Below are 243,793 nucleotides of genomic sequence, written 5' to 3' on the forward strand. Positions count from 1 at the left end.
GCATAGGGTGATCCCTAATTTTGTGGTCCTATTATTTCGATTCATTTCATTCACATTCATACATGAAACGTAGTATCCTCTTGAAGTTTAAGCCAGGACTACGTGTCGTATGAGTTATATTACTGGCGTGCATCATTTTCGATACATTCTGAGCCACCCTGCCAAGCCCACTATTTAGTTTTCGGTGCATCCGAGTTCAGTTGAGTTGAGTCGAGTTGAGTTAGTTTGTGCAGAACATGCAAGCCGTGTCATAGTTGAGCTGGGCTTTACGGATGGTTTCCGGTGGCTGTGTCCGTGTTTTTGCCGCTTTTCCAGCGACTTACTTCGGTGCTTTAGTGCCCGCAACGGAAGTTCAATTTCCCTCCTTTCGCGAGGCTTGCTCCTGGGCCTTTAAGATTATTTATTCGAGTGCTCCGCCATCTTAGTGGCTCAGGACCGTCCGTCTGAGTAGCTCGATGGATACTCTATGCATATGTGGGTACACACTCGCATTGTTTCATTTGCATTCCCAACGCATGCAGGCAGCAGTTGATAGCCCTAATTATGCCACTTCCACATGGCAGTTCGGGCCTCATCAGTATGTCTAAAATATGCAAAATAGATCCGGTCTCGAATTTTGCAAATTTATGTTAAGCCTCTTGTACTTGTGCTGGAAGGCGGCCGAGTTCCTTTGGAATCTGTTATACTGCTCCAGGACTCTGGATTCCGCCGGCGGAACGGGCGGCAATGGAACAGTGTGTGCCAGGTGGCACCTGTCTTGCAGTTTACGCAAATAAAACAAAATACTCTTAATATTTAATCTTTCAATTAACAAGTGGGAGCGGACTGAGAGTGCCACTGCCCCATTGTCCCTGCACTTATTTTGCGCTTCTTCTGCCCGCCACTTCCGCTGCTCAACTCGCTGTTTATTCTCATGCAAATACTTCACACTTAAAGCGCCTTGCTGTGGCATCCGTGACACTCGCCGCCCACTTCCGCCGCCCACTTCGTCCTGTGCATAATGCGCCCCGCAGTGATAAAAGGCAAAAAGTAGGAAAGAAAGCGAGAATCCGAGAAGAAAAGGGCGCTGGGAAACCTTTGTTTAAGTCTACGAGGAGAAAGCCCGCTCCTCTTGGCCCTTTCAGGTCCCCTAACAATTTGTACGCCTCAGTGCGTGCGCATTTCTGGGCACTTAAGTTTCTACATAGAAGCATTCCCATGCCCTCATCCTGTCCCATTGCCATTCCAAGTCCCATTCCCATCGCGAGGTCCCTGGGATCCAACCTGCCCTTCTTTTCCCGGGCCAATGCTTAATTTTCGACTTAACGAACTCGCCGCTCATCTTTTCCAGCTTTGCGATTCTCCTTTTTCCGCGCTTGGCCATTGAACATTTTATAAATTGAGACTATTTTGCATTTCTCATTAGAGGAGGAGGTTGATGAGTGCAATTAGCAATTTGCATAGTAAAAACTAAAGAAATTTCATTTTTATTTAAATTCCTTTCCCTGCACTTTCTTTCTTTTTCCGCTGGCCAAGGAAGTTGGCCAGTAGCAGGCCAAACAATTTCCATAAATAATAAGTGGCGTGCTCTTGATAATACTGGCTAGCTAAAGTTGAAGTCCCACCGATGTTGTTAGCTCTTATCCACGACTATGATGATGGGCCCAGGTGGGCCCCAGAAAGTATGCTATGATTTTGTTAACCTGAAAGGGACCGCCATTTAGATAGTTTTGCCTACCAAACCGGATGTGAGGATATTGCTTTGCCATTTCGGTCACGTTGGCGGCACTTTTGAATAATTTCACGCACAGATTTCCTTCCGGAAATGGATCCAGTTTCAGTTTCAGTTTCAGTTCCATTCACGCCTCCCACATAATGGCATAAATAATGTATTGCTGCGACGGGCTCAGAAGAGCCAGGAGATGCTCGTTAAGCAGCATAATATTCCGTAATTATGGCAACCATTTCGGCCCACCGCCGCTGGATCCTGGATGTGCTGGATGTCCTGGATCTCTTTTTCCGTTTTCTGGATGCTGCGGCCGCAGGAGTCACGTGTTGCTTTCGTTCGCTTTGCCGGCTACGGCCGTAATTAAAGCCCGAGTTCATTTTACAATGCAACAATGAGATGTACGCTAACCACGGTCTGGATCTGCGCCCCCATCCCGCACTCCTTTCTAATTATAATAATTAATTTGTTTTCTGTGTCTTCGTTTTTGCTGTTGTTTTTGCCGGCGCTGGAGACTAAATAGTACGAGTATCTGACCTGCCTTTTCACCTGGCTTCTTTGTAGCGCTTTTCTCTTAGTTGGCATTAAATTAAATCCGGAAAGAAAGTTTTTAATGCGGCTTATTCTCATGCTTTTAGCTTGATCTCTTAATATTACTAAATAATCCAGCAAAATGTTAATGTCCCTCGCTGTTGTTAGCCAGGTCGGGTTTGCAGCGAATTCAAGTGTTCAGAATGTTTGCAATTGGGCTTTAATGGAACCGTTGCGGCCAACCAGCGCCCAATCTTAAGCACACTTTGAAGCATTCATCTGAAAACTTGTTACAATTAATAATATCATTATTGCAATCAAAGTAGCCGCATGACTCGCAATTAGGGGCGTGGCAGCAGGAGCAGCGGACCGACTCCTTCTTTTCTCAGTCACGTCCTCGCCACTGACAAAGTAAACCAACTTGCTCGACTTGGCCAAGGGAACGGGACGAGTCGAGGGGTAGACGATGGACAGACAGGGAGACAGGATGTTGCCGCTGCATAAAAACTTGTTAAAATTTAATAATTTATGGCCCTGGCCCAGACAGCGAGTAGCCCCGGTCTTGGCCAAATACACACAGCCAGCCGAGCTGAGATGGCAAGTAATAGACGTCAGTTTTTGCTCCTCGTGGGCTGCGACTGCAGCAGCTCGAAATTGGCTCAAGTTTGTCCAGCTAGTCAGCTATCCAGGAAACCGAAGTGACAGCCAGTGGGCGGGATGGCCTGCAATTTGGACGCCTGCTGAAATTGCAAAACACTTCACCGACCACGCCCTGTTTATGCAACTTCTAACTAATATGTAGCTGTAATTAAATTTGGTAGTTGCCTGTGGCCAAGAGTCCCGAGTTATGAGACCGTGGGCTTCACTCACCTGTCAGCCCTCGAAGTTCCGAGGACCGGCTGTTCCCCTTTCTCGCACTTGGCTTAAATTGACTTGGCCCAAAGTCGCGCCGTCGCCTCCTTACGTGAGCGAAATCCCAAGTTCCGGCTGGGAAGATTCGCCGACGGGCGGGACTTCGCCGAGTTCCAGTGACACCGGTGAGGTGTTAATGGTTTGTAAACTAATTAACTGGAGGACAGAGCCTTGAATCAACAACTGCTCGAAAGTGAGAGAAAGGAGCATGGGACACAGTCTGCGCAACTGATAACTTTAATAATGTTTGAAAAATACACATAAATAGTAGATAAGTGCAAAGTGCAAAGTTTTCAAGGGGCTTGTGAAAGTATGCAGTTTTCTGAAAGTATCACAGTTTCAAGGAACAATGCTTTAAAGCCGCTTTTGAAACGTTCCTATCTCAATTGCTGAAATAAAGTTGATTTGTCGGGACACTTTGGTCCCTGCCCCCACGGGCTACATGATTTATTATATTGTCCGAGTGCGGATGCTGATGCGGATGCGATGGTAATCCGGCGGGTTAAGACCGAGCAGGCCACCGCGTCCACCTGCTCCTCCGCCGGAGGAGGACAATGCACTGGGTATCGAGGTGCAAACGAAACGAGAATGAATTATACGGTTTTGTATGGAATCAATTTATGTGAGCCGAGCTGCAGGACCTCCGGCGAGCGATATGCTCGACCGGGTCCTCGTTCGCTCCACGCAGTGTCCCCGTTTTCGTTGAGATATGCAAGGCACACAGGACGACGAGAAATGGCGGCAGAGCGAGGAGTCCTTAAAGAACTTAATTAACTTTTTCCCTCCCCGTTATTGGCGCACGGGGGGAGTGGCACGTGCATGGGAGCCGTAAAAACATATATTCCTCGACTCGACTCGATATTTAACTGTCACATTGTGCGACTTTTTACGCTTCGGCAACCGCATAAACAAACCGCATTGCGTGCAAAAATATTCACAATATTGTGACTGGAATACTGCCGAAGAATTACTTATACGTACATATGCATGTGTATATGTATGTATATGCACCGCTCTGCGGCTTTTGTGCATTTAAATTGCAATTATTGGCCAGCCTGGGAGAAGGATATTCGCCAGCAGGACAAAAATCTGCAGTTTAGCATTGTTTTGGCAAATTATTCACCACCATCCCACCGAGCTGTCGAATATCCGGTCGCTCGCCTGCTTACATTTTATGTATTTGCCCAGATGCCTATCATGCGAAGCCACTTCCAAATATTTGCAGCTTGATTAAAAATGTTTATTTAATTAAGACGCTGCCGAGTCCCAGAGTCCCAGGGCAGATCAAGGCAAATCAAGCGAATCTGTGGTCAGCCACAAAGTGACTCAATATTGAGAGGTGATTGGCATGCAAATGATGTGGTGCGCCGCAAACGATGCGTTTGATAAATACTTTTAATCGCCCTGTAATTGGAATGCCACGTCTGCCACTCACTTGGCGATTAAGCCACCTAATAAGGGCCCAACTCCACGAAAGGCATATGTGCACTATGGCGAAGAGCTCCTCCGGAAATGCTTTTCGATATTTGCGCAGGCCACTCATAAATTTTTATGAGAAGCATACTTTTAATTTGTGTTCTTTATTTGCATGTATTTTTTGCGCGTTTTACCGTGCAAATAGTGGCTTGTAATTAATGCCAAGCCAGCGCCATAAATAAATGCATATTGGACATGTTCGGCACTCAAATGCTCAATTATTGTTTCCCAGGGGACTGGCAAAAAGTATTTGCACTTTAGTTTTTGATTACTCTTTGCCGGCCATAAATAATCGACTGTTGGCGGGTTGAGCCCAGTTATAGCCGGGTTATAGATCCCGGGTATCAGGTGCGTGTCGAAATTCCGGCTTTGCCCACTTTTCCGTGCAACGGAGTCCAATTGCTGGCCGAAACAGGTGCTGCGATTCACACGCTCTTACCTCTTCCATTTTCCCTGGGCAACCGCACTTCTATCAGATGCAGAAGAAACAAAGGGCAACAATAGAAATGCAAATTCTGATTTCAGCCGGATGCCGATGGGGTCAGGGGCTTCTCGAGGGTCACGGGAGTCGATGGCTTGACTCTGGGCGGGATTGAGACGGGGGTGAGGCCAGAACAAACGAAGCGTAAGCCACCTCAGAAGGCAAGGAGCAGGCAGGCGAAACTGACGAGTCCGAATATGTAAATATTGAACGAGACAATCAAACATGCAACAGTATTTGTCCGATTTTTCCTCCTTTTTGCCGTCTTAAATTTCCAACTTTCATTGACAAAAGGGTTGCACGTCCCTCGACTACGCAAGCAACCAAATCTGTCCGTCCATCCGGGCTTCGGGTGTGAAAGCACCAAACCCCCCCTCCTCTTTTTTTTTCTTCATTTTTGGCAAGGGTTTTTGGCCAGGGGCGAGCCCTTAAATCAACATGTAGCCCATAGAAATGATAAACTCGGCCTGCATAATTCATGAGCGCCGGCAGGACTAATGAAAGCCAGCGGATCATAACTGCTCACTCCAGCACTTGGCCCGATAACCTTGATAAGTAGCTGGCTGCAGATTGCCTTATCACCAGGCTGCACTCCATGCACACTGAATGGTACGAAGAGGCTTCCCTTTCCTTTCCTTTTCCGCAAAAGCGAGAGTAATCCTTGCTTTCACGGGTAAACCCAGATCAGCTTGCATGTGTGAGTGGGCCAGTGGGGACCTCAATGAGCTCGCAATCGCAGAAAGTAATTCACTTACTTACTAAATCGTCCTTGCAGCTGTACACGCGGTGCATGTGTGCTACAAAGTGGATCGAATTATGTATGCACTCGGGAGAGCACACATCTTGTAAATAAGTCGTGCATTTATATTGTTTTCCTTCCAGCCAACTGACTCGCATTATTCCTGTACTAGTTGTTACGTCCTTAAACGCTTTCAAGTGCAGCCACTTTGATGAGCTCCCGGGAGCCATTGAAGGTCCGTATTGGAAGTCATTTGCATACGAGAGTTCTGTATTCTCCAATATAGCTTACAGCGAATTAATAAATAACCAGGACCATACTCCGATGATTAGGCTGTATCACAGACAGAGATCCTAGGACTTGCAAGTCACGATAAGTTCGAAGCAGGGGCACCGACATCCAGACAGCTCCCTGAATTGAATGTGCCAATCAGGAGGGAGTCACCTTTCAAGGCCTTTCCCGAGGAACCCCTGACATCACCAGGCTCAACTTTCAATTTGCTGAACAGGAAACACCGAGCAGTGAACAATAGACTAGGGTTAATAATAGTTCGGCTCACACATTGTAAGTTTGCTTTTGGCCAATGTTTACAGAAACTTTCCAAGTTCTGGCCATTCATCGCACCGACTTTGTTGGCGAAGTGCACTCAGTTGGTTTTTATGGCCAGGAAGTTGTCAATGGAGAGGCCATACGCGATAAAATATGATAGTAAAGCTCCGCAGGACAAACACATCCAAGGGAGCTCCCACTTTTTGTTCGATATCTGTTCAAGGATTACTGTCCTGCCTCGTAAATGAGAATTGAAGGTGTCGTAAATCCGTGACGCGTTCTTTTCGCTGATTGCCAGTCCGCTGAAATCGCGACGCAAACAGGTCGTTTGTAATTCTTAAATTGTAATCAAGCGCGGGCGAAATAATTACTGAATATTTATAACTCGGTTCCCCGTGGTCTGCTCTTAATGGTCGTCGATTTTAATGGCTTGCTTTTCCACGCCCCGTTGAAAAATCACTGCCGCTCGCCTCATAATTGCCACGCCCCTTTTGGGCGGAACGGGGCAGGGGGCGGACATTTGTCTGTCGCCAGCAGTCGCCATTTGGTTTTGGGCCCACAGCCGTTGACAAGCCATTTGTCACATTTACACAGCCGCAGGCGGCCCCTCCTTGGATTTCACCTGGACTTCAGGTGTCCCCGGGACTCACATTAAAGCGAGTCATCCGGCTTGGAAGCCCGCGATGACCTAGTTGGACGCACTGCCAAGACATATTTCGCGGAATTTATGAGCAGCCAGTTGAAATCCTGCCAAATCAATTTGCGGCCAAGTCCGTTCGGGGTTGGGCAAACAAGTAGGCCCAGCAAACAAGTCCGCTCCACTTACAACTCACATTTCGGGCCTCAAATTCTCCAAAATGAACACCCTTCGGAAACTGAACAGCCTGCCGCCCTTGAGATCGGTGGGCGGTGCTTATCGTCTGTTTGCCGGCAAGGATCAGAAGAAGGATTCCGTGGGGCAGAAGTCCAGACAGCCGGAAAAGCCACAGGATAAGCAGAAAAGTAAGGCTAGTGGCAAAGCCAGGAGCGCTGGGTCGACTGACTCCGCCAAGAAGACCACCAAGGTGACCTTGATCAATGGCGAGGGCGTGGGACGTGAGCTGATGGACGCGGTGCAGGAGGTCATCTGTGCCGTGAAGGCCCCAATAGAGTGGGATGTCCACGATGAGTTCAAGGCCAAGGACAGCGATGATGTGTCCCCGGAGGTCCTTCAGTCCCTGCGAGCCAATAAGGTGGGCATCAAGGGACCCGTGGATAGTCGCCACTGGCAGCGCCAGATCCGCAAGCAGTTCGCCCAGTTCGCCTACGTGTCCTTGTGCTCCCACATCGAGGGTCTGGACTCGCCCTACGGCGACTTTGACGTGGTGATCATCCGGGACCAGATGGAGGGCGACTACTCCGGCATCGAGCACCTGGTGGTCCCGGGTGTCATGCAGACCATTAAGGTAAGCACCACGGCCGGAGCGGCCAGGATCGCCGAGTTCGTTTTCAACTACGCCGTGAAGAACAAGCGCAAAAGGATCACGGTGGCCCACAAGGCCAACATCATGCGGATGACGGACGGCAACTTCCTGGAGGCCATGCGGGCGGAGGCCGACAAGCACGTGGACGACGTCTTGTTCGAGGAGCGCTACCTGGACACCTGCATCCTGAAGATCCTGCTGAAGCCCCACAAGTGCGACGTGATGGTCTCGTCCAGCATGTACGGCGACGTGCTGCGGGTGATAGCCGGCGGCATGATGGGCGTGCCCGGCATCTGTCCCGGCTACTCCGTCAGCTCCCTGGGCACCGTGTTCGACTGCCGGATGAAGGCGTGCCACGACCTCGCGGGCAAGGACCTGGCCAATCCCACGGGACCCCTGCTCAGCGCCGCCCTGATGCTGCGCCACGTGAAGATGGACAAGCAGGCGGACCAGGTCGACTGCGCCATTCGCAAGGTCTACAAGGACACCGATATCCGCACCCCGGATGTGGGCGGCAAGGCCAAGTGCTCCGAGTTCGTTAAGGCCGTGTGCGATTGCCTCTAGGTTCTGCTCTTACAGCAACAAAATTAGCAATCATATAAAATAATGTATGGTTTATCATTTATCATAACGATTACGAATCACTTTGAAAAATAAAATATGTGTAGATTATCCACATACTTGGATATTTATTTGGCTTAAAGAGAATGCAGCCACAAATAGTATTATATAGTTTGCCATCTTAGAGACCAATAACTCTTTCGCCATATAAACTAAGTGAAATTGGTAGGACATTGTTGTCCGTTCTGACTATGCGACTTTATGTGCCTAGCTTTCTTTGGCCAAACTAAACTATCGCCAAACTAAACACATTTATAATATGTAATTACCTTGCATTTAATTCACTCGCTTCGCTGGGGGTCATAAAAGTCGCAATTCGCTTGGCTATCGCTTGCCAGTCGTGGTCGTATATTTATATAGCCCCGTGCTCTCTGGTCGCAGTTCGGAGCTCCCAGCTCAGAGTTCCAAGCTCCCAGCTCCCAGCTCCCAGCTCCCTGTTCCCAGCTACCAGTTTCCAGATCTCTGGTGCTTGCAGTGCATTTCGGCAGATTTATGGCCGTCCGGCATTAACCGCCGCAGATGCCAGCTGCAGTTTCCTTTGCCGCTTTTTCGGCTCTTAATTAAGTTGCATTTCGAGTCCTGCCACGTGGCCGCTGCCTTCGCTGGTAGCTGGGAGCGGGGAGTGGGGAGCAGGATGCGAGGGTGGCAGGGCGGTGGCGGTGCACTCTGCGATAATAAAAGCGCATGTTGACATCTGCCCACAGTGTCAGGCGGCCATTATGCACCTATTCGCCATTTTGGGAGGTCGCCGGGATGGGGATTCTTTTAGTGCCGCTTAAGCTTTTTACACATTTTCGTTTATGGCTGCTGCCATTTCGGTCCGCATGCAGGACGTGCTGTCAAGGCTGTGCCTATTAGTCCTTGGCCGAAAGGACGCACCATTGTTGTTGTTGTTGTTTCTGGAGCTGTGGAGCTCTCTGTTTCGCTCAAATTGGAATGCCATAAAAATACGGAGGTACCTACTCCGCATGCTTGCTTATTTAAAAATCATCTGGGAAAACCGAGAAGAAAGAAAGGGCAGCTTATTTCTGCTGTCACTGTCTCTGCTCCTGACTCGAGTTCCATTTGAGCCTTGGCCCGTCTCTTATCCTTTCCTTTTTCCCATTCTCATCCCCTCCCCCCTCCCTTTCCCCTTCGCCGTGGCGCCCTTTCGTATCTGGTGTTTGTCTGCGTCGACTTCCGTTTCCGGTTGCACGCTCGCCATTGTTTCACCCCTTTTTATGACTTCTGGCGCACATGATTCTGCCTCTGCCCATTGCCACTGCCACTACCACTGCCTCCGCCTGTGAATCTGGCGTTTTGTTGGCTTTTGATGAATTTTTATTAAAAGCAAATGGCCAATGCACCAAAATGGAAATCCAAATCAAAGCGAAATGGCCAGAATGCTGCTGAATGAAAATGTCCATTCAATTTCTGGCCCATGCATCCGTTACGAGTGTGATGAATTCAAGAACTGATGTACAGCACCCCGTAAAAATTGTGATTTAATCAGAGAGCTTAAACTCGTTGGACCCCAATAACTGTCCGCAGTGACTGCTATTTACTCCTCTGTTTTTCGATGGCGCAACCTTTGACCTTCTCGGACCTTTTCGAACTTCGGCTCCAGTCAGCTGGAAGTTTGTTTGTTTCCTACCAAGCCAACGAGCTGCGAATAGGAAGTGGGAGTGCCTTTCCCCAGACGTGGACACCCACCAAACAGAAATTTCGTGGCATTAAGCGGGATGCGCCACAATTAACCCCTTGAATCGCCGACAGTTGCCATGCTGCGGAATGCTTTGGTAATTTGGCCCGTGGGCATCGTTTGCACAATGCTACTGATAAGGATGACCGGCGAGTGGCGATGATGGGCGGTGGGTGGGTGGGCGGCGACCTTGGGCGTGGTTTTGGCTATTTTTGGGGCATTGGCAACGGGTTGAAGTGATTTGATTTAATCATCGACGCGTGGGCCAGGACAACGACTGGCAATGAATAATTCATTGAGGCCTAACAACTTAAATTGCCTTGGCTGTAGTAGGTCTTCGTTGCAAAGTGTCCGAGAAGTCCTTTCAAGTTTCCAAGTGAATTTAAGTCTCCGCATTTTAATTGACTTATCCAATCTGTTATCCGCAATAAATTAAGATTAACTGAAGGTGTATAGATGGTCTTGTAACAATGGATTAGGTACATTGGATATCGTATCTGTCAGTCATTCCAGACATTTCTATTATAAGTATTACTTGTTCAAACCCTAAATTCCCTTTTGGGGAGCTTCAAATAACGAGTGTAAATTCAAAAGCACAAAGGCAGCAATTGCATTAACGTTCTCTTTACGACCACCTCCGATTCCTTGGCAATTTGGCTCTGTTTCGTGTTTTGGCCAAGAGCGGAGTCACAAGCCAACGGCAAACATTTGCGACATTAGCGATGAACATTTTTACCAGCTCCTGCAGCTGAAAGTGCTCTGCGATGATGCATTGCTGGCAGCAATGCAATTAAGAATGCCACCGACACGAAACCGGTCCACTCGCAGCCCGAATTCCCCGAATCACCTGGATCGCCCGCTGGATTCCATCCACGCAGGTTCCCCACCACCGAATGGAGTCGAGAGCTTCGTGTAATAAACAATGGCAAATAGCATTCGAGTTGACAGCGGAACACTGAGACGGTAATTGCATGTAAACATGGTTGTTTGGAGGAGCAGTCTGCATAACCTCCAGCTAGGAGGTTCCCCGTGGCGCTGCCGTAATCAGGGAGTGGGTGGCGAATAAAGCAGGCCATGATCGGGTGTCCTCCGCAGATAAAGACGCTGCCTGCCACGTCACTCAGCCGAGCGGGCAATCGGAGCCCTTCAGCTGCGTCCATCAATCAAACACTTGCCTCCGGCCGCGGAGTCAAGACCCTTGAGTCCTTTCAGCCGGCATCAATGCCAGGATCTGTTAAGTCCTTCGCTACAATGGGAGGTTCGGTATGGACGGCATGCCTGTCAGCAATCCAGCGAACCAAATCCGAAATCACCTCGTGCGTTAGTCAAACGTCAATCACGTTTACAGGTGCCAATACTGATTTTAGAGCCATGTTAACTAAACTGAATAACCAAGCTATTCTGATATGAACATAAAATTTAGAAATGCCTTCAATGAATCCTAAAACTTTGATTTTTTGTCGTTAAGTCTATCTTATAATACCATTAATGATTATGCATTTGATCAGCCTATTAACCTATCACTATTACAGAAAAATCTTTGCAGCTCATGGAATTTTCGGGACCCTAAAGAAGAGCCAAAACATTTTCAACGCAGCATTTTCTGCGGCAAATTATTACCGACAATTACCACAAACTTGCAGCTGAAAACTCAAATGGAGAGCAGGCGATTTCAGAAATTTGCCACTGGATTCTCGAGGGCTTGTGGCATCCGGAGACGGACGCGGTGAGGGACGAGTCCTGGAATCTCGGAGCTTCTGAGATGTCCAGTGGGCGTGGTCTGTGGCAAGAGCAGGCCGACGAACAGCGATTGTGCTTATGTTTATGCGCGCTTATTTACGACTTAGATTTGAATAATTTACGATGGCGACGACGGCGAGTCAAGAATGCAATGCGGGTGCAGTGGGATGCAGCAGAAGGGATGCGTCTTTGGGAGCCACGAGGACACTCCAGCCAGCCAGCATCGAAATGCAAACAGGATATGCTACATTGCACTTGCTGGGTTGGCCAGTCTGGTCATTTGAGTTTTTGCATAACCATAACCTCCGAAAGAGCAGCGAAATCGAGCAGATTGTGCCGCATGCGGCGGAAACAGCGGTTGCGATAGCTTTGAACGCAACCGGAAACACAAAGTGCCACCATCGACCGGAAGGTAAATTATTGCAATCGGACGGCCAGGCATTTTCATTTCCATTTCCATAACCGTAAATTGCCGCATTTCGCCGTCACAAAAGGTGTTCATATACCAACAAGGATCAAACCATGGATTTGCCTCTTCCGCGCGCAATTCGCCATTATTCGGGCTTTGGAGTCCGGAAAGCCACGTCGAGAGCCATTCGAACGTGGTTAAAAGCTATTCAAAACAGGGAACTGAATTAAATGCACTTTGCGGTGGCTGTTTTAATTTACTGTACTTTAACTGAGATCCTCGTTTTGCATAATTAATAGTTTGTCGCTATTATCTCTATCTGTGGGTAGATAAGTCGCGAAGTGCATGACAAGCAGTTCCTTCATTGAAGCTATATCTTATCTCTCGCTGAGCACCAAGCATTTTAATTAAATTCAGAATATAGATATTAAGGCAATGCGGATATGATATTCCTGATAGCAAACGACTTTCAGGTGCTAGAAATTCCAATAGTTACCCACTTAATTACCAAGAACAGACAACAATAAGCCAACAGCTCGAAACGTAATCTATGAAATGTAAGTTTTAATTATCACGAATTAACAACAAGCAACAAGAACTTAATTTTGTCCTCACATTAAACCAGGTAGCTCAATTTTAAAAGTACATAGTGATCGTAGGTGTTAGAAGGTAATGGGCTTGGTCTTCTCGAACACCTCGCGCGCCAAACTCCTCATGACCTTGCCGTTGGCGTTCTTGGGGAACTTGTCCACGAAGATTACTCCGGCATTCAGCTGCTTATAGTCCACCACCACACGCTGGGCCACGTGGTCGATGACCTTCTGGTCGGCGATCTCGGCGCCATCCTTCTTGATGATCAGGGCTCCGGCGGCGTCGCCGTACCTTGCATCCCGCACGCCCACCACGCACACGTGCTCCACCTCCGGGAGCTCGGCGATGATCTGCTCGATCTCGTTGGGCCAGTAGTGCTTGGACTTGTACTTCAGCAGGTCCTTCTTGCGGTCCACCAGGTACAGGTTGTTGTCCTCGTCAAAGTAGCCCAGGTCGCCCAGGTTGATCCAGCCATCCTGCAGCGTGCTGGCCGTGTCCTCCGGGCTCGAGAGGTAGCCCTCCCACTTCAGACCGATGTCGATGAGCACCTCGCCCGTCTGATTCACGCACAGCTGCTGGCCATCCTCGCCATGGATCTTGATCCTCATGCCGGGCGCCAGTCTGCCCACCGAGCACTCCAGACTGTGGTCGATGTTGATGGTCACCACTCCCGTCTCCGTGGTTCCGTACGAGAACATCACGTAGGTCTTGGGCAGCAGCTCCTGGGCCCGCCGCAGCAGTGCTAGGGATATCCATCCTCCGATCACGAAGGCTATCTTCAGGGACTCCAGTTGCTCGGTGGTGGCCAGTGGACTGGTGAAGAGCTCGTAGGCCTGCCATGGCGCCATTGCCAGGCAGGTGACCTTGTATTTGCTGACCAAGGAGAGAGCCGTCTCGGCGCTAAATGTCTTCCTGGATATGATGCGAGTGAAGCCACAGGTGAGATTCATTACGGTAATCGAGAATCCGGTCATCCAGTCGATGGTGGCACTGGTGTACAGCACATCGGTACTGATGCACAGCCTGTGGGAAGAGATGGGTTAGACTGGCCAGTCTGGGAGTTTTGAAGTTCAGAACTCACGAGTTGGTGGATGCAATGTGGCGGTGGGAGAGGGCCACTGCCTTGGGCAAGCCGGCAGTGCCGGAGGAGCACAGAACCACGGCGATCTGATCTCCACCAGTGGCCAGGGAAGCAGGTCTGAAGTGTATTTAAAATAATTTAATGAATTTAATGAAATTTAAATTGATGAAGATCTCTAACTACTCACACATAGATCTTCTCGGCGGGATGGGGCTTCACCAGGTCCTCGATGCTAGTAACGCCCTCCACTTTACCTGTGAGCGTGATCAGCTTGGGGGACCACTCCTTGGTGATCTCCTTGATGCGGTCGTAGTCCGGACCGTCGATGAACATGATCTTGGGCTTGGTCACCGAGTAGAGACCCTGTACGATGGCCGGCTCTCTCGAGTAGTTGACGGCGTGGAAGGGCGTGGCCTGGAAGAAGCAGGCGGTGGCCACGGAAATGACGAAGGTGCTCGAGTTGGCAATGATCCCGACGCAGTCCTCCTGGGTTAGGCCCTCGCTCTTGAAGAAGAGGGCGATCCGGGTGGCATAGGCCAGCATGTCGGCGTTGGTCAGCACGGTGCCGTCGTCGTCGGTGATCTACTTTTATATAATCGAGCTCATCAGACTCCCGTCTCCGCCGGCTCCCAGTCACGCAATCGTTTACCTGAATCACATTGGTGGGCCAGCACCTGAGGGAGTTGAACACGATCTGACCGACCGACGTGTTGTGGTCGTAGATCGTGGGCCGTGGCGGGCCACTCCAGACCTTGGTCTCCTTGTTGAAGAAGGTGGGGAAAACCGCCTTTGTCGGCATTTTGCTAGTCCAATTCTAAATCGCTACTGAGTGCCCAAAGCCGTTACATTGTCTTTTTATATCGCCCTGGAGGGGCGCTTATCATATCAATTAAGCAATTAATCGCCACACTCGCCGAGTCCAAAGTTTGGCCAAAATAAGTCGAAGATATACGGTACAATCAGCTGATTCCCGAGGTGGGCTCGTCTAATCTAGCCGGAGTCACTTTTTAATTTCCGCACCAGGAGGCAGTGACTTCCGTACCATTTGTCCATTTGGGAACGCCTTTCAACGGCAGGTGAGTAAGCAACCTTCGCGGGGGTCAGACGTATTAATTCCCGAAATTTTGTCAGATAAAAAGCTGTACTATATTCTTAGAAAAATATCAAGCAGATAGATTCTGACGAGCGATATCTCAAAAACTATTGAGGGATTACCTTGCAAGTATTTTTCGTTCCAATTTGATTGCACCTGGTACCACTTGGACATGACATAAAAAGTGTATTTTGTGATTGATTAACTGAGAACTGCGATTTTTAATGTGAATATATTAAATATCCTTTGAAGTATCCCTTTGGCCCGCCTAGAACATTTACTTTAAGTTCTATGAAACTATTTCGCCAGCTCAACCTGAACTTAAATGTGGCTCTGCGCCGCTTTCAAAGGACTCTCCGAAATAGTTCCTTTAAAATGAACTCAACGCCGGCATTTTATTATGGCTGTAATAATTTCGGGGAGGGCCACGCCCTGTTGCGCTATTTGCATTGTGTGTCGGCGCCCCAAAAGGGGGGCTGTACCTCGAAGAGCTCCGGGAGTTCGGCTGCATGCATATATTAACATGAAATTACAGACAGAGCGGCCAAAAGCGAGCAAAATAGTTTAAAGTGTTTCTGAATTTGTTTGGCAAAATGAGCAGGACCCGGCGAAATGCATAAGCAAGGACCCGGACAAGATGCTCCCGACGGTTGGCATGCAAATGGGGGGTGCCACCGCAGGAAACTGCATCTTAAAGCTTTAAGTCCTCCGGACTTTCGGGCAGGACGAGCCGCCGTTCCGAGTCAGCGAGTGCGATTGCGATGCCGATTTGATTGGCGGTTTTGGGCGCCTGTCCTGGCGGGTTACCCCAACGTGGTCTCTTTGCCCACTCGGGCGTGACACGAGGCGTCAGTTAATAATGCGCATTATAATGAGATGCCCCCACCTCCCAGGTGATCCCACCGCAAGTATGTCGGGTTGACGAGATGCTATGGCCGTACATGTGGATGGATGACTAATCCGGCGGACAGACAGTCAGTTTGTGCTTCAAGTGCCGGCTTAATTAATTAACATCACTCGAGTGCGAACTGTTACATAATTGAATCGGCCAGCAGTCGATTGCTTATAAGGAAATACTATTATTCCACGGCTTTTCGCCCTCCGCGTCACTAATTCTTTCTGAATGAAACTGCACCTGTGCTTGAAGGTTTCACCTGTGTAATAAGACTAAAACGTTGTTGCCAGGATGGCGAGGTAACTGCGTCTCAAGTGCAAATCGTTGCATAATACGGCGGGCTGTCAATGCCTGATAAGAATACTATTCCACCGGAGATCCCTATTGTTTTCTGAATGAATACCATATACGCCTCCTTGATGGGGCTCCAAGTTTTTGATAAGTCAGCGGAGAAACTAATTGGGCCCACTGATTTTAGTTTGTAAGCAGGAGGCTTATCAGCACAACACTGCCCACCATGAGACAACGTTTGCGTTTGTTTTCAATGGTTCCCACAACTGGAATGCTAGCTCTAGCTCTAGTTAATAAGTCGTTTTAAGTTCGAAAATAATTATTATTCACTGAAATATAGAGATATATACTAAGATACGATGGTCACTTTCATAAACTATAGTTACTTTATTTGCACCTGCTTCCAACTCTCTGGTATCAGCAGTTTGCGGTCAGTGTCCCTGACCTTAGACACCACTCCCCCGGTGGCAAACAGTTGGATTTGCGTTCGGGGCCTTATCACGCTTATCACACTTGTTGGTGGTCCGCCACGTGCTCGATGGATGCCGCCGAAGCGCAACTGTCATAAATCTTGCATACGCCCCGTGGGCATGCGCAGATCGGGTTCCGATTCCGCAGCGTTCCCGAAACATCGCCCCATTCATAAAGCGCGGCGATGTTTCTTGGCCGAGGACTCGGGCTGCGACTCGGATGCAGCACACCCGATGCTGGGAAGGAACGGACCAACAGTCTACTGTCTGGGGACTTGGACACGCTCAGACAGTTTGCGGTGATTCCTTCGACGAGGCGGTTGCAACTCGGCTCTCGAATTGGTCGGAAAATCACTCACGGGATCCGTTTGAGTTGGGGAGCTCAAGGGGTAAGGACTCAGGCCACGAATTAGCCACAGATAAGGGCCTAAAATATTGCCAAACTAGTCAGTGCGGTTAGCAAAAAGTTTGCTCAAGTGTTGTTAAGTGCTGCGAAGTTAGCCGTGGTAGTTAAGTGCGCTCGAAACTGAAACTCGGCCCATTCGCAGTTGGCCCTCACACGTCGAAAGTTTTTTGGACCCAACCCTTCACTCTCCGTTCCTTCCGGGCCTGTCAAAATGTTTTGCCCCGAACTTTTCGTCCTGGCCCCCAACAATTGAAGTTTTGACAACGAAATTTAGTTAAGCAAAGCTGCCGCGGTTTCGTTTCTTTTCCGGCCCAACTGCAGAGCGGAGTTTGTGGAAAAGTGCGCTTTTCAGTCCTTCGATCCTGTTTGGTTAACTACGTGAACCGCCAGCAAAGTGAACAGATTGGGCGTGTGATGTGAATGTGAATGGTGAGTGCAGCGTACGTCCTGTGGAAACTGTACACTCGATTCCATCGATGAACTTTACTTCAAGCATTTTCCAAGGAGGTTTTTGAAGTATCTGAGATAAAAAAAACTATATCACGATATCCACAGATCAATCAAAGTTTAAAGTTTTCATAACCATCTAGATTGAAAAATAATATCCGCATGCATACCATATATTGCGAGGATGAAAGCGCAAGCTTCAGCTTTTTGTGGAAAAAATCTTAAATTGGTTTTAGTTTTTTCTCGGGAATATGTCAATTATTACAGCTCCATTGAATTATTTCCCTAGAAACCAGCTATCCGCTCGTGGTCAAGTTGGGAAGCATCCGAAAGCATCCTCTTAGAGGCCTTTTGTTGGGCATTTCAATGTGTTACTACTTCTGTACTTGCTACTTTATCGTAGCTTCGTGTCCCATTATGAAATGGACACAAGGAGCCCACGAATCCCAGAGGGTCAGCCCCAGGCGCATAAATATGCCTCGGCTTGTTGGAGGGACCCACTCGCATTAAAATACCCACTGAGAAGGACCAGAAATTGTGCGTGTCGCATCTATAATTAAGTGAATATATAGCATGCTGGGCCCACCAGGAGGAATTTCCTGCCCCTATGCATTTCCCAGAGCATTAGCATCAGAAATGGAACCGAACCGAACAGGCTGTCTTGGCCACTGGAGAATGGATTTGGATGTGCGGGGTATTTGAGTGGCATTTGCCAGAATGCCTGGCAATTGCATATGTGTTTGAGTGAATATTCATCATAGAGAATGGGAATATTCATCATAGAGAATGGGGAAGTTCAAAGGACCCATATCGGCCAGTCGTCATGATTCTTAGTAATTTTTCAAGATTCTGTTCCAACGGTTCCATCGACTTCATAAAGTTCACAATGTTACCTCAGCTCACCTCTTTAGCCCAACTGATTGCGCTTGATATTGTGGCGTTTGGTATTTCGGGACCCTTGTATTGTCAATAAGGACATTCTTCAACAACTCTGGCCAACATCAAAGGGAACCACATCCACATCCAAACACGAGGCGGGGATTCCCCTCGCCATTCGCCACACAGCAACTACAGGCGCCCAATCACAACACAACACAACACTTGCAGAAGGAAGCTGGGGAAGTCAATTAAATTAGCCATAATATACGGCAAATGTTTGCCTAGCTACTGTACAGTGGGCCCCCCGTGCACGGACTTAACGCCCTGTGTGTGCCAGTGTCCCTGTTTGCATTTGGCTGCTCATGAGTAATGTGCACACATAATTATGAAAAATACACAAGCCACTCGACCGAACGAACTACAGTGTAGCCTCGCTACGCTCGACACCCCAGGTGCTCCACTGTTTGTTTGCTTGTCTTGGCTGCACGTCTGTGCGAGATCTGTGCTTCAGACAACAAAACATCCAATTCCGCAGGGCAAATAATTTAATTACCGACTGGACGTTAACACAAATTTTACTGGTAATAAATTTAGAAGCCTCTTGGAAGAATATAATTTACGACTTATGACCCATTAAGCACTGGAGCACTGCATCATGGGGGTAAATTAACTGATGATTGACCTGTTCACTTGCAAGCTCGCCTTCGGCCAAATGGGCAGCTAAAATGCGGGCAAATCATAAAATCTGACGAGTATCTAGCTCCTTAAATTTGATATAAAGCTGCAATTTCTGCCTTTAATCGAATGTCAAACATTTTCATCCAACACTTTCCCTGTCTAAAACTGGTAGCAATCAGGACTGTAACTTTGTTAGATATTGGTACAAGCCCATACCCTTTCTGTCGAGTCCTGGCTGTCTGGTTACTTGAACCCGGGGTCAGCAGGACTATTTGTAGGGGTCCGTAAGCCATCGAAACATTTGCGGACCGCCCATGATAACTCCGTTCAAGTGGCTCAACTCTCCGGAATTCCTAAGCAAGAAGCAAGGGGGGTGGTAGACAAAACACTTACATAAAGAACAAAATCTGCGATAAATCCACAAAACCGAAAAACCGAATAACGAAAAAATGCAGAAAATATACGAATGAGAGCATGAAAATTATGGGCAGCAATATTTTTGCCAGCTTTGTTGCTCTGCCATTTGGCATTTCTGTGGCCTAGACGACGACACACCCACAGAGACAGAAGGCATGGCTTAAATAAATAAAATAAATCAAAAATGTAAATCAACACTCAAACGTGTATCTGTGTGTGGCTAGGATAATAATTCGCACACATGTGTGTGGTGGGGCAAGAGTAGGGATCTGGATAGGATAGTTGGGGGATACTATAGGGCGGTTTTCAGATGGCGAACTCTCATTAAACCTGCCTCAGATTGCGTCTGCAGTCGTTCGTTGACTTTGGCTGTGTTTCTCGTGCGGTTTGTCATTTGGTGTCGGTCTGTAATGAAAGAAATCATGACAAAGCATTCATTTGTGGCCCCGGGAATTGTTTGGATTTCGAGTGTCAAAGAAAATATTAAATTATCCCAGGGCGCACAAACGCCTCTAACGAAGCATTTATTTTGTTTTATGGATATGGATTTCGGCTGACTGCGTATTGAGCAATAAAACCATTTACGTGTGCTCCATGAAAAATTCATGACTGCCCCAAATCTTCAAATGGCTCTCACAACTTTTAAGTGTAATTGGAGTCTAAACAATGCATGCTGCCAATTATTTGGGAATATTTGCTTTCACAAGTGTGTAGCAACTACGAGCATGCTTGTGATCTGTTTTCCCAGGACTGCCGTCCGTCGTCCTGCAACTTCAATTAAAATGCAGCATCCTCGACGTTTCTCCTTCGATTCTGTCTCCGGGCGGACATTGAGAAACCTTTGACGAGTCTTAAACGGATTGCCAGTCAGGCGTTTCTCGGGCGTCTTCATTATGGAACACACAGTTGCCAGGCACTCCGTATAATTCCGTTCATCACTCCGTCTGTCCTGGCCCGCGGCCATGCCCATGCCCAAGCCCCTTTCCATTTGACTAACTGAAACGTGACAGCGAGTCGCCCTTCTGGAAGATGGCGGCACCCACCTCCACCGCCACCCACCTGTCTGTGTCCAGAACCTTGTTACGGATCCCGAGTGGACAGGCGGCTGGCTGGCAGGCTGGCTTCTTCCCGCTCCTTCTTACAGCTGTTTATAATTCCGGGAGGAATCCACTTCATTTTTATCAGCTTCATCACGGCATCTTGCATTTTTGAAATGAAATTGTCGTTCCATTTCTCTGGGCCCCGTCATCAGCGCCCTCTTCATCGCCATCAGCATCTTTAATTCCATTTCGCGTTCTTTTTCACCTTTTCTGGCAGCGGCTCGTCATTCAATTTGACGCCACATTAATTCACTACGCTTTGCTCCTTTTGGTCAGCCGGATATTTGCATTCTCTCTCCCTTTAATTGCTTCGTTATGCGACGCGCCGTGTATCCGCGCGGCCAACACGGCGTATGCGCCATTTAAGGACTTTGCGGAGCAGCATCAGAGTTTAACATCCGACGGGTTAGCGGTAATAAATCTCGTTGAAGGTGTCTCAAAGTATGCGATAGATTGAGACCATACTTAGATGGTTTTTGATTTCAAATGTACCAAACTTTTAGGCACTATTAAATGTTATCTATAAACTTATCCTAACTAATTGCTTATTTGAGCATTAGTTCGCAGGCATTTAAGGACTTTCTGTGTAGCTGGCCACAAATAGTTAATGTGCACTTTCGTTGACCTTTTATAGCGTATTTTTCGCCGCCCAGTTTCCGGATCCCTGCTCTTTGCCCGCTCCGCTCACTTCATCGGTCATTTCGCGCAGATTCGCTCGGCCTCCATTGTTTTGATTTCCGCCGCGCTGCTTGTCGAGTGGTCGATGTTCGGGTTCCGATGTTTTGGGTTCCGCACTGCGAGGTCCGGGTGATACTTGAATGGCAAACAATAATAAGCGCCTTCTGCATCTTGTTGTCCCGTCCCCCGCCCGGAGCGTACTCCTCCCGGACAACCCCCCTTCCGGGCCGAGTCCTCGCTTCGATATGTATGTATGCCGCCCTACAGATTTAGAGCTCCATTACCATGGGGACAGATGGGACGCCGCAAAACGGAGCCGGGCAGGTTTGTTTGCCGTTGGGCGTTAGTTAAATTGGGCAGACAAATGCTTTCGCTCGCCAGTTTCCCCGCTTTTCCCGGCTTTCCCTCGTCATTTCCCGTGTGCAGTCCATGTATCAGTCAATGGCTGCAGTTAAAATCCTGCAAGTTTACCACTTTCGGGGCCTCTGGGAGCCTTTCGACTGACATGTGCTGAGGTCCAGGGCCAAGGATTTGTTTGGCCAGCGCATTTCTAGTTCAGTGTGTATAAAATTGGTCTGGCCCGGTTAAGTTTGGCAAATAGATCCATTGGGATTTGGCGCTTCGTATAATATTTAGTCAAATTCCATGACTAACCCAGTTTATTTCTTGCTCCAGCCAGGCGAGTGGGCTGCTCGAACCAATTTTTTCGTTTGTTGCCATAATTTATTTCGACTTGGCCGGAGTTTCCAGTTTTTCCACTTACAATGTATGCCTCTGACACATTTCAAGGCATTTTCCGGCTGGGCTTGCGCTTTGTTTTCCTCCAGTTTTCAGTTTTCACTACTCGCCTGTGTGGATATATATGTATATTCATAAGCAAATACACAAATGGAGAAGTAAAGGAGATGGAGGGGAAAACAACTATTTGGCACGCTATTCAGCTGGAGTTTTCTATTATTTTTCTAAATTTTCTTGGCAAGCACAATTGTCGACAGCCGTCTAAGTGATTTTGTTTGTCGGCCCAGCAGAGAGGGACAGCGCGATGGCCTTAGAAAGAGACCGCTGCTGACCATGCACTTGGCAGCGAATCATCCGGAGCATCTCCCTCGGACTTTCATTTGCCCAATAGTCAGCGGGGACCTGGGCTCCGCATTGATTGCTGCTCCATGGCCTATTATACTTAAGTGCTTATCATAATTTGTGTAGTCTGAGTCTGCGTCTGGGTCTGAGGCACAAAGTGGAGTCAGGCAGCCCGTATAATTCCGAATAGTCCTCTCAGCCGATGCGCATTAGTCGCCTCGGCGTTGACGGGAATCCCCCAGAGAATCCGGGGGAAATGGATTTTCCAGTGCCGGAATAGAAGCCGAGAAAAACAAAGGGCCCGGCGAAGAATGAGAAATGTAATACACTCGGAGGCACTTGGGACACTTGATTCTCTACTTTCTTGAAGGCACTTTAACTTTTATGCTGCCATATTTCAAGCAGTTCCTGTTGTTCCGAGTCGCTTTTTCGCGTTTCGACGCCCTCGGCGATTTACCAGTTAAATGGGATTTATTTTCGAGTTTTTTCTCCGCTAATTCAAGCTACTGTGAACGGATGGGGGAGCGGGAATCGGATTTAATTGGAGGCAGCGGAAATGATTTATTGATTGGCAGCAGCAGAGGGCAATAGCGGTCACTACGGAATCCACAACCGATTTTATGTTAAATGTACATATATGCAGCAGTTAGTTTGCTTAAAACAGCAGATGGTAGTGTCTCTTTTTGAATTATTAAATTATTGCGGAAAAAATGAAACGGTTTCAATTTGGTTTATGAAGCAAAACATAAACACACACGCATGTATTTGCTCAATTTTCGGTTTGGTCAATATTATTCAACGGATTAAAGGTTTAGTGCTGAAAGCCTTGCCGACTTATGCATTCGATGGCTGCAATAAAAGTAAATCCATTTTAGAGCTCAATCAATTTTCAATATACTTTTCTGCTAGAGCATATTTAATTTGTCAATACAAAAAACTCGAGCTGAGTGACTTTAGATTTGTATTTAGTCTGTAGTCTGTAGCCTCTTCTAAAAATTAAATAAATGATGCCTGAAATCCACTTAAAGTGACGTTAAATCCGTTTCCAAGCCCCATGAGCGTTTTGTAGAATTTCCGATATCCCGAAGAGCTCAGCAAACCCCAAAAATGAACTTTAAGTCGCAAATTTGGCTTGCAACCTTCCGCAACAAGCTCTGTGATGGCTATTTTGGATTACAGCCCCCACTTTTTTCCATCACTTTTCCGTCCTCGATTTTCCTTTTAGCATTGTGTATTTCTTTGTTTATCTGCTGTTCCACAGCTTTAGACCCCTTACTTCAACTTTGGGGATATTATCTTTTCGAACTCTTTGTTCAGTTTTACTTCCTGTGGCATGAATTTGATGTGAAAAGTGTTTGGCCATATCGATTTATTGAATTAAATCACATTTATAGGTTTTTATGGCTTTTTATTTCTGCGCCAAGTGAAGTTGTGCAGTGATTTATATAACATTTTATTTTGCAGCCTCTTATGCTTGGGGAATTCTTTTTTGTTACCCGCAAATTCCATTAGACTGCGTATACTTGATAAAGTTCGCTTTTTGCTTTCCTCCAATAAATTCGTACAGGCACTTTGGAATTATGAATGGTCTTAAATATTTGCCTGTGCATCGGAATTTTCCCTCGGATTTTTCGCTCTCTCTAATTTATTTCCGATCCTAATCTCTGCACATAATAAATAAGTCTGATTGATTCGCAAATAGCAGCGCACAAGTTTTGCGTTTTTGCGCTCTCGCACAACTTAACTTGGCACTTACGTGCCGCAGGATTTAATATCGAAATCGGATTTAAAGGCCATAAACCGGGGCGGGCTTGTCACCACAAATGCCAGGGCCAAACATCAGGACCGCCACCCGCAGCGCGATTTCGATGCCATCCCGGCGGATACGCAATATTTTCGCATTCATCTTCATTTTTTCGCATTGTAGTGTTATTTACTTGGCGTTTGTATGCCCTACCCTTTTCGGCCTCCCTACTCTGTTTTTTTTTTAAATATAAATAATGTAAATGTTGGTTCCTGTATGTGTGTGTGTAAGTGCTTTGGGCCACCAGCCGCGGGGATTCCATCGTGTTTGTCTACGTTTATCTTTGTCACCATCCGCCCCGTTGTCCCGATCAGATTTCTGCCTGACTTCAGCCGCAGAATATTGGCGGCATATCAAGCCCATAATGTCGTCATTTGTTTCCTGAACGCCACACGTGCCAGTGGCCCTTTTTTGTCATTTAATTATATAAGTCGAGTTACAACCCTTCGTTGGATCCCATCGAATTGGGCCTAATACATTTAGATGTCACTGCGTTGCATACTTATCTGTTGGCCCAGACTTTCCGGTGGCTCAGTGGCTTTTGGACTGGAAAGTTTCTGCTAAAGTTTTCGCTGCCAATTTGAATGGATAATTCGACACAAGTTCTCTGCGGCTGTCAAGCCAGTTTCCAGCGAAACTTTACTTAACTGTCTATGTACTTTCAGCCCTGCTGTTGTCGTTCCTACCCGCTATCAATAAATAAATAATTCATAAATAGACAGGCGCATGTGTGTGCCAATAACACGGCGGGCTGAGGGATGAAAAATGAAAGCACATTAAATAAAATTCCAAAACGCCGCGCCTCAAGTGTCGCAAACACACATACATATAAAAAGTCAAGCACCACATTTCAAATTAGGACACCCGCCCACATTCATGGGCGTGCCGTAGGGATGCCCTTAAAAAAAAGGAAGGAGCTTTGCCACAAGAAGCACGCGCATAAATACCAATAGAAATGTTCGCATAATGCAATATAATAAACGTCAGGAGCAGAAGTCGAAGCTGGGGGCGGGAGACCTCCGCAGAACGAGGTCCCGGAGGCCGGAGTCCTCCGTTCGGGATCGGGATCGGGGTGCGGTCTGATTGCGTGCTGATAACCCTTTTTTCCAACTTTCCCATAAGCTCCGGCGAAAACTGTGGCAGCGCTGCATAAAACCGTTCACAAAGTACGCATATATGCTTTAAGTTAGCCAAGCGAAATCCAATTTGACTAACAAGACATTGTCACTCAAAGCCAGGGGTAACCGCAGGGGCAGTAGGGGTAGCCATGGGAGGGGAAAATTCCGGGGAATCTGCTCATGAGCATGATCGAAGCCAGTGACATTTCACCCTCATAACCTCTTGTCTTGCGGTTTGAACTGCAAATGGCGATTAGGCCACTTATAAATGCATGCATTTAATCACAGAAAGTTGTTACACAGGGATTAGGGCCAGACTTGAAGCTTTAAAGTGTGCCATTAACATTTATAATTATATTACATTATTAAAATATATTTCCTATAAATTCGGTATATTTCTTTAGCACAAATCGCTTAAATTCATTTAAGCCAGACGGCGACAACAAATTCCTGGCTTAAACCGCCGGGCGACGGGCGCATCCGCTCATTAGGCTGAGAGACGCCAAGGAGCATCCTGCCCCATCCTCGATGCGTACGTGAATGTCCTTTATGGCGGCGGGATCAGTCACTTGGTAGTCGGGCTGTCGGGCTGTCAGCGTCAATGCGGCAACCGCCAGCCGCAAAATCTTTACAAAGAAATGCCATAAAACGCCAGCCGCAGTCACGACACCCAAAAACCAAAAACGGTGATATGAACGAAAAATGCGGTTATGGCAGTTCGGTTCCGAAATTTGCCGCCAACGGATGGCTGTTAACATAATTCATTTTATGAGCCAACTTGAACGCCATGAGCCCCCGAATTCCGGCCGAAAGGCTAACGTCCTTTAATTAAAATATCTCAGGGGATTTGAAAGATTGTGGACTTGGGAATTCGCCGATATGGAAATGGCCCTTAAAGCTGAATCTCATTTCTGCTCATAAGCGCGGTAGCTGTATTAGTCCGCAAAAGGAAGGGATTACACTTTTTCACTAACCACATTTGCTGAGTGCTCGACAGCAGCTCATCTTCGGCTAAAAGCCAAAGCGGCGAAGCCAGCTAATGGTGTCACTTAACAGGGAATGGCAAATTAGCGCGGATTGCGCACTTTTTGCCAAGAATCAGGAGCTTTACGGAGGCAAGCACGGAGAGCACTCCATTCATTCAGGTGGGCAGCACATGGACGACAGGTGTGGGCTGAGCAGCTGTTGACACACTCTGCAGATACAGATACAGATACAGATACATTTGCAGATACAGATATGTTCGCGTGCATGTACGACATGTCGTATAAGTATTTTAATTAAGCATCAAGAGGCGGCACAAAAACACATGAAGAGCAAGTTTCGCGTTTTAATTAGGGCCTCCAAACTAAGAAAGGCGGGCGCTTCTTAGTCGGAGGGTTCAGACCCAACCCTTCCATCCTTCAACTTCAGTGGCCCCGGGGGATCGGAAACTTTCCATTTAAGCTAAACTCACAGTTAAAATTTAATTTACACAGCACAAACTTGCGGCGGCAGCTGCGCTTGCAGAATGCGAAAAAAGTGCAAAATGTGGGACGAACGCGCACGCCGTTCGTCATGCGGATTACTCATACGCCGGGTTGGGCGCCCGAGATGCGGAGGCTGGATAAAGCCGGGCTGAAATATCAGCTCCCGACTCCTCGGGCGACAGGTGGCGGGGACAACAACGAGAACAACATGAACGGCAACAGCAGTGGCTGAAACAACATCCTGGGAGCATGTCCACCAGCCCACCAACTTCCGTTTGGGCCAAAACACGCCTTAAATGGCTTGCATTTAAACGCCCGCGTATATGTATGAATAAATATTGCATACATAGGTGCCAGCTGGCTGCTTTTATTCCGCCTGCGACTGAATATTACAGCATTTTATTTATCTGCAGCGAATAAAAACATTTTTAAGCTGCGAAGGGCAAACAAGTGCCGAAAAATAAGAGTATTTCAGCTTAGGATCTCAATTCCATTCGCCAAAGTGCGGGCAAAATGTTTGGAAAAACAATGGATACACTGGGAAAATGGAGAAATTGAGCTCTACAAAGTTGTAAACATATTAGATCCGAGTAAAGACCATAAAAACCCACCTTTATATCTTACAACTGCATTGTTTTTCCACTGGTTAAATGGTTTATGAATGCATATTAGATGTGCATGTGGTATGCCATTGCAGTGCAGACACTCGAGTTTCAGCAATGGCAATGCACTGAAAGTAAACCTTTAACAATCAAGTCGGGTTTACGTGCTACCCACTTGGCGTTTTGTGGTCGTCCTTGCCAATCGAGCACTCCCCTTTACCCCTTTACGGCAATCCGTTCGCAGTTATTTTAGTTCGCTCCTGCTGAAGCTCCATTGTACTGGGTCCTCAATCCTGCCGGAGCTACTGGAGTCAATCAGAGCCAGATGGATGCGGTAAGCATCTCCAATTGCCGGGGAATGCCCTCTTCATTAGGTTTGTGGGCGGCGCCCCTCCGTCTCCTGGCTATTTGCTGAAATTGTGTTTTTCCTCTGAAATTTGATTTAAACCAAGTGCTCGGTTCGAGTGCAGTGGGAAAAGCAATAATCCGGTGGATCATCTGTGGGTCACAACTGCCAGAAGTGACATCCATTTGCATAGACAATAACGGAATGCTCGGTAATTGGTTGGATCGGGAGCCGAATAATAGGCCGACTTGGGTTTCACTCTGGGCCATTATCACAGGGAATATTTCATGTTTTCCCACCGAAAATGCCAGTCCCTTTGTTCAAGGCCAAGGCTACAAAAGTCGAGTGTAGAAGTTTAACTCGTAAGTATTTCTACGTGATTTTATTGCTTATATGCCAGCAGAATGGGTAACAAGTGGGGCCAGGAGTACGTGCACCGCAGATGAAAAATACTTCCAAGAGTAAGCTAACATTTCAGCTTGCCAGTGCTTTCTGCTCCCAAACCCATGGATTGCTCTCGGTCTTTGTGCCCAAATCATTTTGTGGTTCATTGGAGGCTACGAAGCCGAAGGCAACCACACAGAAAATCCTGCGTGATACTGTGGATGAGTTAGAGTTAAGCGATAATTCATTTAGCCGCGTTCGGAGCAAGGCACCGTGTCAACAGGTGCCTTCGCAGCTATTTCCAATCTATATGCAGCAATCGGGCTGAGCAAACGTGTATGCATTGTCAGCGGAGCACCAGGACACCTGGATTCCCTCTGCTGACGAGGTGCGAAGTGGGCGATGGGCTGTGCAATTCACTTGACGACTCCTGCAGTGGCAACAGTTTCCCCTTGTCAAGTTTACTACTGCACAGGCACTTCCACGGATGGCAGTAGATGTCGAATCCCTGCCATGCTCACATTGTCACGAGGTGCGACATCGTTAACAAGGATTTATGCAGATTCTCCATCCGGCAACAAGTCTTTCAAACAACTCTGCTGAGCTGTCTACATAGTGGAGCTGAGCATGAAAAATCCTCTGAGTTACGCAGCGTAAGGACTCCGTTTATATATTTAAATCGGACGGGCCTCGGAGCTCCTTGGAGATCTGACATCAATAGGTATACAGGCGAATGAAAGTATCGAAACGAAGTACAACTCTTTTGTTACACCTATCTCATAGTTTACACAGTAGACTCTCAGAACACGAACGGGGTATTGAATTTATATAGAATTACAAGTTTATAGCTAATGCTGGTGTCAAGTGCCAACGGAGCATGTGAGACAAACTGCAAAAAGGGTTCTTAAGACCACGTTTATTATAATTTAACCCACTTTGCACACCTTGCGGACCACTTGGATGCACTCAAATGGCCACATCATTAGTTTTGCGTATGTAACTTCGTGCACGGCACGTCTGGAAATGTACTTTCTAATTGTCCGGACGGCATAGCTGCCAGGAAATTCAGATTTGTTGCGCTTGGCCAGGTGCCCAAATCCCAATCCCACCTACCTTAAACTCAGAGCAGAAAGTGGAAATCCCAAAGTAGACGGCAAGGACGAGACTCAAAATAGTTGTCCTGTCTAAAAGGACATTCCTCTGAAAGGGGCGTTTCGAGTGCAAAGTGTGTGTAAATAAATCAAAGTTTATTTAGTGACAGACACTTTGAGATGGGACCAAACGGGCTGGCTGTGTGGGGGGTGGGCGTGCACTTTGATTCACCGAGGTTCAAATTTCCGCAAGCCAAATGCTAGAAATGAGCTTCAATTCAAAGGGCCTGTGCAATATGCCATACAAAGCTGGGGGCTGATGGGAAATGTTATGAATGTGCAATCACACAGCTGGCAGCTACCAGGGCAGGTGACAAACCGGGGGAAGCTGGGAAAACAGAGGAAAACCAGGGGAAACCCGGGGAAACCAAGGAAACCGAGCGAGGCCCCCCACTGGGAAAGCTTAAGAAATGAGCGCAGGGGAAGGGACCGAGGCAACCAGCAACAACACAATGAAACTTGCCAGCGGATATTAAAACTATTTTACAGCTGCTTTGTGGCAGCCAGCTTCCACTTTCCCAGGCTTTTCATCCCATCCGCCCCTGCATGCACTTGACTTTTCGCCATGTGCATGTGTTGGTGGGATCTTCTTGCCCGGTACTCGTTGGCTCTATGGGAGTATTACTTCCGCCGGAAGTATGCAACAGGCTAGGGAAACCACTCGTCGAACGTTACGCGGATGCTCCAGAAATTCCCGGTATAATTGTGAATTTTGGACTTACTTTCGCCCATATGCTCCTTGTTTTGGGAGGGAAAAAGGCTGTAGCAAGAAAAAAACTAAACCAAATATGGAAAGTCACATATTTGTAAGCTCGTAATTACATCTCGATCGACTGACAAATAAATATGAAAATTTTAATTTTTGAAAAATTTTCGAATATAACAGTGATGTATCCCCTTATGAAAAAAGCGAAAAATTGTCAAAATTTTTTTTGTCGAAATGAAGCAAAAAACGTTGAAAATAGTTTATGATGGCAATTAGCTGCACAAAAATGTTTTCCTTGCCACTTTCGGTTTCATTTTGGCCAAGATAGGGGGATAATTAGCAAGAAAAAGCGTTCTAAGCATCCGTATTTTCTGTTTTTACATTTAAGAACAATTTGTAACATATTTGTTGTTTCTAATCCGTATTATCAGGATAGCTTTCCAAATAGCCATTACTCGGAAATGGAAGTGGTCCTTTGAGTGCGCTGTACCACCGCGATTGCTTAGCTAACTTTTCTCATTCTTCGTGGACTGTTTGCCTTTGATTCTAATTTATGATCCGTGCAATTTGCGAACTTCATTCGGGGTCCTGCCCACGGCACCTCTTTACTTACTCAGAGTTATTATGTTTGTTGGCTGCGTTCCGGTATAAATTATGAAGGCGGTGGAGTGGTGTTTGACTTAGGAGCGCCGCAAGAGCACTCACTTTGCACTTTCCATCTTGGAGGGCAGCGATTTGGCTTTTTCTGCTCCACTAAATCCATCTTGGATTCAGTGTTATATTTAGTTGGAATCCGCTCCTGCTGCTCGCCTTTGGCAGAATCGCTGCTTGCTTTTATGTGTTGTTAACACGTGTTCGAATCATAAAGCTTAACTCGCTTTGAATATCCTTTATGGCAGCGCGCCATTGTTATGCAATGTCCTGATAAATGGCTTTTCAGAGCCAACTCTGTGGCCGTTATCCTGCATTCTAAGGCACCGAGAACGCATGTAAGCCCGGCTCTGTGAGCGTGCCAAGCCCTTTGTGAGTGTCTCAGGAACACTCGTGGTGGTCCCTCCCGCCGGCAGGAGTCCTTCCAGAAACAGAAAGCTGCAGGAGCCAGAGGCAGGAGTCCTGTCCGTACTCTCACGTTTCCGTTCCACAGATGTCCACATTTAAATGGTTTTGCAGTTACAGTTTGTTCGTTGCTGGTCGTTTTATGATTTTAATTAAGAATTACTAGCAAATCCCAACAGAAATAAATATGGCACAGGCTTACATACGGGTAAAATGTCCTTACATTTCGGCTTCTGTCTAACTTTAGCGGCATTTAATTATGGCTGTCTTCTATATTTGGAATTTATTTTGCGACTTCTTTCGACACATTAACCTAATTGGCCTCCCCACTCGGCTGCTTGCTTTCCTGGCTAATAAATTGTTTTGGGATTACACGGATACTTAAAAGTGTATCTCAGCATTTTCATCTTCGGCACAACAACTTTTCGAATTTACCATTTGGCTCTCGCAAAAGGTAAGCAACTGTGAGTCGATTGGGAGGGGGGTGGATTTGGGAATGGGAATCTAAACCTAATCCTTTGAAATGGTTTTTTAATGTGTGGGTCCTGGCGATGGTTCAGTGCCTCCACCTTGTCTCCGAATGGGATTAAATGTTTTTCGGGCGGGAAGCGAACCTTTGGGTTCGGGCCGTCGTCGGGCTATTAACACCTTGGCTTATTGTTAATTAGGCCCGCTTGCTAACTGATATAATCCCCGGAGGCTCGTCCTGTGGGCCAAACTTGATTTGTCAACTCGGTTAATTACTGGTTTCGAAAGCGACTGCTAAGACATTAATGGCATTAATTAACTGATGGCTCCGGGCTCAGCCCATTCAGACACTCAACGACCGTCGGATGGGGACTCAGACTCGCGGGCCAGGAATTGATGGCGTTTGAGCCAAGGCAATGGCTAATTGGAGCTGATTAAATGGCCTGGATGGAAAGTCTCGGCTTAGTGTGCGGGAGTATTAAATGCCTTCTGCGGATGGTATTTTAATATCCGTTCGCTTCAGAGCCAGCTTAAATACCTGCACATTCCGTTTACAAGATTTTTGCTGTCTTACCAAAATCCCCCACCACTTTTCGGCGGTAAGCAGATATGACAATCACAAAGTGCTCCAGACCATGAGCAGAGCGAAAACAGAATGTCATAAAAATACACACTAGTGCCACTTGGGCCACACTCGCATACTCGTATGCACAAAGGAACACACTATGTGTGTAATCCAGGAGCCGGGCAGCAATAAGACAGGTCCTCCTCGGTTCCATAAGCCAGATTCCCGATGCTGGGATAATGGAGGCGAAAGACGCGTCGGAGCAGACAAAATAAAATCACATTTTCGGAGCCAGAGCATTTATGATCCATTATGCTATCAACTAGGGGCTCCGGCTTTGTTTTCGCCCATAAAAAATGGCTGGGAATGAATGGGGGCTTGGGGCATTGGCCACAAGGTCAGAACGTGGCCGAGTGATGTATACATTCAAGAGCACTTTATCGCCTGGTGGCTATGACTTGACCATAATTTTAGTTGTCTCTGAAGAGCTCATGGAAACAGGTGCAGCTCCTTTCAAATCGGAATATGCAAATAGGTTTTAAAGAACTCTTGGCCGGAACGTGGGCTTTAAAATATTTACCCCTGACTGGTCGGAGAATTTCATATATGACCAGGCCCAGACCGACATTGCGGTGCAAATATGCAGAATGTTGTCACAGGGCATTGTGGGTAAAATAAGTTAAATAAAATAAAATGGAGTACCCATGTGTGTTTGATCAAATTGCAGTCACTTGTTGGCGCGGGTGTGTGGTGTGTTTATTGTTGACACATTTTGAGACGTACCCTGCAATATGGATATCAAGTGCGAATGCCATGGCTCGGCACTAGAGAAAGTACAAAACATGTCGTGGAGGTGAAAGTTGGGCCAACTGCGATGATAATACGCCCTCTGATGCACCGGTGGGGCGTGGCACTCGAGAACAAAAACGCTTAAGTGGTTCAATGTCTATGGAGGCGAGGCACCCATCAACCATCCAGCCCGCCCAACCACCCACTTTGACGTTGATTGTTGAGCGATAAGAGCGTTGCCCTAATGACACTTGGCTCGGCACTCTTGGCCCGGTCGGGTTGTCCTTCAGCTGACGTCCTCGTAGGCGGCTGAGTGGCGGCCATTAAAGCATCGGACTAACCCGACCATATGCATCTACGGGTGTATCCTCCGGCGAAGCTCGTCTATCCTTCAATCGTGCTGTGCCGCAGACAATCGCATTAATCATTTAATTGTGACCGCAAAAGCCTTACCATATTAACAATCAATTAATGCTATGCGAATAGGTTTTTTATCCGAATTGTTTTTATCTGCACTCGAATATGCGCACCATATGCTATTGATATTGCTTAATCCGATTTAAAAGGGACTGAATCGGCCAGCGCCATGCCTTTGATTTAATACACGGCCTCGGATGAATAAAAAACACAGCAAATATTATAAATTAAAAGGCCGTGCAAATCAGTGGTTTCTATTGTTATTATTTTTCATTGCTGCTCCATTTATCCACACTTTGTCGCACAATTATTCAAGTGCCATGGCCACTAATTGTCCATCCTGCCAACGGTTGAGCGGACTTAAAAACACCGATTGCATTGACAAAAAGTGTCAAAACCATTTCATGGCCCATTTAACCGGCGATTACAACAAGCTCCTAAATATGTGGACATGGGACACAATAGTATCCAATGGTATTCAGTTGATGGAGCTAACTGACCGAAAAACAATGGGAATTAGAAGTGCAGTGAAGTTGGAAGGGCAGAGATGTGAAGTTCGCTTTTAATGATGGGCATATTTGCTGATTTTAATTTAATCACTAATTACGCGAATGCAAGTTTGCATTTATGAGGCCACCGCAGTGTTAATTCCGTTCAAAATAGTTGGAAATAATTAAATTGAGCTTTGTATTTCAGTACTTTACATATGTACGCATACGTATGTGCTCCTCATTATACATCGAATTAATAATTGATGCCGAAATGTGCAATTTCACGTTGTTTTCCACATCAAAGAATATTCAGGCGCGCCGCGGCACTTGGCAGATAATTATGTGGGCTCACGCTCTAATCCAGATGGCTCTCGCAGCTATAGTTTTCAATCCAGGTGACCCGTGCCAGTTAGTTCGACCCATTCCCATTCCCTCCAAATCCCATCAGTCAAACTTTTCTTACCCCCACACGTACAACCCGAACCCGCTTAGTCATTTCAAATTCAAGTATATAGAGTACATTGATTTTGGACGAGTTAGCCACAATGTTCATCCGCGGAGATGCGCCACAGGCTTCCCGGGGCAAGATTCCCCAGATCCCCAGCTCCATGACGCCCTACGTGGCGGCAGTAACTCGCGGACCCTACACAATGACCAATCCGGTGTACAACACCCACAATCCCAACCTGGTGGGCTTGGATGGCCAGGTAGAGGAGTCCCGGCCCAAGCACACCTTCAATGTGAAGAGGCAGGAGCTGGAGAGCAACTACAGGCACCACCAGCGCCTGATCCCCGTGCCCACTTCCCGGAGGACGATGCCCAAGACCCGATCCCACATAGTGATGAACGAGCAGCGGGAGCTGTACCGTCAGCACCGCGATCGAATGTCCAACATCAAGGGCAAGGTCAACACCTATCTGCCGCCCCCGAAGGTCCAGATCGAGGGCAATGGCATGGAGCTGTCCTACATGGAGATGCTGACCGCACTCTACAAGAAGAGCAACAACACTCTGCGGACCTTCACCAAGTCGCCGGAGCGACTGGCGGCTGGCAGGTGGCGGAATGCCAACTTGGCCCGGGAGAAGGAGCGCCGCCAGCTGGAGAAGAACAAGGAGTTCCACAAGGGAGGCGGGCTGTTTGACCCGGAGGCGGGCAAGTCAAAGCGCTACAAGCCCAAGTCATCTGGCTCCTTCAGCTGCGAGATTCCCCTGCACGTGCTCCATCGCTACGAGAACTTGATGGACCAGTGCGACGTGGGCGTTCTGTGCAAGCTGCTGCGTCCGCAAATCTACCTGGACATCGAGGTGCGGGAAGCCCGCATCCAGGGCAGGCTGATCATCCAGCTCTTCACCGAGGCCTGTCCGCAGGTGGTGCTGGAATTCATGAGGATCTGCACCCAGAACAACAGCAGCGCCATCGTATTCAACCGCGCCCTGGCGCCCATTTGGATGGAGGGACGACTGGCCATGGACCCGCAGAGAAGCACCGAGCTGACCAATATCGAGCACGACTTCGAGGTGCTGAACCACGGAGTGGACGCCGGAATCCTCTCCTTTCCCAGTCGCTATGTGAGGGGAAACGCCCGGACTGCCGTCAACTTCACCATCAGCTTTAAGCCCCTGTCCATTCTCAACGGCAGGAGGATCGCCTTCGGGAAGGTTCGCAAGGGCATGCAGCTCCTGGAGAGGATTCAGGTGGCCGTCGGACACCTGCCCATGAGCCACAACTTGATCTCGCTGACGGACTGTGGAGTGATCTGAAAGATGTAAAATTCCCAGTAGATAGTTGGGATCTACTCATAAATTTTCGAAGAAAATTAATTAGGAACATATTGCTAGATTCTATCTCATAAGTCATAACATTCCACTTAAAGCTACTGTAAACCACAAATAAATGGTTAATGTCCATAAATACATATATTCCAAGTATCTTAAATGTGGAATTGATGGAACACAATCCCTTTGAAAATGCTGTCAGCTCATCATATGTTTGCTCCTTCACAGCAGTATACTTATATATTTTAGTTTTCCGTTTGAATCAGGCGAAGCAAGTCACAAAGCTTTATATAATTTTTCTAAAATTCAGTAAGTTTGCTCAATTCAACTTCTTTACGGAATCGATTCATTCGGTAGTAGGAAATCCACGACATGTATATGGCTTGTGATGGATTGAACAGCCCCAGGCTGCAGGGCGGAAGGGACGAAACGGAAGCGGAGGGAAGTCAGTGGCCGTTTCCGGACAAGTACCACATGAGGAACACGCGGATCCTTAGGGTGTCAAAGGCTCAGATCAGCGAGGTGCCCATGGAGGTACTCGAGGCAGCCCAACAGGAGCTGGTGAACATCGTCAGCTTGGATGGCAACAGGCTGCGCGAGATGCCCAAGGACCTGCCCTTGCTCTCCGAGCACCTCACCCAGTTGGTCCTGAACAAGAACCAGATCTCCTTCGTTCCCACCAACATCTCGCAGTACTCGAAGTTGACTGACCTGAGCCTCTCCAACAATCTCCTGTGCGACTTGCCCATGGAGTTGGGCGGACTGCAGCTGCTCCGCAATCTGGACATCTCACACAATCGCTTCCGCCAGTTGCCACGCTGCATCTACGAGCTGGAGAGGCTGGAGTCCTTGTCGGCCCACGACAACCAGATCCGTGCCATTGATGCTAGTGAATCGGGCCTGGGCGGAATGCGGGAACTGAAGATATTGAACTTGGGGAACAATGACATCGAAATAGTGCCGCCGATCTTGGGCAAAATGCAGAATCTCAGGGAATTGGAGCTGTGGGGAAATCCCTTCCGCCAGCCTCGCCACCAGATTCTATCGATGGGGACTTCGGCGCTGCTCAGCTACTTGCGCACCCGCATTCCCATATAAATCAGATATTGTTTATAACTTTCAAATCAGCTTGCAAAGTATTGCTAAATAAATTGACAACAGTGCGGTTTAGACCCTAAGTCCGTAGTTTTGCTGAAATTGTGCTCAGGGAAGATTCCTCCTTTATCTGCTGCTGACAACCTGAGTTTGCTGAACTCATAATGATAGTAGGCTCTGATTCCTGCATCATCAAATCAAATAGGTCAAAACCTAGTTGGCTGGGTAGAGGACACTACTACTTCTACTCACTACTAGTTACATTTGTGAAGCCCGAAAATGTCCAGAAGTTCGAGGCTGTCGGTAACTGAAAATCAGCGCAAATCCACTCAAGTGGTAAAGAAGGCAGTTACGTAAGTTGGAACCCGTAATCGTTCACAGCTTCAGACCTCTTGACCAGCTCCGCATTTGCCCATCCCCTAGTCGCAGTCGATCCTACGATGGAGATGCGTTCGTCAATCTCTTCGCCCATCGCGGAGCCCGAGACATCATGATCTTGGATAGCCACGGAGTACCGCTCCGATCCACCTGCAGCCAGAGACGCACCTTCCTGTTCGTCTCCAACCTGAAGCCGCTGCTCTTCATGGCCCGCAACGTGGTCAGGGATCTGGACCCCTCGAACGACATAACCTTCATGCGGATTCGCTCCAATATGGGCGAAATCCACATGACCCTGGGCACGGACTTCATTTTGATCGTTGTGCAGAAGCTGAGGAGGCTCAGGAGCAGCTCGGCACCATAAAACATTTCCGGTCGTTGTGCGTGTGTGTGCGAATATTAATTCCAGTTTACCCATATTCCACCTAAATTAAATTGCATGCAATTGCGGCAAATGAGCAGAGGTCGCAGTGGATTGGGCGGAAAATTGGGAAATTTAGGAAAAGCCCAGCGAGCGCAGAGCCAACTCGAGTGCAGCCTCGGATGCGTCAGTTGTATCGAGGTTGGAATCCAACGACCTCTCAATTGGGTCCGCCACATTCATTAATCTTCGCTGGTCTTTGGTCGTTGGCCTTTTGCTTTCCGCCAGCCACGATGCAGCTTCATTAAAACCCAATCACGCTGGCTGTCAGTACGCCAAAAGCCCCACTGCGCATCGCTCAATGGCCACAGATTACCGGAAAAATTAAAGGATAATGGCAATTACACTTGGGCGGGCTCACAACGTGACTTCCGGGAAATCGTTACATGAGTATCCACAGTGTTTCAGTTCGCAGGAGATGCCACAACTTTGAGCACTCGAATTTCCATATCACCTGTAGAGCGAGTAAAATATTCTGGCTTCCTTCGCAGATCCATTGGAAGTCAGGATATGATGAGTAACATAAAAACTATACAAATTCCCGTGGATCAGTTTACCCAATTAAACAGGCGATGAATATATTCAATATTTGCATGCCTCATTTTGGTTTGCCGCGTAATTTATAGAACAAAAAGTCACAATTTCCCAGGGGACGAGATGCTAAACTCCTACAATGAAATCTGGCTGCTTTGTGTCCATTGTTCGGCAAATAATTCGGCATTGTTTTAGTTTCCAATTGCCCGTGTTTATTCAACCTGTTGTTGGAGCAGGGATACGAGTACGCCATTTGGCCGGGGGCTTACGAATGTATTTTGGCGGTGTTTGAGCTGCCAGGATACATGTGCTGCCCGTTGGTTCCGGGCTCTTTCATTATTCAATGTGGTGCAAATATTTATGGCTCGGCCAGACAGAGCAGCAAATCCGCTAAACGCAAGTGTTCCCTGGTTCGGGAGTAGGTGTGACCGTTATGAATGGGTTTCGAAGCGGGATAATCCCCCTATCGTATTACTGGCCATGCTGAAAGGCCGCAATCGCCGGCTCCATCAAAGGAGTTGAAGAGTCGATTGGCACATCGCTCGACGTGATTAAGTGACCAAACAGCGGACCGTTCGACACATGTTGACATTTAATTTATTCGATGCGATTCGAGTCGATTCGATTCGATTCGATTCGATTGGATTCGATCGGAGTCGAATGCGGAATGCGAATGCGTTGACTTTCAATGAATATTCGAGAGTTATTAATAATGTAAAAGCCAGAATTTACATGGCAGCCACTCCAGTGAAGTGTGAGCCACTGCGTCTGCCGTTTTAATTGCCAGCCTTATTTAAAGGCGCCTCGGCTTGAGCCACGCAAATGTCCCTTCCTCGGTTCAGCTGCCCGACTTGGCCCGAGGATCCGAAACCGGATCCCAAACCAAATCAGAATCCAAGTGCTCCGACGTCTGGAACGCGCTGGATCGTGAAATTGCGTGCAAGCGAATATAACTCGAAAGGGTTAAGGGCCATTTGGCCAGACGACTACCAAATGGGCCTTCGGCGATTGTGTATACCGATTTCCACTCCCATCAGGGGGAGTTCAAGCCACATGCCACATGTGTCGCCGTTTATCTGTGGCCCACCAAAGCCGATTACCAACTGTATTTGTTATAGTGCACCATGCAAATAGTAAATAGTAAAACCAATTATTAAACAATAATAAATCCAGCCTAACAGTTCCGTAGTTCCATAGAAATATGGGCCACACACGATCTGCCAAGTGAACTCCATCAGTGGTTGCCCGAGTTCCGTGTCCAGAACATGACTGATGGTCCTCCCTCTTGCGGACATCCATCCAGCAATCCAACAATCCAACAATCCAACATGTGCTGCCCTTAATTAGTGCCATTTGAGTCCTTTGGATTAAAAATGATGCCGAATGCTGCAAATGAGTGGCTCATCGGCCGCATTTGGGCATTTAATGAATTAAGTTCGCATATGACACTGATTGCCCTACTGCTGCCATTTGTCAGGCGGAATCAAATCAATCTGAAAGTGCTCCTTTCATATGGCTCAAATTAAAGAGTCATAATTCTGGACGCAGCCAAGCCGATGGCAATTTAAAAATTATTTATATTGACAGCACGAAAATACTGTCCGCCGCAATAAAACTATTTGCATTGTTTGTGGCGAGAGTGCGGGTGCCCGAGTGGCATTGTTCAACCGAATAAAGGACCGGTGGCTCGAAGGAATTTCCCATTTTAATTACTTTCCAATTAAGCCTCAATTAAATGTGGTTTTTGAGACCTTGGCAGCCAGCCGTGTGCGAGCTGCAGCAAGAGGATACCACGAATCGAAACCAGCGCCATCGTCATTAGGATCTCTGCGAAAGGGATCTGAAGTGCAGCCTGCAATCTGCCGACTTAATTAATGAAATCATATGTCGGGCATTAAGAACGGCGGCTCTGCAGCCGCGGAATCGGCGAGGGGAAAAAGGACTTTCGATTCAGGCATTAATTAACCTTAACTTTCGGCTCTCTCCGCAATGATCTGCGGACACAAAGTCTGGCAAAGACAGTTCAACATCGGAAAAGAGCCGAGGGGAATGCTTTAATTGCGTGTCCTGGCTTAAAGAGCAGCCTCCTCTCCGGAGTGGGCTTTTGCCCATTCCCAACGCCATTTTCCACCTGCCGCCAAGGGCTCGGAAAAGTGTGCTTACTATATTTCGTACCTGAAAACTAACATGGCCCGATCCCCGGAGCCAAAGATAACTTTGCACAATGTGTTTTCGTTGCGGTGGACGAATTTCCTAGCCAACCTGACAGTGCACTGAAAAATGTTGAATAATTACATCAGGAAAATAATTTAAGCCGCTTGTTAGTCGGGGAAAATGCTTGTTCAACTTTGAGCTAAATGCTCAGAACACGAGTTTGTGACCTGTGCGTAAGTACATGTTAACCAGAAGCTTCCTAAACGATTTTGTTGAGCTAGACTCAAAAATCATTAGCCCATAAATGCCTCAATGGGAACGTGTTTGTATCTGTATCTGCAGACTTAACCCGTTTGCCATCTTGCCACCTTCCCGTTGCCACAACAAGTGGAAAGGCAGCAAATGTAGCTGCTAATTTCTTTGGACGTTGCAATTTCTTGGCAAATGTTTGGAGACTTTGGGGAGTGGCTGGTGGCTCCTTTCATTTTTGGGGCCAAATACTTCATAACAAGTTTGATGCAACTTTTAAAACATTTACGCCATTTTCACGTGTACGTGACCACGCATGGCAAACGCAAAGTTTAGCCGGAGAAAACCCGAGAACGAACCCGAAAACCCCAACACCCAAAACATACAGAATGTATGTGTTCCTGGGGGATTCACTTTATGGCTGCGGGGGCTCTTTAATTGCAGCCAAGCGGGTGATTATTCGGGGAAGTTTTTTATCAGCGAGTGCGAATGAAATTACAAATGCCTCGCACGTACTTATTAAATTCCGTTTGCACCGTTTTGGCTGCACAACTTTTGTATCCGCCCCAAATACGTGGATGTGCCCCGAGTTTTATGCTTTTTGAACGAATGAACGGGAGTAGGAAGCATTTTGCATGCCAATCAAAGCCGCTCCACTTCCACTCATTTCGCTGCTTATTTTCGGAGTCAGAGACTCAATATGCTGCTGATTTCGCACACATCAGCCGTCGGTTCTGGGAACGAACCCGATTATGAAGAGGTAATATAATAAAATTTGGTTGCATGGAGACGCGCCACAAAGAAGTGCTTGAAACAAGTTTCGATTGGCGAAAGGACGCAGGGAAGTGAAACATTCGCATTGAGAGGAATATGATTGTGTAGCGTATTTAAATTTAATTTGGCCATTAAACAGCTTTATGAGCCAGCCAATTATTCATGCCCTACAATCTCAACATCTTGACTTGACTGCTGGAAATCACTTATTATTTAAAAGTAAACACAGCTTGACACAACGAGTGACACACGCACAATGTTTGCCTTCATGAAACGCACTTCATAATTAATTTGCCTTTTCTTGCGTTGATTACGCATACGACACGTTGGCGGCAGCTGGAGCTCAAGCTGGCAGCCACATCTGCAGGATATTAATTAACGCATCTCCAGGTGCTCGACGCAATCAATGGCGAATTAGTTAAGCGAAACGATTTGACAATGTACAGCAACTCGGAAGATCTGGGCTACCAACCAGTCAGTTTTGGCCCGCAAATTCCCAGCCAGAGTCCACACATTGCGAGCCGCAATCTCTCCTGAGCACTTGCCATGCCCCCAACCGGTGGGTGGGTTGTCGGGCTGTGGGCGTGGCAATCAGTCAGCGGGTGGCTGCTGGGGCAACTTGTCAAACGAATCAGCTCGGAGTGGCCTCAAAGAAAGTCTTATAAATAAGCCAGCGAGCCGGCAAGGACCTGAAAAAAGTGGATACTTGGCCAGCAAATTTGCATGTGAAATGCTGCCATGCACACCCACTTTCTGGCATGTCAGCATTGGCTCAAGACCAGGACCCAGCCGGAGCAACTTTTCCAGTTCCGCAGTGTAAATGCGCATGAAATGCATCGTCAGGATGGCTTCAACTATTTCGTTTTTCCCTCTCCGCCCGCCGTTGCGCTTTCGTGCATTAACACGCACGCACAGAGGGCCAAAACACAGACCCCAACTCGCACACACACACACACGCACATGCATCCTTTGGGAGGACAAAACGCACTGTGAATGTGGAATTGGTGTCCCTTCCCTTTGCCGGCACCACTTCCGGTCCCCGCATCCTGCGTCCGTTCTGCTACTCGGCGCCCTGCCGTTCTGCTCCTGTGGCATTGTTTTTTATGCCCAGCCATTTCGGGTGTCCTTTTTCGGGGTGGCCCCAAAACACTGACCAAAACATTTTGTGGAAAGACTTGAAGCACATCTAGATTCTCCGAGAACTAGTTAGTATTCATTTCTCGCAGTGCATAGAATAACCTGGTCTCCAGATCACCGTGAAGCGGTTGCATATTCTTCGCCATTTGGCTGCCGGAGGAGAGTGCGTGGCGAGTTGTTAGCTTCATCCTCGCCAAATCCAGTGGCGAGTAGCTGCAGTAACTCCGGCAGCGGCTTAAGGCGGATGCACAATGGCCGCTGATTGGGGCACTGCGGGACGGGGCAGAGGCAAAGGCAGATTGCAGCAGAGCTGCATTCGAGTTGCGAGTTGCATTTGCGGTGTCTTCCTAATGATATGCAATAGAGCGCCACTAATGGCAGTTACTTGAGTGTAAATTCAAAAGCGGATTGCGGCTCTCTAATCCGGCAGCCAAATTATTTATTCAGCATTTGTCTCTGGCGATGTCATCGAATTGAGTTCACGAATCCGAGCTCCCACCATCCTGATGACTCTGTCGGGACTTCGCCCGCCACAGGACTTCGACTTCATTCCTGAAATTTGGCATGGAAATTTCGTTTATTTTAATGGCGTTCGCCCATGAAGCGGGTTGTTTCCAGTTTCCAGTTTCCAGTTACCAGTTACCAGGCGGATCTGCCGTTTATTGCCATTTTCGTTGTGCATTTTAAAACAATTACACGGTTTTGCATTTGCGTCTGGCTTTGGTATCCTTTTTTCATCAGTACCTTTCAGCTTTGTTTCGGTCCTGCACTTGCAACTCTTCGATTACGCTAGACGTAACAATGGGAGGAATTAAGCGAATTTCCCCTTTCATTACTTGGGAATGGAAATTGGTTTTTTAACTGGGACGCACACATGGAGTCGCAATGCCACTCACTAACCACATCCCAATTGATTCAGCCAAAGTTGAGGATTTATTGCCGCCCGCACAACGATTTGTTAATGAAAAACCTGTACTCCCACCAACGGGGCACTGGTAACTAGGATTGCGATCTCGGACCTGCAACCTGGGACACATTGGCGTACTTAGTCTAGACCACTGGGTGAGCTTAATGTTTTGCCGTTCGGTTATATATCATGCGGTGATTTGTGGACTTAGCATAAAACCGAACTGAACGGCCCGGCGACATCCCGACTCTCTGGCGACTTTGGACGGGCCACGATAAATCAAGGCGCAGATCCGGGAGCCCGGCATATAGTGGGTATAGTATGCGTGGCGAAACTTAATAAGAGATGCGACAACAAACAAATGATACAGATAGACAGACGGCAGGCGACAGTCGTGTGGGCGGGAGAGGTGGAGGAGCAGGGAAATGGGATTGTGGAAAGCGGAAAAATCTTTAAAGCAATGCCGCTGCACAGGACATTTTTCACCGTGCCATCCGTTCGCCGACGGATCACCAAAGAGAGACATCAACGTTACTCGCGGGGAGAACAAGTGTTTTGATTTATCGCCAGCAATGGCAATGGCAGGGCGGACGGGGATTGCCATCCAATTATACTGCTAACTTTCATTATGTCACTGTGCTATTTTGGGACCGGATGTGCCGCCATATTGGCCCATTGTTGCGCCATTGTCTATGCAGAGCACTCTGTTTAGTAGTGACACCCTGCGGTTTCGGTAGCAGGACTCATCCCCATCCTGCCTCCTGCCTTAGTCGTCCCCTGCCGCTCCCTCGGAGGACTCCGACTGATAAATCGTCAGCGCGGCTTCCCTTTCACATGCTTTGACTTCATTATGGCGTAACAAATCGTCGGCATTTTGCATTCCTCGCCGCGGAAACGGAAGCGGAAGACATCCCCGAAAGAAACTGCGAACTGGGCCTTTGTGGCCACACGACGGATTGGTCACACGCCATATAGACAATTCCATCTCAGTTTTCCACATGTCTTGATTGCTCAACGTTGTCAAGGGGCTTTGTGCTGCTGTACTTTTTTCGCTTACGCTTTAATAGCTTCTGAAGAGACTTATATTCTTCATATCTATTCTTGCAGCTCTGCCATGGATCTAAAGACTGGCTCTCTCCTGGTAGCACCCGCCGTGAAGAACTCGAGCTGCTCGCATCCGCGCTACTCCGGCCACAACTTCATCGCCCACATAGGGATTGCGGAGACCATCGAGGCGGTGCTCATCCTGGTCCTCACACTGGGCGTCATCGGGGCCAACTGCCTGGTCATCTTCGTCATCAACAACCGCCGCTATGCGGCCTACATACACCAACAGGTGGGAGGCTGAGTCACTGGCTTGACACCTTGTACATCTTGTATCTCTCCTTGTAGCCCCGTTATCTGCTCACCTCGTTGGCCCTGAATGACCTGACAATTGGTCTGCTAATTACACCATTCGGTCTAATGCCGGCTTTGTTCCACTGCTGGCCGTACGGAGAGATCTTCTGTCAGATACAGGTGAGCGGGTCAAGAGTGGGTCACCACCAGGTTAACAAGTGGGGCGGAAGTGCGATAATTTGTTGTGGAACACCGGTCTCCCGTCTGCGGCTGTTGCCACCGCGGTCAATTAACTCTCTTCACAATGCACGGTAATTACTGGACATAAATGGCGGTGATGGAAACGGACAATCCCGATTAACGGGCGGAACAATGTGTAATGCTAGTATTAACGTGGTCGAGAGTGTGTAGGATTCTGCGGTAAGAGTCAGGGTTCCGATGCAGGAGTTGTGACAAGCGGAAAGTTAACCGGGCAATATGGTTAGCAAGCTAGTGCACATGGAAAAGCCATTGTTTTGTGGGAAGTGGCATTAATTATCCTCCTCCTCATGAGGAGGACGAGGTGTGCAACAGAAACTCTTAGTTTATCACTTATCAAGTGTCAAAAAGCATGCAACTAAATCACATAGAATCCATCACAAAAATGGTTGCGTAAAAAGGTTGAGTTTTTATGAAAGTTAGAGTTTTAAACATTGTAATAAAATTCAGATATCACTCATACAACTATTTTCATGGGAACCAGACTCTTATTATATATATATTTCTAACACGAAATTTGTCATTTTCCAACTGCCATTTAAGGGTTATTTGTAAAACATGCACGCATTCCCCGCATTACTCACTGATATTCAACACATACTGACGATTAATAATTTCATTACAAGTTTTTCGTTTTGCCTCGACAAGCGGAAAAGTTTGCCGAAAGCCATAATACAAATAATAAACTTCTCAACGAGCAGTAACGCATTTTCCGGCTTTTCCGCGTTTTCCAGGCCCTGCTCCGAGGAGCGCTTTCGCAGCAGAGCGCCGTCATCCTGGTTTGCATGGCAGTCGATAGATACATGTGTGCCCTGCATCCGCGCCGCTACTACCAGCACTCCAGCAAGAAGGTAAGATTCCACGTCCTATCGCCTCGCATCGATGGGGAACTTCTATTTTGGGTTGCCCGGATAAGGCACGCTCCTCGGCGATCCTTATCCTGTTGTTCTTGCGCTCGCGCTCGGAAGGACAATAAACAAAGCTGCGGCGTAATGACGAGAAATCACGCGCCAATAAAATCGACTATAACAATGGGAAGAGCACCGCACAGCAACTACACAATATGGTCGGCGAGCCAATTACGCAAGCATAAATAAGGATAATGGGCTTTAAGCAGCTTGACAGTCATTAAACAGGCAAAAAATGGGTGGGCAGCGCCAAAGAGCAAGTGCAAAACAAAGCATCGTGGCGAATGAAAAAGCAAAGTTGGCAAAAACCAACAAAACCGAAAAAAACCGGGCGGGCCAAGTCGAATAGACATTCGAAAAGTGTATAAAATGGGGATAAAAAAGGGAGCAAAGTTGGCCTAGAGATTTTTTACGCGCAATGACTTCGGCAGAGGGCGACGACCACAGCAAAGTCCTTTTCCAGGACGCAGGCAGGCAAATGAAGCGGCACCTCCCACGGAAACCGCAGCCAGGACCAAAGAGCAGCAAACGAGCTCTCAGCCAACCCTATTTCCCATTCCCCCCCTGCGTAATTTATGGCTCCCGGACTGTAAACAAACGAAACTAGGAGGCCAACAGTCGGCTAAGGACACCGAAGCCCGAATGTCCTTGTCCCAAATGAACGGCACTGTTTCAGCTCAAATTGGCTTAGAATCCATTCCCCCAAATAATCAAGCTTTGATTTAAAGTCTCCATTTCTCGCTGTTTGCTTGGTGATTTTGAAAACAGTTGTAATTTAACTAATAAAAGAAAATACAATCAGGCCAAATAAAACAAAAAAAAAAAACAATGCGAAAACAGGGAAGTACCAATAGTGGAAAATAAATTTACATAACAATTTTGTAAGCACCGAAAATTTCGGTTTTTTCATGCCATCTGGCCACCAAAATTGGACGAGTGGGCGGAATTGGCGCACTGCCACGCCCCGTTTGTAAAAATGATGGGCGCAGTGTCGAAAATTAATAAATGGATGCTGAATGCGAAATACTGGGGATGCAGAAAAACCAATGCTCGGCGGAACTTGGTAATGGTAATGGGGAACTTTTGACTTTCGTTTTTGCTTACTTTCAAAAGTGCCATAAATTCAAAGCCAGTCTTGAATATATGTATTTATTTTTAGTGAATTTAACAGCTTGACTCAAAACTCGCCTTTCTGTTCACCACTCACAATTTGTATTAAATGCACTTGGAAATTCAATTATTTTGTAATCTAGGATATTTGCTGACTATCCTTACAACTTCAGCATTCGCCGGTTGTGCGCTACGAAAAACTCCTGGAATCCTGCAAAAAAATAATATTTACATTTCAAAAATTGTACCCCTGCGTTGTTTGTTTTGTTCGGGAAAAGTTTTAAATGTGATAGCGTAAATTAAATTAATCACAGCCAAGGTCCGTTTCAAAGAGACACGGACAAAAGTTGAGCTTCCCTTTTTTCCAGGACTTTTTGTCACTTGGGATGGGGCCATTTTCATTTTTTCAGGTGGACAGGTGGACAACATTTTCCCATTCAGGATGTCAGAATGCTGCATTTAGTAACTCAGCCAGTCAGTGCGATTATATTATAGTATCGCTTTCCCTCTGTGGTCTGCACCCTTCACCAAGTGATTTTGGCATAATCAAAAGTTTGTAATTCCATTTTTGGCCTCTTGGACTCCCTTGTTGAATGTCAGATGAAATGTGCAGTGAAGCTAGTGGAATTTTAGCAACTTAGAAAGTTGAAGAGGGAGTTTCAGATTTATCAGCTTGCCTTAGTTTGATATAAGCCACTTCTGGCTAAATAAACACCTAAAATGGATTACCCAACGTACATTCGGTTCCAATTCAGTATCGGCCATAATTGATATCGCCTGAAATGCAGGGAATACGTGCCTGAAGCCCTTCGCCAGTCATAAATCAGACCGCACCTGGCGGAAATGTGCTCCACTAATTGTGAATTCATTTTGCAGGGCTGCGTGGCCATACTGAGCTTAACCTGGATTATCAGCCTGACGGTGTTTGGCTTTCTGGTGCTGCCCAAAGGTGAGCTGCCCGAGATTGGCCCGCCATCAATGTGCTCTCGAACACGTCAAACCATAAACTATATGCGCAGGTTACTACTTCAACAATACGGGTCTAATGGCCTGCGAGCCCTTCTACAGCAAGCCATCCTACAGGATACTGTCCACGTGCGCCCTCTACTTTCCCACGACGATGGTGCTGATGTACTGCTACGGCTCCAGCTTCCACATGAGCCGCTTCCGGCTAAACGATCCCACCATGCCCCTCACGGCGGCCGCTCACCACCCCCATCCGCACCCACACCCCACCGCCGCCCAGCAGCTGCAGATGCACCAGCACCAGCAGCACCACCAGCAGGCGGGACTGCACTCGTACCTCTATCACGGCCACTCGCACCACCCCAGCCACCCCAACCACCCCAACCACCCAAACCACCCAAACCACCCCAACCACCATGGCCACCCCCACCATCATGGACCTCCCGTTATGGGCCATCTCAGCATGGCCATGAGCATGGGACTGGCCGGCATGCCGAACATGACAAACAAGATTACCAAAAAGGTGAGCCAGCTGAACCGGGTGAACTGAGGAAGCCAGGTGGCCTGCTGGCCAAAAGGATGAAGGAGGCGGCCTCCACAACAGTTTGCTCAGGCGAGAGAGTTGGGGATTAAGTTAGCAGTAAATAGAATTTTCTCGGCATCGCCAAACAAACCGTTAGGTCTATCAGTATGCACTCGCAGAACTTAAAGAACTGTTAACAGCTTTTAGTATTTGTGAACGGGCTATTCAATAATGGTACCAGCTAATTCAATTACATTGCAGAACTCAGGTAAACTAAAATAAAACTCACTTAAAAAAGAATTCGAGCTGTGAAAGTTACTTTACTCACTTTCCGTGTATAAAAATATTTCGAGAAGCCAATATTACATTTTAGCAAAAGAGAAAGCAGCAGAAGTTGTATCTGAAACTATAAAGAATACTCAACTATATGGCTAATAAACAGGAATAGGAATTTCGTTTGGCCAGTATCTACACAAAATTGAATCAACAAATTGTAGCACCATATTCGCTTTAATTGAATTGCCGCAACATTCCCACAGATTGTTCCCATCCAAGAAAAGAACTCCAGCGGATCCACCTCGCGCTCGATGGCCGCCATTTCACTGGGCTTCATAGTGATGGTCACTCCGTGGACGATTCAGGAAATAGTCACCGCCTGCACGGGATCCAAGGCAAGTGTCCTGTACAAAGGATTATTGTGTGGCCGCTTTGTGCTGCGTACCACGCGGCGCATACGGAATGAGGCCACGCGTGGCTCATCAGTTCTGATTTTGTTACATTTTGTGCTATGTCCGTCCACAGCTGCCGCCGTTCCTCGATTTCCTGGTCACCTGGACGGCGCTGAGCAACAGTCTGTGGAACCCGTTCATGTACTGGCTGCTGAACTCCGATTTCCGCCGCCTGAGTCGCCAGCTGATGCCGAACAAAGTGAGTATCGGGTCGGGTATCCCACAGTGGGAAGATGAATCTCCTCTTCTGGGGCTAATTTACTGCATCTCTGATCTGGAGCGATGTTCACTGTCTGTTTCAGCAGCAAATCTGCCATAAGCCCTGATTGATTGATTCGCTTATCCCTATTCCAAACACCACGTGCACACTTTCATTGACCTCCCCCAATGCCAATCCCCAAGCCCAAATATGGGTGCTTCGCCCAAGTGCATCCTGCAGCTCCCAAATTTTTCGGCTGCACAGCGCAAAGTTTGCAAAAACAGGAGCACATCCTCCCGAAAACCCCCATAAATCCGTAACCGAAGGTGTAAACTCCAGAAAGCTGGCAGACTGGCGCGGGCAAAGTAAACAATCAACAGACGCAGCAACAACAATAGCAGGTCCTGCAAAGTGATTTTGAATTATGAAAGAGCAAATCTAAAACGGCATTTACATCCTCGTAGCCCCGCAAACCCCATCCCATAGGTCCTTATTCCATTTTGGTAAACGCAGTCAAGTTGCATGATTTACTTCCGGAGAGCCGGGGTCAGTCTGTGGAATATTTATGGCCCAACCTTGTGCTCTGCCGGAATAAATGCGCATTTAAAATCCTTATTAATTTTTGTGCGAGTCGGAATTTATGATGCCTCCCTGCCGTTTCAGTGCTTCCCCCACGAGGATACGCCCGAGCACAAATCAGGCTGTTGTCACATCAATGCTAACGATTTCGAAATCACAACGCTTCCGATTCCCCCGGAGCCGCCTTCATCCCGTCCTCCGGGCGGAGCAGGAGGAGGAGGAGGAGGTCCATCCAGTGGAGGTCCCAGCTCTGGCGGCGGAGTGGCCAGTTCCATTGGCGGCTCCGTCCTTGGGATCTGCGGCCGCTCGCGCACAAACAGCCTCAGCCGCAGCTCCTCCCAGTACATCCGAGGGACCATGGGCGGAGGAGTCCACAACCACCAGGCCACGGAGGCCTTCTCCACCACGCGGCCTGACATCGAGGGCCTCTCCGAGAAGTACTGGGGCGAGATCCTGGAGAGAACCGTCAGCTCGGGCAACCTGAACGCCATGCAGAAGCACCTGCCGCCCCACCTGCCCTACACCCACCACCTGGTCCACCAGCTCCACCAGCCGCAGCAGCACCACCAGCAGCAGACCACCTCCTTCAGCAAGGCCAGCGATCTGCAGCTGAACCTGAACCTCAGCCAGGCGGCCACTGCTGCAGAGCTGGGCAAGTTCTCCAACTCGGAGCCGAAGCTGTGCGAGCACCTCTTCCACGACGTGAACTGCGCCAAGAGCAAGGCCGCCAACGGGGATGGGGAGTCCTCCGGTAAGCTGGCCTGCGGCCGAAGCATTCCGGACATCTAGTACGCCGAGGACGTGATCCTGGCCAAGAACCAACTGCTGGCCAGGCAGGCCAAGTGCTCGCACCATCCGCTGCACCAGCAGACCAAGACGCGTCTCCATTCCCACACGGGCAGCTTGCGCTTCAGCCGGATTCGCGCCGCCTGCCACAGTCCGCCGCCGGAGAAGTCCGGCTTTCCAATGGCCGAGTATCGCAAGTAGGATCACAGAGGGCACTGGGATCATGGATGCCCAGTATGTGGTATAACCATGCACAGAATAGGGAGTGAGAGCGAACGAGTATCTATAAGATTCCATAGGTGTATGTGCGTGTGAGTGTCTATATAATATCGCATGATCCAACCATAATATGTGTGTTTTCTATTAGGCTTAAGATCTAGGAGGCCCTTTGGTCGGGTTTTCAATTTCAATTCAAAGTCCCTGAGACTCGCAAAGTACCCATGGCTTGTAGAAAGCGCCCTTTTGAATTGAAGCCTAAACAAAGGATTATGATAGATAGCACCTATCCTCAGATATTCCACTGTCTATAAAGTAATCTGTGAATGATTGCTGTCCATAACTTTCAAGACCCACTAGCTAGACTTTCTTTACCACACCTGATCTGGGGGATCGCAATTAGCCGAGTTAAGCAGAAGTTAACCATAGTAAGTGTTCATTCAATGTTTGTGATACCCTAAGTTTCCCAGCCCAACATACCCACGAGTAGCATATAATATAATCCTAGTTGTTGTGCGCGCGTCGGCTAAATTAAACGTAGGATTTATGGAAAACAGAGATATCAGACTTTCCTCTCAGAACCCGCTCGACATTCGGAACCCCTTCGCCAAACTCTCCACCACTTAAGGACTAAGGATCTACGTAGACTCTGATATCGGCGGACCCTAAAGCGTTGTGGTTAGTCATAGTTGTAGTTCCATAGCTCGAGTCGTATATTAAATTACTCACTGTTCGACGAATCAAAATCAAATCCTAACTTTGTGATTGTCAAGAATTTAAGTCGGCTGATGTGGACATTGCTGTTAAATCATTTTTAATTTGTAGCTAAGTAATTGACTAGTTAAAGCCAAATAAATTTACCGTTTAAGTAAGTCTAACTTTAGTTAAATGAACGCGAGGTGTGTAACAAATGTATTTCATAGGCAGAGGATTCAAATCGAAATAAATAAATATCACTAAAGCGATTTGCATAAAGTCTCGTTTCCCTTGGCTCTGGCCCACTCAAAAGGTAATTTCGAGGCAATTACGCCGAAAGCGTCGAAAAGAAGCCAACAAATGGATCCCAGAACGAAACAGCCGCAGAATCCCATCCCAATTACACAAAAACACCGACAACTTTCGACCGAAGCGCTGCTAAATAAATTAAAAATTATTTAAGTTTGATTTTTATTGTGCCACGGAGCCCCCGCACCACAGACCAGATGACAACAAGGCCCAAATGCAAATTAATATCGCACACTGCTCTTAGATTTCCATTTGGCCCGCAGGACGAAGGAAAAAAAGGACGAGCCCGTCAGAAATGCAAGATAAACGGACGAGAAAGTTTGAAAACTAATTTTCGCAAAACAATTTTCAGAGGCCGCGTTCGCTGCCCTTTTCCCGTCTTGTCCAATCGTTTCTTTGGGCAATTTGAATCTCAAACTAAATCTGGATGTGGATGCGGATTCTTTGCGTTTCTTCCGTGCCCAAAAAATTACACGCTCCGCTGCATTTCGGAACAATAATCGCCGGTGTTTGGCGTCTGACCACGCCCACAGCGCCCCCCGCGAAATCCAATCCCCGAAAACCATGAACATTTTGGGTGCAGGAATTCACGCCCAGCTCCGGAAAACTTTTCGCATGAAAGTCAACTTGCCTTTTCCCTCTTGATTCCATTTGTGTGCCATCTGAGTTTTCTGTATAATTTGACGCCTGCCGGAATTGGACGGAGCCCCATTTGCTTTACCCGGGTTTTGCCTAATTTGATTAACGCTAATTGGGGTTCATCTAATTGCGGATGGCCAGCATATCATGTGCCGCAGTGGAACAGATCCCATCTTCAAATGCGATTTATGCGCCACTTAATTGCGGAGTTATATGAAAATTGCGCAAATAGACGCTTTCTCTCTGTAAATTTTTAGCGGGTTACAAAATGTTCAGTGAGATACAAAAGTACGCGAGCTAAATTGACCAATTAACAATATTTTAGCGATCTTTCGAAAATATCATTATCGGCGTGCTAATGCTTGCATAAAGATTTGCGATTTGTATTATCCTATGCGATGAACCGGAACCCGAACAAGACCTCCTGAATGCCATTCGCTCAGCTTTTCTATGGGCTGATGGAAAACTATGGAAAACTAATGAGGGGCTCTCGCTGGATATAGTCTCATTTGCAATGAAAGCATGTTACTGGCTACCACATCCCCGATTGATGGAGTAAGTATCTCGCTTAAGGAGGTGGTACTGGAACAAAGAGCATTATAATCTCGAGCATTACTTAACCATATAGTAACAGGGCGAAACATAGTTTATTAAGGTTCGGATGATATTTACCACGGGGTGAAGTCCACTTCGGGCCGTCTAAACATTTTCGCATATATCAGATTGAAACTTTTCACTTTTCCTCCACGAAGGTGAAATACACATTCGTAGCGAACTGTGGCTTGAAGTCGAAGATCCAATCAAGCAGAAGTAAGTACTCTCCAGACGGAAGTGGAATGGGAACTTCAATGTGATGGAAATCGCTTAACATCTGCAAGCCCTGAAATATCCAGAAGCATCCCGACGAAATAGGGCTAAAATATGTCAAACTACGATCTCACCTCATAGGGACAGGTGTGGTTGACCGTGGACACGTTCCTAATCATGTTCCAAACGATTTTGGCGAACGGCTGGTTGCGCCTTCGCATGAACTCGCAGGCGTCGAAGGTGTAGTCGAACAGGAAGGGCTTATACCCACTGGCCTTCTTCATCATCTTCATGTGGAGGTATATGTTCTTGGCTGGCTCTATGAACGTGGCGTTTATGTTCAGGCTGGTCTTGGTTCGGGAATAGGCCTTCAGGCGACAGTAGTGAACAACCACCCATGATTTGTTGTAGGACTTGCACACTGCATTCGTCATTTTAACGAAGGGTGCCTCCTGGGGGAAGCTTCCAAGTATTTATACCATATATTATATGTTATTGGATCTCTTACACCGCAGACCAGAAAGCCAAGTATTACCGAAACAGCCAATGCGGCCACCCTACGATCCATGCCTGTTCACCAATCCGTTGAAAACTGACGGTGTACAGGTAAATGAGCTTCATTAAATACAAATTTTAGTTGTGCATGGAGCATGGAGCCATTCAGCTGGAAAATTACGTATGTGAATATAGTATGTATGCACATCGAAGATCATTCTACCAGTTGTATAAGTACTTGTGTTGGACGCGTGTGAACTTGGCAGTCCTAGTAAAGCCATCTATACTTTCCTCTTTACAGGATCTACTTCCTTTCAAAACGTTCAAAACTGAGTTGAAAAGTCAGTTAGTATCTGAGTAAAGGGGTCTCGATGGAATTTTTGTTTGTTATTCGAATTCCAGTGTCGTTACAATTTTCGTATTTTTGTGATTAGCATCCTAAGATCAGTTCCGAACGTGGGGGAACTCCTTACTGCCCCTCCTGTGCTTCGAGCTCGTCGGCAGTAAGTCTTCCATGTATGTGAAATATACATTCGTGGCGAACTGCGTTTTGCTATCGAACAACCAATCGACCATAAGTACATAGTCCCCAGATGGCAGTGGCACAGGGATATCGACTTTGTGGAAGTCGCTCAGCATCTGCAAGCCCTGAAAGATGGAATGGGTTACGCACTTAAATGACAGTTTGGGGAGACTTCACCTCATAGGGACAGGTGTGGTTGATGGTGGACACGTTCCTGATCATGTTCCAGATGATCTTGGCCACTGGCTGGTGGCGCCTTCGCATGAACTCGCAGGCGTCGAAGGTGAAGTCGTACAAAAAGGGCTTATACCCACTGGCCCTCTTCATCGTCTTAAAGTGAACTGATATATTTCTGGCTGGCTTGATGAACGTGGCGTTTATATTCAAGCTGGTCTTGGTTCGGGAATAAGCCTTCAGGCGGCAGTAGTGAATGGCTACCCACGATTTGTTATACGATTTGCACACAGCATTTGTCATTTTGAGATAGGGCGCCTCCTGATGGAATATGTAGCTTTAATTGACATGTAATTAAGTCCTGCAGCCCGATTTCTTACTCCGCAGCCTAGATAGGCCACCAATAACGAAACTGCGAAAATGAAAACCTTGTGATCCATGGCTCTTGGTCGACCACCCGTGGATGACTGACGTAACCCGGCTCTTTAGCTTCAAAATGTGTTCTATTTTTGATCAAATTGAATTGATGGTTAAGGGGAGAATGCGTTTATTACATTATCATTAAATATCAATTTAAAACAGTTAATAAATGTTTCAATGACACCGAATTCAACCAGCCCATACACTTTTGGAGGCTGGTACTGGTACTGACCGAAAACTCGAACCCACTTGACACTCTCGTAAATTAAAATTCCTCCGAATAGGTGAAATACACATTCGTAGCAAACTGCGGCCTTAAGTCGAATAACCAATCGAATAGGATTAGGTACTCTCCAGACGGAAGTGGAACAGGAACTTCGATGTTATGGAAGTCGCTTACCACCTGCAAGCCCTAAAATATCAAAAAATATTCCGACAAACTGGATTAAGTGACCTTCAATTCTCAGTCTCACCTCATAGGGACAGGTGTGGTTAACCGTGGATGCGTTCCTGATGATGTTCCACACGATTTTGGTGACGGGATGGTTGTGCCTTTTCATGAACTCGCAGGCGTCGAAGGTGTAGTCAATCAAAAAGTGCTTATACCCATTGGCCTTCTTCATCAACTTTAAATGAAGCGATATCTTTTTGGCTGGCTTTACAAAAGTGGCATTTACGTTCAGGCTGGTTTTGGTTCGGGAATAGGCCTTCAGGCGGCAGTAGTGAACCCACCCACGATTGGTTATAGGACTTGCACACAGCATTCGTCATCTTGGCAAATGTAGCTTACTGGGGAAATTATGGCTTGTATTATAATCAAATTCGAACATTTGATACTGCTCCTCTTACACTGCAGACTAGGAAGGCAACTATTATAAGAATAGCAATCCTTTGTTCCATGATTTCCTTTCGAGCACACGTAGAGGACTGACGATGCTTAGGTGCACTTGCATCATACATTCCCATTTGAACTTGGCCATTAGGCATTAATTGAGATCGAAGATCATTAATCTTCTTAGAGCGTAACCCATGCAGAAAATAACAAAAGTATCTAGGTAAATCATAGCCATAGATATATTGGATGCACAGTAGTCCAGGAGTTTAGATATATTTCGTTTATAGAGAAGCTTTCCTGTTTTCTGAGGAGATCATACATACAACACCCTTGCCGAACCAATAACATTGCGAACTGATCCTATATTCATGCTGCCATAGCCAAAATGAATGTGTGCAAACCCAAGGAAGTGGGTCCCGATGGACTTTTTGTCCGAAAACGCTTTACGCGGCATCCGGTGGTGATCTCGGCCAAGCGGTTTGCAGCCATAAAGGGACGTTCTCGCCAGGATGAGAAGCATGCCCAATTGGAGGCCGTCGAGGAGGAACGCAGGTACCGGCAGTACCTGAAGGACGGCAACGAGCTCCTGTGCAGCCTGTTCACAGATCCCAATGCTCCGAAGGTCAAGAAATCAGCTAGGGCGCAGAGCAAGGAGGCCATGGCAGTGGTAAAGGATGTGGACACAAAGCTAGCAGACGAGCGGCTGCGCAAGCAGAGGATCCTGCGAGCCAACCGCCTACTGGATCAACTGAAGCCTGGACCCCGCGCTCTGCACCAGGCGCTCATTTACAGCGAAATGATTCACCAGAGGAAGTACAATGAGGACCTTAACGAGGAGATAGCGGAGGCAGCCCGTACCCAGGAAAGGGCCGATGAGGACCTGTGTCCTGCGGCCCTGGTGCCCTTCGGCCACGCCACCGAGGAGGAGGAGGTGGCCAAGCAGACCGCTAAGAATATGGAACATGCCCAGCTCATGCGGGAGGACATCGCGCAGCGGGCCAAGATCAGGGAGGCAGAGCGGGAGCAAAGGGTCTTCGAGGAGCAGGTGGATCGGGCGCAGTACAAGTGTCTGCAGGACAAGGAGGAGAAGGCGCTCAAAGAGAAGAAGGCCCGGAAAATCGCCTTCAATCGAAAGGCTTACAAGGAGGCCCTCCAAGAGAAGGCGGATATTGCAGAACGTAAGTACTGTGGAGCAGAACTAGATATATAGGAGTGTAGTACATATATATTATTTCTTTCTCGCAGATGAGCGGATTTGCGACGCCATTGACGACCGGCGCAACTGCGTTTACATCGTGGCTAGTCGCAATCTGGACAGTCGCTATGGAAGCCACGTGAAGCAGCTGCGGCAGAAGCGTCAGGAGGAGAGGGAGCTACAGGCACTCCGTGTCTCCCATGCGCAGCAAGTGCTTCAAAAGAAGCTGGAAGAGCGCCAGATTCACGCGGAGGACCGCCATGCCTTTGAGACGCAGGTGGACGAGAACCGGCGCCAGTGCGAAAGGGAGATGCTGGCCAAGGAGCGCCGTGCGTATCAGAAATTGGAGCGGGAGCAGGACGCCGAGAAGCTCCGCCGCCAGCAGGAGCTGCAGCGCTTCCATGTGGCGCGCCGCCTAAAGAACGCCGAGGCGAATCGCTTCTTCGATGCCTCTCAGAAGCGAAAGAGGGACAAGGTGAAGGAGGAGCTGCGCAACGTTCTCTTTGGCCAGCGGGATGAGTTCCTCGAGAAGCGGCGCGCCGAGCTAATGAACCTGGCCGCCTGCAATGAGGATCCATACCTGGAGGATGACAAGAAGTTTTTTGAGCAGGCGGTCGAGATCATGGAGGAGTCGAGGAAGGTGGGGCGACCTCTGTATCCCATTGCCACCGCCGTGGATCGCTACGAGCGGCAGAACCAGCTGGACATGCGACCGGAGGGCAGGATGGTGAAGAGGAGCAGTCTAAGGGACTACTGCTGGCCAGGATTCTTTTCCAAGGCGGAGCTGGCCTACCGCAAGTACGAGCAGCGGGAGAAGTGCCGCGAGGAGCAGGTGGCCGATCGCCACCAGATCTACTGCAACTCGGTGAAGATCAAGAAGCTGGCCGAGGTGGAGAAGCCATACACTCCCTGTGTCGCCTCCTGTCCCATCAATTGCTTCCACCGCAGGGGAATGCCCGCCACGGACAGCAAGGAGTCCTTTGACTATGGCCGTCATGTTTGCTATACGGATACTCCAACGGTCGCCGCTTGTACCGGTTCCATGCAGGTGATCCACAACGACCCGCTGGATAACCAGAGGAAAATCAGCCAGCTATCCATGAAGCTGCCACCCATGCCGGACTTGACCAAGAGTGCACAGCCCCCTTTCCGAAGTCTTGTGGGCAAGGCTTTGAGTACCCTCAACAAACCTGACTTGGCTCCCAATGCCAGGGAATCAGGTTCCAGCCTGAAAGGTCCTCCTCCGCCTACTAGTCTACCCATCAGCACATCCAAGCCCACTGCACCGGAGCCAAAACTTCCCGAGGCCCAGGATGTGCCCCTTCCCAAATCCCAGCCTCCAGTGAGACGTAAGATGAAGAGCGTCTCCAAGAGAGCTGGTTCCTCGGTGGCTCCTCCTCCAACTGGTAACGATAGGCCAGCACCCGTGCCCAATCCAACTGGAACCTGGGGATCCGGATCCCTGCAGCCAGACTCGAAGAAGAAGGCCAAGTAAACAGGAATCAGCGCATCCACTTTAACAAAATTTACGTTTCTCGGTCTTATTGTATTGATGTTGTCCGTTGGCAAAGATAAATATAGAAAAAAGGATGCTCGGCCATCATCGAATGGAGCCAGACAGCTGAGGAAATGACGTTAATGGTTTTTTAAAAGCACTTAAACTTGGCGCAAAGGGACTTCTCTTCCCCTTTGCCAGTTTTCCATTTCCTCAGCCATTTTCTCGGCGGAGTCGGAGGATTGGTGAGTAACCCTTTCCAGCGACACTTACGCGCTTTGTTTAGCGCAGAATCTCCGGCGTAGAGTGGCCGGCTTCATAAATTCCAATTAATGCGTGGCCAAAGTTATTGGGTTACGTCCTCCGCCCCAGGACCTCAAAGACCTCCTGCTTCATCTTCATCAACTTGCGGCACTGAGTGACATCCATTTTTGTTTTCATTTAGCTTATTACCGGGCAGACATGTCCGGCGTTCCGCCCGTAACTTAATTTGAGCTGCTAACCAGGCTGATGAACCCGGCGTTCTCCGGCGGAGTGAAGTGGACTGAGTGTTCCGGCCGGCCAATCTCGCCGGGATAATTACGGAGCAGGCCATCCGTCCCAATGGGTTAATCAGCCGGCTCCTAGGTCTTTGCAGCTGTCTTTCGGGGCTTGGTCAACCGCTTGGCTCCAAATTAACGGAACCGGCCGTCTTCCTCTCCTTTGGCAAGTTTGCAAAAGTTGCCGCCTTCCAAAGTTAACCAATTTAGTGCCATTAACCATAAATTGCTGAACTGCTTAGTCGGAACGGGGTTAATCGAGGAGAGTCTAAAAATTACGTCAACTGTGTGAAGTGTGGACCGACTGCGAGAGATAATGAAACATTTTAAGTCCCAGTTTGGTTGCATGCAACAATGGATAGAGATCTTAAACTATGTATATACATATCTACAGCAAAACAGACCAGTAATGCAGTTTTCGATTGCTCCTATTTATTTTCTATCTGCATCGGATTAAAGTCGTAAGTCCTTCTTGTGCATTCCACAGCCCAGGAATCATTCGTAAAATTGAAATTCTAAAGACCTCGTTCGAATTGTATTTATTGTGTGTCCAGCGAAGGGAGTCAAAATATTTTGAAAAGCCTGCACACAATAATATTTCAGTGGGGCTTTTGCGGCACTCGGAAAACAACTTTCTGAAAACGGGAGCTGGGAGCCGGGTGGTTGGGCAGGGTATTCCCACTGGGCTCCACTGGTGGATAGAAGTGGCGGAGCCTGCGGCGATACAATCAAATACCCGACCATTCTTGAAAACACACTGGCGGAAGAATGGAAACACAGCTGCAGCAGGAGCAGAGTTTCCAATCGGGTGCAGACACTTTGTTTACAAGAACAGCAATCGGATTTGTTTACCCACGCGGACCGACGTGTTCCGTCTGAAATTGGATAAATACGTGGAAAATGAGACGGCGGGCTGTCTTTCCGTATTTCGATGGGGTCCTAGAAATTACTATGAATAAGTAATGACGGATGCGAACAACAGGTGGCCACGAAGCCACAAGGTCCCGCCAGAGAAAGGGAATCCGAGTCCAGCCACATTGCCAGCTCCATTGTAATGTAAAACAAAACGCTCGCATCCTGCGCTTTTCCATTTCCCGCATTTTCCTCCCACCAGCCATTCTCATCATATGGTCCGCCAGTTTAAAACTCAATAAAAGCTGCAGTATGAAAGATTACTTAATGAAATTAAGTGTGAAAAGTGCGAGAAACGGGGGTGGTGGCGCCACGGAGAAAAGCGGAAAAGGCGCACTTCTCCACTCGAAGGAAAGTGGAAGGCGTCGAGTGGCGTGGAAAACTTAAAATGAAAGCGCCAGGGCGGCAGTAAAAAATAATAAAGGCATGACTTATTGGAGATGCCAGTGGCAAGGGATCAGGAACAGGAACAGTAACAGGACGCGGCTGCTCCTGCAAATTCACGAATCCCTGCCCACGCCTCGGCTCAACGTAATTCCCATTATCGGCTCAGCAGGTTGTGCCGCCAAGTGGATTTTTATTGCGTAGTCCAGCGAACTCAAGGAGCACACAGCGATGAAATATAATCTAACTCAACGTTTGGAGTGTAAATCCCTAATCCTTGTGCACTTGATGCCAATTCCAGAGGATACATCTCGAAAACTAGTAGCGGACAGGACTCCCATTTTCTCGCAGTGTCTGACACTAAGCGGATGAATAGGCCGCTTAAAGCTGCTTCACTTCCGAGCTCCCAGGTGATTACCACTATTAACGCAAGTACGCTTTGTTGTTCGAATGAGTGCTTGATATGGCCAGCTTGAACCGAATAGTGTGAAGTGTTTAGGGCAGAGAGAGCACACCCATGTGTAAGTGGTCACTGGCCATATCAACGCATCTGTTTAATTGCAACAACAAGATATACAACCAATATTAGTGTGCTTTGTTCGTGTGTTAAAATTTCGTGTTCGTGTTAAAAATTTAGATCATTCCTTGAAAATCTTGGAGCTATTGACTTGGGACTTGTTAACCGTGGATTCGATATAGTTTGGCGGGGACTCGTCCGATTCGGGCGGCAACAGGGCCTTCGGGTGCAACTTGAATCCATAGAGACTGCAAGTGCAAGCGCTTTATGTAGAAAAGAACCAGGATTATATTCGGAGAATTACTCACCGGGGGACGTACTTCTCCACGGGCGGATGGGGCCTCAAGCTCGGCATCTGCATGAAAAACATGTGCGGGAAGCTGGTCCCGAACATGGCTCCGTCCAGCATACCACTGATGGATCGCGGCTCGAAGACGTCGTAGCAGCTAGGGCAGTACAGCTTCACTTGATTCTGGTTCCACACGTCGGTGAGGCCCACTGGCAGGCATTTCTGCCCCTTACAAAAGACCCTCGGACACAAACCGAAGTCCTTCCTCTCGTACTTTAAGCGCATAGCTTCCAAACCACGCGGCGACACGATGTATCTGGCGTGGATCATGCCATAAAGCTTCTCCTCGTCGTCGCAGTCGCAGTCCTCGCTGTCGAACTCCGGATCCAAGACCACGTCCAGTGTCTGGCTGCAGTACTCCAGACCCGTCAGATTGAACTTGTCCGCGATAAAATCAGTAGGCACGCGGCAGAGGAACTCGTTTCCCATGATTCCAAGGAACCAACTGATCCAACTGCCATCTGATATCTCGTTGGTATTGCTTAAAGTTTTTTGCTGTGATTTGCTATGTTTTTTATAGGGAAAACCTAGTTACTTACGGAGACGACATGTTGCTAGTTCACTTGAATTAAATATAATGAAAAAGTACAATGCGAAATGACAAGGCCTACTATTTCACAATGACAGTTCAACAACAATCGATATGTCAGGGCTTCGACAGGGCAGCAGGGTTCCAACCCTTAATCGCCCGAGGACTCGATGCCCTTCACAGCTAGAAGCCTGGCCTTCTTGGAAGACTAGGCCGCAAAACTCGTCTGCAATGACCAGAACGTAGTCCTGATGCGCCAGATGCTCCAGCTGCTCAAGGGGAACCGGAGGGTGCGGTGCTCCACTACTGACAGTAATGATGCAGCCCTGATTAAACCTTCAGCCAGGGAAAACCCTAATAACAGCATACACCTTAACCTCTGCAACCCTTTTTTTGGTTGAAGCACTTGATTTCAGGAGATGAGCGGGACTCAACTTTGAACGGCCAATATGACAGCCCGGGGAACCCAGTGCCCAGTGTAGGTGGAGCAGGAAATCGCAAATGGAAAAAATCGACAGTACTTCTGCAATGGGAACTTACCTGCTTTAATGTAAAGATGCCTTCAGAAAACAATGTTCTTCGCATCAGGATCAAGGGCATTCCTTGGCACCTAGGAATTTATTAACCCAATCAAGGGGAACCATTTCGATTTACAAACATTTTCTGCATGTGTGCGCGCACTTTCTTATTTTTCCTCTACAAATTGAATTCGCATTTTCACTTAAAACTTTTTAACATGGTTGGCCTGAAAGGAGCTTACGCATCTCCGCCGGAGAGGGATATAAAGTAAACAAATACGCCCTGGAGACAAATTAAGTGATTTGCCCGCTTTACACATTTTTCTGCTGATTACTTTTCCCCATCTCCCCGGCCGAAATTGAATTGCCCAGAAAAAGAGAGCACGACCGGTTATCAACTTTTGATTGGTCATGAAAATGGCCAGGGGCCACGGCAGCCAGGGTGGACCAGGGTGGCTAACCAGAACTAGGGAGCACGGGGTCGACGACCGGCCTCCGCCTCGGCTTCGATTTCCCTGCGAACGGTGCGCTCCAGATCGGCCAGGACCTGGTGATCAATCATACGCAGTGGCTGGCGGTACTTGAGCACCGCCAACTCCATTTGGGTGTGGTTCAGCGAGGACACGCTGACCAGGGTGCGGACTATGTGCTTGACAGCCGCGGCCTCGTCGGCGATGGTCAGAATCTCGTCCGCGTGCTTCTCCATGTAATCGCGGACCGGCTGGCTTGAGCGGCCGGTGGTGTTGGCCCTCCACTCGTAGAAGATGCCCGAGGGATCCGTTTGGAACAGGTGCGGAGTGCCATCCTCGTCGAAGCCGCCAACCAGGCAGGACAATCCAAATGGACGCCTCCCATTGCTCTGCGTGTAGTTCTGCTTCAGCTGGGCTATGTATCTGCATGGGAAGCGGAAAGGACATAAAAGGTAACTCCAAATTAGCCTAAGGGGCTTCACTGAGAGAACAGTTGCTAACTTTTTCGAAAGGGAAGCAAAAAGTATGCAAGAGTATTTTGTGGTTCGCAACTCTGCTCTCTCATTGCATACTTTTCCCTGTGTAGACAGTGCTCTTCCTCACCGGGTTATGTACTCCACGGTCGTGGGCTTCTCGAAATTCAGGCGATGGCTCTGAGCCTCCATTTGGGCGCGGCTTACCAGGATCCGCGCGTCCGCGGTGAGACCCGAAAAAGTCATCACCACGTGGTCGTCGAGCATGCAAATCTTGCGCACCATGCGCTCCTCCTGCAGGTCGCCCACGGAACGCTTCTCCACGCCGAGCACAATGGCGTTGTTGGTGCGCAGACCCACCTTTAGTGGGTATGTGGAGGATTAACTAATAGGCAAGGCCGGGTGGCCTCCAGGACCATGGCAGGACTTACCACAGTGGATCCCCTTCGGACGGCCTCCTGGGCGTACTCCACCTGCAGCAGGTGGCCATCGGGTGAGTAAATGGTCACCGCGCGATCGTATCGCTGAGCCATTGAAGTGGGGCTAATTATTTAAAATACTATGGAGTGTACTTTGTGTGTAAGATCGAAATTGTAGGATCTGTTTAGGATCTAGACGCCTGCTAGGTGCGTACTGGAAATCCACTTTCCTCTTTTAACCAATTTTGTGAAAACATAATTACCCTTTTGCTGACATATTGTTTTAATAGCTTTTTTCCACAATTCGCTTATAATAAAATGTAATTTTTACTAGGTTTTAATATATTTTCTATTAGTGTCCTCTCAAACAGTTATGCAATTAAATCATTTTCCAATAATGAGGTAATCTGCTACAAAGGCATATCTACATAATCGAATCCAAAGGCGAATTAACAATTATCGTGTTAATCGTATTATCGTTGTCACAACGAAATGGGGCAATTACATTAAAACTCTTTCAGCCGCATTTTGCGAATATTTCAATTTGTCCGCCAGTTCGATTTTCCAGCAGGACCCTGCTTGAGGAGGTCCTGTGTCCTTGGCATCTGCTCCCCGCCTGAAATGCTGACAACAAAATCGCAAAGTGCAACAAAAGCGCAAATCTCTGGCAAATGTAATCGTAATCGAAACAGCTTCATTTTGCTAATGTGCCTGGCCAACCAGCGAAGAAGGACTCCGCCGGAGAGTCGTCCTTTTGCGACTCTCCGGAGCGCGGACCAAGGAGTCCTGCGTCCTGATGCGGTGCTTAGTATGCCGGCAGCGCGCAAGTTGGCATAAATTTATATTTAACATTTTATGACAGCCGTGCGCCGGCGGTGGAGGAGGAGGAGGTCCTTTAGGTGTGGCGCATACTCACCAGGATTAGGCACGTGCCAGCCGAATATGGCAATTCCCAAAAACAAACGTTGCCAAAAGTGCCGCTGCCGAATAAATAAATTAGGCAGAACTGCAAACAAACGACCAGCAAATAGAATCACAAAAATGCAATTATTTTACCAATTTACACACGTTGTCGGCCATGCAAAGGTTCGCGTTCGGAAATATGTTTTATGCATTGATGGCCACGCGTTTTGTTTAAAATTTTATTACCCTCGCCGCGGGCCAAGCGCTAAATGAATTAATAAAGCCATTTATCAAAATTGACAATCAAAATGCATTAGCGGCGCCGAGCGCGAAAACATTCACAATCCGTGTTTTCCAAAGTTACGAGTTAGCTTGAATAGTTAAATATTTTTGAGAATTATGGTGATTGAGGATTATTCCTTAACTTCTTAAATATATCGCTTGAGCTTAACCTCTCTTTCAACAATAAAAACAGGAAGATCTCTTTGTTTTTACGATAGAGCGACATAAATTCAGTTTTTTCAATAACTAAATACACACTTTTAATGTGCAAAGTCCCCCATTAGTGGTTAAGCCCTTGTTCAACTTGTTAATTAAATAAGAATTTTCGATGCTTAGACCATGGCTTCATTAGCACTCAGGAATGTTTTGGCCCCGGGCAATGTGCGTAAATTAAGTATACGCCGTGTTTTCGGTGCGTGCCCCTGCCGCTTAGCACTTGATTAAGCACTTTTGCCCCATAAATAGTGAGCATCGCCAATCGAAGGGGAATTGCCCCTGAGACAATCGAGCAGTGGAGTGGGTTTCCTTTTCGGCTGGGATGGGGATTGAGCCGAGCCATGAGCGGAAAGGCGGAAAAGCGGGAAAGCAGGCGGGACAGCCACATAAAAGCGGGCAACAACATGTGCTAAAAACAGCAAGAAGTTTGGCGGGCAAAGCCGAGGGAACTTGCCACGATTTGTTTGCTCCCAGCTTAATTTGTAGCGTCAAATGGTGTTGATTGTTGTTTTTCTTCCCTCTAACCCAGAGGCAGCCGGCACTCAGCACTCAGCACCCAAACCCCAAAACCCACTTAAACCCCCGTCGCCGTCCAAACTAAAGACCCAATAAAAGTTAAGGACGCTGTTGCGGATAAACAAGGTTTGGAGCACAGTTTCAAGTGCTTCCATTGTTCTCGAGCGCTCCCACCACCACTCCGATGTGTGGAAATTAATGACGAGCGATTTGAACACGACGGGATTGGCATTGGGATAGGGATTGGGATTGGGAGTGGAACTGGCAATGGAAATGGGAATGGGAATGCGATCGAGATGGAATGGGTCGGTGGAAATGTGTTTACATGGTGAAAATGTTGGCAGTCCTCGAACGCCTGTGGCATGTGGCATGCGAAAAAAGCATATTTCAGCAAGTTGACAATTAATCATTGTACAAATAAATATACAAAATATATGATTTTCATTGCTGTTCCTGGGTTTGCAACAAGGCGAATTCCTTCTACAGTCCATTGCTGTGTTTATTATTTTCCTATCTTATCCAATGGTGACATATTGATATTTAATTGGGATTTACATGCATGCCTCTATTAAAGAGCATTCTTATTAGAAAAGGTACTTCAATAGCTTTAAAGTGGCTTTAGGAGCTGCCAAGTTCTTTGTATATGTTTCTGCCGCCCCTCCAATCTCGGCCATTTAATCAGCTTGTATTTGTATCCATCGCCCCTTCCCAACTGTCGACGAACGTGTGTATTTGTTTGGTTGGCCAGGACAAGCTGACGATGGCAAAATGCAAATGACCTTTGACCATTGCCGGCAGACTGCTTCCGAGTCGGGAAACTAGAGGTTCCTGGTGGCCACGGCTGGGTCTGTATCTCAATATTACGTATACGTAGCGTTGCGAGTGTCTCAGCTAAGTAAACACAGCGCGGGGTGTTTTGAGCGGGGTGCTCAGACATTCACCTGAGCCCTTTTTAATAAACCTAGCAATGCACACGCCATTGTTGACATAGTCCTTCCTGGGAATCCTGCGCGACCTGCTGCTGCTGCTGCTCATCCCCTGCTGCTTTTGCTTATGGAAATGTAGATGTTGTGAGTGCCTGGCCCCAAAGTGCCATTTTGCGTCAACGAACTTTGGCCTGGTGCACGGCATCCGCCACTCAGGTCTCGGCTATCAGGTCGTTTGCTCCAGCCTGCGATAATATCCTCATCTTCTCTTTGACTAGATTCTGTCGAAATTTTAAAGATTCGCCTGATTATCAGGCAACCAAATCTTAATTGAGCCGTATTAACCGATTAGTGTGGTAGTCTTCGGTAAGTTGTATCCTATAGTTTCCGGATATCCCCCAAATGGAGCTCAAGGTGCAAAGCATTCCGAAAAGCACTTTCTACTTGAGGGGCAATCGCTTATCCACAGCGCTCCGTTTAATTAGAAACAAGATGTTGCCGTGCTGCGAAGGACGTGGGCTGGTTTAGGACGGGCAATAATGCAATTTAGAAGTTTAAACCCGCCCGCCGCCAATTGCAATTCCATTTCCAAGTTGCGAGTTTCGAGTTCCGATTTCCGAGTTCCGAGTTCCTCCCACGCAACCGCGAATAAAGTGCAACCAATTGCAGCAAAGTGCAACTGCAGCTCCATCAGTCAGCGGAGCGGCCCCCGATTTCCCGCTTTCCCGCCTTTCCGCATTTGCCGACTTACTGAAAGCCAAATGGCGACAAATGCCGCGCGAATTAAGGAGACGGGGGCGGGTGGGAAGGTATTGATGGGAAATCGAGAAAAATGCAGCACGCGAAGGAAAATGGAAATGGAAGAGAGTCGAGTGGAGTGGAGTGGGCTTCCACTAATGGTCAGCGGGCTGGAGGAGAGAGCGAGTGCTTCAGCTGTCGCGCACTTTCGTCTTATTAAAGTAGCAAGTCGTTCAATTTTTCAGTTCCGAGGGGATTGTACTGACACCACGCCCATCTATCATATCGCACTGGGCGGAATCAATCTGCGATACTGTATCAAACGTCACATAGAACTCGCAATCGCAGCGAAAGTATCGAGCTTCGGTGATATATTGCGATGCCCACAGATAGCACAGACCGGAAACAAAACCCAGCGTGCAGCTAATTTATGCAGTCTTCCTGCCTTCCTGGATTCCTGGAGGCAAGTTCAGGTGGCAAGGAGGTGCACAAACAAAGCCAAGTCCCGAAAAACTACCCAGACACCTTTAACGAACCCGTCGAATGAGCAGGAGGGGGAGGGACTCGGAAATAAACAAGCCAATTGGAACGGCACCAAATCAATGCTCCACCACATATATCCTGGCAGTCGCCGGAGGAAAGGAAGGACCTGTCGATTTCTTCGGGTTATGGAGTTTCCTGCTGCAACTGCACCACGACACGCGACCCCGTGGATATAAACATTTCACAGTGTGGCGACATATCTGAGATATTTTTATGGCCACCGTGTGGGCCACGCTTCCTTTTGGCCGGGCTAAAAATACACGGAAGCGCGCGGGAGATGTGTCTGTGGAGCGCTCTTATCTGTGTATAATCCACTTTATATGTTCACACCACCACCCAAATTGAAAATAAACACAAATTCGGGTTACGAGGGAACCGAAAATCCAGTTGCGGATTACCATTTATTGGGAATTAAAGCTGGCATTTATAGAACGTGCTTCAGCAAAAACTCACGCTGGCCATTCGGAATTATTAGTTACATTTGATACGCTGCTTTTTTCTGCGATTCAGCGGATAAAATAAACTTAAAACCCGCCATGAAAACATTTAAGAGGTTCCCTTCGGACCATAAAAGTACGCTTCCCTGGTGCTCACTTGGCCGAAAGTTGTTGCCCCATCAGCAGGTCTCTCCCTTTTCCATCAAAGTCAAAAAATGTGTCTTTGGTATACAACACAAGCTTATGTCCCACAATAAACACAATAAACAATTAGCGTCCAAATTTTAAAGTAAAGTTATGCAGCGACTAGCTTCAGTTAAGTCAAGAAACATACGGCCATCTATTTCCGCGTTGCACGCAGAGAAGCCCCACAATGTGGCCAAGACTACTCCAGCTTTTTCTAATCTATCAAATCATAAGGTTCCCGAGAAGACAGCGGAGAAATCGGAATCAAAGCTGAAAGCGAAGTCAACTCCAAATCAAAGTGCAGGACTAGCGAGTGCTAGGTCACAACTGGTGAGAAAGTCCAGTGTGGGTGCCACTCCCAAGACAGGATCTCCGCCAGGCTCCGGAGCCACTAGGAACACTGCCTCCAGTAGGACCCAGCACTTCTGCATTCCCGTGCGGAGCTGTTATACTGTGACCAGCCGCACTCGCCGCTCCTCCGAGCACGCGGCCTTCCTGTACCATCTGTCCCAGTTGGAGCAGACCGGATTCGGCAAGAGTGCGGTGGATCCCATGAAGTCCGTGCCGGCGGCGGAGCTGCAACTGCTGCAGAGTGGCCAGAGGACCACCTACCTGGAGCGGCGATACGAACGCAGCCCGGACGACAAGTACAACTATCCGGAGGCCACCAGCTGGCGATATGGGTGGTTCCACCGCGAGTCTGATCTCCTTCAGAAGCGCGTGCCCAGGCGAGACTAGAACAGCGTTTCGTCCTGTCCTGTCCAATTTCAATGTAATGCTTCTCTCCATAGAGGCCTCTAAAATATTCGGATTAGAATGCACACCTCTTGCTTTTCAATAAAATGTATATTAATAAAAAAATGTACAAAGTGTTTAGATATATCCCAACTGGATATTCGGCGTTCCTGCAAAAACTAATAAAAGGTAAAAGGGAGGGGCCAGTTTAGGTCGGAATAATCCAGTTGGGCTTGATTTGGCCCAAGGGCGATATTAAAACTTTATTAAATGAAAAGATGTCCAAACGTGGCAGGGCGAAATAACTCTATCAAATATGGTTGCATGCTATCCATCCGGCATCTGCATCTGGTGTGCACCAGCGCCTCGACGAGCTCATCCCGGGCAATAGCCCGCCACCCGATGTGTGGAGCAGATGCCAAGAGCCAAGAGCTCCACTGACAGCGCCGCTTTCCGACAGGCCGACCTCTGTTGTTTTGGCGCTTTCGAAAGTGCAGCAGTTTTCAAGTTGGGCGGAAAATGAAATCCAGCAAGGACAATTGCATTAGTCTGCTGCTCGCATGGCGTACAACGGGGCGTATGCTTGTTGTCTGGCATTCAAAGTGGGCCAAAGTTGGGCAACTTCTCGCAGCGGAACTCGTTGCGGCTGCCTCCCTTTTGATTGACTCATGAAAGTCGGCAACTTTTTAATTGTTTTGTAACATTTCTTCAAATAATTTTGCCATTTTTCCGCCGACCCGCCACTGGAATGAGCATTCTCCGGGCGTTGGCTCTGAAACTTATTAACTTCGTTCCATGGCGCAATGCTTTAAGTTCACCCGGTCCGCTTGTCCCGTGTCCTGTGTCCTCTGTCCTCTGTCGCTGATTGTCTGCACTTCAGACCATTCATGGCAGATTTCGAGTTTCATTGTTGCATCCGAAGCACTTTGAGCTGCGCAAACTTTCGCCAAGACCAAGACGCTCTGCCAACTTTCCCGTCCTGCCCATCCAGCATATTCCGACCAGCGACCGACCCCTCCGGATCACCGGCTCCCCGGATCCTCTGGTCTGTCTGCGGTTCCTGGTTGTTGGGTTGTTCGGTGGTTGGCTGGCTGGATGGTCGGGCTTGCCTGATTGCAAACAACAGTTCCCTCCCAGCGGAACTGAAGTTTATTATTATTTGGCTTGTTTCGCGTTTTGGCGGTTTTATTTACCTTTAAATAAATTTCCGCTGTATTCTTTTCCAGCGCTCTGCGTCTATTTGTTTTCGATTTCGCTGCTGGTCGGAAGTTTCACATGTTTACGCACAAGCTGGGATTGAATAATGCTGGGGCATACACAAGTTGCTAATCCTACACAGGGCCATATTTAATTTATTTGGCCGAAAAGAGGCCAACATAGCTGGCAGCCGAATGCTTTACGAGTACCACACTTTCTTGGCCCTCGCTGAATATGATGGGAATTTATGGGTCAGCGGGCAGGCAAAGATAGAAATTTTGGAACATTTTGTGGCAATTTTTATTACTTCAATAGCCCAGGATATGATGCTGAACATGCACTGCTCACCTCGCCCGCTCCCCGTCGACCAAAACTAACTTGGCCGTAAAAGTTTGGGTTCTGCGGTTGTCGATTCCGAATCACTGCCGGCCAGTTGGCAAGTCCGGGTTTTTGGGAGCGTTTGTGGAGCACCAACCCGCCCCCGAGGCAATAAACAATGCAAAAATATAATTCTGAGCAATCAATGCGGTTCGTAAAAGCAATTGTTCGGTCGGAGTCAGTTATTTAAAGTCCCGAATGGCCATTCAGCAGTAGTTTCTAGGAAATTGGTGATAGAGCCGTTTAGAACTTGTACATCGGCATTCAAGGCGATTTCACAGATAATAGGGCACTTGCCGACTCGCTTTCCCGTAATTACAGTTCGTCTTTTGTTTTTATACTAACTTTTATTGCGAAACACTTTTACAAATTCTGTTGGCTAAGTCAAGCACACACATTATTGTTTAGCTCTATCACGTGGTTTCAATTATTCTCCAATGTCTCGCCACCATTCGGTGTTACCTGAAAACCGGTCGGGCTTGATGGACATACGTACATATTAATAGATGGATGATATAAGTCGTAAATTAACATTTCGCCTAATGATCACAATCGCTTCGCAAATTTGGGCCAAATAAAAAGGAGCTACAAACGAATTGCTTCGAAATGGGCTTTATGTAAAACTAGGTCGTTGGAAATCAAGATATATGTGTAAAGTGTACATTCTTATGTATTTCTAGTAGTTTCTGATTTGTGCCTTACTTAGAGAAGATACCGTACTACAGCCATGCGTTAAGTATAGCGAACTCTGCTCATCCTGCTACGTTTATGTTAAATGGTAACAGTTAATTCATTGCATAGTCGGAACAATATGGGACACACGAGCAGCACCGCCACCCCCCGCCCTACTCCAACACATCACTTCGGCTTAGGTTCACGCTTAGGAGTTGTCTCAGCCGCTCCCTTCTTCGACTCCTCGGCCGGTCAGAGCAGCTTCTTGGCCGTAATCGTCGTGGACAGGGTTGATGCCGTGGCCGTTGCTTTTTTGGACGTCGGTGGTTGCGATGGTGTTTGTATCGTGGGGGGCAGACCAATGTCTGTGGAGGGCAGGATCTTTTCCATTTGACGCTCGGCCGCCTCTCGGAGCGCTGATTCCGTCGTTGATCCGCTGGCAATACCGCTACTGCCACTGCTGGGGCCACCAGCTGAGAGTCCGGCTGGACCGGACCCTGTAGAAGCCTTGGTGGGGGATTTGGGGTCTGATTTGGAGTCCTTCGCTAAATCGTCCAGGTCCTTTGCGTTATCCTTCAATGTTTTGGCCGTATCCTTGAATGCGGGCTAAAGAAACTGAATTGTTAGAGCCCTGACCACTGTATGTCAAAACCAAAGACTTACCTCTGCTTTCAGCTCCTTTGCTTTGTCGGGCACAGTCTCCTCCTTGTCACGCATCTCGTTGGCAATATCCTGAATCTCCTTGGCGGAATCGTGAATATCATTAACAAGCTTGGACAAGTCCTTATCCGCTTTGTCCACCTCAGACTTCAGTTTCTCAGCCTCTTTCATGCTCTTAGCAATGGCCTTCTCAATCTTCTGCTCTGCCTGCAGTACTTGCTCCTTGTCAAGCAGACTGATGAGTTCCTCAATGGCCTTGTCGCTCAGCTTGATGTTATCGCGGCCAATGGATTCCAGCACCTGTAGGGAACACCAAACCAGTTGAGTGAATGCTCAGCCTAATGAACATGCCATTATTACCTTGCGAATATCGTTGACGGTCACCACGCCATCCTTGTCGGCATCAAACTTCTCCAGTACAGCTTCGATGTGCTTAAGTCGTGCCTCATCGCTGGTTTCCTTCAGCACCTTGATGTTATTCATTAGATCATCGATGTGCACGATCTCCTCGTGTCGTCGCCGGGACGCCAGCTTGGAAAGCAGTTCGGTGAACTCCTCCAGCTGCTTCTTGTCGATATTCGTGGCCTCGCGGTCGATGCTCTGCACCGCCTTGGTGATCTCGTTCACCGAAATCACACCGTCTTTGTCCGCGTCGAGTTTGACCAGCAGATCCCCGACAACCTTGAATCGCTCTTCATCGGATGCCTCCTTCATTCGCCGGATGGTGGCGACCAGCTCGTCAATGTGCACCATTTGCTCTGGTTCCACCGTGGGACTGGACGCCACGTAATCAGTGGATTCCGCCTGCTTGATTTGATGCTGTCTGACCTCTAGGTCGTTAAGCACATTATCGAGTTGGGAGATCATCTTGTTGACCCGATTGTAGAGTAACTTGGCCGCGCGGCTTTCGCGCACAGGCTCCTTGACTACCTGTCGCACCTCGCGTAGCTCCTCCACATCCTCCTTATAGTCGGCCAATTCTTCCTTGAGTTCCTTGATTGTTTCCTTTTCCACCACGAGCTGTTTATCAGATGAGAGTGTCTTCAGAGCCTCAGACAGTAGCTGCACATCGGTAGAGGAAATGCCCTTGTCCGTCTCGGACACCGAGGGCTGTTCCTTGTGATCCAGAAGATCCTGGGAACCCGACAACTTCTCAGCAAACACATAAGGAGCGGGAATCTCCTCCTTAATCGCCGATCGTTTTGCGATGGTCTCTTCCCGCTCCTCCTCGCGCTCTTCGCGAATCTTGCGCTCCTCTTCCTTGATGATTTCGATCTTCGTCTTGTTGTCCACCTTGCCCTCACTCTCCCCGATAGCGTGACGTGTATGGGCACCCACTGCATCTGGTAGCACACGTATCGTCTCCTTGAGTTTATCGGTGGTGATGCTGTCGTCGGAAATAAGCATGGTTCTTGACAGGAGCAACAGCGTTGGCGGTACCTGTTCGTTGAGCGAGAGATCTATCCACTCCTTAAGCTGAAAACGAAGACGCTCCTCCGTTAGGCCATATGCCCGCATTCCACGTGCCTTGCACGCCTGCTGCAGCTCTAGAAGGTCCAGCGAGTCGACTCCTTCGCGGGCAATAACCCGGTCATCGGTGGCCAAAGATCTCAGCTTCAGACGCAGCTGGAACCGCAGCAGCGTGGTGGTGCCAATTGTGTTCAGTTCAAGGACGCGACAAAGAGCCGCCAATTGCTCCCGAGACAGTGAATCTAAGGTGATCTCATCGTCGAATCGCTTGGCGAATTTGATGATTTCATCGTTGCTCACTGCTTCAGTGGGATTCCGGATTTTAGTGAAAAAGGCCTCGAACTGCTTGGCCTCTTCGCTGCTGTGTTCCTTGTGCTGGACGGGCATCTGATCTAGGGTCTGCTGCAAGAACTTGGCCACCTCCAGGCGGACGCCAAGTGACTGCCGGAGCTTCTCCTGCCGATCGGTCGAAGTCTGGAACGTGGAGGGCAGCATGCCGGGGAAGAATTTTATGAACAACGGCAGCAGCAGCTCCATGAAGGGCACTATGATGAACACCGAAAAGGGGATCAGACGGAACAGGTCCGAGGTGGTCCGCTGAAGCTGTTTGTTCTCGCGCCGCGTGAGCGTCTTGCCGTTGAGCACTCGCCAAAGGAGCTTCGAGCAAATGGCCACATCGATGAAGAGCAGTCGAAAGCCGTGGTAATAGTGCACCAGCTCATCCCAAATCCGTGTGCGGAGCGGCTTCTTTGGCTTCGCCACCGACTTGTCTGCGGTCTTGGCCAAAGACGTCGTTGAGGCAGTCGCCGACGTGGAGCCCGCGGTCGCACTATCGTTTTGACCCTTCTCCGAGGAGGCCGTGGCGGTAGCGGCATTGCTGGCAACTGCCGCGGCCTGGCCATTGGCCACCTCCTTCATGATCTCCTCCACCTTCTCTTTCTGCTGGTTTTTCAGCTTCTTGACTGTTGCGTCGATCTTTGAGCTGGACGTCTCGAGCAAAGTCCGGCTCGTATGCAGATGCCTGAATCCATAGCCGGAGTAGTGGTATCCGTAGCTGGCATGTGGCTGAAACCTTCGGTAAGTGCCAAGCGATCTGCTTAGCTCCAGCACCGAGGTCGACGCAGATCTTCGCGGCCGTTCATCTTCTTTGGCGGGTTCATCTGTGACGTTCACCGAACTGCATGCGCAACAGTTCGATTTAAGAACTGCAAAAAATATTGAAAATGATGTTAAGTAAGATAAATAGTACGAAGTTAGTAAGTAAGTATATCTATATTTAAAAACTGGAAAGTTCAAGTGATGTCTGTTTATCCGATTAAATTACAACAAAGAAATAAAACAATGTAATATTCTCACAAAAGATTCTTTCAGGTCAATAACCGTATTCCATACGATTTCCCGAACCGCCTTTCTTGTTTCAATGAAAATAAGAGCAGATGAAGAACCAGAGGAAAGTAAGGAAACAAAGAACGAACGAAATAACACTTAATGAGTTATTAATCAAAGCTACAAAAAATGAGAAAAGTTTGTGGTTGATAAGCGCTTTGTCGCTTGATTATGTATTTTGTTGGGATTTTCAGTGGGCTTGATAGTTGATAATAGAAAGGCAAAGATTGCCGGCGACAGACCAGATAAATTAGCACCTGGAGTGGAGCTTACATAAATCCCAGAGCGGGAAACCGAAAATTCGCACCACCGGTGAGAATTCTCTACCTCTATAAATACATGCTTAGCAAACATTGAGACGGCCGCGTCGACTGCATTTGTTTACAGCGCACTTTTCCTTTTGTCTTCTCTTATTTGATTTTCCGATTCTTGGCAAACGCTCAAGGTAAATGATTTTGCAATTGAGTCGAAAGGGAGGGAACAAGAAGAGGAACTGCTGTGGAAAAGGTGAGGGTGATTCCGACCTATTTCGAGTGTCTATAATTATTTCAGTTATGGGTACACAATACTATCTGCTCTGGACTTTGAGTGTGCTTTCCCACAGGTGCCTCTTTGTCTGGTCTTGCTGGTACCTGTACCTCCTCTTCCTGGCAGGTAATTTCCTACGAAATCTAAATCTGTCGCATTGTGAGTCACCAGACTCAGATCTATATGAATAATCCCTTTTATAACCTAAACGAACCATTCGGCTTGTGGTGAAAGATGTTGAAGATAATAAAATTATATTATCAAAATTAAGCCATATGTATAGGCTGAAAGATAAGATTGCCAGTGGTCGCGATCCAAAGTCAACAAATCGTTGAAAACAATACGAGTAATTAAATTAGCAGCTAAGTTTCCGAAGCACTGATACGTCAGTAGAGCTCCGAAACCGGTAAGAACTCTAGGAATGTATGATAAATTTGTTGTTTGCTCGGAAACAAATAAATTCGAAGCCCCCACTACAGAACTTCCAGCGCACGTCGCAGTTTCCAGCCAGTCAGCTGTTCCTTCCAGCGAAAGTGCAGTCATAACAAAATGCCCGCTAACGCGCACGCGAGTGGAAAGTTTTCACGCGATTTCGCCTTCGCTTTCCTGTTTTGGCCAACTTACAGCGCTTGTAGACATTCTGGGCCAAGTGACTCGTCCGCAGGTTGCGTCCCTTGTGTCGCAGCAGGGCGTTCATGGCGGTGGCGGGTGGTGGCGCAGGGGGGCGTGGCTAGGCTCGGCCTCCAAACCGAATTCAAAGTATTTTCAAATGGAATTTTGAATTTCCGACAAACTGTCTGTGGATTGTGTATCTTTGGGTTCTCTGTCGCTCGACTTCTGATTGCTTTTGCCTTATTTCGCCTTTGTTTTTCTCAGATCTCGCATGTATCCGCCCTCGCGGTCCTTCTCTGTTCCTCTTTCGCTGGCGCAAGTAACGGGCTCCTTCCCACGATTCTCGTCTAATGGAAAGTAAATAGAAGGTGGGAATTCTGGTTAAGCCTACTGCCGATTTGGTTAAAAGTCAATACATTGATTAGATCCCAAATTCCTTTTCGGCTGCAAAACACACACACAGGCACACACTCACACACGCACGCACGCACCGAGCTACGTCATCGACGCAATATCGCGCGATCTTGATTTGTTTTTGTTTTTGCCTCGCACACTCTATCACACCAAATTACACAACACAGCAACAAATTTCGAAGTATACTCGCATTTCGTGCGAGTGACAACCGGTTAAATCAGGCCTATAATTTAGCCGCCGCTTACAGCGTGCCCTCAGTGGAGTTTATATATAACCCATTTGTCATTCCTACCGTGCTAGTAAATAATAAGATCTAAACTAAACCGTCTGTTTTTCACTTTTTTCACGTTTGACATCAGAGAGACCGTTCTGCGAGTGCCAAAAAATACCAAATGTTAATTGCCGTAGTTAGGGTGACTCGTGTGCACCCATACACATGTAATGTAACTTACGATGTAAAATAGTTGTGTAAAATACATTGACATCCTACTTGGAATGGCCATGTATTTGAAGAATTGCATGAAATGAAGAATCAAATCAAAGCATCATTACTAGCTTTTATTGCAAGGTTAAACTTATTTTTTATAGCTCAGCATTTCATAGCTTGTTCTAAACAAAAATAGACCATTAATGCACTTTCGATTAGCACCCAGCTCCAATTAAATCCTATGACATTCGATTAACCATTGTTCCAATAAACAATGCGTACTTTTCCGGCAGTCATACGACTTTTTCTTAATTACCCAAACCCCAAGAACTCGTTCAGGTTAAGTTGCAGTCTACTGGATTCCGCACTCCAGAGCAGACAACTCGAAAATGAGGCTGAGTTTGTATCTGATTGTAGCCATCGGCCTGGTAGACGCGCACTGCGTATCCCTAAGATACATTCTGAATGCTCTCGAGGAAGAGCTGCAGTACAGAGCGATTCTCCTAGTGGAAAGTTCGAGTGAAAGTGAATCGTGCTGGGAGCACAGGTACATTCAAGGAGCGGTGCCAATTCTGAACTTTAATTCGAATCAAAGTTTGTATCTGAAAGATGCGTTTAATACGAATATACTGGCACTAGTTTGCCTAAACGAAAACGTAGAGAGCACCATGCAGGCTCTCGACGAAAATCTCGAGGACATGCGCGACACGCCCACCATACTATTCGTTCTTTCGGATTCCGAAGTCCAGGATGTCTTTCTGAAGTGTCTGAGGAGCAAAATGCTGAATGTCTTGGCTTTCAAAGGATTGGACAGGGGGTTCGTCTACAGCTTTCGTGCTTTCCCCACATTTCGAGTCATAGAGCGCGACGTTATGGACATCCTCCAGTACTTCGAGCACCAACTCGAAGATCTCGGTGGCCATACCCTGACTACTCTGCCCGACAACATTGCCCCGCGAACTGTCGTCTACAGGAGCCCGGATGGAAGCCGCAAGCTGGCTGGATATCTGTACCCCTTCATGCTGAACTATGTGAGCACCATCAACGCAACCCTCAAGATCTGCTGGCATCTGGTTCCCGAGGACGGCATGATCCAGTTGGGTGAGGTAGTCAGGCTCTCGGAGATCCATGATGTGGATTTCCCACTGGGCATCCATGGCATTGAGCACGGGTCGACGAGCCAAAACGTTCCTTTGGAGGTCTCCAGCTGGTTCCTCATGCTGCCCATGGAGCCCTCCCTTCCTCGGGCTCAATTTTTCATCATGTTGGGTTTTGAGAAGATAACGCCAGTGCTGCTGCTGTTCACAATCCTCCTGAGCACTGCCCATCGCATTGAGCTGGGCTTGCGTCCCAGCTGGCGCTGCTACGTCCTGGGTGACAGAGTCCTGCGAGGAGCACTGGCCCAGGCATTCTTCCTACCCAGAAGGCTCTCCGTCAAGCTCATGCTGGTTTACTCGCTGATCCTGCTGAATGGATTCACCTTTAGCAACTATGCCATCACCAGTCTGGAGACCTGGCTCGTACATCCCCCCTCGGGACATCCAATCCACAGCTGGGAGCAAATGCGCACCTTGAACCTGAAAGTCCTTATCGTCCCCTCCGAGCTGGATTCCATGACCATAGCCCTGGGCGAGGAGTTCACGGACAGCAACAGCGATCTCTTCGAACACTCCAAATCGGGCAATTTCCAAGACAAGCGTTTGGCTATGGACCAATCCTACGCCTATCCTGTGACGTGCACCTTGTGGCCACTGCTGGAGCACGCTCAGATCCGCCTGCCGAAGCCAGAGTTCCGACGATCCCGGGAGATGGTGCTCATACCGCTGCTTATCATGGCCATGCCCTTGCCGAAGAACTCCATGTTCCACAAGTCACTGAGTCGGTACAGGGCACGCACCCACCAGAGCGGCTTGTACGAGTTTTGGTTCAAGCGGAGCTTCGACGAGTTGGTTGCCCTCCGGAAGATCCACTACAAGGTGAATGATGATCATCAGACGTATCGAGACTTCGAGTGGCAGGACTTTAGCTACGTGTGGCTGGGCTTCGTGGGCGGAACCATCGCTAGTTCCCTGGTCCTCCTCGCCGAGATTGGATACCACAGGTGGCAACTAAATTAGAATTAGCATTGAACTTGAGTAAATAAACACTATGGCATTCTATTAAGCATTGCTCTGGGAATCCTAATTGGATAAGTCCACTCATAAGTGCAGGCACTGGCCTGCCATTAAAATAAGTCACAACTCATTGTTATTGCTTTCCGCTGTAACTGAGGATATGAGATCTAATCGCAGTAACCATTACCCTGTGGACAAAGCAGCGGAGTGGCAGTATGTATTAGCAGCTCGTTTCGGATAGTCGCCATAGAAATGCGAATCGCACTATTCTTTACTTTCGCCTGCCTGGCAGGTGCACATGATGGTTCCTTGGGAACATGCTGAAATCTCTAGAGGATGAGCTGTGCTACAGGACTATTCTACTTTTAGAAGGTGATCCCAATGTCGAGTGCTGGCAGCAAAGCTACTTCCACGACAGGGTTCCTGTGCTAAGCTTCAAGGCAAATGAAAACGTCTACCTAAAAGATGGTTTCAATTCAAAGATACTGGCGCTGGTCTGCCTGAACAAAGGCGAGGAAGATACAATGAGGTCGCTGTACAGCTATCTGGAGAACATGCGAGATACGCCCACCATACTATTCGCATCCTCGGATAGCCACATACGTGATATCTTCCTGGAGTGCGTCACCGAGAGCATGCTGAATGTGCTGGCGTTCAATGACTCCAGTAGGCAGTTCGTTTACAGCTTCCAGGCATTCCCAACTCTTCGAGTTGTTAGGCGCAGGGTGAAGGAGGTGCGTCGGTTCTTTGAGCCGCAGCTTGAGGATCTGGGGGGCTGTGTCCTGAAGGTTGTGCCCAGAACTCTGGTGTACCAAGGCGAGGATGGCGAGCTGCAGATGGGCGGATACCTCAGCCAATTCATCCGCAACTATGTGAGCACCATTAACGCAAGTCTGCAGATCCGCTGGGACCTCTTCCCGGAGGACGGTGATTTCGATATAGACACCTTAACGGGAAGCAATCACGTCGACTTCCCATTGGGGCTGAACGTTCTGAGTTTCGAGACATTGCAAAAGGACGTCGCCATGGAGATATCCAGCTGGTTCCTCATGCTACCCATGGAGCCCAGCCTTCCTCGAGCTCGGTTCTTCATTAAGTTCGGCCTATCGCTATACCTGATACCGCTGATAATACTCCTGGCCATCGTGCTACGTAACGCTCATCGCTTCGAAGCTGGCCTAACTCCTAGCTGGCGGTGCTGTTCAATGGGCAATACGGTGCTCCGGGGAGTCCTGGCACAGGTGTTCGTCCTTCCGAAGGGGCTATCCCCCAAACTAATGTTTGTCTACTGGCTGCTCTTGGTGAGTGGCTTCTTTGTCACCAACTACGTGATTGTCTATCTCACAGCTTGGCTCATACAACCCCCGACAAGTGATCCAGTTACAGACTTCGAGAAAATGCGCTGCGCCAAGCTGAAGATCCTTATGCTCCCGACGGAAGTGGACTACCTGAAGTCCATGAGGGGAGCGGAGTATGTGGATGCGCACAGCGATGTGTTTCAGGCAGCCGACTCCATGGATTTCCAGACCCAGCGGATGTCCATGGAGCTGCGCTTCGCCTTCCCCGTGACGGGCACCTTGTGGCCCCTCTTAAGGCAGGCCCAAGTCAAACTGCACCGACCCATCTTCCGGCGCTCCAAGGAGTTGGTCTTTCTGCCCTTCATAATCATGGTTATGACCATGCAGAACAACTCAATTTTCCTCAGTTCCCTCAAGCGATATAGTTCGCGGACCAGTGAGGCCGGACTATATCTGTTTTGGTTCAAGAAAAGCTTTTCCGAGCTGGTGGCGACCCATAAAATCTCCTACAAGGAGGACTGGCTTCATGAATCCTATTCCGATCTGAAGTGGGAGGATTTTCTCTTTGCCTGGCTTGGCTTTCTTGGCGGAACTACCGTGAGTTGCCTGGCATTGCTGGCCGAGATTGGATACCACAAGTGGCTCTGGAAACGCACTCACCAATAAACTAATTGTGTAACTATATTCTGACAATCTTTGACTTACCAATAAATGGCAATTGCTATCTGGAACCCTGGTTTCCTGGTTCTCATTCCTGCCTCAATGTTTTAAATGGGTTTTCCCTCTTTGCAGTTTGCCAATTAAAGGCAGTGACTTTGGAACTCATAAGATTGATGGTCTCTAATTGCTTGACTCATTTAGCTTCGGACTTCAGATCCTATCGCACCAAACCTCCGTGTGAAAATTCTGTCAAGTTGCAGTTTATCCTACCCCAGCAGTGTGAGCAGTCGCCTCAAAAATGCGGCTTGCCATATACGTTGCACTTCTTAGTTCGATTGGCACTCAGAGTGCCTTCTTGAGCAGCTTGCTGGTGTCCCTTGGGAAGGAGCTACACTACACAACCATTCTGCTCGTAGGAGGTTCCTCTTCGTGCTGGAACCTGGAGCCCTTTGAAACGGGTGTTCCCATCATAAACTTGAGGGGGGAGAAGAACGCGTATCCACAAGATACTTTCAACTCGCAGATACTTGCACTTGCCTGCTTGCAGAACCAAAGCGAAGATGCAGTAAAATCGATTATAGAAGTCTTGAGGATATGCGAGATACACCCACCTCACTATTCGCATCCTCGGATGAGCAAATACGCAATCTATTCCTGGAGTGTTTCAGGGAGAGCATGCTGAATGTCCTGGCAGTAAAGGGTTCTACTACATAATACATCTACAGCTACCAGGCATTCCCAACATTCCGCGTTATAAAGCGAAAGCTGGTGGAAGTCCATACATACTTCGCACCACAACTCAGGGATCTTGGCGGGCTTCTTGACTTCACTGCCCGGCAACATAATGCCGCGCACAATGTGCTATAGGAATGCCGGGGGAGAGCGCCAATTGGCTGGCTACCTGCATACCTTCATACGCAACTATGTGGAGAGCATTAATGGAACTCTGAGGATTTCCTGGGACCTCGTGCCCGAGGACGGTGTAAGGCACTTCACCATATCAAGGCTCTCGAAGATACAGCACGTGGACTTCCCGCTGGGAATCATTGCCCTTTACAACAAGACGGGCAGGCAGCATGTGCCCATGGAGATTTCCAGCTGGTTCCTGATGTTGCCCATGGAGCCGCCCGTTCCGCGAGCTCATCTCTTCGTCAAGCTGGGCCTGGAAAGGCTGCTACCCATCATAGTTGTTGTGGGTGATGTGCTCGGCAATGCCCATCGGATGGAAGTGGGCCTGGGACCCAGCTGGCGTTGCTACTACCTGGCGGATCGGGTGCTGCGAGGAGCCTTGGCACAGCCAATTGTCCTTCCGAGAAGGCTCTCCCCAAGCTGATGCTTATTTATTGGCTGCTCCTGCTGAGTGGGTTCTTTCTGAGCAACTACTACATGGCCAGCCTCACGACGTGGCTCGTACATCCGCCGGCGAGTGATCCAATCCTGGAGTGGGATCAGTTGCGCTTCCTGGAGCTAAAAATACTTACCATTCCCGAAGAGATCAAGTACATTTCATTGATAATGGGCACGGAGTTTATGAAGGCCTACGGCAATGTATTTCTGCTCTCCAACTCGACGGATTTCCAGAGGAGGCGCATCTCAATGGATCCCTCCTACACCTACCCAGTGACCACTAGCCTGTGGCCCTTTCTAGAGCACTCCCAAGTGAGACTACGGCGACCCCTATTTCGACGATCCTACCACATGGTGTTCCAGCCGTTTCAAGTTATGACTCTGCCGCTGCCACGGAACTCCATTTTCCACAAGTCGCTTCCTCGCTATACTGCTTTAACTCGGGAGGCCGGACTCTATTATTTCTGGTTCCGGCGCAGCTACTACGAACTGGTGGCTCTCGGGAAGATCTCGTACAAGGAGGAGGAGGGTGACCTGTACTGCGATCTCAAGTGGAACGACTATCGCATCGTGTGGCTGGCCTTCCTGGGCGGAACAATCGTTAGTTTCCTGGCGCTCCTCTTGGAGCTAGCTCACTACAGGTGGCACTTGGGGAACTCCTCACTCTAAAGGGATTATTCGTATCTCCCCAACCAGACTACCAATAAAGCCACATTACCACGAATGAATGCTAAACGTTCCCTCATTTGCACGGGTTAATGGTTACTGATTTAGTCTTGCCCGTCATGGAAATTTATTACCAACCACCAACTAACTAGTTTCGGCCTATAAATGCAGCCCAGCCAGAACTGGAAAGTCGTTGCTTCTAAGATGCGGTTCCATTTAATTATATTAACAGTGGTTTGCTTGGGCCACACTTGTGCCCAACCAGAAGTGCTGAACCTGAACAGTATCCTTGTTTCTCTAAGGCTGGAGCTGTCCTTTGAAACCTTACTCATCCTTAGAGGCTCTGGAGGAAACGATTTCTGCTGGGAGCACTTCGATCTTGACCGCTACCCACACCTGAACTTCAATGCGAATCAAAGTATCTACCTTAAAGGAGGAGTCAGCAGGAAAATCCTGGCTCTGGTTTGTCTGGATTCTGCTGAGGAGACCGAGGTCGTTATGAAAGCCTTGGGTGAAAACCTAATGGATATGCGGGGAACTCCGATTTTACTTCTAGTTGGACTGGAAGCCAATATCAGCAGTCTGTTTGAAGGATGTTTCTCCCATCAGATGCTCAATGTCCTGGCTTTGAGTACATTGAATCCGAAGTTTGTATACAGCTACCGCGCCTTTCCCTTCTTCAAAGTGGTACGGAGAAGAATAAGCCAAGTCGATAGGTTCTTTGGGGCCCAAGTCAAGGATCTTCAGGGTTATCCCATCGCCACAGTTCCCTACAATCTTCTGCCGCGATCTGTGATCTACAAGGATGGGGAGGGTCGCCGCCAGATGACGGGCTACCTCACCCATTTCTACAGGAATTTCGCCAGGAGCCTGAACGCCTCCTTGCTGGTCCGCTGGGATCTGGTTCCGGAGGACGAGACCCCCAGCATCGAAGCCACTGCCGCGCTGCTTCGCGATGGCCTGGTGGACTTTCCCCTGGTGCTGACCACACTCGCTCCGGAGCCCTTCTATCCCAGCCACGTGGGCGAGATAACCAGCTGGTTCTTGATGCTGCCCGTGGAACCAGACGTGTCTCCCTCCAGCCTGTATTTCAACCTCAAGGGCTGGCAATACTTCTTGGGCCTGATGATCATTTTGGCGCTGCTGCTGGTCAACGCCCATCGCCTGCAGTCGGGGCAAGGACTCCTCACCCTGCGATGCGGGAACATCCTCGGGGATCACGTGCTGCGAGCCATCCTGGCACAGTCCTTCGTCATGCCCAGCAGGCTCTCCTTCAGCAGAACTCTTCTTTACAGCCTGCTGATGATGGCGGGACTCATAGTGAGCACTTTCTACAGTGCCAATCTAGCAACGCTACTCGTCCATCCCCCAGCTGCTTTCAGGATACTCAGCTACGACGACCTCAGAAGGGCCCGTGGCAAAATCCTTATCTCCCAGCAGGAGCTGCCCACCCTGAATGATTCGGTGGGGAGGGAAGTTTTGGAGCGAAACCTGGACACCTTCGAGGTGACCCCGTCCGTGGTGGACTTTCTGGCCCATCGCAATGAGCTGAACACCTCCTTCGCCTACCCGGTCACCAACACATTGTGGCCCTTTCTCCAGCTCAAACAGATCCGCATGCACCGACCCCTTTTCCGGCGGTCCAATGAAATAACCTTCACGCGATTCATGCCGGTCACCATGCCGATGGCCAGGAACTCCATATACCGCGACGTCTTCAACACGTACCTCAGCCGCACCCTGGCCAGCGGGCTGTACGACCTGTGGTTCCGGAGATCCTACCAGGAGGCAGTGGCCGTGGGCAAACTGAACTACACCGTGGATCCCGCGCCGTCACTCTATCACGATCTGGTTTGGGAGGACCTGTACTACGTGTGGATTGCCTACTTGGGAGGCACCATGGTCGGCATAGGGATGCTAGCTGCGGAGATCGCTTGCTCCAAGTGGGGTCCATTGAGACGAGCACCCATTGAAATGCACTAGGGATAAATCAAATCAAGTTTGTAATTAAAAACTCGACGGGTCGCAATTTCAAACACTTTTTGCAAAAGCATTTTTTTATTCAAGTTTCACATGTCTCTGCTCACTGCATCTTGATTTTCATCGTTAAATGTTTTCCGTTTCTTGTTCTTTTTCATTTTTCATTATTCATTTTCGATTGTTTTTAGGTTTGTTAATAAGTAGGTATTCGTAATATGTTATAATTAGGATTTCGCTTCAATGGAATTACATATATAATGCATATATTATACGCCATCCGTGTCGCTATTATCTGTGCTCCTTGTGGGTTCGCTAGTCATTAAAATGGGACTTCGGGGGCACACACGCCCCAGTCCAAGCAAAGGTTCAAATAAACTAGGATCTCGTGAGTAGATTCGAATGCAGGTGTTGTGTGTGATGTGGGTGGCATGGTGGTGTCTCATTAGCAAACGTGCACAATTGAGTAAACTTGGCGTGGAGTGTGGGGTTCAAAATGGAGCTCGAAATGGGGCTATAAATTAATTTTGTGAGACTGAACAAACATTATTTCTTGTACTCTAAAAATTTAGCACTATAAAAGGGTCATCCTTGGGGGTTTCTTTCCTTAGTTTCTCGTTTATTTTGTTTTTAGGTAAATTCTGCAAAAGCAATTACCAAAGATGAAGTTCGATTACAATTATAGTTTGTAATAATAATAATAAGAAGTATGTCGCATTTGCTTGGCAAAGGAAAATAAATTTCATTTCTTTTTCTTTTGTTTTGTACATTCGTGTAAATATTATTCAATTGCGTAATTTCTCCTGGTTGTCTTGTAAATTCATATTGCATATGTTCTGTGTGGAGGCCTAATCCTACTTTGTCCTGGAAACTAGAGTCGTAACATCGCCGGCTCCCCGGGGAGCGGGCAACCTAAGCTCGAAATGAAGTGTAATGGAAATAAATACGGTCAAATGAGGGTTAGTTAATTATGCCATCCTAAATATTGCCATCGTTATAACTATTTTATGTCGTTTAATTTTCCTCTTTTGTGTGTGGTACTGTTTAACTATACATTGTGTATATGTCTAGACGCAAAACTTGAATCTTACAAATTTCGAGTGAGTTTAGCGTTGTAGGGTATCTTAATAATTTCCTTTTACTTTTTACTTTTTACTTTTCACTTTGCTCTCGTTTTCTGTTCTCGGAAACACTTTAAAAATTAAGCTCAATAATCTTAAATTATGCATGTATTTGCTTTCATTTCAAACTTGTACACACGCCGGCCTACAGCGTGCTGTGAATTACTTCGATTTCGCGATTTAGTTCGTGCCTTGTATCCATAATAATATTCTAAAAGATTTAAACATTGCACTGTGTACACTTCTTGGATTGGTTACATTCAATTAGGTTTTCACTTTCATCTTGTTCACGTTACATTACGGTCGTTACTGTCTTGCGGTCCTGTTTTGTGGGTTTCACTTTAGTTTCTGCTACTTGAAACAATGTACAATTAATTACAAAAATGTCTTGTAATCGCTAAAATTTTAATACTCATGTACTGTCCGCAGGAGTGGCGCTGGGCCCCTGCTAATTCCATGTCGGATCTCTCCTCTCCAGCTCTGACCTATTCCTCGTCCGCATCGGCGTCTACTCTATAAATTACGTGTAGGGTTCGCTTTCGCAATGGTTGCACTTGATTTCCTCGTCAAAAGTTTAGTTATAGCGTAGGGTGTGTGAGTATTATAAACGCTTTCTAACTACAGCGTGTGGAGTTACATTAGATATATGTATATGTTATGTATATACGTGGAGTGGGTGCTTCACTTGTTAATAGGGGTTACATCAATTGTATTTTTTTCCGTTTTTCCATTTTGTTTTTGTTCTTTTTTTGTTTGTTTTCGTTTGTTTCTTGGTTTAGTTTGGTTTTAATATATATATTAGGTAAGTGTAAATATTCATATGTTGCCCAGGACTGTGCTGGGCGTAGCTCTAGTTGCGATCGCACGATCTAGACTTAATGCCAAGGGGCCAGTGTGAAAGTTGGCCTGGTGTGGGTAAATACATTTCGAAATACGGGTGTGTACGCAATGTGTTCTTTAGGCGAGAAGCTGACAGCAAAGCCCCTGCTCACTAAATTCAACAGTAAAGACAAACATCTAATTTCAAAAAAACGCTAGTGAGTGCTAAGAAATTGTTGTCCTAATGCCTAGAAAATCCTTTCGGTTGAGAGCTCGTGTTCTGCCTCTCCCTTTGTTTCTGCCCTGTGTTCTTTCTATAAATTTCAACTGTGTTGCAAGACTTTTGCCTACATCTAAGTGTATTTGCGCAGGAGCTGCCTCCCGTCCGTCTGCTGCCTGAATGTCCGCCTAGCTGCTCGATACAATTTCTCGTAAATATCTATATAGGTTTATATATGGGTGTGTATTGTATGTGTGTGGGTTCCGAGTCAACTCCTAGCGATGTCCTTGGATCAGCTGCCGCCGCCGAAGACTTAGTAGTAGAATATCTGACCGGCCTTCTGGCGCTTGCGCTCCTCCAGCTTGCGATTGATCTCCTGCTGCCGCTCGGCCTTGCTGAGGGCTCTTGCCACGTACAAGAACTTGTTGTCGCCCAGCTGCTTGCCGTGCAGGCCAATTACGGCGGCCAGCGCCGACTGTGGGTTCTCGTAGGCCACGAAACCGAAGCGCCGGGAGCGCCCCTCCTCGTCTAGCATGAGCTGCAAGGATCGGAGAAAGCAAATCGATGATATAAACAAATCAGCACAGATGGGCCAGGTGGATGGGTCCTCCTCTTCCCCGCCGCCACAACTCCTCGTGGCTACATGGGCATGCGCAGCAATGTCGCAAGAGAGGACTTAAGAGAGTGCGAAAGTGTGCCACATGGTTGTCGTCCAACCACCCGGCCCCACTAACACCCCCGTAGGATAGATGAGGTGACCAAACAACGTACCTTGTGACTGGTGATGCGGCCGTAGGGCTCGAACATCTCGCGCAAATGCTGCTCGGTGAACTCCTCGCTGAGGTTCTTCACATACAGATTCTTGAAGTGTGTGGCCTTCTCCTGCTCCCGGTCCCGCCGTGGTATGAACTTGACCACATGCACCTTCTGATTATTGCACAGCATCCCATTCACCTTCTCGATGGCCGCCCGGGCGGCCTCCTCCGAATCGAAATGCACAAACCCATAGCCGCGTGAATTGCCATCCTCGTCTTTGGCCACATTGCAGTTCAGGATGTTTCCGAACACCGAGAACGTGTCGTACACCGCCTTGTTGTCGATGGACCGCTCCAGGTTCTTGATATAGATCTTGCCACTGTCCGGAGAGCTGTTGCCACCGCTGCCCCCGGTGGAGCCGCTAGCCAGAGCTCCCCCGCCGACTCCCACGCCCACATTGGCCGAGTGCGAGGACGTGGACGTGTGCCCGCTGCCCAGGGAGTTGTGGCCATGCCGTCCGAGAACAGCGGCGGCCGCCAGGTGGTTACTGGCTGCGTGGCCACCGCCGACGTGGCTCAGGTGACCAGCTGCAGCGGCGTGGTGGTGCAGCTGCTGCTGGTGGTGCGCCGCTGCCAGCGTGTGGTGGTTCAGGGCCGGCTGCTGCTGGTGGTAGTTCGCCGGATTGCCGCGGAACGTCATGGAGTTGACGAACATGATGGCTGCTGGCTGTTTGTGGAGCGTGGTGGCGGCTAGTGGAGTGCTGTAGGTGCTGTAGGTGGATTCTGCGTCCTGGTGGCCGTGGCTCTGGATCTGGATACCGCTGTAGGTAGGCCCGAGAATCTTGTCGGTGTTTTGCTCCTGGTCCTACTATTTCACTTCACTTCCCGCTTTACCTGGGTTGACCGGAATTTGCGTTATGGTCAATATAGTCGGAATTCAGCGGAATGCCCACTTACCAGGATTTGCACACGGAATATGACCAAGGATTCGCGGAGTTGAAAAAATCGTTTTTCTCTCGCACAGACTCTTTTAAACGCTCTTCGCTCTCTCTTTCTTTACCTCTCTGGCTCTTCCTTTCTCTCTTTTGTACTTTACTTTTTCTGGGGGCTTTCACTTTTGGGTTGATTTTTTGGGGCTCTGCTGGGCTTTCGCGTAACACTTTCCGGTATTGTTTTCGAGTGGCACCTAAACTAGACTCTTCAGCAATTGCAGCAGTGTAAAACCTGGTTTTTGCAGCTTTGGCGATGGCCCTTTATTATTTAATTGTATTTTATGCAAAAACTGTCGCTACTAGTGATTAGTGATGTTAAAAAACATCGATGCATCTGCCATCGATATGTGGGGCCTTCATGTTCTTGGCCATACCATCGATGACTTTCTCGCTGTCGATTGCTTAGCAATTCCACCCTCCTCAGTTAGCGGATAATGGCCACCAAAGCAACGCTTACCAACACTGCACTCCTTGTTTTGGAAATGCAACCACAAAAACATTGGACACTTGTTTACTTCAAATAAAACACATTTAAACAATTAGATGACGTGATGGACCAGAAAGGCGCATCGGGAAGTCGTCCGAACCGGCTATCCCAAGGGAAAGAAGCCTATGCGTGCGAACGCAGCGCAACAGTTTCCGTGGCGGCAAATCGGAATAACATTATCAACGAAATGGCCAAGATATGCGAAGCCGATCGCCAGACTAGCGCCATCGCTCGACGGACTCAGGTTCACGAGCGGCTTGCGGTGGCCAACAGCGACTTCGTCGCCGTGGAGGACCTTATTTTGGCCTACGCAGAGCCCACGCCCGAGGACCAGGTCGAGATGATCATGCGGGACTTCTGCTCGTCTCCAACATACGAAGAAGATGAGGATGAGCCCAGCTTTGAGTCGGAGCCGTGGTTTCGATTTCGCAACAAAAGGATCAGAACCTACAGTCGGAAGAGGGATCCCAGAAGCTACATGGCCGTGCGAACCGAGAAGCCTCGTGGTACCTCAGGCCTCTCCGTGCAGAGGGATCTCAATACTTCGTTCACATCTATGGCTTGTGACTTCGATGCTGCTTCATCGCAGAAGATACACGAGGTCCTGTTGAACCTCAGTCAATACTTTTCTGCGACCGCGAAAACTTCTAGTCCGACTCCTGTCCCATCGCAAATAGATCTGCCAACCGAAGCAAGGCAGGATTCTGGTAAGGAGTGTTTCAACGCTGAAGTGGAGAACTTGAGGGATGACCTGTTGCAGAACGGATTTACCTTCGAGGCCTCTATCTATGACAATGAGCATGAACAGGAAGGTAGGGAGTGGGATGATATGGCAAGAAACACATTTGTAACTCCTCTTATATGTACGTAGTTCCAGGATCTATGGCAGGCACTCTTTTTGGCGATAGCAGGCAAGCGATTCCCACTACGCGCCAATTGGGTAATCCATATGCAATTCATATTGTTGCGGAGATCATTAATATAAACCTTTATTTATAGGAAGTGAAAAATTTAATGTTTGTTCTGATGCAGAAATTGCCGAACATAAGAAACTTTTGAAGGGACCAACGCAGGCAGAACATGTTGGCAAAGAGGAGAACCCGAACTTCATATTAGAAGGCATACCACTAAGCGAATGGCTAACTCCAATGGAACCGCCGATGATCTCCAAAGATGTAATCAAAAATATACCCGACAAAAAGGTAAAGTTGGAGCCAAGTTTCCAGAAAGAACAAAAAAGTAGCAAAGATTCAAATGAATCAAAGATTAGAGCACCCTCAAAACCATCCTGTGATATTACCGAGAAAAACGAAGGAACAACGGTTCTGGATCAGCCTTATGCTGCACAGCAAGAAAACCTATCAAACGACGGCGATCTTCTTGAGGAGTTTCTTTTTAATGAATGGCATCCAATGCAGTGTTCTAATGGCCCATCAACCTCCAATGACGCAATTCAAGTGCCTAAAGAAGAGATCAATTCAATAAAGCGGACCGACGAGGAGCAGCCAGAAAAGGAGACTCCTAATAAAAGCCGGTCCACAAGCAGTCATCAACTTTCCTTTCGAAAGACATCCCTCAAATTTATCGAGATTTCGGAAGAAATGAAAATTAAAGGCGAAAAGTTTGTAGACAAAGTTATATCCGGTTTATATCACCCTAGTCACAAGTGCAACTTACGTACTGAGGAATACTCCGACAATCATAGTCAAGTGATGGAATCAACACAGTGTGTGGAATTCAAATCAGCCTTAAATAAGCCCATCGAATTATTGGATAAAAAGGAAACCTACGATATGTTAGCTAAGGTTGAAGTTGGGGAAATAAATGGAAAATGCAGTCCTCTCAATAACGAGGCAATAGCAGAGCCCGAGTTTTGTGGCTTTCGCACAGCCTCAAATAAGGCGATTCCTATTTCTGAGAAGATGAAAATCAAAACTGCAGAGTTTATGGCTGAGTTTCAATACAAAGAAACAAATCATCAAAATGATTATTTAGTCAATCAGCCAAATGACAACTCGACGTCTGTTGGACTTGATACAGTCTTAAAAAAATCCATAGAGATTTCAGAAGAAATGCCAACGAAAGCTTCAAAGTTGGTGGTCGTTGATACTAGATTGGGGGAACCACATCAACCCACACTTGACCCAGTTTGCAGTGACTTAAATGAACCACAGTTTTTCGGCTTTAGAACAGCGTCAAAGAAAGCCATTGAGATTACCGAGGCGATGGAGAAGAGAGGAGCCATGTTTCTGGCCCAGTCTAGAGCTACAGACCAACAAGGCCAACTAAACGACAATGAGCGTATTGGCAGAGCTGAATGGCAGCCAAGCGATTTTCCTGATATTCCACATACCTCTCCAAAAAATGAGATTCATTCAATAAATGTTGAAAATAACAAGGCTGTGCATACTAAAACCGCATCTGAGACCGAGTTCTTCGGCTTTCGTACCGCTTCAAATAAGGGAATTGTGATTTCGGAAAATACGAAAATGAAAGTTGCACAGTTCATGAGTGAATTTCAAGCCGCCGATGCAAGCACTGACTCGAACAAACCAATTGTGATCTCTGAGGAACCGAGCAATATTGCTGCCAAGTTCGTAGATGAAGCGGCGGCAGAGGACAGTCCAAGCAAATCAACTTTTTGCAATGTGCAAAGTCAGGAAAATCCCTTAAATATTGAGCATTTCAAGCACGACCTCTTCGTGAAGCGTTCTGCAAAGGAGGAGCATCCGCTGTGTAGCCAGCCATTGGTGAGGACGCCCAGAAGATCGTTGGAGATCCACTCCTCACTATCGCAACTTGCCGGCCAATCACCACTGGATCAGGCCACCAAGAAGTCCGTAATTGCTCGCCGAAACCTCCTGTCCCTAAAAAGAAAGCGAAAGATCGTTTCGTCAACTGAAACTTCTACTTCCTGCGCCTCACCGGATATGGAGCGATTCGCACCCAAGCCTTCCTCGACAAGTACTCCGCTGGCTGACAGGGACTTAAATCGCTCCAAGGACTGTGCAAAGAATAGACAGGATGCGGAGGACATGTCCCCTATTTGCATGCAACCCAAAAAGAGTCGAAGACTTGGTCTGAGTCGAAGTCGCTATTAGTACACATTAAGTAAGCGTTGCTTTATACCCAACAGATTTAAACCGCTGGCCGATTTGAAATGGGTAGAGATTTAGTTGAATTTAATTAGGGTATGCCATTAGGGGTCTTATCATGACATATTGAATGATTGTATAGGTTATCATAATAAGCGTTTTTCGTTAAGTGCACCTTATGAGGAAATAAATGAGTTGCTAACTTCCTTAAAGGTGCCCACTTACGAACTCCACGAAAAAAACGAGAAGAGACGAACTCAGTCCCACAGCCCACAAAACAAAGGCGAAAAAGTAATAGTCGAGATCGAATGCCGTAGCCGGCGGTTCATCATCGCGCATCAAGGTGTAGATTCCCTGCTGGATGAGCTCCCGGAAAGTGTCCGCCTTCATTTTGATGCTGATCCCGTGCTCCTGCAGGCGCCTCATGAACTCACTGGTCATCGCCAAGTACGGCAGACTGTTGGACACGCAGTAGGATTCGAGGGTGAAACCCACGGCCTGGCGAATCATGTTGAAGCGCGGCGTCTTCAGCAGGTACTGCTGCATCAGGATCAGCTCCAGGCGGTCCTCGTACAACATGTAGATGTAGCTCTGGTTGAGGCCATCCCGGTACGCCTTCAGCAGGGTGGCGTTCAAGGTCAAGCTGTTCCTGCGGAACCGTTCGGGCAGGAAGGTTTTCGCCTTCATCTGACTCCTGTAGTACTCGTCGTGCAGACTGGGGTAGGGAGCCCTGGCCAGATCCTCCAGCGTGTTGTACTCCTCGTCGTACAGCCCGGAAGTGAGGATGCTGGAGAGCGTGGCCAAGTAGACGTTGGTCAGTATGAAGCCTCCGATCGTTAGAATGCCATGTATGGCCACGTCCCTCCAGCCTGCAACTCGGATTTTCTGGTGGCAGTTGTAGAGGATGTGGCTGAGGCTGTACAGCAAGCACTTTCCCATCTGGACTCGAGCTCCTCGCGCAGCCAGATGCAGCATCAGGGTGCCGTACAAGACAGTCGAAATCACGACCGCCCAAAGGGTCCAGCCGAAGGGCTTGGAGTAGTACAGATAACTGGATAGTGGACGGGCGTGCGGAGTCATGAAGTATTCGCGGATAATCGAAAGTGGTGCTGTGTAGGCCACTTCCAAGCTGAAATCTTTGAAGTAGCAAACAATGTCCAGCTTTTTTGAGTGTAGCATTTCAGAAACTGCCCAGTATACATCGTATTCCGGCAGATCGGGTATGGGTACACTCTCGATGGTGGCGTTGTAGCGACAGGTGAGCTCCTTGACCGCCGTGAATAAATATCCTGCTCGCACCAAATCACCCTGCTCGTTGGAGTACTCAAAGTCCCGAGGAGCTAATGTGCTCCGAAGTATGCGCACGGGAAAGCCTTGAAAGTTCCGAATGATCCTTGCCCGATTGAAATAGTCGGACACATTTGATAGGCTGATCGTTTGAATGCGAGGATACGGTAGGTAGCTGTAGAGGCGCGTTCCGCTCAACAAAATTACATTTACGAACCCCTCCTTGAAGCAGTAGGTGTATAGGTCATGTTTCGGAAATCCTGGTTCCTCATTGCTAAAGAACACTATGTGCAGCGCATGGAGCTCGTCCAACAAGCGTGGCAGGAGACTGGCAGCCAGTGGATCCAGACCTGATTCCATCACACTTACAATGATTAGAGCACTCTCTGTGAAGTTTCCTCGAATTCTAAGATCTCTAGCTTCGCTCGAGTTGGAAGATAGTAGAATTCTCGGCGTGTCCAATTTGTGGAGTATTTCTGAGGCGGCGCAGCACTCAAAATCGATGAACACATTGAGCTCCGTTTGGAGAGCCAAATTGAGATCCTGGAGGACTTCGACTTGGATGTATTCCAAGTCAGGAGCACCGACCAAGCTCAAAAGAACTGACCCCAGCAGAAAAGAAAGCATTTTAATTACCATAAGGCGGCGGGAAAATGCTTTTATAGGCTACGTAGGATGTCCACATGACAAGGCAAAAATATTTTCAGGGTGCATTTAAAAGGATAATGGATTAATTGCCATCCACCCTAACAAAACAAAGCTCATATTATTCTTCCATTAACCTTAGTGTATAACTTATTAGCGAATAACTCAAGTCATTTTAGCTGTTTGAGTTGCAGGAGTTGAAGTAGATTCCAAATCGAATAATTTTGAATTTCCCGCCTTCTAAAGGCACACTTTCGAGCACTGGCAGCTCCACCGATATGTGCCTCCAGTTCTGGTCGCTGTTCAGCACTACCATATGTGCACTTTTTATTCCCATTCCAATTCCAGTTGGTAAGAAAAGTGTAATTGTTACGTTGTGGCAGTGAAAAAGTACCAAAACTCTTTTACCATTCCAAATCGGTGCACATTTAAGTGTTAAGTCTCGCAAGGTAACGCCACTTAATAGCCAAACGTCCGCAGACGCGTTTGTTTACGCCCCCTTTGGGGCAACAAAAACAAAAGGGGAAAGTTGTGTTTACGTTTTCGAATGCCAGATACCGTTTTCGGGGTGGTTTTGGTTCAAACGGGAAGCTTCCAACGAAAAGACCTTGTAATTAGGTGTGATAAGCGCCCTCGCTCTAGCTGGCAATTAAAACTAGACGTCTTGTTCCTTCTGATAATCGTGTTTTTGTGTGAAATAGCTACACACACACCAAGCAATCGGGCTTACGTCTGTGTATATACTAAGTGGAGCGGCATTGGGGTGGACCCCTTCCACAGTTGAATCCCTCTGCTCAATTGGCGTTAGCTGTCAAGTGTGTAAGTTATTTGCTCCCAGCTGCCCCAAAATTGAAGCTGTGCTCTGTGGGAACCAAGTGGCAGAACAACATAGTCCAGACATTTAGGTACCGTACGTACGCCCGACTCGCTCCGCACTCGCGATTTGCAAGCCCCTTTATCGGAACCATATGGGTATGCATGTATAAAACTCGATTGCGGCCGCAAATAAATTAGTCTCAGCTCGGTTCGTTTAGTTTGGAAACAGTTCTCTCGATCTCTCGATCTCAGACACGTCAGTGGCAGCAGGCAAAATGTAGTATTCGCAATTCCACACGCACTGTTCCCTATAGTATAACCTACTCCGATCTCCGCAGCGCAACTCCGACTAAGGCTAATCCGAAACCATGTCCGACGACTTCGATGGCTGCGAGTGCGTCTGGTCGCAGGAGTATGTGATGCAGCGTCTCATCAACTTCGTAAGTTCCTGTCCGCGCAGCTCCAAGCTCCTGATCAATTGTCCTTTTTTATAGATACGACAGAACCAGGATGCCTGCGGGGACAACGAGTGTTTAGATGGTTAGTATCAATGTCTCACGTCTTTCCTTTTAAGTATGACAGGAATTTAGATTTAGTCATTTAGATTTATAGTAAATTTTGCACAGCATGAAATCAGTAATGAAGAATGTAACATTCATTTTTCGCATTTACATTTGTATAACAATTCAGTATTGAAAAGGGTCGGTCATACGCGCTTAGTGATAAGTTGCCAAAAAGTATGCAGTCTAAACAATAACTAATTCATCCGTTCTCAGTCACCGGACGCACTCCGCACCAGGCGCAGATCGCCGGACGCGGGGATAACAGCGGCTTCTTCGTCGCCATGATCTTCCTGATCGTGGCCTTGTTTATGAACATAGTGACCCCGAGTACCCTGGGCAACTTCACCAGCAACAAGCGAGCTGGCGGCCGACGCGACAATAACCAGGACGGCTCTCCGCCGCAGCCTCCTCCGCCGGCCATCAACTAGGCGACTCCGAGGACCCCTGCTTCTACGAAACCTGAGCATCCACAATACAATTTGCAGACCGCAATTCCTTGTTTTGTTAATTCTCCCACTATTGGGACAGAGACCACGGATAGAACCAATTCAATCGACTTGGTGCCATCCATTCGCACGTTTACACAGAACACAGATTAGGCAAATTATACATCTCTTACATTGTACAAAACACGAAACCGCGCACTCTGAAACACACCGGCTTATCAACTAACATATTTGGACACTTTTTAAAAGACTTTGGAAAACTAACAGCTTTCCTTGTGTATTTCCTTTGTACAAGAGGCTTTAAAATGTTTAAAATGTACATATGGTGGGCGGGATTTGATGTGGTTTGTATTGCCGTCTCCTTGCTCTCGTCAGTTCTCGTTCTGCAGTTTCACCATCTTTTCGCGTACGTTCTTTAGCAGACCCTTCATTTGTTCGTACTTTCCCGTGGAGTCGGGCAGGTTTTCAAAGTTGATCACATCGCTGACGCCCACCCTAAAGTTGCTGCCCACAGGCAGTTTGTCGTAAACGGAGAATTTCAGCAACGGCGTGCCCTCATAAGACGCCTTAAAGGGAGTCGAGGGTGCTGACCGGGACTGCTCAATATTTCCGGACTCGGCAGCAGATGGAGCAACCTCCGTCTCAGACGTGTCATCCAGGTCGGTTGGTGATTTCGATTCATTCGCCGTCGTGTTATGCGACGCATTGGCATCCAGCTCTTGGAGGAGCTTCTCCTGCTGGGCCTTCAAAGCTTCCAGGCTTGGAGATGGCGAGCGCGCTGTCAGTTCGCCATCCTCGCACTCTTCCGGCGGAGGCGGTTGCGGCGGGGGCACTGATGGTGGCAGTGGAGGGTCCTCTGTTTCGTCTTCCAGTTCCATGTCGTAGTCATCGAAGCTGGTCAGCTCCTCGTCGGGTGCGGAAACAGGGTCGTGTGGTGCAGGCAAATCCACTAGCTTTTTGCGCTTGTAACCGTTGATCACGTTTTCGCCGAGCGATTTGATGAAGTTCTCCTTGGACTGGCTCTCTTGGAATGGCGGTACATTGTGGTGCTTAAAGTCCTGTGGGTTTGTGGGATAATGGAAGGATGGGGGGATTTATAATATCAATACTTACGTCGAAACAATTGGCCTTAGGCTGGACGTTGAAGCCGGGATACTCCACTATTTTGTTGATGTCGTATTTGAAGGTGTCGGACGCTCCGTCTTCGTCGTCGGATTTTGTAACCTCCAAGCCCTGCAAGGAGTATAGATAGAGTTCCGCTGATCACACGAGCAGGTAACTTACATCTGCATTAAACAGAGCTATACCCGAGCTCTGCACCTTTGCCTCCTCCAGCCAAGCAGGCGGATAGCCCAGCACTCGCATGCGGTAGAAAATGAAGGGCAACTGGCCGCGACTGTAGCCCATGGCATGGCGCGTCTTGGTGCTGATCTTGCCGGGGCGTATGTGACCAAACCGCTGCTCTGTGTCGACGTGATAGCGCTCTGTGCGACTGGTCATCTTTTTGCGAGCGCGCATTATCCTTGAATTGTTTCTGGGCTTGGTACAGTCGCGCAGGGAGTGTTCTGTGTCGCCGCAATTGAAGCACGACGACTGCGCCTTGAATCGGATGCACTTGTTGAGCGCCTCGGCCTTCAGTTTCTTACGTTCCGCCGTCTGCTCGTCCAGGATGTCGGCACTGCAGCGCTTGTAGGAGGGAATATGTGCGGCATTCAGCTTGGCCGCTGGCTGAGTGTCGATCAGGAAGAGGTCTTGGGGCTCCTCCTCTGGCAAGGTCCTACTGTTTTCGAAGGCTGATATCACCAGTTCCTGTGGGTTGTCCCGGAACACAATTTGCTTGTCCGCAAAGGCGTCTTCCAAGGCGACGAGCACTTGCTGTTGCAGACTTGTAAAGTGCTCTTCCTTGCTGAATCTAACTTCGAAAACCAGACTATCCCCATCTCCCTCGGTGGTGTCCTAAATTGGAGTTGCTCACATTGCCCCAGTATTGAATATGTCCAGAATTACCCACCTTAATCGTTGTATTTGATTGTTTTTCCTCAATTTTGGCGGTTGGACGTTCAACCTCTTTGCTGGTCACTTCTTCGGGACAGACGAACACCACATCGTCGTCCAGCTCCCCTTCTTCGACGTCGTCATCCAGAACCACCACGCTGTTCTGTGAATCGTCTACCAGTATAACGCTGTCGTCCATTTCTGTTTAAAACGGGTTTTTCTCTGATAATTCAGATTTGTTTGCAAATATTTGTTATTTTTCTCCCTTGTTGCAGGTTTGTCATGCCAGCGCAAAGCAGTTGATAACTTATCGAACGCTATCGATTTCTATATGCGATAGCTGCAACCGATAGTTGGCGCCCAAATTTAAAAGTCCTTGCATATTTATTGGTGTTTCCTTTTTTCATTTTTTGTTCTATATTCTATCGAACGGCTAAAAAACTAAAATAAAATTAACATTAAAATGTAGTGCACTTATATAAACCGATATATTGGATTTTTTTATTTATTTATAAACTTTTCAGCTCGCATCATCCTAAGAAATATATACAACTTAACTTTCGTATAGTTAAATCAAATGAGTAAAATATTTCCATCCTTTACATCATTAAACTAGCAATTTAATTATGCAAACGTGAGTTAACCATATAAATTCTGGAGATATCTTCAGATTTGTCAATGTCTAATCATACTTCCGCCTTTGGATTCAGAAATTATGCCAACTTTTCTCAGCACATCAGACATCAGACCTTGATTCTCGGGAGCAGAAGACGTCATGTCGCGGCTGATTTGAATCTCGCGAGTCACCTGCTGAATGTCAATCGCATCGATCTCGAATTAATGTGGCTCGCACTCATGGGGAGGAAAACCCTGCTTCAGGGGTAATTGTGAATTCAACTTACACTCGGGGAATTCTTCCGACAGAACGCGTGGAATGCCGCCGCCTGCCGTAGAAGATTTCGTCCAATTTGAATAAAAGCTCGACGAGATTGGGCCACCAGTTGCATGCCAATGAGCCTCAGTCAGCGCCATTCAGCATAAATAGATGACATCTTTGATGGGGAGGCACACTCACCATGGATCTTCTCAAGAGGCACCTGCTGCTCGTGGTCATCGGAGCTTACCTGTGTGTCTGCGCCCAGGCCACGATCACCATTCAGAAAGCTAAGCCGGCGCTGCCGGATCCCAGCCAGTTGCTAGCCAAGCTACCACCAAAGCCGGACTTTCTCAAGGATCCCTCCAAATTACTAGCCAAAATAGCGCAATCGAAGCCAGCTCTCCCAGATCCCAGCCAGCTGCTCGCCAAGCTGCCGCCCAAGCCCGCCTTCCTGAAGGACCCCAGCCAACTGCTCTCCAAGTTCGTGAAACCAAAGCCTGTGATCATAAAGCCAGTGATTGTGAAGCCGGTGGTGGTGGTCAAGCCCGTGGCGGTCGGTGGAGGTGGCGGTGGTGGGGGTCACGGTCACGGACATCATGGACATCACGAACACCATGGCAAGGGCAAGCTACAACTATAGATTTCTTTATAGAACAGTAAGAAACAGGAAAGTGATTTATAATTTACAAAAATGTATACATCTGTGACAAGTTCATAACTCGGCTTTAAAAACAACCTAAAAACCACTAAAACAAAAAAAGTTTATTCTTAATAAAAGCGTGTAAGTAAAGAGTATCATTATCAGTTAAAACTTGTCTTCCATATGGTGGCCATCGAACAACGAGTGAAGAAGAAAGTGAAAGGGGTTTGCCCGCCCCCAGAAAATGTGACCCAGAACCTTGAGCGCATATCGATGTGCATAATGAATCCATCACTCGCTAGGCTAACGATGTCCCTTTGTGAGCAAATTGAAAGGCGGGACTACTTTTCCAGTTGTCCTGTCGCCAACGCGGCGTATGAGCAATTGCAATTGGAGGGGCGCACGGGGCGGATGCGCGATGCTGGGATGCTGGGATGCTCGGCGTGGGACGGCACATTAGCACGCAGCAGCGGACCAAGTGGCGATAAGAGCGCGTTTTAATCAACGTAATCATAATCATATGACCAGAACAGACATTCTGCGGCGGCACAATCGTATAATTTATACGGTTTTCTTGGCTTGAGTTCAGTTTGAGTTGTATTCGAGCTTGTGTTGTCTTGCGTTTGTGTCTCGGGGCTCTTTGTAATCAGCCAATACTAACCGCGCATTATGCAAAACCATCAACCATCGGCACCACCACCAGCTCCGCCACCCCAAGCCCTTGCATATGGATGCTGGATGCGAGCGGCGTATAAAAGCGACTTGGCCAGAAGTTTCGCAAACATTTTGGCATCGCCTGAGTTTTGTGCTAGACTCGCCGGGAAAGTGCTCACCAAGTTCACTCCGCTCATCCGTCAAGCCAGCGAAAGGTTCTCAGAATGGTGAGTGCAGGAAACACGGTCCCGTCTGTCAGGAAGTGTGGTATCAGAAATTAAACGAAAGACAGTGACTCAAAAGATCAAGATCAAGGATCTTTGCGGTGTTTTAATGGCACTGAAAGCTTCAGAGAAAAAAGTTCTTACTAGTTCATTTTTCAAAAGTATTTTTTTAATGCTGACATTAACTGTAGTTCCGGTAAATAAGAGATAAATCTTTGTGATCCCGCTAGCACCCAGCGGTACCAGAACCATGTCCCAACCAAAACGACACTATCATTTTGCGTGGGATTTTATGGCCACATAAGCCCATCCACGATCCACGGATCGATCGATTGATCGTTTGCGGTCGATTGGGGCTAAGTGTGAGTGAGTCGGGGCTTTGCAATACTTTCTGGGCTAGCGTCTGTCGTCCGGACTGGGTCTAAAAATAGATCTAGTTTCAATTACAGTGGAAACTCGTTTGGCGACGACGGCTGCGGGGAGAGAAAAGCCGCCGACTCGGGCGTTTGGCAATTGAAAATTGTTTGGAATTGCTATTTATGTTGCGGCGCGTCTCTCTAAATGGCATCGGTTATATCTGGATTTCCTAAGTGCCCATCACGAGTCAGAGTCACGAACCGAGATACATCTGCAGATCGTTTTCGCTTCGCTCTGCTCTGACCTTTGCGAGGCTCTGAGGAAGTGCCCGAGTCGCGGGGCAAATCCGAGATCCGAGATCCAAGATCCGAATCTCGATCCCAGCTTGTGCCTGGCATTTCCTTACAATGTGTGCCCGACTGCCGACCCGTGTTTCCATTTCTATCATTTGCGTGTGCGCCGCTCATTTAGATCTGAAAGCGGCAATTAGCCCGCTCGACTGCTTAACTGCAGCTAAATTGACCGACCGGTCAAAGTCAAGTCAAGTCGAGTCGAGTCGGAACCGAGTGCAGCGGTTCTTGTTTCCATTTCTTACGTTGGTGGGGTGGAACCGCGCCAGCATTATATAACCATCATAACCGTAGGTTGTCCATACATTTGCAACTCCAGCGGCTATTCCATTCTGATCGCACCTGGGGGCCGGCGATTGAATCGGACTGTGCCACATTACAAGTTTGTTGACACCTCGCTGACGTATACGTAATATTTTTATTGCAAGCACAACCTGAAATGCATGATATATGAGCCGGGGCGGTCGTGAGCGCAGAATGCTCGTAAATCTAACGTGAGCAAGCCTACAATGTCCACAATGCTTTTCATTCGCAACCAAGTGTAGATTCCACCTTCAGAGAAAGCGATTTTGTGTTAAAACTTATAGGTGAATTATGGTTATGCTAAAATATTTAATATTATTGTATCTGTTTTGCGATAATAATGTTTGACTAATGCAAGTTCTTCTGTGAAATGATCACACTTACTAGCTTCTTTTGCCTTACGGGAACAAACGGACGGACAAAACGCCGAAGAGAGAGAGAGAGAGGGCGAGAGAGATAGAGACAGAACGGAAATGGATAATAAAGTGCGCCGCTAACTTTACACACCCGTCATTCCTGAAGTTCCACGCCACTCGGAATAAACTTCCAGCTCGAACTTCTCGCGGATTCTTCTGCACTTTCCAAGCTGCACTCGTGTGCGTTCGCGAGCGCCAGACTTACAGTTACATGCTTCATTTTCAATTAGCAGACATGTGTGCGCGCTGGTGTGCGTGTGTGACACGGTGAGCCAAAGTCAGTGGACAGGGGCGTCGATCGACGGATAATCGCAGTCGAACGGGGGCCAATTACCCGATAACCCGATCCCGATACACAGCGACCATGACTCGCTGCGAGAGTGGATATGGATGTGGACTTATCACCCTCGAGCCACTTCCTTTGTTCGTCTAAAGACCCCTTAGAGGCGCTTGTCTCCACGCTCGTGGGGCGCAAGGGGGGTAGTCGATCGAGCGGGTGGCACAGTGTGGGCAAGATTTGGGGCCGCATTGTCTCACAGACACACAAACACGACGCGACAGGGAAACGAAACGAAAAGCGAATCAAACCACTGGCACATGCGTGCTCTTTCGAGCGACAATCGTTCCACATATCCAACGAGGGGCACTTTTAAAGTTCGTCATAGAGTTGGCAATAAGTACGTATACGTCATGAACTGAAGCATGATATATGGGCGAACGTTAAGGTAGGCGCACTATATTGCCCAGCAAATGTATCACCACACTGCAAAGTTGACAAAAGAGCAATGTTTAGGTTCGGACGAACTTTGCGATCAACCCTCGCACGATGTTCGTGTGCGTGTGTGTGCGAGAAAGGCAGAACGGTCCCCAGCATTTTGACATTTAATGCTTGCAGTTAGTCTTCTTTTGCTTCTCATGCGGTCTGGGTTTTTCCTCCCTTCCTTTGGTCTCGCCGGAAAATCCTTGTGTCGCGATCGCTTCCGTTGCCTTGTCTCGAAATCTGCATAAATACAAAGATGTATGTAGCTGTGACTATAGCTTCGCCGCCGTTGTGCAAATATTAATATTTTGAGCTAAAACACATACTTTTGTGAGCTGCATAAATAAGCAAGTGCACATATGTACATACATATGTATAGCCGTATCGCCAAAGTGTCTGAATAATCGGTGCGAACGTGGGAATCGCGCTGGCGTTGCAAGTTCGCGGTGCAGTTGTTGCTGCTGTAACGTCAATGTGGAGTGTCAATTATGTGGAAATATATTTACAAAGATGCCCCCTGTTTGTGTGTGTGAGTGATTCTCCTGGCACTGAATGTCACTAAAATAGGGTGGGAGTGGAAGTGGAAGTGGGGCTGCCCTCTTTCCAGTGCGTGTAGATCAGTTACCGCCAGCAACAACAACCCCAACAACAACAAGAACAAGAACAGCAGCAATAACAAACAAACAAACAAACAAGCCAGCGACAATTCACATTCATTCCCATTCATTGCTGCGATTATCGCCAGTTTTGCTTTGCTCTTTCACCACGCACGAATACGATTACGAATACGAATACGAATACGAACGTAGGAGAATGTGCGGGGGCTGCGGAGGCCGAAGCGAATGAAGAGGAAGCGGCAACAGTCGATAAGTTCGCTCTGGGCACGCCCCCTTATGACGCCCCCTGTGACGCGTTATCAGCGGACACCCAAGAAACACAACAAACACAAAGACCTGACCAAAATCCACACAAAATGGCGATAAACTCGAGTGCCAGAGAACCGCCGCGGGCCTAAAAAGTTCGTTCCCCAAAATAAAAAGGAGGTAAACAAACTCGTTTCTGCCCCACAACAACACAACCCATGCCCGCCGAAAACCGAGAGATCCCGCACCACAGAGCCCACCACAACCGGCGATAAGCATCCGAAGACGAAGATTTGGGTGGCCAGTCCACAGAAAACCCCGCACCAACCCCGAAACAAGCGCCTAAGGTAAGCTCCACTCCGATTCTTTGCTGCAAAATACCACACATCGCATTCCAGCACTGGGAGAAAAGGGGGTTATGTTCGACAAAAGTGGGAAACATCTTCAATATGCAACGAATGTCAAAGTAATCTCGTGGTTACGAAATAAGTTTCATGGAACACTGAAAACTTTCTTCGATTCGCTATCCAATCCAAATATCTGATAGTCTTCACGGGGATTTTCATCGAGTATATGTATGTATGTATGCGATGAGCGAGATTTGCGAGTATATCCGTTTGTTTGGTTGTTTGCATTCACATTTAGCGGTGTCACACCCTTTTTACAAGTTCAGCTTTTGTTCGGATCGCGGGTCTGGCCCACTTGGAGGTTAATAACATTCGGGGCGGTCAAGTACAGTGGATCCGAGTGGCCGCCAATCCGAAAGTCCGCAAATAGTCCGCGGCCCTGTCCCTGTCCCTGGCCCTGCATTATGGCTCCGACTAAGCTCGGATCTTAATTCGTGTAAGAAGAAATGGTTACAAGGTCAGTAGTTCGACTGGGTGACGAATTATAGTTACTTATCTCAATTTCGGGTGTGCTTAGTTCAATTTAAGTCATGGATTATGTGCGTATATCAGTCAAGATTCTCTTGGGTCAGTTTCCGGTTCCGGTATTTAAGTCTGTAATGGGTGCTCCATTACGGTCACTTGTGTGTGTGAGTGTGTGTGTGTGTGTGTGTGTGTGTGTGTGTGTGTGTGTGTGTGTGCCTGTGCCACGGCCACAATGCATAATTCAAATCTCAATTGATCAGCTCTTGCGTGTGGGAAACCCTATGGTCTGATCATCAAACTTGTCTTGGATGTTGAAAGTGGTACATGTGACTATTATGACTGTTTGTTCTACAGTCTTCCAGCAGATTTCAATTCAGTTGTATTGCATACTATTCGGAGTACGCTCATGATAAATTATCTATACTTGCAATGCTCTGGCTACGTTCCACTGAGGCCCTAGTCCAAAACCCGCTAGACGGCTTATATTATAGCCTCGCCTTATCGGGAAACACCATCATAATATAAACGAGAACATCCACTTCTGTTATATAAGACCATAAACTGTCGCGGAACCCTAAGCCATTGAGCATTATTACGTCCATCGATCGGTTTTTTCCGTCTGTTCACTTCCAGTTGTCTGGCAGAACTGAGTCATCCAGAACCAATACGTGTAAGGTGCCCCGGGATCCCCTGACCCCAGCACCTCGTAATATCGATTGGAATTATGCTAATTGCGCGACGATATCCCACCCGGTACGGCAATGACCAAAATTGGCCATTAATTGTGTTCGCTTCTGTTAAATAACAACAATTGTGCGACTGGGAATGGGAATGTCCGGGCGGCGGGCGAAAGGGAACACTTGCATGCTGAATTACGCCTAATTACGTTTATCAACAACAAGTGCAGTCGCAGTTGCCAGACAGTTGACGTAGCGTCGATCTACGCAATTCAGCAAGGTGTCTTATTATCACCAACTTGATTAACACCCCTCGCGGGGGTTTCTGTTCTCTTGCTGCGAAAGTGAGAAATTTTCAATATCGAGTGGAGATCAGGGGAAGATTGTAGGTACTATAAAGTAAATAACTTCATTATTGCTAATCTATTTGCTTTTAATAACATTTAACGCCCACTTTTAACAGACTAAATATTTGTTAAATTATTTGGATCGAATCGGTGTATCTATAGATTTGACACCTGCGTCATTAAATTGGGTCTTTATTTGTTTAGAGTAAATCAAAGTGTCTGATATTTTAAATAAATATTTTTTGAATATTTATAAGATAAATCTCTGGCCTATTTATTTGGTTTTTAATGTTTATTTTTATTTTATTTATATATTAAATTTATCTTCTTATTGATACAGATCACAAGGCCAGTTTTAAATGAAAAAATTAATGAAATATTAAAGAGTGTTCACTTTTGCTGGATATCATGCAATTATACAATCCAAACAATTTTCCATCTCGTGAAATCACGCAAGTTGCCTCAACTAACCCAGTGCCCTTAGAAACAAGTTAAAAATCAAAGGACCAAGCGATGTTCGCTTAGTTACGGCTCCGGCTTATCCGTAAAAACGCCTCGTCATCGTGTTACTTAGACTTTTGGTCGACGTTTTCCCATTCCCGCGAAAAACAATGGAAATTGCTCTGCAATTACCGCTACTGATAATTACATTGATTAGCAATTAGATATGACATATATGTACATATGTATATGCAAAGGGAATGCCCCACAGACCAAGAACAGTTATTCTATTCCGCTGGCAAATTTGGATAATTTTAAATGATGTGGCACAATTACAATAATTATATAGCCATTTATATATGCGATCGCATTATTATTATTATGATGTAAATGTAAATCAGCTGTTCAAATCATCACAACAAATCTTTAAGAGAAGAGCGCCATTTTCGAGAAAAAACAGGCTACTTAAAATGTTCTCTTTTCACATTTTATGCTTTAAAGCGTAAGAAGAGAAAATTCTTCTTCTTTTTCTCTTTTTTTTCAAAATCGAAAAAAAAACCGTTTCGCTCAGAGAATTTTCACCCGATTCGCTCGCTCGGATCGCTAATTCACAGATACATCCACAGATACAGATACAGCCGCAGCACACAGACGCAGATACAAGTACGGCGCTGCCAGCAATCACTTAAAATACAATGTTACCGCCGAGTTGAATATTAGTCCTTAAACGCGAAGCAACAAGTAAGCATCGCATCGCATCGCACTGCAGCAAGTTGAGATACAGATACTCCGGTTTCGCGTTCAGTTTTCTGTTGGTTTACATCGAGTACGAAAACGAAAGGCGAAAAGTGTGTGCTCTAAAAACGAAGCCGACAAGTGCTCAAACAGCCTTACCCAGTGAAAGAGCCGGGCACAAACGCAACCTGCAACCTGCAACCTGTGACCTGTGACCTGTAACCTGTAACCTGTAACCTGTAGCCCGTGACCCCTGCAACCCAAACCCAACCAATCCGTGCCGGTCGGTGCCCAGCACTGAAAATCGAACGCAACGCAAAGTTCACCGCCGAAAAACAACAAACGGAATTACGAAAATGTAATAAACGTTAACCGTTTAATTATAAACAAAAAATACGGCTCGAACTTGGAGCAGCTTTCAAGATTGGCAGCAATTAACATTAAAGCGAAAACAAAATAAAAATCACAAATGGCACAAATTCGAATCCGAATCCGAATCCGAGTCCCGATCCCATGTGGAAAAGTACTGGGAGACATTAAATAACAATTATGAGATGGCTCTGCATTTGCCCAATGTCCTACTAGCCCTGGCCAAACCAAATACCAATTGCTTTGCTTATCTGTAATCCCAGTCCGCTTGGCCAGTTGACCGAATTGCCAGAAGGCTGAGGTGTTCTGTACCAACTACCTGCTGCTTGTGGCCAACATCTCGTGGCCCTTTTCGCACGATGTTGCCACCTTGCAGCAGCCATCTCCACTCCACCTCCACCTCCACCTCCACCTCCACCTCCATTTCCATTGGTCAGCGCTTCTCCTTCTCGATCTCCCCTCGTTCTGTGTTTCTCGTCTTCGCATTCCCATGCTTCCCTTTTTCCCATGTTGTCAAGCCACCAAAACAACTTTCGTTGATTCCCAGCCGATATTGATCCGGCGATGATGTCATAGGTCCCTAGGGACTGCGACTCGCGTTCGGAATCGGAGTCGGCACTCGAAGCCAAAACACCAAATACCAAATACCAAACGGCAAAACCCTGGGCGTATTTCTCCGAAATCTCGCGTTTAATCGCCGGCGTCTATCGCTGCCCCTTCACTTTAGCAGTTTAAAAGTGCGTGTGCAGGAAATACAGCACCTTTTATGCTGAGGACCGAGCGGCACACACATTTTCCATTGCATTTCCAGCGTGCGCTGTGTTTTTTTCGTATCTGCTGTATTTTTTTTTGCGTGCAAACACTTCCGACATTTTAAATGCAGCCCAGCCAGCGAACCGGCTAAATAAATCAACATCAGCAGATCAGCAGTAGCAGTAGCAACTGCAACTGCCCTGCTGCTTTTGCCGCTGCTGCTGCTGCCGCTGCTGCTGCTGCTGCTGCTGCTGCTGCTGCTGCTGCTGCTGCAGCGATGCATATGTATATGTAAATGATTTTAATCAGCGACAGCAGCAGCATTAATAACAATAAATGACAATCAGCGATCATGCCAGTTGGCATATGGACTTGTAAGGAACGCGAACAACAAATTTAGACGTCAGTCCGCGACTTCGACTTCGACTTTGATCGTTGATTGCTGTCAATCTGTTGCTTAAGCCGGTCGGTTATCCGAATTGCATAAGAAGCGGTGATTAAGATCGCATCGGACGCCGTCAGCGCTGGAAAATCAGATATAAACGTATTCCTCTCGATATTTTAGATCCAATCAGATCCCAATCAATCGCAACATCTGCGGCCAAGCAACTTACAAACTAGGAACCCAAGCTGTGTAAACCCAAGTACTTAGGCGCCAGCAACAGTACTTAAGCAAACATTCGTTTCGACATTATACAATAATTAGAAACCCAAACAACAACCGACTTCTTTCTCCTCGGGAAAAGCAGAAGCAGAAACAGATCAACCAACTCCCAGCAGAATGGCTCCAGCTTCAGATCCAGCTCCAGCTATGAAGAAGCTGTCACTAAATGTGAGTATCAATCTGGTCGCGCCTCAAGAATTGACATCACCACTCGCATATATGTACATACATATGTATAGTACTTGATGCAAACAACATGTTGTCCCAACCCAACAAAGGGCCTCCTGCCCGGGGGCGTGGCTGGGGCGGGGGAAGTGCACTTTTCAAGTTCAGCAACGGAACAGAATTCCGAGGGGAACGCTGGCGGTGGGACCGTGTCATGTTAATGAACTTGAAAAGACCAAGATCATGAGCCAGCCGGCGGAGGATGAGCGGCATGACGGAGTTGCTTTCCTCACTTCCAGGCGATGACGATCGGTGTTGAAATGAAGTGCGCAATCGGAGGCAGACGCATTGAGGAGGAGCAGCGGCTCCCAAGTTGCCAATTGATGGGAGGGAGAATCGAATGCAGACATTCGGGTCAATTGACATGTCAGAGAATCCAAAGTACGAACTCAGAGGATCATACAAGACTTACCTGTGTTTTTAGCCAGCCTTGTTGCTTGCCACAAATGTAATCATAATCCGAAGTCCGAAAATTAGCTCATTTGAAAACTATATTTGCTTCCGTCTCATGACTTAGAAACTTGTATGTGCAACTGGACAGATTACACACAGATGATAGATCTCAACGTTAATCCCTCACTCTTTCAAATTGGTCTCTATTTGAAATGCCATTTACCTGCCCCACCAGTCACTGGTCATCGGTCAATGGATTGACCTTCGCCTTTGCGGATTGGCAGAGACTGAAGTGGGTCTAATTGAATTCTGCAATAAATCACTGCCACGCGCCACCTCAGTCGCATCCCGTACACACCACTCTGCCATATTCCATTCTCCATATTCCATATAGCACGTACCAGATCGGAATCGGAGGAGATCCTCCTCCGCAACTCTGGCTAATTGAAAAGCAATTGTGGCGCACTCAACTAGCCGAGTGTGGGTCTCCCCGGGGTTAATGTGTGGCAGAAGATGCGGACGCCACGAGCAGGGTCCAGATCCAGATACAAATGTATTTCGCAGATACGCGACTTTGATGTTGGCAACTCAAGAGCTTCCCAGTCACTGGCCATATATCATACAGAGTACAATATGCATTTGCCCCCAGCTTGCTTGCGAGTATGAATAATTGTACGTTTGTGCGCCGTAACATCTGCCAACTGCCAACTGTTCCCGACTTGTCGTTTGGCTTATTTTCCGCAGTTCAATGCCCCAAAAAACCCTGGTGCTGCCCTTTGATTGCTTATTTATGTGGGCTGTGGTGGGGGAGTATAGTCAATCGTGGCGAGTGTGGCAGCATCATGTCAAATCCTTAACTAAGACAGAAATAGCTACAGATTAGCTGGCCAGAGAAATGGGAATCCCATTGATAGAGGACGCGATAAATTTATTTAGGTGACGAGGTGATAACAAAAGGCACCTACTCTATATACACAACACCTGCGCATCCATCTCGCATTGTCTTATCTCGCAGATATTTATCACAATGACTCAACAATTTCTAAGGAATTCGGAGTACGAAAGCCCCTATAAATGCAAACTGTGGCCGGGAATTACTCTTAATCATGGCCAGCAATTCACATTGAAATTGGCTGATGCAACCGCAAGTTTTATGGCTTGTCTGCAAATAAAACTAACTTTGCCTTTTAGGGCCGTGCCCCGCTAACTCCCAATTGGTCGTAAAATGCACATGACTCTACATATAATTATCAATTTATGCTGAACGAGTCAATTGGATTGTTATTAATAATCGATCGTTAAATTATTAATGGGTTCCTATGCCAGCGGGCAGGCAGACAACGAAGTGCTGTAATAAGCCATGAAACTAACAACAAATTGACAAAACGCCATTAAAACTTGGCGATCAACAATAATAAATAATAAAAACAAAAGCATCGCTGCGAAATAATAAAAAACAATGAAAACGGGGGCCCGTCGAAGCTGAAAAGTTGGAGACCCACGACGGGTTACCAAATACGAGTACGAATACGAGTATGAGTATGAGTACGAATACGAGTTCGAGTATATGTCTGCGATACAAATGTTAATGATTGATTTTGTGTCAGGTAATCGAGTCGGGGACCTGGGCCGCAAACTCGTTTCAGCCATTTAGCCAATTTAATTGACGTCAACTGGCCCGATCCGATCTCCTCGCGCACATTTCTTCCGTCCTTGGCCGTACGACAATTGCAGTTGCAATCGCAATAGTTGCTGCAGTGGCTCGGAGTTGTAGGTGACCTTATTAGACCACGAGAATTGGCCAATGGAAAACCCAAGCCGCACGGCACCAGCACCCAAGTGGAATGTGAAAAACCTTCCAAAACACAAATCACGCGATTTGGACACGGCGAGAAATAAAAGTAGCCTGTTGCGCAAGCAGATGTTATATCACACGATCATCTCAGACCAGTGGGCTCTTTGGGGTTAATATTTTGGTATCTGTAATGTGGCTTAAATCTTATTAGCCATTCAGTCGCTACATATGAGCTGATGCACTTCTTTTCTTGCTGTGCATCAATCCGTTTGGGGCATTTCTCGAATTCTTGGTTACTATATCTGTATCTGTATATGTAAGTGTATCTGTATCTGCACTTATTGGTTATGGCCAGCTTGGGCTGCTATCTGCTGCTCCTTCCACGGCTTTATTCACACCCGATCGATCCGTCGTTCAATGGCCGCTCATTGTAATTGGTTCTTTGATCGCGATAGCCTCGCACTTTGCCAATGACTCATTTCCGTTTTGCCAGCCGCAGTTTGACATTCGCGGCATGGCAATGTGCACACTCGTATTTGCCAAATTCTTTAAACAAAATCTCAAATATAGGTCGTCACTTTGGAATAGTTCGAATACTTTGGGTGTGTTTTTGTTCCAGTAATTGCTGCCACGTTTCGGAAATATCCAAATGCTGATATCCTCGAAATGTGCAGTTCACGGGGGATTATAAAATTAGGAGGCGCTATTTCCTATGAATAAATAAACTTTTATAATTGAGCGATGTTAATCAAATAAATTAATGAAAACCTGAAAGGATAATACTGCCGATTCCTTTTAAGATTCCCCCAAGCATTCAACTTAGTTAACATTATTCAGACCTGCAAACACTTTCACTTCTATATTCTATTTGGCACTCAAGCACCTTGATCGTGACTGCATGAGGCGTTTACTTTTAATCAGCTTAAGTGTCATTCATGAGTGAGGATTCCGCGAAATTCGCGACCGAAATAAACCACACGTCGCCATCATCGCCGGTCGGAGAGGAGATGCGATCCCCTCGGGCGACTCCCTCCCCTTGGGATCGGGATACCTGAGACTCGCAGGCGGAGGAGGAGCTGCGTCCGGCTGCGGGGCGTAATGGCCCTATCGAGAGCTCAACACCCGCTGGGTTACGCTTCATTAATCCGATTCACGCAGCCATAACACTCAGATCGAGTCCGATTTGGAGGGGCAAAACTTAATTATGTGATTTATAAGCCTCTCGATTTTCGATTTTCGCATTTCGATTTTATTTAAAACAAAGAGCAGCAAAAAGTAAAAAAAAAACCACCGAAAATTGGCACAATCAGCGAAAAGGCGATCGGGTTCTTTTCTCTCTCACTCTTCGAATATTTTGCAAATAATTTCCTCAATGGACTTGTTTATTTATACACAAATGCAAAGCGTATAAGTAAGCACTTGCCAGAGAGAAGCGTGTGACACGCTTCTGTGCGCCGCTGCCCCAGCATCTGGCTCGCATTCGGCTTCAAGATACAAAATGCAAGATACAAGATGCAAGATACACGACTCAAATTCCGACTCAAACTTTGGCTCAAAGCTGCAAAACAACCACACATACATATATGAGTCGAGTATGATAATTTGGCATGCATTTGGAAAACGAGCTGAAACCAGTTCGCCATGCTAAATTGTTTTGCTTTCAATTAAACTAATAAAAAGCCAATTGTCGTGTGTGAGTGCTGCGCCTCGCGTATCTGAGTACATGAGTATCTGTCGGACTGTCGGAGTATCTGTATCTGTGCGAGTTTGTCAGTCTGTTGGTGCCAAATGGTCGCCCAACTGGCTGGCAAAACCGCGCGACAGCGTCAGCAGCACATACAGCACACAGCACATGCGATGTACTCACAATGAGATACAATGCACACGATGCACTTCTCGATCGCATGTGCTGGGTATTGCTGCTGCTGTTACGTTGGATCGGCAGAATGGAAATGGTTTCAAAGCTTCAGAGCTGCCCGATTAATTGGCGGAGCAGTGCAACGCGGCCAAACATTCCATTGTTTGGCTTAGGGGTATTTCAGAAAATAGAAATATTTCTGAAATTCCCATTCCCTGTATAACAACTTATTAAGTAATGCATGAGTCTGACACAAGAACAAGGAATTCTAATCTTTTAAATGGGAAAGTTTGCGATATAATTACACCATGTTCAAGAATTAGTCATATACATGGAAGCTATGAACAATTGTGAATTTACATTTATGAGAGAAAATCCATATCCCTTGCAATTTTAAAAATAGAAGAAACTAACGCCTAACTAACTAATATATAAATCTATATATTTTTATAGGGTTATTCTCTATTTTATAGCACTGCAATTAGCTTAATAGCTTGTTGATACACATCGCTCCCGTAAACAAAAGTGCAGCTGCGGCTGTCACTCGGAATATAAACAGGTGTAAGTTTGTGATTTTACAGAAATTGCAATTAAAAAAATACCAGTAGTTATAGCGTATGTGTCAATACTAGCTAGCTAAACTGGCTAATTAGGCAATAGCAATTACAACTCCCAGGAAACCCCCAAATGTATGCAACGAATTCCTCAAGACGCCTTTACAATCGAGATTATAAAACAAAACGACTCGGTGCAATTTATTCAAAGAACTTGCGGAAATTACTTCACTTATGACAATTAACTCGGCCGCTTAGTCACTTGTGGCCGAACTCTTTTTAGCCAGATAGAATCGGCTGAGAAAATTCCACTGCAAGGTGGAAAATTTAGTTGCAGCCACTCGTTTTTATGGCTGATTAATTCAGGGGGGCGGGGAAAGGGGCTGGCCGGGTGAGGCGGGGCCAAACTAGTTTAGTAATGGCGATTAGATATTCCATCGGCGTGCCAGGACAAGTGCCGCTCTCCACTGATTTTTTCTTAACGGCTTTTGCTGGCTTGGCCGCGTGATAAGCATGCACATCACGTATACGCCTGGGTGTTCCACTCGCGCTCTCAGCGCGGCGATCTCTCGGATACAGATACTCGAGCGCTAGCCAGATACAGATACCTTTTCGCCAGACTCGCTGTCGTCGTCTGCGCCCGGCTGTGTGCGTGCGTATCTGTGTGGGCCGCCTGATAAGCCAAGCGGTAGCCGAAGCAGTCAGCCCCAACAGCCAACAGATCGCGCGCGGTCTTCAGTTTTGTTTTGGAGCTGCCAACAAAAGTTGATTGCTCGCGCGTCGCTCCCGTTCCGTTTTCGCCCTTTATTTGGCTTTGGCTCCTCGCTTGGAGTATCTCGTGCTGTTTGCCGACTCGCTTGTGTCATCGCTGTCCAAACACCGCGACTGTTTGCCCCAGTCTTAAGAAAACCGCGCGGCAAGCGGGCCAAGTGCGCCAAGTGCGGCCAATTGCCTTTTGGCAGACGCCGAGATCTGTTGCGAAACGGAGCGGCCATTCGCCATTAATCTCAATAATATCAATTGGATATCCACACACTCCGCATCCCTTGCCGGTCGGCCCTCGGACGGAAGCCATAGAATCGCTGCAATGGCAGCATTCACTGTGAGTGGGGAGAACGAAAAGTTGCGCGAAGAGTGTGCCTAGATAGGAAATCGTTTTGGCAAGGCAGGGGTCTAACTTATTTCCTCAAAATTAGAGAGTTGAACAAATCAACAAACTAATAATCATATTTCTGGTAAATGCATACTCATGGAAATGCAAGATACGCGTATTGTTTTTCTTTTTCTAAGCAAAGTGAAATACCAGTCATGTGATGCAGTGAAGATTTATTTGGATGACGTGCGACTTGTGTCTGCGGAAGATTCGGGAAGCGTTTTCTCCAGTGCACACTGGCTTCGACCGGCCACCAAGACGCGGTCTCGGTTTTCCACTGGCCTTTCCTGTTTCGCAGATTCGCCGCAGATTTCATGAATACATGAATATTAATCGAAGACAAGCATCATGCAAATTGGGCTCGGGACTGGGGCTCCTGCATGTCCATCGAATTAGCAGCAGAGCGCTTGGAGATCTGCGCAGGCGCAGCACCTCTGCGCCAGCCAGTTCAGCATGCGTACATATACGAGTGCCCAGATGTAGTGGCTGGTACCAAGCAGTCTCGCCATGAGTGTTTATGCACGCTCCTCGACGTTCTTCTGCCGCCAGTGGTGTTGTTTTTGCGTGTCCAAGCACTTTTTAGTTGCGCCGTAAAAAATAGCGAAGGGCCTGTGTTTCATGTTTGGGCTCTCGGCTCCGCCATGCTTGCGTAGCCAAGCGTTAAGACTCGCAGTGGAGGCACCAGTGGCACCAGTGGCACCAGTGGCACCAGTGGCATGGTGGTGGTCGTGGTGCCACACATCGCAGTCGGGCATATCTGGCGGGGAATGCACAGCTTGGCAGGCAACTTTATAATCCACATAATGCACGGGGATTTCGACGATAACACTTCCCACATACCGCGACGATTTCACGGGTAACTGATAAGAGCGCCTGGTCTATAAATAGCTCGTTTCCCATGGTGGGTGAAAATCCGCCCAAAGGGGTCGACCTTGAAATGCGGCGTACCTCAAAATACCACATAATAAACTAAAGAATCGTAGTGTGCCCTTTCGGTACAAACCATATCGACCATATGCCGCCCCATCCGAATTCCGCAGCGACCACAATAATTATAAACTATTGGGCAAAAAGAAGGCACCGTCCGTCTGTCCGTCATAATTGGCATAATTATTTTTGGCTCATGACTTCATTCAATGTCGCCTGGCAGCAGCGACAGTAAAACATCGGCGAAAACAGCAATCAAATCTCAGTTGAATGGTGTACCATCAGGCGGCAATCAACAACAGCATTAGCGAGATGCCAATTGGGAATCGAGGGGCGTGCGTGCGGCCCGCTCCAATGAATCAGGGGTATACATGGCGCATATAGCATATAGCTCATAGCATATGGAGCACACGGACACACAGATAGTCGTCGAATAATGGGATGGCTTGTACGAGTATGTGCCACGCGCTTGCGACTCGAATTGAAATTGATGCAAAGCGCCGGCCGACAAATAAAATCAATTGGCAGCTAATCAAAGTGAAATGCAAACAATTGCCATCCGCCGGATCGGAGGAGCAGCTACACATATAAGATGGCAGCTATGCAGATCTGAGATCGATCAAGATGACGCCGTTCATTGGCTCCTTCCTGCGCCGATGACGCCATTCGATCGATCGGCCCAGTCGCGCCGGATCATCCATTCAAGCGCTCCTCCAACTTTCCCTCGCCTTCTTCTTCGGTACTGAAGCCCCTTTCCGTGGTCCATGTTACATTATCTTCGACGCGGTTCGCATATCAATTATGGCACTCACGCCGGCAAAGAGCGTTAAAAATAGCCGCCTGCAGCGAAGATGATGCCATAAATCGTGCAATTCGAAGCCAATTATCACCAGATGCTCAGCCCACAGCCCACAGCCAGCAGCCAAATCCGAATCGGAATCCGAATCCATCGGGGAAATCGAGCTGAGCTGAGTCGCCGTACGCAAGCTGTTGCACTTTGCACTGGGACGTCGTCGGGAACTCTGACTAAACGAGTGCTACATGTGCATTGGGTGCAAAGGGTTCGCCACCCGACCACAACTTGCACTTTTCGAGTCCACCTTTTGCTGGTTGGGTGGTAGGGTTCATGGCTCTGGAGCTGATGCAAACTTCCAGCAAGTTCAAGTCATGATGTTAAAATAGTTGGCGATAGTACAACGAGCAATTGACTATGACGACAGATGGATGTATTACTCTTACTCTTGATTTATATTTAAACTTTCGACAGACGGATAAAAGTTATGGCAAATTACTTATTTTTAGCCTTAGATTCACTAAGTTCTAAACAATGACGGCTGATGGCTTGGGTTGAGTTATTTATATTCACTACAAAAATATGTGCTTGCTTAAAAATATTTATTTTCTCATAAAGAAAACACAAAGTAATTAAGTATGACGACACATGAGCCCTTGATATCTTCAACGGAAGTTATATCAAATAAAGACCCCCGGTGGAGCATACATTTAAGCGAGAAGTCTCACTTATCGCGAAAATATGTATAGTATTCATAGATATATATGTATATATACATTTCGGCGGCCGACTGATGAACTTTCTAAGAAGTCCGATTCCAATTGGCAGTCCCCAATGCCCCATTCCCATTCCCATACCCATACCCATTTTCATTTCGGTGTTTTCCCATCCCGCGGCCATAAATCTGCGAAAAAATGTGCTCAACTTAATTGAAGACATCAGCAAGGCAATAAAAAATCAATTTGCCAAAGATCTTAGAGCGCTAAAACAATACGAGTATGCTCGTTAGCGATTATATGTGTTTAAATCATTATCGGAACAAATTCGCTTTCATGTTGCGGATACTCTCGGAACTGCTCTCGAAATAGCCGACGTCGTCGTGTCTGCCTGGTTTTCATTCAGCATTTCCATTTTTCAGCCGGGGTCGAAGGAATTTCACACATGTCGTGTGCAAACGGCAATTGGCACAGCGCGCAGTGGAAAAATTTGCGAAAAGCGGGCCGTTAATCAAATTATTCAATAGTTCGGAATGCCACGAATGCACATATGTATGTACATAGTATATATGTCATCGCTGTAATTCCCGCCGGGCGCGCAAATTGATAAAATATGCAAAGTAAACAAATGCGCCCGATTTGGGGGCCCGTCCGCGTCCGCGTCCGTTCACAAATTGGCTCTCCTTTGAGCCGCCAAAGAGGCGGGTGGGGCGGGGCGGACTTACATCATAAATTAAGCCCGCCGACAGATGGCAAATAATGCAATAAACATTGAAATCGCCGGTGCTATTTATAGAGCGCTCCTGCGATAAGATCGTCTGCGGCACCGACGGCAACTGTTGCCACTATTGCAATTGCACCTTTGGGTGGAGAATGGCATGGGCATGGGCATGGGCATGGGCATGGGGATGGGGGCCCTATTTTTAGCCAGTCGGCAGACGGCTGTCGGACGACGTCTATTTATAGGGTCTCCGCCGTCCCCCTGCCCATCCGCGATGCGGATCGAGCAGCAGCTCGATGCCACCTGGGCGAGCTGCCCTTGCCCCTGTCCCTGTCCTTTGGCGGCGGCGAGGAGCTGGGCCGGCATCGAGCTGGCTTGGCCCACATCTGCTTGGCCAGAGAGGTGGTCCGGCCAGTTAATTGATCTGATCGCACCTATAAATAGGCATCTATTCTTAACCGTGTTTCCGGTTTCCCACACTTTTGCAGATGTGTTCCCGCAACATAAAGATCTCGGTGGTGCTGTTTCTCGTCCTGATACCAATCTTCGCCGCCTTGCCACACAACCACAATCTGTCGAAGCGCAGCAACTTCTTCGACCTGGAGTGCAAGGGCATCTTCAACAAGACCATGTTCTTCCGACTGGACCGCATCTGCGAGGACTGCTACCAGTTGTTCCGCGAGACGAGTATACACCGATTATGCATGTAAGTTTCCCTAGGGTCCCACAGCCCCATCCATACGCACATATGTATATATGTATGTATATCTAACAAAACCCCAAAGCAGCATCAGTGTTCCTTACAGCGTTCAAGGCAAGGCCGTCCAAGAAACACTAATTATGATCTTAAGTGCTGGCAGACCCTAACACAAATACAAATGCCGGGGTATCGGAAAATGCTCGCGGGACCTTCGGTTGTTTGTGAACTTTATGGGCGCTTTCCCCGCTACTTTCTCCTCGACTTTCTCGCACAGAGACCGCTGCCTATTCGGTTTCTTCCATTTGGTCTACATCTCTCTCTTCCTTTTATGTTCCACCCTATATAGTCACCTAAATAGTAATAAGATTATCACTTTTTCCTTTGACTTCCCTCTGTGCGACTCCTACATCTGTCTTCTTGTCTATTCGATGCAGGGCCAATTGTTTCGTCCACGAGACCTTCGGGGATTGCCTGAAGGTGCTGCTGATCGATGATGAAGAGATATCGCAGCTGCAGCACTATCTGAAAGTGATCAACGGATCGCCCTATCCGTTTCACAAGCCCGTCTACCACTAGACTCCTAAATTCGGCCACTTCCGTTTCCGCTTTCGTTTCCGCAACGACTTCATTTTCCTGATTTCTTACTGCCTTCAGTTACCTTTACCGTTGTGTTTCATTTTGATTTTCGTTTTCAATTCTAGGAAAGACTGCTTTGATTCAAACTGGTTTGGCGAATGCCTGAAAGTGCTGTTAATACCCGAAGAGGAAATATCCAACCTACAGCACTTTCTGAGAGTAGTGAACGGCTCGCCCATATCCTTCAACATGGGGCCGCAAACATAACTCTAAGTCCCCGCCCCACACACCCACACACCCACAGCCCCAACACACCATACACCACACACCATACAGCACACAACACACACCACACACCACAGACAGCTGAGAATCGCTGCGAATATCGTGGGTTGGAACGGTCATCCGCATCCAGATACAGATCCAGATCCAGAAACAGTCCCACTACGACCACAAATGCAGAGCCAGAACACAGAAATCTAAAATATTACAACGCCCAAATTTAATTCGTACTTATTTATTACTGTATGCCTTACAGTTTTTACTATATGTGTTTTTTAAAAACGAATTATTTTTATTAATTTATTGAGAACGTTATGCGTTTGTTGTAAGTAACGTAATCGGGGAGTGGGAGATGATGATCAGATGATCAGGTGATGATGATGCGGAGGAGGAGGATCGCAGATCTCGCACTCCCCACATATACATAGAAGCCGAAGTATTTATTTTTAAGTATTCTTAGCCTGTTTTATTATTATTGCGTTATGCGGTTTGTATATAAAATAAACAAAACGAAATACATTGTTTTTAATCTATGTAATGTAAAATTATAACTTTTATTTTTGTATCTGTATTCTACTGTAAAATCAGCATTTAGAGTTTACATTTTACACGATTTTCCGCAAGGGCAAAACTACAATGATAAAGATAAACCCATACAAGCACACATACACACACTACACACACGCATATATATATACACCGCAATCGAGACCGAAAGTATTTTGCAAATGTATTACACTTACAATTTTGTGCTATTTTTTAAAGATGAAACCCTGAATTAGTGTAAGTCTGTTGGCGCAAAACGTAGATATGTATTTGCCTATATAGTATATAGTATATGCATACCTATCTAAAGCTAAAGCCTTACATGTATCCGAATACGAGTACCCTACACACATGCTAAATATTAGAGAGAAACGCAAGATCGCAATTTGTGCAAGACACAAACAAAAACCTGGTAAAAACACGCGAAGAACGGAACGACTGCATTACAAATGTGGCAATAAATAATACATAATTAAAAACCCCTGTAAATTAATAAAGGATAATCAATCATTCGCTGGCTATTTGAGAGCATCAAAATTGTGATAAATGAGAATTAGAATGCGAATGCGCGACGCAGGACACCGCCAGAGAAAGAGACCGCCATAGAGGAGGCGAGAGAGACAGACAGACTGCAGCTGGCGATTTGCGCGCGTTTCTGGCGCGACTAAAAACGCCCGCTTACCGTTTTTGTTTTGGTACGTTATAATTTCCTTATGTTTTTAATTAATTATTTGATTTTTGACCTTGTGCAATCTTGGCTTTTAACTAGTACACAAGCTTTTACTTTTTTAACTTTTTACCTTAACCTTTTTTAAAATTTAATAATCCTCCAACTGGTGAGCTCGTATTTTTTGAGCAAACAGTTTGAACAATAATTTTTGTGATATATTCAACCATACGTGAATATGGCTTTTGAACTTTGGCTCTTTTTTCCTGAGCAAGCTATATACCAAATCGAAAAAAATCAGGTTTCCTAATCCCTCCTTCTCTTGTTTCTGAACACAGGCAAGAATGCTTCGGATCGCCCTTCTTCAACGCCTGCATAGAGGCTCTTCAGCTGCACGAGGAGATGGACAAGTATAACGAATGGCGCGATACCCTGGGTCGCAAGTAAAGTGCGATTCTCTGGGATTTTCTGGCACCGTCACTGGCACGAGCAGCTACTTAATTCTATAAACTATTAACTAAAACTATTATTATTGATAACTGTGGCAGAACACGGCACGAAACTATGGCAACCAGGAAACGATCGACCCGAGGAATGTGTACCACTTAAAGAAACAACTAAGCTAACATCTAGCTACAAGAGAAAGCAGATCAAAAATGTTGAAAAAAAATTATGAAAACAATTACTAAACTATTACACGCTACTTATCCGCACTTATATCGGAAAGTTTAAATTGGTCTATATATTATTTCTATCATCTGTCATGAAACAGTCTCGTGGAGCTTTAGTTGTAGTGAATTACGTGAATTATGCTTATTTCTTTTAGTTCTTCGCGCAGAAGGAAAGCAAAAGGTTATGCCAAGAAACAAATATGAGAACAAACAAACAAGCAAACAAACAAACGAACAAGAATCAAAATGTCTGATGTATATAACTATTTTTGTCTTCTTTTAAAGATTTCTATACATATTTATAACGCCTAACTGATTTGTACATTTCTTTTATTTCGTAAGCTTAAGTTAATTTGTTACGGCAATAAATTTTACGTTCCACACCTTCCCACATATGCACTCCTGCAATAGAACGGAAATCACATCTGAGCAACCCCACACGGCATAATTCGATTCGATTCTATGTAGTATTGCAATGCCCTACGATTACATAACTATTAATTAATTTAAACTTGTTTGGATCTAGTCGTAAAATATAAATAAAGATTGTATATTTCAAGAGGAGTCGGCAGCGAATTTGATTGCGGTGCAAAACTTTATTCAACGTACGATATATTTCAGTATTAATAATTCACAAGTGCAAGCATTTTCGATTCGATTGGACTACAGAAAGATCGTGGATCTTGTGATGGAATCAGCCCAGGGAAACATCTCACTTGAGATGAATGAAATGCCAAGTGTCGACTGCAATTACAAAGGACGTAAGAGGGTATAAAAAGGGTTTATTTCAAGATAACATTCAGTATAAAGTATATGTACAACGATTAACGAACGCAAGCGAGCCAATTACATGAATTGGGTTTTAGCAGTATTTACAGCATGGAGTAATCTCAATTTAGTTTGCTAACTGGACAATAAAAGTAGCTATTAGTAAGCGTGCAGGTTGGGTTTGTGTAACCAATTTGTTTGCAAGTTACTGGTGGTTAAAGCGTGTGTTGGAGTAGCGTGTTTTTGGTTGGGATCGGATGAAGCGGCTATAAGTTCGATCTAACATAGTGAACCTTACCTGTATCAGACACCTCCTCGACCTGGCCGCCATCGGGGGCCTCGGCCAGTATCTTCTCGGCCTCCTCCTTGGGAATGACGTGCTCCGAGTTGCGGTTGGTGATGTTGGTGCTGCAAAACGGACGTACTTAGGATTATTTGTTAATGTATAAAATGGCATTTAACCCACGTGGAGATGGAGCCGGATGCGGGGCTCTGGTGCACCAAGTTCTGCCAGAACTTGTGGGTCTCGGCAATGATGGTGTTGGCAAAGTCCGCATTCTTGGCATCGCCGTTGAAAGCAAACTGATTCTCAGGCTTGCCATCGGGGATCTTGTATATCTGCGAAATGCAAAGGGTAAGAGAAGGAATCGTAAGAAAATCACATTCCACCCACCTTGAACCACTCAACGGTGGCACGAAGCAGACCCGGGAAGTACTGGTCCACATCGGCGATGTCATTGACCTTTGAGGCCAACGGATCGTTCACATCGATGGCGATGATCTTCCAGTCGGTTTCGCCCTCGTCAATCAAGGCAATGGTGCCCAGCACCTTGACCTTCAGCACGTCGCCGCGCTTAGCCACACGGTAGCCAATCTCGATGACATCGATGGGATCGTTGTCGCCCTTGCAGCCGGTGGAGGGCTCGATGTGGTCGGGGTTCTCCCACGTCTGGGGCAGGGCTCCGTAGTTCCAAATGTAGCCCTTGTGCGGGAAGCAGTTGGCCACGAAGCGCAGCTTACCCTTCTTGATGTCCTGCTTGATGGGATTCATAGGGGTCTTCAAGCTAATCTAAGGGTCAGACATGCAATTATCGTATTACTCAGGGGCATGTATCGTAGGGACAGGCGGACCAACCTCCATTTTGGCGTTGGTCCAACGTGGCACCTCCACCACCATGTTGTAGATGGTTTTCTCCTCGTTGGCGTACAGTGGAATGTCGTGCATCGGCGAGATGACATTGCCGCACTTGTTTTCTGTGGAGAATGGCCAGAAATTATTATGTCTGATATATGGGCGACACCTGGACACGCGATTTGATTGATAGTGACCGGGGACCTGTCGGCTAGACAAAGGTCACTAATTCGCGTGCCAGTAAACCGAAATTCAGCCACCAGTTTCGATATCTGCTATATTATGGGCTAATAAAGGCTAGAGATAAGCCGAAAGGGGCCGAAACTCTTGGTGTTTCCGCCATTTCCGACGCAAGACAAATCGGATCGGCTGATAGTGCTGATAATGCGACGAGTTAAATAAGAAGAGTCCGGTTTGAGCTGTTGCGTAATCAGTCCGGTACCGATCAACTAATTCAAGGTGCAGCAACTGCACCTTGTTTGGGTTACTTGCAAATGCGGAAGCAAAAGGTTAAGCCGGGTCACATTCACATTCGGCCCCCAATGCGCTGCTCTACTCACTGAAATACAGGCTGTAGCTCGGCGAATTCTTGGCGCCCTTCTCAACGGTTTCGTACAGAGCCATCTCGTGTGGTTTCGTGCACTTCCGCTCTATCTGAATATGTCTGCAATTGCTGGCAAGGACCGCTGGTGACGTTGGAATCGAACCGGACAAGCGAGCGACCGCACGTGAAGCGTAAAATGAACTCCTTGTAATTTTCGCCAACATTTTCTTCAGCCCTGAGTTGAGTCTATCGATAGGCCGATAGGACCCGATTTTACAGTTACAGTGCTGCTCAGAAAATTAATATTAATTTCCCATGGAGAATGAACTTCAATTTTTTCATACAATCAGAACTATTATTATAATTATTATTATATAAAACTATAACTTTATAATTATTAAGCACAAGTTATATAAAACACAATATTATAAATATAATTATTATACAAAGCTTCCACTATATAGATGATAACTATAAAAATTTTTAAGATTATTTAGTTTTCGTCAAATCGTAAAAACTTATAGAAAATATTCTATGAATATATTCATGCAGAACCAGCAGATAGAAAAAGCGATTGAATTTTTCATAAATTCGAAATCAAAAAGCTTTACTTGTAGTGGTTACTGATCGTTGCGAAATTATTCAAATTCTGGCTATGTTAATTTAACATTAACAAAGCTTCCAACAGGGAACTATCGGTGCTTCGGGGGATCCGAGCAGTGTCATCGATAACGTAGGTAATCGAGTTTTCTAAATTCTAAGTTTTCTTTTCGTCTGTCGTGTGCGCGTGTTGCATTGCTTTCGAGTTGGCGTTGCGAAAATTCCCCTTTATTTTGCTGACGAGAATCCAAAAGAGTAAACCAACCGGGGGATCCAAGAAACCCCAGCTGATTTATCCGAAAGCAATCGTTACACGTACATTTCCAAGTGCCCGTGGCAACAAGTAACTTCCCCTCCTCCATTCGCTGCAAAATCTCTAGTGAAATGCACAACGGAAAGCCAAGATCCGCGGCCAGGCCGTCGTTCCACCGCCGTCCCAAAGCCGGAGTGGCCAACACCACCAATGATAACGCTGCTGTCAAACCGGAGGCCTTGGACAGCTATACTGGCAACGACGACAACGCCTGCGTGGTGTGCTTCAAGAACGTGGAAATTTTCTCCATCGGGGACTGTGATCATCCCGTGTGCTACGAGTGCTCCACTCGAATGAGGGTCCTCTGCCAGCAGAACGAGTGCCCCATCTGCCGCCACGTCCTGTCCAAGGTAAGTCCTGTGCTCGTCTAAAAAAATCTCTAGCTAATTCTAAAACATTTGCAGGTTTTGTTCACTCTGGACAAACTGCCCTATCGCGAACTGGAGGCCAACAACCGCTCTGATTTATACAGCAAGAAGTACCGCATAGGCTTCTGCACCGCAGAGATAAGACAGCAGTTCTTCAAACTGCTCGACCATCCCTGCCCGAAGTGAGTATCCTGCCTGGCACTTGAGTTGCACGATTGAGGCTCACCCTTCTCCGTTAAATTGCAGATGCGATGCACCACCATACCGCACGTTCGAGGGCCTTCGCAACCATGTGCGCAGCGAGCACCACCTTCTGTACTGTGACCTGTGCGTCGAGACCCTCAATATCTTCACCTTCGAACGGAGGTGCTACACTCAGGCGGAGCTGCAGCTACACAACACCAAGGGCGATCCGGACAATCGGTCGCATCGCGGTCATCCATTGTGCGAATACTGCAATAAACGCTATGTGGACCGTGATGAGTTGTTCCGTCATTTGCGCCGTGAGCACTACTTCTGCCACTTTTGCGACGCCGATGGCTGCAATGAGTTCTACAATGACTATGCGGATCTGGCGGAACATTTCCGGGAGGAACACTTTCTCTGCGAGGAGGGTAAGTGCGCCACCGAGCAGTTCGTCGGCGCATTCCGCAACGAAATCGAGTACAAGGCGCACGTGGCCAACGTGCACGGCAAGTCGCTCAACAAGCAGCAGGCCAAGCAGACACGCACCTTGCAGGTGGAGATCACTTTGGGGCCTCGTGGACGTAGTGGGCAGACGGAGCAGGGCATAGCCAGCGTGAGAACCAGGTGAGTGGACGGCCATCCGACTTGTAGAAGGCAAGCTTAGAATGTTAAACCTTACAGGAATGACGATCACAACGACTACCAGAACGATTTGCCTTCGATTACCCAGCGCCATGTGAGCATTGATGCTGGTAACGAGGAGCAGTTTCCCACATTGAGAGGCGCTTCCACAGCTCCCAGCGTATCCTTGGTAAGACCGCCGCCGCCCTCGATGCGCAATCTTAGTGGAACTTCTGGTCTTGCTCGGACCAAAGAAAACTTCCCGGCCCTGGGAGGAGGAAATGGAGGTGGCGTTACTGGGCCCAACAGCAGCAGCATTGCCGCCAGGGCTGCTCAATCGCAGCAACCCGTGGCCGCTGTCTTTAAGAAACCCACAAGCGCGGCAGGTTCTGGCAGTCGAAGTGGGCCTCCCGCTAACGGAATGCTACTGCATGTGTCAAATCGACCAGCAGCTGTGCCCAAAAAGGCTGCTACGCCGCAAGTAGACTTTCCTGCATTACCGGGTAAGGGAAACAAGAAGAACCTTCGCAACCTGGAGGAGGATATGCTGCCCAGCGGATCGGCACTGCCGATGGCGAACATCTCAGCTAAGCATCGGTCTCTGGCCGATGACTACGTGTCAGTGGCTAGCCCGAGCACTTTCCAAAAGCTTCAAATGGTACAAAAGGAGGAGGACGAGGCCAAAGCGCGCCAGGAGGCTTTGAAGAAGAGTGCTCCCAAACTTACTGCGGCGGAATTCCCTAGCCTCGGACCGAGTGCCAGCGCCAGCTCGAACAGGGCGACTGCTCCAAAGCCCAGCAGTGGATCTCCCTCATTGAACTGGTCGAAGCCAGTTAACGAGAAAAAACAGCGTGAGCTGGAGAATCGCAAGGCCAAAGTGGCGCCGGCCCCGGTTCTGCCGAGTCCAACATCGAAACCTGCTCCCAAGGCAAGCAATAACAATGTCCAAGAGCAGCAGGCAAATAAAAAGGATAAAAAGCAGAAGGATAAGAAGAGCAACCAGGAGAATCAGCCTAAGACGGCCAAACCGAAGGAGAAAAATAATAACAACGAACAAAAAGCCAATGGGGCTCCGCATACGCCAATACGTGCGCCACCCGGCTTAAAACCTGGTGGACCGCTAAAACCACCACCAGGATTCGTGTCTAACGTGACTGTTAACTCGGTGGCCAAGCTGCCCAACAATCTCACGTTCACCAGTTCACTGGGCGAGTCGTATGACATTGTACCCAGTCCGTATACGTACACCGATCCACCAAATACCGAGATCAGGAATCAGGTAAGCGATCGTCGTTTGCGACTTAGTTAGAAAACATTAACTTAAAAAGCATTTGTTTTGCGTCCAGAAATTGGTTGATGAGGTTATGTCCCTACTGAAGACCCCAGAGGCATTGAACGAATTCCGCTTGCTTTCGTCCAAGTTCCGCGACGGATCCTGTTCTGGCCAAGTCTATTACGAGCACTGCCAGTGCGCCATGCTGAGCTCATTTTACAACCTGTTCCCGGAGCTGCTGGCCATGCTGCCGGACATAAGCAAGCAACAGGTAAGACCCATTTGCAAAACCACATAAACAGAGTAACTCATTCTTTGCACCATTTCCAGGAACTTTACTTAGTGCACAAACAACACCTGAACAGCTTGCCGCCCGCCGAGCGCAAATCCTTGCCCGCGCTTGAAGTTTGCAAGGTGTGCAAACAGATCCTCATCTCCGCCGACTTAAAGGGCCACCAGCAGGCGCATGAGCTGACCAAACACTTTCCCGTACTCGGGAGCTCAGCTTCCAACACGCATCGCAATTGAGGCGGTCGGATTATAGGACAACAAAAGCTTTATTCCTGTATATTTTCTATGTACATATATACCCTGTCAACCATCTAGGAACCATGTCCCCAGCTCATGTTGTGAGTGGAAACCCGAAAAAGAACTAGCCGAACTATATCACCCATCAGTCCATGTAGCGCGACCCACGAAGCCATCTGTTCAATGTGACTTAGTCCGGACAGAAGCTAATCTGGGATGTGTTTCTAATATTTACGAGTGAGCTTGTGTCTAGCAAATGCCCGCAACCTAATAAAGTTCAAATCAATCACAATTATTAGTCGTAATCACCTGGTATGTTTGCCTAACCTGTCCCCCTATCTAATGTCCACATTTGGTGGTCGCAAGTTGGTTATCACCAAATGGAAATTGGTTGTAGTTGGGTCGTATGGAGCAGATTTATTATCGGACGGACATATGGAGCTCTTCTGCTCTTATCTACGTTGTTTGCTAGCTGGGGAGCGATGTTTGGTAGTTGAGTTTTCTAATTTGAGGAAAAGTATAGCTTTTGTCGAATATGAAATTCGAGAAAGGCTCATTTCCTATTTTTCTACAGAAAATGATGAAGGTCAAGACCTAAAAAATAATTCAAAAGTCCAAGCTTTTGAATGTCAAAAGGCGCGCAGACTCGCGTTAGTACATTTTTAAATAAATCAAATTTAACTAACACATTGTTTCGCATTACGTTTTTATTACGTAACACATAAATAGAATAAAATTAAAAAACATTAAGAAACACATCGAACTATTTATATGAAAATGCATTAGAGTTTATTTTTTTGGACAGACCTACGGTCACACTAAAGTCGCAAACAACAATAACAATGGACCGGCGAGAGGATGCTCTGCTACAGGTAATGTTATTAATTACCATATATGAATGGAGAAACTGGGGTAAATACTTTATGGAACTACTTTACGACAGGCCCTCCAAACGAACGCCAGCGAGACAGAGCGCTGGGAAGCCTTCAAGCGCGATAATGAGAGCACCATCCGGAACTTGGACAAGTTCGCCCAGAATCTCAGCGTGGAGGTTATGGTGCCCATTGGACGGAAGGCGCTGATGCCCGGCGAGCTGATCCACACCAACGAGCTTCTGGTGGGTCACTACGAGGGCTACTTCTCCGCCTGCTCCGCCCACAAGGCCAAGGAGATCTGCCAGTACCGCCTGAAGCTTGCCGAAGAGCAGCTGAAGAAGCTGGCCGTGGAGAACGATCTGTGGCAGTAAGTGAATCAGTACACAGAAGTAGGGAAGAGTAATGTTTACGCTCGTCCAACAGGAAAAAACTCTACACTCCATTTGCGGAGGGGGCGGTTCCCAGTGGCGACCAAGTAGAAATTATGGAGGATTTCAACGAGGAGTCTCACAACAAGTGGTTGGCGGAGCACAGAAAGCGAATGCGTCAGCAAAAGCAGAAGGAGCGCCTCGAACGGGAGGTGGAACCTGCGGAGAAAGATAATGAAGTGCTGCGGAAGCTAGAAGAGCGAGAAATGATGGAGGAACTGGGTCTAGATCCAGATAGTATCGACGAGGGTCAGTTGCACGATATGCTGAGTCAAGAACCTCAGAAATCCAACAACGAAAGTAGTCCTAAATCCTTAACCCAGGAAGAGGAGGATGAGCTGTGGAAGAAGCTGGAAGCCGAGGAGCAGAACGAAGTCGCGGAGCTCAGCTCAGAAGCAGAAAAAAGCCTTAAAACAACAGATAAACTAGTGCGCCAGCTAATGTCCGGAGAAACAGAAACTCCATCTTCCAAAAAACGCACTGCAGGCACCAAAAGAAACGTGGAAATACAGGAAGCCATATCAGAAGATGACGATGATGATGATGACGGTGACCAGGAGGAAGAGGTGCGAACCATACGGGAGCAAATGGCGCTGCTGCCCAACGAAGATCGTGAGCCGTTCCTCAGAGCTCAACTGCATGTACTCAAAGCAAAAATGAGGAAGATACAAAAGGTCAACTTTATAAGCGATGAGCTGATTCACTTGATGAATGTGGTGGTCATGCTAGAGGACGACCTACAGGATTTGATATTTGAGCAGGAGCTGGAGGCCAGCGAGGAAGAGGAGGAAGTAGCCAAAAACAGTCATCTTCCAGAGGAGCCAAGCGAAGAGATTTTGACTACATCTGAAGCCAGCACAAATAAACGTCGCATTTCGTTTGCCCTCGACGACGAAAAACTTGAATTTAGAAGGGAGGAGACCGTTGCCGAAATGTTGCCCAACGCGAAAAAGAACACGAGGGATATCATTAAGCTAAATGCATCTGTTAAACCGGCAGGAGATCCACAACCCGTATCCATTAAAACAAAACGTCAATCAAACCGGGATATCTTGCAAAAAGTAGAAAGGAACATTGAGTTTGTCAAGGAAAACCAGAGTGTCCAGGACTTCGATTTGCTCAATCGAATTATGGAAGAGTCTACGGGACTCATCAACACCTTACACATAAGTTTCACACATTCTGGTGCCATACCTTCGCCCAGTAGTGATCAAAGCGATGGCATACCAGAAAAACCCTCTGATTTCTATGAGAAGTATGAGAAGGACCGAGCGCGGCTGAATGATTCGTTTCCTATCTATGTGAACGGTTTTGAAGGCGAGGAGCAAGTTAAAGTTCCCATATTGAGCGAAGCTGCGCGTGGATCAGCCTATGAAGATCCCAGAAGTCAGGTAAGATCATGTAATTTCGATCAGATCATAAGCTAACGTCCTGGCCTTACAGTTCTCCAAGCCCAATTCTTCAGACATAAGTTTCACACATTCCGGTGCCATACCTTCTCCCAGTAGTGATCAAAGCGAAGACATACCTGGAAACCCCTCTGACTGCTATGAGAAGTATGAGAAGGACCGAACGCAGTTCTCCAAGCCCAATTCCTCTACTGACCCTGAATCAGCGATAAAGTCGATCCTACGAAACAAATCTGCTGTGGACTTGGAGCCGCATAATGTCAACCAGCAGCCCAAGAAGGGAAAGAAGGGCCGGAAGCCAAAAAAGAAGGAGCGCACCTTGGACGACGACCTGCGCGACATGAGCGCCTACCAAAAGGTCATGCATGATCTCGTGGAGAAGGAGCCGACTGCGCCGGAGCCTCTGCCCCCGGGCAAGTTCATCGACTCGCATGCGCCCAAGAAGCGGGTTAGCCGCTTCAAGGAGCAGCGAGCCCTTAACAAAACGTAGCGAAGAGTAAAACTTCAGCTCTATATTACTAGTATATTTGTTCAAGTTTAATGTGGATTTGTATTACAAACACAACGCAAACAATAAACAACTACTGGTGTGGTGTACATTCGTTTTAAAATTAAACACTAGGTACTAGTCCGCTGAAACGGAATTTATTTTTAAAACATTTACATTTACAGTAGGCTTCAATTTACATTAGATCAGAATGAGAGTTTTTGATTCAAGAATGTAAGCGATTGAAGGTCCTGGCCGCCCGCGAGTGTGCGCTATCTTATCTTATCTTTTAAAGTACATATTAACAGCTAATACATACAGTGCGAACCCTAAGCATAAGTGTAGTTGGATGTTCTACTCAAGGACACAGCCCAATCCATGGTCTTCAATCATGGTCTACCGAGAATCAAATATGTCTTGAGTGTCTGGCCAGCAGGATGCGGGGATGCCTCCAATGCGGGGTCTCATGGCCCTGTCTGGTGTTCACAGATGCTACAGAATTTCTACATGTCAAAGTCCTCCAGGCCGAGGAACTCCCTTTCCAGAGCGGCGCCCATCATGTTCCATTCGCCGTCGTCCTCGTCCTCCGGTTCCTTCTCGCTGTTGGACTCGGATCCAAGCTCCAGGTCGGAGGGCAGGTCCTCCCCTGGAACATTGATTTAAATATTAAATGTTAAAACAACTTTTATGCGGACGGGCTACCTCTCCTAAACTTGGCGCTGGGCATCTCATCGTCATCGTCCTCCTTCTCGTTATTGTCATCGGCCTCCTCGTTCGAGCTAATGTCCACCTCCACGAGGTTGGGCGCTCCAATCATTATATCCTCGCTTCGCGTGAAAAAGTCGTGAGCCCTGTTGGAATTTTCATCTTCGCGCTTTCTCTTCAACAGCTTCTTGTCCATGGGTGGATTTTCTTGAGTAATTAAAGATGTGTTCGATTAGAGTCGGTGAAAAACACATGGATTAATAAGTAAACTACTCACCAAAATTTACAGGACCCTCGTCGCTGGACGAGTCTGACTCGAAGAATGTTTCGTAGTCCTTATTCATGGACTCGATATCTGCGTTGGTGAAGACCAGCAGCGGATTCAGCGTTTCGCGGAAGTTGCCGCTCTGGTCCTCCTGCTGCTTGCTGCTCGAGGGTGAGATCTCCGAACGCTCGCTGTAGTTGACCACGTGCTCGGGACTATGGCAATGGGCGGGTGGCTGGCGACCCTTATTGCGCACCTTTCGGTCCAGTGGAAAGAGCTTCTCCTCCACATGCTCCCAGCGCTCGGCGCACGTCCACAACCAATTCGCATTGACCACTTTAATGGCAGGCTCTTTTTTGGCGGCGTTAACCTTGTAGGTGCCTGCGTTGACCGCCACTAGATGCGTTATCTCCTTGCCAATATTGGGCTTCACTTCGGCTCCCAGGCTCTTGGCTATGAAATATGCCCGCGACTGCTCAAGCTTCATCTGCGTGGGCACCAGGCCAGAGAACACCAGGTTCTTGCCGCGCAGCACTTCGCTCCGAATCTTCGGAACGATGACCTTTAGATCGGGTATTTCCGTGGTCTCGTCGTAAATAGAATAGAATCGCTTGTGAATGTTACGAAGTATGACCTCTAGATACAGCAGGTAATCGTCGGGGTCTTCAATCTCTATCTGCTTTTGCCCCTCGAGCGGTGCTCGTAAGCTGGGCGTCTTAGACGTGGTGGCCACATCCGCGTCAGCAGACGGGGGCTTCTCCTCCGGCGAAGTGGTGGATGAGGCCACAACCTCGTTATTTTCTGCCGGCGTGGGGGGCACCTCGGCTTTTGTGCTCTCCTTGGAATTATCATCAATAACAACTACGTCTTCGCCATCGCTGGCTGCTTTTTCAGCATCTGGTGAGCCAGATGAACTGTCGTCTATGACCACAATATCCTCTGTATTAGTCTTGCCATTCAATTTGTCTCTCGGCTCTTTGGGTGCTTCTGTAGCGCTTGAGGCGTTGGAAACCTCTGGATCCTTGGCATCGCCCTCTAGTTCGAACACGTCTACCGACTCCTCGTTTACATCGTCATCTTTGCTCGTGCTTGTGACGGTATTATCGCCCTTATCGGTGTCTTCTGGTTTGACTTCGCTGCTGGATTCCGTCTTATCTTTGTCCCCATGTTTCTCGGTAATCTCTGCAACAAATGGGAACATCGTTAGAAACATTCAAGACAGCTTGCTAGAACACCCACCTTTAAAGTCAACGCCTTCGCCATCTAGTTCATGCTTGGACAAGCCCGGCGGGGCATTGATGTCACCAGTGTGTTGAAAGAAGTGGTAGGGCTTAACCTGAATCAAATTGGAAGCCATGTTCCACACATCCTCGCGATCGTCTATGATGCACACCATGGAATCGCCATTAGGAAACAGAGCCCTGTAATGAACAATTGGTCGGCTATTGTTTAACACGATAAAATTTCTGGAGATTTTCACTTTTCGATTAGTAGTATTAACGTATTGGAAAAACCAAGTGAAAATCCAAACAGCTTTTGGGTTTAGAAACGCACTTCAAATTGTCCGTCTTGCTGGTGGCGTTGAAACACTCGTCTCTGGACAGAATCCTGTGCGAGAAGAACTTGCCCTCCGGATCCAGCAGCTGGGCAATCATGTGCGCGTAGTTGCGCGCACCAAAAGTGCAAATGTGCAGCTCGTACAGCTGGGACATGCGCTCCAGAAACTCAGCTGTGCCGGGACGCAGGCGCGTGTGGTACCACGGGGAATGCGGGCCGTACAGCTGGAAATGGTAGATGCCCTTGATGTTGTCCGGCACAGTGTCGTTGGTGGTGTGGATCACCGTCTGATCGAGATCGACGAGCAGGACGAGCTTCCTGTCCGCCAACAGGCGGCGGGTGTCGTCGTGCCCGAGCTTCTGGGCCAGCTTCTGGGTGACCTTAAGATCGGGCATGGTGTGCACCATTGGCACCGAGGCCTCGGAGGTCTGTCCCTGCGGGTTGAATATTTAATTATTCGATATGCCCATTGAGGCGGGTGGCAATGCGCACTCACATTCTCGTTCTGACGCAAGTCGGCTCCGCAGTCCGCGCACATGTCCTTGATGACCGTGGTGTGTATGCACTCGGACAGCTCCAGAATGGCATCCCTAAAGAACAGGCTCGTTTAGTGTGTATACGGCTGCATAATTGCATTCCCCCACGCCCACTCGCCGCCCGATTGCAACCCCCAAACTCACCCCTTCGTTAGAAGCTCCCCTTCCTTGCGAAGCCGCTTCTTCACCACTCCGGCGCGCTGGGACTTGTACCTCTGGATGGCACTGTCCCCGCCCGGCTTTCCCGCGTCCTCGCCCACGGGCTGGTAAAGAAACAGGATTTGGGCAGCCGACACGAATTGTCCCTCGCGTACCCGCCATTTATTGATTACCGCTCTCGCCTCGTTCTCTCCCAGCGCAGCTCTCAAAACAATGATGCCGCCACCGCTGGCGTTGTTGTTGCCGTTGCCGCTGGCGCTGTTCTTGCCACCGTTTCCTCCGCCGCCATCATCGCCTTCGGCAGCTCCAGATGCGGCCACGCCCCCTGGCGCGTGGCTGGGCGTCGCGCCCTCCTCGTCCGCTATGTTCTGCATCGCTAGGCTTGCGTTTTTATATACAAACGATTTGTTTAAATCCCAGTGCCTTGTTGTGTTTGCAATTTGTGTGAATATTGCGCGGTATTCGCATAAGAGCGCGGACAACTTTTGTAACTGCTCGCAAACAGCTGATTGAGCGCGAAAGGCGGAAAGTACTGATGGAATTTCGCTTCGATTTGGCTAATTAATGTGCGCAGTTAGCCATTGATTGGTAATTCAATTTATTTCACTGGTTTCTTTTAGTATTGAGTTAAAATGCAGGATATTCGTTCAAAGGTGTCGCAGAAGCATTCGAATCAGCTGCTTTTTGACTGTTAACCAACACTGTTTAATCGGCGGCAAACTAGTTCAGCCGTATTTTGTTTGTTATTTTCCGAAATGAGTGATAAAACCAAGGAAGACCTAAAGCGCAGTGCCCCGGAGGAGAAGGATGAACCTCAGGAGGAAGCAGTGTCATCCGAAAAAGAGGCGGAAGGCGAGGAGAACGCCTGGATTGGACCCATGCCGTCAGAGCAGAGCGCTCCTGTGCCCGCCAAGAAAAAGAAGGGTTAATATGAAGCCTTATATTTAATTTGACTAAACCTAATCAATAAATAGTCCTGCCCTATGAACACATCTACCTGGAAAACCTTCCCAATGCTGAGAGCTATGAGAGGAGCTACATGCACCGCGATGTGATCACCCATTTGGTGTGCACGAAGACGGATTTCGTGGTGACCGCCAGTCTGGATGGACACATCAAATTCTGGAAGAAGGGCGAGCTGGGAATCGAGTTCGTCAAGCACTTCCGCAGCCACCTAGGTGGGTTCTTGACCCACATAACGTGTATTTCCTCGTTTAACCAAGTGTTTGTTGCAGTCCCCATCAAATCACTGACCACCAATGACAGCGGCACGCTGCTATGCTCGGCGGCCACGGATCAGACAGCCAAGGTCTTCGATGTAGTCAACTTTGACATGATTAACATCATTCGATTGGGCTACACGCCGCAGTGCAGTGAGTGGATAAATGGGCCGGGAGATGCCGTGCAAGCACTGGCCATGTAAGTACCTTATCAATAGCTGGAGATTTGGATTATGATTGCTCTTCCTCCAGCTCGGATTCAGAGAGCAGCCGCATACACATCTACGACGGGCAAGGAGGCGGAGAAGCCCTTCACACCTTGGAGAAACTTCACTCGTCACCCGTGGTGGCAATGTGCTTCAATGTGGCAATGGAGACCGTCATTTCTGTCGATCGCAATGGTATTCTGGAATACTGGCAAAACTCCAAGTACGACTACAAGTTTCCACAGCGCCTGGTGAATTTTGACTCCAAGCTAGACACAAGTAAAGTTCGATGATTAAGCTAAGTGAACCTAGACTCAACTGAAATATTAACCTTTTAGGCCTCTTTGAGTTTGCAAAACAGAAGACTCAAGTCACGGGCTTAGCTGCCACGCCGGATGGAAAGCGTTTTGCCGCCATTTCCACAGATCGCAAGGTCCGCGTCTTTCAGTTCAACACGGGCAAGTTGATCCGGGTATTCGATGAAGCTCTATCTACATACACCCAAATGCAGCAAACGAAGCACGCACTGCCCAACATGGAGTTTGGCAGAAGGTAAACTAAAGTAATATAGTTATTATTTATTGATTTAAAGATATAAATTACAGAATGGCGGCTGAGCGGGATCTGGAGAAGACTGCACAGAATGCAACCCTTAATATTTTATTTGACAGCACTGGCAACTTCTTGCTCTACCCAACTATGCTGGGCATCAAGGTGATCAATGTGGTCACGAATCGCTGCGTCACAATTCTAGGAAAAACCGACAACATACGGCCCCTCCAGGTGGCTTTGTTCCAAGGAAGAATTAAGCGCCAAAAAGCTGCTATAACAATGGAGCAAGAGGCCAGTGAAAACCCAGCACTGCAGAATATCCTCAATGATCCGACAGCCTTTTGCACTGCCTACAAGTTAGTTCATACCGATTTTTAGTTATGTCTCTGCTGTATCATTATGTCCATTATACTACTCTTATTAGGAAAAGCCGCTTCTACTTGTACAGCCGAAGACTGCCCTCGGATCTGCAGGATGTCGACCGTGATATTTTCAACGAGAAGCCCTCGAAGGAGGACATTATCGCCGTACCGGAAGCCTCAGGTATTTTGGTTTGGCTTATCTTATTAACCTTTCTTAACTAACCCAATATATGTTTCTATTGCACGCCAACAATATTTTACCAGACGAAGGTTATTCCTATCAGATATTTCAAGAACAATTCATTACAAAATGTTTCATCTATTCTAGTCGTGCAACGCATCTACGAGAACGTGGTGCTCCACACCACGAAAGGCGATATCCACATGAGGCTGTTCTTCAAGGAGGTTCCAAAGACGGTTGAGAACTTTTGTGTTCATGCGAAAAATGGGTATTATATATACGTCAACTGTTGAGAACTGTCCCATTACAATCACATTTTATTGTCAGTTACTACAATGGCCACATATTCCATCGCGTGATCAAGGGCTTCATGGTGCAGACTGGCGATCCCACGGGAACGGGCACGGGCGGAAAATCCATTTGGGGTAGCGATTTCAAAGACGAATTCGTGCCGAGCCTGAAACACGATCGGCCCTACACGGTCAGCATGGCTAACGCGGGTCCGAACACGAATGGCAGCCAGTTCTTTATCACAGTCCTGCCCACGGTGAGGATGAATGCAGCGGAGATTAGCTTACTTTACTGGATTGACTAACCAATCTCCATTTGCAGCCTTGGCTCGACAACAAGCACACGGTGTTTGGAAGAGTTTATCGCGGCATGGAGGTGGTTCTCAACATTTGCAATTCCAAGGCGAACCCCAAGACGGACAAGCCCTACGACGACATTAAAATTATTTCAATACACTTAAGTAATTGAGCACAGGGCTTTAATAAAACTTTCAGCGACACTGGTTTTCAAATCTTTGGAGCACCGCAAATGCGCGGCAAAGAATTTTGGTATTTTTTCGGAACTCGGTTTTTTTTGGTGTTTTCCCAGCTCGGCACACTAAACAGCTGATTTGTTTCTTGCAGTCGGTGTTCCTTTTGTTTCGATAGTGCAATTAATATAAATTGGGCCAACTGCAACTATAATAGCATTATTAGTGCCGGAATTAGTTGTGGACCTTCTAGTATTAGAGATTAATTAACTTAACTAACCTGTGCTAACCGGAAATATAGAGGTACTCCTCGCAAACTATGCGGGTTCTGGCCAGATAATGCGATACCATTTGTTTATGGCTGAGTAAAAACCAAAAACAAAGAACTCCAGGCTGACGAGTCATTTGTGCGTATCGGCAATCTATAACTGCCCATAATCTATAACTGAAACTGAATCTGCTCCAGATTCGAAAACTAGGTTTATTTACATTTGCTTGCAAAGGTCTTCAATATGAGAACTCTAGTATACGTACATGGTTTCCTTTATTTCCAGACATGAGCTAAGCCAAATATAACCGCTCGCCATGTCCAATATGGATCCAAGTGATGTCCGCAGTACCGCCCAGCTCATCCTGTCCAACGCTCGGCAGGGAAATAGCGCCTATAACATGCAGTATGATATGTGTGAGTATAGCCATGGTTAAATGATATATCCCGTCCAAGCCACAACGATCTCCCACCGACTTCAGCACGGGCACATTCCATTAACCTGATTACGGAGGACTTCTTGGCCGGATACATGCAGGATGGCAGGATGTCCGTGGTTCGAAGGTTTTTCTGCCTCTTTGTCACATTCGACTTGGTCTTCGTTTCGCTGCTGTGGCTCATTTGCATTGTGGTAGGGATTGGAGGCATTCCAATGAGATAACAATGCGACTTATCATGCATTTCTGTTCCCAGATCAATGGAGACAATATATTCACTGCCTTCCACAAACAAATCGTGGAGTACACCATCTACAAATCGCTCTTTGATGTTGTAGCCGTCGCTATCTGCCGATTTGTGGTGCTTATATTTTTCTACGCCGTATTGTACATCAATCACTGGTCCATCATAGCGGTATGGTAATCCTTTCCAATTACCGAATTTTTTGTATATCTTATTGTTTCTGCAGCTCTCTACAAGTGGGTCTTGCTTGTTCCTCATATCCAAGGTGTTTGTGTTCGATGTAAGACTGAGAAACCAGCCACCTTAATGTACTCTTGATAATTTCGTGCGCATCTTTCAGTGGCTGGATTCAAAGCAGCAGGTATTTGAGGTAATCCTCATAATAACCTCGTTCATACTGGCTTGGGGAGAAGCCTGGTTCCTGGACTGTAGGGTGATTCCTCAAGAGCGACATGCCCAACACTATTTCCGGAGTAAGTCACGCAGACAGATCCCGTTCTCAAATGGTATATTCATTGATTTTCGCATTTAAGCTATGACTTCAAATGATCGCACGCCCATGGATCAGCCTGCCATTTTGATTGAGCAAGAACGGCCTCCGCAAAGTGTAACCGATTTTTATTCACTCATGGACACGGCTCGTCATTCCGACGAGGAGGATGAGTTGGTATGCTATTCATGAATGCGCATTTTTAAGTCTGTTCAGAATAAGAAAGTGAATCTAGTGAGAATATAAAATGAAGCACGATTGATTTTGTCACCATATCTCCAAAAAGTCTGATCCAATGACATCGGTAGTTCTGGGAGTTTTTCCCGCATTTCTAAGATTTTTTATTCGTTCGCATTACAGGATGATGAGTACACACAAATGGGATTGGATTGCCTTCGAAAGGCCTACGAGATCATCGAGTCTAGTGACTGGAAGGTGGAAAAAGTTACCCAGAAAGGCGACACCATACACAGCACTCAGCGCGACAAGATTGGAAAGATTTACAAGTTGACGGTAAGGGTAAAGCAATGATCAGAGAATATTTCTTCTTATACGTACACTTCACAGGCACGCATCAAGTATCCTGCAAAGGCTCTGATGGAAGATCTGTTCTATCGCATTGAGGACTGCCCCAAGTGGAATCCTGCTCTTTTGGAGTCCAAAATAGTGCGCGTGAGTAGGCACCCTACATGACGATTTAAAACTCCTCATTATATTGAGTGTTTCGCACAGAAAATCAACTCCTACACCGATATTACCTATCAGGTATCTGTGGGCGGAGGAGGTGGCATGGTGAAGAGCCGCGACTTCGTGAACTTGCGGTCTTGTAGGCTCTTTTACAATGGTCAAATCTGCGATGACGATGAGACGGCTCAGCTCAGCAGCGACGATGGGAACATCAGTCTAAATCGGTCTTGCGAGGGTAGTGTTAGTACCATTTCCGATGGTGACTCAAACACCCCTCTGCTGCCCAGTAGCGTGTCTAGTTGCAAGGCAACGTTTCCCAGTTCATCCAAGGGAGCCACTATGCCTTTCGACACCCTGGGCAACAGCTTGGGCGCCAAGAGCCTAGGTCCCATCGTGAACTTTGACGAGGAGCCACCGCCACTGGATCAGGACGAGTTCGAGGATGCTAAGGACAAGGTCGACGGCGAAGCGAATAACATGACAAAACCAAATGCACCCAGCGTGGGCAAAACCAAGGACAAGGTTTGGGTCACTTCGGCGATTAGTGTGCAATATGCTGCAGTTCCACCTTCACCCAAATACACAAGGTTGGTTTCAGGACTATAAAATTGGATGAAAGTACACAATTACGGTCGGTTGACTTTTCAATTTTCAGAGGGCAGAACATTGTCAGTGGGTTTGCGTTTCGTGAAATCGTTGGCAAGTCGGATAGCTGCATTGTGGAGTGGGTGCTTTGCCTAGACCTAAAAGGCTATATTCCTCGCTATGTCCTGGATGCAGTAAGTGCCGTTCAACACCTACTTATTTTTCGTTTATTGGATAAATGTTTCGATGTTGATTTTTAGGCCCTCACCTCCTCCATGACCGATTACATTAGCAATCTGCGCAAGCACGTCAACGAACTGAGGCAGAGGGGGCGGGGTCGAGCCCCCAGGACCCACTAGGAAATCAGTAATACGTATTTTAATTTAAATCCCATTGTATCTCAAGCGAGTGCTGTTCGCAGGTATCTAATAGAATATTTCAATAATTTGAAGCAGGAGAGCGAGTTCAGTGCTGTAAGTTTATTGAGTATTGTATGTATATGTATGGCATAAGTTCTATGTACCTATATGCACGGCTTACATTATAAATTTTATACATGACTTTTTTAAACGTCCGGCATTTCCACATTCAGTCGCACGAGCAGGCACAGCATCTGCCCACCTGTCGCTGGTGTGTTAGTCGTAGGCTCGAGATCAGTTCTTGGAGGCGGAGTCGCAGGGCGTGGTCCTATTTGCTGTCGTTCTGGGGAAACCACATGGGACACGCCTCCATGGCCACCTCGCAAACGGCGCTCATCTTGGCGCTGTCGTAGTCTGGAAGGGGATATGGGTGAAGGCTTTACCGGGATACTGATTTCGGTTTACCTAGGCTGTTGCGTTTGCCGAAGATGCTGCCGTTGAACGGAGGCTTCCTGTAGGCTGCCTCACTGGAGCCCAAAAGTATGGCTGCGACCAGGATCGTGACCAGGAGCAGAGTGAGCGTGAATCGAAGAGCCATCTTGCAGTTTTCGGTGAGCGTTGTGGGCAGTGAACGAAGGAAGGTCTGAGCTGCGTTAGAAGCCGGATGATTCTGTGACAAAACAAGGCGAATCCCCGACTTTTATACTCGCCAACCGAGCAGAAGGATGCCGCGCGCCTAATCGAGTTACCGCGGGATAATTGAAAACTAGATTGCTTGGGGAGTTTTTCGAGTGAGACCATAAAATGTAATTATATTCCACTTATGTACATAGCTGAGTTATGCTTAACCTAGGCTGGATTTCATAATGCAGAGGGGTTCACGTCTTGGCATTCCAGTCGAGCACCTTGTTGAACTCCTTCTCGCCGAATCCGATGGCCGCCGACTGCTCCAAACAGTTGGTCTGGCGCTTCAGGTTGTCGATCATGTAGAGCTGCTTCTTGTACGCGTTGAGCAGGTCGCCGCGCTGGCGCTTTAGGGCCCGGATCCGGCTGTCCCGCAGCTTTAGTTCCTTCCGATGCGCCTCCAACTGGTCGCGCTGCTCCTCGCGCAGCAGCTTGAGTTCCTGGCGGGCAGCGTCTGCATCCTCCTGGACGCGGGACAGTCGGTTCTCCAGGTTTATATTCGTCTGCCTGGAAACCTTGGCATCCCGCTTCAGCAGCTCCAGCTCCCGCTGCTGGGTGATGAACTCGAGCTGCTGCTCCTTCTGGCGCTGGGTGAAAACTTCGCACTGCCGTTCGGCCCGCATCAGTTGCTCGGAGAGGTGCTTGTTGGAGTTGATCGCCTGGTCGCGCTGGTGCTCGGACTTGCGTTGCGCTTCCAAGGCGTGCTCAAGCTGCTCCTTCTGTCGGGTCAACTCTCCGGCGTGTTGAGCGTGATCCTCTTCCAAAATGGCCACCTTGGCCTTGAGGAATCTAAAAGGCAAAAATTAGTCATGTATTCTTAGAATATATATTATTTTTTTTTTCTTACTTGATAAAGTTGTCCTTGGTGACCTGCTTCTTGAGCTGGCCATTGACGACGGTTGTACTCTCTCGCTTCTGAGTGACCTCCACTTCGACCACATCTGGATTTCGGTTTGCCTCATCAGCGTCGTTACGCAGTAGTTCGTCCAAGGAAGGACTTTCGCTGAAGTTTGGGTTCCGGTACTTCACATACGTGGCCGTCTTGCTGCTTACATCCTTCGTGAAGGTACTAAATTTGGAAAGATGCCGGGGGGTGGGAGAGGTGGGTCCGGCAGCGGGCTTGGACTTGGTCAGCAGACTCATATCGGGCAGCGGCGAACGGTCTGTGGGCACCACCTCTCTGCCTGGTGAAGCTTTCGGTGCTGCCTTCGTGGACGGTGTGGGAGCACCCTTTTTCCGGAGCAGGCTGCTCGGTCCCTTTTGTTTTTGGAAGGTGGCGTAGCGCGGCACCGTCACCGCAGTGGATTTGGATGATCCCTTCGCCGGATACATGGCCTCGGCAGCTGGACTGAGGGTCAGGAGATTCAGCTCTTGGTTTATCTTAAAGAGTTCCTTCTCGCGGGACAAAAGCTCGGCCATTACGGTGTGTCGATGTGAGGACGGTAGCTAAGTTTCTTGCAGCAACGATTGTGATTTGATAAAAGACCTGGACAATCTACACACATTGAATTTTTCTCAGATTTAATTTGCTAGTAGCTCCACACGGCTATATCAAGGTTAATACTATAAATTCGGCTGGAGTTAATACATTTTCCGGACGCCAAACAGTGACAGTTACCCCGGGCTACGTAGTCCTGATTCCCCCCAGCCGCCTTCTGGGAATCGGCCTGGTCCCCCCGGAACTCCATGTCCTTTTGCTGTTCAATGGGGTGGTTTTCGGTTTGTTCGATTGTCCCCCCGACGACTGTTGCTTGGACTTCCCCTTTTTGACGAATGGAGGAATTAAGGAATTTATTATCCTCGGCCAGAGTGGTTCACACAACGAGGTGGCCAGCCTATGCTGTTTAGAGCTTGCATGATGTAACTTAGCTGTTTTGGCTTACCAATAAATTGGCTTATAATAAATTATTCTTCATTCTTAAAACTATGTTTATATTTAATTTATGTAAAGTACTTTTAATGCCAAAAGGTGATGATTGAGGGTCCTTAGAGAATTCTCTCACGTCTCAAAAGAATAATTCGTCCACTTCATCCAAGTATTCCCCACACCCGTAGAACCGAAACAGAGGAACACGCATAATAATCATAAATATTGGTAGAACTAAAGTATAAACAGGGTCGCTTCAAGGGAAATACGGCAGAAAATAACAACAATTCGAGGTCTTCGAGGTGTCACAGCTACCTGTACTCGCACCTGGAATTTCGAGGTTGCAAGGGCGCTGGGTTCACAGAATGTAGAGGCAAGTTCAAGATTTATGTGCCTCCCGAGTAAAACAAAAGAAGAGCAGCATGTGTCCCACAGAGAAGCCTCGTCAGTCCAAGCAGTCAGCCCCACCAGTGGCCATATATGCCGTCATCAAGGTGTTCTGGTGACAGCCCACACACTGGCCATAATTGCACCGATCTGCTGCCAAGTTTGAGCAGAACCTGACTTCCAGTGGCGAGCGCACAGCTGTGGCCAAAATCATGACGCTGGCCCGGAGGGGCTCCAAAGAAACTTAGACACCAGCTGGATACTTGGAATCTTAGTCTAGAGTGCTTCTAGTCATAAAAAAAAAACATAAAAAATATTTAAATTTAAAAACCTTAGCTAGGGAATATATGGTTTTCTGTTGGGGTTTCCAGCCCAATGTTTCTCTTTGTGCACACTTGCGATATGGGATGACCGCCGCCCGACCCTCTAATTATGCCGCACTCATTAGAAAGACAATCTGGACCCGCGGCCGTAGGTGTATTAAAGGGAGCCAGCGGAGCGTGGCCGCCAGTCCCGCCGGTCATCAAGTGCAGCTCAGCTGGACGACGTGTTGCTGCTGAAAAAAAGCAGCGACACCGCGGCCACCGCCAATTGAGGCGATACTATACTATGCCTTGGTGAAGAGATCGTCGGAAGAGCCCACATAGACTTGCCAATTGCTCCGAAAAAGCCAGAGCGCCGCCACTCCGAATCTTGGCAAGACCGGTTGTCGGCCATCGTCTTGCCGTTTTCGTCGGAGTGCGAGTGGCTCGGTTTCGGGCCCCGTCAGTCTTGGCCAGGTCGGTGTGCGAGACACATCCACAGCGCTCAACGAACCTCCATCCCATCGATCCCTTCGATTCGATTTCGATTGCTTTCCGATTCGTTTTGATCCCGAATCGTGCGTGAGTTTTTCGAGTGGCCTAGCTCTGCGGTTAAGGCTCCGTTTACCAGGTTCTAATTGGATCGTGCGTGCGGATTTGGAACGGCTTCCCGTGGCTCAAAGATTTGAAATAGTTGCGGTTGTTGCTGTTGGGCCTGTGATGTTTCTGTCGTGATTTTCTCTGATTGTTGTTGCCCTTGGGAAGCGATTAAGCTCGACGGGTGGTTGAACCGGCCAGCAAATACGTGCTGAATGATTTGTGAATCTTTTGAATATTTCGCGTTGTTTTCTGGGGAAGTGCAAAATTGTCGGGAAGTTTGTTGCCTAAGTCTTTTGTGTTGAGACAGCGTAATAGCAGCAGCAGCAGCAACAGCAACAGCAACAACAGCTTGGCCACAATTCGCCAAAGAGCAGCTCTTAGCGTCTCTTTACCGCTCTTGGCCAACTCTTAAATGTGCAATTCCCGCAGCGTTAACATGTAAAACGAGTGTTGGCCACGAAACGGAATAATTATAGAGGAAGCCCGCAAAAAAAAAACACTTAGGAAGTACATAAAAACAAAATCAAACTAATGTGAAACCAAAATTCGTGAAAATATCTAAAATCATCATCGTTCCGGGCAACCAGTTTAAGGCACAGCGAAATCGCAACAACGGACACATAACAAATTGGATTACGCAAAAAGGGCGAAGTTGGCTAGAGGTGAGTGTTGCGGAGTTTGTGTTTGAAAAGCTATAACCGAAAAACCAGAAACCCGAAACCCTCAAAAAGAAACAGTTAAAATCAGGCAGAAAATCAAAGCTGTGCCGTTTGCAAAAACAAAACCAAAACAGCCTTAAAAGATGACTTCATAAATCGCCGACGCTGTGGATGTGCCAAAAATCCATCAGCCAAACCGGTTGGCTTCACTTCGCCTCGCTCGAAATTCGGAATCCACGGAATGCCAATACTTGTACTCGGGGGAACGAATTGAAGAAGCGTTGCAATCTGTTTTCTGTGCAAATGAAATGGGCCTTATCTGAAAAGCGGCCTGAGAAGCCATCTGTCCGGGGATCTGAACCTGTTTGCCAAGGTTGCCAGTGGCCGAAGTTGGCTGCCAAGTTCGCAGCCAGTTGCATCACCTGGGGACACAAATATGGCCGGGTTGGCCATCGGCAATTGGCTATTTGAGTAGCCACATCACGGACATCCGTCTTCCATCCGCTTTTCCTGCCTTCTTTCCCGTTTTTCAATGCCCATTTCTGGATGCGCACCGCATAAGTAATGTGTCATCGGGCTCTTGGAATCAAAGGTCCATTCACATTTTCCCCACTCCGTGTGGCCGCGCAGAATCTGTTGCTAATTGGCTGACCCCACATTGCCCACATGAGCTGGGACCGGGTTCTTCTCCTTGTGGAACTTTTAGCACTTCCACGGATCACACAGCCATAATTATGATCGTTTCATTGTGTTCGGGCTGGCGTCTAAAGAAGCAATTAGAAAAGTTGATTGATGGAGAGTCCGGGGTTCAACCCATCCCGATCCGACACTTGCATCATCCATGGACTATGGGAATGGGAACCTTTCCCTTTTCGGTGATGCATGGCCTATTAATTGGTTAATTTGTGGTTTGTTAGCCATCAAAATATTGTAGTTGGCCAATGTAATGATCTTCATCTGCGTTGAATGCAGCGCCTTGACTAGTGAATAATGGCTCATCCGTCGAAGGCGTTTATCTCCAACTTCTGTTGGATATTTCCCAGTTCTCCGGCATTCTCGGAAAGCTTTGCGTCGAGGAACGCCAACGCAAGCGTAAAATTTCTATAATTAAAAGGCGAATCTGCGCTCGAGCTGCTCGAATACCAGTTTCTGAGCCATCGTGTAGTTAACTTGTTTATATAACAGCCAGACAACAACTCGAAGTGACCTTGAAGTGGGCACAAAATAAGGTAAAGACGGAAAATATGATTGTACGTATAATTTCGTATTATTTTGCTGCTTGGGCTTGTGTGTGCTCAGCTAAGTGAGAGAAGTGAAGACAAATGACGGATTTTCGGGGGTTTATGAACTAAGCCGAGAAATGCGTGTGGGCTTGCTTGCCAAAAGCTGTGTGATTGATTTATAATCTCCCGCCGAAGAACTAACAAAGAAAGCGCCAAAAATGGTGAGTTCATTCAACCAGGCCAAGACCTTTTCAGCGTTAGATTTTCCGCCTGCCTGTTGGTATTGATTTACAGTTGAAACGAAAGACTTAGGCAACGAACTTCGCGACTGCATTACTCATACGACACGTTGGCGCTCAGCACTAATTATGCAAAAACCCAAATGCTAGCGAAAGGCGTGCCCCAAACCCAGCCATGAGTCACAAGCCTCGCTTGCCCCCCGTTAAACGGACACTCTGCATTGGGTAGCTTGTTTGTTTTCGGCCAAAATGAAAAGTCGTCTGGCTAGTTGATCCCGCACTCCCCCGCCTCCTCCTCCACCGCTGGCGAATAAAACCAACATTGGCAAACTCAAGCGGGCTTAAATGCAGGCTTTTACCTTAGACCAACCCCACGCAAAACCGCGCGACTGCAGTCGACCGACCACGAGGTTGTTCAATTCATTCCAAACACTTTCAAATCCAAGCCTTAAAAGGGGAGTGGCAGGCCAAGACTTTTGAACTGCTGTCCGCAGCTCGAAGGAAGTGGGAATAGAACACCAAGATATAAGATAAATAAATAATTGTTATATAGTAGCGATCGTCTATGATATATGCCTAAGTTTAGCACTTATGACACTACAAGTGATTTACCTCAGTGAAGTTCTACGCTTATTAATTTCAAGTACGAGACTATTTATGGTTCAGAGGAAATCCTCCTCAAAAATTAGTTACTTAAATACTGAGCTGAGGAAACTTGCATAAAGTTATTATAGGAAACCTAAGGTCAGCTTGGCCTGCCATTAATAAGTAATGTCCATTTCTCGAACTCATCAGTCGAGTCCCTCATCACGAGCAATAATTAGACTTTAAAAAAGGGGGCTCAATTTATAAGTTTTAATGATGAAATTGGATGATTCTGACCAGCAGTAGCTGCCAATGTACGAGTAGCTGGGAGGCTGGATTTTAAGTACTTCTAGACGCGAAACCCCAGCCAAGCAAAAACGGAACTACAAAACTAGTTTCAGCTGTGCCTTTGGGCTGAAAGAAAAAAAGCCATAAAAACAGCGGGTAACAATGGGCGCCAGTCAAAAGGCAAAAAGCGCAAAGTAAATGGCTAAAACTGAAATATTGTAGACCCGGCTGATAAAAATCAAACACATTCATGTCTACAGCTCAGCTCAAGTCACGTTCAATGCGAATTTCTTAGCCGTTTGTTTTTTCTTTTTGCTTTTTCGTACATTTTTTTCGTGGCAATAAGCCTGCGGCCACAAAAATTAGGCGTCAAAATGGGAGAGAAAAATATATTTAGGCAGCGCCGCGGGCCGAGCGCTTGTGGGTGTCCAATCAGCGGTTTGCATATTGGCCAGTCGGTTTGAGCCCATTTGGACATCTTGACAAATGGCAGAGAAGCGCGCCATTTGCAGAGAACTTACATAACTTCGTGGCAGCAGCCAGAGCAGAGACACGCAACGCATTGGGCAGCTTTTCGTCTTAAGCCCAAACTTGGTTCGCATAGTGTGTGGCAAGATGTCCGATGTCTCCACGCTCCAGTTTGATGCGTGTGGCAACAACCGGGTCAGCGCATTTGGCCAAGAGGGTGGAGTTGCGTTTTTCCACTTTAGGACCCCCTAATGATGCGCGATTTTCGAGTTCTCACATTGCCTTAATGGCCAATTGCCCATTAGAGCCTGGTCGGCTGCCGTTGGCCCAATCTATTAAATCTATAAACGGATTCGGCGTTGGCGTTTATTGCAATTGGCCAACAGCAAATTAACAGCATTGTCAGCTCATTTGAGGCGAACAATGGCTGCGGCGAGACAATTGCACTGACCTTGGGACAATCGCCGGCTGGCTATAGGTTCGTTCCGATCCGCTGGCTCTCGGCTACCTACCTGGCCAGGTATCAATCCCCCATAAAGTGCCAGCTAATTGCTGCATCTGAAGTCGCAATTTGAAATTCTAATTTCCAGAAACAAAGCAGAGCCTGCATACGCAAGCAGGTGAAAGTCGATGCCTCAATTGCCATTGATCTCCGACGCTTGATTAGCCCCAGCCCGCTGACCAACTAGAATTTCGGACCTGAGTAAAAGTAAAAGCTGAGCCCGAAGTCTGGCTATAAAGCAGCTCTGACCCCAATCGGCGAATGGCCATAGCTGGGCTGCCCTTTTTGTTCGACTCGTTAATTGCCGTCATTAAGAACAATGCGGGACAATAGCACAATGCATCTTCGCTCCGAAGTCTTCAGTCTTCGGAGGTCGGTCTTTGAGGCCCTAACCCTCCCCAACTTACTTTCTACGCCAGCGGAATTGCAGCGAAATTAGCTCTACGCATCGCTATGCTACACAGAAAGAAAGTTTGGCTCGATATGTGAATGCCTTGTACCTAGAAGATTATGGCAACGTGTTGAATTCGAAGTATTTGGCATTAGCGGCTAACACTTACCCTCCTTACCTTAATTCTTATTTAATCAATATGTGAAATCCTCAAATTGATCTCGACATGACAAGACATTTTTCTTCGAGTGTGATTGATCACACTACGCCGCGATGTACGACGAGATTTCCCATTTTAATGGCAAACCGCAACCGAAAGTTGGTAGAACCCCACACATACCCTCCACCACCACCACCAGCGTAGTTCCAAATGGGTCAGCCACGTTATGGGTTTCTATGGGTTTCTATGGGTTTGTGTGCTTAGCACAGTTTCTGCTTGTGATTTGCCAATGCCTTTGGCAATTCAGATTGGAACCAGATCTGACTTTAGAGATGGGAGTCGTCAGATATTCTAATTGACTGGCTTCCCGAGATGGCTTAGGTTTCCGAAGGTTCCCAGATGTGCGCCTAGATTAAAGTGGTTCACCCAGATATGCTGATAGATCGGCGGGAGGTCGGTTCCCTTTAATTATCCACTTCATTGGGGATTGGATTCGGATTCGTTTGGATTCATTTTCGAATACTCAGCTGGGCGCAATTTCACGCACAGTTACGCGCTTTTTTCACGCTATTTCCCACTTTTCCCATTTTCCCCTTTTCCCAGCGATTTTGCTCAAGCAGAAAGCCGTAAAGCTAAGTGTGCATTTCAAAACTACTTTTTTGCACACCCGCGTTGGGTGTTTAAGGCTAGTAAACTACGGGAAAATGGAAACACGCGAGGTCACTTAGCCGCCACATTAACATTAGCAGAGCACACACTCAAATGAAACTGCAATTGTTTAAACTTTTAACAAAAACATAAAGCACACAACTTTGTGGCCCGCCTGGCACGCAAAACCCATTTAATTTATTCAGTTGCACGGCCCATTTTGTTGGTTTTTTGTTTTCAGTCTTACCGAATGTTTGTTTAGTTGCTTCGCTGCTATTTGCTCTGGGAAATGTGTGTCAAATGAACTCAAATCGACACTCGCAGCCATTCGTTTCATTCGAATGCGCACGATTGATTGGACCGTGAATCATCAACGAATGATTTTCATTCTGGTCAGGAGTTCTTGGGCACCAAGGAAAGGCTCCAAGCTGAGGAAATGCGATGGCGGAGTTACAGGAAGCGGCGTCTTAAGGAGTATAGTTCATTGTAATACTAGTTGTTATCGATCTTCGACTACGAGTATTCCCGCATCCCCTCCTTATGACTACGATATGACTAGGTATCTGCAATTTGTGCCCCAATTCCGTGCAATTTCCCTTATCACCGATGATCGCAATTGAAGGTCAGCTTGCCATTTCCACCGAACATTGGGCATTGGCCATTGGGCATCATGTTTGTTTCCTTTGCTCGTTTTTTAGCCCGAACTGGGTAACGAGAGCAGATGCCAATCAAAGTCATTATTCATAATGCTCGTTGGCGTGCTCCGCCGCATTTTTCCAACTCATTTTTTGCCTGCATGAGGTGCGTTTTCAATCCGAGCTTTTTAGCCGTGTATCTCGCTTAGAGTCGCTTGCGTCATTTGCTAATTTTAGCTAATTTATTGCAATGCCAGTGGAGGGGGCACGAGTACGTTGGTTGGTTGGTGGCGTCAGTTGGCAATTTGCATTCGGCTCCGAGCCACGTTTGTCTACTTACGGATCGATCCAATCGCCTGGTGTTCAGGAAGTGTGGGCCTCCAGCTTTGACAAATTGACGTGTGCTCGCCGCATAATGCCCACAATCTATCAATTTCCAGCGGATCTATTGACCCAATTCCGTGCTTCTCCCCGGACCAATTTCAATAGCAACCAGACTCCCAGCGAGATTACACCGCTATATAATAAGATAATAAGCGGCCGTATCTTCGAGTCCGGGGTGAGTGGATGTAGATGGAGTGCTGGTCTTGTGACATCATCACTCCGCTCTTGTGTGTGTGTGTGTGTGGTGAATGAAATGTGTTGGCAGCGTCAGCGGTAACAACAAATCATTATCGCCTCTCGGCCATCAGTGTATGCCGCATTTTGTTGTCTTACGACGCCCAAAACACGGATCCACATGCACGGCGAAAAAATGATCTCATTTCGGATAGCAACTGGGTGGTATTATGGGTGAAATGGGGTTCTACAAAAGATCTACTTGGTTAAGACAAGACATGAAGTCCAAGGAAATAGAGTATGAGATACAGTTGCGGGGGTACTTTTTGAAAAAAATAATTTTTTATGGATTGGTCTTACAATTGCTCAGAAGAACAGTTTTAACTGGTTTATGAGCATAGATATGACTCGACTCCGATCGCCACATATTTCTTTCTGTGTGGTGACCACTTTGAGGATGTGACTCGCCTGCAAAGTTCTCAGCGATCGCCAGGAAGTGGAAAACCGTTTGTCACGGGCCATTGATATGCGCTTAATATCTCGTAATGCAGCAGCTTCTGTTGCCGAGAAAATGCGGAAACCCGAGTCATGATGCCACGGTGCCATGAGTTGCACTTGGTGACCGTCTGTTTGCCCAGCGCTCGACGGCTGGCACCGCCGAGATGCCGAGATGTGGAGTTCCCCGAGTAACCAGCACCACTTGGTGCGAGGCTAACCCATTTGCAATGAGCTCAGCCCGCACGCGAACCCAAATTCGCGCTGTTGACTTGACCCATTTGGCAGCAGAAAGTTGCCTTTGGGCCACGATATTCATTACAGAATCGCTGTGTTCGAGTGATTTAGCATAATGCTATATGGGAGCAGTGGGTGTGGAACCGGTTTCGGCGGGCTTTCAGTTTATTTTTCGGTTTTGACTATTTGCCAAGGCTTAATACCCGTCATTCGGTCTTCTCTCACTCTTGCAGCTCTCGCACCATGAAGACAGGCACTCGAATGGAAGCTTTCCACACGGCGCTGCACTTAATCGTAAGTATTCTGCACTGGGTTCTCTCCCCAGGCCCATCGAAATGGAAAATTGCTGGAGTCGGCCAGAACACATCAATCAGGCAGCCCGCTGAATGACAATTGCATGCCAATGCGATTAACCTGGATGCGGGACTGGAGGCCACAGCGACTGCTCCCCTCCTCAGTATGCTAAACGCGAATCCGAGTGGCCAAAAGTGGCACACCAGCGCCATTCTAAGCCGCTTGGCCCCAAAGATCCGAGATTCAGGTTCGGGCCCGGGTTCAACTCTAACCCAGGCTGGCGAAAGTTTGCCAGTCCGTCCAAAGGAGTCTCAGAATCGTGAGAATGCAGCGGTTCCCCTATCCGCCGGCAACACGAAATCGAAATTTCCCCTTTAATTAAAGAAGCTTACTGGCGATGGATTAGGCCAGGGACTTAATGTCGGCTTGTCGTGATTTATGTCAACGCTTTGTGCTTGAAAAGGGGTCGGGCATGGTCCATGGTCGGAGCTGATCGGATCGGATGGAGTAGCCTATATGCCAACTATGCTAATGAGTGTCTCCACTTTCTTTGCAGACAATCGCAGCTCTGACGACGCACGCGGCGCAGATTCCAACGGCAATGAGTGAGTACATAAATCTTTTCATTAGGAAGCTAAACCGAATTCTATGGATTGGGACACCGAGCCAGTGGGGCCCGAAGAAAAATTGCCAGCAAGATTAAAGTTGGGTGCTTTGTCAGTCGCTGGAAACATAAAATAATATTCAAATGAGCCATTGAAACCTAAGTTATCAACTAGTTTCCGCTCAAACAGAAGTAAACAGAAGAGAGAATATGATCAAATTGGGAATATTTAGTATGAATTTAAGGTAAAATAAGGAGTACCTATTTGTAAATCCATTATGACGTAACAAGCAGCTTACAAATATATTCATAAAATGGATACCAATGCCTGATGAATTGGTTCCCCTTCAAATTGGCGAAGCATTACCTAATTAGTTATAAAGGCACTCCACTTAATCCGCCAGCGCTGTTGCCATTGTTAAGTAAACCCGCTAAGCTGGCTGTTGTCTCTCCGGTTGCCAAATCTCGGTTGACTCTGTTTGCCAAAACCAAAACGAGGCATTATAATCGCATGGCAAACAGCGGTCCAGTGAAGTCGCTTCGGAGGCTTTGGAGCTGCCTCATTGAGGGGCGACTGGCGAACATTGCGGCACACTTCCTTCTGGCTTTCACATTGCGTTTTTGGCTGGGCTTGGAGTGGAGAGGGCTTGCGATTGGGAATGGGATTTGGATAAGACCCCGGTGACCTAGGAGCCATGCTCGGACAGCGATTGCTGGAGCGACTCCAGGTAGTTGAGAAACTGCTGGTAGGTGAAGAACTGACCCTGGTTGCCACCTGGTTTTCGGTGGTAGGAGCAGCGACTGTCGAATATCCACTTCCGCTGGATTGGGTTGATATCCTTGACCAGGCTAAAGACGCTCTATTGTATATCGCTGAGTTTGGAGGAGGTGTATCTGCGGATTATATCGTATGTTATAGGATCTGACAGTTCAGAACATAACCTGAACCTCTCCTACCCTCCTCGTCAAATATGAGCTCCTTATTGCAGAAGCCAGATCTGCGGTCAGGGCATCGATCTGATCCTGGTCCACCATTCCACCTTTCCATTCCTGTCATAACTTATTTTCTGGCGCAATCTCGTCCATCTTTGCACTTAAAAATGTCGGTGAAAGCGATCGATAATTTGCTCACATCAGATCTAAATCACGAAGTATCTCATAAATTTTTGAACCATAACTTGAATCGCCATTTCTTTGTTCGCCAAGTGCCAAGGGAACAGCCACTTGAGGAAGGGCAACTTAGGCCCAGTCTAGTTCGTTCTATTTGAGGAGTGCAGCTCTGCTCGCCTGCGGAGACCGTAAAATTATACATAATAGAAAGCCATTAAATGTTTTATGTGCTCGCCAAGCCGCCGAGTGGATTCCATTCCAGTGGAGTAAGAAAACCGGCTCTGCGACGGCCGTGTTGCATGCAATTACTTTGCCCAGAACCGCAGTAAGTGATGCGAAATGCTGCAAGGTTCGTTGAACCGCCTCGACCGAAGGCATCCCGTCCCATCGCATCCCATCCGATCCATATACACACCGCTGAATACACACCGCCAACTGCCAGGGCGAACGTGCCTGGGCAGCTCTTCTCAGGTCTCTTCTCTTGCTGTTGGTCTTGCTCTTGGTCTTGGAGTTGCTCTTGGTCTTGGAATCCAATTGTGTACCTTCGCAGAGGAGCCAGCGGGGAGTTCTCGGCTCTGCGATGGCTGGCCAAAAGCAGGAAACGCCAAGAGCACCTCGAAATCCCCGGCAGTGCATCGAATGGTTCGCAAAGTTCAAGGAACTTGCGGCGTGCCGTCTTTCTAATGGCCCCGAGCTTCTGTGGCGTGTCTGCGCCCCCAGTTACTGCTTCTGCTGATTTTCGAAGTTGCCGCTTCAATGGCTTCTCAATGTCATGAACATGCACTGAAAAAAACAACTATGTTTGTTCCCAAATAATTGCACTTAGAGTGGAACTTTTATCCTTTAACAATGAGAGCTAGCAATATTACCTCAAGTCAATAATTGTGATTTTTCTTGATCTCTGCATTTATTAGCATTAATTAAGTAAAATTAAGTTCAGTTTGTAAAACCTTTGGAATTTTTCCCAGTTCATTGTTGTTTGCTATAGTCTTCCGCATGCCATTTAAAGTCTGCTTGGAGTTGCAGTCCTAACTAAATACTGCTCCCATGGGCCATTGTCTTGGCTCGCTCATGATTTATGCTAACGGCTCTCGAGGATGCCAAGGTGGATGCGGCATCCATTGGGTCGCCTAACTGTGCTTTTTTGGGAGTGGGCCTGTCGTGTTTCTGTTTGCATTTCATAATTTCCCGACTTCGATTTCCCTTGCAGAAGATGCCCAGAGCTCGCTGAGCGAGGCGATTGCGGCTGCGGAGGCGGAGGTGGCCTCCACCTCTAAGCCGGCGGTGGAGCCGAGTGTGCGGATCAAGTGCCTCTCCGGATCGATGCTGATCACCATCAAAGACGCTCCTCCGAACCACGAAACGGGCCTGTTCAGCGGCATGATCTACCCGAAAGGCCTGTCCAAGAACTCCACCTGCTTGAGCGAGTACAGGTGAGTCCACACTTTGGGCATTCCAATCTGGATTCTAATCCACGTTCCTCCCCCGCAGAGATCATGTGGGCTCCCTGCGGTACAAGCTGCCGCTGAGATCTTGCAACACGATGCCAAAGGAAACGGTAAGTCCAGAACCCCATCCTCCCAGAAAACTCCCACTCAGGTCGATGGTACGTACATAGGTGACGCCACGTATCGGCCAACTCGTTCTGCCATTTTGGCATGAAAATAAAAAATTAAACATTAAGTTTAAGCACTTATAAGGCAGGCAGACCCGACTCATTGGTTACAAGGTAAAGTCCATATGCCAAGATGATGAGTCCATTGAAAGGTTGAATCTCAAATGGCCAACTCACGCACCTTTTGCGGCTGAACTAATGATGCGATTGTGACGGCTTCACGGAGATTCTATCTAAAATAGCAGTCGTTAGATGTGCTGGGTAAAATGGGGAACCATTAGTAATGGGCTTGGCAACTATAAACGTCTGTCGCTTACTTAGAGTGGGCCAGAAATGATTGAGTGATTGTATAAAATATGTATTTTTAAATATTATCATTCTTCTATGTTGTACAAAAACCTGTCAGAAGCTTTTTTAATTACATTTGCCATCTAGCTTCACTGAGAGCTAGATTTTCCAAGATCTCCGAGCCAATCATGTGTATTACTGATCTCATGCGCCCGATCAGCCATGACGAGCTGTCTCCCATGTCCCTGTAAGCCATATCGAATGATCCGAAAGACGGCCGAGATGTGCCATATAAATTTCAGTCTCTCATTGGGCTAGTCTAATGCTTATATGGCTCGACTTATTTATTGGCTCATTCACTCGATCGATTCGGGCAAACAACGGGCTGCGTTGTGCTCGGATTCATTTTGAAATCTCAATTAGCACTTAACCGGGCTAATGTGGCTGCAACTCACGCACCGGCTGGCATTTTGTAGCCACTGCCTCGGTCCGATTGTGGTACATATTAATGCAATTTCTCGGCATTTATGGGGCAGCGTTTTGTAATTCAGTCTCCTTCCTTTCGCTCGATTGGATTGACACAATTTCTGAAATTACCAATGTTAATTGCAGTTACGATAGCCATTTAGTCGATGAGGCAACAGAGTACCGTCCGTTCCAGAACCACTAGATGCTATGGAGGCTAGCTGCTCCATGATCTAACAATATAGATATTTGAAAACATTTTATTGTGCTAAAATGTTAATAATGAAGAATAAGTATTTAAGGCCTTTGCATAACTAAGTTCGTTGCCTAAGTCATTTGTTTTTGATTGATTTTTGCAAATAATCACAGATTAGTGCTTGGATTTGAATAGAACTAATAGAGAATGGCCAGACTTCATAGCAATGCTTTTAGTGGTTAACAATTTACAGATTTAATGATGTTTTTAACGCAGGTCTACCAGCCATATATAGCACATAAGTATTCTTTTCACTTAGTTCGTTGCCTAAGTCTTTCGTTTTTATGGCTTTGTCCTTCGCCGCCCCGCCTTTTTTGTTGATCCAAGCAATTCACGCCAAGTGTTCAATAAGCAAGAATCAGTAAACATTATTTACCCCCCGCAAACAGTGGAAAATCAACATCGGCCAAGGCCCGTCGCTTGGTGGATGTCTTAAATGTTTGTCATTAAAGACGATGAGCGGGTCTCATCCAGCGTGCAGTCCCCTAATGGCAGCTATCCTGCCTTACGTCATCCGCGTCGAGATGAGCTCATTGCAGTGTAAAAAGTCGCGTGACAGGCCGACACATCTGCTGCCATTGAGCGACGGGTACTTGCTTTGCTGGAAGTCGAGGGTCTCGGCCGTGCGCATGTCAGGCATAATTAAATGAGCCACGAACAGTACGATCAGCACTCACAGCACTCACAGGGTCGTCAGAGATTTTTAATTAAAAATTAATTGCTGCCATCCCAGAACTCCAAACTCCCGACTGCTATCTTAGGCAATTGTTCACAGCTCCGCTAGTAAGCCATCTCGCGTCGAAATCAATTTGTTCTGTTCGCTGGCAATGCGTTCATTGGCCACCAATGCCGTCGGATGACCATGAAAAGGCCAAAAGTGTTCGGACATGTAAGCGGTTTATGGTCGATATTGATATTTAAAGGCAGCTACCGCCGTGTTTGGAGCGAAGGTCAGTGCGGCGACTGACTCCCACGCATCCGTTCCGAACCTGTTTTCCAGCCGATGCCATCCGATACATGTACACTGGCTCCGGAGCAGATTCGAGCTCCATATTTACGCGGGGAAGTGTTATAATGACATAATAGGGCTTTCTACCGTTAGAACCGCCGCTGCCCGTGCTCGAAGTCTTAAATGTCACTTTATTATGCTTTTTATTGGCCATTGTCTCGAGATGATGATGCCCAGATGCTGAGAACCGACCCTCGAACATAACTGTCAACGGTTCTCGGGGACTTGGGCAACAAAGGAAAGCCCTGCCCGCTCCGTCTTCTTGTTTTCCTAACAGTTTCTCGGCTTGTTTTAGGCGGAAACCGTGTTGGGCAATAAATCGCACTGACCAGCGTATAAATCCACAGAAAGTCGGCTTCTTCAGCCGTCGATTACTGCCTGCTATAGCAACAAACATCGGCGCTGGCCATTAAGAATGGACGCCCGAGGAGGGCCACTTAAGCGAAGAACTTCCGTGCCCAAATCTGTACAGACCCAATTACAAAACTTCCGAGCGGGCGGCGTGCATGGCATGGAGTACTCCGTCATTACCTCACCTTTCTTCCGCGGAGTTGGCTTTCGGTTGGCCAAGCCAAAGCCATCGAGTGTGTACTCGATTTGTTTCAACTGTCCGCTGGAATTAGCCCAATCACCGATGGGCGAATAACCCGTTACCAGTGCACAGCGCGAAAAAGTTTGAAGTTCGGAAGAAAGATCGTCTCTCAATAAAAATATGTTTTTTGAGGAATCTATTGGAATTGCAAGGGGCTCTTTATTGATACTTTGCTGATTCCCTTGAGCAATTCTTAAAGAGAATTCAATTATGAATCTCTGCAGGAGATACTAAGCACGAGGGCCTAATGATTTTGCTACCAGTGGATATCCAATTAAAGTTCCCTCGTAAGGGAAATTGCATCATGATGGTGGCAGTATTCTTGGCTTCTCCAAGTGCCCAAGCAGAAGCTATTGAAATTCATCATGCAAACTTGGCTAATTTGCGAGGAGATAAGGCCCGCAGATCCCCGACGAGACGTCACACCTGGCTGATCGGCTCTAGCACCATTCTGAAGGCGACTTCAGGAAGTGCTCCACAGCCCCCATGGCTTGGGCATATGGTATTGTTTGACTTGGATCGCACATTCAACTCTGAGGGGCGATTTCTGGCTGCAGCCAAGCGTGAATCTGAATGCATAATGAGAAGTCGCCATTCTACTTGCGTTCAGGTGGATGATATATATGGCTTCTCGACTTGGGTATCCAGTTTTCGGAACTCATAAGATCTGTATAAGAGGTTGGGCAGCTCAGCTCGAGTGGCGGATTGGGTCGAACGGGTTTGTTGGCCAGGTCTTTTGTCGATAGGTGGTGGTGATTTGATGAACAGATCCCATTTAATGGTAATAGATTGTAATGCAACGTTCCTTTAAATTGGATCCATATGCGGCATAGTAAATGTAAATTAATCCCATCTTTCAGGATGACGGTGGCATTGAGTTCTTCAACACCATCGTGCTGCAGCCCCACCTGAAGCTCATCACGGACCTGGGACGTGGCTACCACGTCCGCTGTGCGTACAAGAGCCGCGACGCGGCCATGAAGCCCAAGAAGTATCTGCGCAAGCACGCCCAGAAGCCGCAGGCCTTCCGCAGCGATGATCGGCGAGAGTACGGACGATCGCTGGACAAGCCGCAGGACGACGACCTGGACGAGGAGGATGTCTACGATGCGAATGCCCCGCAGCAGGAGGAGGACGTGACCAACAACGAGATCCCCATGCCGGGCTGCCACATGAAGATCTACAACGACGAGCACAAAATTGCCGACGATGTGAAGATCGGCGATCCTCTGACCATTGTCATCAGCATCGATAAGCAGAAGATTTACGGACTCCATGTCACGGACTGCATAGTTCGCGATGGTCTGGGCTGGGGAGAGCAGCGACTGGTGGGCGAAGATGGGTAAGATGGCTTTGTATCTTTATGGATATGGTATATGCAACGCTCTGTACCTTCAGCTGCCCCATGGACAACGAGATCATGGGTCAGTTCAACTACACCCAGGACCGATTGGCAGCCAACGTGACCTTCCCGGCGCACAAGTTCCCCTACACCACCTCCGTGTACTACCAGTGCAACGTGCGACTGTGCGCCCTGGAGGATCCCACTTGCCAGGAGGCTCCCCAGTGCAGCGGCAAGAGACCCAAGCGCCAGGCCGCCGTGGACAGCAAGGAGGAGGACGGCCTGCCCGCCACCATTGAGGTCTTCTCTGGCCTGTATGTGAACGAGAACGAAAACGCCAACGACAGTGACGAGGACGCGGTTTACAAGGAGAAGGTATGTGGACAGGAAATGCTTGATGGCATGTGACTAATACCCCTTTACCACAGACTCTGGACGACGCTCTGTGCGTGTCGCAACGCACCTTCGCCATAGCCATTGCCATCGCCGGATTGATCCTTATGCTCGCCGTGGTCGCCGCCGTGCTCTGCATCATGGCGCGCAGGAGCACCAAGACGGTGTCTAACTCGGGCAGCTCCATCTACAGCGGACCTTACACGAACACCGCCTTCTCGCACAGCAGCTAAGCGCGAGAAGATGAGGAGAATGGATAGTCCCCAGGAGGAGATTCTAAATTCAACGTTTCCAAAATGCAAAACACTCAAAGTGTTAAAAAATCAGAGGGTTCCCAGGAGGAGATTCGGTCGCGCAGGTGCGCTGCGGTAGTCAACGATTGGTAGAGTTGGAGCCACTTAGTTTTAGGATGCCGGAGCAGTCAGACCAGTCTGGTCCAGCGGCTGTTTCTTAGATTAAGTGTAGCCTAAGTTGCAAATGATGTGCAGAGATTACCGGGCAATGGTCGGGGTCCATCCCCATTGCCCGCTAATGTCGCAGAGATCTTGGTCCACATCCACATTCGGAAATGGACATCCAGGGAGCTCTGTTCCGCACAGTCGGTGTTGGACTCGCCCCTCCCCCCTAAGCGTGTTTCTACATCCCTGACTAGCCCCCTTTCCAATCCAATCTGTGGAACTAACAACGAATGCAGCAGCCGACGCTCAGGTGAGCGAGTATTTGTACTCGTATCTACTTAATGCCTAACTATGAATGCACTACGCGTAATTTATTTACTCATCGGATGACCAACTGCCCTTCTAGTAGAATTTCCTGAATACTTTCTTGTCATCGATTTACGTACTTAATTCCCATGCGGCAGGAGTTCTAGCCCTTATTATAGTTCAGCCGTCCGGATCAGACACCTACTATACATGGTATATATAACATATATGAAGGTAGAAGTGTATAGTTCTCAAACTAAGCTCAGCATTTGCACCGCTTCAATCGAGCATTCCGACGTCCACTGCCAGGATGCTCCCAGAATGCTCCTCTGGAGCCGTACAAGCCACGCGATTCAATTCATACTGAAGCTCAATTTAGTGTACCTCTAAGTTAATATTAATCAATGAACAATAAACTCAAACTGACCTTAATATCTGAGAGTGAGTGGCACTTCCTGTCGGGGATTGCAACACCAAGCGGCACAATTTCAGTGTGATATGTCAGTGGAGATATGAGCGTAGTTTTGTGAGATTCGGATTCAACTACTCCGAGTTACTTCCAATGGCACCCGCCATCCTGTTTCTTGTGTCTACCTATCTGATTGTTGTGACGAGGGGCTCCTTGAACTGTCCCACTGTGAAGTCGAACCCGCTGCAGTTCCACCTGGTTCGCCATTGCCAACGAGCTGCAGCTGATGAAGCTCTGGCCCTGGAAAACACATCCTCTCTCCAGGAATGTGCTGATCTGGCGCATGCGCTGCGGGGGCTGGCCTTGAACTACGCTCCAGGAGGACCGAAAAGGAGGCTAAATTCATTTGATCAGAAGTCCTTTGGCAAGCAGGGTGACAAGGAGCAGCGCATTCGAAGTCGTTTGAGTGTCTTCGAACAACCAGGGCAGTTCTTCAACTGCCACGTCCTGAAGTGTCCTCAGAATAACACATTTTCAAGTATGGTCAACGACAGTCGCTTCGATTACTACAGCTTATATGGAAGGCCAACAGGTTAAATGGAGTATCTAGAGTATCTGTTTGGGTAAATAACTTTGTGGTTCTTGCCAGTCGTAAGGAACTACAGCTGCATACCGGAGGTTGGGCTTTTCGTGGTGTATACTCAGCCCAGTGCCTACTTGAATGCCTCACTGACCTGTTCCAACTCCTCGGAGTTCACTGGTAGTCTGGCCCACATCGCCTCCGAACACAGAACCAATTTATTGGCCCAATGGCTAGTGGAATTCAACATAAAATCACAGTCTCAGGCAGAAGGCAATGTCTATCTGGCCTATGTGGGTTTGGTCTACAACAGCTCAACGTCCTTGAGCCCACTGGACTTCAGGAACGCCCAACGGGAGAGCTTGCAGTGCTTTCTTTACAGAGCCTGGGATGGCGGGCATCCTCGAGTTGGGTAGGCTGACAGTTTAGTAGGTTAGCCGCCAATGGTATCTTCACTAAATCTATCTGAATTTGCAGTGGTGAGCTGGGCAACGCTAGCTGCGTGGCCTTGACGCCGCAGGGAACCTGGCAAACCCTGAACTGCGACCGGGAGCTGCCCTTTATCTGCGAAATCCACACGGCCCGGTCAACTTTCGCATGGGAGCAGTCCAGTTCCGAGCTGGACATCGGCCCAAATGCAGTCTTCGAGTGCGGCAACGACCGAGTCTGAGTCTATGGCAGCATGGATATTCGCAGCCGTTTTATTCACTTAAGCAGTTTTCAAAACACAAAAGCCAAATAGATATAGTTTAGTGGTTGCCCGCCTCTCGCACGCCTTGTGGAAAGTGTAGAATCTGTTGCAGATGCAGGACCACCGGGCAGCGCCGCTTAGTGGTACTTGTAGTTCCTGTGGTGCTTCAACTTGGTGTAGTTAATCAGATAGAAGAACGTCATGCTAGCGACGGTCAGCTGGAAGAAGGGAGCGATCCCGGCGCGCTTCGGGAACACGTACTTGTGCTGCCAGCGCCACCAGGCACGGCTCACGGCTCCGGCCAACGCGTTGGGGGTCTTGTTGCGACGTCCCAGCCAGGCGCCGATCTCGCCCAGCTTCACCTGGCCGAAGGGTACATCGGCTGCGGATCGGAGAGTTGTTTAAATTATGTAAAACGCTGAACATTTTTGAGCAGTGCAAATGTGCTCTGCGCCTGCCGCAAAAATTACGTAACCTGCTCACCTTTGCCGTAGAAGCGAGCGGGGTCGTAGGGCCCGTGCACCTTGGGGTTGTACTCAGCTGGATAGTCACCGAATGCCATCGCGCTGGTTTGGTTGAGATATAATCTTAAATCGAATTCTTATGAAACATAAAATTACGCCTGCTACTTACTTCCTTCGATACTGACAGTATGACCAAAGCGGCGGGAGCTGGGATTTTCATCGAGCAATATACCGAAATATACTGGTCAAGTCGTTAGTGTGCGTCTCCGCTAAGAGCGGAGGGTGTATTCGCTACTTCATCGATATAGCGAATATATCGATGCACGATGCACTTCTCACATCACTAAGCTCCAGTATATACAGAAATCAAATAGGATTTTTGCAAGCCTGGGCATTCGAATTAGAATCCAGCCAAAGCGAATCCAGTGTGTAAACAAAAACAATGAAACTGGAGGAGTTGCTGACCAAGGGAGCCTCCTCTCCGCCGGAGGACGACGACGAGGACGAGAAGGTGGAGCTGAAGCCGCAGAAGTCGAGCAGCTCCACCGTTGACGAGGGGGCGGAGAACGCGGAGGATGCGGCCGAGGATGCTGGCGAGAAGGAAGGCGCGGGTGGCAAGAAGAAGGGCACGCGCAAGAAACGCTCCCTCAACTGGGAGGAGGCGGAGAGGGGGCTGCTCCTTGAGGTCATCAAGTCCAAGGTGGCCTTCGTGGAGAACCGGAGCGTGGACGCCAAGAGCATAAAGGCCAAGCGTCTGGCCTGGTCGCAGATTACCAAGCAGTAAGTTGCGCAATTGGGCAGTGGAGCTCCTTTTATAATGGTCCTCTACTCCTTCCATTCCAACCCCCATCCAGGTTCAATGCCCTTAACTTCCGCCATCGCCTGCTGGAGCAGATCCAGGTGCAGTGGCGAAGCATGAAAAACTCCGCCAAGCGGGAGCACCAGCAGAAGCATCCGAAGACGGAGGCCCTGGAAGGCATGCGGATGATCGAGTTCCTGGAGGAGATGCAGAAGGATCCGGTCACCTCGCGCAGTCAGACGCGCAGCGCGAACACAAACGGCGCCCTCAAGAAGGAGCTCTTGGACATCGACGAGGACGAAGACATGCCGCTGGCCGCTCTGCCGAACTCCACGAACGCCAGCGAGGACACGCTGCAGACCTCCACAATAGCCATCCCCTCGCCACCGCCCTCCACCGCTGGCGGAGACGGGGACTCCCAGCAGGAGGGAAATCCCGCCCAGCTGCCAGCCCAGCGACGCAAGCGGACCAAGGCCAAGCAGTCGCCCTCGGGCGCCAAGACAGAAACGTCCGCCGAAACGGGGGAGGAGAACGAAAAGGGCGTAGGCCCACCACGAAAGCGGCGACAAAGGAATGTGAGTTTGAACACAAGCCGCAAGTTTATTTATTATTATTAATTAAGGATTAGCTCTACATGTTACCAATTTGTGTGATGAGTAATCTTAATCTTTCTGTGTTTGTCGGAACTTACTAATACTACTATCTCCTCGTTAACCAGCTCTCACAGGCCCAGTCGCTGCTGTCCGACGAGAACGAAGCCACCACCAACGCAGCTCCGAGCGCTACCCCAGTTGCGGACACAAATAGCCAGTCCTTAGATATGGTCGCCACCACGGAGGTGGAGCAGAAGTACAAGCAGGACCTGTTCAGGCTGCTCAAGCAGGCCCGCCTGGCCGAGATCGACTACGCCCGGCGGGAGCACGAGCAGAAGCTGCGCTTCGAGCAGATGGAGCAGGAGGTCAAGATGGCCTACTACCGGCAGGAGCAGGACCTCAAGCTGCGGCACATGCGCGAGGAGCACGACATCCGGCTGCGGCAGCAACGACGGGAGCACGAGGCGCGCCTGGGGATCTACTCGCTAAAGAGCGGTGGCCTAAACGGAAGCATACAGGATCAGAGTTCAGCAAAGTGCAATGCCAAAGCGGACTACAACAATGTCCACGAGGTCGGGCCATCGACCAGTGCGGAGGGGGCGCTGGCGCTCAATGCCGCCTGCAACTAGGGGCGTGGCTGTTGGCCAATATGCATATACAATACGAAAAGAGCCAGCAATTAGGGTGTAAGGCATTTAGAGGAAACATCAACAGTACTTTAAAATTTAGCTTGAAATATGTTTAGCGAAATGTAGCTCTTCCGGTCAGCCAGAGTAACCGGAAACGGAAACGTAAACGCCGGACGCGCATACAATATTCATCGACACACTCAAGTTGCCACTCGGACGAATGGACTGTTGTTTATGTGCAATTCGCACCCGACGAACTCACAGGCATTGCATTTTTAAGAAATTAGTATTACATAATTGTATCCGTATCTGTTAAGTACTCCGGGCGAAGAGATCAATTCAAAACGCGGTTGTGTCGTCGAAAACAAACTCGAAAATACTCATGCACAGACTCTGAATAAGTTCCCCTTTGCAGAACGCAATTTACTCATCAGTCAGTATTCTCTATGGCCACTGTATTATTTTTATACCTTCATTTGTTAGCTTTAAGTTTTTTTTACACAACTACTACTTATACTTGGGCTGCCACCAGTTGGGCTACCGTAGTTGCAGATCAATGTATGTTGTCCATACATTACGCGAATCTTTTATAATTCGTCTAAGATAAGTTACTGTACGTCGTGTTGTATAGCGCTGTAATATCCTGTCACCTGCTTCAGCTTAATTAATACCCTATATCGGGCGAGAGCAAGGTACGATTAAACCATTAGATAATGAAATACAAATACATAGTGTATAAACAGGCGGATGTGCGTTTAAGTGGGGGATCCCCGAGCCCTTAGTGCCCAAAAAAGGAATCAAAGTGTGCAAGTCTGCAAATGTTCAGGGTTTAAAAATCAAGGGTTCTATCAATATATTTCATGTACTTGAACTTTTGGAAAGCTGCGATAAATCGAAATGAAGGACCTGGACGGCTCCTTGGACACTCTGGAGAATGCCCGCTTCAACTACGTGTATATGAAGGACATTGCTCGCCTGGCAAAGGACTCGATCTTCTCGCATAACGAGCTGATTAGCATCGTAATGCTCTACCATAAGTTTGTGCTGGTCAATGGGCCGAGAGCAAGGTACATGACCATTCAGCAACTCTCTGCGCTGATGGAGCTCTTGTTTGAGATCGTGGATCGGGACCTCATTGCGACCATTGTGTATAGAATAGCCCATACACCGGGCTCCAGGCCTCCTGACTTCTTTTCCGACAAACATATTCATTTGGAGTCCTTTGTGCGGCTTTTCACCGTATACTTCACCAAAGATCTTCAGCTGAAAATGGAATTCGCATTCTCGGTGGGCAATTCAATTCATGGTATTCATGTGAAATTAGCCTAGACCATTTGCTTACATTGCAGGTCTACGATAAGAGCGATTCCAAGCAGTTGAATGGCGAGCAAGTAGGGTTCTTCGTCGGCAAGTTCTTTGAGAGCGAGGATGAAGACGAATCCATTGAGCTGCGCTTGGTGAGGCACCATCTCCTAGACTTGCTCCATTGAATCACTGACACATTTCGTATTCCTCCAGGACATGAAGGAGATGCTGTTCCTCAAATTCGACCTGGACAAGGATACCAACATTGGGGTGGATGAGTACTACGAGGTGGTCCGCCGACAGCCCATGCTGCTGGAGTGCTTTGGTCGCGTGTTTCCCCCGAATCCCCAGATGGAGGTCCTTGCGCTGTGCGCCAATATAATGTCTTGGTTTGACGATTCGCCCAATCCCAGGATTATGGTAAAACCAGACGGTGGGAAGACCAGCTAGCTAACAGGTCGTCCAGGAACGCATTTTCATCTTACCAGATACTTAAATTGTGACACGTCTAGAAATTGAAAAGTGCAAATAATTTAGTGCATCATAAAAGTTAAAGTTTACACTTTTATTAACTAGTTTTGTACGTTACTTTTGAATATTGGTTCTGAACGGTAAGCTCGCTTCATTGAGGCTGCTTCGATAACGATACCGATTAGTCGGTGCGTCCAGATTGTCTCATCCCTGCTGCACGCGACCCACCAATTTAATAACACCGAAGAAACGGTAGCGAAATGGCCACGGAAGAGCACCAGCGCCTGGCCAGCATCGTGAAGAGCTGCCACGAAAGCCTGCGCCAGCTGACTAAGGAGTTTGGCGCCACAGCGGCCTGGCAGGAGCACACGAGTCCCAGGAACGCCAAGCAACTGGCGGAGTACGCCAAGGCGATGAAGCAACTGGCGGCCATATGGGAGACCAACGATGGGAAGGTGGAGCTGCAGGCGCGCAGCCGCATCAAGTGGGCCATCGACTACATCACCAAGTACTTCTTTACCGAGGGCATATACTTGCAGAAGCGCCAGCGGGAGCAGCGACTCCTGGAATCCTACAGAGCCGAGGGAAAACTGGGCGAGGTGCAGTGCAGGCTGATGGAGGAGCCGCCGGACAGGCTGCACGTGCTGGATGTGGGCAGTTGCTTCAATCCCTTTTCCAGTGCTCCGCACTTGGAGGTGACCGCCCTGGACTTGTGTCCCGCCACCGAAGATGTGCTGCAGGCGGATTTCCTCAAAGTGGATGTGGTACCCGGAATAGGAGAACCTGAGCTGGAGGAGGGCAGCGTAAGAAGGCTACCAGCAAACCACTACGAGTGCGTTATTTTCAGTTTGCTACTGGAGTACATGCCCAGCGCCGAACAGAGACTGCAGTGCTGCCTCCAGGCCTACGACCTGCTGCTGCCCGAGGGCATCCTCGTGCTCATCACACCGGACTCCCAACATGTTGGCAAGAACGCCCACCTCATGAAAAACTGGCGCTACTCCCTGGCCAGGATTGGACTGCTGCGGGTACGCTTCGAGAAGCTGCCGCACATATCGTGCATGGTGTTCCGCAAGGCCATCAGCCGGGAGCTCTCACAGCACTGGGCGAGCATTCACCGGGAGGAGGGGATGTGCGACGAAATTCGGATACCGCAGGACGATAGCTAGATAAGATTCAGCCCCCATAAATCGATGTAAATATGTCCACGTCTATTTATTTATGGCTTAACTTATCTATGTTAAGTGCGAGTTAATAATAATGGTTGACGATTTATCTACTATCTATGGATGTCGTAAATGGACAAATGCTATTGCTTCTGTTCCGACTGTGGGAACAGCGCGCCGCTGGCCTGGCGCTTCTTCATCGCTGTGGTGGCGCCCTGCGAAATCTTCATGATGTTCGGCGGCAGCGGCTTCTTGCGATCCGCCTCCCACTCGGCTCGGTGGAGCCGCTGGCGGTGCTTGTACATGTTGGCGTTGGAAAAGAACGTCATGGGGCAGTTGGGACAGGTGTACAGCACCTCGCCGGTGTGGGTTGATGTGTGCTCCTGTAAATTGGGTTTCGAAAGCTTAGATTTCTCTGTAAGGGAGCCCCACACTTACCCTCAGATCCTGTGGACGCTTAAATGCCTTTTCGCACATCCCGCACTTGAACTTTCGCTCACAGAGGTGGTTGTGGTAGATGTGGCGCTTCAGGGCTCGGGAATTGGTGGATGTCTTGTTGCAGATGTGACAGCGGTGCTCGTCTCCCGGCGGCTCGTGCACCGTGTTCATGTGCTGCTTAAGTCCGGACAAGTGGCGCAGCCAGGTGCCGCAAATCTCGCACTGCACGGGATCGGGTTTTGGACGCGGTTTCTCGGAATGTTCCAGCTCGTGATGCTTTTTGAGATTCGTTTGTGAGCGCAGCGTCTTGCCACACTTATCGCAGATGATGGCCGCTTCCGGGTCGTGCATGTAACGCAAGTGCTCTTTCAGTTTGCGTTCCGTAGGAATCCTGAAAGCATTAAGGGATTACTTGGGGGTTGCTCATATGCCTCATACCTGATGGACAATTACTTCTTGTTGCACTCCGGACAAGAGTATTTGAACTCGGATTTGGGGACATGCTTGGAAACGTCATGATACTCTATGGCCGCCTTGGTGGTGAAGCTCTTGGGGCACTTCTCGCACTGGTAGACCCGCTTCTCCTTCGGCTCCGTCTTGACCTCCGGGTTTATGTGCGTCTGTTCGTGGACCTCCAGGGCGCGGGAGTCCTGGAACACCCGCCCGCACTGAGAGCACATAAAGTGATCTGGGTTCTTGTGGACCAAGACGTGCTCGGCCAAAGCCTTGCGCAGGTGGAACTTTCTCCCGCAGCACTCCATGTAGCCAGATTCGATGTTGTGGGAAACGCGTTGATGGCGTCGCATGTCCGCAAAGTTCTGCACCAGCAGATTGCACAGAGAGCACGGGAACTTTTTGAAGAACTGCAGGATAATCTCATCGTACTCGTCTTGCTGGAGCTTCCTCCGCTCAATCTCCTCGCGACTCAGACGAACGGGTGGAACCAATGGCTTTTCCCGTTTTCGGTACTTCTTAGGTTTTACCACAACCCGCTTGGGAATCTCGGCGTAACGTTCCTCCGGCTCTATGTCCGGCAGGCTTTGGTCGGAATCCTCTCCACTGCTCTCGCTAGAGGAACTGGAGCTGTCGTCCGTGCCCAAGACAGCCTCGGGTGCCGCAAACTCCATGTCATTGTTGTCCCTGGCATTTTCTTCGCCATCATCGGAGTCCAGTTCCTTTTTTGGGGAAGGAGGCGATTCCGGATTAGCTTTGGGCGGCCGTCCTCTTCTTGCACTCCTTCGTAGCGGGCGTCCCTTGTTCGTTTCGCTGTTCTCTGCGGGTCCAACTGAACTTCTCTTTGAATCCGAGTTTAAAAAATCTGCCAGAGGTGCATCCGAGTCACTGTCCACTGGCAGCTCGTTTTTAATGCGCCGCTTCGAGTGTGGTGAGCCCTCGTTTGGGACACCCAACCGTTTCGAAGCTGTTCTGATTTCCGTTTTAACTGGGTCTTCCAAGAGTTCCACCTTGGGCAGGGGTTCCAGTTCGTTCACCTCCACCTTGACGTCACTGGGCGCAAAAAAGGCCTCCGCCAATGCGTCCAACTCCACAGAATATAGCGGATTAATGATGTCCTCCTCTGTCTGTCCGCAAAATTCGATGGGTTCGCTTTTGGAATCGCTGCTCCGCTGCCGGTGCAGGCAGGAGACGCGCTGGTGAAACTCCTCGAAGCTGCTAACGCAGTCCCAGCACTCCCGACAGACCTCCGCCTCATCGCAAGCCGTAAGAACCTGTGGATGGCGCAGATTCAATTTGGGGCATCCAAAACTTGCGATTATGGCGCAGAGCTTACCTCGGAGAACGCAAAGTGCTTGTGGATGGTCGCCCTAATGTTCAGACGGACGCCTTCCTCGGATTGTAGACCGTAGCCAGCATTGGTACTGGCCAGGCAGAGCACACAGACAGTCATGACGTAAACGGATGCACTGGGTGAGTCCTAATCCTGCTTCATTTCCACACAAAGTTTTTGTTTACGATTTTGCAAAAATTTGTTTTCCAAAGCAAAGCAGGGTTGCCAGGGGCGTGCAGGAAGAGCTGGTCAGGCGATAGTATCGAGGCATGCAGAATAATCATTAGTGAAATTAAAAAACATTATTCATGTACTGATCTTTCTATTGTATTAAAGCAACTTCAATTTTGGGCGAATCAAATAATTTATTAAAATATTGTTGTTTATATTAACTGTACAATGTAGTTACACCCTAACGCCTTTTAGATTGCCACCTCTCGCACTGGAAAGAGCCTCGTGCTTGAAAAAAATACCAAAACATAACGCACATTGCGGTATCAGCTGTTTCCCCCCATAGCTTTGTTGAGTCCATGAAGATCAGAGTTTTAACCATTTTACTGCATTATTCTGAAGCGATTGCCCCAAATGAGCAAAGCAAATAAGAACAAGAATCCCAAGAGGGCCAGTCTGAAGAAGCAACCTTGGCACAAGCGCGGATCAACCTCTGCAATGGCCTCAAATATCTTGTTGCAGCTGGCGGCCGTGGATCCCCAAAAGGACGCTTTTCCTAATCACACGGTAAGTTGCCTGTTCTATAAATGAAATCCGTTTTTGCGACAATATCAAGCTCGCGTCGGCGGCACGCGCAGTTTCTGTTTTCCCGCGAGTGTTAACCATGTGGTGGTAGGGGCTTCTTTGGGTAGTGCGCAATCGCCAGCGCCCTGTACCCCACATTCCCAGCGAATAGTGAAAAGTTCCAGAAAGACCAGCTCCAGCCAACTGAATCATTGCTGCCGAAATCAGCAAGCCCGAATCCCAGAGGCCAAAGTATCACCTACAACCCACCAAGTATGGAGAAGATCTGGAAGAAGGTGTGCGAGCACCACGATGTGCCCGAGCAGGTGGCCAACGAGTGGTTCGCCCGCATCCAGCAGCACCTGAGCTCCGAGGATCCCGCTCGCGCCTACCACAATTGGGAGGAGATGATGCGGCGCAAGGAGCCGCACCTGGCGGGCGTGGCCAATCCCAACATTGTGCTGGCCGCCTTCTTCCAGTACTACCACTTCGATGGCAACCGCAGCTGTGCGGAGAAGAACTGCGAGGTCTTTGAGGAGTTTTGCAACGATGCCGTCATCGAGGATGTGAGTAGGCGTGCGGTATAACTGAACCTCTATATTCGGCGTGCTCTACCTTGAACAGGACCATGCAAAAAGCCTGGTATGTAATTTGCTGGGGAGAAAGACCCCGGAGAACCAGTTGACTTGGTGCCATGACGACGAGGCCAACTTGCTGCAGGACGTAGACCTGGTGGTCCTAGCGTAAGTATTTGTGCAACCATTGTCCGTATATCTCAAACCCATTTAAACTTCTAAAGTGCTTCGACGGAGGAGTACAAGCACTATACAACTCTCCTTCGCTCGGAGTACGCCAATCTCGACGATGCCACCTACAAGGCCATGCGCATCAAGGTGCTGGAGACCCTGCTGATGATTCCCTCTATCTACGCCACTGGAGACTACCACGACAAGTACGAAGAGCTAGCCCGCGCCAACATACGCAACGAGATCAGCGAGCTGAAGAAGCAGTAAATCGGAGTTGGAGGACCAGGATGCGACGGGGCTGCTTTGTTTACTGCTGTTGAGTTGTGTACTTAGTAGCCGTTTTACCTCGTTTGACTGCAAGGCACTCGTGTATTGGTTGAGCAACCTTCTCTGCCGAACATCTACTTAATTTTACTCCTAAGTGAAGTGTAATCAAAATCATTTTCCTAGTTAGAGTGTACGCCTAGATATATACGTAAGCCCTGTAGACTCCAGCTCAGAATAAAATTGATGTAAATGATGTACCACAAATGCAGTTTTACTCAAAGCACTTAAAGAACCAATGTATTTAAATTCGCAGTAAGTAGGAAAAGTAACAGTAGAAAAACTTTTCCAAAACTATGATCAAGTCACCACTCAATTATTACATTCCATTTTTCCTTATAGATCGCAGCACAAGAAACCTCCACCTCAAACACGAAAATGTCCACGCAAGCCGTAAGGCGCAAGGGCTTCAAAAAGGTTCGAGGCCCTAAGCCAAAGGTAAGCAATCGAAATATAAATATCTTTGGATTACGGCATGCGATACTTCACAGAACGCACCGAAAAGACTAAAGCGCAATGCAATGCAGAAGAGGGCACTTAATCGAGAAATTGTATCCAAGTTCCTAAGCTCTATTAAAAAAAAGTATGCAGTGCATAAAAATCGTCACATCAAGCGCAGGTTGGACTTCCGCAGTAAGGAATCGCCAGCAAAGAAAAACGACCTGCCCAAGCCGAAGTTCTACAATCTGAAGAAGGTAATGCTTTTATAGGTTATGTGTTTCAACAATATAACATTCTGGTCAACCGAACATCAGAATGACAGTGAAGACGAAGGAGAAATCGTCACAGAGTTGGACAGCAGCGATGATGACGACTGCGTGTTGCTGGATACTCCGAACGAATCCATTAGCATTCTATATGACGAGGATGATGAGCCCAGCACCAGTGACCAGCTACTAAAACAGATAGTTATAGATTGCAATGGCGAGGCCGCTTTGCGTATAACGCCGAAAACGGAAAACCCAGTTTTGTACTCCACTATCGAAAAACAGAATTCTTCAGATTCCATCATCAACTTAGACGATACCTTCGAAGCAGTCCCAAGTCTAATTGTTGACAGCAATGACTCTGTTATATTAATTGAAGACACTTCCGGAGAAGATTTCATCCCGATCCCATCGTACTCGCAGCAATTGCGGGCAGGAAAGAAGCAGAGAAGTGCTAGGCTTGCGAAAACGCCCAATAGGAAGACTGCGCGAATTAATGACAGCTTCTTCACCACTGAAGAAAAGAAGAAGCTCGGAGACTATAACACCAACACATTTAATCCCACCGAGGAAGCAGGAGAGACGAGTAATAAGCCGAAAACGAATAAGAGATTTATTATCATCGATGGTAGCAATGTCGCCTTTGCGTAAGTTTTCTTCTTAAAGCTAACCCTAGACGGACTATTTATTTCATCTTCATTTGACAGCCATGGGAACTCAAACATATTTTCATCGGAGGGAATAAAGTATTGCTTGCAGTATTTCGAGAAAATGGGTCACCAAGCTAAGGCTGTGATTCCAATGTTCAGGAAAAACAACTTCAAGTCTTCGAATCCCGAGCTTCTCGATAAGCTGCACAAGGAAGGCAAGATTGTGTTTACGCCGTGCAAAAACATTCCCGGTCAAATGACGTCTAGCTACGATGATCGGTGAGCTCCTTAGAAAAACATTTTCTATCTAGAAATGGAAATGTAAAATTCCTTTTTTAGTTTCATTTTGCAGCTGGCATACGAAAAGAATGCTGCCGTGGTTTCCAACGACAACTACAGAGACCTGATTAATGAAAATCCTGCATTTAAATTGATTGTTGAGAATCGAGTCCTTGGTTACTCCTGGTGCGACAACATATTCATTTTACCCAAGGATCCTTACGGCCGCTGGGGACCTACGCTCGACGAAATTTTGAGGTGCTAATGCACTAACCATATATTTGTTTTCAAATTATTCTATAGTTTCGTGTTATTTCTTAAGTTAGAAGTTTTCGTTTAGTTTGGTTGCGGATTTGGTTCTTGATATTATTTTCAATACTCAAGACTTATTACGCATCGTTTACTCATTTTATTTGCATATCATAGTTTTCGACCAGAAAAGTGTTTTCATATGCATACTACTTTAAAAATCCTGCAAAGTTACGAAATTCATCATTTACATATGCTAAGCTAGGATAGTTTTCGACTAGAAAACTTTAATAATATGCACAATACGTTTGTTTATTTATTTACTCCAATGGGTTTTATAAGTTATGCAAAATTAAAGAGTTGTCGAGGCGCAGAGTTTATTTACAAAGACAAAGCTGTACAGTGTCTTGTTTAGTGTATAAATAATAATAAATTTACTTTTTCTCAGAAGCCCACTGCTTAGTTACACCACCGGTGGTTGACCGTTGACCAAAAATACGGTGGTGGTGGTGGACGTGGTAGTTGTGGCCACATTCGCCTCGTAAACCGGCGGTGGTTCGTTAATTCCAACCGCCAAATTGGGATTGCTCACTTCCAACGTGGTGGCTATGGTCAGTGTGCTGTCCTGCTTTCGCTCGCTATAAGCGGCCTCGTCGTACGTGGGCGGCAAATCCAAGGTCTTGGGCAACACACTGACTTCGTCCTGGCTGTTTGAGCACACGTTTCCGACTCCTCCGGAGCCGCCGTTGCAATTGTTCGTCACATTGATCTCCATTTGGCGACGGGCTGGGGAAAAAAGAAATTTAAATGTTAGTGGACAAGGAAACCCCAGAGAAACTCTTTAAAAACGGAAGTTAGCAAGTGTAACTTTTAAATTTGACGTCTAAGCCGTTGCGTTCTGTTAACCGATACCTGCTTATATTGGTATTCCTTTAAATATAACGTAACATATACCGCCCGTTCTGTTAACCGCTAAATGTTACCCGCTTTTAAGGCAAAGAAGCAAGTACAGCCTTCCATAGGGGGGTCGGGTCACTAATGATTTTCAACATACTGTCCGAGTCGTTCTGTATTTTAAATGAAATTTAATATAACGTTTTTTATATTGATTAAAAAGTCGTTATATTATTGTAAGAGCACTCAACCCCCTTATGACAAAGCAACTACGCCCTTGAGCTCTGCTATTGGGTCAGCTGGTCTGACGTCAGGCCAACAGCTGATTGTGCAAACTGAGCCCACCACAGAAGTGGAAGCGCATCAATTTAATCACAGACTTTGGAATTTCAACACATACGCGCCGTTGAACTCCGGCGCTACCTGTAGTGCACCATATCGAGTAAGTGAAACTATTGGCAGTCATTCGAGCGAGCCGCGGCTCACCTTCAGTCAGGTGTGTTTACATAATGGCGCAGACGGAATTACTGAGGTGAAAGTTTAGCTACATGTGAGCGCTGGAAAATGTAAATGGGAAAAATGTAAATGAAAATGCTTGCGGAGATGCAACAGGTTTAGTGGGCTGTATTCGCCAAAAATTACTTAGCGGAGGGCAAAGTTCAAAGTGCCTCAGTGCCTTAGTTCCGCGTAAAACAACGCGCTTAATTTAGGTGAAAGCCCAAAGGTTAATCGGCATTGACACCTGTTGTGTTTGCACACCAGACTAAACTCTCTTCATTATTCAGCCGGAGGAATGCTGTTGCGTCGCGTTCTGGGCTACGGAGTAGTCGGCGCCGGACTGGCCTCCGCCGGCTGGAGCCTGCACACCAACGACTACGATCCCAACTCACTCGGAATCGTCCGGCTGTCGCGATCCGCCGCCGCCGTCGTGGACGTGGCACTCACCTACAAGCGGGAACTTTACTACAGGGAATGGGATAAGGAGACGCCCGAGTACAAGGCGGAAAAGAGCCGAGTCCACAAGATAGCCGCCGAGAAACTGCTTCAGCTGATCTGCATAAACAAGGGTGTCTACATCAAGGTGGGCCAGCACATAGGGGCCTTGGAGTACCTGCTACCCAAGGAGTTTGTGCAGACCATGAAGGTACTTCACTCCGATGCGCCGCAAAACCCCATTGAGGACTTGTATAAGGTAATCCGACAGGATCTGCGCTGCAATCCGGAAGACATCTTCGACAGATTTGAGAGGGAGCCGCTGGGAACCGCTTCCCTTGCCCAGGTACATAAGGCGCGTCTCAAGACCGGCGAGCTGGTGGCCGTGAAGGTGCAACATCCCTATGTTAAGGGTAACTCCCGCGTTGACATGAAGACCATGGAACTGGCCGTTAATGTTCTGGCGCGGATATTTCCTGACTTCAAGATCCACTGGCTGGTTGAGGAGTCCAAAAAGAACTTGCCGGTCGAACTCGATTTCCTTAACGAGGGACGTAACGCCGAGAAAGTAGCCAAGCAGTTCGAGAAGTACTCGTGGCTTCGGGTGCCCAAGATATACTGGAAATACAGCTCTTCTCGAGTCCTAGTCATGGAGTACCTGGAGGGCGGGCATGTCACGGACTTGGACTACATACGGCGAAACAAAATTGACTCATTTGCGGTGGCCAATCGCATTGGGCAGCTCTACTCCGAGATGATCTTCCGCACCGGCTTCGTACACAGCGATCCGCACCCAGGAAACATCTTGGTAAGACGCACCCCGAAGAACAGTCTGGAGATAGTTCTGCTGGATCACGGGCTGTACGCAAATCTGACGGACAAGTTTCGGTACGATTATTCCAATCTCTGGCTGAGTATCCTTAATGTGGACCGCAAAGCGATGCGACAACACAGTGAGCAGCTTGGAATTAAGGTATTTACGACGCTTGGGAGGGAGGTGGATTTGAACGTAAGCCTTCTAACTTTTCCATTTCTTCGATTCAGGGCGATCTTTACGGTCTTTTCGCATGCATGGTGACGGGACGACCGTGGGAGACGGTGATGCAGGGCCTGACCAAAGTCAAATATTCCAAAGAAGAGGTAAGTTCGGGCAGCAAATTCTCTTCAATTACTCATAGTATATGCTTTGCTTCTGAAGAAGAACACGCTGCAAAACAACACGTCCCTGGTGCTACCGCACATTTCCGATGTATTGGAGCAGGTGGACCGTCAGATGCTGCTCATTCTGAAGACAAATGACTTGATCCGCGGAATTGAGTCCACGCTGCGCACCCAGAACCGGATGACCGCCTTCTGGGTTATGTCCAAGTGCTGTGTTCAATCCTCGTACGCTGAACAACGAGCCAAACAGTCTGGTTCCGGATCCTCGCGAATCCTGTGGCTGCGGGTGCGCGAGCGATGGGAGCTTTTCAAGCTCAACTGCTACTACCTCTACCTGGGACTGATTAATTTTGGTTTCCTCGAAGCTCTCAAGCAGGTTATTTAGTCTAATCGGTGTCCCCCAATTAAAAGTACAAAACTCTTCACGAGACAGGAAAGGGAAATTACCTCGTTGTCTCTGCTGGGCGAGATTCCGCACATTGGCCTCTCGCTTGCGTTTGGCGCTCTTCGGGGAGAGAGTGGATCATTAGCAGGAGCAGGAGACGTCCCATTCCGAATTGGCTTACCATAATCATGGCCAGAGGAAAGGCGATGACGAAGAGGAAGACCAGCACAATGTAAATGACATAGCTGGGATAAAAGAACATGTATGGAGCATCGTAGCCGCCACCGTTGATCCAAATTGTGACGGGAGTGGTGTTAACGTATTCCCAACCCGAATTCGTACTTCCAGTGGTGTTAAGTGATCCGTTCGCCACCGTGGTGGAGTCAAAAGGGGTGCTGACCGTCGCGTTTATGGCAGGGGCCATGTTGAACTCGGGTGTTAATTCCTGATTGGAACTGAAAAACTTCTCGAAGACACCCGTTCTCTGACGAACTGACAGAGCCGACTAACCTGAACTACTGGCCACCGAATTGATAGGACATCCGGGCATGGGTCAGACTCGGGGCTGACAACGAAGAACGCACATATTTGCTTTGTAATCATTAGCTGATAAGGCGACAAAACCAGTGTCGAGCCAGGGCTTTGTTTTTTGTTCGCATTCGCAATTTATCTAATGAGGCGATATGATAAATGTGCGCAAATAGATATATGTTCGAACGCACGCATACATATATGAATATATATATTAATGTCGCCCTTGATTTATGGCGGCCGGGAACTCTTGCTCTCCCTCATCTCGAGAACGAGTTCAGTGGCCCAACCAGGGCAAATATTTATGTTTGCCCTCCTCAAATGCCCAAAGAACTCACCTTGCTCCTGCTTCGGGCGCAGCGACATCGAGTACGAGCGACAGGCAATCAGAAGCACCTGGAAGACGACACTGGGCAGTGCGGGATAAGCAGACGGCTCTGAGGGGAATACTCACTCGCAGGAGGAAGAGCAGGAAGCTGAAGGCGCACAGGACCAGGAGCACGACGCCCAGATTATCCATTTCGGTTAAATGACCGCAAGATGACCCACCGAATGAGTTGTTTTGGCCAAAAACGGAATCCGTGATTCACTCTAAAGCCCCGGGCACATGTCAAAGCGATAAGATATGTAAGATATGGCGAGTGGCCCGAACTCTGATTACATTTTAAGCAGTTGATGGACTTTTTACCACCTTTGTCTCCGGCCACAGGGGATTCCTTCCAGACTAATGAGCGAACTGGACCCACTGGCAGCCGCTCTCCAAATGGCCAATTCCCGGGGTGAGCAGGCCCAGTTATCTCGGCCAGATTGCATTTATGTTTGTGCCGGCCGTTATCTCCTCCGGATTCTGTCCGTCAGTCACTTGTTAACGGATAATTGAAGCTAATCTCATGGTCGTTGGCTTTGTGCATCCTCGGATCGCGGCCGAGGAACGACCCTTGACCCTGGCCCCCTAACCCCTGTCCATCCAACAACCCGTGGCAAGCAAACCATTCGCAGACACGGGGCTTCTTTTCCAACACAAATATATATTTCCAATGTTTCTCCTTGATTTGAAATCAGTGAACGAACGAAAAGCATCACACTAAAATTCTTACATACTTAAGCACTAACAACATATAGACCCTTTACACAGATTAGAGATAAATATTTCATTGAATTTTCAATTAGTTGTGTTGTCAGATTACGACGGGCTGCATAATCCCAATGAATTCGATTTGGCTTGCACTCACTGCAACTCGATAACATTCATATTTGAATATGAGATTGTTTTGGATTGGCACAATTCGTTTTGGTTTCTCATTGTTTCATTGTTCCATATGTGGTTTATGTTCACTGATAATCGCCATCGCCATCGCCATCGCCGGAACACTTCTGGTTTTCAATTGAGCTTCCGCTGCCTCGGAATTGAATTGAATTGAAATTGCAATTGCCAATTAATTTATTTGCGATTTGTTGACCAGTTCGTCACGCTCGCCAACTATCCACGTTTGCACAATGCCACTACACACACACACACACACATGGGCCACATATTGCGTATTTATGCAGGATATATGGCAGCGGAGGCTTCCTGTTAGCCAACTGCTCTATTTGCATGGAACTTAATTGAAAACAAAATGAGAAATAAGAAAATAAACGCAACGCAAACACCAGCGGCGCTGTGTCCGCGTACAATTGGTAGCCACTGTGCTAGGTGTCAGTTGCAATTAATGGGCTCCGACCTGGCCGTTGATAAACTGATGAATTAGCTGCAGTGTGCGGACTCCTGATTGGGCGGGGAATCCCCGCCTGCCAGCGCGTCACCTGTGCAAATAGAAATGTTGAAAGGTAAATAAGGGCGGGCAATTGTTTACTCTGCGGCTGAGTGGGAGGAGTGTGCATATGTATGCCCACTCTCGCATAAGAATCACACAAATTATTTTAATTTTTATGCACGCTCTGTGCTCATGAAGAATTCATAGACCCTCCCCTCCGCTCCTGTTGGCTTTGTGCCAGGCTGCTCCTTGGAAATGCCACCCACGCCCAGGAGGCTACAACTTTTGTCAAGTTCCGCACACACGAAATAAATCCAGGTTGACATTTTAATTAATTTATCCCCCGACTATGTCTTGTTAATAGTTTTGTATTTGCAATGTAAACCGAAAGTGCCAGCCGAACAAGACCTTTATCAACTGGATACATATGAATCCGCCCACGCACGAGGTGGTAGTGGGTGGAAGTTGTAGCACAAATCAATTTGCATGCGCATAGAACTTTCCAACTTTCACCAACGAGCCAGGCACCTTCCCTAAAATCCAAGCTGGGTATGCACGCCCTATGTCAGTTATATAAATCATATATCAAATATATATAATCTAGTAAGTATATAAAGTAGGTGCCTCTAATAACTACATAATAAAAACTAATGCCAGGCCAAAAAATTAATCTCAGCTGAGCATAATTAAAAACTCTAGTCCCCACTTTTCCCCATTTGGTGTCAGCAACAGGCTGGAGATAGCATTTCACCTGTCAGCCTGTCAGCACGTACATGCATATATGTTGATTTGTGCCAAGTTGGCTCCCCCAAGATTAAAGGCGCTCCCAGAATTTAATTTAAGGTATCTGGGAGTCGAATCTGCGGCATGTGAGTACCAAATTTGAATTTCAAATTTATGATACTGCAGTGGAGGAGGCTCTGCCTTCGAGCAGAGCAGTTCCCTCAAATCTGAGGCACTTGCTCGATGCCCCAACAATTAGATAGCATACTTTTCGGGGCAGCCAAAAGGGGCAGGCTGAGTCCTTTCGTCTCGCCACTTTTATGTGGTGTAGGCCACTTTCGAGGGCCAGTGTCGAGTGTGGAAGGTTGCTCAGCTGGAATCGAGATGTTGGCACAATTAGTGGGGGCGTGCTTTCACTTTGTCAATGGATGTCGGGCAAAATTAATTGCCGGGGGGCGGGAAAAAGCTGCCCCAGCGATTGCAGAAAAGTTTTGTTTGAATAATTTCATTAAGATTAATTTTGGCAACAAAGGATCTGGAAAATTATAATTTATAATTAGCAGCCAGCAAAGCGGTTCTGTTTGCTTTTCGCCCTGCTTACGGAGATTTTATTGAAAATTTTAATTATGATTTTGTGTGCGCTGGCTCGTGTTTTTGTTTTTGTTTTTATTTTTATTTTGGTGTGTTTCGAGTTCGGCCGAAAAGTTTCCTCTACATGGGCAATAAATGAGGTTTTCCTGCCGCAGAAACAAATTAAGCTGGAGTCGAACGCAGGGCGAGGTCATTGGAAAACGCTGGACAATAAAGTTTAATGAATTACATTTCACTCGGCGTCGGCGAAGGACGAGCGGAAGGACGAGCCAGCTGCTGGTAATCCTTGGACAAACAGCCATCGAAGGCGGAGCAGAAAGTCGAAAGGAAATGAAAATATGTCGACGGAAATGAGCATTGACGCCGTTGTCGTGACCTAGACATCCACTTTCGGGTCCCTTCTTCCTTTGGTCAAGTCACATGCGCTGATTTCCCGGCCGGGCGGTGGGTCCGTCGCCCAGGCTGCCATTTCATCATTGTCAACGGCCGCAGAACATCGAACAAACAATAAATATTGTAAACAATTTGTTTGGCCTGGCTGGGGAAATAGAAAGCCATGGCAAATATTTGCCCACGCCCGAGGCAGGCCGAAGCGGAAATCGTTTCCTCCAAGGAGCCCAGGACGCGGCCCCCATAAGCCCTTCGGGGCAATAAATTATCATCATCAGCAAATGGCAATGTGGTTCATCCTGTCGCCGCTGCTTCCCCAACAGACGCGCACAATTTCCAATTGCCATCCGGCCGTGCGATTCCCCATTCCCAGCCGAATCCGCGCCCCAATCCCTATCGGAGTGCCAGTGCCCCAAGTCGGGGACTGCGTCCTGCCACGTAGGTAATGCGTCATTAATTAAATCAAGCATCATTAAGCGGGGCGTGGCTGTGGGCGTGCTGAGGCCGGGCTCTAATGGCAATTGCATTCGGATTTGCAGCGCACCGTGGTTAGGAGCACTTTGGTTCAGCTAAACTGGCAATCGCAGACCGCAGGAAAAGTTTGATTTGGGTGCTGGGGTTCAGTGAGTGGGGAACCACTTGGAGCAGAACACGAAATAGTTTTCCAGTTTCAGGTCGATAAGGTACAGCCATTTGTATTAAAGCATTTTCCACCGATTAGATTAAGTTTCATACCTTAATACTTGACTCTCATTGATGTTACATGCTTTCCAGTGGATCCGCAAAGTGCAGGTGTTTTTATTGGATGGTAATGAAATTGCACCAGCGTCCGAATGGGAAATTGAAATAAAAGCCGGCCCACAAAATGTTTTAGCTCTGTGGGCATTGCGTAAAATTTCATTTGCAGAGCGGTTTTATGGCTGGCGCTTCCATCTAACTGCTTTTAGTGGGCAGTGGGAATGGGGTGCCCAATGGGCCATGTCGGACAACCTAAGGTAAAATGAGTTTTCAATAAAGCCCAGTGCCCGTGGGCACAAACTGCATAAGTAGCTCGCACGGGCAGGGCGCCGAAAGCCATGTTTTTGGGCAAGCGTCCTTTTTGGTGCATTGTCTTCTGGCCAAGCGAAATGCCAGCGAGCGCCTGGCAAATGGCCAACAGCTGGTGCAGCTCTGGGTGCTGCTCCTTCGGGGAGCTTCGGTGGTGTTGGCCAACACCAAATGCACTTGATGTGTTGGCACGGCCACTCCCTCGCATTCGAGCACACTCACTTGGCCACATGCTGCACTCGAAAAAGTTCGTGCTTCTAACTTGATCTGTCAAATGAGTACCAACACAACTACCATTTTCAGCACCAGATGTATTTCGTGTGGATACTCTTTCCATTTTCTAGAGAAAATTTGTTTTCATTTGCTTTCAAGTTTATAACACGACGTTGACTTAGCAACGGGATCAGCATCTTCTCGCAGTGCATCATTGTAGACACTAAGCCTCCGGGGCTTAGACGGTAGGCTTTGGACGCTTTGGCTGCCAGCGAGCAGTGGAGCATGGCCATGGGATGGCAGTGGGGGTGGTGGGGTATTGGGGATTGGCGGGCGAGGAGCATCCTATTTATTGCCACCGCTTGTAGCAGTCATTACTCGCTCGGCAGGACTGGCTCTTTAAATTTCATTTCGTAAATGTAATTCGATTTAAGTTCCGCTCTCGACTTTCCATTTTTGCCGCTTGCCATTCTGATGGCAATGAATTTTTCATAGTTTCAGCCTGGCTTTTGAGCCCTTTGTTGGACTGCATTTCAATTGAATGGGCGGCTAACAAAAAGTCCTGCAAAATAAAACGAATGCAGCATGGAAAGTTTAATTCGGAAAAAGCGGGGGAAACAAACGGAAGTGCATGTTTTGCATATTGCTTTGAGCCCTCAACAAATATGGAAAATTCCCTGCTGTCGGTGAAAGTGTGTGTGTCTGTCTGCCTGTGTGTGTGTGAGTGTGTGTGGGAAAATCAAATTTGCCGGCCCTCAGCTTCCGAATCTCCTGGCTCCCCAAACCTCGAAACACCGCATTTCATTTGTTGCCAGCAATCGTCCATGCAAACAGCGAAACTTGACTAAATGCAATAAACTGACCAGTGCCAGGCCATTTCGCCACTGTTGCGGTCCGGAACCCATCCCGATCCCCCAGCAATTCGCTTGCCAAGCTCTGGCTAAGCTTTGCCAACTCAGCAGCATTTTTGTACCCCGCATTCATTCGGTTCAAGGGTGGAGCGGTCCACAAAAGTACTCATGATTTGTGAATCCAAAAGAGCTGGGGCAGTTCAAGTTGGTACGAGTATATAGGTGTTTCTATGTCGCTTGAACGACAGAAATGACTGATATAAGGTGGAAATGATCTCAAGGTCTAAGGTACAAGGTATGAAAAGGGTATCTCTAGGTCGAGAGCCTTTTTGTTGCGCTTCCGTAGAATAAAATGCAATTTGCTCATTTTTGCATAAGCCCCAATTTCAGTTTCACTCTCGCTGCCAGGAAACGAATGAGAAATTGCTGTAGCAATCTGCGAGTCCGCAGTGGATTTCGGACAGATCCCGAATCCCGTATCCCGGTTAGTGAGGATGTACGCCTGCGACAGGTGAAATCAAATCGGCTTGCCAATGGGCTCTGGGTATACGGGGATATGGGGATATGGTTGTCATACAGCGCTCCGGAATTCACGAAATGCCCCACAAACACCACACGTAGTTGTGCAGCACGCCGGACACCTACCTGGATTTACGTGAAAGGACGCTCAGCTCCGGCGGCGGCATCTAGCAGACTCAAATCGTTGAATGTTTCACAGTTTTGCAGCACCTGGCTGCAAGTGGCGTTAATTAAATCAAAATCGATGGCCACCCGATGACCCAGGGATTCCGATTGCGGGGGCGTGTGTGCGGCCGGGGAGTCCGCCTTGTGTGCAAGGCGGGAACCCGCCCCCAGCGGGCAGCAGGGCATCCGGGGCACATCCTGGTGCCGGGCTGCTGTCATCGCCGCCTGCAGCTCCTCCGCTCCGCAGTCGAACTCGTCGTACTCGTCGTCCATCAGCGATTGCTCTGAGTAGCTCTCATCGTCGTCGTCGCAGTCAAAGTAGCCGCTCTGTGGGGGAATAGTTGGTTGGTTAACGCTCGAGATTGAGCTCTTGATTGGCCAGGAAGCGGGGAGTCATCATTGCGGACATGCCGAACAGGGCAGGCGTACTTAAGAAAACCTCACAGGAGAACACACAACCCTGATTTGAGTTCATCTCTATTAAGTTAATAAAGCTTTGATAGCTAAGCTAATACCAAAGGCATTGTATATTCAGCAGTAAGTGTATCGAGACCTAATGAATCATACCAAAATCAGGTGCCGTTATGGACCCTTCTACCGACGACTCCCCACTCCCACAGTTACTCACCTGGCAGTCCAGGCAGCGGCAATTATCACAGAGGCTGCAACTCAGGCCCAAAATGTCGGCTGCCTCCTGGTAGAGCTCGGAACTCGATTTCACCTGCTGTTGTAGTTGGTGGTGGCTGGCCAGCGCCGTGCTGGTGTCCTCATTATGCATGCTCCAGTTGGTCGGTTTGTTCGGCTGCCCACCACTTCCACACCCACTTCCACTGCCACTTCCAGTGCCACTTCCAGCCTCCCGACTGTTGCTCTGATTTTTCAAGTTGCCGCCGTTGTTGTTGCCGCTCGGAGTGGGTGGCTCCGCCTCATTGCTGTCGAGCATGTTAAATGAAAGTTTATTTAGCGTTTGGTTGACTAAACTAAAATAGTTCAAACGAAGTTGGCGGAAACCAAAAGATATGAAAAGAAGCATCACAAAAGCGCTTAAATCCGACCGATAACAAAGGCAAATCGATCGATAAACGCGATAAATCACTGCGCGTGCAACACTTCGCCGCCCGCAAAAGAACTTAAAATTGAAACAATGATTCTCATTTAATTTGCGGCGACAATCGGACTGGGGAATGGGCGCCAGCAGCATTTGCAGCCAGTGGCCACAATGAATTAAGGCACCTTCGGGGTGCCTTTAAGCCGCATCAGCGGAAAAGCGGCGGGAAAAATGCAAAAGCGAGTAACTTTGCCCAACAAATTTCCGCAGTTACTTGGCGACACGAGTTGGGAGTTATTCCTGTCAGTTCGCTGGTGTCGCCATCCAGAATGTTGATGAATGCGCGCCGGAGAGTTTCCGCCGTGGAAGTGCCTAAGAAGGAAGAGGGAGAAGGGCTCTGCATTTTTCCCGGCTGACGTTTACTAATTAAATGCGCACAGGGCACTAATAAATCAAAGCGAAGCCGCCCTTTTCGCCCGGTGCAATTAATGAAATTTTCGCAGCCGTCTTTGCCAGCGAAAATGTTCAGTGAGCGATCGAACTTCTGACATCATTATTGCAAAATGGATAGATGGTGGGGGGGTGGAGCCCGAAAACAGTGCGTATGAGTGATGTCAGGGGACGGGAGTAGCTCGTAACATGTATGTATGCAACTTGGGCGCCAAGTTTCGCAGAATGTGATTATTGCACTTCAATATGTGCCTTTATGGGCTGGGCGGCATCGGCGTTTTAATCAACTTCTTAAGTCCTCTTTAAGCGCCGATGCTTTCGCCTCACTTTATGTTTACGGCGACCGCGTTAATTTTTCAATTTCCCAAATGACTGCTGGGCGGAAAGGGCGGAAAGCGGGCGGAAAATCGGGTGAAAAGTGCGGGCAGCAACTTTGCTATGATGATGATGATCAGAACTTATGACTTCGTGAATAACGCCACAAAGTTTCTCCGATGCAACAAAGTCCGTCCGCTGACAGATAATTGAAAGCGCTTAGAAGCCGCAGTCCGGACATGAAAGGCGCATTTGGCCACCAGGAGGCCACCGGAGAGGCCAAGGGGAATGACCAATCGATATCTGGAATAATGGCCGCGATGGGTTCAGCGACTCACTCGGCTATAAATGGCAACTAACGCCGATTGCTGCTCTTCAATAATTAATTATGAAATTATGAAATAATCGCATGCCGGGCGAGAGGGAATTTGCCGGTCCTCAGTCAACTTAATGAGAAACCACTTCGGCATTGCAACTAGGACCGCGGAACCAGCACTTGTCCCCCGGATTGCCGTCATAAAACTTGCCACAGTTTGCAGCGCGTTGCACGACGCCCTATAACATTTATGGGAATTTATAAGTTTTTGCGACGGCTAGGAGACTGCCACACCGACTCAAACGCACATACTCGCCAAATGCACTCGAAAAAATAAGTTGATATATAAAATTATTCTATTATATTTTATTGGGCTCAGGTGCACTCCGATTTCTCCGAGTGTCTGGGTGTTACATACCTGATGGCACCAGCATCTTCCGGAACTGCCGCGTTGCTGCGCCATTTTTCTGCTTCGAGATATTTGAGAAACTTTGTCTTCTTGGCAATAAGCGCTGATTTGACATTGGTGCATTTCTTCTTTGGGAGCAGAGGGAGGCCACCTGCTCCTCCGCCTCCGCCCCCGGCTGACGAGGTAACCGCTCCCGCTGCGCCATCGAGGCATTCGCCACTCCGGCTCCGATTCCGGGCGCTTTGGAGGCCCACTCCGCCTGCCGCCGACAGGCAGCTATTGTTATGGTTGCTGGCGGCGGCATTGTTGTTGCTGCCACTGATGTGGATGTGGCTGCTGCTGATGCTGCTGCTGTTGGTGCTGCTGCTTTGGTTGGTGTGGTTGCTGTGGGCGTGGGTGACATTTTGGCAGGCGACGCCGACGCTGCAATTGAACAGTTTTTGCAGGGCCGCCGTTGCCGGTGAACACATTGCGGTTGACATTGATGTAGCGACAGGATTTACGTAGTTTGCTGCGCCTCCCGCTGCTGCGTCCATGGCTGGTGCCGCTGCAGCTGCCGCGGCTGCTGTTGTTGCTGCGGCACTGCCGAAAGTTTTGAATTTATGCTGCAGGACGCCACTCGAGCAAGTCGCCCCAATTTGATTTGCCGCTCTGCTCCGGCTGCCATTTATTTCACGCTTTGTTGCCGCATATGTGCCATAGTCCTGCCAAGATGGTGGAGAGATGCGGAGCAGGGAGTGCCGAAGGAAGGACGAAAGAAGCTCAGATAGATGTGCAAGTGGACTCGCAGACTGCAGGACTCACCCCATAGGAACCGTAGCTGGCATTCAGCACATAGATCGAGTTTTGATTGCTGCACTGGAAGACCATGTCGTCCATCGTTTGGGCTGCACGGGCAACGGAAAAGGGTTGTGATTTACTTCAATTGAATGTCGAATCGAATCAATTTTAAATATTTCATCTTAAGTGTTTTAAATCAAGAGCAGAGTATTATTTAAGAGTATCTTATCTGTCTGACTCAAGGGTAGCAGGGCTTTTAGGCTACTAGAACAGATTTGGCGTAATGGGAAACCGAATGAATGACCCATGGAAATCCCTACCCCAGCCGAGTCGAAAATGTTGCTTAACAAAATTATGCAAATTGAACGGTGGAATCAAACAGCAGACGGCGTTTCTGTTTCAACTTTCCGCAATCGGAAAGGGAAAATCCCCGGGAAAAGCGCTCACGAGGGGCGGAAACAGGCGAAAATTTAATTTAAATTCTTATTGCTGCCTGCTGATTGTGATTGTTTCTGGGAGGGAGTGCTTGCTTACCCATTGAGCATTCAATAAACTTGGTTTCGTAGATTTCCCCGGCCCGTGCCGAGGAAGGTGTTGTTGACTGCTGGCGCGGCGCTGGGACGCCGGGATGACGGATCCTGTCCAGCTCCTGGTGGCAATCAAAGCTACAATTACCGCCGCTGTGCACGTCCAACTGAAGCGGAAACTTATGCGGCTGCTGGAGCGTGTAAACGTTGACTGCGCGCTTCTCGTGGCCTCCGCCTCCGATTCCGAATCCTTCGCCGGTGCTCCGCTTGGTCTGCCCGCTGGTCCTCCCGGAGCTGAGCCAGCTCGTTAGCCACAGGGATTGGATGTCTGCGGGAGGGAGGAGGAGAGAATATGAGGCACAGGCATAAGCAAATTTCATTCAAATGTGCTCTGTTCACGCATTCGGTTTATTGTTGCGATGCTTCTCGGGAAAATGCCAAATGGTTAACTCGGCCTGGCCAAGCATGATAAAATTTCGTTTGAAAGGCAAGTTCATTGAAATAAACAGGCCCCAGCCCAGCCCAGCCGCCCACCCTAATCCTTTTTTTGTTGGCCCGGCTCCGGCTCAGTTACGCCATCCGGGTTTCACAGACCCTTCTATTGTTGGCTTAGAGAGATTGCTCGACTTAGTCCGGCAGAAATGCCGACAATTACGCATCGCACACTCAATGTAATCGCCGTTGCCAGGACAATTGCCGAACGGAAAGTCATGGTCCTGAAATCCTCGAAATTCAGAGCGAACAATAACTGAATCAGAATCAGTATTTTCGCCAAAAAAATCGATTCTATGATCCAAATTCTGAATGGTGTACTTTTTTCAACTCCTAATCACATTCCTAAGCGATTGGCGTTCTAATTTGAAACTTAAAATTTTTGTCAATTTTTTTCAAATTTTAATGATGTTACCCCTTATAAAAAACGCGAAAATTGGCCAAAAATCGATTTTTGAAAATACGCCAAATTGTCATAGGAAACTTTAGTATAGACCTTTAGCGGTGGAAAAAAGTCATTCTAAATGGATTGTGTCGCTTTTTGGCCAGGTTATGATGGTAACCACCTATTTTCCGACCAAAAAATCAATAATTTCTCCGAATTTATCGATTTTATGGTCCGATTGATGAATGCTGTACTTTTTTTACTTCATAATCATATTCCTAATCGATTGGCATTCAAATTTGAAATTTAAAATTTTTGTAAATTTTTTTCAAATTTTAATGATGTTACCCCTTATAAAAAACGCGAAAATTGGACAAAAATCGAATTTTGAAAATACGCCAAATTGTGATAGGGAACATTATTTTGGACCTTTGGCAGTGCAAAAAACTCATTCTAAAACGATTGTGACGCTTTTTAGCTAATTTTTGAGGATAGACCATTCCGTTAAAGGAGTATTTCTGCAATAGTTATAGTGCTGATTGTTCGACCAAATCCGTATTTTGGCCACAACAATCGTAGTCCTATTTCTAATTTATATTTGAAAGCTATTTATGTCAGATGAAGAATAACAATAATCCGTTAGCAGCAATTTACTTTGCGGCTATTATTCAAGGTCTAATCGTTATCAATTATCGACGCGGCATACACTGCAAACAAAAATGGAGCTTATACAACCAGTGGATATCATACGCATTAAGTTTCCACAATTACGAGTGTTGTTTCATTGTGGTAAGGATAGTATTAAAAAACAGGCTAAAGCTGTGATTTAATGCTATTACTTACTTGAAAGTATATATTTATAACTATATATATTTATAACTATTGGAAGTAGTAAAGAAATAGTTATTTATCAGAAGAAACTTTTGTCTCGAATCGCGAACCAATTGTGTTGTGAACTTTTGGGCGTGCATGTGAGTAGGCGAACTCCGATCGCCGGAGCGCTTAACATTTGTATCCTATTCGGCAGAGCCGTAAATCCTGGAGCCGCAACTCGGTGACCCCATTCATCAAAGTGTCGCAGCAGCTGGCGAGCGGAATCTTTTGTCATTTGCTGTCAAATCGCAGGGATTTGATGAGGGGCGGACTCGGGGTGGAAAAACTAATACGTGCTGGAAGTCAACAGAGCAACATGTAAAACATCGCAAGGGTGGCGGGGTCCAGGTGGAAGGGTTCACCTGCCGCTCGACGAGCATCTCTAATGAGTGGCAATAAAGCAAATGTGGCAGGTGACACAGCACCACACACACACACACACACATCGAACAATTTGCACAGTATAATTGTTGACACATCACGATGCGTGAATATATATAAAACATATTTGGTGTACCCATATTTATTTGAGACTCTGCGTGCGTGTCATTAGTGGCCGTCTGAATGGAGCCAGAAGTCCTGTCCCACCCATTGTCCCATCCATAACTCCGCTTCCAAGCGCCACCAAGCTAATAATACAACTTTTATTTATTTTGGGATTTTCGTCAACTGACCGAGGGCTAACAAAGCGCCTGCAAACAAATAGGCCCACAGAAATAATAGGCCTCCACAGAAAGAGGGGCACACTGTAAGAGGGGAGGGGCGGACCAAGTGGTGGGTGGGTGGTAAGTGGGTGGTAGGAGGGTCGAAAGAGGGTGGCGTGTTCGGTGGACCGTGACATATTTGTCATAATCAGCGTTTGGGCATAAGCATAAATTTGAATGAGTGCGCACAGAGGCGGCGGGGGAACGAGGGTCAAGGCCCACATTGTGTAAGCATCCTTATCACATTTGGGCATTCTTTTTTTTCAGCCAGAGATGGGCCGAGCAGGATTCTAGGTAAAGGCTATAAAGGGAAGTAGTTCGATCGCTCTGAAAGCATATGTGGGAATTAACCCACTTATTATCTTGATAATTTCGGCAAGTACATATGTTGAAAGAGCAGTAATAGCACCAGTAAACTTCTATATATTTTAGTTATATCCATGTATCCTTGTTCCCCCATGTATCATTCATTTTATGACACTTTGAAGCCAACACAAGAAATTCGGGAAAAGTGCTAGTCAACTTTGAAATGAGCTTTGAAGCTGTGGAATCTGGCCTCCACCGACGTAGGGACAACTCCGGATACCCCAGTGCACGGTATGCGCACAAAGCAGGACTCATCTATGCGGGGACATGGCTGACCCGCACCCCGGGATCAGGAATTTGCGATTGACAGGAGTCGCGTTGCCGGCGGACGGGCTCCGTGAGTAAATATTTGACGGGGGAATGCTGGGAGGTCGCGAAGCCCGAAATGGAAGGAGTGGCGTGGAGTGGATTGGAGTGGGAGAAGGCTATCTGGCCAAGTCCATATTTGGGGAGATCGGCCCTGTTTGGCCATAAATTTGGTGTGTGCATAAAAAATGTTTTTCGATTTCCTTCGACACACATAAATTCCTGGCCCGGGTCACGTGCGAGCAGGTGTTGGCCGCCAGCTCGGGAATTGTCTTTTGGCCACTTTCTCCAAAACGAGATCCCGACGACAAGGCGGCGCATCGGGCGGAATCAATAAGTGGGCCGGGGGCCAGGGCGGAGACTGTTCCCCATTGGCTGCTTTACTTTTGTACACATATTTATTGCATTTTGTTGATTTTCTGGCGAAAAATCTAGCTAAAACGGTTTCCGTTTGTCATAAATTTGGTTCCACGCCGCCATAGAAACACATTTAAACTGAAATTCGGGCGATTTGCTTTGTGTGTTCAGGCATTTTTCCGGACATGTTTTGCCAGCGATTGCATAATAACATCGTTTGTGGAATGGCCCACAATGGCAATAAATTAACATTTTATATGGAATGTGGTTTCGGGGCGTGCGAGTGTGTGAGTGTGTGTCCTTTTCCACTATGCAGTTGGCTAAGCCTTTTATGGCGCGATTATCGGGCAGAAACATTTTTGGCATTCCAATAAGCAGTTATTCAAAGCGGATTTGACCAGGCCCGAGGATGAGGCTGAGGCTGAGGTCTCTAAGGAATCCTTGAAGATAACTTAATTCGGGTTGCATACTTTCAAATGCGGAGCAGCAAACACTTATGTATGATGTCCTGCATTGTCTGTTTATTTTAATTATAAATTATCAAATCATACATCAGGAAGAGGGGAGGACACATTAAAGTTCAGCATGGCAGGACGTACGTACAAGAGAGGAAACTCGTAGTCGGAATTCGCATCAGTGGCCAAGTGTTTGCTTCAAGGCGTTCCAAAAGCAATTCAATCAACTGTATTAAAGTTAATACAATCTAAGCCCTAAGCATTTTAAATAATTTAATGATGCTATCATCACAACGAATGGTACACAAAATAAAGATGAGCTCTAGATTTTTTGCGAGAGTATTTGTTATGTTTCTACCCCACATTCCCTCCTACCTTCTTGGGTGGGTGGTTATGGTGAATGCAGGATATATGTCAAGTGCACCACCCACTTCCGCCCATCTCCCTCCTGAAGCACCTTATGCACACCGCTCTGGGCACTCGAAACCACACACACTTACTGGCTGGGCAAATGTTTGCGCTTGTGTGCGCGGCCGCGATAGCGTTATTATCCGTTTGATTAGAGAGAAAACAGAGCGTTTTGGCCTAATTAGAGGCAGAATGTCAAAACATTGACTTTGGGTATTTGGGCGGACATCAAAGAGGATCCCACTTAGGTGCACAACTTGGCGGCACTTGAGTCCTAATGGCGAACGGAAAGGCAAAGGGAAGCGAAAACAGACTCGCAAACGGCCAAGTCAACAGCAACAAAGCCAACGAACAAGGTCGATTGCGAGGACGAACGATTCAAATGGCCCAAACCCATCGGTTGCCAATGAAGTGCAAAAAAAGCGTCTTCAAGTACTTGGCCATTTGCCCCACTCCACTCCACTCCACACCAGCTCCCCCTGAACTCGCCCACCTCGACCCATTTTTGCCAATGTAAACACATTTGATATCCAGCAGAAACAAAAACGATGAAGAAGGCCAGTGGCGTAGGATATATGTATAAAAAGGGGTCCCATTCATGTGGAAAGCTAACATAACTTATGTATCATCATAAGAAGGACAATTGAAAGGATAGAACTTAAGCGATCCCCTTTTTTTCGGCCCTTCTGCGCCCCTGGCCGCAACAAGCAGTTCCATTGGAAGACAGACTTAGCTCCCAACAACAAGGCGAGAACTGGAGCTCAAAGGACGAGCGAGAGATTGATTTTGCTCTCATTTGATATTCCGGACTGACCGCTGAATCAAATGGGATTTTTGCCTGCCAACCGATTTGTTGGCTTTTTGTCTTCATCGTCCTTTGTGGTCCTTTCCATGGCTCCATCGCTCCCTCGTCCTGCAAGCAGTGCAATAATTTCCTGTTAGCGTCGCACTAAATGCAAGCAAATTTTGTCATTTGGCCGGGACGTGAGTTGGATGGCCAAGGACTTCGCTCAGGACCTCTCCGATTAGAGCGAGTTAGAAGCTGGATGCCGGCACACTAAAGCCATTGCATTAAGCTATCACCATAATCATACAGGGTTTTACTTCTCAAAAGGATACTGCTCCACTTGGAAGAGTGTTTTAAGATTGGAATTCTGATTTGTTAGCGATCCTTCCGCCTGTTAGCAATTTAAGTAGTGGAAAACCAAACCTATATTTTTATTGTATATATATTTAATCAGATATGATTTAAACGGCCTATGGCTTTGCCAGTGTAGATGCAGCGAGGGAGAGAGTTTGAGTTTGAGTTCGTCTTTTAGTTTGAGGTCGCCACTGCGGGAAGATCCCAGGCACGTAGCTCCCTCGGCTCCTTAAGCAACCCCCAGCTCCCAATCCACGGGGCTGTCTTCGCTAAGTCCTTTATAATAAATAGTTGAGTCGCTTTGGGGGATTAGTGCTGAAATTAGTTTATGCCAATGAGATTAGGCATGACATGCCGAATGCCATGTTCATCTCGGCTGAGAACTGAATCTAGTGGCACATGCTCATGGACTTTAGTGAGTTTACTCCAGGAAACCAGCAAAGTAGCTTAGTCATCAGATTGGAGTTATCTGTTCGGATTAATCCGTTTTGTGTGTGGCCATCCTGCTACCATCTAATGGAATATTTCGATTAGGATCTATTTATATCTCAGTTACGTCATTTGTTTTTCCCATTTCGCAATGGGGTTGAAAGTTGCGCCGAAATTTGTAGCTGCTGTGGTTTTTGAATATTTGGTTAGTGTGGCTTGCAATACCATGCAGATAGTTCTTATAAATATATGTATCTCCATAATTTTCATGTGACTTCCAATGCTAATTGATAAGTAAACCTACTCTCTTAATGTTTGTTTTTTTCGCTTAATCAGGTAAACTCATACACACATTCACACTTTTCGCCGGTTTTTTCTCTCTCGCTATATATGTGCCCATAGTATCTCTCTCCGAGATAGCTTATATATATACAGAAAGAGCGCGCATTGTTTATTTCAGTGGCGTTCCGTCAGTTGACTGGCGAAGTCGCTCTCTGAATTTTCGGGAACCTCCCCGCGCTGCGCAGCTCGATTAGAGTCCCCTACTCCCTGCTCCCACTCACAATCCCCAAAATCCCGTCATGGTTTTCGTGGAGTTGTCGATATTCGTGGCCTTCATCGGTTTGCTATTGTACAAATGGTCCGTCTACACCTTCGGGTACTTCTCGAAGAGGGGCGTGGCCCACGAAAAGCCCATTCCTCTGCTGGGAAATATTCCCTGGTCGGTGCTGATGGGTAAAGAGTCATATATAAAACATAGGTAAGTAAATATGACGACCCTCTTTTAGCTCCTTCTAGTTACGCTTTACCGTTTCCATTAGCATTGACCTGCACTTGCGTCTGAAGCAGCACAAGGTCTATGGAGTCTACAGTCTGCGGGATCCCCTATACTATCTCTCCGACCCGGAACTCATTCGCCAGGTGGGCATCAAGAACTTCGATACCTTCAGCAACCATCGCAAGGGGATAACTGATGGATTCAACGATACCAGCGTGATTTCCAAGAGCTTGCTCAGTCTGCGGGATCGTCGCTGGAAGCAAATGCGCAACACGCTGACGCCCACCTTCACCAGCCTCAAGATCCGCCAGATGTTCGAGCTCATCCATTTCTGCAATGTAGAGGCGGTGGACTTCGTGCAGCGCCAACTGGATGCCGGCACTTCCGAACTGGAGCTAAAGGACTTCTTCACGCGCTACACCAACGACGTGATCGCGACGGCTGCCTTTGGCATCCAAGTGAATTCCTTCAAGGATCCCAACAACGAGTTCTTTTCCATCGGCCAGCGCATCTCGGAGTTTACTTTCTGGGGCGGACTCAAAGTAATGCTATACATTCTGATGCCAAAATTAATGAAGGTAAGCTATGACCTCTCCATTCTTTATTGATGTTGTAAAACCTTTCCTTTCTACTAGGCACTTCGGGTCCCCGTGATGGACATGAACAACGTGGACTACTTCAAAAAGCTGGTCTTCGATGCCATGAAGTATCGAAAGGAGCAGAGTATCGTGCGGCCCGATATGATTCATCTGCTGATGGAGGCCCAGAGACAGTTTAAGGCAGAGCAAGAAGGATCAGAGGAGAGTGGAGCACAGCAAGATAGGGCCGAATTCAACGATGACGACTTGCTGGCCCAGTGCCTCTTGTTCTTCTCAGCAGGATTCGAAACGGTGGCCACCTGCCTCAGCTTCACCAGTTACGAACTCATGATGAATCCCGAAGTGCAGAATAAATTGCTCGAGGAGATCCGGGCCGTAAAGGAGCAGTTGGGTGAAAAGCCACTAGACTACGACACCCTGATGGGCATGAAGTATCTGGACTGCGTGGTGTCCGAGTCGTTAAGAAAGTGGCCACCGGCGTTCATCGTGGATCGAATGTGTGGGTCTGATTTCCAGTTGAAGGACGAGGAGGGAGAGGTAGTGGTTAAGCTGCGGGAGGACGACCTAGTGCACATTAACGTGGGGGCACTTCATCATGACCCGGATAACTTCCCGGAGCCCGAGGAGTTCCGACCAGAGCGCTTTGACGAGGAACACAAGCACGAGATCCGGCAGTTCACGTACCTGCCCTTTGGAGTGGGCCAACGAAGCTGCATCGGCAACCGGCTGGCTCTCATGGAGGTGAAGTCCCTGATCTTCCAGCTGGTCCTGCGCTACAACCTGAAGCCCACGGATCGCACTCCGGCGGACATGATGAGCAGCATCTCCGGCTTCCGACTGATGCCCCGGGAGCTGTTCTGGTGCAAGTTGGAGTCCCGTGGACCCGCTTAATTAAAAACACGCCCCCAGACACACATAAATATTAATAAAGCGAGAGAAAACGAATCAAAAACGGTCCATTTATTTCATCTGGACACCCTTGTGCTGACAAATTTGTCGCGGCCATGTTTCATTCTCCATTCGCTTTGTTTTCCCTGGGTCCTCCGGCTTTAAAGTCCATGTCACGGGCAGAGATTCCGAGTTTGGAGCGGGCGACGAGCAACGTCATAATACTGTCAGGACATGATGGCCTCGTCCGACCACCTAGGTTGTATGTGTTGCGGTTACACCGCATAAAATAACAGGGGGTGTGGCTGGTGGGCGGCGTCAGCAGCCACACATACGCCCTCCCGCCCACTCGCACACCAGCACAGCCACCCACTCACACACACGGGACATTAAGGATTATTTATTGGGAGGTATTTTTCAGGCGGCATTAAAATTTTTCGTTACAATATGAATTATATTACACTCGTGTCATAAAATCACTGTCGCAGGGCAGGAAAAACGATGGCTGGTAAGGCAAAAGATTCCCTCCTCCTTCGATTTTCACACCCCGCAATAGTCTGTCAAAAATATGCTGTGCAGCAAAGTCAGATAATTAACATCAAACTGTGTTGCAAGATATATATTCGAAATTCGCGGTGACTAAGGTGGCTAATCTGGAAAACCAAGTGAAGTTAGTTAGTATTTGGCCCACTGAAATGCAGAAATCGGTCAGAAGTCCTTGGCGTTCTGTTTTCGTTTCCGAAAACGTTCGGTTCCAACGTTTTCCATAACCCTGGGAAACTCAAAGTGGGCTGCTTTTGATTGCAAACCATATCCCACTGTACTTCATCTACTTTACGACTTTACAACTGCACTAATATTGCGCTAACCTGCTTAGTTTCAGCTCTTTACATTTAGTGGTACTTTGTAAGCCATGTTTACTGCGTCGTACTGGTAATCCACTTGGCCTGTAAATCTGATTAGCTCGAAGAACTTGGCCCAACTTTCTGCATCTATTGATGGCCGTGGTGACGGTGGTCAAGTCCGGAGCACGCCTATGGTCATTAGGCTAAGACCCCAGGGCCGTAAAAAGGCGAAGGCAATTACCAGATATGGCCGTGCAAACATCCACACCCCCACAGACCCACCCACACACCCATTTACCATTCGCACAATGTAACGCACGTAATTAGTTGCATATAACTTGGGGCCTCGAGATTCGTAAAACTTTCAACGCGCTTCAAATTAGTTGGATGTTTTTTATTGGCAGCCTTGTTGTCGTCCTCGCTGCAACAATGCTGCCCATGCAAAACTGGTCGGATTGAGTCACATGTGGAGGAGCAAATAGGCCGGCGGCAATCGCACATGGACGTGGAAGTGGATGTGTGTAAGTCTACCACAATATTTGCTTAAAAATGAGACAAAGGCAGCGGAAAGTGGAATTAAAGCGAAAAGTTTGCGAGATGCTGGCGGGGATAACTAAGCAAACGCTTTGCGGTTCTGGCCGTTCGTTTTATGGCCGAAGTTTGCTCGTTTCCCAGCTTCCCAGTTTCCCGCTTCTCAGTTTCGCAGCTAGCCGCCGGGAGCGTCATGTTTCGAGACTCTCCTTCGGTTTTTGGGTGGCTGCATTCGAGTTCCGCCTGCCTGCTGCTTGCCTTGTCAACGCTGCGTATGCGTAATCTTCAAATGCCAGCGCTGCGTATGCGTAATCTGGAAAACGTCATAAACTGTGGCGACACCAGCAGAGCTATTTCTACAAATGCGTTCTGTTGCCACTCCTGTTTTCTGTTTTGTTCACAGCAACCTTATCAATCAATTCACCCACACAAATGTGGCCTGGATACTATATATATATATATATATATATATATAAATGTGGTATGTGTGGGGTGTTATCCCCGATACAGAGCAGAGGTCATAAAGAAACTTTGGCGCCGCGACCGCCAGACGCCACCAGAAGCATTACATTTTCCCGGCAGACGCAAAATATAAAAAAGAAAAACAGAGAAGGCAGAGCGAACGAAATAAAAAGGAAGGGTGCGGGAAAAGCAGGCGAATAGGAGAATAACAGCGATGACGACGATACAATGATAATGCCAGGAACAATGAGACGAGGCAGCGGCCAAAAGGAGAAGGCGAGCCGAGAATGCTGAGCATTAACAATTTGGCACAATGGCAAACTGTCGCACACGAGTTTTCCCTCCGGCTTTCCCTTTTTCCAGCTTTCCCAGCTCCTCCTACGCTTTCTGCCTTGCTGCGATGCGTTTTGCGATAAGCACGAAGCGATAGCGTTCGTATGGCTGTGTGTCAAGTGCTTTCCCTCGTGTATGCGCACCTTTTGTGAAAATTCCTAGTCCTGGCGTTCAATCATCGACAGAAAAGCGGTGACAAATGGATAATTATAAGTATTGAAAAATTGTCTTATTTGCTTGCTTCTTCGTCCGTGGAAAATTTGCTGGATCATCAATGTGAGTTAGCTTCCAGCAAAAGGATATGCACTTAAGCATTCAGCCAATGCAAGTCCTTAATCAAATCCCAACTTTAAGATGCCGTAATGGCCTATAATGTCACAATGGCCAGGATGCTAAAGTCTCCGTATTTCGAAACTATGTAATTGAATCGCCTGACATTGTTTGTTCCCTCTTAGTCAAATATCTGAGCCCCATCTGAATGTGCTCTCCTTTCGCTTATCGCAGCTTGTAGGGCCTTGCCTTTCCAGCCCCCCCTGCGTCCCCAGCTCGGGAAAAACGTTGTTAACGTCTCTTGAATTCGGTGTAAGCAAGTTTCCCCCATAAGGAAAACAAGAAGGAAAAGCATAATTTGGAGAGTGCTTCAAGAGAAAGTTTCTTGTGTCGTTGGCAAGTTTCTGAAGACCTCCTCCAGAAGCCACACACAAGCACACACACACACTTACACTCGCACACACACATTTGCGTTGAGATGGGGAAAATAAACATAATTTTATTTTCGGTTTTTATTTAATGCTCCGCCGCATTACAGCAATTTCTGCAACATTTTTGTTTATGCGATGGCAATCGAGTTTCTGTTGGTTGGTCCTGGCTCGTCCTTGCTGCTCTGTCAGCCAGGCTGCAAGATCCTGGCTGGCATATACATGTACGTGCCACATATGGGTGGCACACCCACTTCCAGTATTATTGTCTAATGCACATTCGGTTGGCAAAGCGTGAATTTGCATTGCTGGCATTGTCATAACTGAGCTGCTGCACATAAATCGCTTTGGTCCACATTTGTGTGACATTTTTCGGTTGGTTCCCTGGCGTTGGGCTGCGCTGGGTTGGGGATCCCCTTTCCGCCACCAGCCGAGTGAGGATGTGGCATGTGGCAGCTGACAGGAAGCCGTAGGTAAAAACTTTTAATATTACTCCGCCGCCAGCTGTGGCCATTCCTAAACCCTCGGGCACCCTATCCCACCCCCCTGCCTGCACAACCACATGCAGTGCTGCCAGTTGCATCCGGGCTTCGGATTCCGGACTACCGATTCCCGATTCCGCCCGTAGGTGCAACATAAACAAAAGCGGGTGCTCCGCAGTAGGCCAAATGAATCGCTTGAGCTCGTCCAAGCCCACGCTGTGAAATTTAATTAGCCGCCCTCGACAATTGTAAATATCTGGTGGATGGAAGGCGGCCGGAGGGGCGGCAGGAAACGGCTTGGAATGCGGGAACTTGGCTCGGATGAGCGGAATGCGAGTGGCGGGAGCAGAAATGCCGCCTCCGACGGCACATCCGCCTCCGAGTTGAAACAATGCCAACTGGCCAAAAGCACAATCGTCTTTGGCTGCCGCCCACTTTGGCCTTTTGGCCACCGGCACTCTTACATGGCGGAAAATACGGGGTTTCGGCCTCAAAGAACTTCTGTCTAAGCCAAATCAACTCGATACTTTCGCTTGCGCGCTGAACTTGGAATCACGTTGTGCTCGAAACCATTTAATTACGATTCATTTAACTGGATAAGTGTTCTATATATTTAATTGCTTCAATTTAATATTAGCTTGAAAAATATATAGAATAGGATTAGGAGCATTATGTCATATTAAATATGTTCTAATTGTATATTGAGGAAACTCAAATATTATTTATGTGACTATAGTGATGAACCACAACCAATTGGATATTCCAATTGTTTTGCTTTATTATTTACCGTGTACCGTCTTTGGAACTTTCCCAGCTTCCCCCGACACCCGGGCTTAATGAGCTGCTCCGGAATGCCGAGAGCGAGTGCAGGTGAGGATTGGCGTGGGTGGTGGGTGGTTGGTTGATGGGTGAGGGATGACAGGTGGTGGCATAGGCTTAACTTACTTTTTAGGAAATCCGCCAGTGTCGTGAAGTCGTTTATTTCAACTGCGTTTCAGACGTAAATGAAGTTGGCTGTTGGACCGCCCGCTGGCGGGGTTTCTTGCTCGCTCTTCAACTTGGCTTAATTCTTTCTGGGTTTTTGCCTGGGGCTCCGCTTCCACTGCTCTCACCTGCCGCCCTTTGCCGCCTTAGCCGCTGTCCTGCAGCAGGAAGATTCGCATTAAAATTAAAAAGGAAAGCAAAGGAATCTGGACGCAGCGAGTCCTGCGCGGAATGCCTTTGCTGTCCTGTGGGAAGGGTAATGGTCTGGAGATGGGGCTAGCGAGATAAACCAATGCAGGTTGCCGTCCCCGGGGACGATCAAGTCCGTAATTCTGGGCTCAGTATTTCTGGTGGGGTAATTCCGGATAATAATGATAATAAGTGCGTATAATGGCTCTAGCAGGGTGCTCCTAATCTCCGCCAGCGAGCTTAGCTGCAGCCGTGGCTGTATTGCACATTCAGACAATGTGGCTAACTGGCAGGACCATATTGAATCTAACATTCGCTCCGCCCTGCTTGGTGGTAAATTGGAGGCGAAGGAGCGGTTGGGGAGCACTTAATAGTTGCCGGGCGTATCCATTAAGTAAACATGACTCGCTAAGCCCGCTGGGCGAATCCGGATGTGGATGTGGATGTGGATATAGATGTCTGGCGACATGGCCCAGTAGGATGGCTTCCTCTCCGACCACACTGTCAATGTACATTAGGATTGTTTTGCTTCTCAGCTTGAGATTCGCCGAAAAGACGAGATGGGAAAAAATGGGGCAAAGGGCGAAAGCAAGAGCAACGACTTTTTGTTGTTGCGTATAAACGCTGAATATTTAATAATGCAAAGGGGATGTGTGCTCGCCCAGATACGAGCAATGAAATCAACTTGAGCATCGGCACACCGGAGAATTGCCCTTGCTCATTCGCGATGATAACGCCAGCCAGAGCTGGGGCTCAAAATGCTTTTGATATTTTATTCATGCCCCCAACGCTGCTCTCCCTGTCAATTGGTATTAGGACACTATAATTCATTGACGAGCGCCAGGACAACATCGGCCGGCGGAACTCGAAAGCGGTTTATAATTCGCACGGCCAATGCCAGACCGTCAAGCACACAATTAACGGGTCCTCGAGTTAGCTAGTGCTCCTCGGTGCTCCTTCCCAGCTCACCAGCTTCCCAGTCCGCACACACAACCGCCGAACGTTTGAACCGCACACACGACGTATATGCAATGTTCGCATCAATCATCCGCCAGCGCGTCCACTCGCCTCGACGCACCAATTCCAACTGGCACACAGCCCGCCTCCGGATGCTGGTGGCTCCGAGTTGGGCTCGGATTCGGATTCGGTTCGGACTCAGCCTCGCATTCGGACTCGCCTTCGGAGTGGCATGCAACTCGTGGCACTGGGCCACTGGCACACGGACGCAGGACGCAGGCGCCCGGAGAGACCGCATCCTTTGCCTTTGGATTCTGCTTTGGCCCACAGACGGCGTGAAAATGGCCCACAATTAATATGCACAGGCGTCGCCTATGACGAGCTAGTCATTGATAGATTGTCGTAGTGAAATACAAATTACTTGTCAATAATTGCCCCACAACTGGCCATAGAAATGCGGATTAGGGCATCAAGGGATGGATTTACAACAACGTTTCTACTGATATGGCAAAACTAGTTCTTACTTTAATTTCCTTCTGCTTGAAGTCCTGAATATAATTTAGAATGGCTCCTGAACAACATTTATTCTTTAATCAAGAGCTGCAAGGGACGAACCTCCAACTTGTAGTGCTGGTATGAGCAATCCACATTTTTCGGATCCCCTATTAACTAATTCATGAGCAAAAAAGAACGCCCGTCCATTTTGGGCACCATAATTGCCAGTCAGATATCGAAATTAATAATTCGCGCCATGCTGGTGGGTGGTGTCCAGACGGGAAAGGAGATACAAAAAATATTTATTTATGCGAATTCCAGTTTCGCGAGGCTCGTAAATCTCTCGCCACCCTCGCAGCTGAAGCTGTTGGTCCGAGTATTTACGACGCGACTATTACATACTGTATTATTATTTTTCTTAATGCCGCGCACAATGGAGTGCTGCCAGTGGGTCGGGCATATCAATTCTGGTCACCCCCAGCCAAGGACTCAGCGCAAGTGGCATATTGACAGGTTTAATTCAATTCAATTGGGCTTAAATACGAGCAGAGGGACAAATTAATTAATTTTTTAAAAACCATTTGTAGCTGTGAAGATGAACTGTTTATTGCTTTGACTTGCCATATATCATCTATACACATTCGTATGTATTATAGATTTGTTTTCGCATTTTTGGGATTATTAAGCCGTGAAAATCGAAATTTTCTGGCCTCGTACTGATTGACTTCAGAGTAAATGGCCTCCCTTCCACAGTCAACAATGTTTCCGATCAGAGTGTGGTTCACCTGCCTGGTGGTAGTTTCCTTCAACCCCTTTCCCGGCTACTCCTGGGACTACTGCCAGGAGCACTGGTGTCCGCGTTCCACCGACCACGTAGCGTGCAACAACAACGGGGTGAGTGGCATTCCCTATACGGATCCTCATAAAATATCAAATGCCTTATACGATCCAGACGTTTGGACTCGATTGCGGAAGGGAGGCAAGACTAGTCCCGCTCAGCAATCAGCTGCAGGCGTTTATTGTGCATAAGGTAAACTTCTATCGCAACCAGGTGGCTTCGGGCGGAGTCTCCGCCTTCGGACCCGCCCACCGAATGGCTAGTGTCCGCTGGGACCCCGAGCTGGCACAGCTGGCTGAGCTGGCGGCCAAGAGGTGCAGTTTGTCCGGCGACGGATGCCGCAACACCAGGCGATTCAAGCACGTGGGCCAGCTGACCGGCCACGTGATCTTCAGTGCGGGAAAGCACAGCGACTTGGAGCTGCTGCGCCACAAGATCTCCAACTGGTTTCGCCAGTACATGAGAGCCAACAAGGATCTGCAAGCCGCCGATCCAGCTAGCAATATCACTAGTTTTCGGCAGTTGATACAGGAAAGCTCCACCCACATGGGATGCGGCGTGCTCCGTCAGAAGAGTCACGTGCTGTGGCACCAGCAGTTCATAGTCTGTAACTTTGCCCGCGGGAATATGCCCCACGAGCAGGTCTACCAGGTGGGCGTGGCTGCCACAGGATGCAGGTCGGGAAGGAATCCGCGCTACCCCAATCTCTGCGCTCTGCAGGAAGAATACGATGTAAACACCGTCGACCGCTTTCACTCAAAGCAGCCACTTAGGATTAGGATCAAGTACAGCCCATCCCGACCATCGAATGCTTTGGGAGCTGATCGTGGTGTAGCCTTCCATTCCAATATCAAGTTGGGACGTCTTTAATATACCTGGATTTGAATGGGTACTTTCTTAAATATATTTCAAATGTAACTTTCACTAGATTAAAATTCTTTACATTTTCTGTTTGTGATTTTCCAAGATTGACTACAAGAACTTAGGCGCTACTGGGACACTGGGCGACATCTAGTGGGGATTCTCCTGGCGATTGGGCTCGATGGTGACGCGGGCGTAGGGACTGCCGGCACCCACCTTGCGGCGCATGGTGACTCCCCGGTGGGGTCTCAGTCCCATGACGATCAGGTAGATGCCCGCGGCGCTGAGGGCGATCAGTGAGAGCACCACCAGGCCGTAGGCCCATCTCGGCCAGGTGTCGCAGCTGAAGGCGTCGCCGCGGGCTGAGGTGACCAGCATGCCGCGGATGCGGGCCGGCTTGTAGCAGCGCCCGTTGGTTTGGACCGGGAGCTGCTTCAGCCAGACGAGCTCGCAGTCACACTGCAGCGGCAGACCGTTGAGATCCAGTTCGGCAAGCTGAGTAAAAAGCGGCGCCAGCGTGGAATTAAAGGTGCGCAGCATAGTGCCGCGAAAGCTCAGCGATCGCAGAGCTATTTTTTTGGAGGAGGTGGTCATAATGGGTCCAAAGGCCTCCGCGTCCAGGTGGCTAAGCTGACGACTGTTCTGGAAGCTCAATGTCTCGAGGACATCTAGGTGGGTCAGGGTATTTGCCACCACCCTCTGGAGCAGCGACATGTCCTCGATAAACAACTGGCGCACCTGGGTGAGATTGGCCGTGTCCTCCGGCAGCAGCTCCTCCAGCAGATTGTCGCTGATGTCCAGGCGGAGTAAAGTCTCCGGCAGCTGTGTGGGAATCCGCTTCAACTGGTTTCGACGGAGAGAAAGCTCTTTTAGCGGCGCATTTACGGGCAGGTGAAGATCATTTAGGCTGCAGGCGTCCAGTCTTAAGGTGGAGAGTTTCCAGTTCACCCCGAGTCCGGTGTATAGATCCTCGCCAGACTCGTTGAAGCGCCGATTCCAAGATATGTCCAAGGTGCCCAGGACCAAAAGCGGGGCAAACAGATGACCGGGCAGCAAGTGCAGATTGTTGTGGGCCAGGTCAAGGACCTGCAGATGTGGCAATCCGTCAAAAGATCCGGCCTCTAGCTTGCCAATGCTGTTCCAGCCCAGGTACAGCTCCCTCAAACTGGTCAGTTGCTTGAAGTTGCCGGACACCAACTGCGAAATGTTGTTGTGCCTCAGGTTCAGCTGGTGCAGACTGTCGCTAGCGAAGATCGGTACTGAGACCAGGGCGTTCCAGGAGAGGTCCAGGGAGTCAATGTACAGGGGCAGCAGCAGGGAGAGATCCGCCACCTTGTAGTCCTTGTAGCTGCAGTCGATGCGCAGGGCTCGGTTTCCCCAGGGAGAAGCACTCACGTTGCTGCACTCGCAGGAGCGCCGGGAGTTCTTCGAGGACTCCGGGTAGCAGAAGCGGTCCGTCTCCTCCGCATCGATGACTTCCGCCCGGGCGACGTGGGCTGCCAGCAACTGCGTCAGCAGCAGGGCAAAGGTCAGACCTCTTTTAACTTCCAAACTCGCCATCGTAAAGGTTCTCGGTGCACTGAATGAGTGGGTGAATGGCTCGCAGCTAGTGCCACTTCCATATCTTATCGAGTGGCGGAAAAGCTCACACACATTCTGAGTCGATTTTTCCAATAAATTTATCAGCAAAATGCTTTGGTCTTGCACTGATTGGGTTAGTCATTGAAATACATTTGGCCAGCGAGCTTGAGCGGAGAGTCAGAAGCCCCTGGGATTTGAATTGTTGATAAGATAGCAGGGCGAAGCTTTGCCTTTTTATCTTTCCCTCTCTCAGCAAATAGCTCCCCGCCCACGCTTATCGCCTTTGCAGCTTTTCTTATCACCCCGATATCTTTCATTAATCATTTCCCACACTACGACACTACGGGTTAAGTCAGATTCGCCGTATTGATGGGTCTATGAAGCCGCAATTTCACACTTCGAGGAGTCGAGACTTAGTTTCGATTCAAAAGTCATGTCTAATCCCATCGGGATGGGGACTTGTCTAGCTCATTGCATCCAAAAGTCGGGACTTGAGTCCAATTCGTAATTACGCCTAATGCTTTTCGCTGGGGCTTTATGCTGATTGCTGGATGTGTCGAGAGGATGTTCCCCAACTCCTGGGATTAGGATTAAATGTGCGGTTCCCATGCCGCTTAATTGCTGAGGTCGCGAAAGGAACTTCCGTAGGTAGAGAGTATGCCTTTTAAAGTCTAATATTTTAAAGGTTGTTCTTATTCTTGAAAAATCTGAAGGGTTTCGAAAGGCGCGAAATAATTAATCAGACACCTTTAAAGGTTTAAGACCAAATTGGGTGATTGAAGTGAATCATTTCAGAAAAGCATCTACTCGTCGAGCTTCATTCTTGAGGAGCTGCCCTAACGAACTTTATGGTGCCCCATTTACATTCGCAATTGCTGTGGAACTCTTCTTTGTGTCAATGGAAAATTGATGAGGCTTACATAAGTGCACAGGCACACCAGAGCAGCCACAGACGCCCACTGTAGCATAGGCATTTGCATAAATTAGGGGCTTCCAGAACCCATCCCCCTGCCAGTGACTTTCCATCTTGACTTTTCTACAATTTGAGCTTGGGTCTGGGGGAAAGCCAACACATGTAAAGCATTTAATGAGCTGTGTGTGCTTAAATTTATTGAAAATGCCAGGCACATGCTGGTGTATTTGTATTTGCCTCCATGTCATTATTACAAGCAAAAATGTATTTTTAACTAAAATCCCATTAATTACGGGTAATGTGGACTCAGAGTGCGCGTGTGTGTGTGTGAAATAATTACGGCATTACGAGCAATTTAATTAAAGCCCAATTTTCGCACATCTGCAATAATGGAATTGTTAATTAATAGCCCGAATCAAAAACGGCCATCAATTGGGGCAGCTGTCGAGTTAGAAGGCACTGGCTGTCGTTCTTGTGGAAATCGGGAAATAAAATCCCTTCCAAACGTGCCAAACATGGCAATGCGAGCGAGGTCCTGCCGACTCGCTGACTGAATATTTATGAAAATTTTAATATTAAATTGCTTTCTGATGGCCACCGCGAGCGAGCGAGAGTGCGAGAGTGGAAACTAGAGCTGGCAATCGATGGCAGAAATGCAATTTCCCGCCGGACAGAATGTGAAATCATTAAGAGCGCTTGATTATCCGCAGGCGAGCGCATTGTTCTGCGCCATCCTGCAGTTGACTATAATGATCCCAGCCGAGTGTCACAACAAGTATGTATGTATGTGCCTGGGCGACGACAGTTTATGGCGCCCTAATTGAATCGCTTGTCATGCATTTGTCTAATAACGGCGCATTAATTCGCCATAATGCGGGCCGGCTACAGCTTCCGCTTCCCGGAAGTCGTCAGTGCCGCTGCGGCTGATGGCGCCACGTGACCTGCACGCGGGTATGGGCAAGGGACTCTCACAAGGATTCCAGTCCCAGTCCAGATGTATGCTAAATATTTCTGTCATGGCCTGTTAACTCGGGACCAAGTGTGCAGCAAAAAGCCTGCACACTCGCTCGCTTTCTAATTGCCTTTGAAAGCGCTTCTGTCACGCAATTTAAAACTCGCAATTCCGGCGGACCGGGCTAAATTCATTAGTCTGGCTTTAAGAGCACCCATTAACCCGCATACCCGTGCACACACACTCGCACACACACTGCGCACTTGCGGTTGGCATTGGGCTGGGATATCACTCGAATTCGCTGCGCTCAATTTAATCGGCAAATTTAAAGAAAATTATTGTCTCTAATGGGCAGACGTGCCCACAGAATGCGACCTTTGACCGCAGCAGGCAGAAGGCAGTGGGCCGGAAGCCCCGAGGCGGCAGTATATTGGATCTGGCTCAGATCCAGCTGATAACAACTGAATAATGAACAAATAATGGCCGGCAACCTTCTTGCCTGCTCAAATATTAAGTATACGCCGGGGAGGCCCAGGAGTGGGCAGCAATGTACGAGCATTTCCCTGTAATAATGGATGAAGAATGGATGTAATGCTCAAACTTACAAGCCCAATAATCCGGAACATAAGTCAAGCGTAAAGAGGAGCTCCGATTTTAATGTTAATTAGGGAAATGTGTGACGTGTCTGAAATGTTCTATTTGATTATTTGAATAGTGACTTTCTGCATTATGTTATTAATTAATTGTGGTCTTAAAACATTTCTTGTTAGCCAGGGAACATGAATGAAGACCTCTCGCTTTGCATGATTAATTGCTCACACATGCCCCAAAGATATCCGGCAACTGAGCTCTCCCCAGCTTCTGTTTTGAATAATCATTTCCCAATTGTTATCCTTTGGCTTGCGGTTCCTGTTCCCATCGTATCCTGGCCCTTCTACATTTTTATAGCCAGCTCCACGAAAGAGGCAATTTGCGGCATGCAACTTTTGTTGCTCCACTGCCAACATGCGAGGGCTGGCTGGACCGGACCTCCACTCAGAAAGTGTTGCTCCTGATTCGTTAGTCCTGGGAAAGGAGCCCTGGATGCTCCGTCAACAGTGGCTGGCTCCTCCGTAATTTGATTTCTTTTGGCCGATTGCTGTTGCGGCTACATTGTTTCCCTGTCGGATACCCGGCTGCACTAATTAATTTTGGCTCTCAAAACAAAGAAGCCAATGTCCTGGGAGATAGCACTGCATTGTTCTCGGCTTTCGGGGCCCATAAATGTCAGCCGAGGCTGCATTTCCCAATTCAATCCAGCTGTCAATGCGAGTTGGCCCTCCAATGATATAGATAGCCGCTTAGTTCCCAAGGAAAGCCGAAGATTTATGGCCAGTTGCCAAAGCCCACAAAATTAATGTACTTCACAGTTGAGTTTAGCAGCTGTGTGTTGTTGTGTATTGTTGTGTGTTGCTGTGTGTTGCTGTGTGTTGCTGCGTGAGCGTGTGTGTTTGCCCAGTCAGCCCGTCCGTCTCCGTGTCCCTGTGTCCGCGTCTGTGTGTGTTCGGGCCCTAATGAAGTTGTTAATGCGAGTGCTGTCCTGCCAATTCTGCGTCACCGTGGTTTTCCTGGTACTCGCCCTGCACTCGAGTCCTTTCCCCGGCGTAAGGAACACACGAAAATCTGATAAGACGCTTACGTCTGTTGCTGTTTGGGTTTGTTTTGGCTGGGGTTTGTGTGGGCTGGCGTCGGGCCCGGGAGGCCTTCACACCCTTTCGAGGTCCTTCGGAGGTCCTGTCCCAGGGCTCCGGGCTCTTACATAAGCCATTAGCCAGAGGAAAACGGCAGACCGTGACAGGCGTCTTCCCTCGGCTTGTTTCTTTCAAATTTTATTGCTCAGCTTTTTACAGTCAGTGTCTCCAATACATTACTACATACATTCGAGTCCATATCGCAGCTCTCGCTAGTTCTTCATCTTTTGCTTGGCCAGCATTTATTTTATGTCTTGCTCTTGATTGGATCGTAAACTTAAGTTTCAGCGCGCGAACTCGCCGCAGTGGGGAAAGAGTTGCTCAGCAAGGACTCCCCACTTATTGTCCTGCTCAGGCAAATTAAATTACTGTCAGCGAGGTAAAGTGCCTTGGCTCTCTCCTCCTGGTATCCGCCCGGAACGGTGTAACAATTTTAATTATTTGAGCACTGATGAACTGTCCATGTTACTCTTTTATAATCTCTCAAAAGAGAAATTCATAAATTGCTGTGGAACAGCACCAAATATTTGTTCATGGAATAATCTGACGCAGTAAATTTGATCCTAATTTCTTATAGAATTAGTTTTAGCATTAGCATTAGCTCGGAATATCCGCTTTCTTTCAGTGTGGCGACTGCAGTTGGCTCGCTCAGCTAACGGATTTCTTTGTTGGCCAGACAAACTGCTGCAGTTCGGGCAAATAGATTAATTTTTCATTTATGGGCCAGGGGATTGTGTCACGCATTGAGAGGTCGCTTAATTAGATGAAGTGAAAGTGGGCGACCCGGGCTGCGAGATCCGAGATCCGAAGCCGGAGACCCGAGGCCCGAGACAATTGCAACTGACATCCCGGGCCAGTTAACTGGGTCAATTGCCGGTGGCGCTGCCACTGAAGTCTGGCCGTGACGGGGCATATTTTATGAGGGGGAAAGGATTGCTGAATGCCGGATAGGGGTGGGTGAAATCTGGCAGCTGGCAATAAGTGCAGTATAATTTAATTACGAGCTACAGTCTGAAGTCCTCGAGATAACAAAAGATGCAGCCCGTAAGCCGGCAATCACAGTTTCCCCGCCCAGGTGTCCCAGAACGCCTTGCCCGCTCCTCGGTGTCCTTCCTCCTCTCCTCCTCTGCGCACACACTCATAAGCCGAAGGATGTGTGTAATTGACAGCGCCAAAGCACACTTGACAGGCCCACACACACACAGGGAAGTCCCTCGGATCGCAGACACCAATACCTCCACACCGCCATACCTCCCCACCTACACCTACACATATGCACTGGTGTACATAAGCTCGGCGCTGGGAAGTAGGCAACAGTCTTGTTCGCTGGCTCGTCGGCGAAATGAATATTAAGCGCGGCTCGTATGGAATGATTTTCGTAATTTAATTGAAACGTCAGCATTCAGTGCACTCCGCCCTTAATTACATTATGAATGGGCCGGAGCCCGGGGCAATTTTCTATAATTGAAATTTTATGGCCCCTTTTGCCCCGTCATGGCAGGCGCATGTACTTGGTGTATCGACGCATGAGTTGGCCCCAAAACAGCGCCAAAAACTGTCAATAAAAGCGACATCAAGTCGGGCTAAGAGCAATTGTCTGATAATTTATGTGGCACAGATTTCGCCTGTCTCCCCGTGCAATGTTTAATGCACAAGCCAGCTAGGCAGCCACTTAAGATATGTGCTGTAGCCCGTATCCTGTGCCCACACATCAAGTTCAAGAGCCAAGGACACGCCCGATTTCGCCAGGTAAATGTATGCGCACTTGTTATTGCCTTTGTTGCTCCGCCGATATTGAAACTCCGGCCTCATAAATATTTTTATGTGCACAGTGGCGCTTTTACTGCATTTGACAGATCTCCTCCACCTGTCGCCTCTAGATTTGTCATAAACAGAAGCCCGCTGGCCTGCTGGCAAGTAAATAAAACACATAAGTCCCCACATACGTCACCGGCAAGTTTTCAAATTGACCGAAGGAAAAAAGTTCCTCTTTTTTATGATGCATTTAAAACTTTTGATTATGCCGGGAGGAGCGGCCTGCTGGAACATGTAACTTATTTAATTTCCTTCCCCGCCCAGAAATGTTCATTTAAAGTTTGCTTGCAACCATAAATTCCTAGGCCGAAACCTAAAATATAAACACTCAGGACGAGTGTATATATGTAGGCGGGAAAAGTTAGATTCGCTCGTAAATCTGGCATTTGTCAGTCGCCAAGTGTACGCTGCTCCGCCTACCAAAGGCACTGGGGAAAATCCGCTAGAGAGGTGGTCTTAGATGCACGGTCAGAAATCGGAGTACACTGAAGAATATTTTGCTAAATTTATTTACAAATTTTAAGCTGATTAACATGTATACATAATTTTGTTAATTTTATTAGATAAGAGGATTTGCTTTCCTCCAAGCTGATGGGTGAATCCTAGGTATTTAGCTCAGTGCCTGGCGGAAAACGTGCGACTCGGTCGTCCTCTAATTGGCCTTTTTATGCACAGAGGCACACTCGACATCATTTCCATTTCCAGGGCCATTTCCGTGCCAAGCAGTTTATCACTCTAACTATGCACATTCAGTGGATCCGCTCTGCCATCCGTTCCCTTGCCCCCTTCCACCCTTGCCATTTCCTCGTCACTGCAGCTGCATTGCGATTCAATATTGTTCATACGTAGTGGAGGCCGCAGCCTGGAGGGCACAGAAAATGCCGGCGGGCTAACGAAGCCCTTGAAAAAGGGGGGCGCGACTTTCGGGCACTGGGGTACTGTTTGGGGCGTCCAGGCTTCCAGCCTTTTCCAACTGCAACAAAGTGCTAATCTAGAGAGGCTGGGGGAGGGGACAGCCAGAACAGGAGTAGGAGCAGGAGCAGGAGCCTTCTTCTTCGCCGCTTAATCGCCATGTGCGACAGGCTTAACTTGTCGGCTTTGAGTGTCAGCACTGAGCCTCGTTTAGCCTTTGAGTGCTGCGCCAGTGAGCGGGATGGGGGTTCGGGGAGGTCCTGTCAGGTCCTGGGATGAGGTGGTGCCTCTGTGTGCCCTGGTGCGTAGCTCGGATGACATGTTATTAGTTTCATCAGCGCAAGAGTGGCTAGGGAAGATGGGTTTGGGGAGGGATGTTCCTCGTTTCCATTCCATTAATTGAGTCCTCCGGCGGAGGTCCTACTATTCGGTGGCCGAATTCAACCTCCTTTCCGCCAGTCTATTTCCATGCCAATTTTGGATTTAAAATAGTGGTTAAAGTTATATATTTGACACATTTTAGCTATTCCCAAGCTCACACTTAGTCATTCGGCCAGAGTCTGTTGCATTTAACTACCCATAAAATGGTCTATTGCCTTTGATTGACTTAAGCAAATGCTTGATTTAATTCGCTCCTTCGACTTACCCATAAACATTTTATAGAGCAACTCTCTCAATTTCGCCGCCGTATTTATTGGAAATTCCTTGGCCAGCTCAGCCGTTCCAAGCACAATTGAACAATAATGCGACAGCCTCATTAAATGCTCCTTCCAATGGCGGCAGGAGCGAACAAAGACAAGGACTCGGGCTCCGGCAAACTGGATCGCCAGGCGGGGGAAAGGTCGAACTTTGCTCTGCTCTGGTTGTTTAGAGCTGCTTTGCCTCCATTGTTTGGCAATAAAAAGCTGTTGTTCATTTTTATGGAGTAACGCCTCGCGCCGCCGCCCTATCCTTGCCCCTTGCCCCTTGCTCCTGGCACCCTACTCCTTCTGATGTGGAGGATGCCAGGACGGAGCAGCCGTCGTCATTGTCCTGCCGTTGTCGCCCAGCCATTATTGTGATACGACACAAAAACAAGTGGGAAACAGCGGCAACAACAAGGCACTTTCCCCGTGCACTGGAAGAAATAATGTTTTCATATGGCAATAATAAATCTTAAAGTCTTTTTACCTATATGACTTTTCAAGTTACTAATGGTGAGCTTTTAAAGCACAGCATAGGCCGTTGATTTATGCATCCCTATTTTTCTCAGTGCAGCTCAAGCTTAAGTGCGACTATGTGTGGGTGCTTTGTGCTATGTTGTGTTGTGTTGCTTTAGTGTGGGTGGGTGGGTGTTTGTGTGTGAGTGTGGCTGGATGACGCACATAATGAGTCTGCGTGGCAAGTACAAAAGTTTATAAATATGATGGAATAATTAAAACTTGGCGCCAATTTGAAGGCGCTCGCCCAAGTCGAAGGTGGCCAAAAGGCTGTCAGCAACAAAGAGCCGAAAGTGGGAATTCCCGCCCGGCCACGCCCCTTTCGGGCATTGTTTTTGCCTTTGGCACCGCTTGCCCTTTGGGACCTTGCTTCCTTTGAGCTCGGGCGCACTTTTTTCGTGTTCTTCGGCAAGGATGTGAGAATTTGTATGCTTTATGTTCGGCAGAGGCTTAGAAAAGTTTTTGTTTTCGGTTTGTTTTTCTCTGCCGCGCTTTAACTTTGTGCTACAAAGCTACCTTTCCCCAGCCCCCGCGCCACCGTTAATTATGCAACATTAATTAAGGCCCGATGTGGATATGGCCTTTAAGCAGGCCACGCTGCTCGCTTTAAAGACGGGAGCCCATTCAGAGCAGCCGCCATAATTATGTGCACATCTATCAAAGCCAGGTTGAGTCTCCGAGCAGGCCACTCAGCCGGGATTATTTGCAGACTCCGCCGGAGTTGCAAGACACAGACACGGAATCCGGAAATGCGGCCCGCTTGACATACGGTTCAATGACCCCAAATGACAGCAGCCCAGTAGTTCAGTTTGGTTCAGTTCAGTGGAAGCTGATGTAGACGTAGCAGCAAGTGCGAGAGAATTCCGGCAATCTCCTTAAAGTTCCGGGGGCAATCAAAACGTGGGGCCAAGAGTTACGGGCACATTTCGCACTCGTCGGCGCCGTAACACATGCCCAGCTCAGCTCCTTTAATGGGCAACAAGGTGAGCCGAGCTCTCCAATTTGTTTGAATTTGTTTTCCGGAATGGGAGTGGGCAAAAGTTTACAGAAATAATCCGGGCAAAATAGAAAACACGAGCAAGCTGCCAAGAACTTGTCCTGTCTTATGTGTAGGTGTTGGATCTGCGCTGTAAATCCTTTTCCTTCGAAATTGTTGCTGCTGCTTGCTGGCCCCGAATATCCTTTTACAACACATACAACATATACGTATGTTATGTGACATGGCCAGGCGTGCCAGGATGCCAGGGAGCCAGGGAGCCAGGGAGCCATGGTGCCATGGTGCCGTGATGCCATGATGAATGAGGAAGGCCCGCCCTTGCCTTTGGATGTACCCCCTTTCGGCCCTTTTGAGAAATGCAACCCTCTGTTAGACATGTCAATTTCCAGCCTGATGCATCGCACATGGCCACGGAACGGGGCAAAAGGATTGCGTTGCTGAAAAGCCAAAGATTTTCATCCAATTTGCAAAAGTGGAATACGCATACGCCCCATAGTCCGCCGAATTCGATGCGACACGTGAGCGTACACTTAAAGTCCAGCGTCTCCAAAGTCTTTTCACGAAATCAACCTTAATTTTCGTTGATTTTTTATAGAAATACATCCTACCCTTCCCAATTATTTGATCCATATTTTGGTCTTGTCTATTAATATGCAAGGAACCCATAATCCGAAGTTCCCTCTTTTTCTCAGTGATGACTTTGTGAGGACCCGAGGACATGTGTTGGCAAAGTGCCTGTCGGCAAGTCAAACATTACGACATTACGCGCTTTCCAATTCACCTGTGAAAATCATTTTCTTCGTTTCGTCGAAAAAAACAAAGGTGGGCCCCGAAGTCAGGGCGGAATATTCGGCGAATTTGCCTTGTCAAATGTTGAAGGAGACGTGACAAGCATTAGCTACAGGACAACCTCCAGCTCCAGCCAGCTCCCTGTGCCCCGATGATGTCGATGTCGCTGCATGTCGTCACACGGGGTCCTGAATCCGGGGACCTCGCTTCTCGCTCCTCCCAATGGCTGCCTGAGTTTTCCAGGAGAAGGAAACATTTTCCTCCTGCGCCGTGTAGTTAGGCATATCATTTCGGCGCCAATTTGAAAATTGTTGATATGCATGCGAGGCAGGCGACCTCAAGAGGTGTAAACAGAGGGCACACGCGGGTGGGAAAATCAAATTGGATCGGCGAAAGCCCATCCTCACGTACCTGCCATGTATGTATATGCGTCCACATATGTTTGGGCCACGGGAAGCTTGCCCCACTCCCGTGCAAAGTGCTTTCCGATGTTTTCCGCCGCCACGAGACCTCAACTCTTTTAGTTGCTCCACCTAAGTGACTAACTAGGGGCTTTAGATTCATATTGTTGGGCCAGGCAGCAATATGCAAATGGAACTGAATATTCCAAATGAAATGCGTTTACACAAGTCGAGTTTGTCGAATCAGGAATTACTGCAAATAAAACTACAATTGATTTGCATTTACATTTCATTGGGCAAATTGCACAATTGCAAATGGCACTGCGGACGGAAAGCGGAGCTCAAAGACTTGAATACTCTAAATAAATGGCATAACATTTTCCTCGCTCCTCCATTCGATCTCGAATGAGAGCACTTTCCCCAGGACTCCCAGATGGAGCTGGAGCTGGAGCAGGAGCTGGAGGATGGGGGATGGCCTCAGAAATCACATAAAAATACAGTCAGACAGTCAGACGCACAAACTCCCCGGGCGCTTGTTGCTGCTCCCCAAGCATCTTGGATTTTTATTGCCATATATTCGAACTTATGGCTGCCAGTTCTGAAACAGCAGAACGAACGCAATTCGACTTACTTACGCTCGCAAATTGTTTCTCACATGAACAATTTTAAATTTTCACATTCAATAAATTGCTGTTGGGATGCGAGCAAATTGCGGGTGGGACATTTTGTTGTTGGCCCACTTTCCTCTGTAGATGAAAAACTTTTTGTCAATTGTGTCGACTTATTATTAGCATTAGCACTTCTCGACTAGACGAGCTTACATCTAGATTTGGTAGGAAAAGGGATAAGAGATTGCTGAGTATGGCATCTGGCTTTCATGCATTGCGAATTATCCTTTTCCACGCCATTGCAATACAATAAAATAAGCATTATAGATGCAAATAAACAAAGTATTCAAAAACGTCGCAGGCTTAATCCAAATCGAAAACCGGAAGTTCCATCAACGTAACGCACCACTATTTCGCCCGCAAGTGCGGATACTTTCCAAGTGAAAGTGTAGCAGAAGGAAAATGCAAATGACTCTCGATTCCGGTGAAGCGCAAATGGCGTCGAAATTGAAAATCAAGATGACTTTTCTTGAAGACTAGGAAAATATAGAGCAGAGATGGAGAGATGGGAAGCCGACATGAATACAGAAACGCAGGCAAATAGCAAATACAGGTGCCATTCAGGTGCGTATGCATGTGTTTGTCTCAGACATTTCGATTACTTTTTGAGTGGTTCCACTAAGGTTTCTCTTCCTCGGCCCCCAAATTGCAGCATCCGCAAGGTTGGGGTCTCATGAAATATGTAGGCCAGTAATATCCGTTCGCGGTGGGGCGGGGCGGAGCGGCAGCAGGGGCGTGGCACACAAAAGGCGGCGCAAATTACTAAAATATGCATGCGACTCGCCATGGCCATTATCGTGGGCTTCCTTTGCCCAGAGAAGTATCGGGTCCATCGAGGCTACGTGCCGGGAATGTCCAAGAGATTGCCCGCCGGACACTCATTTCGGACATGTCAATGGCATTGGGATTGGTCTACCCCTCCTCCGCTTCGCATTTGTGGTTTTTGAAACTGCACGCATTTGATTGCGTTATTGAAATTGACTGGACCGGTGGCTTCATTACTATAATGTCGGTGTGCCGGCGAGGAATTCAATTATAAATGCCTTCGAATTCCAGGTTGCCTTGGCTTATGAATATAAATCTGCTGCCTGTGCGAAGGCGGAGTGGGGCGTTTAAGTGGGCAAAGTTAAATTAAATGAGGATTTCGTTTTAACTAAGTCTGTCGGTTATGTGGTCTAGTCTGTGTAAGCAATATTTGGACCTCAGTTTTCCGTAGCTTGTATCTCAAATTAAAGTTAGGAGTTTGAAAAACAGTTACAGCGATATACTAAATCTTGCATTCGGTAATCGATAAGTGCGTTGCTCACAACTCGTATCGGTATCGATCAAGCCAACCGCTTCGATTTTTCGTACCCCTGGTAGTAAACAGCTGTTACAATTTGCAGTTTATTTAGCAAGTGAACATTGCGTATTTTCTAAACCGAATCTAGTAAATTTTGTACAACAAAATGGCCCTGCGACGCTGTCACTTGAACCCAAAGAAAACGCTCTTCCTGTTGTGCGACATTCAAGAAAAGTTCCGACCGGCCATGCCGCTCTTCGATAACATGATCAAAAACGTAGACAAATTAGTGGGTTGAACTTGATTTTGATATTGATCCTTATCTTTAACCTCCGAGATTAACTCTAAAAAATTTCAGACCCGAGCGGGAAAGGCTCTAGATGTTCCACTGATTGTAACCGAACACTATCCGGAAAAACTAGGGAAAACAGTGGCCCAACTGGATGTGAGCCATGCCAAGCTGGTCTCCAGTAAAACCCTATTCAGCATGTTTACTCCCGAAGTCAAGGCTGTGATCAAGGATATCTTCAATGACAAGCCGGAGGATGTCGTGTTATATGGCATCGAGGTGGGTTTAGTAAAAAAAACACTCTTATTCGAAAACTTTAAATTCAAAATTTCAACAGTCCCACATTTGCGTCGAGCAGACCGCAATCGATCTCCTCGAGCAAAACATCAACGTGTACATAGTGGCGGACTGTTGCTCCTCCAGGCTGAACCAGGATCGAGATCTAGCCCTGGATCGCCTGCGTCAAGCGGGCTGTGTGATCACCACTAGTGAGAGCGTTATCTTCGACTTGGTTCGAGACAAGAACAACCCGAAGTTCGATGTGGTCCGGAAATTGGTGAACCAGCCGTCGGTGGATATGGAACTCACGCGCAACGGGAGCGGACTGCCAGTGGGCAGTGCCAAGCTGTGAGATAGCCCCTCTTGTCCAAATGTCTGTTTGTTATAAAGCCAATTGTGTTTATAAAACCATCATGCAGAATTGTGCTTTTCAAGGATACGCGGATGGAGGAGTGAAGCGGGAAATGGGCCAAATGGGAGCAGCACCCATTTAAGTTGGCATTTCCGTAACATATTCCAATGGCCCCGCACAATGGGCGAGTCCATATTTGAATTTGCCGTTTAACAATAGCCCCATGGCTTCCCTTCCGGTGAGTTCCCCCACTTTGCCCCATTTCCGCTGGGTTCCTTATTATACGGATGACAATGCGTATTTTATGCCGCCTGCCGCCATTGATTATAAAGCTGAGTGCTGTTCGGTAACCTTTTATTTGTGCGGCAGAGAGTAGGATGAGTAAATCATCCTACATAACCCATTCACGGGCTCTGTAAGCGCAACGTCTAATTGGACAGACCTTTGGATGAAGACGCTAGAGCGTCCAACAGCTCTCAATCTGAGTTCTACGTGGGGAACTTTTTATGCGAACAACAACACATTATCTCACAACTCATTTAATGGAAAAAACCGCCGTATTATAAGTTAAGATTACCATAATATCAAAGTGAGTCGGTCACTCTTCGACCTTCGGATGGAAGCCGGTTGCATCTGCCGTGTAAGTCACGCGAATTTGCTTGCCATCTTCGCCGGGAAGGAAGTATTCGCCCTGGATGCCGTTCACATTACCTTGAGCTTTCACCTGGATCCCATTGCTGACCGTGATCTCATGCTGGAACTGCCCAGCTCCGTCCAAGTTCTGGAGGTTCACCGACTTCAGAAGCTGCGCCTGCAGATCCTCCTCACTGCAGCTCGCCAAAACGACGAACAGGGCAAAGATAAGGGTCTGAAGTTAAGAAGTGACGAATTATCCAATAGTCCGCTTGAAATCCGATTGAACTCACATATTTCAGCATTTTGAAGCAGCTTCTTGAAATGAAACAATGCCCGTCGGCCATTTATACTACGCCGAAGTTGCCTAGCCCACTAAACGGGTTTCAATCGCATCTGCTAATGAAATGACTGAGATTAACCAGACAGCCATGAATATGAAATTTGCGGCTACTCAATCGAGTCTGCTTCTGGCATCAGCAGGCCAGCCTCCCCCAACTAATTGATTGTGATTTCGTTAACCCATTTTGCTACTAAAAGAACATTTAATCATCAACAATGAATTTGAAAACTATGTGCCCGCGGCCTTCGAAGGGATTTCCTGGGCAGGCTTGGAATCCCAGTCCCTATACCTAATTTCTGGATTGCTCAGAATCTTGGCCACACCCTTCAGAAAGGTTGGCTTACTGATAGTGGTTTTTCGCACAGAATCGTTGCTTTTCTTTTCCAAGGCATGCGGTATAAATGAGGAGAAATTCGAAAATGCGTCGTTAGTAAGTGTCCCATCTGAGGATTCAATTGGCAACAGGGACATCCCCTTATTCCGCTTGCTGTTGAACTTCTCGAGATATTTCTTGGCCCCCATACGAGCGGATGTCTTTAAAGAATTCATATCCCAGGACACTCCCAGCTTGGATTTGATCTCCTCGCAGGCAGTCTTGTCGTTCGAAGAGAACAGCGTTTGGAAAATCTTCTTCAGCTCGAGGTCCTTGGGATCTTGTAGCGATCGGACTGCCCGCGGATCCATCTGTCCAATGGAATTGTCTTGGCTTTTGGCTTCCGTCTGCCGTTTGGAATCCTTGTTGAGCTCAACTAAGTCGTTTATCGACGATTCGGGGTCCAAGTTTCCTTGCAGCTGCTGGAAATCCATTTCGGGCGCATCCTTCGGCAGGTAGCCACGGCTTTTCAGGTAAACTAGCGGCGACTGCCAGTTGTCGATGAGGTCCTTAACAATGGTGTCAGCCGAGTTCTCATACTTAACTACTTTTATATTACGATCAGCTGCAGCACTATAAAATAGAAAGATGTATAGGATTAATGAAATCATTTTAATTCAAATTGTGAGCCTGTTATCGATGACTGTGTGAATCGGCTCTACTATCGATATGAATTTTTATTGACAGCTTCGTCTTAGCAGCCCTGGATCAAAATCAACTGTTGTGTTGTAGGCAAACGTAAAATTAACAAAATCGTACAATTATTTTGTTTTTTATTGAATTTCAACGCCTTACAGGTTTTTGGTTGATCGCACAGGACTGCAACGCAATTATGGTCATCACCAACAACACAACACTGCCCGAGGAGTCGGAGCTGAACGTCCAGGAGCTAAATCTCTCGTCGGCGGCCTTACGGGCGGGCGCCTTTCATTTGGGCAAGCAATGCGAGCAGGCCAATAATGTTAGTATATCCAGATTGCCAGGGAATCCTCCTGATAGTGCTTAGGTGAAATGCACCTTAAAGTGGAGCTGGCATCCGCTGCCCCTTCAAAATCCGAGCGGTTTAGTTATATAACCTAACCTCAAAAAGCACTTCCCCCAGTTTGTTTACATTTTCCTTCATGTAATTTCAGGAGTTTATGCTGTGCCGGCAGGAGCTGGATGACCCGCGCGCCTGTTTGGCGGAGGGCAAAGCCGTGACCAGCTGCGCCCTGGACTTCTTCCGCAAGGTGAAGAAGACCTGCCATGAGGAGTTCACGCAGTACGCCACCTGCCTGGACAAGAGCAGCGGTACTATGGCCTTTTCACAGTAAGCTCTCCGTAAGTGTTAAATATTCCAATCATGATATACCAAAGCCAATCCATACTTTAGTTGCCGCAAGACCCAGGGAGTGTTCGACAAGTGTATCAAGGATAACTTCGACTGGGATCGTCCCTCCTATGGATACTTTTCGCGGGCCAAGGTAATTTCCCAGCAGGCTTTATACAGACCTCTCCTAAACAGTTCTGTTTTTAGGTCATCCAATCAGCTCGCGAAGCACCCAAGAAGGAGGAGAAGGTCTCCTATCCCGATGCCACCCCCGGTCTGCCCGAGGATTACCCCAAGCCGCCAGCAAAGTACGGTTCCCGCTTCCACTGGCTGGAATAGACAGCTGCCAGCGCCTAGTGAAATTTGAAAGCGTTCATCTTAATATAAACTCTTGTTTCCATTAGTACTCGATATATTTATTTCATCGTATCTTTTTCCGTGACACAGTTTGTTTGATTTTCGCCATGATGTCCAGGTACTGGTTGTTCAGGCAGCATCCGCAGTAGCTAACAGGGAAGCAGGCGCTGCCCTCGATACGGCGGAAAAGCGGCGTGTTCTGATAGAACACCCACGAGATGTTTTCCTCGCCCAGCACCAGCATGATCTTGTCGAAGCGGACACCCTGCACCTGAAACAGCTCCATGTCGCCGGTGATGATGCGCCACTCTGCGTAGCGTATATTCGCATCGGGGGGCAGCTTGGAGCGCTCCCGCATCATCACGTGCTCGAACCAATCGCGCACTTGGATGATCGATCCAGTGGGAGCATGCTTTCTGATCTGGTAGCTGATGCGCGGGTACAGCGGATTTCTGCGACAGGAATGAATGAGTTTCTGACGATCTTGTGGGTATTTATATTAATTGCTTACATGTAAGGAACAAAGGCCAAACGCACCAGCACAAATTCCACTTTCCCTCGCGGAGCCATCTTGAAGATAATTTTATTTTTTTGCGGACGACGCACTTCAGTCACTGCTATGCAATACTAACGAGCTTGGTCCACCACGCAGACTATATATGCATAATACGCGACTTGGCAGGCAGGTAGAATCATTTAAAGCAGATGTTCCGTTTCTAATCCCAAGAAAAAGTCCCAGTTTTCCCGCTAGTTACCTGTATCGATTTTCTCATTTACAGTTTTATTGCTAAAAAGATTTTTCTTATCCTAGAAGAGGGAGCGCTACTCCGTGTACCACTTGGTGCGCTTAGGCTTCTTAATTTTACCTCCCGTAACACCGCCACCTCCTTGATTTCCACTAATCATGTTCTTGTACTTATTAATTAAGGGCCGAAGGTCATCCGTTTCCTTCTTGCGTCCCTGCTTGGGCCGATTATTAGCCTTACGCTCTGCCAGGTGGGACTCGCGTATCTTCTTGTTCTTCTGCTTGCGCTTCTCGGTCTTCACCTTCTTCAGGTGTTCCTTGGCCTGCTCCACAATCTTCTTTTTGGATCGCATCTTCAGCGAGGTGCCCGGCTTGGCTGCCGTGCCGACAAAATCGCCTTGCACATCGCTTAGCTGCTTTTTCTCCGCGACTTTACCCTCCGCTTTGGCTGCTCGCGAAGCTTCAAGCTTCTTAATATGTTTCTGAAGCTTGCTTTTATTATCTGCCTGGGGAACCGGAGTTTTGGTGTTCTGACCATTGCGCTTTTGCTGGCGTCGCTCCTTGCGCTCCTGCTGTTTGTTTTGGTATGTGGGATTGTTCTGCTTTGAGCGCTCCGTTCGCTTTTCTTTGATTTTGTGCACAGCACGATCCTCTATACTGAACGCGACAATGGGGCGCTAAGGGAGTGAATAGTTAGCAAGTGAAGTTAGCGAGAGTTGTCTAAAATTCCTTACGCTCTGTGTTCCAAAGATATTGGGGTTGTTGTTTAGTTTCCGTAGGGCGGCCAAAGCTCTCTGATGTGTGTCGAAGGATAGGAAACCAAAGCCCTTGGATTTGCCCTGCGGATGCTCAGGGGTCACCTTATGTTCCCTCATCACCCGGCATTCGTGGGGTCGGAAGCCAGTGTAAGTCAGAGCCATTTGTTTCAGCTTTTCATTGTCATAGTTTTGGGGGAGATTGTGAATGGACAAGCGATTGCGGGAAACAAACCTGGAGGATAATCAATTGGGTTACAAATTGACCTGTCATGCGTACTAAGTATCAGTCTTACCGATTCAAGTTCTTGAGCACCTGCGTCTTAACCTGCTCAAGTTCATGTCGCTTGGCCATGTCTGAGGCAGAAACGCCATCGGCTGCCTTCGCTCCAGCCATGATAAGACCTTCCCTGGCCAAATACAGGTTTCGTGAGTCCTTGGCATCGTCTTTTTTGTTTTCCTGCGACTGCTTCGACTTCATTTCCTCGCGACTCAATGCGGGATGAGGATCCAGGACTTCATCCATCAACTTAAACTCTGTTCCAGCTTGCAGACAAAGATCCGCTGACTCCTTGGCCTTAAACTTAACGAAGGCTGTACCCTTGGAATGGCCAGAAACCGCCTGGCGATTGATAATGGCGTAGCTCACCAAGCCGAACTTGCGGCACGCCTTTCTCAAGTCGGCATCTTCTGCGTCGAAGGGAACGTTTTTAATGAAGACCGTGCAGCCCTCCTGGACGTCGTTGGAGATTTGCTTTTCCCTTTTGACATTTTCGATATCCAATTTTGATTTTAATTCGTCCTTGTTCTCCTTATGGTCTTCGTCGTTCTCTTCGTCTTCAGATTCTTCAGCGCCCTCTTCATCCTCGCCGGATTCCGCATCAGAATCCTCCCCAGAACTTTCGTCTTCCTTGCCAACTTCCGGTTCGCTTTCCTCCTTGACTTCCTTCTCGTCGCCGTTTTCCTCTTTCACTTCCACCTTTGGCTTCTTCTCATCCGGCTCCTCGTCTTTCGGGTTCTTTGATACATACTCGTCCTTGCCCAAAGCCCAGTCCACAAATACCTTTCTCCCGAGCAGCTCTTTGCCGTTGGAGTTTAGGATCGCTTTGGTGGCCTGGTTAATGGTCTCGTACTGCACAAAGGCGCAGCCCACCAGCTTCCCGTCACCGCGTTTCAGGATGTGCACATCCTCCAGCGTGCCCCACTGCCCAAAATGCTCGCGAAGCGAATCCTCCGTGGACTTGTAACTGATGTTGCGAACGATGAGACGCGCTCGCTTTTTCTGGCGGCGCTCCTTCTCTTCCTTGAGCCTCTGTGTATTAAACGGGTTGCGGCGCTTCCGGGCCACCGTTTCTGGCGGGGATTCGGATTCGGCAGCGTCGTCTTTTAAAGGTTTCATTTTTTTAAGTTCCATTTGCACGTGGAGCTCTTGATGAGAACTAACGAAACAAACAGCTGATCGGCAAAATACCCAAAATGAAGATCCATCCCTGGTATAACCGATAGAAAATGGGCGGGAAATTAGAAACATTTCAACAAAAGAATGTTTTTCACATTTTATTTTTAACAACTATCAACAATTAAAAAGTCTAAATTTCTTGTTTGGTCGCGAACAGCTGGTGGAACTCCGAGGGCGTCTTGAAGTAATCAACCAGAAGCATCGAGGAGCGGTTGCCTAGTCTGTACATAATGTGGCTCCAGGGATTTAAAAAATTCTTGTATTCAGCTATTTGACCGCGTTCAAAATAGTGTTTCACAGTTCCAATGGGTAGTTGGGACCCATAGACAGCCACATATCTAAAAATAAAGTTAGTTACTACTTATGAATGTCATGTACTACCTTATCAAAGTTACTTTTCCGAGCTCTTGTATATTCTCAGTGGATATTTGGCCACAAAAGCTCGAATCGCCAGGTTTATAAGCAGAAATCCACCCACAAAGTAGTACAGATCTGACTCCTGGGACACCAGAATGGCTATGTCCATTTTCTGGACCATATTCAGGTAGTTCATGGTTGTGGCATAGTGATAGGCGGCCACCACAGCAAGTACAGTGGTCGTGGCAGTGGATATATTCTTCGTCCAGGTCACGTAGCTCTCGATAGGGGCCCGGTAAATCAGTTTATAGTTATCTGGTAGCCTGTCGCCAAAGAGGAGCTTCCGTTCCACTTCGCCGGAGGACGCATTCCGCCACTTGCGGAGCAAACTGCTGGTGCTGAATGAGAGAGGGCAGAGTGATTCAATCGGCTGTGGGGAAAAATAGATGGGCCTTACTGCAGGCGCTGGAAATTCGGTTTGGCTGATATTGGCCGTAAATAAACCAATTTAACACTTCGTAAGAGGGCCGCACACATTTTGTGTTTTCTTATGCTGTCTTTGAAAACAGTCTGGCAATGTGATCAGCTGTGCTGTAATCAGCGGCACTGCCCGATAGTTGTCAAAGAAGAAGGTCTGGCAACGTATGTGCTTTAGGAATGCACCGGATAAAAATCAGCTGTGCGTCGGTGTTGCCGGATCCCCAGGTCGCAGCAGCTACGAGTTTTGGGTCAGACTCGAATTATGATTTGAAGCCGACTCCTTCCGGAAACATTCATTAGGTAAACAACACAGCTATAGAACAGACTTTTCCAGTTTCCACAACTTTAGCTAGGAACACGTTCCACATTTTTCCACATTTTTGATACCTTAACAAAATGGATTCAAAACGCGCGGCCCTTGAATCCGGCGACGGTCCGGATGCCAAGCGCCTCGATACCACCGAGGATCGGGACAAAGAAGAGTCGGGGGGCGACGGCAGTCAGGTTATATTGGCCAAACACATAGCACCCTTCGCGGGCCACGGATGCACTCCACCGAATGAGTCCTATATGTTCGAACCGACTCCCGAAGGAAGCCAACTTCTGCCGTGGAAAGCTAGCGTGGATTTGGACATCGACGCCGAGCTCGAGAAGAGCACCAGTGACAAGAAACGTAAGTTGATAGTACGTTCACGTGCTAGTACTCTTATACAACAATTTCATTCAGCCGACACTGCCAAGTTGTCCCGTCGGGAGCTGGCCAAAATGCGTCGTGAGCACACATTACGGGCCCTCGCCCTGGAACGCGAGTTGACGAACAAACCGGGCCAGACACCCGCTTCCGAGGTGTTGCTCATCCGCTTTCCTGATCCCGAGATTACTGCTCCCATGCTGGCAGGACTGTCCAAGGAGATTCGGGATGTGGTCTTGCCCATCAGTGTGGCTCCACGATACTGTCTAGTGCATCTAAAGGCCGGGGCCGATGTGGAGGCCACCATCTGCGACATAAACAGGGTGCGCTTCGGTACGGGGCACCTTCGGGCGGAGCTTAAGCCGTTCTCCGATGAGGAGCAAGCCGAGTTCATTGATCCCTGTTCTCTGTATGTGGGCAACATACCGTTCAACATGACCACATCGGCCATCAAGGCCTACTTCGCCAACGCCATGCGCGTGGACATCGGAGTGCTGAAGCGCGAGAAGCGCGCTCGCTACGCCTTTGTGCGCTACGCCTCACCTGACCAGACCATGGAAGCGTTCAAGGAGCTGGTCGACTCACCGCTGAACAGCCGCACTCTCACAGTCCGCTACCGGCGACTCCGGAAGCGCGCCGGGATGCCCATGGTGCAGTGCGCCACCTCCTTTCAGGGTCTGCAATCGCCACATGGAGACGACGACAACACCGACTGCAAGGTCATATCTCCGCCGCCGGTGGAGTCTATCATAATTAGCGACAGCGATAACTGCTCAGATTCCAGTGGTAACGGCAAGGACGACGGCAAGCGCAAGAACAAGATTAACGAACAGGAAAGAGAGATTGAAAAGCTCAAGCGTCAAATGGTCGAGTACGGCGCTATTATAAAAAGTTTGCAATTCAGACAGAACAGCTTAGAAGGTCTGTGTTGATCTGTTTTGAATATATGAATACTCGGCTTACAAAAACTACTTTTCCATTCTCAGATACATTTATACCTGACCTTACCCCGAAAGTAGAGTCGAGCGTGAATCCCACTGGTTGTTTGCTAGGATCCAATGCGGTGCACCTAATGCGTGACATTAAGAAAGAGTGCGACTACTTGGGCATCCCTGATCCCGTACCGGCTACCAAGCCGACAACACAAGCTCAAGATGACAGCCAGAAGAAAGCCAAAAGTATGCTATTAGCCAAATTGAGTTCTTTGCTTTACTCCTCCTCTTCTCTTGGTTAGGATCCTGTTTTGGTCGCTTGTTTACGGGTCCTTTCAGACGAGGCACTAGTGCGATGAAGACTGCTGACGAGTACGAGAAGGATGACAGACTTGAGGAGCTCTATGCTCAACTGGAACGCGATCCTGATCCTTAATCTGTCATGCTACAGTGTACCAAATTGCTCGTCGTAGACGACTAAGAATAATAGTTTAGTTTATTTTTTATTGGATTTCTGTTTCTTTATTTGTTGTATTTTCGTTTTTGTTCAGTTTCTCTTATTTCAGCGTACATTTATGGTATATAATAGTAATAATACATAATAATACGTAAGTTAAATAATATTTCGGTTTTAAATATTAAACCCGAAGAAATATCGTTTAATGGACTGTCTTAAATATCACTTATATAATAATCATATGTCCTCGATGATGATTTTCATATTAGTTTATATATGGTCAAGTCACGTATCGTTTTGTAAACTTAAAACACTTGAGTTTGCGAAATTGTAGCACAGCTGGAGGAACATGCGGAGCTCCTTTCCCATGTGCCGACAGTAACAATTATATCTAAACTAAATTACGTTCAATGCTCAGTATTTAATTTTTGTTTGGTTCTCTCCAATTCCTTGCATATGGCTCGTTAAATTTAATATCGCAATTTGTCATTACCAAAACAGCTTACTACGTAGAGAACTTCTGGTTTGATATGACTTCTGATCGTTTTGTGGCTTGAATGCGGAATGTTATAAACTATTTCATTATATTTAAGGCTGATTTTATTTACACAACAACAAAAGTATTTGATAAGGCACCTGTGTCACATGCTGATCGCTCAATTTACAATTGATATTCTGTTCGATTTCAATTTGTGTGTTTTCATTATTCTTTTTTGGATTTCCTCTCATCGTGTTCGATATGATGTGCGTAACATTTGAATTTCAAGCACTTCGGTGTCCAACGTGCAGTAAAATTTGGGAAACTTTACTCGAGTGGCTAGCGTTGATCCTAAGGTTCACAAATGCACTGCCCGCAGGTCGCTGGTATCTCTTAGCTCTTTTAGCTAACGATGAGCTTGGAGACGAGGCACATCAGGATGGTGGTGATCACGGTGCTCACGGCGGAGCTGCTCGTCAGCTTGGACTGGGACATGGCTCCGTTTCCGGTTCGCTCGGCCACTTCCGGAACTATCGGCTCGTCGTTGGACTGGTGATCGCCCACGGCTAAGGGAAACAGGGATTTGGAAAGTCAAGTCAATGGCGTTTCTCGTCAAGCTGTTCAGACTTAGGATGTTCTGTGCAGAAACGGCTTAGATCTAAGCTAAATAAGATTTGGTATTGGATATTGTATTTTAGGGGCGTGACTTGGTAGGGGGCGGGGGCAAATAAGCTATATAAAAAAGGGAACAGAACGTAGGTATAACTTAAGTAACTTAGGGGGATCAAATTAAAATAATTGATGTAACATACTCTTCACTCTGTAAACTCGTTTCTTTCTATTTGGCTTGGTTTGGCGTTTCGGCAGGCGGCGCAGTTCGTGGGCGTGGCATGTTTTGTATGTTTCGATTGATGGTTTACTTTATTCAGACAGAGATCACTCATGCGGGCGATGGATTACACTAATGCTGGCAAATTACAACGGGACTGGCTACAACACACGGATGAGCACCAGATCCTCTAGACTAGAAGAATCTGTTCGTCAGGCCCCACATCCAGCCGGGCAGAATGCCCTGATTCGGGTTGGGATTCAGACTCGGCACTTGCGGTGCTGTGTAGATCGGTGCGAGTTTGGGAGCCGCAAATAAAAATATTCGTTTAAAGAACAAAAGTATTGAATAAAACCATAAAGCAATTCTCGGGATGCAGCAATATCAAGGTTGCGTTCTGGGAGGGCGGGATGTGCGATGCGATGGGGTCTAGCAGTCTAAAACAGGATGATACTACGTGTGAGCAGGAAGAACCAGCATTGCCACACTACAACTACACACACAAGGTACACATGTATGTACTGGAGAAGAGGCGGGAAAGCAGAAGAAAGACAGTAGCAGCCAGAAGCCCGAATGCCATGTGCTATGGCGGCTCATTCGCTTTGTGATTCGTCTGCGCCATGAGTCTTATGTATGTGGATGGGGTGGTGGTGGTGGTGGTGGTGGTGGTGTGGGTTGTTATGGAGTTGATGTTCGGTTTGTTCGGCTGTTGTTGTTGCTGTTGTGCTTTCTGGATGTGTGCTCTGGTTAATTGTTCTTGTTTTTGTATCCGCGTCTCTTAAAGCCTGCAAGAAATATACATACGTACATACAGGCAGATGACAATGACGAATACGAATACATTGGGCTTGTTCGGCTCTTGTTGAATGCAAATTAGACGATTATGGGCCAGGCACGTGCATGCGAGTGTTAAGTGAGATTGGGTCATAACGGGAGTGGATCACATATAACTTAGGGAGCCCATATATCCAGCATTCTTATAATACCCCCGACTTTCCGTGCCATGCAGGTGGGAATCTTTTGTTTGCTCCGTGTTAGTACAATTTAAATAGTTCATGCAATTACTTGGGTGTGTGAGTGTGTGTTGGGTGGTGTGGGTAGAGTGGGTACAGTGGTTGGTTGGAGAGTGAGTGGGTGGTTCTAGGTGCGGCTCAACCCAGCCACTAGCCATTCGGAATTTTGTGCCGAGGGTGGCAAAACAAGGAAACGGTTACGCATAAAAATGGTTCGAGGTTCTGCGATTTCGACTACAGGGTATAGAGTTTAGTTTGGGGAGTGGAAGATCAAATATTAACAGTACCATATCTAGATAAATACTTAGTGCTACGGAACTACGGAACTAGATAGCTTAGACCATAGGGTGGGGTGTTCTTTTGGGGGTTTCCATTTTCGGAATTTGTGGTGTTTAACAGATAGTGTTGCTTGGGGTTAGCCAGTTAGTAACTATTGCAGATGCTATATCGGTTTTGGTTAGACGGTTAGGAAGTGCGCATGCTGCGATCGTGACTTATAGGCTAGGAACATGGTTTCCGGTGGAGTTGATCTGGGACCTCAGTTAGTGAGACCGACTGACCAGTAGTTTTGGTTGCTGTTGTTGTCGTTGCGGTAGATAATTGCTTAAATATTCACTTGGCTACTAAACTGTAAGCAAGGTATTATATTATTGTTGTTGGTATGTTCATTTTTTCCTTTTAAATATCTTTGTACATGGTATGCTAAATTGAGTTGGTTAGTTCAACAGAATCAAAGAACCAAAAGTAACAAAAGCGTTAGTTTACTAAGGATGGGTTAGTTAAGTTAATGGAAAAAACACATTGTTAGTTGAAAATGAAATTAGCAAAGTTGGGTTAGTTTCAAGATTAGTACAGCTAGTTTAGAAAAGTTATTACAACATTGGTTTCAGTTAAATTAAGTTTAGAGGTTCACTTTATAGAAAAGTACTTTCACCAAATAAAACTCAGCATGAAAGCACTGAAACAAAACTAAAGTAAAACACCACAAAATCAAGACTAAGAGAAGGTAAAATTTTACAATATACGTATAATGTACACGCTATATATTGAATATATATATAGACTGGCAAAAGACATTCGACACACACAGTTTGGTAATTAGTTTTTCAATAGGTATTATAAATGTATTTCTTCCATAGGCAACAAAGACAAACACATTCGACTTGAGTAATAGAATTTCACTACATAGACATTAACTTAATTAAACATACCATAAAGATAGGATTTAATAATATTATCATTTCATGACTCGTAACTGCTTCTCGCTAAGTAACAACTCATACAAGACTTCTTTCTATGAGATCTTTTTGACTTTCAGAGTTCGGGATTCGACATTCGTGGATCCATTAGATCGATTCGAGCTCAAACAAAACTACCGCTGAGTCGGTCCCACTCACCTGCGTCGAAGTCATCACCGTTGCCATCGTCGGCATGCGGGATCATGGAGTGCTGTTCGAACTCGTTGTCGGAACCGTCGACGAAATTACCTGTGGACGAGGGCGTGTTCTTGCAGCCGAACCACCAGTGGGCGGTGGGTCTGGGGAAGGGGGGCGTGGCCGAGTCAACCTGCGGGAGTCCAAAAGAATAAGGTATTGTTCTGGGCATTGCTGGGATCCCCAGCTAGCAGTACTTACAGCGAATCGGGCGTCGTGGAATCTGTAGTACTTGTCGCCCTTGAAGAAGTACGTGTAGCCATTGGTGTACTTCAGCGCTGCGTCCAGGTTGTTGGGAACACCCTCCCAGTTGGAGATGGGCTTGGGATAGCTGGCCTTGACCGGCGGCCTCTTGGCCGGATCGAAGCGCCAGAACTTGCTGCCCTTGAAGAAGTAAATCTTGCCGTTGCCCCCCCAAACCATCGCGGCGTCCAGATGGTCGGGAATGCCCGTGAAGCCCTCGCTGATTTCCTTAGGGTAGACGCCGTCCATCTGGCGGCCTTGGTAGCGCCAGTACTGGGTACCCTTGAAGAAGTACGTCTTGCCGTTCTTGTAGGTGAACGCCGCATCGATGTTGCCCGGCAATCCCGGCCAGCCCTTGGAGATGAGCTGCGGGTAGCCCTCCTCCACGGAGTCCGTGGTTAGCTTGTAGTACTTGTCGCCCTTGAAAGCGTAGGTCTCGCCCTGGGCCGAGTTGAAGAGCGTGTCTACCTTGGAGTCCTTGCAGATGGAGTCGTCCAGTGGTACCTTTGGAGGAGAGTATGGCCGCTGTGTGGTGGCCGGGTAAACGTTGGTGGGCCTCAGCTGGTTTGTTTTGCGCCCGTACAGTGACTGAATGGCCGCCTTGTCGTCCTCGTCCAACTTGAAGACGGGTTCAAAGCCGCGATAGAAGGGCGCCATCAGAGCGGAGCTCTGATCGGAGTGGGACAGTCCCAAGGAGTGACCGAACTCGTGGGCGGCCACCTGGAACAGATTGGTGCCTCGAGGCGTGCCAATGGTCCACAGTTCCGCGTCGTCAAAGTGGGCATCTCCGCCAAAGACAGGGAAGAAGGCGTGCGCCAGGGTGCCACCCTGACCGTCAAAGGCATCGCCGTCTCCATGCTCGCTCTCCACGAACCTGGGAGTAAGGAAGAGGAAGGAGAGAAAGATTGGCAATTGTATTATATAAAGGCTTTTGGGCTACTCACTTGATCTCGATGTGCACGGGGCCGGAAGTCTTCCTGGTGAAGGTCAGGTCGGTGTCCTCGGACCACACGGCGAATGCGCGACCGATCTCCGCGTCCACATCGACTCGCTTCAGCCGCTTGGGGTACTTGGAGATCTTGTAGGTGAGGTTCTTCACACGCCAGCGACTGCCCTGCAGGGCGTACCGCTTGGAGCGGCTGTCGCCGGTGCCGACGCGATCCCGAACTCCGCAGCGAGGCAGGGACATCAGCTTCATGGTCTCCGCGTCCAGCTCGCCGGTGATGTTCAGTCCCGCGAAGCTCTGGAACTCCTCGATGGCACTCACCCAGGTCCGCTGGTCGTGCAGCCCACTGCTGGCGGGATTGCGGGCAGAGGCGGGTAGATAGCCGAACTGGGACAGGTAGATCTGGAAGGAGGGAGGAAGGAAGGCTTAGGGACAGCTGGCGAAGATCAATGGGCTGCGACCGATGGCCACCCGTCGCGGCCAACTTGATTTATGACAATCAGATTAGTCCTGGCTACTCAGTCGCCTTTCCTTTCCATCTGACTTGCATAATTTACGACCGCCTCACTGGCTTCCACTTCATATAAATAAACCAGAGGGGAAAGGGGGGCATCATGTCGTATGCTTCATATGCATGCAGCCCCCGCATCCATACGGATGAAATGCGAATGCGACGTGACTGGGAAAGGTGTGAACACGCTTAATCGATCATCAAGCATTGGCAGCTTTAAGGAAGCGATCACTGGCTAATTGTAAATTGTAAATTGTAACATTGAGACATCGAATGAAAACAGTTTGCCCATCAGGGAAGTGCGCTGCGATCGGAGAACAATGCGAGGTTACCTCAACCGTTAAGTGTTCACTAACTATCTAACTATCCAGCTATCTAGCTATCTAGCTACATGGAATTTGCTTTCTGGCCAATTACAACGGCAAACTGTCTTACAGCCGCTTGTTTTATGCGCTTAACGTTTCGGCAGTGCGATAATACGATTTTCGACTTGGCATGGGCATCAGGTTCCCCGGCCGTTTATGTGTCGCACATTCTTAATGACTTAATGCCGCCGTTCACATATGTACACACATATATAGTATATAGTACATGTTGTATAATGATTTGCCGAATCTTGCATAATGCCAGCTGACTGTTAATTTTATTGTGTTCTTTCCGCCTGCGAGGAAGTAAACATTTCGCTGGAATCTTGAGTATTCGAGTCGCGTCTGCTGCCAGTGGCTCTGTGATCTTTTTCTGGGTGGGTTGGCTACCAGTCTTTGCTCTTCGCCACGGATCAGCTGGCTCCGGTCCGTTCCTCGAAAGGTAAACGAACTGTAAACAAAGCACGGTTCGAGTGGAGAGTATCTGTCACTCATCTCCTGACAAGTCACTCATCTCCAAGTCCAGGTTCCCATTCAGATTCAGAACGATTCTACCGACTCATCTGCGACCTTAGCCATGCCTCTTTGTGCCATTAACATAATTACTCCCCTTTGGCGGGCACGAACCTCTTGATTACCGAGAAGGTGCCATGCCAGCCAGTATGCTTGGGTATCGGTGGTAGTGCAGCTTTTGTCATAGAACAAACAGACTGACAGCAATCGAATGCATTGTTCGGGGCCGCAAACTCGGCTCTTTCGGTTATCTTCCATCGATAAGATAGCCCCCATTGGCAGCAAACAAAAGACCACTCAACCTGTCCGTAATTGAGTCATTTCTGACGCATTTTTCATACAGAAGGCAATGCGTCACAAGGCGAACGGAAGTCGGGGCAAAACCGTAAATGATGGGCCCATCATTTAACGTGGCTTACGTTTTTCGGGACTCGTCGCTCTAGGCCATGATTGGAGTGCATCCACGGCGATTTGGATACACATGCATTTGCATGTGATTACCGATTCTCGGCGGGATTGGATCGGACAGATGCAAATCATTGGAAATAATACGCGCTCCAGGGGTGAGGGCCTCTGCAGTCGGGTCACGATTCGGAGGGCGTTGAAATTGCACTTCAATTTATTATTGCACATTGACACACTTTTTTGCGCTCTGCTGTTTGGCGGACAGTCGAACAATAATGTCAACACAGAATGGCTTTCGCCACGACCCAGAACTCTAGGTAAAACTAACTGAAAGTACCCTGTATATGGTTTGATCTGTACATGGGCTAAAACTTATTCGCTTTAGCTGGAAGCGAGGTAGATATAAATATTTATACATTTCTGTATGTGTACTCCCACCCAGAAGCCACCAATTTGTGGGGGTAGGTATCTATTCAGTTGGCTGACCTGCTTGCCTGGTTTACTTAGCCGAAGGAGTTGAACTTGCAGGACGTGGCCCACGGGGGTTTGCGAGCGAATGCGAACTATAGAGCTCGACTTGGCCAGGAGCTGCAGGAGTGTGTGTGAGCCCGGGAAAGTATGCTACAATCGCAGTGCAACCTTCAAATATTTAACACAATTTGCACGGGTGCAAAGTTGCCAAGTTGATTTGATTTTGCAGGGGCAGCTCCTTCGCCGAGTCATTGAACTTTCACCCATTTCAATTGGAGGCGTGCTGCTCCGCCTCGCTTATTTCCGGTCGAAACAAGAACAGGACATGCATAAATTATAAACGAGTATCGCTTTGTGTACAATTCTCGTATACATCGGCAACGTGCCCGATGGAAATTGATGGGAAAATTATTGCCCAGCGGGAAAAGCTGGCGAATGAAAACTCTGGGGCGTTCGTTCAACGTTTTTCGGGGGTGCGTGGTTAGTTTACGTGGGAAGGAATGCGGTATGTGGGTCAGCCAGGTCGTTGACTTCGTCCGCCACACGGGGGTCATAGGTAGAAGGGATTCCGCTTCTCCATTTCCCCAGGCAAGCTGCCTGCAAACAAACCTAGACCTAGTTGCACACATATTTGCGTGGCACGTGGCACATAAGCGAAAGTGTCTGCGACAATTAAAGGCAAATGGCGGAGCTTTTCCCTGTGTTTCCCGCGATTTTCCCACCGCAAGCGTGTCCAATTTGAGTTGTCCAATCTCGCTGCCAACTAGCAAACAGGCTTAACTGGCTTAAATGTTTCAGCGCGGCGATTACATCACCACCCCTCGCACCTCAGTTGCAAATCGAACCGCAGGGACCTCATTTGGCGGCATTTCTTTTGGGCAGATTGAAAAGAAAATTATAACGAACGCAAACCAGACCGGGGAAACCAAAACAGAAACTGGGCCAACGGCAGTCTGAAATGCGGCTTAAAGTTGTATAACGATTTCAATTTAATTCAGACCTGGGAGAGAGGGAATTAATTGAAAGAACTTCCAGCTGGTTCTGCCATCCAAATTAGAGTTTAAAACTCGGTTCTCAGTTCAGGGTGCCTAGCAGGGAACTCCCACAAAATGTGTTTGACATTTCCACAAGGTGTCTTCTTTTTTGCAGCTCCGTTTGCCCCAAGTGGCTAATTTCAAACGGCGATAAATAAGCGTCAAGATGCTAAGATAACCGGACAATAAAAAGCGCTATTCATGCAAAGTCAGGCAAAAAAGGATTTTATTGCCGCTGCCATTCCGCCGCAGCCTTTTTAGGCGGTTGCCGGGTTGTTTATGGCGAGACGCGTGAAATGCTAAGCTACGAGTGACCTTGGGGAAGTCTGAAAAGGAGAAAGGATGTTGGCTCAAAGCAGCGAAAGCTGTCAGTTGTTTGTCAAGTGCTTCTCCGCAAGGCTGGAGCAGCCTTTTGTTTGCTCGCCTGTGCATTTGGCACCTCGCGAAGGTCGCACACAACTATTTCATAGGCAAATCAATCAAACTCGGATACGAACTGCAAACACTTCACTCTATCGATTGCTTTTGGCCACGAAAGCGGGATTGCTGGGGGAGAAGTGCGAACTACTTGGAATTACCGGACTTGATTAGCTATATTTAGAGCAGGAAAGTTCTACGGGTCTCTGTTTTTGCCTTTGTGCGCCCACTGCGATGACGAACGCGCCTGAGTGAATTTGAGTTCGCTCATTGGCCGAGTAATTAACCTCTTGACAGCTCCATTATGCTCGCCACTGGCTCCGCAGCGCATGACTCACTGGGAAATAGATGGAGCAGATAGTTTTCCTGCTCTGATCGGATCGGAAAGTGCTATCTGATGGGGGCAGAATCACGATTGCCTCCTTGCTCCGGCGGTGGTCTGCACGGTTTGCATTCTCCGGGAGATTTATGGGAAAGCACTTGGCACTTGCCATCGGCTTCGGGAGGGATCTGAGAACAAAGAACCTGACATTGGAGAGACAAACACGTAACACCGTCGCCTTAGCTGCTTTTGGGGCGACTGGCCAGCGACAACGAGCCAAGTTATGGCCAACGCGCCCAACATACCAATTAGAAGTCGGGGATTACGTAAAACATAAATAAACCTAGAATCAATGTTAAGCACGCGCTAATGCGTGCTGGTATATAGTATAGTAGCTGCGATGTGAAGCAAATCGATTGGCTGGATACACTGTACTGTATCCATATCATCACCTGCTGGAGGCGGCGATCGTAAATGGGTAATCAGGAAGTTCTGGGTCCGCTTCTCCGCGTCTTCCCAATTAATTTATGCAAGTCTGTGGCAAGTAAACGTGATTAGCTTCGGGTAGATAGCGCATGGCTCGCTGAATGTGTAATTGCAAATTACATTCGGCGAAGCAGCAAAACAGCGATCATGACAAGCAATTAACCGCAGATAAATATTTATAAATTGAAAGCGTGGAAATCAAGTTGCCGCGGGGAGGAATAATTCAACAAATCGAAAGTAATAATTCATGGGGTTTGGTTATCACTTTTTTTGGTGGGTGCCCCTTAATGCACTTGGAATTTCCCTCAAGACGGCGCACTTGAATCATTTCTAAAATTAAATGGCATTCGAAAGGTCTATCTGACCAATTCCAGGAAATAATAACATATTTAATTAGGAATAAAAACACCAGTTTCACATACTTTCTATTGTTATCATTGCTGGGTTATCATATATGGGTTTTTTGGGGTTTTTAATCTACTGGAATAATGAGGGAATTTCTAGATCTATTATGCTAATCAGTGATTTTTTTATGAATATGCGGTATTTTTAAAGCCGCGGTACTTTGCTTTTGAAAATTTCCAGCGATGGATTGTTTCTGATGTCGCAGGGAGTGCATTTGAATCGATTCGCTGGGGAGTGAGTGGCGTGCGAGTTTTCCTGGTGGACAGCCACGTTTTCCGCTGGCCAATGTCACGAGCGATAACGATAGCGATAATCAGACTGCAATTAGCCGGCGGCATGCACTTCCAGCCGTGCAACTAAGGCTAAGGCCAGAACCTCTGAGCCGGGCCAAAACCAAGCCGAGTGTGTGAGCGGAATAAATTCCGTTGACATGCGATTGCGATGCGCGTGAGCCTGTTGCACAGACACACTCGTGAATACGGAACATTTTGTCTGGCGGAAAATTGGGCATAATTCCCAAATGCATCCAGCTCGCCACTCGGAGCTCTGAGCGCCTGGCGCGCCCGTCATGCAAATCGGAAGTGGAGCCTCATGAACTGACCACATAGTATAAACCGGCCAGACGGAGCAGACAAAGCGACTATCTCGTGCATTTGTCGTCACCGCAAGTGCAAAAAACCGATTCGGACTCAGAATCGGTCTACGATTCTGATTCACTTCCATTCCGAGTTCGTTCCTGTTGAATTTCGTAATACTAAATGCCATTATCCCCTGTTTTTGCCACTGCACTACAAGCTTTTATATAAATTATAGATGAACGGAAAAGTCTGATTCAATTTAGTCGCAACAATTTGCGAGGAACTATAATAACGTAGTTTCTGATAATAACTTAATTAATTGCGCATAAACTTACCTCCGCCTGTGTGGTGGTGGAAACGGGTGCCGATTGAGCCGCTGCCAGGATGGAAAACAGGGTGCCTACGACTATGAACACTGAACTTTGGCAGTTTGTCATTTTGTTGCTGTTGTTGCTGATATTGCTGTTGTTGGTGGTTTTGCAGTGGGTTGCTCCCGAGGCTCGTCTACTTGTCATGTGGTTCCACTTGCCGCTGGCACTTTGAACTTTATATCACTGCAAAGGCAAAGGGTGAAGGTGGGGAAAAGGTCAATTAATATTTCATAAAGCCGGCCAAGTAATAAAGCAGCGGCAAACAGGAACGGAGCGAATGGAAAGGGAGCAGGCCAAGTACAAGTGCAAAAGGGCGAACGGAAGTCACTCCACTCCACTCCACTCCACTCCACCCCAATCCCACTTTCCAACAGGTTGAATGTGGCACACATTCTGTGTGGCAGGTGGAACGGCAATCGGAAGTGGCCGGCGTTTTCAGTTGAGGCAAACAGAGTACCGTAGTCGTAGTAAGAAATAGCACAACACTTGTGTGGCAAACCCCTTGTTATGCACGTAGGTCGAACAAAAAACAGTTGCTGTTGTGGGAGCAAGCGAACTGACCGAAAAGTGCACTTTCACATCTTGTCAAGCGATTAAGCCATTAAGCCATCGGGCCAAGAATACCCCTTATCAGAGCCAAATATTTGCAGAACCCGCCACCATATCTGTGTCTCCCTAATCCCCGAGAGCATCTCGCATTCGCTGAGCCCCTCGGGGCACCAGCTGTCCTGTGCGCGATGTTTTGATCGGTCGAGATATATGTGGTATATGGTAGTGGTAAGTCATGTGGTCTGGTGTCTGGACAGCTCGGACGTCATAAACAGCCCGTGTAAGTTTAGACTCCAATTAGAATTTAATTTTAGACTGGTAAATACCAGGTCGGCCATAACCGTAAAGGACTGTGGGTCTCTTGTTGATATTCTGATATTTGGCTTGCTAAATATAGCGCAGTTTTCCGAGGTCGTTCGTATTTCTGCTGATATGGATGGTGTTGACCTAGGGCGCGAGACTCGTATGTCTATGGAGATGTTTACCCCACTATATATCTTGCACCTATGCTGATACCGATGCCACTACTGCCCGGCATCCGAGTAAGAATGGAAGCAGCAGCAAGTGGCCGAAAGTGACGGCGATAAGTCGTATCAAGTACACGCCGTGTGGCGCTCACCGTTGCAAATACATGATATATCGTACGTATCTATATACATATGTATCTGGAGCGGACACTGAACACTTAAGCCTGTCATTCTTGTTGTTGCTGACTAATCGCTGGGGATTTCAGAGCGGCACAGCTAGCAGTCTGTTTTATGCCAGGCAATTAGCCGCTAGATCCAGCCAAACAGCCAAACAGCCAAATGAACAGGCGAATTTATTTTGAATATACGCACACCCCATTGGCCCGCCGCTTTTATCTGATTACAATAATTTCGCTAAGCAAATACCATAAACAATTCCCATTTTCTCTTTGGGCAAATGTTTCGGCCGGGTTGAAGGTCGGCGGGCTGACAGTTTAAGGTTAGCGCCGTGTGGTTAACCCGCCTGATGGGTTGAAGGGAAGGCGGGGATCCGCTGGGTTGTCATAACGGTGGACGCATTTCCCCGCTGTTAGATCAATAAAGCGAGTGAGTTTTAAGTGCTTTGGCCGGAGCAATCGATGGCGAAACTGCATTCAGAGCGAAAGTTGCCCTGTTTCGTTTATCGTAATGGTTACGTATACGACATGTAGCACACGTCTGGGTGTGTGCTCGATGTTCAGAATTGGGTCATAAGCAGGGCTTCTGCTCGCTGACGACAAGGTGGATTTGGCCAGCTGCAAACCGGTTCGCCGGCTCCTTGCCATCTTCTGTGAGTCGAAACTCGAAGTTGGGATTTCTGCGAAGAGGCGTGAGTCAGGCGTTGGATGCCAGCGCCCATTTAAACACGAATTAAAATAATAAATACATTGGGAGTCCAACCAGTTTGGCCAAGATCGGCTCCCCTGTTGACGTGCGTTGAAAAATACCCCAAATTGCCCAACGACACCCAATTCCACTTGCTATGACTTTTTGGCATTGTTAACCTTATCAGCTGACTGTTCCCGAGAGCGATAAGATATGGTGGCGATCGGCGGGAGTTATGTTGGGAGTTACCAAATGCATAGTTCGGGCATGAGTGGCCAAGTGTTACTAGAACTTGACCTTAGTGATAGCCATATCACACGCCGGGTTGGGAAAGCAGTGTCGAAACCGCCCAATCCGCCGTGCTGTTCAAGTTCACCTCCGAAGCGGAGTGCTCAATGGGCTAGATCTGATTAATAGGCTCGGACCCGCTTCTGGTTGACCTTTCAATTGGCTGGGCTGCCAGTGGGATGCAGTTGCAGATCAATGAACTATCGCTGCTGCCTTTGTTGCTGCATGTCGCTTGCAACACTTACGATTAATTAATTAATTAATTAGCTCTCGGCACATACGTTTCTTTCTGTTGTTTGTTGTCGCTGTCGTCGCTGCGTATTCCGCTGTGGATGTGTTGTCGTTGCTTATAATTTATACTTTATAATTCACAGTCGTAATCCTTTTGTTTTGCTGTGTTTTCGAGCTGTGAGTGTGTCTTTATGTCTGGCTGCACTAATTGCCCGCTGGCACTTCCATTTTCCCGCTCGCTTCCGCGTTCGAAACCAAAACTCAAAACCAACCCCAAAACTGAACTCTTTCACTTTTCGAATAACTTTCTTCGCGACTATCTAGATAGCACTAGACTCCAACTGCGATTCTTATTCTATCGTGGTGAGTTTTTCGGTTTCTCGCCGCTAACACATCCGCCCTGGGCTGCGCGCAAAATTCAACTGATCTTCGGCGCTCGCTGGCGCACGACGACGACTGGCGATCGTGAGTGGAGCTTTCGAAGAGGGGAGCCGAGAGCTTTTGCGGCTAACAGAGGCGCTGGCGATGCTTGCTGGGGTGGAGATGGAGATTTCGTGGCGGGGGACTGCCGAAACCTGTTGCCAATAATCGAAGTTGTCCCTTCCGCGCCCCTCTCCGCTGCAGAGGAGGCGTATGAGTAATCCGCTTCTTGGAATCACCGCACATGTGTCATACGCCGCTGGTCCAGCAAACAGCAGCCGCTGCGGCCACCGAAACACTCGCCCTCGGTGGCACTTTACAGCTTATCCCCGCTTCCCTTGGGCAAACGCTTACAACGCAGCGGATCTGGTTTCTTGAAATTCGCATACGAATTCGAGTGAACTTCCAATCTGCCACGCCTCGCCGCTAACCGAAAAGATTTTATGAATGAATCTGCGGTCTGGTTTTCCCCTGGTCAAGCGATTTCTCAATGGGCTAATGAGTAATGCGTAAGTTCATGAGTGATAATCGGAAAGTGTATGTACAATGATATGTATGTTTCACAAAAGCAAGAATATATAAGTGTAAAAAGATAGAATAAGTGCTGTGCTTGATAACAGTGCATCTACGCCTATCTATTTGCCTTCATAAATCGGGTAGATTAACACATTTGCCTTTACAACAGCCTGATTAGCACCCTGTCCCGCGGACCTGTGCTAATAAGCTACTCATCTGGGTATCTTCTTCTGCGAATCGATAATATATTCGCCCTACGTCGGCGCCACCCCATTAATATCAATTGGGTGCAATTTGGGGTGACTCAGCGGCCACGTGAATCAAATTGCTACCTAGCGCAAGCAAATCCAGTAATCGGCCTGAGCAATTGGCTAGCAGCCCAAGCCCAAGCCAAAGGTTCAGCTGGGATGCAGCTGGAGAAGAGGAGCGAATCCGACAGCCAGATAATGGGCGGCATTCCTGATGCGCTTTATGGAGCTGGCACATCCAACGCGACAGAACACAACTTGGCAGAACAAAGCGGGGGCTGTGAGACAAATCGGATGCTGTTGCTGCCATTTATCCATGGACCAAGTGCATCTGGCCTGCTGTCAGCCCCTCTTTGCTTGCCCATCTGCTCCGGGCTGTGGGCCATGGGCTTGGGATCTGGGCTCTGGGCTCTGGGGTCTCTTTCCATATATACACGAAAATATTCCTCTGTTATGGCAGTGGACAAGTTGACTTGTCGTCGCCGCCTGCTGTGCGATGCAGCTTGCCCTGCTGCTCTGCCATCGGAACAATGAAATATTTATGAGTTTCTTCTGCCTTTAAAGACAACTATTTATGGTATTTTTAGACCATGCCCCATCCCGCTGCGATGCAGTGCGATGGCACTGAGGCTGGTTGCCTGCGCCGGCAGTGAAATGAACTTTTCCACGCCGCCTCGAATCAAGCGATTTCGCATTGACTTTTGCCTTTGAACTGTGCCACCTGGCCGAGCAGAACATATAATTGTCATACAGATGGGGCAGATAATGCTAATTGCATATGAATATAGTATTGTATAGTATATTATTTGAATAGAGTGCGCGGCTCTGACTTTGAGTGCGAAAAACTATTTCTAAACTCAATCACGTCACGGTCAGGCTTCGATAGTATGTATGAAGTATCTGATGTGCCTATAATTATATGTATTCATGTATCGGAATGTTACAAAGCTCCTACGTGCCGATTGTTTGGGCCGCCTCTGTGATCCGCCCGCAATGTCATGTGCGGAGTCCGAGCAAAGATCGCTCTTCGCCCATTGATGCCCGTCGAGAAAGTGGAATTCCCTGGCGGAGATGAGTCACTTGGTATACCTACTTACCATACGGCAGACAGGCGAATTGAGCAAACAGAATTTGCATAAACCAATTTGTGAAATAATCAGCTCGGTGCTCGTGCTCCTTCAGCAAATATTGCACAAAGCGACTTTTGTTTTCTTGAGGTTCTTCACAGGGCCGCTTCGAACTTATCGGGCTTATCTGCGACCGATGGCGATTAGATCTTCGTGGTTAGATAAGGCGGGCGAAGTCACTATATAGTCACTATCACTTGGGCGGATTTGGCTACGGCAGGGCGCTATCCACACTCCACACTCATGTCCAGGGGGCTAGCACTACTCCCAGTTTCTGGCCAAGACTACTTGTTCCGCGAGAGATAGCGACCGATTCACAGCGGGTTCCGATTGCGACTCGTCTGGCTTTCTGTTTCTGTTGGTGTTTCAGTTCCAGCTCTCTGCCATTCTGGCATTCCGCCTTCAGCAAATGTGGTGGAGGCAAAATAATGTTCGCGTCGTCGTCTTCGCCATCCCTACTTTTGTATTTCCATGGGGCTTGCGAGTGTGTGCGGGTTTAATGGCTAAGACCTGGGGTTCGCCTCTAGTTTACGAGTCACGCGAATAGCCAGCGACACTCGCTCACACACACAGTCGTCCAAAGGTGGAATCCTAGTTCTGGTGGTTGAAAATAGCTGGTCGCCCCTGTTCCTTCGTCCCTTGCATGTGATTGTGGAGCAACAGGATTAGGAAGGAACTAGCTCTCTGTTGGCATTAACTAGCCAGACAAGCAGACTGTATACTACTACCCATGACGATCGATTGAATATTATTTAACAGAATATAACATTCCCTTAATGAAACTCTATTTGATAGTGTGATAGTGTCATTTTAAAAAAACCAGCACTTATTTCTGGCGAGCAACAGGGGCTGGGGTAAAGCTCGTTTGGCTAGGACTCACCTTCACTGTTAACGCACTGTAAGCCAGAAGTTAGCAAGCTTTTGGCTAGCTGTTAGATCCACTGATGATTCACCTGAGGGCGCAGCTTTCTCTCGCTCTCAGTCTAAATTGTGTTTTTCACTCTGGGTGGAAAGCTTTTCACGCAGCGGAAGCACTAACTAATTTGTTTAACACTCGCTAATTTGCTTAGCTATACTATATCTTATGGAGATTTGCCTTCCGCAGCAAGCTGCCGTAACTGCAAGTTCGCGTGCGTTTTTCAGGCTCGCTAGTGCGCTAGACTGAGACTCGGGACGCTCCGCTTAGATTCTTTTATATGGCCGGGAGCAAGGCGATCCGATAGCGTTCCGTTCCGAGATCCGATACGCCAGTCATTCAGCTCGGCTTGATGCCCGCGTCCTTCCCTGTCAGCACCCCTTTCGCAGTGCTGGGGGGCCTTCCTCGTTTCGTTCCGATAACGGGATAGTTACGCATCAATCCCGGCTTCTTGAGCGGATGAGTCAGGTCAGACCGATCCTGAGAGTTCCGTCCGTTGGTGCATGTGGCACCAATGTGGCATAGGTTATTGAGTCGACTTCCACCGATATTTCGGCTGCAGAACAGGCTGATTCATTTCGATTCACTCTGCTTCGACTTCGGTCGCTGTGATGCTAAATTTCGCTTTATATTGTTCTTATATTTTGATTTATACGCACTCAAACGTGCTGGAATGCCGTCCTCTTGGCTTCTTCCTCAAACCGCCACCTCCTCACTGACTCCCCACCTGGAGATTCGCGGGGAGGAGCGCGGGGAGGAGCGCGGGTGATGTCTTCTTTTGTATTGCAATTAAATATTTTGATATGGCTGTCGCACAGGCGAATAAACTAAGGATTTTAGATACAAAAGAGCAATTCAAATCGAGCAGGAAGTCTGATTGAGTGACTGTTTGATTAACCGCACTGATTGATGGGGCCACTCCTTTTGGGTATCTCAAAAGAAATCCTTCTACTGGTGTCATTGTTTGATTGCTTACATTGCTAACAGACAGTAAATAAGGCAATCATCGATTTTACTTGAGCATTCTTACTACCTTAACATCGTTTTTAAGGTAGTTACTTTTTAAGAGAAGAGATACAAGTCTTCTGCTCGCACGTCCTTATTTATTGACTCTGCGTATATATCCTTGAAAAGTCCAAGACCCACTAGTATGTTGAGTAGTTGTTCAGAATTTATTGGCTGCCGAACCTGCTCCACCCCCATAATAAAAGACAAGTGTTCCTGTTATCCCAGCCGCATATTTCTTTGGGAGATAATGAAAAGTACATAAAGCTGTCTGCCGTCCTTGACTCTTCGAGGTTGCTTGTGCAAGCCATCTTTTGTCTGGATCTGGCCCGAATCAACTACGTGTTGTGGTCGTCGGACACACCCAGATGCATCACCCTAGTGTCCACAGTTACACACAGTCTAACCCACGTCTGGGTTAACCTTTTATCAAAGACCACAAAACCACAACTGTGCATAAGTTATGTTTCATATTTTATTTGGGCGCACGACTGACTATCCCGACGATTCTCGGAATCCCCTGAGTAATGCTATCCCCAAAATACAATTGGGTAAAACAAAAGCAGACCACAGCCACCTGCAGCTAAGCAAACGTGCAATGCAAATGAATAAAGCCAATGAAGAAAACAGATATTTAATTTCCTAAATTTCGGGCCTGAGTCATCCGTTGGCCCATTGTGGCTCATCGAGCCAAACTTTCGAAGATAGATGGATGACGTCCATTTGATTTCAATTAGCACAACATTGAAGCCGACCCAAATTGACATTTCAGGGGGAGGTTCTG

General features: G+C 47.7%; 55 protein-coding genes, 3 long non-coding RNA genes and 2 pseudogenes across 86 annotated transcripts; 34 read left to right on the forward strand and 26 right to left on the reverse strand.

Moving 5' to 3' along the window:
• The first annotated feature begins 7,176 nt into the window (after nucleotides 1–7,176).
• On the forward strand, nucleotides 7,177–8,525 carry LOC6618809 (probable isocitrate dehydrogenase [NAD] subunit alpha, mitochondrial). Its single transcript, XM_002043022.2, has one exon. It carries the CDS (start codon nucleotides 7,251–7,253, stop codon nucleotides 8,418–8,420), a length of 1,170 nt encoding a protein of 389 aa, XP_002043058.1. The 5' UTR covers nucleotides 7,177–7,250; the 3' UTR covers nucleotides 8,421–8,525.
• A 4,326-nt stretch (nucleotides 8,526–12,851) lies between these two features.
• On the reverse strand, nucleotides 12,852–14,792 carry LOC6618810 (4-coumarate--CoA ligase 1). Its single transcript, XM_002043023.2, has 4 exons — nucleotides 14,629–14,792; nucleotides 14,167–14,561; nucleotides 13,980–14,096; nucleotides 12,852–13,921 (listed from the first exon to the last, which is right to left on the reverse strand). Exons 1-4 carry the CDS (start codon nucleotides 14,776–14,778, stop codon nucleotides 12,970–12,972), a joined length of 1,614 nt encoding a protein of 537 aa, XP_002043059.1. The 5' UTR covers nucleotides 14,779–14,792; the 3' UTR covers nucleotides 12,852–12,969.
• Nucleotides 14,793–17,020: 2,228 nt separating this feature from the next.
• On the forward strand, nucleotides 17,021–51,772 carry LOC6618814 (trace amine-associated receptor 1). Of its 2 annotated transcripts, XM_032715968.1 has the most exons (8): nucleotides 44,318–44,539; nucleotides 44,596–44,721; nucleotides 45,534–45,650; nucleotides 47,694–47,766; nucleotides 47,837–48,306; nucleotides 48,846–48,977; nucleotides 49,108–49,233; nucleotides 49,897–51,772. In XM_032715968.1, exons 1-8 carry the CDS (start codon nucleotides 44,318–44,320, stop codon nucleotides 50,599–50,601), a joined length of 1,971 nt encoding a protein of 656 aa, XP_032571859.1. In that variant the 3' UTR covers nucleotides 50,602–51,772. The 2 variants fall into 2 exon arrangements, with proteins under 2 accessions (XP_032571860.1, XP_032571859.1); XM_032715969.1 differs by lacking the exons at nucleotides 49,108–49,233; nucleotides 49,897–51,772 and adding an exon at nucleotides 17,021–17,563 and having other exon boundaries at nucleotides 44,311–44,539; nucleotides 47,837–48,888.
• Nucleotides 34,163–35,681, forward strand: LOC6618811. The gene has a single exon (XM_002043024.2). The coding sequence runs from the start codon at nucleotides 34,325–34,327 to the stop codon at nucleotides 35,537–35,539; it is 1,215 nt and encodes a 404-aa protein (XP_002043060.1). The 5' UTR covers nucleotides 34,163–34,324; the 3' UTR covers nucleotides 35,540–35,681.
• On the forward strand, nucleotides 35,789–36,740 carry LOC6618812 (leucine-rich repeat-containing protein 40). Its single transcript, XM_002043025.2, has one exon. The coding sequence runs from the start codon at nucleotides 35,927–35,929 to the stop codon at nucleotides 36,650–36,652; it is 726 nt and encodes a 241-aa protein (XP_002043061.1). The 5' UTR covers nucleotides 35,789–35,926; the 3' UTR covers nucleotides 36,653–36,740.
• Nucleotides 36,850–37,488, forward strand: LOC6618813 (dynein light chain roadblock-type 1). Its single transcript, XM_002043026.2, has 2 exons — nucleotides 36,850–37,002; nucleotides 37,073–37,488. The coding sequence occupies exons 1-2, from the start codon at nucleotides 36,929–36,931 to the stop codon at nucleotides 37,389–37,391; spliced, it is 393 nt and encodes a 130-aa protein (XP_002043062.1). The 5' UTR covers nucleotides 36,850–36,928; the 3' UTR covers nucleotides 37,392–37,488.
• A 1,350-nt stretch (nucleotides 51,773–53,122) lies between the features above and the next one.
• Nucleotides 53,123–53,833, reverse strand: LOC6618815. Its single transcript, XM_002043028.2, has 3 exons — nucleotides 53,774–53,833; nucleotides 53,400–53,717; nucleotides 53,123–53,338 (listed from the first exon to the last, which is right to left on the reverse strand). Exons 1-3 carry the CDS (start codon nucleotides 53,831–53,833, stop codon nucleotides 53,192–53,194), a joined length of 525 nt encoding a protein of 174 aa, XP_002043064.1. The 3' UTR covers nucleotides 53,123–53,191.
• A 371-nt stretch (nucleotides 53,834–54,204) lies between these two features.
• LOC6618816 lies at nucleotides 54,205–54,897 on the reverse strand. Its single transcript, XM_002043029.1, has 3 exons — nucleotides 54,838–54,897; nucleotides 54,461–54,778; nucleotides 54,205–54,408 (listed from the first exon to the last, which is right to left on the reverse strand). Exons 1-3 carry the CDS (start codon nucleotides 54,895–54,897, stop codon nucleotides 54,205–54,207), a joined length of 582 nt encoding a protein of 193 aa, XP_002043065.1.
• A 245-nt stretch (nucleotides 54,898–55,142) lies between these two features.
• On the reverse strand, nucleotides 55,143–55,777 carry LOC116800701 (annotated as a pseudogene).
• Nucleotides 55,778–55,970: 193 nt separating this feature from the next.
• Nucleotides 55,971–58,540, forward strand: LOC6618817 (trichohyalin). The gene is made up of 2 exons (XM_002043030.2): nucleotides 55,971–56,890; nucleotides 56,958–58,540. The coding sequence occupies exons 1-2, from the start codon at nucleotides 56,098–56,100 to the stop codon at nucleotides 58,400–58,402; spliced, it is 2,238 nt and encodes a 745-aa protein (XP_002043066.1). The 5' UTR covers nucleotides 55,971–56,097; the 3' UTR covers nucleotides 58,403–58,540.
• A 2,147-nt stretch (nucleotides 58,541–60,687) lies between these two features.
• Nucleotides 60,688–61,717, reverse strand: LOC6618818 (suppressor-of-stellate-like protein). Its single transcript, XM_002043031.2, has 3 exons — nucleotides 61,643–61,717; nucleotides 61,063–61,584; nucleotides 60,688–61,002 (listed from the first exon to the last, which is right to left on the reverse strand). Exons 1-3 carry the CDS (start codon nucleotides 61,651–61,653, stop codon nucleotides 60,876–60,878), a joined length of 660 nt encoding a protein of 219 aa, XP_002043067.1. The 5' UTR covers nucleotides 61,654–61,717; the 3' UTR covers nucleotides 60,688–60,875.
• Nucleotides 61,718–62,218: 501 nt separating this feature from the next.
• LOC6618819 (proteasome subunit alpha type-7-1B) lies at nucleotides 62,219–63,712 on the reverse strand. Its single transcript, XM_002043032.2, has 3 exons — nucleotides 63,525–63,712; nucleotides 63,224–63,453; nucleotides 62,219–63,043 (listed from the first exon to the last, which is right to left on the reverse strand). Exons 1-3 carry the CDS (start codon nucleotides 63,624–63,626, stop codon nucleotides 62,617–62,619), a joined length of 759 nt encoding a protein of 252 aa, XP_002043068.1. The 5' UTR covers nucleotides 63,627–63,712; the 3' UTR covers nucleotides 62,219–62,616.
• Nucleotides 63,713–68,280: 4,568 nt separating this feature from the next.
• Nucleotides 68,281–69,267, forward strand: LOC6618820. The gene has a single exon (XM_002043033.2). The coding sequence runs from the start codon at nucleotides 68,371–68,373 to the stop codon at nucleotides 68,995–68,997; it is 627 nt and encodes a 208-aa protein (XP_002043069.1). The 5' UTR covers nucleotides 68,281–68,370; the 3' UTR covers nucleotides 68,998–69,267.
• A 1,629-nt stretch (nucleotides 69,268–70,896) lies between these two features.
• Nucleotides 70,897–76,693, reverse strand: LOC6618821 (mitochondrial proton/calcium exchanger protein). Its single transcript, XM_002043034.2, has 5 exons — nucleotides 76,605–76,693; nucleotides 75,910–76,244; nucleotides 72,262–74,576; nucleotides 71,905–72,201; nucleotides 70,897–71,847 (listed from the first exon to the last, which is right to left on the reverse strand). The coding sequence occupies exons 2-5, from the start codon at nucleotides 75,980–75,982 to the stop codon at nucleotides 71,494–71,496; spliced, it is 3,039 nt and encodes a 1,012-aa protein (XP_002043070.1). The 5' UTR covers nucleotides 75,983–76,244; nucleotides 76,605–76,693; the 3' UTR covers nucleotides 70,897–71,493.
• On the forward strand, nucleotides 76,586–78,902 carry LOC6618822. The gene has a single exon (XM_032714782.1). The coding sequence runs from the start codon at nucleotides 77,129–77,131 to the stop codon at nucleotides 78,854–78,856; it is 1,728 nt and encodes a 575-aa protein (XP_032570673.1). The 5' UTR covers nucleotides 76,586–77,128; the 3' UTR covers nucleotides 78,857–78,902.
• A 30-nt stretch (nucleotides 78,903–78,932) lies between these two features.
• On the forward strand, nucleotides 78,933–80,876 carry LOC116800361. Its single transcript, XM_032714783.1, has one exon. It carries the CDS (start codon nucleotides 79,171–79,173, stop codon nucleotides 80,815–80,817), a length of 1,647 nt encoding a protein of 548 aa, XP_032570674.1. The 5' UTR covers nucleotides 78,933–79,170; the 3' UTR covers nucleotides 80,818–80,876.
• Nucleotides 80,877–81,109: 233 nt separating this feature from the next.
• LOC116800664 lies at nucleotides 81,110–82,827 on the forward strand (annotated as a pseudogene).
• A 201-nt stretch (nucleotides 82,828–83,028) lies between these two features.
• Nucleotides 83,029–84,807, forward strand: LOC6618824. The gene has a single exon (XM_032717142.1). It carries the CDS (start codon nucleotides 83,029–83,031, stop codon nucleotides 84,805–84,807), a length of 1,779 nt encoding a protein of 592 aa, XP_032573033.1.
• Nucleotides 84,808–85,798: 991 nt separating this feature from the next.
• Nucleotides 85,799–89,039, reverse strand: LOC6618825 (polyadenylate-binding protein). The gene is made up of 3 exons (XM_002043038.2): nucleotides 88,674–89,039; nucleotides 87,733–88,610; nucleotides 85,799–87,499 (listed from the first exon to the last, which is right to left on the reverse strand). The coding sequence occupies exons 2-3, from the start codon at nucleotides 88,429–88,431 to the stop codon at nucleotides 87,275–87,277; spliced, it is 924 nt and encodes a 307-aa protein (XP_002043074.1). The 5' UTR covers nucleotides 88,432–88,610; nucleotides 88,674–89,039; the 3' UTR covers nucleotides 85,799–87,274.
• Nucleotides 89,040–89,129: 90 nt separating this feature from the next.
• LOC6618826 (breast cancer type 2 susceptibility protein homolog) lies at nucleotides 89,130–92,496 on the forward strand. Its single transcript, XM_032715491.1, has 3 exons — nucleotides 89,130–90,007; nucleotides 90,067–90,135; nucleotides 90,195–92,496. The coding sequence occupies exons 1-3, from the start codon at nucleotides 89,260–89,262 to the stop codon at nucleotides 92,294–92,296; spliced, it is 2,919 nt and encodes a 972-aa protein (XP_032571382.1). The 5' UTR covers nucleotides 89,130–89,259; the 3' UTR covers nucleotides 92,297–92,496.
• On the reverse strand, nucleotides 92,483–94,216 carry LOC6618827. The gene has a single exon (XM_002043040.2). It carries the CDS (start codon nucleotides 94,214–94,216, stop codon nucleotides 92,498–92,500), a length of 1,719 nt encoding a protein of 572 aa, XP_002043076.2. The 3' UTR covers nucleotides 92,483–92,497.
• A 280-nt stretch (nucleotides 94,217–94,496) lies between these two features.
• On the forward strand, nucleotides 94,497–96,311 carry LOC6618828 (small integral membrane protein 14). 3 transcript variants are annotated; one of them, XM_032715495.1, is made up of 4 exons: nucleotides 94,497–94,573; nucleotides 95,377–95,478; nucleotides 95,533–95,578; nucleotides 95,815–96,311. In XM_032715495.1, exons 2-4 carry the CDS (start codon nucleotides 95,407–95,409, stop codon nucleotides 96,027–96,029), a joined length of 333 nt encoding a protein of 110 aa, XP_032571386.1. In that variant the 5' UTR covers nucleotides 94,497–94,573; nucleotides 95,377–95,406; the 3' UTR covers nucleotides 96,030–96,311. The 3 variants fall into 3 exon arrangements, with proteins under 3 accessions (XP_032571386.1, XP_002043077.1, XP_032571385.1); XM_002043041.2 differs by lacking the exon at nucleotides 94,497–94,573 and adding an exon at nucleotides 94,581–94,671; XM_032715494.1 differs by lacking the exon at nucleotides 94,497–94,573 and adding an exon at nucleotides 95,251–95,315.
• LOC116800449 (zinc finger CCHC domain-containing protein 8 homolog) lies at nucleotides 96,287–98,349 on the reverse strand. Its single transcript, XM_032715492.1, has 4 exons — nucleotides 98,059–98,349; nucleotides 97,332–98,003; nucleotides 97,161–97,280; nucleotides 96,287–97,105 (listed from the first exon to the last, which is right to left on the reverse strand). The coding sequence occupies exons 1-4, from the start codon at nucleotides 98,239–98,241 to the stop codon at nucleotides 96,419–96,421; spliced, it is 1,662 nt and encodes a 553-aa protein (XP_032571383.1). The 5' UTR covers nucleotides 98,242–98,349; the 3' UTR covers nucleotides 96,287–96,418.
• A 695-nt stretch (nucleotides 98,350–99,044) lies between these two features.
• LOC6618829 lies at nucleotides 99,045–99,723 on the forward strand. The gene has a single exon (XM_002043042.2). The coding sequence runs from the start codon at nucleotides 99,119–99,121 to the stop codon at nucleotides 99,557–99,559; it is 441 nt and encodes a 146-aa protein (XP_002043078.1). The 5' UTR covers nucleotides 99,045–99,118; the 3' UTR covers nucleotides 99,560–99,723.
• Nucleotides 99,724–100,346: 623 nt separating this feature from the next.
• Nucleotides 100,347–121,485, forward strand: LOC6618830 (ion transport peptide-like). 6 transcript variants are annotated; one of them, XR_004361406.1, is made up of 5 exons: nucleotides 106,540–106,916; nucleotides 108,246–108,512; nucleotides 117,968–118,185; nucleotides 118,881–120,278; nucleotides 120,589–121,485. XR_004361406.1 is itself a non-coding variant. In XM_032715493.1 (4 exons), exons 2-4 carry the CDS (start codon nucleotides 108,462–108,464, stop codon nucleotides 118,753–118,755), a joined length of 411 nt encoding a protein of 136 aa, XP_032571384.1. In that variant the 5' UTR covers nucleotides 106,536–106,916; nucleotides 108,246–108,461; the 3' UTR covers nucleotides 118,756–118,860. The 6 variants fall into 6 exon arrangements, 1 of the variants encoding a protein (XP_032571384.1); XR_004361408.1 differs by lacking the exons at nucleotides 106,540–106,916; nucleotides 108,246–108,512 and adding an exon at nucleotides 100,347–100,440; XR_004361409.1 differs by lacking the exons at nucleotides 106,540–106,916; nucleotides 108,246–108,512 and adding an exon at nucleotides 102,819–103,833.
• On the reverse strand, nucleotides 100,585–102,075 carry LOC116800450. The gene is made up of 2 exons (XR_004361411.1): nucleotides 101,955–102,075; nucleotides 100,585–101,696 (listed from the first exon to the last, which is right to left on the reverse strand). It is a non-coding gene; the product is annotated as an uncharacterized LOC116800450 (long non-coding RNA).
• A 12-nt stretch (nucleotides 121,486–121,497) lies between the features above and the next one.
• LOC6618831 (inorganic pyrophosphatase) lies at nucleotides 121,498–123,604 on the reverse strand. The gene is made up of 6 exons (XM_002043044.2): nucleotides 123,382–123,604; nucleotides 122,825–122,943; nucleotides 122,363–122,758; nucleotides 122,156–122,307; nucleotides 121,988–122,097; nucleotides 121,498–121,665 (listed from the first exon to the last, which is right to left on the reverse strand). The coding sequence occupies exons 1-6, from the start codon at nucleotides 123,587–123,589 to the stop codon at nucleotides 121,634–121,636; spliced, it is 1,017 nt and encodes a 338-aa protein (XP_002043080.2). The 5' UTR covers nucleotides 123,590–123,604; the 3' UTR covers nucleotides 121,498–121,633.
• A 516-nt stretch (nucleotides 123,605–124,120) lies between these two features.
• On the forward strand, nucleotides 124,121–127,559 carry LOC6618832 (E3 ubiquitin-protein ligase ZNF598). Its single transcript, XM_002043045.2, has 6 exons — nucleotides 124,121–124,628; nucleotides 124,683–124,828; nucleotides 124,893–125,456; nucleotides 125,514–126,732; nucleotides 126,800–126,997; nucleotides 127,057–127,559. Exons 1-6 carry the CDS (start codon nucleotides 124,350–124,352, stop codon nucleotides 127,252–127,254), a joined length of 2,604 nt encoding a protein of 867 aa, XP_002043081.1. The 5' UTR covers nucleotides 124,121–124,349; the 3' UTR covers nucleotides 127,255–127,559.
• A 469-nt stretch (nucleotides 127,560–128,028) lies between these two features.
• On the forward strand, nucleotides 128,029–130,582 carry LOC6618833 (unconventional prefoldin RPB5 interactor-like protein). Its single transcript, XM_002043046.2, has 4 exons — nucleotides 128,029–128,126; nucleotides 128,198–128,496; nucleotides 128,553–129,948; nucleotides 130,001–130,582. The coding sequence occupies exons 1-4, from the start codon at nucleotides 128,097–128,099 to the stop codon at nucleotides 130,454–130,456; spliced, it is 2,181 nt and encodes a 726-aa protein (XP_002043082.1). The 5' UTR covers nucleotides 128,029–128,096; the 3' UTR covers nucleotides 130,457–130,582.
• LOC6618834 (RNA polymerase II subunit A C-terminal domain phosphatase) lies at nucleotides 130,566–134,214 on the reverse strand. Its single transcript, XM_002043047.2, has 7 exons — nucleotides 133,661–134,214; nucleotides 133,477–133,570; nucleotides 132,978–133,414; nucleotides 132,663–132,844; nucleotides 131,436–132,605; nucleotides 131,156–131,365; nucleotides 130,566–131,099 (listed from the first exon to the last, which is right to left on the reverse strand). Exons 1-7 carry the CDS (start codon nucleotides 134,047–134,049, stop codon nucleotides 130,957–130,959), a joined length of 2,625 nt encoding a protein of 874 aa, XP_002043083.1. The 5' UTR covers nucleotides 134,050–134,214; the 3' UTR covers nucleotides 130,566–130,956.
• Nucleotides 134,215–134,328: 114 nt separating this feature from the next.
• Nucleotides 134,329–137,030, forward strand: LOC6618835 (peptidylprolyl isomerase domain and WD repeat-containing protein 1). 2 transcript variants are annotated; one of them, XM_032716095.1, is made up of 11 exons: nucleotides 134,329–134,599; nucleotides 134,650–134,853; nucleotides 134,911–135,094; nucleotides 135,148–135,380; nucleotides 135,440–135,653; nucleotides 135,707–136,009; nucleotides 136,078–136,196; nucleotides 136,280–136,285; nucleotides 136,344–136,464; nucleotides 136,524–136,743; nucleotides 136,809–137,030. In XM_032716095.1, exons 1-11 carry the CDS (start codon nucleotides 134,431–134,433, stop codon nucleotides 136,953–136,955), a joined length of 1,920 nt encoding a protein of 639 aa, XP_032571986.1. In that variant the 5' UTR covers nucleotides 134,329–134,430; the 3' UTR covers nucleotides 136,956–137,030. The 2 variants fall into 2 exon arrangements, with proteins under 2 accessions (XP_032571986.1, XP_002043084.1); XM_002043048.2 differs by lacking the exon at nucleotides 136,280–136,285 and having other exon boundaries at nucleotides 134,331–134,599.
• A 66-nt stretch (nucleotides 137,031–137,096) lies between these two features.
• On the forward strand, nucleotides 137,097–140,237 carry LOC6618836 (steroidogenic acute regulatory protein-like). Of its 3 annotated transcripts, XM_002043049.2 has the most exons (13): nucleotides 137,097–137,259; nucleotides 137,511–137,641; nucleotides 137,707–137,855; nucleotides 137,918–138,076; nucleotides 138,132–138,185; nucleotides 138,246–138,378; nucleotides 138,439–138,572; nucleotides 138,756–138,908; nucleotides 138,963–139,067; nucleotides 139,128–139,669; nucleotides 139,738–139,861; nucleotides 139,928–140,033; nucleotides 140,089–140,237. In XM_002043049.2, the coding sequence occupies exons 2-12, from the start codon at nucleotides 137,542–137,544 to the stop codon at nucleotides 140,024–140,026; spliced, it is 1,752 nt and encodes a 583-aa protein (XP_002043085.1). In that variant the 5' UTR covers nucleotides 137,097–137,259; nucleotides 137,511–137,541; the 3' UTR covers nucleotides 140,027–140,033; nucleotides 140,089–140,237. The 3 variants fall into 3 exon arrangements, with proteins under 3 accessions (XP_002043085.1, XP_032571988.1, XP_032571987.1); XM_032716097.1 differs by having other exon boundaries at nucleotides 137,097–137,363; nucleotides 139,928–140,237; XM_032716096.1 differs by having other exon boundaries at nucleotides 139,928–140,237.
• Nucleotides 140,238–140,331: 94 nt separating this feature from the next.
• On the reverse strand, nucleotides 140,332–140,674 carry LOC6618838 (neuropeptide SIFamide). Its single transcript, XM_002043051.2, has 2 exons — nucleotides 140,492–140,674; nucleotides 140,332–140,440 (listed from the first exon to the last, which is right to left on the reverse strand). Exons 1-2 carry the CDS (start codon nucleotides 140,622–140,624, stop codon nucleotides 140,355–140,357), a joined length of 219 nt encoding a protein of 72 aa, XP_002043087.1. The 5' UTR covers nucleotides 140,625–140,674; the 3' UTR covers nucleotides 140,332–140,354.
• A 127-nt stretch (nucleotides 140,675–140,801) lies between these two features.
• Nucleotides 140,802–143,629, reverse strand: LOC6618839 (testis-expressed protein 9). The gene is made up of 2 exons (XM_002043052.2): nucleotides 141,558–143,629; nucleotides 140,802–141,499 (listed from the first exon to the last, which is right to left on the reverse strand). Exons 1-2 carry the CDS (start codon nucleotides 142,127–142,129, stop codon nucleotides 140,905–140,907), a joined length of 1,167 nt encoding a protein of 388 aa, XP_002043088.1. The 5' UTR covers nucleotides 142,130–143,629; the 3' UTR covers nucleotides 140,802–140,904.
• Nucleotides 143,630–143,751: 122 nt separating this feature from the next.
• Nucleotides 143,752–160,060, forward strand: LOC6618840. 4 transcript variants are annotated; one of them, XM_032716099.1, is made up of 9 exons: nucleotides 143,752–143,848; nucleotides 144,296–144,528; nucleotides 151,188–151,248; nucleotides 151,805–151,853; nucleotides 154,173–154,395; nucleotides 154,454–154,520; nucleotides 158,048–158,529; nucleotides 158,586–158,904; nucleotides 158,958–160,060. In XM_032716099.1, the coding sequence occupies exons 3-9, from the start codon at nucleotides 151,198–151,200 to the stop codon at nucleotides 159,153–159,155; spliced, it is 1,389 nt and encodes a 462-aa protein (XP_032571990.1). In that variant the 5' UTR covers nucleotides 143,752–143,848; nucleotides 144,296–144,528; nucleotides 151,188–151,197; the 3' UTR covers nucleotides 159,156–160,060. The 4 variants fall into 4 exon arrangements, with proteins under 4 accessions (XP_032571990.1, XP_032571991.1, XP_032571992.1 ...); XM_032716100.1 differs by having other exon boundaries at nucleotides 143,756–143,911; XM_032716101.1 differs by having other exon boundaries at nucleotides 143,757–143,844.
• Nucleotides 160,061–160,188: 128 nt separating this feature from the next.
• LOC6618842 lies at nucleotides 160,189–161,387 on the forward strand. The gene is made up of 3 exons (XM_002043055.2): nucleotides 160,189–160,627; nucleotides 160,685–161,027; nucleotides 161,093–161,387. Exons 1-3 carry the CDS (start codon nucleotides 160,189–160,191, stop codon nucleotides 161,283–161,285), a joined length of 975 nt encoding a protein of 324 aa, XP_002043091.1. The 3' UTR covers nucleotides 161,286–161,387.
• LOC6618843 (putative ATP synthase subunit f, mitochondrial) lies at nucleotides 161,281–161,964 on the reverse strand. The gene is made up of 3 exons (XM_002043056.2): nucleotides 161,940–161,964; nucleotides 161,790–161,872; nucleotides 161,281–161,688 (listed from the first exon to the last, which is right to left on the reverse strand). The coding sequence occupies exons 2-3, from the start codon at nucleotides 161,866–161,868 to the stop codon at nucleotides 161,444–161,446; spliced, it is 324 nt and encodes a 107-aa protein (XP_002043092.1). The 5' UTR covers nucleotides 161,869–161,872; nucleotides 161,940–161,964; the 3' UTR covers nucleotides 161,281–161,443.
• Nucleotides 161,965–162,106: 142 nt separating this feature from the next.
• On the forward strand, nucleotides 162,107–164,535 carry LOC6618844. Its single transcript, XM_002043057.2, has 3 exons — nucleotides 162,107–162,550; nucleotides 162,625–163,144; nucleotides 163,288–164,535. Exons 1-3 carry the CDS (start codon nucleotides 162,213–162,215, stop codon nucleotides 163,789–163,791), a joined length of 1,362 nt encoding a protein of 453 aa, XP_002043093.1. The 5' UTR covers nucleotides 162,107–162,212; the 3' UTR covers nucleotides 163,792–164,535.
• Nucleotides 164,536–164,572: 37 nt separating this feature from the next.
• Nucleotides 164,573–165,664, forward strand: LOC6618845. The gene is made up of 3 exons (XM_002043058.2): nucleotides 164,573–165,078; nucleotides 165,141–165,248; nucleotides 165,310–165,664. Exons 1-3 carry the CDS (start codon nucleotides 164,689–164,691, stop codon nucleotides 165,544–165,546), a joined length of 735 nt encoding a protein of 244 aa, XP_002043094.1. The 5' UTR covers nucleotides 164,573–164,688; the 3' UTR covers nucleotides 165,547–165,664.
• Nucleotides 165,665–165,765: 101 nt separating this feature from the next.
• Nucleotides 165,766–166,849, forward strand: LOC6618846 (S-adenosylmethionine sensor upstream of mTORC1). The gene has a single exon (XM_002043059.2). The coding sequence runs from the start codon at nucleotides 165,828–165,830 to the stop codon at nucleotides 166,734–166,736; it is 909 nt and encodes a 302-aa protein (XP_002043095.1). The 5' UTR covers nucleotides 165,766–165,827; the 3' UTR covers nucleotides 166,737–166,849.
• LOC6618847 (transcription factor grauzone) lies at nucleotides 166,768–169,224 on the reverse strand. The gene is made up of 4 exons (XM_002043060.2): nucleotides 168,961–169,224; nucleotides 167,625–168,898; nucleotides 167,172–167,562; nucleotides 166,768–167,116 (listed from the first exon to the last, which is right to left on the reverse strand). Exons 1-4 carry the CDS (start codon nucleotides 169,075–169,077, stop codon nucleotides 166,877–166,879), a joined length of 2,022 nt encoding a protein of 673 aa, XP_002043096.1. The 5' UTR covers nucleotides 169,078–169,224; the 3' UTR covers nucleotides 166,768–166,876.
• LOC116800646 lies at nucleotides 168,994–169,331 on the forward strand. Its single transcript, XR_004361534.1, has 2 exons — nucleotides 168,994–169,097; nucleotides 169,170–169,331. It is a non-coding gene; the product is annotated as an uncharacterized LOC116800646 (long non-coding RNA).
• A 105-nt stretch (nucleotides 169,332–169,436) lies between these two features.
• On the forward strand, nucleotides 169,437–172,970 carry LOC6618849. Its single transcript, XM_002043062.2, has 6 exons — nucleotides 169,437–169,695; nucleotides 171,105–171,200; nucleotides 171,254–171,457; nucleotides 171,518–172,116; nucleotides 172,177–172,398; nucleotides 172,459–172,970. Exons 1-6 carry the CDS (start codon nucleotides 169,543–169,545, stop codon nucleotides 172,661–172,663), a joined length of 1,479 nt encoding a protein of 492 aa, XP_002043098.2. The 5' UTR covers nucleotides 169,437–169,542; the 3' UTR covers nucleotides 172,664–172,970.
• On the forward strand, nucleotides 169,741–170,969 carry LOC6618848. The gene is made up of 3 exons (XM_032716736.1): nucleotides 169,741–170,258; nucleotides 170,317–170,435; nucleotides 170,492–170,969. The coding sequence occupies exons 1-3, from the start codon at nucleotides 169,968–169,970 to the stop codon at nucleotides 170,703–170,705; spliced, it is 624 nt and encodes a 207-aa protein (XP_032572627.1). The 5' UTR covers nucleotides 169,741–169,967; the 3' UTR covers nucleotides 170,706–170,969.
• On the reverse strand, nucleotides 172,934–177,091 carry LOC6618850. 2 transcript variants are annotated; one of them, XM_002043063.2, is made up of 3 exons: nucleotides 176,202–176,546; nucleotides 176,083–176,140; nucleotides 172,934–173,433 (listed from the first exon to the last, which is right to left on the reverse strand). In XM_002043063.2, the coding sequence occupies exons 1-3, from the start codon at nucleotides 176,442–176,444 to the stop codon at nucleotides 173,111–173,113; spliced, it is 624 nt and encodes a 207-aa protein (XP_002043099.1). In that variant the 5' UTR covers nucleotides 176,445–176,546; the 3' UTR covers nucleotides 172,934–173,110. The 2 variants fall into 2 exon arrangements, with proteins under 2 accessions (XP_002043099.1, XP_032572626.1); XM_032716735.1 differs by lacking the exons at nucleotides 176,083–176,140; nucleotides 176,202–176,546 and adding exons at nucleotides 176,890–176,947; nucleotides 177,006–177,091 and having other exon boundaries at nucleotides 173,000–173,433.
• LOC6618851 (aarF domain-containing protein kinase 1) lies at nucleotides 173,876–176,078 on the forward strand. Of its 3 annotated transcripts, none has more exons than XM_002043064.2 (4): nucleotides 173,876–173,983; nucleotides 174,327–175,447; nucleotides 175,519–175,614; nucleotides 175,673–176,078. In XM_002043064.2, exons 2-4 carry the CDS (start codon nucleotides 174,335–174,337, stop codon nucleotides 176,018–176,020), a joined length of 1,557 nt encoding a protein of 518 aa, XP_002043100.2. In that variant the 5' UTR covers nucleotides 173,876–173,983; nucleotides 174,327–174,334; the 3' UTR covers nucleotides 176,021–176,078. The 3 variants fall into 3 exon arrangements, with proteins under 3 accessions (XP_002043100.2, XP_032572625.1, XP_032572624.1); XM_032716734.1 differs by having other exon boundaries at nucleotides 173,959–174,037; XM_032716733.1 differs by lacking the exon at nucleotides 173,876–173,983 and adding an exon at nucleotides 174,025–174,265.
• On the forward strand, nucleotides 177,087–178,228 carry LOC116800645. The gene is made up of 2 exons (XR_004361533.1): nucleotides 177,087–177,178; nucleotides 177,261–178,228. It is a non-coding gene; the product is annotated as an uncharacterized LOC116800645 (long non-coding RNA).
• LOC6618853 (nuclear hormone receptor FTZ-F1) lies at nucleotides 177,560–200,446 on the reverse strand. The gene is made up of 8 exons (XM_002043066.2): nucleotides 200,327–200,446; nucleotides 199,130–199,326; nucleotides 186,660–186,980; nucleotides 186,150–186,232; nucleotides 185,355–186,049; nucleotides 183,436–183,739; nucleotides 182,769–183,134; nucleotides 177,560–178,357 (listed from the first exon to the last, which is right to left on the reverse strand). The coding sequence occupies exons 3-7, from the start codon at nucleotides 186,661–186,663 to the stop codon at nucleotides 182,775–182,777; spliced, it is 1,446 nt and encodes a 481-aa protein (XP_002043102.1). The 5' UTR covers nucleotides 186,664–186,980; nucleotides 199,130–199,326; nucleotides 200,327–200,446; the 3' UTR covers nucleotides 177,560–178,357; nucleotides 182,769–182,774.
• On the forward strand, nucleotides 193,150–194,906 carry LOC6618855 (cytochrome P450 9c1). The gene is made up of 3 exons (XM_002043067.2): nucleotides 193,150–193,328; nucleotides 193,390–193,924; nucleotides 193,982–194,906. The coding sequence occupies exons 1-3, from the start codon at nucleotides 193,150–193,152 to the stop codon at nucleotides 194,834–194,836; spliced, it is 1,569 nt and encodes a 522-aa protein (XP_002043103.1). The 3' UTR covers nucleotides 194,837–194,906.
• A 1,090-nt stretch (nucleotides 200,447–201,536) lies between the features above and the next one.
• Nucleotides 201,537–202,546, forward strand: LOC6618856 (antigen 5 like allergen Cul n 1). The gene is made up of 2 exons (XM_002043068.2): nucleotides 201,537–201,703; nucleotides 201,762–202,546. The coding sequence occupies exons 1-2, from the start codon at nucleotides 201,545–201,547 to the stop codon at nucleotides 202,515–202,517; spliced, it is 915 nt and encodes a 304-aa protein (XP_002043104.2). The 5' UTR covers nucleotides 201,537–201,544; the 3' UTR covers nucleotides 202,518–202,546.
• Nucleotides 202,528–204,238, reverse strand: LOC6618857 (vasorin). The gene has a single exon (XM_002043069.2). The coding sequence runs from the start codon at nucleotides 204,066–204,068 to the stop codon at nucleotides 202,659–202,661; it is 1,410 nt and encodes a 469-aa protein (XP_002043105.1). The 5' UTR covers nucleotides 204,069–204,238; the 3' UTR covers nucleotides 202,528–202,658.
• An 11,566-nt stretch (nucleotides 204,239–215,804) lies between these two features.
• LOC6618858 (isochorismatase domain-containing protein 1) lies at nucleotides 215,805–216,736 on the forward strand. The gene is made up of 3 exons (XM_002043070.2): nucleotides 215,805–216,036; nucleotides 216,106–216,315; nucleotides 216,374–216,736. The coding sequence occupies exons 1-3, from the start codon at nucleotides 215,914–215,916 to the stop codon at nucleotides 216,665–216,667; spliced, it is 627 nt and encodes a 208-aa protein (XP_002043106.1). The 5' UTR covers nucleotides 215,805–215,913; the 3' UTR covers nucleotides 216,668–216,736.
• Nucleotides 216,737–217,149: 413 nt separating this feature from the next.
• On the reverse strand, nucleotides 217,150–217,690 carry LOC6618859 (pupal cuticle protein Edg-78E). The gene is made up of 2 exons (XM_002043071.2): nucleotides 217,594–217,690; nucleotides 217,150–217,535 (listed from the first exon to the last, which is right to left on the reverse strand). Exons 1-2 carry the CDS (start codon nucleotides 217,645–217,647, stop codon nucleotides 217,266–217,268), a joined length of 324 nt encoding a protein of 107 aa, XP_002043107.2. The 5' UTR covers nucleotides 217,648–217,690; the 3' UTR covers nucleotides 217,150–217,265.
• An 86-nt stretch (nucleotides 217,691–217,776) lies between these two features.
• LOC6618860 lies at nucleotides 217,777–218,652 on the reverse strand. The gene has a single exon (XM_002043072.2). The coding sequence runs from the start codon at nucleotides 218,625–218,627 to the stop codon at nucleotides 217,872–217,874; it is 756 nt and encodes a 251-aa protein (XP_002043108.2). The 5' UTR covers nucleotides 218,628–218,652; the 3' UTR covers nucleotides 217,777–217,871.
• Nucleotides 218,653–218,669: 17 nt separating this feature from the next.
• On the forward strand, nucleotides 218,670–219,731 carry LOC6618861 (NADH dehydrogenase [ubiquinone] 1 alpha subcomplex subunit 8). 3 transcript variants are annotated; one of them, XR_004361519.1, is made up of 5 exons: nucleotides 218,670–218,754; nucleotides 218,814–218,977; nucleotides 219,150–219,336; nucleotides 219,389–219,479; nucleotides 219,533–219,731. XR_004361519.1 is itself a non-coding variant. In XM_002043073.2 (5 exons), exons 2-5 carry the CDS (start codon nucleotides 218,849–218,851, stop codon nucleotides 219,662–219,664), a joined length of 528 nt encoding a protein of 175 aa, XP_002043109.1. In that variant the 5' UTR covers nucleotides 218,670–218,754; nucleotides 218,814–218,848; the 3' UTR covers nucleotides 219,665–219,731. The 3 variants fall into 3 exon arrangements, 2 of the variants coding, with proteins under 2 accessions (XP_002043109.1, XP_032572474.1); XM_002043073.2 differs by having other exon boundaries at nucleotides 219,150–219,325; XM_032716583.1 differs by having other exon boundaries at nucleotides 218,726–218,744; nucleotides 219,150–219,325.
• LOC6618862 lies at nucleotides 219,704–220,329 on the reverse strand. Its single transcript, XM_002043074.2, has 2 exons — nucleotides 220,194–220,329; nucleotides 219,704–220,134 (listed from the first exon to the last, which is right to left on the reverse strand). The coding sequence occupies exons 1-2, from the start codon at nucleotides 220,250–220,252 to the stop codon at nucleotides 219,747–219,749; spliced, it is 447 nt and encodes a 148-aa protein (XP_002043110.1). The 5' UTR covers nucleotides 220,253–220,329; the 3' UTR covers nucleotides 219,704–219,746.
• Nucleotides 220,330–220,421: 92 nt separating this feature from the next.
• Nucleotides 220,422–222,625, reverse strand: LOC6618863 (RNA-binding protein 28). The gene is made up of 3 exons (XM_002043075.2): nucleotides 221,479–222,625; nucleotides 221,162–221,417; nucleotides 220,422–221,104 (listed from the first exon to the last, which is right to left on the reverse strand). The coding sequence occupies exons 1-3, from the start codon at nucleotides 222,594–222,596 to the stop codon at nucleotides 220,505–220,507; spliced, it is 1,974 nt and encodes a 657-aa protein (XP_002043111.2). The 5' UTR covers nucleotides 222,597–222,625; the 3' UTR covers nucleotides 220,422–220,504.
• A 101-nt stretch (nucleotides 222,626–222,726) lies between these two features.
• On the reverse strand, nucleotides 222,727–223,580 carry LOC6618864. Its single transcript, XM_002043076.2, has 3 exons — nucleotides 223,456–223,580; nucleotides 223,037–223,396; nucleotides 222,727–222,979 (listed from the first exon to the last, which is right to left on the reverse strand). Exons 1-3 carry the CDS (start codon nucleotides 223,533–223,535, stop codon nucleotides 222,772–222,774), a joined length of 648 nt encoding a protein of 215 aa, XP_002043112.1. The 5' UTR covers nucleotides 223,536–223,580; the 3' UTR covers nucleotides 222,727–222,771.
• A 97-nt stretch (nucleotides 223,581–223,677) lies between these two features.
• On the forward strand, nucleotides 223,678–225,612 carry LOC6618865 (protein painting of fourth). Of its 2 annotated transcripts, none has more exons than XM_032716581.1 (4): nucleotides 223,678–223,778; nucleotides 223,832–225,090; nucleotides 225,156–225,347; nucleotides 225,404–225,612. In XM_032716581.1, exons 2-4 carry the CDS (start codon nucleotides 223,875–223,877, stop codon nucleotides 225,535–225,537), a joined length of 1,542 nt encoding a protein of 513 aa, XP_032572472.1. In that variant the 5' UTR covers nucleotides 223,678–223,778; nucleotides 223,832–223,874; the 3' UTR covers nucleotides 225,538–225,612. The 2 variants fall into 2 exon arrangements, with proteins under 2 accessions (XP_032572472.1, XP_002043113.1); XM_002043077.2 differs by having other exon boundaries at nucleotides 223,687–224,151; nucleotides 224,206–225,090.
• Nucleotides 225,613–225,803: 191 nt separating this feature from the next.
• On the reverse strand, nucleotides 225,804–242,224 carry LOC6618866 (matrix metalloproteinase-14). 9 transcript variants are annotated; one of them, XM_032716572.1, is made up of 6 exons: nucleotides 241,969–242,224; nucleotides 236,343–236,561; nucleotides 230,499–230,902; nucleotides 229,513–230,428; nucleotides 229,276–229,444; nucleotides 225,804–226,602 (listed from the first exon to the last, which is right to left on the reverse strand). In XM_032716572.1, exons 2-6 carry the CDS (start codon nucleotides 236,520–236,522, stop codon nucleotides 226,439–226,441), a joined length of 1,833 nt encoding a protein of 610 aa, XP_032572463.1. In that variant the 5' UTR covers nucleotides 236,523–236,561; nucleotides 241,969–242,224; the 3' UTR covers nucleotides 225,804–226,438. The 9 variants fall into 9 exon arrangements, with proteins under 9 accessions (XP_032572463.1, XP_032572464.1, XP_032572467.1 ...); XM_032716573.1 differs by lacking the exon at nucleotides 241,969–242,224 and adding an exon at nucleotides 241,059–241,324; XM_032716576.1 differs by lacking the exon at nucleotides 241,969–242,224 and adding an exon at nucleotides 238,828–239,203 and having other exon boundaries at nucleotides 229,366–229,444.
• Nucleotides 242,225–243,793: the final 1,569 nt, after the last annotated feature.

This window comes from Drosophila sechellia, chromosome 2R (assembly GCF_004382195.2).
Source record: "Drosophila sechellia strain sech25 chromosome 2R, ASM438219v1, whole genome shotgun sequence".
NCBI lineage: Eukaryota > Metazoa > Arthropoda > Insecta > Diptera > Drosophilidae > Drosophila > Drosophila sechellia.

What these genes read in the sequence shown, in the direction of transcription:
- LOC6618818 (XM_002043031.2), bottom strand. An exon ending in GTGGAGAAGTACGTCCCCCG is followed by an intron (nt 61,003 to 61,062) that starts GTGAGTAATTCT and finishes TTGCACTTGCAG; the next exon opens with TCTCTATGGATTCAAGTTGC.
- LOC6618831 (XM_002043044.2), bottom strand. Translation starts at nt 123,589, where the DNA reads ATGTTGGCGAAAATTACAAGGAGTTCATTTTACGCTTCACGTGCGGTC. An exon ending in GGACCAACGCCAAAATGGAG is followed by an intron (nt 122,759 to 122,824) that starts GTTGGTCCGCCT and finishes TCTGACCCTTAG; the next exon opens with ATTAGCTTGAAGACCCCTAT. An exon ending in CCACCGTTGAGTGGTTCAAG is followed by an intron (nt 122,308 to 122,362) that starts GTGGGTGGAATG and finishes TGCATTTCGCAG; the next exon opens with ATATACAAGATCCCCGATGG.
- LOC6618850 (XM_002043063.2), bottom strand. Translation starts at nt 176,444, where the DNA reads ATGGCCCCTGCCATAAACGCGACGGTCAGCACCCCTTTTGACTCCACC. An exon ending in TTCCTCTGGCCATGATTATG is followed by an intron (nt 176,141 to 176,201) that starts GTAAGCCAATTC and finishes CTCTCCCCGAAG; the next exon opens with AGCGCCAAACGCAAGCGAGA. An exon ending in CGCCCAGCAGAGACAACGAG is followed by an intron (nt 173,434 to 176,082) that starts GTAATTTCCCTT and finishes TTTTTTCCCCAG; the next exon opens with CCCGTCGCCAAATGGAGATC.
- LOC6618857 (XM_002043069.2), bottom strand. Translation starts at nt 204,068, where the DNA reads ATGGCGAGTTTGGAAGTTAAAAGAGGTCTGACCTTTGCCCTGCTGCTG.
- LOC6618859 (XM_002043071.2), bottom strand. Translation starts at nt 217,647, where the DNA reads ATGGCCGACGGGCATTGTTTCATTTCAAGAAGCTGCTTCAAAATGCTG. An exon ending in GCTTCAAAATGCTGAAATAT is followed by an intron (nt 217,536 to 217,593) that starts GTGAGTTCAATC and finishes TCTTAACTTCAG; the next exon opens with ACCCTTATCTTTGCCCTGTT.
- LOC6618839 (XM_002043052.2), bottom strand. Translation starts at nt 142,129, where the DNA reads ATGGCCGAGCTTTTGTCCCGCGAGAAGGAACTCTTTAAGATAAACCAA. An exon ending in ACCAAGGACAACTTTATCAA is followed by an intron (nt 141,500 to 141,557) that starts GTAAGAAAAAAA and finishes TTTGCCTTTTAG; the next exon opens with ATTCCTCAAGGCCAAGGTGG.
- LOC6618816 (XM_002043029.1), bottom strand. Translation starts at nt 54,897, where the DNA reads ATGGATCACAAGGTTTTCATTTTCGCAGTTTCGTTATTGGTGGCCTAT. An exon ending in TGGCCTATCTAGGCTGCGGA is followed by an intron (nt 54,779 to 54,837) that starts GTAAGAAATCGG and finishes ATATTCCATCAG; the next exon opens with GAGGCGCCCTATCTCAAAAT. An exon ending in ACCACACCTGTCCCTATGAG is followed by an intron (nt 54,409 to 54,460) that starts GTGAAGTCTCCC and finishes TCCATCTTTCAG; the next exon opens with GGCTTGCAGATGCTGAGCGA.
- LOC6618866 (XM_032716572.1), bottom strand. Translation starts at nt 236,522, where the DNA reads ATGACAAGTAGACGAGCCTCGGGAGCAACCCACTGCAAAACCACCAAC. An exon ending in TCCACGACGCCCGATTCGCT is followed by an intron (nt 229,445 to 229,512) that starts GTAAGTACTGCT and finishes GGACTCCCGCAG; the next exon opens with GTTGACTCGGCCACGCCCCC. An exon ending in CGGTGATGACTTCGACGCAG is followed by an intron (nt 226,603 to 229,275) that starts GTGAGTGGGACC and finishes TGTTTCCCTTAG; the next exon opens with CCGTGGGCGATCACCAGTCC.
- LOC6618821 (XM_002043034.2), bottom strand. Translation starts at nt 75,982, where the DNA reads ATGAACGCCCTGCTGCGACACAAGGGACGCAACCTGCGGACGAGTCAC. An exon ending in CCGTCAACGATATTCGCAAG is followed by an intron (nt 72,202 to 72,261) that starts GTAATAATGGCA and finishes TGTTCCCTACAG; the next exon opens with GTGCTGGAATCCATTGGCCG. An exon ending in CAAAGGAGCTGAAAGCAGAG is followed by an intron (nt 71,848 to 71,904) that starts GTAAGTCTTTGG and finishes CAGTTTCTTTAG; the next exon opens with CCCGCATTCAAGGATACGGC.
- LOC6618819 (XM_002043032.2), bottom strand. Translation starts at nt 63,626, where the DNA reads ATGGCTCAGCGATACGATCGCGCGGTGACCATTTACTCACCCGATGGC. An exon ending in TCCGAAGGGGATCCACTGTG is followed by an intron (nt 63,454 to 63,524) that starts GTAAGTCCTGCC and finishes TACCCACTAAAG; the next exon opens with GTGGGTCTGCGCACCAACAA. An exon ending in ACCGTGGAGTACATAACCCG is followed by an intron (nt 63,044 to 63,223) that starts GTGAGGAAGAGC and finishes CTTCCCATGCAG; the next exon opens with ATACATAGCCCAGCTGAAGC.
- LOC6618811 (XM_002043024.2), top strand. Translation starts at nt 34,325, where the DNA reads ATGTTCATCCGCGGAGATGCGCCACAGGCTTCCCGGGGCAAGATTCCC.
- LOC6618822 (XM_032714782.1), top strand. Translation starts at nt 77,129, where the DNA reads ATGAGGCTGAGTTTGTATCTGATTGTAGCCATCGGCCTGGTAGACGCG.
- LOC6618855 (XM_002043067.2), top strand. Translation starts at nt 193,150, where the DNA reads ATGGTTTTCGTGGAGTTGTCGATATTCGTGGCCTTCATCGGTTTGCTA. An exon ending in GAGTCATATATAAAACATAG is followed by an intron (nt 193,329 to 193,389) that starts GTAAGTAAATAT and finishes CGTTTCCATTAG; the next exon opens with CATTGACCTGCACTTGCGTC. An exon ending in TGATGCCAAAATTAATGAAG is followed by an intron (nt 193,925 to 193,981) that starts GTAAGCTATGAC and finishes CCTTTCTACTAG; the next exon opens with GCACTTCGGGTCCCCGTGAT.
- LOC6618848 (XM_032716736.1), top strand. Translation starts at nt 169,968, where the DNA reads ATGGAGAAGATCTGGAAGAAGGTGTGCGAGCACCACGATGTGCCCGAG. An exon ending in ACGATGCCGTCATCGAGGAT is followed by an intron (nt 170,259 to 170,316) that starts GTGAGTAGGCGT and finishes TACCTTGAACAG; the next exon opens with GACCATGCAAAAAGCCTGGT. An exon ending in GTAGACCTGGTGGTCCTAGC is followed by an intron (nt 170,436 to 170,491) that starts GTAAGTATTTGT and finishes AAACTTCTAAAG; the next exon opens with TGCTTCGACGGAGGAGTACA.
- LOC6618820 (XM_002043033.2), top strand. Translation starts at nt 68,371, where the DNA reads ATGCAGCGACTAGCTTCAGTTAAGTCAAGAAACATACGGCCATCTATT.
- LOC6618862 (XM_002043074.2), bottom strand. Translation starts at nt 220,252, where the DNA reads ATGGCTCCGCGAGGGAAAGTGGAATTTGTGCTGGTGCGTTTGGCCTTT. An exon ending in TTGGCCTTTGTTCCTTACAT is followed by an intron (nt 220,135 to 220,193) that starts GTAAGCAATTAA and finishes TTCCTGTCGCAG; the next exon opens with AAATCCGCTGTACCCGCGCA.
- LOC6618836 (XM_032716097.1), top strand. Translation starts at nt 137,542, where the DNA reads ATGTCCAATATGGATCCAAGTGATGTCCGCAGTACCGCCCAGCTCATC. An exon ending in TGTGGCTCATTTGCATTGTG is followed by an intron (nt 137,856 to 137,917) that starts GTAGGGATTGGA and finishes TTCTGTTCCCAG; the next exon opens with ATCAATGGAGACAATATATT. An exon ending in CCAAGGTGTTTGTGTTCGAT is followed by an intron (nt 138,186 to 138,245) that starts GTAAGACTGAGA and finishes CGCATCTTTCAG; the next exon opens with TGGCTGGATTCAAAGCAGCA.
- LOC116800449 (XM_032715492.1), bottom strand. Translation starts at nt 98,241, where the DNA reads ATGGACGACAGCGTTATACTGGTAGACGATTCACAGAACAGCGTGGTG. An exon ending in TAGCTCTGTTTAATGCAGAT is followed by an intron (nt 97,281 to 97,331) that starts GTAAGTTACCTG and finishes TACTCCTTGCAG; the next exon opens with GGCTTGGAGGTTACAAAATC. An exon ending in CTAAGGCCAATTGTTTCGAC is followed by an intron (nt 97,106 to 97,160) that starts GTAAGTATTGAT and finishes ACAAACCCACAG; the next exon opens with GACTTTAAGCACCACAATGT.
- LOC6618830 (XM_032715493.1), top strand. Translation starts at nt 108,462, where the DNA reads ATGGCTCCAGCTTCAGATCCAGCTCCAGCTATGAAGAAGCTGTCACTA. An exon ending in TGAAGAAGCTGTCACTAAAT is followed by an intron (nt 108,513 to 117,967) that starts GTGAGTATCAAT and finishes ACACTTTTGCAG; the next exon opens with ATGTGTTCCCGCAACATAAA. An exon ending in AGTATACACCGATTATGCAT is followed by an intron (nt 118,186 to 118,613) that starts GTAAGTTTCCCT and finishes TATTCGATGCAG; the next exon opens with GGCCAATTGTTTCGTCCACG.
- LOC6618832 (XM_002043045.2), top strand. Translation starts at nt 124,350, where the DNA reads ATGCACAACGGAAAGCCAAGATCCGCGGCCAGGCCGTCGTTCCACCGC. An exon ending in ATACCGAGATCAGGAATCAG is followed by an intron (nt 126,733 to 126,799) that starts GTAAGCGATCGT and finishes TTTTGCGTCCAG; the next exon opens with AAATTGGTTGATGAGGTTAT. An exon ending in CGGACATAAGCAAGCAACAG is followed by an intron (nt 126,998 to 127,056) that starts GTAAGACCCATT and finishes CACCATTTCCAG; the next exon opens with GAACTTTACTTAGTGCACAA.
- LOC116800361 (XM_032714783.1), top strand. Translation starts at nt 79,171, where the DNA reads ATGCTGAAATCTCTAGAGGATGAGCTGTGCTACAGGACTATTCTACTT.
- LOC6618814 (XM_032715968.1), top strand. Translation starts at nt 44,318, where the DNA reads ATGGATCTAAAGACTGGCTCTCTCCTGGTAGCACCCGCCGTGAAGAAC. An exon ending in AGATCTTCTGTCAGATACAG is followed by an intron (nt 44,722 to 45,533) that starts GTGAGCGGGTCA and finishes CGCGTTTTCCAG; the next exon opens with GCCCTGCTCCGAGGAGCGCT. An exon ending in GCCAGCTGATGCCGAACAAA is followed by an intron (nt 49,234 to 49,896) that starts GTGAGTATCGGG and finishes CTGCCGTTTCAG; the next exon opens with TGCTTCCCCCACGAGGATAC.
- LOC6618835 (XM_032716095.1), top strand. Translation starts at nt 134,431, where the DNA reads ATGAGTGATAAAACCAAGGAAGACCTAAAGCGCAGTGCCCCGGAGGAG. An exon ending in GCACTTCCGCAGCCACCTAG is followed by an intron (nt 134,854 to 134,910) that starts GTGGGTTCTTGA and finishes TGTTTGTTGCAG; the next exon opens with TCCCCATCAAATCACTGACC. An exon ending in AACATGGAGTTTGGCAGAAG is followed by an intron (nt 135,654 to 135,706) that starts GTAAACTAAAGT and finishes TATAAATTACAG; the next exon opens with AATGGCGGCTGAGCGGGATC.
- LOC6618851 (XM_002043064.2), top strand. Translation starts at nt 174,335, where the DNA reads ATGCTGTTGCGTCGCGTTCTGGGCTACGGAGTAGTCGGCGCCGGACTG. An exon ending in GTGAGCAGCTTGGAATTAAG is followed by an intron (nt 175,448 to 175,518) that starts GTATTTACGACG and finishes TCTTCGATTCAG; the next exon opens with GGCGATCTTTACGGTCTTTT. An exon ending in TCAAATATTCCAAAGAAGAG is followed by an intron (nt 175,615 to 175,672) that starts GTAAGTTCGGGC and finishes TTGCTTCTGAAG; the next exon opens with AAGAACACGCTGCAAAACAA.
- LOC6618863 (XM_002043075.2), bottom strand. Translation starts at nt 222,596, where the DNA reads ATGGAACTTAAAAAAATGAAACCTTTAAAAGACGACGCTGCCGAATCC. An exon ending in GTGCTCAAGAACTTGAATCG is followed by an intron (nt 221,418 to 221,478) that starts GTAAGACTGATA and finishes ATTATCCTCCAG; the next exon opens with GTTTGTTTCCCGCAATCGCT. An exon ending in ATATCTTTGGAACACAGAGC is followed by an intron (nt 221,105 to 221,161) that starts GTAAGGAATTTT and finishes TCACTCCCTTAG; the next exon opens with CGCCCCATTGTCGCGTTCAG.
- LOC6618860 (XM_002043072.2), bottom strand. Translation starts at nt 218,627, where the DNA reads ATGATTTCATTAATCCTATACATCTTTCTATTTTATAGTGCTGCAGCT.
- LOC6618844 (XM_002043057.2), top strand. Translation starts at nt 162,213, where the DNA reads ATGAAACTGGAGGAGTTGCTGACCAAGGGAGCCTCCTCTCCGCCGGAG. An exon ending in TGGTCGCAGATTACCAAGCA is followed by an intron (nt 162,551 to 162,624) that starts GTAAGTTGCGCA and finishes ACCCCCATCCAG; the next exon opens with GTTCAATGCCCTTAACTTCC. An exon ending in GAAAGCGGCGACAAAGGAAT is followed by an intron (nt 163,145 to 163,287) that starts GTGAGTTTGAAC and finishes CTCGTTAACCAG; the next exon opens with CTCTCACAGGCCCAGTCGCT.
- LOC6618847 (XM_002043060.2), bottom strand. Translation starts at nt 169,077, where the DNA reads ATGACTGTCTGTGTGCTCTGCCTGGCCAGTACCAATGCTGGCTACGGT. An exon ending in AGCACTTTGCGTTCTCCGAG is followed by an intron (nt 168,899 to 168,960) that starts GTAAGCTCTGCG and finishes CGCCATCCACAG; the next exon opens with GTTCTTACGGCTTGCGATGA. An exon ending in AGCGTCCACAGGATCTGAGG is followed by an intron (nt 167,117 to 167,171) that starts GTAAGTGTGGGG and finishes CCCAATTTACAG; the next exon opens with GAGCACACATCAACCCACAC.
- LOC6618815 (XM_002043028.2), bottom strand. Translation starts at nt 53,833, where the DNA reads ATGGATCGTAGGGTGGCCGCATTGGCTGTTTCGGTAATACTTGGCTTT. An exon ending in TTGGCTTTCTGGTCTGCGGT is followed by an intron (nt 53,718 to 53,773) that starts GTAAGAGATCCA and finishes AGCTTCCCCCAG; the next exon opens with GAGGCACCCTTCGTTAAAAT. An exon ending in ACCACACCTGTCCCTATGAG is followed by an intron (nt 53,339 to 53,399) that starts GTGAGATCGTAG and finishes TGGATATTTCAG; the next exon opens with GGCTTGCAGATGTTAAGCGA.
- LOC6618842 (XM_002043055.2), top strand. Translation starts at nt 160,189, where the DNA reads ATGGCACCCGCCATCCTGTTTCTTGTGTCTACCTATCTGATTGTTGTG. An exon ending in CTTATATGGAAGGCCAACAG is followed by an intron (nt 160,628 to 160,684) that starts GTTAAATGGAGT and finishes GGTTCTTGCCAG; the next exon opens with TCGTAAGGAACTACAGCTGC. An exon ending in GGCGGGCATCCTCGAGTTGG is followed by an intron (nt 161,028 to 161,092) that starts GTAGGCTGACAG and finishes CTGAATTTGCAG; the next exon opens with TGGTGAGCTGGGCAACGCTA.
- LOC6618856 (XM_002043068.2), top strand. Translation starts at nt 201,545, where the DNA reads ATGGCCTCCCTTCCACAGTCAACAATGTTTCCGATCAGAGTGTGGTTC. An exon ending in TAGCGTGCAACAACAACGGG is followed by an intron (nt 201,704 to 201,761) that starts GTGAGTGGCATT and finishes TATACGATCCAG; the next exon opens with ACGTTTGGACTCGATTGCGG.
- LOC6618833 (XM_002043046.2), top strand. Translation starts at nt 128,097, where the DNA reads ATGGACCGGCGAGAGGATGCTCTGCTACAG. An exon ending in GTGGAGAACGATCTGTGGCA is followed by an intron (nt 128,497 to 128,552) that starts GTAAGTGAATCA and finishes CTCGTCCAACAG; the next exon opens with GAAAAAACTCTACACTCCAT. An exon ending in ATGAAGATCCCAGAAGTCAG is followed by an intron (nt 129,949 to 130,000) that starts GTAAGATCATGT and finishes CTGGCCTTACAG; the next exon opens with TTCTCCAAGCCCAATTCTTC.
- LOC6618824 (XM_032717142.1), top strand. Translation starts at nt 83,029, where the DNA reads ATGCGGTTCCATTTAATTATATTAACAGTGGTTTGCTTGGGCCACACT.
- LOC6618825 (XM_002043038.2), bottom strand. Translation starts at nt 88,431, where the DNA reads ATGTTCGTCAACTCCATGACGTTCCGCGGCAATCCGGCGAACTACCAC. An exon ending in GCCGCATCACCAGTCACAAG is followed by an intron (nt 87,500 to 87,732) that starts GTACGTTGTTTG and finishes CGATCCTTGCAG; the next exon opens with CTCATGCTAGACGAGGAGGG.
- LOC6618838 (XM_002043051.2), bottom strand. Translation starts at nt 140,624, where the DNA reads ATGGCTCTTCGATTCACGCTCACTCTGCTCCTGGTCACGATCCTGGTC. An exon ending in CGGCAAACGCAACAGCCTAG is followed by an intron (nt 140,441 to 140,491) that starts GTAAACCGAAAT and finishes ATCCCCTTCCAG; the next exon opens with ACTACGACAGCGCCAAGATG.
- LOC6618858 (XM_002043070.2), top strand. Translation starts at nt 215,914, where the DNA reads ATGGCCCTGCGACGCTGTCACTTGAACCCAAAGAAAACGCTCTTCCTG. An exon ending in TCAAAAACGTAGACAAATTA is followed by an intron (nt 216,037 to 216,105) that starts GTGGGTTGAACT and finishes AAAAAATTTCAG; the next exon opens with ACCCGAGCGGGAAAGGCTCT. An exon ending in TCGTGTTATATGGCATCGAG is followed by an intron (nt 216,316 to 216,373) that starts GTGGGTTTAGTA and finishes AAATTTCAACAG; the next exon opens with TCCCACATTTGCGTCGAGCA.
- LOC6618864 (XM_002043076.2), bottom strand. Translation starts at nt 223,535, where the DNA reads ATGTGTGCGGCCCTCTTACGAAGTGTTAAATTGGTTTATTTACGGCCA. An exon ending in CCGAATTTCCAGCGCCTGCA is followed by an intron (nt 223,397 to 223,455) that starts GTAAGGCCCATC and finishes TCTCTCATTCAG; the next exon opens with CACCAGCAGTTTGCTCCGCA. An exon ending in ATATACAAGAGCTCGGAAAA is followed by an intron (nt 222,980 to 223,036) that starts GTAACTTTGATA and finishes CTTTATTTTTAG; the next exon opens with ATATGTGGCTGTCTATGGGT.
- LOC6618845 (XM_002043058.2), top strand. Translation starts at nt 164,689, where the DNA reads ATGAAGGACCTGGACGGCTCCTTGGACACTCTGGAGAATGCCCGCTTC. An exon ending in AAATGGAATTCGCATTCTCG is followed by an intron (nt 165,079 to 165,140) that starts GTGGGCAATTCA and finishes CTTACATTGCAG; the next exon opens with GTCTACGATAAGAGCGATTC. An exon ending in AATCCATTGAGCTGCGCTTG is followed by an intron (nt 165,249 to 165,309) that starts GTGAGGCACCAT and finishes GTATTCCTCCAG; the next exon opens with GACATGAAGGAGATGCTGTT.
- LOC6618840 (XM_032716099.1), top strand. Translation starts at nt 151,198, where the DNA reads ATGAAGACAGGCACTCGAATGGAAGCTTTCCACACGGCGCTGCACTTA. An exon ending in GCAGATTCCAACGGCAATGA is followed by an intron (nt 151,854 to 154,172) that starts GTGAGTACATAA and finishes TTTCCCTTGCAG; the next exon opens with AAGATGCCCAGAGCTCGCTG. An exon ending in ACCTGCTTGAGCGAGTACAG is followed by an intron (nt 154,396 to 154,453) that starts GTGAGTCCACAC and finishes CCTCCCCCGCAG; the next exon opens with AGATCATGTGGGCTCCCTGC.
- LOC6618827 (XM_002043040.2), bottom strand. Translation starts at nt 94,216, where the DNA reads ATGGTAATTAAAATGCTTTCTTTTCTGCTGGGGTCAGTTCTTTTGAGC.
- LOC6618853 (XM_002043066.2), bottom strand. An exon ending in GAAGATGCTGGTGCCATCAG is followed by an intron (nt 183,740 to 185,354) that starts GTATGTAACACC and finishes CATGCTCGACAG; the next exon opens with CAATGAGGCGGAGCCACCCA. An exon ending in GCCGCTGCCTGGACTGCCAG is followed by an intron (nt 183,135 to 183,435) that starts GTGAGTAACTGT and finishes ATTCCCCCACAG; the next exon opens with AGCGGCTACTTTGACTGCGA.
- LOC6618810 (XM_002043023.2), bottom strand. Translation starts at nt 14,778, where the DNA reads ATGCCGACAAAGGCGGTTTTCCCCACCTTCTTCAACAAGGAGACCAAG. An exon ending in CCCGCCGAGAAGATCTATGT is followed by an intron (nt 14,097 to 14,166) that starts GTGAGTAGTTAG and finishes AATACACTTCAG; the next exon opens with ACCTGCTTCCCTGGCCACTG. An exon ending in CACATTGCATCCACCAACTC is followed by an intron (nt 13,922 to 13,979) that starts GTGAGTTCTGAA and finishes CTCTTCCCACAG; the next exon opens with GCTGTGCATCAGTACCGATG.
- LOC6618849 (XM_002043062.2), top strand. Translation starts at nt 169,543, where the DNA reads ATGAGCAAAGCAAATAAGAACAAGAATCCCAAGAGGGCCAGTCTGAAG. An exon ending in AGTTCTACAATCTGAAGAAG is followed by an intron (nt 171,458 to 171,517) that starts GTAATGCTTTTA and finishes ACCGAACATCAG; the next exon opens with AATGACAGTGAAGACGAAGG. An exon ending in GGTAGCAATGTCGCCTTTGC is followed by an intron (nt 172,117 to 172,176) that starts GTAAGTTTTCTT and finishes TTCATTTGACAG; the next exon opens with CCATGGGAACTCAAACATAT.
- LOC6618861 (XM_002043073.2), top strand. Translation starts at nt 218,849, where the DNA reads ATGGTCATCACCAACAACACAACACTGCCCGAGGAGTCGGAGCTGAAC. An exon ending in AATGCGAGCAGGCCAATAAT is followed by an intron (nt 218,978 to 219,149) that starts GTTAGTATATCC and finishes ATGTAATTTCAG; the next exon opens with GAGTTTATGCTGTGCCGGCA. An exon ending in GATACTTTTCGCGGGCCAAG is followed by an intron (nt 219,480 to 219,532) that starts GTAATTTCCCAG and finishes TTCTGTTTTTAG; the next exon opens with GTCATCCAATCAGCTCGCGA.
- LOC6618843 (XM_002043056.2), bottom strand. Translation starts at nt 161,868, where the DNA reads ATGGCATTCGGTGACTATCCAGCTGAGTACAACCCCAAGGTGCACGGG. An exon ending in CGCTCGCTTCTACGGCAAAG is followed by an intron (nt 161,689 to 161,789) that starts GTGAGCAGGTTA and finishes TCCGATCCGCAG; the next exon opens with CCGATGTACCCTTCGGCCAG.
- LOC6618826 (XM_032715491.1), top strand. Translation starts at nt 89,260, where the DNA reads ATGGACCAGAAAGGCGCATCGGGAAGTCGTCCGAACCGGCTATCCCAA. An exon ending in CAATGAGCATGAACAGGAAG is followed by an intron (nt 90,008 to 90,066) that starts GTAGGGAGTGGG and finishes ATATGTACGTAG; the next exon opens with TTCCAGGATCTATGGCAGGC. An exon ending in TCCCACTACGCGCCAATTGG is followed by an intron (nt 90,136 to 90,194) that starts GTAATCCATATG and finishes CTTTATTTATAG; the next exon opens with GAAGTGAAAAATTTAATGTT.
- LOC6618813 (XM_002043026.2), top strand. Translation starts at nt 36,929, where the DNA reads ATGTCCAGAAGTTCGAGGCTGTCGGTAACTGAAAATCAGCGCAAATCC. An exon ending in GTGGTAAAGAAGGCAGTTAC is followed by an intron (nt 37,003 to 37,072) that starts GTAAGTTGGAAC and finishes CCCATCCCCTAG; the next exon opens with TCGCAGTCGATCCTACGATG.
- LOC6618865 (XM_032716581.1), top strand. Translation starts at nt 223,875, where the DNA reads ATGGATTCAAAACGCGCGGCCCTTGAATCCGGCGACGGTCCGGATGCC. An exon ending in CAGACAGAACAGCTTAGAAG is followed by an intron (nt 225,091 to 225,155) that starts GTCTGTGTTGAT and finishes TTCCATTCTCAG; the next exon opens with ATACATTTATACCTGACCTT. An exon ending in CAGCCAGAAGAAAGCCAAAA is followed by an intron (nt 225,348 to 225,403) that starts GTATGCTATTAG and finishes TCTCTTGGTTAG; the next exon opens with GATCCTGTTTTGGTCGCTTG.
- LOC6618812 (XM_002043025.2), top strand. Translation starts at nt 35,927, where the DNA reads ATGTATATGGCTTGTGATGGATTGAACAGCCCCAGGCTGCAGGGCGGA.
- LOC6618828 (XM_032715495.1), top strand. Translation starts at nt 95,407, where the DNA reads ATGTCCGACGACTTCGATGGCTGCGAGTGCGTCTGGTCGCAGGAGTAT. An exon ending in TGCAGCGTCTCATCAACTTC is followed by an intron (nt 95,479 to 95,532) that starts GTAAGTTCCTGT and finishes CCTTTTTTATAG; the next exon opens with ATACGACAGAACCAGGATGC. An exon ending in GGACAACGAGTGTTTAGATG is followed by an intron (nt 95,579 to 95,814) that starts GTTAGTATCAAT and finishes ATCCGTTCTCAG; the next exon opens with TCACCGGACGCACTCCGCAC.
- LOC6618829 (XM_002043042.2), top strand. Translation starts at nt 99,119, where the DNA reads ATGGATCTTCTCAAGAGGCACCTGCTGCTCGTGGTCATCGGAGCTTAC.
- LOC6618809 (XM_002043022.2), top strand. Translation starts at nt 7,251, where the DNA reads ATGAACACCCTTCGGAAACTGAACAGCCTGCCGCCCTTGAGATCGGTG.
- LOC6618817 (XM_002043030.2), top strand. Translation starts at nt 56,098, where the DNA reads ATGAATGTGTGCAAACCCAAGGAAGTGGGTCCCGATGGACTTTTTGTC. An exon ending in GAAGGCGGATATTGCAGAAC is followed by an intron (nt 56,891 to 56,957) that starts GTAAGTACTGTG and finishes TCTTTCTCGCAG; the next exon opens with ATGAGCGGATTTGCGACGCC.
- LOC6618834 (XM_002043047.2), bottom strand. Translation starts at nt 134,049, where the DNA reads ATGCAGAACATAGCGGACGAGGAGGGCGCGACGCCCAGCCACGCGCCA. An exon ending in GGGGAGCTTCTAACGAAGGG is followed by an intron (nt 133,571 to 133,660) that starts GTGAGTTTGGGG and finishes CCTGTTCTTTAG; the next exon opens with GGATGCCATTCTGGAGCTGT. An exon ending in CAGCGCCAAGTTTAGGAGAG is followed by an intron (nt 131,100 to 131,155) that starts GTAGCCCGTCCG and finishes TCAATGTTCCAG; the next exon opens with GGGAGGACCTGCCCTCCGAC.
- LOC6618846 (XM_002043059.2), top strand. Translation starts at nt 165,828, where the DNA reads ATGGCCACGGAAGAGCACCAGCGCCTGGCCAGCATCGTGAAGAGCTGC.